General features: G+C 35.2%; 8 protein-coding genes, 3 long non-coding RNA genes and 2 other non-coding genes across 22 annotated transcripts; 5 read left to right on the top strand and 8 right to left on the bottom strand.

Annotated features, from left to right (window-relative positions):
• Window positions 1-5,449: 5,449 nt before the first annotated feature.
• Window positions 5,450-188,388, bottom strand: LOC101894082 (CCR4-NOT transcription complex subunit 6-like). 10 transcript variants are annotated; one of them, XM_011292298.3, is made up of 9 exons: window positions 185,809-186,189; window positions 183,121-183,175; window positions 178,699-179,159; window positions 174,376-174,504; window positions 174,119-174,305; window positions 169,277-169,452; window positions 11,507-11,575; window positions 7,379-7,691; window positions 5,450-7,304 (listed from the first exon to the last, which is right to left on the bottom strand). In XM_011292298.3, the coding sequence occupies exons 3-9, from the start codon at window positions 178,703-178,705 to the stop codon at window positions 6,527-6,529; spliced, it is 1,659 nt and encodes a 552-aa protein (XP_011290600.1). In that variant the 5' UTR covers window positions 178,706-179,159; window positions 183,121-183,175; window positions 185,809-186,189; the 3' UTR covers window positions 5,450-6,526. The 10 variants fall into 10 exon arrangements, with proteins under 10 accessions (XP_011290600.1, XP_058976375.1, XP_011290602.1 ...); XM_059120392.1 differs by having other exon boundaries at window positions 178,699-178,730; XM_011292300.3 differs by lacking the exons at window positions 183,121-183,175; window positions 185,809-186,189 and adding an exon at window positions 188,173-188,388.
• On the bottom strand, window positions 147,302-151,978 carry LOC101895416 (uncharacterized). Its single transcript, XM_005178717.4, has one exon. It carries the CDS (start codon window positions 150,808-150,810, stop codon window positions 147,874-147,876), a length of 2,937 nt encoding a protein of 978 aa, XP_005178774.2. The 5' UTR covers window positions 150,811-151,978; the 3' UTR covers window positions 147,302-147,873.
• A 3,989-nt stretch (window positions 188,389-192,377) lies between the features above and the next one.
• On the bottom strand, window positions 192,378-202,377 carry LOC101896626 (putative uncharacterized protein DDB_G0271606). Its single transcript, XM_020035136.2, has 2 exons — window positions 199,073-202,377; window positions 192,378-197,753 (listed from the first exon to the last, which is right to left on the bottom strand). The coding sequence occupies exons 1-2, from the start codon at window positions 201,857-201,859 to the stop codon at window positions 196,341-196,343; spliced, it is 4,200 nt and encodes a 1,399-aa protein (XP_019890695.2). The 5' UTR covers window positions 201,860-202,377; the 3' UTR covers window positions 192,378-196,340.
• A 955-nt stretch (window positions 202,378-203,332) lies between these two features.
• Window positions 203,333-203,691, bottom strand: LOC101896808 (metallothionein-2). The gene is made up of 2 exons (XM_005178725.4): window positions 203,595-203,691; window positions 203,333-203,533 (listed from the first exon to the last, which is right to left on the bottom strand). Exons 1-2 carry the CDS (start codon window positions 203,617-203,619, stop codon window positions 203,424-203,426), a joined length of 135 nt encoding a protein of 44 aa, XP_005178782.2. The 5' UTR covers window positions 203,620-203,691; the 3' UTR covers window positions 203,333-203,423.
• A 6,127-nt stretch (window positions 203,692-209,818) lies between these two features.
• LOC101896446 (metallothionein-2-like) lies at window positions 209,819-210,277 on the top strand. Its single transcript, XM_005178723.4, has 2 exons — window positions 209,819-209,907; window positions 209,977-210,277. Exons 1-2 carry the CDS (start codon window positions 209,883-209,885, stop codon window positions 210,072-210,074), a joined length of 123 nt encoding a protein of 40 aa, XP_005178780.2. The 5' UTR covers window positions 209,819-209,882; the 3' UTR covers window positions 210,075-210,277.
• Window positions 210,278-212,226: 1,949 nt separating this feature from the next.
• LOC101896274 (metallothionein-2) lies at window positions 212,227-212,791 on the bottom strand. Its single transcript, XM_005178722.4, has 2 exons — window positions 212,632-212,791; window positions 212,227-212,562 (listed from the first exon to the last, which is right to left on the bottom strand). Exons 1-2 carry the CDS (start codon window positions 212,654-212,656, stop codon window positions 212,453-212,455), a joined length of 135 nt encoding a protein of 44 aa, XP_005178779.2. The 5' UTR covers window positions 212,657-212,791; the 3' UTR covers window positions 212,227-212,452.
• A 3,078-nt stretch (window positions 212,792-215,869) lies between these two features.
• Window positions 215,870-216,251, bottom strand: LOC131803103 (metallothionein-2-like). The gene is made up of 2 exons (XM_059124136.1): window positions 216,144-216,251; window positions 215,870-216,073 (listed from the first exon to the last, which is right to left on the bottom strand). Exons 1-2 carry the CDS (start codon window positions 216,166-216,168, stop codon window positions 215,964-215,966), a joined length of 135 nt encoding a protein of 44 aa, XP_058980119.1. The 5' UTR covers window positions 216,169-216,251; the 3' UTR covers window positions 215,870-215,963.
• A 424-nt stretch (window positions 216,252-216,675) lies between these two features.
• On the top strand, window positions 216,676-217,002 carry LOC131803141 (metallothionein-2-like). Its single transcript, XM_059124231.1, has 2 exons — window positions 216,676-216,715; window positions 216,774-217,002. Exons 1-2 carry the CDS (start codon window positions 216,691-216,693, stop codon window positions 216,881-216,883), a joined length of 135 nt encoding a protein of 44 aa, XP_058980214.1. The 5' UTR covers window positions 216,676-216,690; the 3' UTR covers window positions 216,884-217,002.
• A 1,992-nt stretch (window positions 217,003-218,994) lies between these two features.
• Window positions 218,995-219,584, bottom strand: LOC101894905 (uncharacterized). Its single transcript, XR_009342502.1, has 2 exons — window positions 219,280-219,584; window positions 218,995-219,211 (listed from the first exon to the last, which is right to left on the bottom strand). It is a non-coding gene; the product is annotated as an uncharacterized LOC101894905 (transcript).
• Window positions 219,585-221,246: 1,662 nt separating this feature from the next.
• Window positions 221,247-222,033, bottom strand: LOC131803091 (uncharacterized). Its single transcript, XR_009342476.1, has 2 exons — window positions 221,545-222,033; window positions 221,247-221,476 (listed from the first exon to the last, which is right to left on the bottom strand). It is a non-coding gene; the product is annotated as an uncharacterized LOC131803091 (long non-coding RNA).
• A 681-nt stretch (window positions 222,034-222,714) lies between these two features.
• LOC131801545 (uncharacterized) lies at window positions 222,715-223,875 on the top strand. Its single transcript, XR_009341855.1, has 2 exons — window positions 222,715-223,629; window positions 223,701-223,875. It is a non-coding gene; the product is annotated as an uncharacterized LOC131801545 (long non-coding RNA).
• A 6,367-nt stretch (window positions 223,876-230,242) lies between these two features.
• Window positions 230,243-230,930, top strand: LOC131801547 (uncharacterized). The gene is made up of 2 exons (XR_009341856.1): window positions 230,243-230,664; window positions 230,729-230,930. It is a non-coding gene; the product is annotated as an uncharacterized LOC131801547 (long non-coding RNA).
• A 6,816-nt stretch (window positions 230,931-237,746) lies between these two features.
• On the top strand, window positions 237,747-238,960 carry LOC101895241 (uncharacterized). Its single transcript, XR_009342475.1, has 2 exons — window positions 237,747-238,673; window positions 238,737-238,960. It is a non-coding gene; the product is annotated as an uncharacterized LOC101895241 (transcript).
• Window positions 238,961-248,690: the final 9,730 nt, after the last annotated feature.

Raw genomic sequence — 248,690 nt, 5'->3', positions numbered from 1 at the left:
GATAAATGCCAGAAGGAGTGGTACAATCTTAGAAATTGTTCAAAGTATGGTAAATAATGACAATGTTCCAAATTTTGGATTCCCAAGTTAACTAAAGTACAAATTGCATAGATTTCTGCACATCATTTTACTTGACGCAAGAATAAAAACTTAAGGAAAATATAAAAATCTAATTTTGCTTGAGATTCGCATAATAGATAAAATGATTTTTTTTTATTAATTTCACTTCCAATCATGGTAAAATTAAGAAGGTAAAGTCGTTTCAAATAAGCATCTCTGCATTTTCTGTATTTTACCTTGTCAAATTGGAATAAAAAACAGGTTGCCATCTCCGATTTCTGTACTATCAATGAATTTACAAATATGCATTTTGACAATGAGATGTTGTCAAATGAATAATTTTTGAAAAAAAAAAATGGAAAGATATGATAGCATGACTTTACCTGCTTAATTATGCCAAGTTTCCAATCAAAAACTAAAATTTCCTTTAATAGATGAAAATTTTGATTTTGAAACCCTTAAAAAAGTAACACAAATTAAAATCATAATGCGAATGTAAATCAATCAATGTTCTTTAAAATATGTATTTGTTTTTAAAGAGACGTTTGGTTTATTTGATGATGTTGTTGTTTTTTTTATTATTTTGTTATTGAATTTATTTTATAGATCTTATGATATATTTTCTATAAATTTGTTTTCTTTCTTTATATACTTGTTTATCTTTTCTTCCTTGTTTTTAAGTGCATTTTTACAATGTATAATTTATTTATTTATTACTTAGAAACTAAAAAAAATCAAAAGAAAATGGGAGTAAATAATGTCATATAAAGGAGGATAGGAAGGGAGAGAGAAGTTGCGGGCTGGAGACAAAATGTTTTGTTTTACAGGGTGCCAGAAGAAAATGAAATTGACGTTTTTTTAATAAAGCAGATGAGGCAAATTATTTAAATGAGTATCGGATTTTTTTTAATGTTACTTCGTATTTGGACGTATGGACGGTATTTGTCAATTTTGCGCTTGAGACAAACATATCCTCTTTTTTTTTTTGGAGAAAACTGAGAATTTGTTACAGAGTGATATAATATCCAAAAATACATTATTTTATTAAAAAAGTTTTGTCAAATCGCCGGTGGCATGCTTGAGTCTTCCATACGCCATTTTCCTATGTTAAGGAAGGAATTTTTAAAGTTGACATTTCCAATTTCTCGGAACTCACTGAAAATTACGTTTATATTTTTGACCTGAATTTTTAAGAGAATATATGTGATGGATAACACAAAAAATTGCAGACGCGTGTCTTGAAAAAAAAAACTTCGGTCTGTTCTAGAACCTGCAAGAATTTACTAGTTTTGTAATATTCTCCGATATTATACTCGGTTATCGTAGTAAAAACTTTTACATTCTAGCAGTTATGGAACAGATCATCTATTAAACCCTTGACAAAAATTTGTTTCTTATTCGAATATTTGACAGAGTTGCACCTCGGAACAGATAAGCTAACATTCTTCAATTTGTAATTAAAATAATAATAATATACAGATTTGTAAATTAATAATTAATAATATACAGATTTTAAAATGTATATACGTGGACATTTCAAAAATTAAATATTAAAAGTTAAACAGAAATCTCTTACATTAGAAATCCCCCATATATCAAAGCCATAAATGGCGTAGGAAGATCTTTGAATATGTATTCTATATTAGACAAGGGTCCGCAATCTAGCTGTTTGAGTACGTATGTTAGGTATGTTAGAATTTAGAATGATATTTGATAGTACCTCTTCGGAATAATAATTTTTTGGATGTGAAATTTTTATGTTTTTTTTTTCAAATATTTAAAAAATCAAACAATTTTAAACATTCTCGTAGCAACACCTTCTTAATTTCAAACATCACTTAATTATTCTAGATGCCCTGTAAAACTTGAAACATTTTTAGGGTGGGAGAAGGACAAGGTGAGATATAAATATTTTTAGATTAACGGAGATTACAACTAAAAAAAATGTCTTCGCATTTCTTTATAAAACTATACATTAAAAGTCAATAATTTTTTAACATTATTAAAAAAGCGGCATAATGCGAAAATAAAAGAGAAGACACATTTTTAAGCCAAAATAGTTATTTGCGTAATTTTGAAATGAAACAAACTTTACCATATAATTTTTTTTGATTGCAATGAATTTATTGAAGTTCCCAGTTTTAAGATAGACTAATTAACAAATAAATGATTTTATCTTGTAATCTTGTACAGATCCTAAAATTGATTTTATTGTTTATTTTCCAAATGAAAATTAAATTATTTTTGGTTGATGTTCTGCATGCATATGCAATCTTTTTGAATACTATTTTATTTGGGTTAAATCGAGATTCAAATCAGGGTTATTCAAAGAGGACTGTCAATTTGTTTAATTAAATAACCGTTGTTGCGACTCATACCTTGAAAAATTATATTTCTTCGGACTTCTAAAAATGTTAATGATCAGCATTCAACCGGACTCCAGATTTTTGATTTTGGTCGCCTCATTTAAACTTTGAAATAAAAAACTTAAAATGTTGCTGTTGATACTTTTGAAAACTAAAAATATGTCATGGCACAATAAAATCAAGATAACCTTATATCCAATAAACACTGCCAGCTCTGAATTTTCTGTAATTTACCTAATCTAATTTAGCTGCATAGAAAACAGGTTCCCATCTCAGATTTGTGTATATAAAATCGATTTATAAGTATTAATTTGGACAATAAGATGTTGTCAATGGTGTAAAGGTGTGGGTACATATCCTGAAGTCTTCGCATGGCATATTTTGTGACGTATCATAAATGGATGCCAGAGCCGCACTCAAATTCTGCCTTCATTTCCCTTTATAATTTGACATTATTATGCCTAGCCATGATGCCAAGCTGCTTATGACTTCTTTGGACTTCTACTAATTTATATTCTTTAAAATTTATTAACCATCACTCCTTTAAATTTTGATATAAAAAAACTATATCGAAAATTTTGCCTTAGCGCCAACGGCAAATCGCATCGGATATTGGTTAAATTCATGATTATTCGGTGAATTCTAATTTTCAATGTCAATTCCTTAGGATTAATAGGTCAAATCGAAATAGAATTTATCAAATATCCGTCCACAAATGAACTTTGTCGTAAAAGAAGGTAAACTCAACAAGTATTCTACGCAGAAGAGGGCACTGGTAGTTCACTTGGACAGATTTTACACATTATTTCAGGTATTTTCATAGTCCCCATATTCTTAATAAAATTTTAGAATTAAGTGCTTCAAATTTTTTTCTGCACTCATGTTAAGTCCAAATTAATATGGACGTCCAGAAGGCGAATTCGTACATTAGTCTTCGATGGTTGCGAAAACAGATAAATATAATCCAACAAAAGAAAAATTTTTTAATCCACGTTTTAATTATTATTTATACTCTAAAACACTATGGCCCGTTCCTATATATTTTCTATATAGTCCAGTTTTTTATCCTTTACTTTGGAAAAGTAAAGACAAAGTTCACTTTATAGGGTTTTCACTATTACATCTTTTCCCTAAAATAAATTATTTTTTCAGAAATGTGACAATAAAGTGATTACTTTTTGTAAATGTGGGTTCACAGTGACATCTTCATTTTAATTAAAAAATCTGAATTTGTAATTAGATTCGTGGAATAAATCGGTTATAATTTCTGCAAAAATAGTCTGAATCGAAAATATATTACCAAGTGGGAACCAATCTAAATGTTTGGGGGTATTATAAGTTTGATTGGGTTTGTAAAACCTCGAAGTATATACCCATGAGTCCATCTAGCTGCGTGTCGGCCCATTTGTAACCACACTACAGATCGCAATTATGGTCCTATCCTCACGAATACAAGCCTTGTTGTTGTTTGAGATAAATCCACAATTATTTAGGGGATGAAATGACACAAAAACTGATTTTTTTCCTAATTTCGCCGTCGCTCTAGAAGTCATGGGGTTAGAGTTTTGGACTGGGCAGAAGACCAGTTTTAAATGGTCATCGGATGATATTTAGCGCAAGAAATGGACAATACATTTTTGTGTGAAAAATACCAATATTTCAAACGCGAATATTTTAATAAGGAATCGACCAAAGTTATTTATATTCATAAAATATATTTTAAATTTCCCCTGGAAGCGTAATTTTCAGGGAAATGTCGGAATTTAAGTTTCCAATTAATACACTATTTATTACCAACATTATTCGAAAACTAGAGAAAACGCTTGATATTGGCATGGTACAATAGGTGTGTCTGGTTACTTTTCCTGCAAGAATTGTCCAGTAACATCTTTCTGAGAGAGTAAGGTAGTTTTATTCTCTTTTGCAAGAAAGATGCAAAAAGTAAACAGACGGTATTCTTGCAGAAGTTTGCAACTAATCAGCTGTTTTATCAAAACAAACCAATTTGTCCCCCCATTAAATTATAAAAAGAAAGGAAGCACCACCAACTTTACAAGTTTTATAAATAAAAAGGAAATTAACATAGAAATAAAAATATGAACAATAAAATAAAGATAGATTTGATTTGTTCCCCGTAATCCTTTAAACGTGTTGCCTCTGACGTTTGTCTAAAAAAGTTGGAAATAGTTTTTTATTTTCTTATTACATATTGATATTTATGTTTTTCAAATTTTGTAAAGTTGTTCTCCATAAACAATAAGTCTTGCTAATTCCAAAAAAAAAAAAAATTTTCAAATTGAAAGCAGAAAAGGAAATAAACAAACTATAGAAAACATCTGATTGTATGTCGATGAATGAGAAGAAGAAGAGTTGCAAGTGATTGCAAGAAGAAATTTGTTCAGCAAGAATTTGCAAACTCTCACTGAAAGAACTGTCAAAATTTCTCTCTCCAATCGCTCTGTTTTGCAGAACTTTCGGGTTAACAGACGACTTCCAGTAACAATTTGTAACAATTGTTAAAAATTTTAGGGTAACCAGATACGCTTAATAAAAAGGTAAGGTGGAGCTTCCAGCTGCTAAGTGTGCTGGACTTCTGCCAGCTTTGTGTATGTGTTCATAGTTTTGAAAAAAAAAAGAAATTTTCATTATCAATGATAGAAAAAAAAACGTGTTGCATATAATTTTAAATAATTTAAATAATTCTGACAGGAAGTGGTCACAGCTGTAGGGATGTATTTTTTTTGTAGTTTTACAAAGTTGTTCTACTTCCTTATTGTACCATGGATAATGGGATTTTTTTTGAAAATTCCAAGTTTGTTTTTTTTTGGAAAATATTTAAATTATTTTTAAAATTTTAAATCTTACATTTGAAGTGCAAAGCTAAGCTATTTTTGTGAACTTTTGGGATTTAGACATATTTTGATAATTCCTTGCAAATTTTTACTAAATGAACTAATTTTGAAAAACCAAGTGATTTCAAAAACCTCATCTTTCTAACAAAATTTTGAAATAAAAATTCCGAATTTGTATAGAATGATTTTTTATACTTTAAATATTTATTTGTTTTGTTTTTTGTGGTTGTTTGTTTTATTTTAATATTGGTTTGTTTTTTGTTTTCTTTCTTTCCTAAAAATTTGTTATAACACCTAAACACATCTCTTTAATCGTTCAGTTTTTTTGTTGTTGTTGTTGTTTGTTTGTTTAACCGGAACATAGTATAGCGCAATCAATACAATACGAAGAATAAAGAAAATAATAATAAGCAGGTTTTTGGAGCGTAACGTGCTGGGAGAATTATTGGACTTAAAATTATAGCTACAATGACAATAAATATAAATCTATTTAAACAAAAACGGTAGGGGAGGAGGGGTGGGAGAATGCAAGGGAAATATTGAAAACTAAATAACTGCAAAGAATTGTGCTTGAAAAGACATAGAGGGGAGAGGGGGGGAGGACTGGAGACAGTTTGGGAGAAAGGAAAAAAAGAGGATAGGAAACATAAAATGGTTTAAATTGCTACTTTTTTGTGTTTTTTGTTTTGTTTTAATTAATTAAATTTTAAAAACTTAAAAAATAAATTATGTTTATTTGTTTTTGTATTTTTTTTTTGTTGTGGGCTTTCATTATGATCATGACATCAGTTGTTGTTGTTGTAGTTTTATAAAGATTGTTCCTGTGGTCCTTGTGTTGAAGGTGGTTGTTTTTAATAATAATTTTAATTTTATTATTATTTTTGTTGTTGTTTGTTTTTGTTTAATGTTGTTGATGACGGCAACGACGACGTAGACGTAGACGACGATGATGATAATAACGACAACATCGTTAACGAAGAAAATGATAAAGGCGACGGCGATATGAGTTTCTAAAAAATGGACAACGGCAGCTTTTACTTGATTACCAGAATCATTTTGTAATTCTCCTATTGAATGTGTTTTTTGTTGTTGTTGTTGCTTTTGTAAAATGTACTCCCTGCTATTCTGGTGGTGGTTGTTGTTGTTGTTAATATTTTGGTTATTCTTGTTGTTGTTGATAATGTTGCTGTTGTTCTTGCTACTATTACTAAAGGCTGTTAACGTTGTCTTGTCACATAAGTTTTATTGCTACCGCCGACTAATTAGACCATTTGGTGGCAATTGTTGACTTGCCGTATGCATCAGTTCCAATTCCACCAGCAGTGGAAAATGATCGGAGGGTATGTGTGGATGCGGACAGCCAACAACTTTATTCTCGCGTAACCATTCATTGGATATGGGCCCCAATAGGCCCAGCGGCACCATGCCCGTCTTTGTATAGAAAATATAATCGATGATGCCCTTGAAATCGAACGTGTAATTCGTATAGGGCATTATGTCCTCGCTGTAGGCCGAGGCCAACTTAAAGGAATGCGTAAATTCTGAGGTGTCATTCGAGAGTAAACGTTGCAGGCACGACTTGTAGCCCATATCCTTGAAATCGCTGTGGTCCATGTTGACACGACCCTTGCTTAAGAATTCCACCACACCCGAATCGGGTAGGGAGTTGAAATCGCCACACAACAACAGCTGTACACTGTTCAAGTCATTCTTATGGCCAGGTCTAAAGCTGTGACTGGCCTCGTCAATTATCGTCTTCAACTCGTTGCTCAACATCATGGTCTGAATTAGTTTGACATCACAGAACTCCGGATCCCAATGGATGTGGGCCGTGCATACCAACAAAGCCTGCGAGGTTTGGGTTACATCCAGCTCGGGATCCCAGGCATTATCCTTGACCTTCAACAAAGCGGCCAGACCAATATTGTCCTTGGGCATAACACGATTCAACATGTTGTCAGATCCTTCTGCATTGGCCATGGCCAGTTGATTGAATTCAATCAAATGCTCTTTGATGAGAGAGAATCTGAAAAACAAAAAGAAATAAACAAAAAACAAAATAAATAAAAATAAGAAATATTGAAATTTTTTATTGCATACTTTAAGGTCCTAAAAAATATAGCGCAACCATCCACATATTTACGTTCCACTTCGGACATTGTCTTGGCTCTCGACTTCGGCGAAAAGATACCCTCATAGCCATCATTCTTGAGTTCGGGCAGGAAAAAGTTATAGAATTGCTCCGTTTCGATTTCCTGCAAACTGATAATGTCCGCCGAGTAGTGACGTATCTCATCGAGAATGGCCTTTTTGCGGTACTCCCAATTCAAGGCCCATGAGGGGCAATAGCCGTACATTTGTCGGGTGGCATATTTGTCACACAACACATTGTAACACATGACGGTGAAGAGACCTGTAAGAGAGATGAAGAAAATTAATTTGTTGAATAGGATAGGATTTGAAAGAAAAAATTGGAAATATTTAAATAAAAAAGTGGAAAAAATAGAAAAAAAAATTAAAAAAAAAAAAAAAATAATTGGTCGCTACATCTACATCTGTAGAGGGTTTTGAAAAAAATGGGTTGCAAGTCTGCTGGCTGTGGAAAAATAATCTTTGGAAAAATCAGTGGAAAAAGGATCTTTTTAGCAGAAGTAAAGTCAGAAACAAAGAAACAGAATATTGGAATTAAGAGGTAGACTTCTTGAATTAACTGGACAATGAAACAAATGCCAAGCATTGTAAAGGCCATGCATCAAGACTGAAATTTTGACAGAACACAACGTGCTCGCCTGGGAAGTTGCCATAAATTGTAGGAGGATATTGCATTGGAAATTTCAAAATTGAGAAAAATATTGTAAATTAAAAAGTTATGTAACTGTTTGCATCATCAATGCCCGGAACGGAAACTTTATAAAATTCTATATTTAGCTCAGCTGTGAAAATTGCTAAATTAAAAATCGCACTTTTAATTACTAAACAAGTAAGAAAACGTTGAGATCGGATGGAATAAATTTTACCCTCCACATTTATATCTAGTTCATATATAAGGCCCGCTATTTCGTCAGCGAAAAGTCCGCCATAAAATTTCCAACAGATCGAGTTAGTCCTTTGACAACAATCAACATTGACCTCAATATCAAAATTCAGGATTTCAGGTCTTAAATTTTCGCCATTACCATATTTAGTACTAATTAGTACAATTCAGCTCCCTCTCTCAACCACAGACAACAGTGACATCCATATTAATTTTCAGGATCTCAATTCTATCTCTTCACCAAATTTAGTAACATTTCGTACTTTTCTTACAATTATAGTACACATTACCAAAACCACCTTCATATATCAATCCCAGATACAAACAGAGACTAAATATTAAATTTGAGGATTTCGGCCCTATCCCTTCACCCAATACCAAACTTAGTACTATTTTGTACATTTCGTACAATTATAGTATACATTTCCAAACCCCTTCCATATCTCAATTCTAGACACCAACAGAGACCTCAATATCAAATTTGAGGAGTGTGGGCCTTTCCCCTCAACCAATACTAAACTAAGTACTTTTCGTACAATTTCCACATTTCCTAACCCCCTCCATATTTCAATTCTAAATACCAACAGAGACCACAATATCAAATTTGAGGAGTCCAGACCTTTAGTAATTTTCGTAAAAATATGGGACGTATTTCAAAATTACCGCAAAATCTCAAACACAAACAGCATTTAGTACTTTTTTCATTCCATTTATCCGATACAAAGTATTAAATTTTTAATACATTTCATTACTTTTCGTACCCTTTCAGTAAGATTTTTGAAGAACTCAGGCTTATCACACGCCTACGCACCAAGACTGATCCTCGTGCAAAATTTTAAGATTCTACCTTCAGCCGTTACATCTGGGCCTTGATTCTTGATTCATTCAGACAATTTTTTTATATATATTTTAGAAATAGAGATTTATTTTCTTTCGGGACCTATAATAAATTATAATGGAAAATACTTTTGACTCTGACATCCTTCTGTTTTCTAGGAGATTTTTGGACAAACTCAGTAATATTTTTGAATTTCTGTCGTTTAGGTACGATTTAGTCTTAAGATGTATTTTAGAACATGTTGTAGAATTGTATTACAAATAATTTTTATAGATTTTTTTTGTCTTGGTAAGGTCCAATTTAAAGGGGAATTTTTAATCATCCTTTGGAAAAAGGACGAATTTTTTCCCTTTGATGACTTTTCTGCGTAAAATTCTAAGACGATTTAGCCCTGTCCGTCCGTTCGTCCGTCTGCTGTAATCACGCTGGAGTCAAAACGAATAAAGATAGGAAGCTTAAATTTAGCACAGATCAGTCTTTTGTCTGCAGGCAGGTTAAGTTCGAAGATGTGCTATATCGGTCCACGATATCGTATAGCCTTCATATAACGGTATCCCCCGATATTCGGTACTTTGATGATTTTAGCTACATATTTCAATGGAATTTTCTAAAAATACTAGAAATTCTTTCTAAGCACTTTACGCCCCGGTCCACCCTTTATCCTTGGTCCACGATATCGTATAGCCCACATACAACGGTACCTCCCGATATTCGATATTTTGACGATTTTAGGGACATTATTCATCGGAGTTCTTTCAAATTTCGCATTTTGAATTCGTAACGGGTACTGCAGCCTACGACAAAAAATTGCGCATGCAGGCCGGCCCACGTTTTCGTATAGCCTCCATATAAAAATTGCTATTTTGATGATTTTAGCGACATTACTCGCCGGAGTTGTTTCAAATTTCGTATTTAGAGTTCGTATTGGGAACTACACAGTCTATGACATAAAATGTCTTTACAGGTCCAGGTCTTCGTATAGGCCCCATATTTCAGTAACTCCTTATATTCGGTATTTTGACGATTTTAGGTATAATATTCACTGAAATTGTTTGAAATTTCGTATTTGAAGTTCGTAATGGGTACTACAGCCTATGGCAGAAAATTGTCTGTGCGGGTCCACGTCTTTGTATAGCCCCATATAATGATACCTCCCTATATTCGGTATTTTAATGATTTTAGCTACATTATTCATCGGGTTTTTTTAAAGTTTCGTATTTGAATATGGTAATGGCTTATTACAAAAGTTGCCTATTCAGGTCCACGTCTTCGTATAGACCCCAATATAATGGCTATATTCAGTATTTTTAAGATTTTAAATAGAATATTTAACAGATTTTTTTTGAAAATTTCCAAATTCATCCCAAATTGTGGAGGGTATTTAAAGTTATGCCGGCCGAACTCACTACTCTTTTACATGTTAATGTGTATGAATTCTTGGCGTTTAGATGAGATTGAATTCTGGATCCCAAAATATTTTTTTTTTGACAAATAATGTTGTAGAATATTTTGGGCTGCTGCCATTCCGCTCAAATGGATTTTTTTACCATATTTTTAAAACCAGGACAGAAAACACCCTTTGGCGACTTATTGTAAAAATGTACGTGGAATAGTTTTGGCTTTTTCGGTCATCTCCCCAAAATTATGGGTGTGAAAAAATTTTACATAAACTTAGGGGGAGTGAGACTTTATGACTAAAATGACTTTATATTTTTTTACAGATTTCTGACTTTTAGGTTAGGTTTGGAGCTTTGGTGTACTCTGAAACCTAGTAAAAATTTCTGAAGAATAGTTTTGTAGAACATTTTTTAATTTCTTTCTTAATTGAGTTTTCAACGTTTTTAAAGAAAATTACCTAAAAGACCCCTTTAGTGACTCGAGAGATGGTTAAAATGTTTTATAGAAATATTCCCCCGATATTAGACAGCTATATTGCCAAACACACAATATTCCAAAAATTCAGGAATTCGATGGAATCTTAACTCGAATATTTTGAAAATGGGCGTATCTTTCCTTTCCAGATTTTATTAAATGTTAATAAAGTTTTTCAAGAAATTTTCAGAATTTAATGTATTTTTTAGAAAGACATTCCCATCAGCCATATTGGAAACATTTTGTCACATGCTTTAGTATTGAAAAAAATATATTTATTTTTTCATTCCTTTAACACACACATACAATACCACCCATCCTTAATTATATTGCGGACAACTTCCTTGTTAATAAAACACTTTTAAATTTGGTACATTAATCAATTTCAACTTTTAAGCCCCCACCCCCCCCCCCACCTCCATAATTAATTCCCTTATCATATTTAACCTCCCATCTTTTTTACATGATGATAATAAATACTTACATGCCGGTCTGGACTTGTTGGGCTTCGCCAATGGTATCCATGGCCTCTGAGGTGGTGGTGTTACAGAAACTAGAAAGATAAACAAAGACAGAAAAAAACATTTTAAATTAATATTTAATCACACAAACACACACAAATAAAACTCGATTACTAAAAATTTGTTTTATTTGCCTTTACAAAGTGTTTTGAAAAAAAGAATAAAAACAACAAAGCGTATTCAAGATTTATATCAATTCTTAAAAAATCCAGTTTAAAAATACTGTATATTTTTACGACACATTTTGAACGAGTTCATTAATCATGGTGAGGAGGAGATTGAGATAATTTTGAGATGAAACATAAAATTTAAGTATTCAAAACAATTTTGCTACTGATTCTTTTGAATTTTTTGTTTTTTTGTTCAAACCATGGCAAAACTAGTTTTTGTTTTTAAAATACGTGTTGAGTATGGTCATTATTTTAGGAGACTTAATTGGAAGTTTTTTTATTGTGTGTGGATGATTTGCTTGGATTGTGTTTTTTTTTTATTATAAAGCAAAAACAAAAATATATTGTTTTATGGGGGTATTTTCGAATGAATACCATATGAGGATCTCTTCTAGGAACATCTACGAATTGTAAAAAAATACTGTTTTTTTTTTTGCCATAAAAGCTTAATATTTAGTACTTGGCATCCGACTTCCCGAAATTCTCAAAATATATTTTATTTTTTTAAATTTTGTTGTTACAGAATAGTCAGGCTTAATCTCATTACTGTCATTTTTGTAACAACAACAAATAAAAACCAGTAAAGAAAGGTTAAAAGTCGCACGGGGCCGACTATATGATACCCTACACCACTAGGCGTGTTTAGTAGAGCTCCCGTAACAGAAAAACTTTATGTTGGGAATTTATATTAAGTAGATCATACCAGCTATGAACCTTATTTGAATTCGTATCATGGTTTTAGAGTAGTCAAAATTTGGGAACTATATCCAACTCTGAATCGATGTTCAACAAATTAGACAGAGGCTCTTGTACCTCTAGTACAAAATAACATTGATGTATAGTGCATGATATAATTTCGATAACAATTGTATTAAAAAAATGTTTATTGGAGCAATAGATATACCAGACCGATGCTGGGCTGAATTCCTTCGGAAGTGCCAAAATTGGGCGGATATTACCCATTTGGTGCACAAAATTATTGACACTTATTTTTGAGCTGTATCTGATATCTGGTATCAAAGATCATTGTTGTGGAGTGCACATTACACATTTGAGGGACTTAAAACCCCAAATCGGATGAAACATATATATGGGAGCTATAGCTATTTTTGAACCGATTTTCACAAAATTTGAAGCACTTGTTTCTAGCATTAATTCAGTCGGAATTGCCGAGATTAATTTCATTTGGACTGATATTGGCCATTTAGTGAACAACAATACCCGAAATCGGTTGAAGATACAGGGTGAGATAAAAAACTGCAACAAAATCAAGCGCCATAATTTTTACATTTTTTTTAATTTTATTAAATACAAGCAAAAAATGTCGGAAATTGCATCGAATTTTAGAATAAGTTTAGATTTGTTCGAATTGGTCACCTTTGACACGAAATATGGCCTTCAAACGGTCAATGAAACCGTCACACGATGTCCGAATGTTGCTCTGCTTGAGGTGAACGACACTTTGGTATTTTTTAGCGCCAACCTTGTTTTCCAAAATACCCCAGACACAATAGTCCAACGGATTGGTTTCCGGAGATTTGTAACATTCTTGGGTGGCGCGTGCGGATTGCGATAGTGCTGAGTCCTTTTGGAACGTCTAAGGTCTGCGGCCAAAATGTTTGCGTGCCCAAGGCTTTAATACATCCTCCAGAATATTTTCGCGATAATATTCGGCATTTATTCTGATGCCACGGTCGATTAATACGAGCGAAGAGCGACCATCGGCTGTTATGGCGACCAACACCATCACCATGGCCGGTGCTTGAGTTCTGGTGGCCAACCGAAGGTGCACATTTTCAGCTAACTTCTTTGGCAAGTAAACACGACCATTTTGTTTGTTTACAAACTGTTGAACGACGAGGAATTTCAATGGCTTTACCCCGAGCTCAATTTTTAATATTTGCCGAATCGAATATTGAGATATGTTCAGCTCACGAGCCATTTTTCGGCCACTGCGACTCGGGTTTCGATCAAGTCGCTTCTTTCCATTTCGAACCATTTCTGATGATGTTGCTGTTTTCTTCCACCCACTTCCTTGACGTCGGGCTACGCTACCAGTATCACGGTAACGAGCGATGGTACGTGACACAAAAGATTTATTCACATTTAATCGCTGGGAGTGCTCTAACGATAGCCACTTGTGGTTTTCCAGCCAAATATAAAGAAATCATACGCTTGAAGTCCATCACTAATAAATTTTTTCTGAAAAATTCTCACCAGAATTCTTTTGTACGCTTGTAAGCAATATAATGAGCTGTCATTGGAATAATTTTAATAGCTGTCGGACGAGTGGTTTTGAAATGAAAGCGAGAGAGATAGAATCTTAAGTTGGTTGCAGTTTTTTGCACCTCACCCTGTATATATGGGGGATCTACAGCTATATAACAAAAGTTTATGTAATTCAGGTCATTTGGTGCACAATTAACCCCGAAATCGGTTGAGGATATATATGGGATCTATATTCGATTCTCACAAATTTCAATTGGGTTCATCCTTGGGCCAAATAAATATTGTTTGAAAATTTCATCGATTGAACCTGACCTGAATTTTGTTCACAAAAATACATGGACAGACGGACAGACTGACATGCATAAATTTTGGTGCACAATTAACGCAAAAGCGGTTGAAGATATATGTGGGAGCTATATTCGAATCTCACCAATTTCAGTAAAATTCGTCCTTGGGCCAAACAAATATTGTTTGGAAATTTTCATCGAAATCGGATAAGAAATGCGACCTGCATTTTGTTCCCAAAAATACATGAACTGACGGGCGGACGGACTGACATGCATAAATCGGCACAGATAGTGATTCTATGAAGATCTTCAAAAGTAACCATGGGTCAATCTCGCTTCCTTTTCCATGTTACGAACAAAGACACAATACCCTTACCATAACCGGATATTTTTAATTTTTGCCATTTTTTCAGGCATTCAAATATTGTTTTTTCCTGCACCCAATTATTCTTGGGTTGGACTCTTGTTTTATTGAAATATACATATATATTAAAATATTATATTTATAAAATTTTACTAACGTTTTTGTATTTCACATTTTCATAGAACAAAAATTGCAACTCACATCAAAAAATCTCAACCTCGGTAGATAATTTAAAACGTATATTTATTCCTAGTAAATTCATGAATTACCGTTGATTTTCAAAATAGTGAAAGTAAAATGACAAAATAACTTCCGTATCACCGGGAAAATCATAGTTTAGTTGCCGTAAAACAAACCTACAATCTCAATTATGGAGAGTAACAAATAATGGGTACATAAATACAGCGGTATTTAACATTCAAACACTGCCGACAAAGGAAGGAACATCTAAAGCACCTTGCTGTGCTATGCGATTTTGCAAAAAGCAAGGTATGAAATATGCAAAATAAACAGCCCCGTCTACCCTCCTTCTCCACTTGTAATGAAACTTGTAACTCCATTTCATGAAAGGTAAAAAATAAATAAAACAGAGGCTTGTCAATTCAAAGTGCTGTGGCGACAATGCAACAAACAACAAACAGACACGATTGGAAAATAAACGTTTATTGTAGTTTCATGATTTTCAACAATGTTTATTTACACATATTCCGCAGCCAATGTGTTGGTACACCGAAAAAAAAATATTATTGACAAAATTGGAAACCCCAACGTCCGCCACCACAAGAAAAAAGATACATTTTGAAATTAAATCACAGCATAACACACTGAGAAAAAATGTCAGTCTGCATTATACCTCATATTATATTATATAATATATTATTGAGTTCTCAGAACTTTATGCTTCCAATTACCGTAACATTAATGGAGAAAAAAGGTAAATTCTGTAATAGCTCGAACAAAAAAAATGCTTTAGTAAATTACGTATTTATAAAGCGGCAATACCACCATAACTGGTGGTGGTTAACATACTAATCTGAATATTGTAATTTTCTAAAAAAAATATATTTTTTATACTCTACACCACATAGGGGTAAGGGTATTATCATAGACAAATTAAAGTATAGACTAAAAAGTTGTCTCATCTGTTATCTTCGAAAAAAGTGCTTCAATAGATGTCGTTCATGCTGTGAGAGAGCAAAAGTCTATTCACTCAATTCTCTCAAAATACAAAATATTGAATATTTTTATGATTCTTTATTATTTATCAATTAAAAACGAAACAGTGACTTTGTTTATTTTTACATTATCCAAATATGACGTGAAATATAAAAATATAGAACTAAAATAGCAGAAAAATGAATAAATTGTTTTCGAAGTCGAGTGACTTCACTAGCCCTGAGTGACTTGACTGGCCCAAGATCAACAATAGTGACATCTGCCGGAAGGGGTAAATTTTAAAACTTTTTAGTCTATACCTTAATTTGTCTATGGTATTATGTCTTTGTGCATTTGGTTGTATCATGGAGAAAGGTAGCGAGGTAGGCCTTTTGAGGATCTTCATAGAATCTCTGCCTGAGTCGATTTATGCATGTCAGCCCGTATGTCCGTCTGTCCATGTATTTTTGTAAACAAAATGCAGGTCGCATTTATTATCCGATTTATAAATAATAATAAATTTAGATATAGATTCCATATATATCTTCAACCGATTTAGGGTTAATTGTGCACCAAATGGCAATATCAGTCCAGATGACCTCAATTTTGACACATCCGACCGAATTCCGTCTAGAAGCAAGTACATTAAATTTGGAGAAAATCGGTTCAGATATAGATATAGCTCCCATATATATGTTTCAATGTACACTAAACAAGAATGATATTTTGTACCAGATAATTTGGAGTTCGAGATCGGATCAGATTAGGATACAGTCCCATAAATATATTTTCATCTGATACCAGGTTTATTGTGCCTTAAATGGCTAATATCAATCCAAATGGACTAAATTTTGAAAGAAACATGTGCTTCAAAATTGGTGAATCTGGTGTGAAGATTGGATATATTGGTCCACTCCTTCTGGTACTTCCTCCACAAAGAGCCACAATTTTCAATGCCTATATTTATCATAAATTGTGAAATAAGTCAGCGAATCCTGAAGTATTTAAATATTTATCTCAACCAGAGATCTGGTACCTTATTCACAATAGGTTAAAAATTTGATTAACAACTATTCGCATAAAATTGGAAATAAATATCTGATTTTCATTAAAGTTTGCACCCAATATTTATATTGGTCCATTATATCTGGAACATCACTCACATTTCAACATTTTCCAAAAATTATCACATATCTCATATATAGTGAAGCAAGTAGTCGATATATTCAAAATATGGCACCTTGTTATATATCTGACTTAGGTGAGATACAAAATGGAAAATGTTGGCCAATCCTTCGTTACCATTCGGGGAGAACATTTAAATGATCGTAACGTGAGTCAAAATGTATTTTGGTAAATGGACATTGGCAGAGTTTTGATATTTTCTAACTTGTCATTTAAACCTTTCATTATTTTTTTTTTTTTTTGATAACTGGACCACTCATTTTGTTAAAATTTCTTTCAGTGTATTCCAACTACAACATAGTAGTGCAACAACGTGCTAGAAATCGCTAAGGTGTTAATAGTTCGCATGCACACGAACATTTGAGTTCCTCCATAAACGCGGAGTATATAAAACAAAAAAACAGATGATCACCATGAAACTTGTAACAGAAACAAAGAGAAAAATCGAATCAAATGAAATACAATTAAAAACCTGTTGCATTGCTTATTCACATGCTGTCCGTTGTTATTGTTGTTTTTGTTACTATTATTGATCATAAAGATCAATCGAAAATCTTAAAGAGCAACAATTTAAACAAGTACTCCACTCCAACAACCTGTTTTTTTTTCTTTTCTGATTATTTTGCATTTTGGACGACGTCGTCAGTCCCATATAATTATTACGCTGGTCTCCCCTCGCTTTGATTGAGCTTGAGCTGTGCGCGTCGTTTCGTGTTTTTATTTGTATACCATCAAGATTACACCAAATGAAAACGACAGTGTTAATCAATTTGGGAGGTTTGTGTTTGTTTTTGTTGTTCTTATTGCCGTACACATCACGTTCGTTTTTTATATGAATGCAACAACAACAATAAAATGAGGGGGAGAAGTATAAGCTTCAACACTCTCTTATGAATATGAATTACTTTAACAGTGGATACCCAGTAAGAAAATACTCAGAGATTAAGGGAGTTGGTCGGTCGTATGATGAGCAATGACTCTAATGTATGGATGTACGTGCCCATTTCTCTTCTTTTTTTTGTCTCTTTCTCAGTGAAATTATTTGCGAATGCAGTCCACGAAAGACCCACGAAAAACGAAAAAGTGTTTGTTATTATTGTGATTCATTGTTTGCTGGAGATTTGTTTGAATTTGTTATTCAATAATTATGGATAATGACAAAGTGTATTTTTTGCATTTGTTCTTTCTTTTTGTTTTGTTGAAAATTGAAAAAAAAAAGAAAAAACAAAAGCCAAAAAAACAAGTTATTAAATTCAAATGATAATCTGCAATTCATTCACTTTCAAAAAACGTATAAAAATAGCAGATACAAAATTTTCTTAATTAAATATTGAAAAATTAGTGTGTTGATAAAATGTTAATCTAAAATAAATTGCTATAAAATAAATTCAAAAAAAAAAAAAAATCAATTCAATTTAAACAATTTGAATGAAAATAGTTTAAAAAGAGATTCTATAAAGTCATGACTATAGATTGAATAAAGCTTGAAATATATGCAAATTGAGGGAAGCCCGCAAAGATGTTGATTAGAAATAAATAACTACCTTTTAATGAGTATAAAAATGACAGCATATAATTTAAGCTTTTTGAACCTAATTGAGACTGTCAATTTAATTTTTAATAAATTTAAAAAAGAAAGTATTCTAAAAATTTTAGACATCCAAAAATCAACTTGAAATATTGTTGGATCTGGAAATTCCTCAACAATTCAAGATTTTATATTTAAAAGCTTCAAAAATTTAAAATTTTTATTTAAAAGTAGTTCAGTTAAAGAATAAACAATTTTAGACCTAGAAGTCCTGAATAAAAATTAGCTTTAAGAAAATGGAACGAAGTATATTATCTATCTGTTGCAACCCAAATCATAATCAGGGGGAAATCCAGCAAATTATGAAGGTGGAACTAGCAAAGGAGTTTAAAAAGTTTAAAAATCCTGGTTTATATATCTGAAAATCCTCGGAAAAAATCTTTAAAAATCCACGTTTAAATCTCTGAAAGTTCTCAAAAAATATTTTCTAAAAATCAACGTTTATATCTCTGACAGTCCTCGGAAAAAATCCTTTAAAAATCCACGTTTAAATCTCTGAAAGTTCTCAAAAAAAAATTCTTTAAAAATCCACGTTTAAATCTCTGAAAGTTCTCAAAAAAAAAATTCTTTAAAAATCCACGTTTAAATCTCTGATAGTCCTCAGAAAAAAAAATTCTTTAAAAATCCACGTTTAAATCTCTGATAGTCCTCAGAAAAAAAAATCTTTAAATATCCACGTTTAAATCTCTGAAAGTTCTCAAAAAAAAAAATTCTTTAAAAATTCAAGTTTAAATCTCTGAAAGTTCTCAAAAAAAAAATTCTTTAAAAATCCACGTTTAAATCTCTGATAGTCCTCAGAAAAAAAATTCTTTAAATATCCACGTTTAACGTTTAAATCTCCTGAATAAAAATTAGCTTTAAGAAAATGGAACGAAGTATATTATCTATCTGTTGCAACCCAAATCATAATCAGGGGGAAATCCAGCAAATTATGAAGGTGGAACTAGCAAAGGAGTTTAAAAAGTTTAAAAATCCTGGTTTATATATCTGAAAATCCTCGGAAAAAATCTTTAAAAATCCACGTTTAAATCTCTGAAAGTTCTCAAAAAATATTTTCTAAAAATCAACGTTTATATCTCTGACAGTCCTCGGAAAAAATTCTTTAAAAATTCAAGTTTAAATCTCTGAAAGTTCTCAAAAAAAAAAATTCTTTAAAAATCCACGTTTAAATCTCTGATAGTCCTCAGAAAAAAAATCTTTAAATATCCACGTTTAAATCTCTGAAAGTTCTCAAAAAAAAAAATCTTTAAAAATTCAAGTTTAAATCTCTGAAAGTTCTCAAAAAAAAATTCTTTAAAAATCCACGTTTAAATCTCTGATAGTCCTCAGAAAAAAAAATTCTTTAAATATCCACGTTTAAATCTCTGAAAATTCTCAAAAAAATTCTTTAAAAATCCAAGTTTAAATCTCTGAAAGTTCTCAAAAAAAATTCTTTAAAAATCCACGTTTAAATCTCTGAAAGTTCTCAAAAAAAATTCTTTAAAAATCCAAATTTAAATCTCTGAAAGTTCTCAAAAAAAATTCTTTAAAAATCCACGTTTAAATCTCTGATAGTCCTCAGAAAAAAAAATTTTTTAAATATCCACGTTTAAATCTCTGATAGTCCTCAGAAAAAAAAAAATCTTTAAATATCCACGTTTAAATGTCTGAAAGTTCTCAAAAAAAAATTCTTTAAAAATCCAAAGTTTAAATCTCTGAAAGTTCTCAAAAAAAAATTCTTTAAAAATCCACGTTTATATCTCTGATACTCCTCTGAAAACAATTCTTTAAATAATCCACGTTTATATCTCTGATAGTCCTCGGAATTTTTTTTTAAATCCACGTTTATATCTCTGATAGTCCTCGGATTTTTTTTTAAATCCACGTTTATATCTCTGATAGTCCTCGGATTTTTTTTTTAAATCCACGTTTATATCTCCGATAGACCTCGGAAAAAAATATTTAAATAATCCACGTTTATATCTCTGATAGTCCTCGGAAAAAATTCTTTAAATAATCCACGTTTATATCTCTGATAGTCCTCGGATTTTTTTTTTAAATCTACGTTTATATCTTTGAGAGTCCTCGCACAAAAAATTATTTCAAAAATCCACGTTTATATCTCTGATAGTTTATATCTTTGAGAGTCCTCGGACAAAAAATTCTTTAAAAAATCACGTTTGTGCCTCTGAGTGTCCTTAAAAAATGTTCTTTAAAAATCAACGTTTATGGCTCTGATAGTCCTCGGAGAAAAATTCTTTTAAAACCCACGTTTGTGGATCCGGGAGTCCTCCGAAACATATTTTTTAAAAAACCACGTTTACTCTTTAAAAAATTAACGTTTATGTCTCTGATAGACCTCGAAAAAATTCTTTAAAAATCCACGTTTGTGGCTCCGAGAGTCCTCGGGAAAATATTTTTTAAAAATCCACGTTTATTCTTTAAAAAATAACGTTTATATCTCTGATAGACCTCGAAAAAATTATTTAAAAATCCACGTTTGTGGTTCCGAGAGTCCTCGGGAAAATATTTTTTAAATATCCACGTTTATTCTTTAAAAAATTAACGTTTATATCTCTGATAGACCTCGAAAAAATTCTTTAAAAATCCACGTTTATATCTCTGATAGTCCTCGGAAAAAATTCTTTGAAAATCCTTAAAAAAGGCATTAATATTCCACGTCTATACCCGAGTCCTTGAAAAAAAAATTTTCAAAAATTCACGTTTGTCGCCCTCGTTCTCTTTGAAAAATATTCCATAAAAACCCGGAATATTTTATTTTAAAAATTGACGTTTATAGATCTGAGAGTTCTTGAAAAATATTGTTTGAAATATATTTTTTTAATAAATTAAAAATATTATTAAAAACCTAACGATCTTGGCTGTTTTGGTATTTTTAAAGAAAAAATTGCTTAAAAATTCCACAATAATCGCATATATCCACAATATTTCACACCTCAAAATTGGTTAATAATTGCAATCTGCACAAATCATTGATAATCAGCTGCAGAAGATGATTATAATAATTTTATGGACACTTTAAATAATCAAACAGAGCTACAAAAATGCCAATAAACCAAGACGAGTTAATAACTTAATCATTAAAAAATAAAATACCCGCCGAAGAGAATCCGGCAAATTAGTCACTGACATTTAAGATTTTTGCATTTTTATGAAATCTAATAAAAAAAACTTTTCGAGCTTTGTTAAAAAACAATAAAAAGTAAAACTAATAAAAAAACAGTTGTTGCTATTTTTACGTGACAAGCGAGCAGCAGCCAACCTAGGTCAACCACATTTGTCGTTCTAAGGCGAAACAAATGTAGATATGGAATAATGATGACCGGGTGATGGCCAGAGAGAGAGGAGCTAGAATTATAACTGCAACATCTACAGGGTGAGACACAAAATATTTATTCACATTTAAATGCTGGGAGTGCTCTAACGATAGCCATTTGTGGTCTTACAGCCAAATATAACGAAATCCCACTATCACGCTTGAATTATATCACGAATAACTTTTTTTCTGGAAAATTCTGACCAAAATGCTTTTGCACGCTTGTAAACAATATAATGAGTTGTCACTGGAATAATTTTAAAAGCTATCGGACGAGTGGCTTAGAAATGGCATCAGTCTGAAGTTGGTTGCTGTTTTTTCATCTCACCCAGTATTTGCGGGGACTACTAAAAAGGATTATGTGGAGGTCTCATTTTTGCTGTTCCGACTTCCTTGTTTCGAAATAATTAAAAGGTGTTCGTTTGTTGTTTTTATATTTGTTAGTAATTGTTGTTACTGTAAAGCTGTCCCTCCCATATTTGTAGCAATTAATGTTGGCCGACCAGACCGGTATCAGTTCATTACGATTTTGTTTGTGTTTCGTTAAATGTTTCACAAGTAGTTAATTTAACAGCCGCATCGCATCGCACCGCAGTCGCGTGAGTGATGTGAATCACCGACAAGCAATTGTTGTTGGTTTGAAAAACTAGGAATTCATTCAATCGGAGCAAAAAATTAATGCATCTCTGGATGGGTCATAATCACCATCATCATCATCGTCATTTGCCTTCGTTAACCATTGTAAGTAGAGTAGTGTTCGGGTTATTTTCCGCTATTTGTTTGTGGTTTTTGTAAATAATTCCAATCGTTTTGAACCCAAACAAATAATCTTCAAAAGCTAGGGAGATCTGTTGCTGCGTGGTTGTTGTTGTTACATTAAGCCTGCCTTTTACTTTTATTTTCTACTGAAATTTATTACCGATTTTTTTCCTCTGGTGTTCCGTTTTTGGTTACGACGACGTTCATTCGGGGTAAACACTCTTAAGTGCGGTGGTTCCTCTTCCTCCTGCTGCTCTATCGTCATTTTCAAAACGAAACTTTTAAAAGAGATCATTGTTATTTTAAGTTTATGATGCAAAGTAATTCCATATCACATTTGATCGGTACGTTTTGTTTGAACTCGGAGTTTTGCAAAGTTTTGAGGAAATATAATGTAAGGCACTTAATGGTGTACGAGGGTAGGTAACACAAAATAAGATCCTTTCATCCTGGTGGTCCTTAGAAAAAATATTTATACAAATCACCATTATTTCTGATAGTCTTTGAAAAACATTTGTAAAACTTCAGAAACTAGTAAAGAAGCCTCCTCCATTTAGAACAAATTTCGCAATGTTCCAAAAAATTTAAATCCGTTGAAAATTTATTTAAAATCTTAAAAATACCAAATGTAGCCGTCATATTAGGATTTGAACAACCACGTGGACCTACATAGGCAACATTTGTCATAAGCCATTACAATATTCAAATGCGAAACTTGAAAAAATCGGTGAATAATAAGCTGAAATCATCAATATAGGGAGGTACTTTTATATGGGGGCTATACGAGGACGTGGACCTGCAGAGATCATTTTCAGTCTTAGGCTGCAGTATCCATTACGAAATTTGAAACAATTCCGGTTAATAATGTCGCTAAAACCTTAAAAATACCGAATATATGGAGGTACTATTATATGAGAGCTATACGAAGACGTGGACCTGCACAGACAATTTTCTGCCTCAGGCTGCAGTTTCTATTGAGAACTTCAAATACCAAATACCACGTTTGTGGGCCTGTTGGTCCTTGAGAATTTTTCTTTAAAAAATCCACGTTTGTGGGCCTGTTGGTCCTTGAGAATTTTTCTTTAAAAAATCCACGTTTGTGGGCCTGTTGGTCCTTGAGAATTTTTCTTTAAAAAATCCACGTTTGTGGGCCTGTTGGTCCTTGAGAATTTTTCTTTAAAAAATCCACGTTTGTGGGCCTGTTGGTCCTTGAGAATTTTTCTTTAAAAAATCCACGTTTGTGGGCCTGTTGGTCCTTGAGAATTTTTCTTTAAAAAATCCACGTTTGTGGGCCTGTTGGTCCTTGAGAATTTTTCTTTAAAAAATCCACGTTTGTGGGCCTGTTGGTCCTTGAGAATTTTTCTTTAAAAAATCCACGTTTGTGGGCCTGTTGGTCCTTGAGAATTTTTCTTTAAAAAATCCACGTTTGTGGGCCTGTTGGTCCTTGAGAATTTTTCTTTAAAAAATCCACGTTTGTGGGCCTGTTGGTCCTTGAGAATTTTTCTTTAAAAAATCCACGTTTGTGGGCTTGTTGGTCCTTGAGAATTTTTCTTTAAAAAATCCACGTTTGTGGGCCTGTTGGTCCTTGAGAATTTTTCTTTAAAAAATCCACGTTTGTGGGCCTGTTGGTCCTTGAGAATTTTTCTTTAAAAAATCCACGTTTGTGGGCCTGTTGGTCCTTGAGAATTTTTCTTTAAAAAATCCACGTTTGTGGGCCTGTTGGTCCTTGAGAATTTTCCACGTTTGTGGATTGGACGGGTGGTCCTTGAGAATTTTTCTTTAAAAAATCCACGTTTGTGGTAGTGTTGGTCCTTGAGAATTTTTTTTTTTTATAAAATCCACGTTTGTGGTAGTGTTGGTCCTTGAGAATTTTTCTTTAAAAATCCACGTTTGTGGTAGTGTTGGTCCTTGAGAATTTTTCTTTAAAAAATCCACGTTTGTGGTAGTGTTGGTCCTTGAGAATTTTTGTTTAAAAAATCCACGTTTGTGGTAGTGTTGGTCCTTGAGAATTTTTCTTTAAAAAATCCACGTTTGTGGTAGTGTTGGTCCTTGAGAATTTTTCTTTAAAAATCCACGTTTGTGGTAGTGTTGGTCCTTGAGAATTTTTCTTTAAAAAATCCACGTTTGTGGTAGTGTTGGTCCTTGAGAATTTTTCTTTAAAAATCCACGTTTGTGGTAGTGTTGGTCCTTGAGAATTTTTCTTTAAAAAATCCACGTTTGTGGTAGTGTTGGTCCTTGAGAATTTTTCTTTAAAAATCCACGTTTGTGGTAGTGTTGGTCCTTGAGAATTTTTCTTTAAAAAATCCAAGTTTGTGGTAGTGTTGGTCCTTGAGAATTTTTCTTTAAAAAATCCACGTTTGTGGTAGTGTTGGTCCTTGAGAATTTTTCTTTAAAAAATCCACGTTTGTGGTAGTGTTGGTCCTTGAGAATTTTTCTTTAAAAATCCACGTTTGTGGTAGTGTTGGTCCTTGAGAATTTTTCTTTAAAAAATCCACGTTTGTGGTAGTGTTGGTCCTTGAGAATTTTTCTTTAAAAATCCACGTTTGTGGTAGTGTTGGTCCTTGAGAATTTTTCTTTAAAAAATCCACGTTTGTGGTAGTGTTGGTCCTTGAGAATTTTTCTTTAAAAATCCACGTTTGTGGTAGTGTTGGTCCTTGAGAATTTTTCTTTAAAAATCCAAGTTTGTGGTAGTGTTGGTCCTTGAGAATTTTTCTTTAAAAATCCACGTTTGTGGTAGTGTTGGTCCTTGAGAATTTTTCTTTAAAAAATCCACGTTTGTGGTAGTGTTGGTCCTTGAGAATTTTTCTTTAAAAATCCACGTTTGTGGTAGTGTTGGTCCTTGAGAATTTTTCTTTAAAAAATCCACGTTTGTGGTAGTGTTGGTCCTTGAGAATTTTTCTTTAAAAATCCACGTTTGTGGTAGTGTTGGTCCTTGAGAATTTTTCTTTAAAAAATCCACGTTTGTGGTAGTGTTGGTCCTTGAGAATTTTTCTTTAAAAATCCACGTTTGTGGTAGTGTTGGTCCTTGAGAATTTTTCTTTAAAAAATCCACGTCCAATTTTCCACGTTTGTGGATTGGACGGGTGGTCCTTGAGAATTTTTCTTTAAAAAATCCACGTTTGTGGTAGTGTTGGTCCTTGAGAATTTTTCTTTAAAAAATCCACGTTTGTGGTAGTGTTGGTCCTTGAGAATTTTTCTTTAAAAAATCCACGTTTGTGGTAGTGTTGGTCCTTGAGAATTTTTGTTTAAAAAATCCACGTTTGTGGTAGTGTTGGTCCTTGAGAATTTTTGTTTAAAAATCCACGTTTGTGGTAGTGTTGGTCCTTGAGAATTTTTCTTTAAAAAATCCACGTTTGTGGTAGTGTTGGTCCTTGAGAATTTTCTTTAAAAATCCACGTTTGTGGTAGTGTTGGTCCTTGAGAATTTTTCTTTAAAAAATCCACGTTTGTGGTAGTGTTGGTCCTTGAGAATTTTTCTTTAAAAATCCACGTTTGTGGTAGTGTTGGTCCTTGAGAATTTTTCTTTAAAAAATCCACGTTTGTGGTAGTGTTGGTCCTTGAGAATTTTTCTTTAAAAATCCACGTTTGTGGTAGTGTTGGTCCTTGAGAATTTTTCTTTAAAAAATCCAAGTTTGTGGTAGTGTTGGTCCTTGAGAATTTTTCTTTAAAAAATCCACGTTTGTGGTAGTGTTGGTCCTTGAGAATTTTTCTTTAAAAAATCCACGTTTGTGGTAGTGTTGGTCCTTGAGAATTTTTCTTTAAAAATCCACGTTTGTGGTAGTGTTGGTCCTTGAGAATTTTTCTTTAAAAAATCCACGTTTGTGGTAGTGTTGGTCCTTGAGAATTTTTCTTTAAAAATCCACGTTTGTGGTAGTGTTGGTCCTTGAGAATTTTTCTTTAAAAAATCCACGTTTGTGGTAGTGTTGGTCCTTGAGAATTTTTCTTTAAAAATCCACGTTTGTGGTAGTGTTGGTCCTTGAGAATTTTTCTTTAAAAAATCCAAGTTTGTGGTAGTGTTGGTCCTTGAGAATTTTTCTTTAAAAATCCACGTTTGTGGTAGTGTTGGTCCTTGAGAATTTTTCTTTAAAAAATCCACGTTTGTGGTAGTGTTGGTCCTTGAGAATTTTTCTTTAAAAATCCACGTTTGTGGTAGTGTTGGTCCTTGAGAATTTTTCTTTAAAAAATCCACGTTTGTGGTAGTGTTGGTCCTTGAGAATTTTTCTTTAAAAATCCACGTTTGTGGTAGTGTTGGTCCTTGAGAATTTTTCTTTAAAAAATCCACGTTTGTGGTAGTGTTGGTCCTTGAGAATTTTTCTTTAAAAATCCACGTTTGTGGTAGTGTTGGTCCTTGAGAATTTTTCTTTAAAAAATCCAAGTTTGTGGTAGTGTTGGTCCTTGAGAATTTTTCTTTAAAAAATCCACGTTTGTGGTAGTGTTGGTCCTTGAGAATTTTTCTTTAAAAAATCCACGTTTGTGGTAGTGTTGGTCCTTGAGAATTTTTCTTTAAAAATCCACGTTTGTGGTAGTGTTGGTCCTTGAGAATTTTTCTTTAAAAAATCCACGTTTGTGGTAGTGTTGGTCCTTGAGAATTTTTCTTTAAAAATCCACGTTTGTGGTAGTGTTGGTCCTTGAGAATTTTTCTTTAAAAAATCCAAGTTTGTGGTAGTGTTGGTCCTTGAGAATTTTTGTTTAAAAAATCCACGTTTGTGGTAGTGTTGGTACTTGAGAATTTTTGTTTAAAAAATCCACGTTTGTGGTAGTGTTGGTCCTTGAGAATTTTTGTTTAAAAAATCCACGTTTGTGGTAGTGTTGGTCCTTGAGAATTTTTCTTTAAAAAATCCACGTTTGTGGTAGTGTTGGTCCTTGAGAATTTTTCTTTAAAAAATCCACGTTTGTGGTAGTGTTGGTCCTTGAGAATTTTTCTTTAAAAATCCACGTTTGTGGTAGTGTTGGTCCTTGAGAATTTTTCTTTAAAAAATCCACGTTTGTGGTAGTGTTGGTCCTTGAGAATTTTTCTTTAAAAATCCACGTTTGTGGTAGTGTTGGTCCTTGAGAATTTTTCTTTAAAAAATCCAAGTTTGTGGTAGTGTTGGTCCTTGAGAATTTTTCTTTAAAAAATCCAAGTTTGTGGTAGTGTTGGTCCTTGAGAATTTTTGTTTAAAAAATCCACGTTTGTGGTAGTGTTGGTACTTGAGAATTTTTGTTTAAAAAATCCACGTTTGTGGTAGTGTTGGTCCTTGAGAATTTTTGTTTAAAAAATCCACGTTTGTGGTAGTGTTGGTCCTTGAGAATTTTTGTTAAAAAAATCCACGTTTGTGGTAGTGTTGGTCCTTGAGAATTTTTCTTTAAAAAATCCACGTTTGTGGTAGTGTTGGTCCTTGAGAATTTTCTTTAAAAATCCACGTTTGTGGTAGTGTTGGTCCTTGAGAATTTTTCTTTAAAAAATCCACGTTTGTGGTAGTGTTGGTCCTTGAGAATTTTTCTTTAAAAATCCACGTTTGTGGTAGTGTTGGTCCTTGAGAATTTTTCTTTAAAAAATCCAAGTTTGTGGTAGTGTTGGTCCTTGAGAATTTTTCTTTAAAAAATCCACGTTTGTGGTAGTGTTGGTCCTTGAGAATTTTTCTTTAAAAAATCCACGTTTGTGGTAGTGTTGGTCCTTGAGAATTTTTCTTTAAAAAATCCACGTTTGTGGTAGTGTTGGTCCTTGAGAATTTTTCTTTAAAAAATCCACGTTTGTGGTAGTGTTGGTCCTTGAGAATTTTTCTTTAAGAAATCCACGTTTGTGGTAGTCTTGGTCCTTGAGAATTTTTCTTTAAAAAATCCACGTTTGTGGTAGTGTTGGTCCTTGAGAATTTTTCTTTAAAAAATCCACGTTTGTGGTAGTGTTGGTCCTTGAGAATTTTTCTTTAAAAAATTCACGTTTGTGGTAGTGTTGGTCCTTGAGAATTTTTCTTTAAAAAATCCACGTTTGTGGTAGTGTTGGTCCTTGAGAATTTTTCTTTAAAAAATCCACGTTTGTGGTAGTGTTGGTCCTTGAGAATTTTTCTTTAAGAAATCCACGTTTGTGGTAGTCTTGGTCCTTGAGAATTTTTCTTTAAAAAATCCACGTTTGTGGTAGTGTTGGTCCTTGAGAATTTTTCTTTAAAAAATCCACGTTTGTGGTAGTGTTGGTCCTTGAGAATTTTTCTTTAAAAAATTCACGTTTGTGGTAGTGTTGGTCCTTGAGAATTTTTCTTTAAAAAATCCACGTTTGTGGTAGTGTTGGTCCTTGAGAATTTTTCTTTAAAAAATCCACGTTTGTGGTAGTGTTGGTCCTTGAGAATTTTTCTTTAAAAAATCCACGTTTGTGGTAATGTTGGTCCTTGAGAATTTTTCTTTAAAAAATCCACGTTGTTGGTAGTGTTGGTCCTTGAGAATTTTTCTTTAAAAAATCCACGTTTGTGGTAGTGTTGGTCCTTGAGAATTTTTCTTTAAAAAATCCACGTTTGTGGTAGTGTTGGTCCTTGAGAAGTTTTCTTTAAAAATCCACGTTTGTGGGACTGTTAGTCCTTGAGAATTTTCCACGTTTGTGGATTGGACGGGTGGTCCTTGAGAATTTTTCTTTAAAAAATCCACGTTTGTGGTAGTGTTGGTCCTTGAGAATTTTTCTTTAAAAAATTCACGTTTGTGGTAGTGTTGGTCCTTGAGAATTTTTCTTTAAAAAATCCACGTTTGTGGTAGTGTTGGTCCTTGAGAATTTTTCTTTAAAAAATCCACGTTTGTGGTAGTGTTGGTCCTTGAGAATTTTTCTTTAAAAAATCCACGTTTGTGGAACTGTATGTCCTTGAGAATTTTTCTTTAAAAAATCCACTGTTGGTCCTTGAGAATTTTTCTTTAAAAAATCCACTGTTGGTCCTTGAGAATTTTTCTTTAAAAAATCCACTGTTGGTCCTTGAGAATTTTTCTTTAAAAAGTCCACGTTTGTGGTAGTGTTGGTCCTTGAGAATTTTTCTTTAAAAAATCCACGTTTGTGGTAGTGTTGGTCCTTGAGAATTTTTCTTTAAAAAGTCCACGTTTGTGGTAGTGTTGGTCCTTGAGAATTTTTCTTTAAAAAATCCACGTTTGTGGTAGTGTTGGTCCTTGAGAATTTTTCTTTAAAAAGTCCACGTTTGTGGTAGTGTTGGTCCTTGAGAATTTTTCTTTAAAAAATCCACGTTTGTGGTAGTGTTGGTCCTTGAGAATTTTTCTTTAAAAAATCCACGTTTGTGGTAGTGTTGGTCCTTGAGAATTTTTCTTTAAAAAATCCACGTTTGTGGTAGTGTTGGTCCTTGAGAATTTTTCTTTAAAAAATCCACGTTTGTGGTAGTGTTGGTCCTTGAGAATTTTTCTTTAAAAAATCCACGTTTGTGGTAGTGTTGGTCCTTGAGAATTTTTCTTTAAAAAATCCACGTTTGTGGTAGTGTTGGTCCTTGAGAATTTTTCTTTAAAAAATCCACGTTTGTGGTAGTGTTGGTCCTTGAGAATTTTTCTTTAAAAAATCCACGTTTGTGGTAGTGTTGGTCCTTGAGAATTTTTCTTTAAAAAATCCACGTTTGTGGTAGTGTTGGTCCTTGAGAATTTTTCTTTAAAAAATCCACGTTTGTGGTAGTGTTGGTCCTTGAGAATTTTTCTTTAAAAAATCCACGTTTGTGGTAGTGTTGGTCCTTGAGAATTTTTCTTTAAAAAATCCACGTTTGTGGTAGAGTTGGTCCTTGAGAATTTTTCTTTAAAAAATCCACGTTTGTGGTAGTGTTGGTCCTTGAGAATTTTTCTTTAAAAAATCCACGTTTGTGGTAGTGTTGGTCCTTGAGATTTTTTCTTTAAAAAATCCATTGTATAGTACTTCCCTGCCATCCCTCGTAGGTGGCAATGCATAACAATCACATTTGTTGTTGTCTTTTCTCCCCAATTTGGTTTGGCATTAGCAAAGTGTTTGCTTTTGTTTTATGGCGTTTAAATGGCTTTGATTGTTGCTTTTGGTTTGTTGGTGGATTTGTGTGTGTGTGTGATGTTTGGGGGAATGCGCGATTGTTCGGCTGGCTTTGCGGTGGCTTTAGCTCAGTTTGGTGTTGTATGCCTGATTTGAGTTTTGTCTTTTTTTTTTTTGGTGTTGCGGGAAAAACTTTCACTTTTTACGAAATGTGGCCGCGGTTGACTGTCTGCACGGCACGTCACGGCACAGCACCATACTTGAGTGCCTGAAGTTAGCATCTCATCTTGCGAGGAGTTTCTGTTGCTGCTACTGTTATTGGTCGCTTGGTAGGTTGCGGGAGCTCTGCAAAACTTGGCTTGAAACGACACAAAAGACATCAACAACATAAAACATGACAGTTTAATTTTTGTCTGTTTCGAAAACGAAAACAAAAAACAATCTCAAAATCCAAGTAACAAAATTGCCATTGTTTCATTCATTCATTGTTTTCCTCCAAAAAAAAGAAGAAATGTTCGAGTCATTGTTAAACAAAATTATGATTGTTTTATAAACATATTTTTGTATCCACACACACACATACATGTGTCTGATGTCTGTTTTTTACGTAATTTATCTGAAATTTTATTCAAATAAATAAATAATAAAAAAAGAAAGAAGCTTGAACTTAACATCAACGACATCTGAAATAAAGACAAATCTTTGGGGGGGCTATTAAAGGGAGATACTGTTGCTGCACGCAGTGTCTGCTTTCATACCCACATACATACACACATACATATAATTAAAGGGATTTTTTTGTTGTTTTATATCGTTTTGTGTTGTTGTGTTTTTCCCAAACAAATAAAAAAAGGCTGAATTGCATAAAACCATACAAAAATGAAAAGGGAAATTCGCGTGTGCTGATTTTTTTTTTTTTTGGTATTTCGCGGGAGTTTCGCCAATTTTATTGTCAACACAAAGACAATGGAAATTGGAAAGAGTGAAAATAGTCATTAGAGTACATAGGTACATACATATATACATGCACGCTCAGGTTAATTGCAATATCACTCTAAAAAACAAAAGTTCAGATGGTATTATGAAATGACGTCAAATGCCATTCAAAATTGTCAATGAACTTGCCACCGCTATTTAAAAAATATTTTCCAAAAAATGGATTTTTAAAGAATATTTTCCAGGACCAACAGATCCGCAAACGTAGATTTTTTTAAAGAATATATTTCAAGGACCAACAGATTTTTTAAACAATATTATTCAAGGATTAGCGATGCCACAAACGTGGAATTTTTAATGAAGAATATTCAAGGGCCAACAGATCCAAAAACTTGGATTTTTTAAAAGATTATTTTTCAACCACCAACAGATCCACAAACGTGGATTTTTTAAAGAATATTTTTCAAACACCAACAGATCCACAAACGTGGATTCTTTAAAAGAATATTTTTCAAACACCAACAGATCCACAAACGTGGATTTTTTAAAATAATATTTTTCAAGGACCAACATATCCACAAACGTGGATTTTTTAAAAGAATATTTTTCAAGGACCAACAGATCCACAAACGTGGATTTTTTAAAGAATATTTTTCAAGGACCAACAGATCCACAAACGTGGATTTTTTAAAAGAATATTTTTCAAGGACCAACAGATCCACAAACGTGGATTTTTTAAAGAATATTTTTCAAGGACCAACAGATCCACAAACGTGGATTTTTTAAAAGAATATTTTTCAAGGACCAACAGATCCACAAACGTGGATTTTTTAAAGAATATTTTTCAAGGACCAACAGATCCACAAACGTGGATTTTTTAAAAGAATATTTTTCAAGGACTAACAGATCCACAAACGTGGATTTTTTAAAGAATATTTTTCAAGGACCAACAGATCCACAAACGTGGATTTTTTAAAGCATATTTTTCAAGGACCAACAGATCCACAAACGTGGATTTTTTAAAAGAATATTTTTCAAACACCAACAGATCCACAAACGTGGATTTTTTAAAGCATATTTTTCAAGGACCAACAGATCCACAAACGTGGATTTTTTAAAAGAATATTTTTCAAACACCAACAGATCCACAAACATGGATTTTTTTTAAAGAATATTTTTCAAGGATCAACAGATCTAAAAAATTGGATCTGTTAAAGAATATTTTTCAAGGACCAACAGACCCACAAACGTGGATTTTTTAAAGAATAATTTTCAAGGAGTAGCGACGCAACAAACGTGGATTTTTTAAAGAATATTTTTCAAGGACCAACAGACCCACAAACGTGGATTTTTTAAAGAATAATTTTCAAGGAGTAGCGACGCAACAAACTTGGATTTTTTTAAGAATATTTTTCAAGGACCAACAGACCCACAAACGTGGATTTTTTTAAGAATATTTTTCAAGGACTAACAGATCCACAAACGTGGATTTTTTAAAAGAATATTTTTCAAACACCAACAGGTCCACAAACGTGGATTTTTTAAAGCATATTTTTCAAGGACCAACAGATCCACAAACGTGGATTTTTTAAAAGAATATTTTTCAAACACCAACAGATCCACAAACGTGGATTTTTAAAGCATATTTTTCAAGGACCAACAGATCCACAAACGTGGATTTTTTAAAGAATATTTTTCAAGGACCAACAAATTTACAAACGTGGATCCTTTTCAAGAATATTTTTCAAGGATCAACAGATCTAAAAACTTGGATTTTTTAAAGAATATTTGTCAAGGAATAAGAGTCTCCCAAACAGGGATTCTTAAAGAATATCTCTCAAAGACCAACAGTTCCCAAAAGGCGGATTTTTTAAAGAATATTTGAGAAGGAATAAGATTCACACAAACGTGGATTCTTAAAAAATATCTCTCAAGGACAAACAGTTCCCCAAACGTGGATTTTGTTAAGAATAGTTTTCAAGAAATTTCAGCCATACAATCATGGATTTTCAAAAGACATTTTTTGAAGGAATATTAGGACCACAAACGTAGTTTTTTAAAGAACATTATTTTTAAAGGAATATTAGGCCACAAACGTAGGTTTTTTAAAGGACTTTTGTTTAAAAAAAATTTAGGGCCAGAAACATGGAGTTTTTAAGGATATTTTTTTTAAGGAATATTAGGGCCACAAACGTAAATTTTTAAAGGCCATTTTTTTGAAGGAATATTAGGGCCATATGCGTGGAATTAAAAAAAAAGAAATATATGGGCCACAAACGTGGATTTTTAAGGGAACATTTTTTGGATTTAAAAACATTTTACAACTATTCTTGGAAAACAATTTGCGGATTTTTAAGGAAATACCTCAAGGACTTTAAGATACCACTTTGAGATAGAATATTGTGTACTTTGTGTACAAAAGTCGTAAGGATTTTCTATATATAAATTACTAGGAGACTACTTCGTCAGCAAAAAGTCCAACTTAAAATTTTACATTTCAGTTTATTTACATTTCAGTTCGTGTTAGGCCATTCGCTTTGTAATTGCCCTTATTGCAACATTTAGTATAATCCTTCTCTTAACCACAGACACCAACAGAGACCTCCATATAAAATTTTGGAATTCCAACTCTATTTCTACATGTAGCACCTAATTTAGTTTGAAGATTCCAGCTCTATCCATTAACCCAATATTTTGTATCATTTAGTACTTTTCGTACTAATATAGTACACATTTCAATTCCAAATACCAACGGAGACCTCAGTATCAATTTTCATGATTTTAGGTCAATTCCTTCACCCAAAAGAAAATTTAGTACCATTAAGTTCATTTCCAAAATCACCTCCATATCTCAATCCCACACACCTTAATATTAAATCTAAAGATTTTAGCAATTTTCCTTTACCCAATATCAAATTTAGTACCACATAGTACTTTTTGAACAATTATAGCACACATTTCTAAAACCACCTCCATATCTTAACCGCAGACACCAACAGTGACATCTATATCAAATTTCGGGATCTCAGCTCTATTCCTTTGCTCAGTACTAAATTTTGTAGCATTTTCTGTTTTTCGTATAGTTAAACTACACACTTTCAAATCAATGTCCATACCTCAACCTCAGATACCAAAAGTTACCAAAAATATCAAATTTGAGAATTTCAGCTCTGTAATTTCCCCCATTACCAAGTTGAGTATCGTTTAGTACAAATATAACACAAATTTTAGGATTTCAGCTCTATCTCTACAACTAATACTAAATTTAGTACCATTTAGTACTTTTCGTACAAATATTGGACGCATTTTCAAAGCACCGCCAAATCTCATCATATTTCAGAATTTTATTTCTATCCCTCTTTAACCAATACCAAATAACGTACCATTCAGTGGTTTTAGTACAATTATTATGTCCAGGCTACACATGAACAGCGACCCTAATATCAAATTTCAGATTTCAAGCACTTTCTTTTCATCCAATACCAAATTGTACCAAATATAGTACTATTTAGTAATTTTCGTGCACTTGTTGTACACATTTCCAAGACCATCTCTTTATCACAAAAATTCCACCGATAGGGACCACAAATACAGAGTTTCAAAATCCCAGCTTCATCAGTTCACACTAAGCCAAACTGTTCCAAGTATAGTACCATTATTACAGTTCCCACTCTTAGCACACATTCCCAAAGCCACCTTCATCTATCAAACTTTCTTTCTAACCTTGATTCTCATACTTAATTTCAGGTTTCTAGCTTCATCCTATTCGTTTGGACGTTGATTTCCGATCAGTCAGTCTGTCAGTTATTTCATTTCCCAATTATATATATGTTTCTCTTACAAAACCCACTTCTTCTTGTTAGCGTGGACCTACATGGCCATTTTCAATACCAAAAGTCCAAAAAGACATAATATACATTTGAGTGAAATTTTATCAATCTACTTCAATTCGTTCGGAAGCTAGAGTGATTTCCACAGACGAATAGACGGACATTCCTAAATCGATATAGAATTTTGTGCTATGTCGATTTATCAATATCCGTCCGTCTGTCCGTCTGTGGAAATCACTCTAGCTTCCGAACGAAATTAAGTAGGTTCATAACATTTTACTCAAATGTGTATTATGTTATCAGGTCTTCGTATAGTCCCCATACAACGTTACCTCCCGATATTCGGTATTTTGATGATTTTAGCGACATTCACCGGAATTGTTTCAAATTTGGTGTTTGAAGTTCGTAACGGATACTACAGCCTAAGACAGAAAATGAGCCATGTAGGTCCACGCCTTCGTATAGCCCCCCATATAACGGTACCTCCTGATATTGGGTATTTTGATGATTTTAAAGAAATTATTAACCGGAACTATTTCAAATTTAGTATTTGAAGTTCGTAATGAATACTACAGCCTATGACAGAAAGTTTTCTGTGCAGGTCCACGACTTCGTATAGCCCCCATATAACGGTACCCCCGATATTCTGTATTTTGATGATTTTAGCGACATTATTTACCTGAACTATTTCAAGTTTGGTAGTTGAATTTCATAATGAATACTACAGTCTATGACAGGAAATTGTCTGCGCAGGTTCACGTCTTCGTATAGTGTCCATATAACGGTAGCCCCCATATTCGGTATTTTGATGATTTTAGCGACATTATTTTCGGGATTGTTTCAAATTTCGCATTTGAAGTTCGTAATGGATACTATAGCCTATGACAGAAAATTGTCTGTGCAGGTCCGCGTTTTATATCCCCCATGGTACCTTCCTATATTCGGTATTTTGATGATTTTAGCTACATTATAAACAGATTTTTTTTCAAGTTTCGAATTTGAATATTGTAATACCTTGTGACAAAAGTTCCCTATGCAGGTTCACGCCGTCGTATAGACCCTAATATATTGCTATATTCGGTATTTTTAACATTTTAACAGAATTTTTAACAGATTTAATTTTTTTGAAAATTGTTAAATTTTTACCAAATGGTGGAGGCTATTCAAAGTTCGGCCCGGCCGAACTTACAGCTTTTTTACTTGCTTTTTTTTAAGACGAATGTTGTCCAAAATTGTTATTAAAGCTTTACTTGGAAGAATTAAATGAATAATACATAGACTTTTAGTTGTTGGTTGTTTGACAAAAACTAAGAGAAATTGGTCCCTTGCGCTAGAACAACTTCTTGCTCAGCACTTTTTTAAAATTAGGTGGATGAGAGAAACTTAGACGCCCTCTCGAATATTACAAACCAGCCAATATGTCATTAACAATTTCCCAAAAGTCCCTCATTGGGCATATATTCATGAGTAATCGGCCATAAAACACCTTTCTTAGAAGTAGTTGCAATAATGATAAAACTTTTCTCCAAATTTCTACACAATAATTGTGGGAATATGGTTTTGAGGGCTTATTCAAATGAATGACATAACACAAATGACAATAATTACACATAATCTAACCTCCCTCCCTCCATCCGCCTCCCTGAAGTGTGACCCACAAAAATTTCTAAAGCTCGCCAAAAATATATTCCATGATTGTTGCTGTTCACAGAAAATTGATATTCCATGAATGTTGTACACGAATTGAAATCGGTTTTAATGAAAGCGACAATAATCTATGTCATCAGTTCACTTCAGTGACGCAGAGAGAGAGGGAGAGAGAGAGAGAGACTTGATTTTGCAAGACAAGTGTGTCGTAACACTGCTATCCACAAACGAAACGAACCAAACCAAACGATCGAGCGACCAACCAACCATCCCAGCCCAGTGACAGTCAAATGAAAGTAAAATTTGATTTTTTTTGTTAAGAAATGAAAATGCGCTGTGGCGGAATATTATTAGGCCTACTTGAGAGTGTGAACATGGTTAGTTTTTTTTCTTTAAAATATATATTTGTTGTTGCTGTTGTTTTTTTTTCGTTATATATTGCAAAGGCGTAAAGCCACATGAATAATGATAAGGCATATTGGCGTCTGTTTTTTTTTTTTTTTTTTGACAAATTACTTAAACAACACATGATACAAATTGAGGGTATATCCAAAAGTGGCAGGTAAGAGAAAAAAATAGAAACAAAATTGAGACAAATTACAAAAAAAAAAAAAAAAAAAAAAAAAAAAACTTACAATTTTCACATATCAGTGAACTGTAACATTTTGTTGCGGCAACACTTTTTTTTAGCAGAAACGCTTAAAAATGTGATTTCACCAAGTCTAATACAAGTCGTTGTTTCGCTAACAATATGTTGTATCTAGATTAGCTCGATTCCTCTAGCAACGAGCTTGGCAGCATAATCCAACATATCACAGCTCCAACTCCAGTTAAGTTTTTTTTGTGGGGTGCCCATTGTTCCAAAGAGTTATGAGCATTATATGTTTAACAATGTCTATCGTTTAGGCCTAGAATAGGGGGCTTTGTTTTTTTTATGAATATCGTTGTTTTTGTTGTCGTTTTTTTTTTTTTTTTGAATTCAAACCCACAAACGCTTAACAACACAAAACGCAAAACCTAATTGCCTTCAACAACAAGTCTGGTTTTTTTTCGTGCCTTTTTGTTTTATTTGTTGGTAATACAAATAATATCAAGGTTTAGATAAAACCCCGTCAACTCGACAGTCAGTCGGACAGACAGACAGACAGACAGACGGTCATACATAACAAATTTTAAAACCAAACAAATTAATTACAAAATCCAAAAAAAAAAAAAAAATGATAAGAAAAAACACCACTAATTAAAAATAAGAAGGCATAGAATCCATGAAACTAAATAAATTTGTAGTGCAAAAACGTTAGCCTACCGCAAGGTTAGGCGGCTAGCTAATTTGAATATTTACACTCAGAAAATACAAAAAGATATAAAAAATAAATGATAATTGTTAATTTTCAAATGAAAAAGAGGGTATTATGCCATCCAGCCCCTTGCAATGTTTAAATAACGCTTCTTTCTTAAGTCTTTTGTTTTTTGTTTTTAGCAACCAAGACAAATTTCTGGTTATGGTTTGGAAAATCTACACAAATTATCGAAAGGTTGAAAATTAAACATAATCTTTATTATCTGTAAATTACCAACTGTAAAATATAAAATTTCAGATTTCATATACCATATGTTAACCCAATACTAAATTGTACCAAATATAGTACTATTTAGCAAATTTTCAAAATCACATCTTAACTATGTATTTACAACCAATAGCGGCCTCAATACAAAATTTCAGCTTCATCCGTTTCCTCCTAAACTAAACTGTTCCAAATTGAGTACCACTTACTATAGTTCGCAGACCAAATTTACATTTCCCAAACCTCCTTCATTACCTTCCAACCCCGATTTTCATACCAAATTTCCAGCTATATCCGTTAACAGAACAGTGTTGGCTTCTTTGTTCGGGATACCATAGCATTTTGTTGTTGCAAAATGGTCTGGCTTTATCCCTTTATTGTTGTTTTTATAAAAACAACGTTTGTTTATTAGTGGAGAACGATGGTAATGTTTACCAGGGGGGTAAGGCAGGGAATACCTAAGTTTCGGAAATAATCCTTAAAAGTTATTCAAAAAATTTATTTTTATCAAATTGTACCATTTTAGAGCTTTTCGTATCCTTAAATATAGATTTTTCAAAAATACGTTGGTAAATTTATCCTGCACTCCATTAGTGATTCTCATTCAAAATTTTTATACCCTAGCCATATGGCTGCAGAGGGTATATATCATTTGATATGGACAAAACGTGCGTCAACGAAATAACGGTTTTAGACCCTGGGTCTCTTTGGACCAAATCCGTTTCAGGACATTTGGAGTCGATCTAGCGATGTCCGTCTGTCTGGCTGGCTGGTGCGCACGATAACTCTCGAAGGGAGTATCCGATTTGATCCAAACTTGGTACTTCGTAATATTATTATCGAACTTAGATCGAATTCGGAGATGGGCAACATCGGTCTACTCCTTCTGGTACCCACCCCCAAAATAGTTAAACCCTTTCACAGCAAATGATTTAGCTTATAAAACACGAAAGGATCATCCAATTTTGTTCAAACTTTGCAAATCCTAAGATGCGAGAATAACCACTATCGGCCCTCTTAAATAATAATAACTCTTACAAAATAGGAAATATGAGTCCGATTTCGCGCATCTCAATACTTCTACAAACACAAGCTCAGATCATTAGGTTCGTCTCGAAAGATAAACAAACACATAAATTATAAAAATATGATCTTCGCTTTAACAAGACAAAACTCACAAGGCCCAATTTTTTTTTTTAAAAAGTGAGAAAATTTCCAATAATTTCCGACAAAGGGTTAACATTTTGAATAATTATAACTCTCATAAAATGTGATGTAAGAGTCCGATTGACTTCAAATTACACACATCACAATATTTGTTGTGAGGATGGAATATATCGGTCCACTCCTTCTGGTACCTCCCCCACAAAGGGTTAAAATTTTGGATATCTATGAAGCTAATAAAGCGGGAAATTAACATCCCATTTTATTCATTCTCAATATTTTCATCAACACAAGATCTGTTATAAAGATGGTGGAGATCGGACCATTCCTTCTGGTACCTCCCCCACAGAGGGTCCAAATCCTTAATAAATATTCGGTTCTCTTCGAATTTCACATATCCCATTATTTCTAATCTATAGATCTGTAGTGATGATGAAATAGGTCCACCCCTTCCAGTACCTTTCTCACAAAGGGTTAAAATTTTGAATATCCCCGAAGCTCACAAAACGCGAAGTTAACATCCTATTCCATTCCAGACTTGTTACATTTCAATATTTCCATCAACACAAGATATGTTATAATGATGGTAGCGATCGAACCTTTTCTTCTGGTACCTCCACCACATAGAGTCCACATTAAAAAAAAAAAAAAAAAAAAACAAACACTCAGAGATAGCGAAATAAGGATCCAACTCTCTTCAAATTTCACACATAATACCGTGATACTGATAGCGTAGCCCGACGTCAAGGAAGAAAACAGAAAGAAAATAGACTCAACATAGCTAAAGAGTTGCTTCGCTTGGCCGAAAGTGGTGAACTGCCGAAATTGACTTTCTCCGATGAGAAAACATTCGTTGTCCAGCAGTTTGTAAACAAACAAAATGAATGATGATCGTGTTTACTTGCCAAAGAGGTCAGCTGAAAATGGTTGGCCACCAGAACTCAAGCGCCGGCCATGGTGATGGTGTGGGCCGCCATAACAGCCGATTTTCTCTCTCCGCTTGAGGCATCAGAAATGCCGAATATTATCGCAAAAATATTCTGGAGGGTGTATTTAAGCCTTGGACACGCAAATATTTTGGTCGCATACCTTGGACATTCCAACAGGACTCAGCACAATCCCACTCAGCATGCGCCACCCATGAATGGTTACAAAATGAGGTTCCTCGCATCATTTCCAGCGCACAAAGGCCACCAAAATCTTCGGATAAAGGTCGATAAAGGCCAAACTGGCACTTCGCAATATTTACATGATATTTATTTAGGTTCGATACGAAACGAACAATATTAGCCCATTCCTTCGAAACTCCACAAAGGATCAACAATTTGAAATATATTTAAATAATAGAACATTGGCTGAGGGTATACATCTGTCGGAAAAAACCGGCTGATACTTTTTGAATTGGCCAGGGCTTTTTATACCCTCCACCATACTATGGAGGGTATATTAACTTTGTCACTCCGTTTATAATTTCTCGAAATACTCATGTCAGACCCAAAAAACTATATATATTCTTGATCAGCGTACAATTCTAAGTCAATTCAGTGATGTCTGTCTGTCTGTTGTAATCACGCCACCTTTCGAACAAATTGAGATAGAAGGCACACTTGTTTATTTTGTTTCAAATTTGGTATTTGAAGTTCAAAATGGATACTACAGCCTATGACAGAAAATTGTCTATGCAGGTCCACGTCTTCGTATGGCCCCCATATAACGATACCTCACAATATTCGGAATTTTGATGATTTTAGCGTCATTATTCACCGCAATAGTTTCAAATTACGTCTTTAGAGTTTGGGAACTACAGTCTGTGACAGAAAATTGTCTATGCAAGTCCAGGTCTTCGTATAGACCCCAATTATCAGTACTTTCCTATATTCGGTATTTTGACGATTTTAGGTACAATACTCACCGAATTGTTTGAGATGTCGTATTTGAGGTTCGTAATGGATGCAAAAGCCTGTGACAGAAAGTTGTCTGTGCAGGTCCAGGTCCTCGTATAGCTCCGATATAACGGTACCTCCCTATGTACGGTATTTTTATGATTTAAGCTACATTATTCAACGTTTATTTCAAGTTTCGAATTTGAATCTGGTAATGGCTTATGACATACAAAGCCTATGTATGGCCACGTCATATAGACCCCAATATAACGGATATAATCGGCATTTTTAAGATTTTAACAGAATTTTTAACGGACTTTATTTTTTGAAAATTTCCAAATTCGTTCCACATGGTGGAGGGTATTCAAAGTTCGGTCCGGCCGAACTAACGGCTTTTTAACTTGTTATTATTGTAAGAGTGAAGGGTATTTTTAGCCCCCAGCATTTTTTGGACTCTACTCTATCCTCCAGATTTTCAACGAGGATACTTCTTTATGAAGGGTCTTTAATAAAATATATTTCGTACGGTCTATAGAAACCTTACATAATTAGGTTTAATATTTAAAGATTTTTAGTTTGATTTACAAAATTGTATACATTTATTTACAAGTATTGAAAAAAAATAATTCCTTTTTATATATTTTTTTAATAAATGATTGCTTTTATAATATAAACTTTTGTTTACCGGTTCTCATCGATTCTTCTCTTTTCAGGATGTAAATTTTCCACCATTCATTTTAATTACATGCAAAAGAGAATTTACAGCAATCACGGTTATTTTTGCATAGTGAAGTTATCATCCAAAGAGGTTGGCTGTTGACTGTCATTTAAAGCCACGTTTGTTTGTTCGATATTACCATTCAATTCAGCCATCAAGCATGCATCCATCCACTATTGGATGGAATAGCAGCAGCAACAACAGCACCATTCAAAATTACAATTACAAATCTATGGATGAATGCATGTAAATGCCACCCGGCAAATGCAGAAGCAGTCAACTGGAAGACATACATTGATACACACACACACGTGTTTATGTTTGAAAACCCTTTCATGGCTATATGAAAGTGTTGTGTATGTCGTTGTGTCTATGGTGCTATGACTTTTATGATATGTAAATTAGTTAAATCAACGAAGCGTATTGCTATTTTGTTAATTCTTTTTTCACTTTTTTTCTGGCTCCCACTTCTTGTGGGCCATAATGAATATGTACATTTATCAGTACACCCTACCCCAACCCACACCCCACTCCGTTTTTCTTCTCGCAGTTGCTGTTGTGTAAATGACTTTTGAATAGTAACAGCAGCAGCAACAACAACAACCATGACGAACGACGGTATGATATGAAAACCCTATAGACCCTTTCGTTCAAAAAAAAAAAAAAAGCGTAAACAAATTTATTTACAAAACTAAGCAACAACAACAGTAACAAAAAAAAGAGCATTAGGCCAATTCAGATTTGAAAACACTTTCATCATATTCATCACCGCGTCGGATGGAAATGCATGGCACAGTGAGTCAAGAGATGAGATGGAAGGTTTTGTTATAGAATTTATATAAAAATGGATGTTGAAGATATTAAGAGGATAAAATGTTCCTCTACAAGGAGGGCTCCCTGTTCCTCTATAAAAAATATTTCGGTTTTCTTTAGAAAACATATTTTGTGGTTATCTATGAAGAAATCCTTTCAGTCATATATAGGACAGCAAAAGCCTTTTCTTTATAAATAGGATCTTCAGTTCTGTGAGTATGAATAATGAATTTCTGGTCTACTTAACAAAATGTTGTCTTTTATAGAGATCTTTCGGTCTACCGACGACTTGCTGGATTTTTATGAAGAAAAAGTTTTAGTGTGCTGATGTTCAAAAAGACCAACTTTTGATCTCCAATAAGGAAAATACTCGCTAGTTCGTTGTAAGAGGAAGAAATTTTAGAACTAAATATTGAAGGACTTCTAGTATCCTATGGTAATAACATATCTGCTATTTAAAGAGAAGAATTTTCTATGGAGACATTGGCGTACTATTTTAATATGAAGAGAAAAATTTTACACTTTTGAGAAAAGAAAATCCTTTGGTTTTCATTTGCCTTTCTATGAGACCCTTTGTGGGGGAATACCAGAAGGAGTGGATCGATATATTTCATTTTCACACTGGACCTTGGGTTATTAAAAATATTGTGATCTGTGTAATATGAATACAATCGCACTCTTACATCACATTTTATAAGAATTATAAACATTCAAAATGTTGACCCTTTGTGGGGGAGGTACTTGATGGAGTAACCTAGCAAGATGCAAATATTACGATTTGCAAAATTGGAGCAAAATCGAATTATTATTTCTCTTTCAGTGTAGAAAAAAACACAAATTCGACCTTTTGTGGGCGATATTGCCCATCTCCGAACTCGATCTTAGTTTGACAATAATATTACGAAGTACCAAGTTTGAATCAAATCGGATACTCCCTTCCAGAGTTATCGTGCGCACCAGCCACCCAGGCAGAACAATCGCTAGTCCTGAAACGGATTTGATCCAAAGAGACTTTGGGTCTATAACCGTTTTTTCAATGAGGCACGGCTGTATCAAATGATCTCTCTAGCCATATGACTGAGGGTATAAAAATCTCAATGATCCACAATTTCTATTTTTCGAAAAACTTTTTTTAAAATGCCAAAAAAGTTGACTCAGAACATTCTTAAAAAATGTCTACTAGAATAACCTATAAAATAAATTCTCAAAATATATCCTAAGTTTTATGACTATTATCCTTGAAAATCATGTTTTTTTGGAAGACGATGTGGAATTCAAGGAAGAATATTTTCTTATATCCTACGAAGAGAATAATTTCTCCTCTGCATTGAGGGTAGGAGCTCTTCTGTTCCTCCAAATTAGAGGACTTCTCCTGCCAGGACTTTTATAGATTCCAAAGAACTTCTATAGATATAAAACATTCTAAGATACTCCCATAGATAGAGTAAAGACTTCCTTAACTAGGAGACTTCCCAAAGTATTATCTTGCTAGAAAACAAGCTAAATATTTTCTTCAGAATAAAAAATTTCCCAAAGGTCTTTAGAGGAGGACTGGTTCAATTTTACAGGAAATAGTGGATCTCGCAGATGTATTTCTATTTCTTCAATTTTATGTCGAGTAAAAATATAATACTCTCATGTGGCAGTAGCCGAAGGATGTTCGTGTTCGATCGTACTTTTCTCTACTCAAACAACGAGCAAAGCATCCGCTCTCTTATTATATAGTAGATCACATAAAGTGAACTCGAAGTGTACGAGTTCTGCCGGAAACTTGCTCTCCATGAGAATATAATCGGTTTCGAGCGTATCTGAGGGGCACAGGGGGCACAAAATGAAGTATATTAAAATCCTGCTTTCTATCCGCATGGGTGCTCCGAGTCGAGTTCGAGAAGAGTGGGAAACTTGGAAGTCTGAATAAAAGACTTCTCTTAGGTCATAAAGTCTATGGTTATAGGTCTTCTGTAGACAGAAGGCATCCCAAAGGTCAACAAATAGAAGGCTACCTTAAGGATTTGTATTAAGAGAATACCACCCAATTATAATTTTTTTGTTGATGGAATACCTCCATTAGTGGTCTTCCATAAATACAAAATTACCTCCTAAAAGGCTTCTATGGATAGATCCCAGCAAAAAAATGTGATGACATATTATATTGAAACAATTCTGGTGAATAATGTCGCTAAAATCATCAAAATATCGAATATCGGGATGTACCGTTATATAGGAACCTGCACGGACAATTTTCTGTCATAGGCTCTAGTATCTATTACGAAATTCAAATACCATTTTAATTTAAAACGTTACCGGTTAATAATGTCGCTTGAATCACTAAAATACCGAAAATAGGGAGGTACTATTATGGGGGGGGGTCAATACGAGGACCTACATTGCCCATTTTCAATACCAAAAGTCTTGAAGACATAATATTAATTTGAGTAAAATTTTACCAACCTACTTCATTTCGTTCGGAAGCTAAAGTGATTTCCACAGACGGATAGACGGACGGACTAAAACGACACAGAATTTTATGCTGATCAAAAAAATATATACTTTGTGGGGTCTCCAAAAGTTTTACAAACGGTCTTCTATAAGTAGAGGACTTCTAGAGGTAGTCTTCGGATAAAACACCTCTTATAGGTCTTCTACGTTAGGTCATTCCTTTAGATCTTCTAAATGCAGAAAACTCCTGATTTATGGGACATCCATACAAAAATGGCCTTCTCATGTTCTTCCACCAAAATCTCAAGGAGATCTCTTACATATACCTTCTATACGTCGATGATCTTCAAGAAAAAAATATAAAGAAGACCTCCTCCTAAAGGTCTTAAATAAGCAGGTAATGTTATATGTAAATATGCCTTGATGTCTTCTATAGAAAGAAGGCCCCATACAGGTATTTAATAGATAGAATGTCGTTTATATGTCTTCTATAAATAGTTAATCTTCAGAAGACCTCTGCAGATAAAAAAAGTTTCTAAAAGGAGTACCTCCTTAACTGTTTCTATTGATATAAGACCATATAAAGAGACTATTTATGCGAAGAAGTCGTAAACAGAAGGCCTTATAAAGGTCTACCCTATACAGAAGACATCCTATGGTATATTTTTACAATGGAACGTATCTTTTAATATTTTATCAGAAGAAGACCATCAGGTCTTTGATGGCAAAACTTCCATCTGAAATTATTAGTTTTCCAGGAAAAAATCCGATGAAACTCTAAGAAATATGTTAGCGTAAAGAAAATTATATGAGAGAAAACCCGGTTGATCTTGTGTGTTTTTTCTACCTTCCTTGAGAGAAATAGCATATCATAAAAGATTTCCAGTCTTCCGTGAGATAAGACCTTCTGATCTTCTTTTAGAAGTCCTTTTATTCTGCTATGAAAATATAATTCTGGTGTGCTATAAAAATTTCTTTAGACTCTTTGGAATTTCTATGAGAAGACATCATTTTTGTATTCTAGGTAATAAGTAATTCCTTAAATGAAAAGACGAAATGTCTTAAGGAGATCTCACAGTGGTCTAATTCAGTAAATTCCGGTCTTGTGAAAATTTCCCCTTTTGATATTTTAAGATCTTTCGTTCTTCCCAGAAAAAAAATTATTTTCGTTCTCAAAGAAACGTTCCGTTTGATATTTGAGGTAGAATGAATTTAGCGAATGATTTTTTTAATGGAAATACCTTCATGTCTTTTCCAAGAGAAAAAGTATCTGTTAGTCTTCTAAAAGGAAAATCCTCTGGTACACAAAGAATACAGTACGGTTTTCTGTGAAAAACACTTCCTCTATAAATAATTTCGTTCTTGTCTGATCTTTTACTGTGACATCTAATATTTCGCGATAAAGAAACCGCAAAATAATCCTCTAATAATTCCGACCATTTTCTCATTTTTACCCCCCAAAAGAGTCTCCTTCTAAAATAAATGCAGGAAAATCTCCAAAATACCCAATTTTAACCACTGTTCTTGCCGGTGACCCAAGAAGTACCATCCAAACAAGCTGACGAGATAAGTAAGTGTGACTCTCTGCATGCATTGTACACAAGTAAAGACAACAATCTGTTATGCTTATTTGTTTGTTTGGTTTTTTTCGAGCGTTGGGCAAGCGCAACGACGAATGAAAAAGAAAGTGAAATTCAAATATCAAAACCTCAAGATCTCAAAAAAAAAACCGCATAAAGTTCAAAAAACAAAAAAAAAAATTGAAATTCAACACAATTTAGTCACTGACTCCAAAAAAGTAAAAACCGAAGAAAAAACAAACGAGGTAGCAAAGCAATCAGAAATACTTCGTCATCACCACCAGCACCCAGTACGTCCATAACATTTCCATTTTATTTTTTTCATTCTGTTCCATTTTGTTAAATTTAAATTTCGATTTGTATGCAATATTACAACAGCCAAAGCCCAGAAATCGAACCAAACACAGAACCAGAAAAAACGCAACTCAATTAAAACGCCGAAGTGAACTCAAATAAAAATTGACAAGCCGCAAGTCACGTTTCTGCAAAAACGAATTATAATCATACTGGGAGTTAGGAAGGAGAGGCCGGCCTTATAAAAGGAGTATTTGCATTGTGGAGGTGGTGGTGATGGGCTAATGTTAACTCATCCATCGATTGTCAACATCAGTGAGAGAATAATAACAAATCACAAACAATAACACATTTGAACGGATTTGAATGGCATAGCCATCATTTTCATATTCGATAATGCAAATATTGAATTAGAATTTTAAATTTTAGAATTTTATAAGATCCTAAATATTTAAGAACAAATATAGATTAGTCAAATAATGGGCGATTGATCCAATAGATACTTTGCAATTAAATAATCACTACTACGATATTCTGTCGTCTAAACAGATTTCGGATATAATAATCAATTTAAAAATAATTCCCTGCTTATTTTTTACCTCCCTTAACTTTTTTGTAACCACGACAACATTAAAATTAATTGTCGTTTATTTTAAGTAACCCAGCTAATAATAATTCTACTGGTTATATTTTAAGCTTGCTTGGGGTACAGGTGCAATGCATTAACTTGATGTAGTTACATGGACTGAAAGAAAACTCGCACATAACTTTAAATATAGGTAGTAGTTGCATAATGGAGGGTCTTCTATAGAATGGAAGACCTCCGAGGGGCCTATTCTAGAAAAGAAGACCTCTGAGGGGTCTTCCTAGAACATAAGACCTCAGAAGGGTCTTCTCTAGAATATAAGATATTCGAGTGGTCTTCTATGGAGACCTCGTCCTCTATTGAAAAGAAGACCTCGTCATCTTCTAGCAGAAGACCACGCCATCTTCTAGCAGAAGAGCTCATCATCTTCTAGAAGAAGATCTCGTCATCTTCTAGAAGAAGACCTCGCCATCTTCCAGAAGAAGACCTCGTCATCTTCAGAAGAAGGCCTTGTCATCTTCAGAAGAAGGCCTTGTCATCTTCTAGAAGAAGACCTCGTCCTCTTCTGGAAGAAGACCTCGTCAGCTTCTAGAAGAAGACCTCGTCATCTTCTATAGAAGACCTCGTCATCTTCTATTGAAGACCTTGTCATCTTCTAGAAGAAGAATTCATCATCTTCTAGAAGATCTCTTCATCTTCTATAGAATAGAAGAAGACCTCGTCATCTTCTATAGAATAAAAGAAGACCTCGTCATCTTGTATAGAATAAAAGAAGACCTCGTCATCTTCTATAGAATAGAAGAAGACCTCGTCATCTTCAACAGAATAGAAGAAGACCTCGTCATCTTCTACAGAATAGAAGAAGACCTCGTCATCTTCTACAGAATAGAAGAAGACCTCGTCATCTTCTACAGAATAGAAGAAGACCTCGTCATCTTCTACAGAATAGAGAATAGAAGACCTCGCCATCTTCTACAGAATAGAAGAAGAAGGCTACTCCTCTTCTATAGCATAGAAGAGGCTACTCCTCTTCTATAGCATAGAAGAGGCTACTCTTCTTCTATAGCTACTCCTCAAGAGGCTACTCCTCTTCTATAGCATATAAGAGGCTACTCCTCTTCTATAGCATAGAAGAGGCTACTCCTCTTCCATAGCATAGAAGAGGCTACTCCTCTTCTATAGCATAGAAGAGGCTACTCCTCTTCCATAGCATAGAAGAGGCTACTCCTCTTCTATAGCATAGAAGAGGCTACTCCTCTTCCATAGCATAGAAGAGGCTACTCCTCTTCTATAGCATAGAAGAGGCTACTCCTCTTCCATAGCATAGAAGAGGCTACTCCTCTTCTATAGCATAGAAGAGGCTACTCCTCTTCCATAGCATAGAAGAGGCTACTCCTCTTCTATAGCATAGAAGAGGCTACTCCTCTTCTATAGCATAGAAGAGGCTACTCCTCTTCTAAAGCATAGAAGAGGCTACTCCTCTTCTAGAATAGAAGAGGCTCCTCTTCTCTAGAATAGAAGAGGCTCCTCTTCTCTAGAATAGAAGAGACTCCTCTTCTCTAGAATAGAAGAGGCTCCTCTTCTCTAGAATAGAAGAGACTCCTCTTCTCTAGAATAGAAGAGGCTCCTCGTCTCCAGAATAGAAGAGGCTCCTCGTCTCTAGAATAGAAGAGGCTCCTCGTCTCTAGAATAGAAGAGGCTCCTCTTCTCTAGAATAGAAGAGGCTCCTCTTCTCTAGAATAGAATAGGCTCCTCTTCTCTAGAATAGAATAGGCTCCTCTTCTCTAGAATAGAAGAGGCTCCTCTTCTCTAGAATAAAAGAGATCATCTTCTCTAGAATAGAAAAGAGCTCCTCTTCTCTAGAATAGAAGAGGCTCCTCTTCTCTAGAAGACCTCCTCTTCTAGTCTTGAGCATTTTTTGTAACCCATATACCAATTGCACAGGCCATGTTAATTGTTGGGTCATATCTTAACTCGATCGTACAATTATTACCATTAGATAACGCAATGGTCGCCCATCGGCCAATATCCCAGTATCTATGTTTGTAAGTCGAGCCAACAAAGTCATCAGCACCCCAAGCGCCAACAATTTTTTGCTGTTGCTTTGAACAATGGCCAACCAGCACACTTGTTGTGGAATGATGACGGAGGAGTAGTACCTCTCCCCTCCATTTCTAATAGGCATTGTAATGGCCATAATGGGTCTGTCCACAACATGTGCATGGCTGGCTGGTGGAAGGAAACACTGCCAAGTGGGTTTTTAAGATTTGAGGTTTTGACCATCATTAGTTGGCTGCGTTGTCGATGTTGTATTTGTTGCTGTTGTTCTTAGACCCACACCTCCCATACATAATGACCGGCCTGGTGTCAGCTGTAAAGTAATGACGATTTTACAACAACAAAAAAAGAAAAGAAAAAAACTTGCTTTGCTGGCAGCTATTAAAGTGCGAACACGCGCATTGCATTGACTGACGGACAGACCGACCCATTGCTGCTGCAGTTATTGGTGGCAGCCAAGAGTTGTTAGCACAAGCACTGAAAGACAACACACACCACACATTTACATAAACTTAGAGCCCATTTTAGTTAGTCAATTCATTTGTTTGGCTAACAGTTTTCATTTTTTTTTGTTTTTTGTTGAGTAAGGGGTCCGCTTAAGAAATAAACAAATGCATAGAAATAAGTTCAATAGTTTCCATTGAGTCGTACGCATAAAACTTTGTCCGGGGGCCATATTTTGCTGAACAACAACATTTTTCCGAAGTTGGTATTTTATATATTTTAGAAAAAAAAAATTAAAATTAATTAAATTTATAGCTAGTTATGGAATTTCACTTTGGCTCAAGGCAAAAAAGCCAACTACATGTACGAACGTTCTTGACCACAAAGAGTCAAATGAAATTGAGAGTTGAAAATCGATTTCGATTTGAGGTATGGACAAATGTAAAGGTGATTTCCATTTGCCATGAGACTGCGAAGATAGAAGAAAAAAATATTAAAAGGGAAAGTAAGCATGAACGATGGGGAGCAGGAATATTGAAATTTCCTATAGAGGTCTCTGGAGGTGTAAGGGGTTTAAAGTTCCGCAGGTTGTTTGAATCATTTTTCTTGGATTTTGAAAATTACAAAAATATTGCAATTTTTCGTGAAGTTTAATTCTTAATCCCTTAATTTTTTTTGGGATGAAATGGATTTTTTTGGACCAAAAAAAAAAACTAGGTATTTATGCAACTTCTAACATTAGCTTTGAAAACTACACACCCTCTGTCTTACCAGTGGTCTAAAAATGTATGAAACTACTTATCCTCTACATTACCTGTAAGCTAAAGAATAATGAGTTATTCCTAAGCTGTTTACAAGGGGAAACAACTTCATTTCACTATACCAAGTAATGAGTAACGGCGGCACATCCTAAACTCGTCCGACTATAGACCTCAACGTCGCTGGTTCGAATCTCCGTCTCAGCAAACACAAAGAAATAGAGTGGATACACTTTTGTATTTATGTATAGGCTCTTGGTGGCAGTTTGGTAAGTACTTACTAAGCTCATTACAAAATAATGGGTTACAAAATGTTCTTAATGAACCCATGTTTTGGTAGTGAGCATTTTTGCTGCGTATAGCAAGTGTGAGCAACATTGAATTTTTGGAGGAGCTAAGCAACCCATTCAGAACCTGAAATATCAAGTAACGACAGATTTGGTTGAAAATTCGAGAACCAAAAACTTGACCTTCACTTTTTTTTGAATATTATACCAACAAAATACTCTAAATAAAATGTTACAGGTGATACGGTTGGAAATTGAACCGAAAAATATCGAAGACATCCTGCTCTTCGATATTTTTCGGCATATGGGGGCTTGGCTATGCCAAAAAGTGGACCTGCATTTCATGTTTTTGAAGAGGAGTCAATCTAGTCAAAGACAACCCGAAAATGTTAGAATGGAACCGCAAACTTTAAAAATACCGAACATCATAGAATGTGGCGGACAAAAAGGGGACCCAAATTGAATATTTTTATACCCTCAGCCATATGGCTACAGAGGGTATATATTTTTTGATAGGTCCAAAACGTGACTCATCGAAATAACGGTTTTAGATCCTAGGTCTCTTTGGACCAAATCCGTTTCAGGGCACTTGGAGTCGATCAAGGGGTGCTTATTATACAACATTATTTGACGTAGAGCGTCAAAAATTAGCAGCATAATTTGTATTGTGTCTAGGATGGTTGGTATTGAAAATGAGATATATCGGTCCATGTTTTGTACGGGTACATCCCGATATTCGGTATTTTGATGATTTTTATCACACTTTTTCACGGATTTGTATAAAAATTGGTATTTATTGGTCATAATGGGTTCTAGCTTTGGTGGCGAAACTTTGCATGTATAGGTCCACGCTTTGGTATGGCCTCCATATAATGGTATCTTCCGATATTCGGTATTTTGATGATTTTTGCCACATTTTTCATGGATTTGTCTAAAAATTGGTATTTGTTGGTCATAATGAGTTCTAGCCCCGTTGGCGAAATATTGTATGTGTAGGTCCACGCTTTTGTGTAACCCTATATAGGGGTACCTCCCGATATTCGACATTTTGATGATTTTTGCCACATTTTTTTCGTGGATTTGTCTACAAATTGGTATTTGTTGGTCATAATGGGTTCTAGCTCCGGTGGCGAAAAATTTCATGTATAGGTCCACGCTTTGGTATAGCCCCCATATAACGGTACATCCAGATATTCGGCATTTTGATGGTTTTTGCCACATTTTTTCATGGATTTGTGTAAAAATTGGTATTTGTTGGTCATAATGGGTTCTAGCTCCGTTGGCGAAATATTGCATGTATAGGTCCACGTTTTGGTATAGCCCACATATAATGGTACCTCCCGATATTCGGCATTTTGATGATTTTTGCCACATTTTTTTCGTGGATTTGTCTACAAATTGGTATTTGTTGGTCATAATGGGTTCTTGCTCCGGTGGCGAAACTTTGCATGTATAGGTCCACGCTTCGGTATAGCCTCCATATAACGGTAACTCCCGATATTCGTTATTTTGATGATTTTTGCCACACTTTTTCACGGATTTGTCTAAAAATTGGAATTTGTTGGTCATAATAAGTTCTAGCTCCGTTGGCGAAGTATTGTATGTCCACGCTTTTGTGTGGCCCTATATAGCGATACTTCTCGATATTCGGCATTTTGATTATTTTTGCCACACTTTTTCACGGATTTGTCTAAAAATTTGTATTTGTGGGTCATAGGCGGAGGGTATTAAAAGTTCGGCCCGGACGAACTTAATGTTTTTTTTTACTTGTTGATAATTAGTTTGTGCGTGAAAGAGGCGGTGATGGTTTACAAAATCAAATTGACAACGATGATTTGTTTTTGTTTCATTTGCACCGTAATTACATTACAACAACTAAAACAACAAAAATCAATGAATCTTAGTGGACAAGAGTAGCATCGGCTCGATTTCGCCGAATTTTACCCCCACTCTTCAAACCTTGCTCGCTCTAATTTCAGCGACATCGCATACTCGATATATTTCTACTTCCAGGAGTACTCCCACTCTAATGCTAGTGGATGATCGAATTTTATTCTTTATTCGGATTCGAACGAATATTTCGGTGTTCAGACTACAACCAGCGGACTGAGGCGGACATTGCTAAATCAACACCAAATTTCACACTGATCGAGAATATCTATACTTTATGGGAATATTTCGAATTGTTACCAACGAAATTACAATTTTAATATAGTCTCCATTTTATAAAGGAATTGATAAAAATTCTGCAACTATGAACTTCTAGCAGTAATTTTATTTAACCTTCATTCAAATGACATGTTAAAGATTTTATTTCAGATACATAACTTTGTAACATATCTCAAGATAATGACAGTGTTGTCAGTTAGCTGTCCGTTCATTTCTGTAGCGACAAAACCACCTGTCACCCCCTCGACCATAGTAAATTTTGAAATGCTGCAGTATCACAATATGTTGCCATGTGGACGATAACCGCCACTTGCAATCATTGATTTGGTGAATTAATGCATTCGCGCATGCGCCATTTCGAAGAAACCAGTTGAACTGCATATTTCTGATGCATTTTTTGCTGAAATGCATCTCAATTTTGTTTTTAGAGCAAATCATTCGAAAAAAAAAAACATAAAACTAATGCTTTTATTTAAATTTTATCGCACTATATTAAATCTAAATTGGTTTAAGTTTAATTTTTTAATTTTTATTTTCCATTGGAATAGGAAAATACTAATAAAGGGTGAGATGAAAAAACTTCAACCAATTTTAGGCTGCTGTCATTTCTAAGCCACTCGTCCAACAGCTGTTAAAATTATTCCAGTGACAGCTCATTGTATTGTTTGCAAGCGTACAAAAGTATTTTGGTGAGAATTTTCCAGAAAAAAAGTTATTCGTGATGGAATTCAAGCGTGATAGTGTGACTTCTTTATATTTGGCTGGAAAACCACTAGAACACTCCGGCATTTGAATGTGAATAAATCTTTTGTGTCTCGTACCATCGCTCGTTACCGTGATACTGGTAGCGTAGCCCGACGTCAATGGAGTGGGCGGAAGAAAACAGCAACATCAGCAGAAATGGTTCGAAAAGTAAAGAAGCGACTTGATTGAAACCTGCGTCGCAGTGACAAAAAATGGCTCGTGAGCTGAACATTGAAATTCCAAAGAGTGCAAGAAATTACATCGCAACAGAAAGAAAATAGACTCAAAAGAGCTTAAGAGTTGCTTCGCTTGACCGAAAGTTGTGAACTGCCGAATTTGGTTTTCTCCGATGAGAAAACATTCCTTGTCCAGAAGTTTGTAAATAAACAAAATGATCGTGTTTACTTGCCAAAGAGGTCAGCTGAAAATGTGCACCTTCGGTTGGCCACCAGAACTCAAGCGCCGGCCATGGTGATGGTGTGGGCCACCATAAAAGCTGATGGTCGCTCTTCGCTCGTATTAATCGACCGTGGCATCAGCAGAATAAATGCCGAATATAATCGCGAAAATATTCTGGAGGGAGTATTAAAGCCTTGGGCACGCAAATATTTTGGTCGCAGACCTTGGACATTCTAACAGAACTCAGCCCCATCGCACTCAGCACGCGCCAAACAAAAAGGATTACAAAATGAGGTTTCTCGCTTCATTTCCAGTGCACAATGGCCACCAAAATCTCCGAATACCAATCCGTTGGACTATTGTATCTGGAGTATTTTGGAAAGCAAGGTTGGCACTAAAAAATACCAAAAGGGTCGATCACCATAATTTGTGCCATAATTTGTGCCAAAGTTGACCAACTCGAAAAAATCGAAACTTATTTTAAAATTTGATGCTATTTCCGACATTTAAATCTTGTATACGAGTGAGGGTCTTAGAACTGTTCAAATGTTGTGCATAGTAATTTGAGGGATCAACCATGATTCTAACAACATTAGGTTCATGACTTTATAGGGGGTATTCAGTCAAATATTTGATCCACCAAAATATAATGTTTAGACCTCATATCTTCTTGGAGTTCATCCACCTATTTCAATGTCATGTGCAGTAACTCTCAAAAGGACATCCCGACCAGTTGTTTTTCGCTTCCTGTTGAAACTTCGGAAAATAGACTCAAATATTTTGTGCCGATAAAATTTTTATAAATTTTGCTGTTGCAAAAATGGCCAGGCTTTATTCCTTTATTCTTGTTTTTATAAAAACAACGTTTGTTTATTAGTGGAGAACGATGGTAATGTTTACCAGGGGGTAAGGCAGGGAATACCTAGGTTTCGGAAAGAGCCACCAATCTTTAGTTTTATTTAATTCTTTGGTTCCTCTTCTATTGAGCTTACGATCTCGTCACTTGGGTAAAAAATGTTTTTTGTCATAGAAGTTATTTTTAAAAAAACTTCTGGGGATAATATCCCAGACAAAAAACAAGGGAACTGATGAGGATTGGTGGCTCTTTCCGAAACCTAGGTATTCCCTGCCTTACCCCCTGGTAAGCATTACCATCGTTCTTCACTAATAAACAAACGTTGTTTTTATAAAAACAACAATAAAGGGATAAAGCCTGGCCATTTTTGAAACAACATAATACTACAGTATCCCGAACAAACAAGCCAACACTGTTCAATTTTTAAAAATCACAGATCCTACTTATAGCTTTGTGTCCGATTAGAACAAACACTGACCCTTTTGTAAGCATTTAATATTAATTAATCCCTTTTTCATACACATTTTCAATAATACCATATTTTTTTAAATCCGCGATTAGAACCCTCAGTTTCTTCGGGTACTTCTATTTAAAAATTACATAAAATTCAATATCCATGTTGAGCATATGATCGATTGTAAATTCCTTTTTTAATATCTCGATTAATTTAGCTCTAAACAGACTCTGATTCAATGTAACAACAAATACTTTTAACTTCATTTTCAGTTCAAACATTTTCGAACTTTTGTCTCTTTTTTTGTGGGTAATTCATGTGTCTGAGCATAACGATGCACCAATCCATCATTGTAAACTGGCATAGAGTTCAGATTGTAGTCAAATCACTTTACATGACACTCGATTTAACCCCATACGGGGAAGGGAGGGAAAGTGTCTTCAATGAGATAGCAAGGGAGAGAGAGAGAGAGTGAGCGTAATTGTTTATTGTGATTTTCCCTTTTCTATTTGATTGATGGTATATTGACATGCAATTAGGAGATTTTTCTGTTTCCCCCCTCCATTTCTAACTAAGAGAGACAATTGATTTTTGTCAAATTTATGGTTAAAAACTATGGTAATTGACAAATTGAGAAAGAGAGACTTACCTGATTTGGAGAAAGTTCATGAAAAGGAAGAGAAAGGAAATTATTAATGAATATTTGTAATATTTTAATAAAAAGTAATAAAACAACTAAAATAGTGGGATATTTAGATATGGAATTTGTAAAGAATCGCCGACCTGTTTCGCACAGATATAAGTATTGGAAATTGTTACAGGTTGTGGATGAGCTAACATAAGCGGTTGTCAGACATACAGGGAGAGATAAAAAACTTCAACAAAGTCAAACGCTATAATTTTTACATTTTTTTTTTAAATTTTATTAAAAGAAAGCAAAAAATGCTGGAAATAGCATCAAATTTTAAAATAAATTTAGATTTGTTCGAATTGGTCTCCTTTGACACGAATTAAAGCCTTAAAACGGCCAATGAAACCGTCACACGCTGCTCGAATATGACACTTTGGTATTTTTTAGTGCCAACCTTCCTTTCCAAAATACTCTAGACACAATAGTCCAGCGGATTGGTATCCGGAGATTTTGGTGACCATTGTGCGCTGGAATTGATGCGAGAAATTTCATTTTGTAACCATTCTTGGGTGGCGCGTTTTGAGTGCCATGGTGCTGAGTCCTTTTGGAATGTCCAAGGTCTGCGGCCAAAATGTTTGAGTGGCCAAGGTTTTAATACACCCTCCAGAATATTTTCGCGATAATATTCGGCATTTATTCTGACACCACGGTCGATTAATACGAGCAGAGAGCGAGCAGCAACGGCGGCCCACAGCATCACCATGGCCGGCGCTTGAGTTCTGATGGCCAACCGAAGATGCACATTTTCAGCTGACCTCTTTGCCAAGTAAACACGATCATTTTGATTGTCTACAAACTGCTGGACAACTAATGTCTTCTCATCGGAGAAAACCAAATTCGGAAGTTCACCACTTTCGGCCAAGCGAAACAACTCTTTAGCTATTTTGAGTCTATTTTCTTTCTGTTGGAATCTCTTTACCCAGAGCACATTTTTCAAAATTTGCCGAATAACTTTTTTTCTGGAAAATTCTCACCAAAATGCTTTCGTACGCTTGTAAACAATATAATGAGCTGTCACTGGAATAATTTTAACAGCTGTCGGACGAGTGGCTTAAAAATGACAGCAGTCTGAAGTTGGTTGCAGTTTTTTCATCTCGCCCTTATATATCATCTTCACAACAGATCTAAGGTTAGCAGAAACATTTGGATGAGTGAAATTTGAAGAGTGTTGAACGATTATTTTGCTTTCTTTGAGCGTTTTTTATACCCTCAGCCATATGGCTACAGAGGGTATATATCATTTGATACGGCCAAAACGTGCCTAGTAGAAATAACGGTTTTAGACCCTAGGTCTCTTTGGACCAAATCCGTTTCAGAACATTTGGAGTCGATCTAGCGATGTCCGTCCGTCCGTCCGTCCGTCCGTCTGTCTGTCTGTCTGTCTGGCTGGCTGGTGCGCACGATAACTCTCGAAGGGAGTATCCAATTTGGTCCAAACTTGGTACATCGTAATATTTTTATCAAATTTAGATCGAGTTCGGAGATGGGCAATATCGGTCCACTCCTTCTGGTACCTCCCCCACAAAAGTTCGAGATTTTCAAAAAATTTAATTTTTGCACAGAAAGAGAAATTATAGTCCGATTTTGCTCCAACTTTGCAAATCTTAATATTTGCGTCAGTGTGAGGTCGGGTGTGAAAATGGAAAATATCGGCCCACTCCATCAAGTACCTCCCCCACAAATGGTAAAAATTTTGAATAATTACAACTCTCATAAAATGTGATGTAAGTGTCCGATTGTCTTAAAATTTTACACATCCCAATATTTACATTAACCCAAGGTCTGGTGTTAAGATGGAATATATCGGTCCACTCCTTCTGGTACCTCCCCCACAAAAGGTCGAAATTTTCAAAAAAAAAAAATATTTTTTTTGCACAGAAAGAGAAAGAATAATTCGATTATTCTGCTACTTTGCAAATCCTAATATTTGCACCATTGCTAGGTCTGGTGCGAAAATGGAGAATATCGGTCCACTCCTTCTGGTACCTCCCCCACAAAGGGTCAAAACTTTAAATAATCACAATTCTCATAAAATGTGATGTAAGAGTCTGATTGTTTTGAAATTTCACTCATCCCAATATTTATATTAACCCAAGATCTGATGTTAAGATGGAATATATCGGTCCACTCCTTCTGGTACCTCCCCCACAAAAGGTCGAAATTTGCAAAAAATATATTTTTTGCACAAAAAGAGAAAGGATAATCCGATTTTGCTCTCACTTTGCAAATCCTAATATTTGCATCAGTTCTACGTTAGGTGTAAAAATGGGCAATATCGGTTCACTCCTTCAATTACGTCCCCCACAAATGGTCAAAATTTTGAATAATTACAACTCTCATAAAATGTGATGTATGAGTCCGATTGTCTTCGAATGGCGCACATCCCAATATTTATATTAACCCAAGCTCTGGTGTTAAGATGAAGTATATCGGTCCACATCTTATGGTACCTCCCCCACAAATGGTCGAAAATTTGAGATATATATTTTCTGCACAGAAAGGAAGCAATAATCTAATTTTGAAAAACATAACGCTCAAAGAAAGTGAAATAAGGATTCAACTTTTTTCAAATTTCACACATACAAATTATTTTTGCTAACACCAGATCTGTTTTGAAGATGATCCTATATATCTGCGAACACCTTGTGGTACCTCACCCACAAAGAGACACATTTTTCAATATTTTTATCTGTCATAAATTGCGAAACAACTCAGTGATTCCTTACAATTGCTATATCCATTTGCTATAATAATATTTATATCATATTTATGTAGGTCCGATACGAAATTGACAATATTGACCCATTCTTTAAAAACCCACTCCATAGAGGGTGAAGAGGGCTGAGGGTATACATCTGTCGGCAAAACCGACCGATACTTTTTTACTTGTTTAATTTTAATTCTATACGGATCATTTCTGGTGATACCTCCACAAGAAATGATACGACCTCTACCATAATTATAACAGATCTTGTGTTGATGGAAATATTGAAATGTACCAAGTCTGGATGGAATGAGATGTTAATTTATGCCCCGTTACCTCAAATTTTTACGCTTTGTGGGGAACGTACCAGAAGGAGTGGACCGATGTATCTCATCATCACACCAAACCCTGGTTTATTAAAAATATTGTGATGTGTGTAATTTGAAGAGAACCGGATGCATATTTCGAATTTTATAATAGTCTTGTTTATTGAAAACCTTGACCCTTTGTGGGCGAGGTACTAAAAGGAATGGACAGACCTCTATCATCTTTAGAACAGGTCTTGTGTTAATGGAAATATTGCGATGTGCCAAGTCTGAATGGAATCAGATGTTAATTATGGGTTTTATAAGCTTCATGATTATTCAGAATTTTGGACCTTTGCGGGGTAGGTGCCAGAAGGAATGGTTCGACCTCTACCATCTTTATAACAGATCCTGTGTTGAGTGAAATATTCAGATGTGCCAAGTCTAAATGGAATCGAATATTAATTTTGCGTTTTATGAACTCAATGGATATTTAAAACTTTGACCCTTTGTGGAGGAGGTACCAGAAGGAATGGACCGATATATTCCATCATCATACCAGACTTAGGTTAATAAAAATATTGGGTTGGGTGTAAGAGTTATAATTATTGAAAAGTTAGACTTTTTGTGGGGGAAATACTTGAAGAAGTAGACCGATATTGTCCACTTGACCAAGCACTGATGAAAATATTACGATTCGCAAAGTTGGAGCAAACTCGGATATCCTTTCTCTTTCTGTGCAAAAATAAATATTTTTTTTTGAAAATTTCGTCTTTTTGTGGGGGAGGAGTGGACCGATATATTCCAATTCATACCAGATCTTAGGTTAATAAAAATATTGGGTTGGGTGTAATTTTAAGACAATCGGACACTCATATAATATTTTATAAGAGCTATAATTATTGAAAATGTTGACCCTTTATGGGGGAAGTACTTAAAGAAGTGCACCGATGTTGTCCATTTTCGCACTTGACCTAGAACTAACGAAAATATTTGGATTTGCAAAGTTGGAGCAAAATCGGATTATCGTTTCTCTTTCTGTGCAGTAAATTATTTTCTTTGAAAATGTCGACATTTTGTGGGGGAGGTAACAGAAGGAGTGGACCGACCGATATTGCTCATCCCCGAACTCGATCTAATTTTGACAATAATATTATGATGTACAAAGTTTGGACCAGAGATCGGATATTCCCTTCCCAGCCAGACAGACGGACATCGCTAGATCGACTCCGAATGCCCTGAAATGGATTTGGTCCAAAGAGACATAGGGTCTAAATCGTTATTTTGAAGAGGCATGTTTTGGCCGTATCAAATGATATATACCCTCTTTTTTATAAATTGTTAGACGTATAATTATTTCAAGGGTACCTCTCGAACCGGGCCCTCATTAGGCCCGAAAAGAAGACTAAAGGTGAAAATACGTAAAACGCTTTTTTAACTGGCTTAAGTCATTGGCTGGCTTTTTCGGAGAAGAACAAAAAAAGCTAGTGCGGAAATCCAACTATATCACCTTAAAACTACTTTCTTTCTTTACGAAAAAGCCAGCGGATGTCCTAAGCCACTTAAAAAAGCGTTTTATGCATTCTCACCCTATTCTGGCAATAAACTTAGTAGGATTTGCACTGTTATGATTTGACTTTCTTTGAATTTTAATTATGTCTTTTGACAGTCAACTTAGTATTCAGATGAGCTTACTGGTCGAACTTATGTAGGCCATTCTTTCGAAAAAATTTAAAAATTCTAGCTATGCCAACTCGTTCCATATAATGGCCCATTGTTAGGTATTATTTAGGGTATGACATTAATACAAAAAAACCTAATTTTCTCGTGTCTCTGTATCCGTTTTATTTCAAACCATCTGCCCTGAAATCCATCCATCCACCCACACACATAACGGTACCTCAAATTTCGAAATGCATTCAAATTCATTTGATTCGATACGATTTGTTATCTTGTGTGTGTGTCTGTGTGATGTATTCAGAAAACGAAAAAGATCAATCGTTTTTTTATTATCAGCTGTTGTTCGATTCCAGAGCTAGAGTTGGTTATGAAAGGAAATACAGTAGAATGTAAGCCAACCAGCATCCAAGAGCATCTACAACATGGGAGCGCTCAAGACTTTCGTTATCTTAAAGCTCACACGTTAACGTTTTACAACTATTTGTTGTAAATTCAAGTGTCGATTGGGTTGTTGCTGTTTTAGAAAGCGCGGGTGTTAAAATCGGTTTTGGGTTTTCTGTTTCAATTCGAGTGCATTTTTCGTAGCGGCAGCAGCTGCAGCATCACCAATATTTTATTGTGACATTGTCTTCTTGGAGCTTTGAGTACTTTTCATATTTAAAATGGCCCTTCTCTTCTCACTTTTTTTTGGGATTAAATTGGCCTACTGCAAAGCAAAGAAGAAAAAGTACGGGAATAATAAAAAGAAAACTGCTGGCGAAGCTGCTGCTACCACCTACCTCATGAAAAAAAAAATTAAAAAAAAATAAACCTTCTTCCAGGGATGGGAAATCAAAATTATTAAATAATACAAAGAAGGTACTGCATCTACAAATGAAAACTACAGGGTAAGATGAAAAACTGCAGCCAACTTCAGACTGCTGTCATTTCTAAGCCACTCGTCCGACAGCTGTTAAAATTATTCCAGTGACAGCTCATTATATTGTTTACAAGCATACATAGGCATTTTGGTGAGAAATTTCCAGAAAAATAAGTTATTCGTGATGGAATTCAAGCGTGATAGTGTGTTTTGTTTATATTTGGCTGGAAGACCACGAGTGGCAATCGGTAGAGCACTCCAAGCATTTAAATGTGAAGAAATCTTTTGTGTCTCATACCATCGCTCGTTACCGTGATACTGCTAGCATAGCCCGACGTCAAGGTAGGGGACGGAAGAAAACAGCAACATCAGCGGAAATGGTTCGAGAAGTAAAGGAGCGACTCGTGAGCTGAACATATCACAATATTCCATTCGGCAAATATTGAAAAAAGAGATCGTGATAAAGCCATTGAAATTCTAAAAAGTGCAAGAACCTACACCGCACCAGAAAGAAAATAGACTCAAAAGAGCAAAAGACTTGCTTCGCTTGGCCGAAAGTGGTGAACTGCCGAATTTGGGTTTCTCCGATGAGAAAACATTCGTTGTCCAGCAGTTTGTAAACGAACAAAATGATCGCGTTTACTTGTTAAAGAGGTCAGCTGAAAATGCGCAACTTCGTTTGGCCACCAGAAATCAAGCGCGCCGACCATGGTGATGGTGTGGGCCGCCATAACAGCCGAAGGTCGCTCTCCGCTCGTATTAATCGACCGACCGTGGAATCAGAATAAATGCCGAATATTATAGCGAAAATATTCTGGAGGGTGTATTAAAGTCTTGGGCACGCAAACATTTTGGCCGCAGACCTTGGACATTCCAATATACCTCAGCACCATCACACTCAGCTCGCGCCACCCAAGAATGATTACAAAATGAATTTCCTCGCTTCATTTCCAGCGCACAATGGCCACCAAAATCTCCGAATACCAACCCGTTGGAGTATTTTGGAAAGGTTGGCACTAAAAATAGCAAAGTGTCGATCACCTCAAGCAAGTGCTTCGTCGGAAATGGGCCAAAATACCGCAGAGCAACATTCGGGCAGCGTGTGACGGTCTCATTGGCCGTAATGAAGGCCATAATTCGAGCCAAAGGTGACCAATTCGAACAGATCTGAACCTAATCTAAAATTTAAAGCTATTTCCGACATTTTTTGCTTTCATTCAAAGAAATTAAAACATTTGACTTTGTTGCAGTTTTTTTATCCCACCCTGTACATGAAACTCTTCGTTCATCTATACAGGGAGGTTCCGCAGAAAACTTCAGTTATTTGTTAAGGGAAGATATTTTTTATAGAATATGTAGGTCTTCTTTCTATGGAAGACCTATCGAAAGTGATCTCATTACAGAAGGTCGTGAAGGTTTTCTCCTAAAAGATTGGGACCTTATCATAGGCCTTCTCATAAAAAGGCTTGAAGATCTGCTTGTAGAAGACTTACAGGCCTTCTCACTGAATATTTTATAATCTTCTTATAGAATATTTGCGAAGAAGGTCTTCTATGGAAGACTTGAGAATTCCTGCTCGAAGGGACTTGATAGTCTTTTCAAGAAGACTCGCCCCTAGAAGATTTGATAGTCTTCTTCTTGAAAACTTGACTGTCTTCCCCTAGAAGACGGGAAAGTCTTCTCCTAGAAGACGTAAATATCGTCTGCTAGAAGACTTAAAGGTCTTCTCATAGAAGACTTGCAGGTTTTTTTATAGAAGCCTCGAAGAACTTTTATGTCTTCTAATAGGCTACTTGAAGATCTTCTCCTAAAAGACTGGAAAGCCTTCTCCTAGAAGACTGGAAGGTCTTCTCGTAGAAGACTTTAAGGTGTTCTCGAAGAAGACTCGAAGGTCTTCTCATAGAAGACTTTAAGGTCTTCTCATAGAAGACTTTAAGGTCTTCTCGTAGAAGACTTTAAGGTCTTCTCTTAGAAGACTTTAAGGTCTTCTCGTAGAAAACTTTAAGGTCTTCTCGTAGAAGACTTTAAGGTCTTCTCATAGAAGACTTTAAGGTCTTCTCATAGAAGATTTTAAGGTCTTCTCATAGAAGACTTCAAGGTCTTCTCATAGAAGACTTTAAGGTCTTCTCATAGAAGACTGGAAGGTCTTCTCGTAGAAGATTTAAGGTCTTCTCATAGAAGATTTAAGGTCTTCTCATAGAAGACTGTATAGTCTTCTCATAGGAGACTTGAAGGTCTTCTTAAAGAAGACTGGACAGTCTTCTCATAGAAGGCTTGAAGGTCTTCTCAGAGAAAACTGGATAGTCTTCTCATAGAAGACTTTGCTAGTCTTCTTTTAGAAGACTTGCTAGTTTCCTCATAAACGACGCCAAGGTCTCCCCATCTCATAAATTCCCCATAGCCGTATTCTCCCCCTTGGAGTTACTATGCGGCACCCATCCTTGGCATACCCATGGTTGGATACACTTTTTATATATTGTTTTTTTTTTTTCTGTTGACATGACTTTCTTTTCAAGCGCTGTCATTTGAAGAAATGTTTGTTGATATTTATGCTTGTTATAAAAATTTATCGCACAGCGTAGGTTGAAAGGTTGACCGGCTATCTCTCTTAACAATATATATGTCGTATGTATTTATGTATGTGTGTTTGTCTCATTGTTGTGTTGAGAGATTGCTACTCTTCTTATTGACATCGCCGCGGCTCTAGCTGCTGCTGTCATTTCAAAATTCGTTTTGGCTTTATGAAAATTCAATTCAATCCACACTCATATGGATGGGACCTTTCTTTTTTCTCTGTGTGAGTGTGTGTGTGTGTGTGTGTGTCTGTGGCATGGCAAAACGTTTTACCTTTACTTTATGTGGGAGCTCATTAAGCATTTCCCTCCACTGCCTCCACCCTCATCCAAATAACAAATCTCGCTTTGTGATGGCTTATTTGGTCTTATGATTTTTTTCAGTTGACTTTAGATCTATTTTTCGTGATTTAATAATTTATGTAAGTGTGTTTGTTGTTGCTGTGATATAAAATCAAGAAAAAAAATGAATACTTTTGAACCAATTTAAAGTACTTTCTCCCATTTGGAAGTGGTGGCTGACTGCCTGATAAACGTTTAAAATGTTTGCATAGTTGGATGATTTTTTCCATGTGATAAACAATTTGTATTTTTTCCTTTTGTTGTTGCTTTCCAAATTAAGTAGTCATTTTGGTCATTGTTGTGATGAGGGGGAAATATTAGAAATAATACCGCTAATGGAGATAATGAATTTAATCCGATCAAGAAATACAGATTAATTTTTTTCAATAATCTGACATTTCGTTTTCGTTTCGTAGAATGGGGGTACTGAAGGAAACTAAAGGGAAATGGATGGTATTACGATCTTTGTGTAAAGTTTCAGCGTGATGTAAAAAAGTAACGAGTTACATTATGAGAAAACTTTAAATATGGGGCTGACGGTACCCCCATTTGAATGATTAAAATTATGCGAATATGTAAGTTTTAAATCTTGGAAATAAGTTCCTAAAAATGCAGCACTAGAAAATATTGAAAAATTAAAAAAATGATCTGGTGGCCATGAATGGAGAATTAAATGAATTTGGAATCAATAGGACCCTGATACTTTCAATAGGGCGATATTGTATAATCCAGCAAAAATGTGTTAGTCATATGTGCTACTTTCAGCATTGATATTAATGACTATCGCATACTCTCTTAATTACTAGTAGGTCAAAAGTGAGTACACCCGACTACAAAACATTATACAGCTATTTTAAATATCACTACGGTAAAACTAAAAAACAAAACTACGAAGAATTTGTTGGGTGGATGAGTAAGAGATTGATTCCTGGACTGACTGATTCCCAAGCGGCTGAAAGTAGAATCTTCAAATTTTGGGCGGAAGCCATCCTTGTGGCGGGAATCAGAGGGTGGGCTGAGTTTTCGAAATTCGTCGTATAAGGGTATGAAAATTACAAAAAAAAAAAAAAAAAACACTAATTATGGTATCGTTAATATTGAGATGAGCTCTGCATTTCTGTACGTTTTTTTTTTCTAGAATAAATGAAAAGGTACTGGTAGAGTATGAAAAGTACTATAGAGCTGGAATTTTGAAATTTGGAATAATTCGGTACCATTATAAGTGCGCCGAACGTACTAAATGCCACTAAACTTAGTACAAAATGTTACGAAATTTAACATAGAGTGTAGGAAGGGAAAACTGTGAGTGAAAAGCGTTAATAATGTGAATTTAGAAATGGATACTAAAAGATTTACGAAAAGTACAAAATTGTACTAAATTTGACATAGACTGGATTAGAGCTGGAGATACGAATTTTGGCATTAGATTCACTGTAAGTGTTTATCTTTTAGATATGGAAGTGGAATTGGAAATGCGTACTTTATAATGTCAGAAAAGTATTTAATTGTACTAAATTTAGTATACAGTGTAGGAATAGTGCTAGAATTGTACATTTTGTTATTAGGATCACTTTGAGTGTACGAAGATGAATTTGGTACTAAATTTGGTATAGGGTGAGGGAATTATGAATTGCTGGTATATGGGTCACCAAATTTGCTACATAGTCTAGGAAAAGAGGAGAAATAATGCATTTTTGGATACAGGTTCTCGTAGAGCGTGAAAGTTTTATACAATGAGGTATTGTTGGAAATGCTGATTTAAAGTGTATCAAATAGTAATAAATATGTGTAGTAATATTGTGAATTTCCGAAGGTGTGGGCCAGTTTTTCCATTTCGCATCTGACCGAATTCCGACATAAATATAAAAATATATATACTATATTGGGGGAAATATTGTCGGGGTACTACCAAAAGCAGAATATCCTTATATCCGTTCTTCATACCAGATCTTGCATTGGAAGAAATATTGAGATGTGCGAAATTTGAAAGCAATCGAGCTCTTATTTTACATTTTAAAAGAGATAAATTTATTCAAAATTTTGGCCCTTTGATGGACAGGTACTTGATGGATTGGGCTGATACTATACATTTTCACACCTCAATTAGCAATGATAAAAATATTGGAGAAACTTGGATAATGCTTTCCTGTTTTATAGTTTCTGTTAAAATGTGGGGGAGGTACCAATACTGCTCAACTCCGAACTCGATTTAAGTTTGGTAAAAATATAACGATGTACCAAGTTTGGATCAAAACGGATACTCCCTTTAAGAGTTTGTCGTGCACACCAACCAGACCGACAGGGCACCCCTAGGCCGACTTCAAATGTCCTGAAAGGGATTTGGTCCAAAGAAACCTAAGGTATATATCTGAATGTATAAAAAGGAAGCCATATATGCAGTTGACAACGCAAGTAACCTAAATAGAGGGTGAAAATTTCTTTTTTTATCGGATAACACGTCCCTGGGAACCTTTAATTTTACGTATAAAGTGTTTTTGGCAATCTTACTAATAATAATTTGATAAAAATATACGTCGACATTTTTAAGCCTCAAAAAAAGTCACCAAAAGTGTTTTTTTTTTTTTTTTCAAAAAATTGATAAAATCTCCCTTTAACAAGCCAGAACTAACTGTCATGAAGTTCTACACTATTTCTCTTTTGAATTTTAAAAACACACTTTAGGGTTAAAGGGGTTCTTCATGTAAATTTATATGAAATTTTTCTACAAAGCTTCATTTTTTGCAGGTCAAAAAACAAAAATATTCTTCATCAAATTTTAGTAAAAGTCACCACAGAGAAGATATATCTATCTGAATTATATCAAGAAAATATTTTTCTTCACTTTCTAAACTTTCAACACTCGGATACTCGTATCTTCAATATTCAGCTTTAAAAGAAAGTTAAATAAAAAAAGAAAAAATTGTGCCGTTTGAAATATTATAAACGTCTTCTCTCCATTGGAACTACAAATAGAATAGCTGGTTCTGATATGTTCCTAACTTTTAAAAAATACATAAAATTCAGTAATTCAGTATCCCGAACAAACAAGCCAACACTGATCTATTAATAGACAATGCATGGTTGACGAAGATTTAGAAGATTTTCCAAAAGAGTTCTAGTTTTATTTAATTCTTTAGTTCCTCTTCTATTGAGCTTACGATCTCGTCACTTGGGTAAAAGAAGTTTTTTGTGATAGACAAAAAACAAGGGAACTGATCCGAAACCTAGGTATTCCCTGCCTTACCCCCTGGTAAACATTACCATCGTTCTCCACTAATAAACAAGCGTTGTTTTTATAAAAACAACAATAAAGGGATTAAGCCTGGCCATTTTCAAAAAAAAAAAAAAAAAAGTAATATATATTATTTAATATTTGAAATTGAACTTTTATTTAATATTTCAAATTTTTAATATTTATTATTTTAATTTTAATTAATATCTTTGTGTACTGATATTGTCTCACACATGGCTGTACTGCATCGTAGTCATTTCGCCTAAACATTAGGAAGTTTACTTTACCTAAAAAAATAATGATTTCTTCTGTTTTTATTTATTTTGTAATATGGGGTCAATTATCTCAAGTTTGACCGGTTTTTTCTTCAATCTTCTATGGTCAGTAGCTTGTTTGTTGGCCTTTTTTCTTTGAAGCGACAAAATCAGAGCATTTCAAGATTAATTTCTTTCTTTCATATATTTTTATGAGTGTGTGTGTGTGTGCGTGACACAATACTTTTGGAGGTATTACCTAATTGTGTAATTGGCTTAAAGCAAAAAAACGAAGGAGATGAAGAAAAAAAGTCATAAAATTTATGTTGTGCTATATTTTATTATTTGTTTGTTTGGTAGAAAACAAAAGAAAAAAAATATCCAATTGTCATCTTAATAATGATCATGATGGTAATAATTATGATCCGTAACATAAATTCATCAACATCATCATCATTGTGTGATGGTGGCTTGGTTTATATTTTCACAATAATAACATGCATTGTCATTATGGCCAAGTTTTTGTAATTGTCAATATTTTTTTTTTTTTTTTTGCCAAAAATCTGTATTTTAACAAAGCTAGCCAGACCAACCACCCGCCAAACACTAGTTTTGTTTCACATCCAAATAATGACAATAATAGTGCCGTTGTTATTCGTCCCATGACATTTGCCAGTTTTTTTTCTTAGTTTTTGTTGGCTATTTTCTCAGTCACAGTTAAGTTATGTTTCGAATATTTGTCCAACTTTTTTGTTACTTTGACGTTTATAAGCGTAACGCGCACTTTTTTTTTAAACGAATGAAAGACAATTTTTGTTTTTTTTTTTTTAGGTTTTCAGGAAATTTCTGTTATGATAAGTGGGGTTTTTGGTGTATTTACAATTTTAATTTTTTTAATAGTTATTTTAACTGTTGCCAATTGTGTTCATTTATTTATTACCGCACCGACGAAAACACTCATCTATACCAATTTCAAAATAAACAAACAAAAGTGGGTTGTCTTAAAAGGTTTTCCTATTACCAGCCAAATGGCAATGTTTTGACCTTGAAATTTAAAGTTTTTTTTTTAAAGATGTCGAAAAATTTATATTTTTCTAAAAAAAGGACCAAAAAATCCGTTTTGGTTACCCACTTGAGGGTTAACATTTTTAGCCAAAATAATGTTCGTATTGTTATCTGTAATGTTGCCGATTATCATCTACATAAAAATCAATGATTTCTAGGAATCTTAATCCGAAATTTTCAAAAAAGTGGAAAAGGGGGAAACGCCTCCCCTCTTTATTCAGGTAACTTTGCTATACAAAAATTTTTAAGGCCCGATACACTTGCCTTCTATTTATACCCTACACAACAAGGTGGTCAGGGTATTATGTCTTTGTGCATTTGTTTGTAACAGGCAAAAGGAAACGAGATAGACCCATACTTTCCTTTTGATGATCTGCATAGAATCACATTCTGAGCCGTCCGTCCGTCTGTCTGTCCATGTATTTTTGTAAACCAAATACAGTTCGCATTTATTGCCCTATCCAGATGAAATTTTGCACAAATCATTTGTTTGGACCAAGGACGAACCCTACTGAAATTGGAGATAATCGGTCAAAATTTAGATATAGCTCCCATATATATCTTCGTCCGATTTGCCTTTTATTGTGCACCAAACGTGTAATATCAGCCCGAATAGTATGAAATTTTGCACATACAACCAAATTAGGCCTGAAAATAAGTATGCCAAATGTTATCAAGATCGGTTCATATAAAACTTCGCTCCCATATATAACTTCGACCGATTTACGTATTATTGCGCACCAAACGTCTAATATTTGTCCAAATTAGATGGGATTGTACACTTACGACCGAATTGAGTCTAGAAGCTAGTATGTCAAGTTTGGTGAAGATCGGTTCATATATAGCTATAACTCCCATATATACTGTTCATCCGATTTGTTATATTTGTTACCCACAGCCGTAATATGCACTCCGTAACAACGGTATTCAGGGTAATATATCAAATACAGCTCAGAAATATCTTTGCCAAATTTTATTGAAATCGGTTCCGATTTGGATATAGCTCTCATATATATCTTTATCCGATTTCAAATTAATCGGCTCCGCCCGACTTTAAGACTTTCTTTACTGGTTTTATATCTTCAGCCATATGACTACAGAGGGTATATTTCATTTGTTACGGCAAAAACGCGTCTCATCGAAATAACGGTTTTAGATCCTAGGTCTCTATGGACCAAATCCGCTTCAGGATATTTGGAGTCGATCTAAGGGTGTCGTACCTCTGTCCGGCTCGCTGGTGCGCAACATAACTCTCGAAGGGAGTAACCGATTTGGTCAAAACTTGGTACATCCTAATATTATTATCAATCATAGATCGAATGCGGAGATGAGTAATATCGATCCACTCCTTCTGATACCTCCCCCAAAAAAAAATCGAAATTTTTAATAAAATTATTTTACTGCACAAAGATAAAAAGGATAATCCAATTTTGCTCAAACTTTGCAAATCCTAATATTTCCATCAGTATTAGGTCAGATGCGAAAATGGACAATATCGGCCCACTTCATCAACTACCTCCCTTCCCCCAAAGGGTCAAATCAACTCTTATAAAACATGATATAAGAGTCTGATTGTCTTCAACCTACACAAATCACAATATTTTTATTAACCCAAGGTCTGGTACGAATATGGAATATGTCGGACCATTCCTTCTGGTACATCCCCCACAAAGGTTCAACGTTTTAAATAACAAAGGGGATCATAAAATCCGAAATAAGTAACCGGAACTCTTCATATTTCACACATCACATTAAGTCTACTAACACAAGTCCTGCTGTGAAGTTGGAATATATCGGTTCCACTCCTTCTGGTACCTCCCCCACAAAGGGTCAAAATTTTGAGTATACATGAAGCTTACAAAACGCGAAACTAACATCCGATTCCATTCAGATTTGGTACATCTCAATATTTCACCGGAATCCGGTGAATAATATAGCTAAAATATCAAAATACAGAATATAGAGAGTTACCGTTATATCCTATACGAAGACCTGGACCTGCATAGATAATTTTCTGTCACAGACTGCAGTGCCCATTACGAATTCTAAATACAAAATTCGATAAACACCTGTAAAAAATGTCCCCTTAATCGTTAAAATATCGAATATCGTGGGATACCGAGCGTTGTATGAGAGCTATACGATATAGTGGACCTATATAGACAATTCTCTTCCAGGGGGTAAAGTACTCAGAAGAAACTCCTTTTACGGTTTTCAGACAATTTCATTGAAAAATTTGGCTACAATCATCAAAATACCGAATATCCTGGGCTATAGTTATATCGAGGCTATACGATATTGTGGACAGATAAAGCCCATCTTCGAACTTGCAGACAAAAGACTGATCTGTGCAAAATTTTAGCTTCCTACCTTTATTCGATTTGACTATAGCGTGATTACAACAGACGGATGGACAGGAGTAAATCGTCTTAGAATTTTACGCTGATCAATAATATTCAGGGTGAGATGAAAAAAACTGCAACCAACTGTCATTTCTAGGCCACTCGCCCGACAGCTGTTAAAATTATTCCAGTGACATCTCATTATATTGATTACAAGCGTAAAAAATTTTGGTGAGAATTTTCCAGAAAATAGGTTATTCGTGATGAAATTCAAGCGTGATAGTGTGATTCCTTTATATTTGGCTGAAAACCACAAGTGGCTATCGTTTGAGCACTCCAGCATTTTAATGTGAATAAATTTTTTGTATCTCGTACCATCGCTCGTTACCGTGATACTGGTAGCGTAGCCCGACGTCAAGGAAGTGGAGGGAAGAAAACAGCAACATCAGGAAAATTGGTTCGAAAGTAAAGAAGCGACTTGATCGAAACTCGCATCGCAGTGGCCGAAAAATGGCTCGTGAGCTGAACATATCGAAATATTCCATTCGGCAAATATTGAAAAACAAGCTCGGGGTAAAGCCATTGAAATTCAAAAAGAAAGAGTTGATTCGCTTGGCCGAAAATGTTCATCTGCCGAATTTCATTTTCTCTGATGAGAAAACATTCGTTGTCCAGCAGTTTGTAAATGAACAAAATAATCGTCTTTACTTGCCAAAGAGGTCAGCTGAAAATGTGCACCTTCGGTTGGCCAACAGAACTCAAGCGCCGGACATGGTGATGGTGTGGGCCACCATAGCAGCCGATGGTCGCTCTCCGCTCGTATTAATCGACCGTGGCATCAGAATAAATGTCGAATATTATCGCGAAAATATTCTGGAGGGTGTATTAAACGCTTGGGCAAGAAAACATTTTGGACCTTGGACATTCCAACAGGACTCAGCATGCGCCACTCAAGTTACAAACAAAATGAGGTTCTCCCTTCATTTCCAGCGCACAATAGCCACCAAAATCTCCGGATACCAATCCGTTCGACTATTGTGTCTGGAGTATTTTGGAAAGTGACAACCTTCACTAAAAAATACCAAAGTGTCGATCACCTCAAGCAAGCGCTTCGGCGGGAATGGGCCAAAATACCGCAGAGCAACATTTGGGCAGCGTGTGACGGTTTCATTGGCCGTTTGAAGGTCATAATTCGTGCCAAAAGTGACCAAGTCGAACAAATCTAAACTTATTCTAAAATTTGATGCGATTTCTGATATTTTTTGCTTTCATTCAATAAAATTTAAAAACAAAATGTAAAAGTTATGATGTTTGACTTTGTTGCAGTTTATTTTTTATATCACCCTGTATACTTTGTAGGGTCTGTTATCAATATTTCTAGGAGTTACAAACGGAATGACAAAGCTAATATAACCTCCATAGAATGGTCTGCGTATTGTTGTAAGCAATATTGCCTTAGGCATTGTCCACATAAATAGCCCAGATTCTACGGAATCTTAACCTGAAAATATCCAAAAATGTAGAATAGGGGGAACTCACACCTTCAATTATAGATTACTTTAGATTTTCTGTAAATTTCGATATAAATATAAAAATGTTAGCCTTTTTGGGAAAGTTTTTACAATTTTGAATTCTTTTTTGAACACTCCAGAAAGAGCGGACCGATATTGCCCATCTACGAACTCAATATAAAATTGATATTGATATTACGATGTATGAATTTTGATGGACATAGGATATTTCTTTCGGGGTTATCGTTCGTACAACCTACTTCTTCCACCTTTGACCCCACAAAAGGTCAAAATTTGCAAAGAAAATAATTGAATCTGGTTTGCGAAAATGGACAATATCGGCCAACTCCTTAAAGTACAAAGGGTGAACATTTTGAAAAATTATAACTTTTGGGCCGGACTGGTACCTCCTCCTCAAAGCGTCAACATTTTAAATTGTCTCAAGTCAGCAAGTCAGCGATTTTCTTCAATTTTAGTGTATCTAAATTTTTCAATCAGCCATAGATCTAACGTAAATGTTGGTTGGGTCGGTCCACAGCTTCTGTCCCCCTCAAAATATAAAAATTTGTATCCCAATCTCAAACGAAGTTGGAGTACTCACATAGGAAACTTTCATCTTATCACAAAGCTATTTAATTGCAATAAATCCCCATCATATTGAAATTCATTCGATCACGGCACTTAATCTGCTTACAAATCAAGCTTTCAAGCTTGGGAAAAATTCTGAACTCGAATGATGAATATCATCTTACCATATTTCGATGATGACACCAAACAATTAAGCCTGAATTGATCTAATTATGGGGCCTCAATATCAAATGCATCATCATCGTCGTCATGCATCGACATGAATAGCGATTAATCGCTACATTTGTAACATTTTATGTGGCATTTCAATTGAGGCAATAAATAAACCGTTCTAAACGACTTCAAAAGCTCAGCAAATTGCTTGGAAACAGAACGAGATCAACAGGGCCCGGCTGCAGAGTCATCGACTCTTTTGTTATAAAACCTCACAAAAAAAAAGAATTAAAACTTCAAAAAAAAAACGAAAACGAAATAAAATTATTTCATTGCTTGGAAAAAAGTCAAAGTTGATGATGACGATTTCGAAATGTTGTAATTTAAAGCAGTTTTAACCAAACCTCATTTGTTGTAATGAATAAAACCGAAAAAAAAAATCCAAATTCAACAATAAAATATCAAGAGTAGAGCAATACCGCATTACCGAGGAAATATAAACAACGAAAACGAAGACGAAAAACAAAACCCTCAGTTGCTCAAATGACTTGATCAAGAAGCCAAGACAAGCCGGCTTCACAATCAACAGCATAGCTTATGGCCCAAACCAAACGACAAACAAACGGAGCTAAGATGTGGTTGTTGCTGGATATGCAGTTAAAGAAGCCAACAAAGCCACCTCCCTCCTCCCTTCCAACAAAATAACACAACAATGCCACAAATTGAGTAAAATACCCAAAAATATCATCTCACAGCCAAACAGCTGCTGCTGCTGCTCAAAACAGTTGTGCTCTGCCGCACCAAATTTTCAAAGAAGGTTATGTAAAATGTCAGACAGTTAAGAATCTAACGGCTTCAAGAAAATAAACGTCAAAAAAATACCACCATTAGCCGGTTTGTAGTCCGTTGTTTTGGTTTGGTTTTCTTCAACAACAAAAACACCAACAACAAAGAAAAAACTGTTCAAACAAAAGCTTCAAACAATGGCCACACTGGTCTGGTTATGACAGACACACAGTGGCGTTTTGGTGGATGTCTTTTTTTTTTGTTTGTCTTCTTAAGTTGTGATCCAATTAAACGCCGAAAAACGTTAGATTCTCTTTTCGGTGGAAGTATTTCTTGGGGCCGTTATTTTTTTGTTCTTTTCAAGAACTTGGGAAGTTATACAATTATTATCACAAAAAAAAAAAAAAATAAATAAAAAAAATAAATAGATAAAGGATTTCGTTTTTAATTAACATTAAATTTGTTATGAGCCACAATTTCTTTAAAATTTTTAAAAATTAGCTTTGAAAATTAGAAAAAATCAAGTTGAAGGGGAAGTGAAACCAACTACAAAAAACGTGAAAATATTAAAAATTTCGTATTCGTATTCAAGGAGAATAGGCAATTTTTTATCCGCACTAAATACCGCCACGAAAATTCAAAAAAGAATACATCCAATTAAAAAAATGCATTTAAAGAAGCACAAATTTCCACTAATCTAATTTTCGGTTTAAAAGACCCCGTGTGTTGAAAATCATGTGCTTTGGCCATGAATAATTTTTACTTGTTCTCAAGATTCTTTTTCTAACGATTAGTTTTAATTCTCGACCAAAATTATATTATTTGTGTTTTGATCACTATTTTTGACTAAACTAATAATTCGTTTTCTTAGCATGAAATTGGGAGTACCTTGCGCCGTTTAAAGGTATTCTAAAAAAGGGGGGTCTCCCGTGGAAGAAAAGTTCGAGGTATTATATGAAGGAAATCCTTTATGAAAAAAAAACCCAGGATCCCTTTTGGATGACGACTTCTGCGAAAGTAGCCTTTAAAGACATCAACACCTCAAGAAGACCTTAAAGATTTCTAGGGAAAAAGACCTAAAAATCTTTCATTGGAAAGAAAGACCTCGGGGTCTTCTATGTAAGAAGATGACCTCATTGTCTTCTATGGAAAAGAAGACTTCAAGTTCTTCTATAGAAAAAGATAACCTAGAGTCTTTTATGGAAAAGAAGACCTCAATGTCTTCTGTTGAGAAAGACGACCTCAAGGTCTTCAATGGAGAAAGACGACCTCAAGGTCTTCTATGGAGAAAGAAGACCTCAAGGTCTTCTATGGAAAAGAAAATCTCAAGGTATTTTATGAAAAAAAAACCTCAAGGTCTTCTAAAGAATAAGATCTCAAGATCTACGAAGGAAGACCTCAATATCTTTATGGAAATTAAGCCCTTAAGGTCTTTTATGGAGGAAGAGGGCTTCCTGCTCTTCGATAAAGAAGGAGACCTCAAGGTCTTCTATGGAAGTAGACCACAGGGGTCTTCTATGAAAAAAGACCTTAAAGGCCTTCTATGGATGAAGGCTTTAAAGGTTTTCTATGGATGAAGTCCTCCTCCTATTGAAGAAAATGACTTCCTGGTCTTCTATGGAAAAGAATACCTCAAGAAAAGAAGACCGCAAGGTTTTCTATGGGAAAGAAGGCTTTAAAGGTCTTCTATGGAAGAAGACCTTAACGGTCTTCTATGGAAGAAGGCCTTAACGGTCTTTTATGGAAGAAGATCTTAAAGGTCATCTTTCGAAGAAGGCCTTAAAGGGGTTCTATGGAAGAAGACCTTAAAGGTCTTCTATGGAAGAAGACCTTAAAGGTCTTCTATGGAAGAAGACCTTAAAGGTCTTCTATGGAAGAAGACCTTAAAGGTCTTCTATGGAAGAAGACCTTAAAGGTCTTCTATGGAAGAAGACCTTAAAGGTCTTCTATGGAAGAAGACCTTAAAGGTCTTCTATGGAAGAAGACCTTAAAGGTCTTCTATGGAAGAAGACCTTAAAGGTCTTCTATGGAAGAAGACCTTAAAGGACTTCTATGGAATAAGATATTAAAGCCATTCTATGAAGGAAGACATCAAGGTCCTCTATGGAAGAAAACCTGTAAGGTCTTCTATGGAAGAAGATCTTAAAGGTCTTCTATGAAAAATACCTAAAGGTCTTTTATAAAAAAAAAGACTTCAAGGTCTTCTATGTAAAAAGAAAACCTAAAGGTATTTTATAAAAAAAGTCCTCAAGATCTCCTAAAGAATAAGACTTCAATATCTTCTATGAAAACTAAGATCTTAAGGGTCTTTTATGGAAGAAGGCCTTAAGGTCTTCTATAGAAGACCTTAAAGGTCATCTTTTAAATAATACCTCCAGGTCATCGATGAAAGAAGACCTCGTGGTCTTCTGTGCAAGAAGGCATCCAGGTCTTCTGTGCAAGAAGGCATCCAGGTCTTGTGTGATGGAAGACCTCCAGGTCTTCTGCGAAAGAAGTCTTCCAAAGGGAAAAAGGGATTTAAAGCAGTGTCGACTACAACTGGATTTAACGAAAATGCCTATGTAGAGGAGAAGGAATGTTAATGAGAATATATGAGTGTTGTTCTCTTTTGCTGTGTTCCCGCAATTATCATACCGTCAGTCATTGACTAAAGAGGGCTTATTATTTGATACGGCCAAAACGTGTCTCATCGAAATAACGGGTTTAGACCCGAGGTCAACGAGCCTTCAAGTTTCACACATTCAGAAAAGGACTTCCTGGTCTTCGATGGAAGGAAAAGACTTCAAGTGGAAGAAGCCCTCAAGGTCTTCTATGGAAAAGAAGTCCTCAAGGTCTTCTATGGAAAAGAATTCCTCAAGGTCTTCTATGGTAAAACATGTTTCATTGAAATAACGGTTTTAGACCCGAGGTTAACGAGCCACATATTCTAATATGTCTGCCAATACAAAATCTTGTGTGGACTACTCCTTCTGGCTAATCCCCCAAAAAGGGTAAACATTTTAAATAATTATAATACTCTCAGAGATTATTTTCAAGCTTTGTCTGACTTCTCACACCTTCCATTCAAAGGGTAAAAATTTTCAATAATTTTGAGTCTTATAAAAAGCAAAATAATTAGACGATGCTTTTTTAAGTATCGCACAACGCAGTACTTCCGCTCCACGCATTACGGCCCACTCCTTCCGCTATATCTCGCACAAAGGGACAAAATATTGCATATTTATAAATAAATTAGCGATTTTCTTCAAGCTTCGTGTATTTCAATATTTCTATCAACCATAGATCTAGTGTCAATATGGACTTATTCGGTCCACTTTTTCTGGTATCTCCCTCACAGATGGTTAAAATTATTTAAAATTTAATATTTTTCGTACACGTTACAGTACGCCTTTGCAACGTAAAACTACGCACTTTAATCAGTAGGGGATTATTCCAAATTTAGAGCCAAATTGAAAACCCAATAGACCCCTCAAATCCTGATCTGTGGCACTACTTCTAATTATGACGAATATGCCTAACCAAATACAATTTCCGACGATTATTTGACCGAATTTAAATGATATTTGTTTTGCCGGTTTCAATTGCTTTTTTTCTCGGTCGTTTTGGGCTTTTTAATGACTTAGTTGGTTGATTTTTTTATTTTTTTTTTTTTTTAACAAAACGTTGCTGCGTCATCTTCTTGATGTGTTTTTGCTTTTTTGTAACTTCTTCGTCATATTTTGTGTATCTCTTGGTTTTCGTTATGGCTTCTGGTTTCATTTCATTTCTTTTTTTTTTTGTCGTTTATTTTTTAAATGTGTGTTAACGGTTATGATGTGTTACGAAATTTGTTTTTTTTTTGGTCGAGGAGAACGGGGGGTGTGGGGAGGATTGTTACAGAAAAATATTAGTGGCAACTATTATTATTGTTGTTATGGGGTTTTTATTGTGGTCTGATTGTTGCTAGTTTCAGTTTTTTTTTTCATATTTTTTAAGTGTTGCTGTTATTTGACTTTAATTTTTTTATTTTTATGTTATGTTTTCATTTTTTTCCCTCTTTTGGATAAAACTCGGTTTGTGCTCGTTTTTATTGGTGTTATTGCTGCTGTTGTTGTTATTCGGAGTTTCAAGTGTGTTAATTTCGAAATATTAAAAAAAGAGAACTACTCACTTTGTGTCCCAATTTTAATTACCCTACGCACTGATCTAATTTCATAATTTTTTGGCAATGGGGGGTGAGGGAAATTTGTAGGTTACCCATGTGTTTTTGTAGAAGTTTAGGAACAATTGAACACATAACATTTATTTCATCATCATGATCTTCTTCGTTTGTAGGTGCTAATAGGGTTAAGGCATCACAGAATTAAGATTTCATTTATATACGTGAAAAAATTAGGAAGTAAAGTTTAAAATTCATATAAAGTTATGTTTTTATAATATTGGATACATTCGGACACTACCATTGCTTTTTATGACATTTGTTGCTTATTTACGATTTGTAACAGAAGAATGAGTGGACACAACATTGAACAAAATTTGGACCATAATTGGAAAATATTTGACCCTATTCGAAAAGAGACCTCAATTATATACGCAGATTCAAGATCAGCTCCTTCTCTCCATCCCGGACACCAACAGTGATCTTGATACCAAATTTCAAAATTCCATTCCAATCCCAACACCCCGCGGCACATTTTGTGGCATTCTGCACTTTTACTTGTACGTTCATAGTACGCATTTTCAACTAGGGACACCAACACTGACTCCCATATCAAATTACAGGATTTCAGCTCCAGCCAATACAAAATTTAGTAGCATTATAGTACTTTTCGAATAATTATGGTACGCATTTTTTTTTGATCTCCAAATATTAAGCTCAGGTACCCACAGTGGTCTCAATATAAAATTTCAGGGTTTCAGTTCTTAATTTCACCCATTACCAAATTTAGTACAATAAAGAAATAAATACTATCAAAAACCAGCTCCTTCTCTTATCCAAAGATACCAACAGAGACGTCAATATCACATTTCGGGATTCCAGCTTTATCCTTTCACCCAATATCGTATTTACAACCACTTCGAACTTTTCGAAAAGTTATGGTACACATATCCAATACCACTTCCATATCTTAATAACAGACACCAACAGTGACACCCATATCAAATTTCACGATTCCAGCTCTATCTCATCATCCAATTCGAAATTTACTTTCATCTAGTACATTTCGCACAATTACGGTACGCATTTTCTACAGAATTTCTATATGTTAAGCTCAGATACCCTCATAGATTTTAATATAAATTTCAGCATTTCAACTCCCCTCATACCACATTTAGTGCCATTTAGTACAATAATGGAACGCTTATCCAAAACCATTTCCTGCTCACAACCTCAGATACTAACAGACACCAAAATATAAAATTTAAGGATTTCAACTGTATTCATTCACCCAATACCAAATATTGTACTATTTAGTACTTTTTGTACATATATAGGACAGTACAATTTTAAATTTGAGGATTCCACGTCCATCTCTTCAACTATACCAAATTTAGTACAATTTAGTACATTTCGTACAATTACAGTAAACATTTTGAAAAACATCTTCATATCTCAATTGCAGATACCAACAGAGACCTCAATATCAAATTTGGGGAATTCAGCTCTTTTCCTTGACCCAATACCAATATAGTACCATTTAGTACTTTTGGTACAAATATAGAACAAATTTCCAAACCACCACCAAATCTCAAACACGGATACCCCGGAATACACGGAACCCCACACATATTACCATTCAGTACTTTTCGTACAATTATAGTACACACTTCCGAACCACTTCCATATGTCCAGGCTAAATATGACGGCGACCCCATTTGCCAAACTCCAGATTTCAAGCACTATCTCTTTACTCAATATCAAATTTTCCAAAAAAAATAGTACTGTTTAGTACTTTTCGGGCATTTGAAATACCCGTTTCTAAAACCACCTCTTTATCACAAACCTACCACCATCAAGAACCCTAATATCAACATTTCAAATTACCAGTTTATTCGACAATTAAAAACGGAATTGTACCACATTTCGTATCATTTAGTACAGTTCTTAGACTTAGTACACATTTCCAAATCCACCTCCTTACGCCTGGTCTATTTCCAAGAATTGACTCTCATACCAAATCTCAAGATTTTTACCATTATCCGTTCACATAATTCTAAATGGTACCAAATTCTGTTCATTTATTTATTTTATTTAGTACTATTCGTACTTTTTAGTACGTATTTATACGTATTGTTAGAATTTCGAAAAAAAAAATTAATTCGTCTATTCTACACAACATCAAAGACTCTCACTCCAATTGTCAGATTTCAAACTCTATTCATATCCCAAAATGCCGAAGTTAATACTATTTAGTACTTTTTTGTACGTATTTCCAAATCCTTCGCCATGTATCCACCACATCGTACAAAAAGTGATTCTGATGCCAAATTTGTATTTGTATACCAAAATTTGTAGTATTTAGTACGTATTTCCAAAACCACCTCGGAACCTCAATCCTATACACTAACAGTTAACCAAATCAAAATCTGAATTTCAGAGACCCCAACACTAAACTTAGTACACATTTCCAAAAAAAAAACCTTTATCGACAGCACTTCCCAAACTTAAACCATATTTAATAAATGTCAGGATTTTAGTTGTATCAATTTACAAAATACCAAAGGGTACGAAATTGTGATTTTAGTACATTTCTAGTCCGAAGACTAATTTCCAAAACTACCTCCAATCCTAGAGTGCAATAGTAATCTTACTTTTAAATTTCAAGACCAAATTTAGTATCATTTAGTACTTTTCGTGCCATAAGTACAAATTCCAAAATCCTACACTCCGCCAGCATTATTAATATCAAATTTCAGGACTCCAGCTTCATCCGTTCCTCTAAATTCGAAATGTACAAAATTTATAAAAATTGTACTAAATTTGGTACAATTCGAATTTGAAGGAACGGATAAAGCTGGAGTCCTGAAATTTGATATTAATAATGCTGGCGGAGAGTAGAGTTTAGGATATGAAGGACGTTTTCGAAATTTGTACTTATGTGCACGCAAAGTGCAATTTGGTACAATTTCGATTTAGGCTTAGTAATTTCCTTACATCTTCAACCTTGATTCCCATTTCAAATTTCAAGATTTAGTTCTAAGCGTCCACATAATACGAAATGGTACCAAATATAGTACATTTTAGTACTTTTCGTATATATTTCGAATTTCCAAAAATTCGTCATGTGTGACCCTCAATTCAAATTTAAGACCTCTAGTTCTACTATTTCGTCAAATACATGGGTACCATATTTAATACCTTTGTGGGTTTTTGGACGAATAGTAGTCCAAAAACCCACCAACATGGAAAATTTTCAAGATTTTAGCTTCAGCTGTTTCGCGTTTATGAATGGGCGTTTATGAATCAGTCAGTGAATTTCAGCAGTAATAACCGAATAGCGTCGTAATGAGAGGTCGGTTATGGCCCAAAAAATACGCCCGTAGCTATATTCCTGCGGAAATTCCCTCTTTTTGGACAAACAAACCCAATATTGGTAATAGTTTCCAAAAAATAAGTAGGGTTTTCAGAAATTTGCAGAAAAGTCTCTTCTAAAAAATCAAGAAATATTTGTCTGTTGCAGCAAATCACGCCCATACCTTCAAATATATTGGCCTACCTTTAAGGCTACCTTAGTATTAATATGTTTATTATTGAAACCTATTAATACCCGGTGATGGAAAAATTTGGGTCTTTGGATAGGAAATTCGAAATTCGGAGATCTCTGTGTTGGCTTAAGAACTCCAACCCCGAATATGATTTTTTATGCAACCAATCTAATGTCTTGGTTAAAAATAACCATTCTATAAGCATTGTCTTATTCATTCAATATTCTCAAGATTTCTCCAACAGCAGCAGCAGCAGCCTTCGACAATTCCGCTTCCACATTTCATAAGTTTAATACTTTTTAAGAAGTTTTCACAAGATATTAATCAAGAACTTCTGGTTTTCACTTTTTTTTTTTTATTCCCATACCTCGGTTGAGAGATTGTTGGCAAAGCCAAGGTCAGGCTACCCCATAAGTCTGACACATCATAGCTTCGTCATGTGCTAAACACACGAATTCGAAACAAGTTCAAAATAATGAGATCGAAATATGATTGGAAGTCAAGTTACATTACGTTTCCGCATTAGCAGCCACAAATAAAGTTACCATTTAGACAATTATTCATGGCATTCTTGTCTGATGTTTTTTGCCATTGTTGCTGTTGTTAATTTAGCGAAACGATTTATTGGTCAATGCCTTTAGGCCAAGTGACCAACAATTATTAAATTGGTTCAAAATGTGTGTGTGTATGTTTGTTTAACGTAACATGTTGTTGTGCTGTTTGGAACCACTTCTCATGTCGCCACCAATAAAGACTGATTTATGTTGTGTTTGAAGCGAACTACATATCTAACGACCCGGTCGATCACACCGTATGTTGGTAAGGTTGCTATGTGAAGGGTGGCGGTGTTGGTAGGTTGGTTGGTTGGTTAGGTTATTGTGTCGGGTCATTTACTATTTACGGAAGTGTCAATAACCAAACACCCAGCCATTCAATTGTGGCATAAACTTTAGCCCGTGACAATGACAAAAGCAAAAACAAGAGTGTTTTTTGGTGTTTATTGTTCTGCACGTTACCACCAAGGTTGAGAAGGGAGAGTTTTTTTTTAGAAATCTGTTCCACAACAAATTGTTTCAATTTTTATGCGTGTTCGGTTATTAACATTTTCAAATTTACACTGTGCAGCAAACTGAAAATAGATGGACCGATCTCACTGGTTACCTCAAAAAATGTTGATTTGACCCAATTAAACTAATTTTTCTGGGGTCCTGGGACTTAATTTTAATCCCCTACCTCTCTGGAAGAAGTTAACAATTTCCCCCCATTTGCGTCCGTTTCAAATAAGTTAAAAATATGAGGTCCTGATATAAAAACAAAAGCAGTATCCAAATTGGTTCACCAATCAGCAACGTCAAATTTATGCGATGTCCGTCTGTGGAAATCACTCTAGCTTTCGAACGAAATGAATTAGGTTGATAAAATTTTACTCAAATATATATGTCTGCAGGACTCTTGGTATTGAAAATTTAGGTCCGGTATAGACCCCCATATAATGGCACCTTCCTATTTTCGGTATTTTGATGATTTTAGCGACATTATTCACAGGAATTGTTTCAAATTTGGTATTTGATGTTCGTAATGGATAATATGGCCTATGAAAGAAACTTGTCTGTGCAGGCCCACGTCTTCGTAAAGCCCTCATATAAGGGTACCTCCCGATATTTGGCATTTGATTTAAGCGACATTATTCGCCGGAAATGTTTCAAATTTAGTATTTGAAGTTCGTAATGGATACTACAGCTTAAGACGGAAAATTGTCTGTGCAGGTCCACGTCTTCGTATAGCCCCTATATAACGGTACCTCCCAATATTCGGTATTTTAACGATTTTAGGGACACTATTTACCGGAATTGTTTACAATTTGGTATTTGAAGTTCGTAAGGGATACTACAGCCTATGGCAAAAAATTGTCTTTGCAGGCCCACGTATTAGTATATCCCTCATATAACGGTACCTCCCGATATTCGGTACTTTGACGATTTTAGCGGCGGAAATGTTTTAAATTTCGCATTTTAAGTTCGTAATGGATACTAAGACAGAAAATTATCTGTAGGTTCAGGTCGTCGTAAAGCCCCGGTATTATAATACCTCCCTATATTCATCGTTTTGGTGATTTTAGCTACATTGTTTACCGGATTTTGCTTCAAGTTTCGTATTTGAATTTTGTACTGGCTTATGACAAAAGTTGCCTATGCAGGTCCACGTCTTCGTATATAACGGCCATGCAGGATGAGATGAAAAAAGTGCAACCAACATCAGACTACTGTCATTTTTAAGCCATTCGTCCGACAGCTATTAAAATAATTCCAGTGACAGCTCATTATATTGTTTACAGGCGTACAAAAGAATTTTGGTGAGGATTTTCCAAAAAAGAAGTAATTCGTGCTGGAATTCAAGCGTGATAGTGAGATTTCTTTATATTTGGCTGGAAAACCAAAAGTGACTATCGTTAGAGCACTCCAGCATATAAATGGGAATATATCTTTTGTGTCTCGTACTATCGCTTGTTACCGTGATACCGACGTCAAGGAAGTGGACGGAAGAAAACAGCAACATCAATAGAAATGGTTTGAAAAGTAAAGAAGCGACTTGATCGAAACCCGCATCGCAGTGGCTGAAAAATAGCTCGTGAGCTGCACATATTGCAATATTCCATTCGGCAAATATTGAAAAATGAGTTCGGGGTAAAGCCATTGAAGTTCTAAAAAGTGCAAGAACTTCCACCGCAACAGAAAGAAAATAGACTTAAAAGAGCTAATGAATTGCTTCGCTTGGCCGAAAGTGGTGAACTGCCGCATTTGGTTTTCTCCGATGAGAAAACATTCATTGTCCATCAGTTTGAAAACAAACAAAATGATCATATTTACTTGCCAAAGAGGTCAGCTGAAAATGTGCACCTTCGGTTGGCCACCAGAACTCAAGCGCTAGCCATGGTGATGGTGTGGCCGTCATAACAGCCGATGCTGGTCGCTCTCCGCTCGTATAAATCGGCATCAGAATAAGTGTCGAATATTATCGCGAAAATATTCTATAGGGTGTATTAAAGCCTTGGGCACGCAAAAATTTTGGCCGCAGACCTTGGACATTCCAACAGGACTCAGCACCATCACACTCAACAGCACGCGCCACCCAAGAATGGTTACAAAATGAGGTTCCTCGCTTCATTTGCAGCGCATAATGGGTACCAAAATCTCCGGATACCAATCCGTTGGACTGTTGTGTCTGGAGTATTCTAGAAATCAAGGTTGGCACTAAAAAATACCAAAGTGCCGACCACCTCAAGCAAGCGCTTCGCCGGGAATGGGTCAAAATACAGCAGAGCAACATTCGGGCAGCGTGTCAAAATTATGGCGTTTGGCTTTGTTTTTTATCTCACCCTGTATGTGTTTGAGATTTCGCGGTGATTTAGAAATGCGTCCTATATTTGTACGAAAAATACTAAATTTGGTATTGGGTGAAAGAATAGTCCTCATATCCTGAAATTTGAATGTCAGATTAGCGATGGTCTCTGTTTTTGAGGTTTGGCGGTATACCACCGCGTCCCATATTTATATGAAAACCTCTAAATGGTACAACAATTTGTATTGATTGAAGGTATAGGGCTGGAATCTTCAAATTTAATATGGAGGTCGCAGTTGACATCTCTGGTTGAGGGAAGAAGACGGTTTTGCATATGCGTACTATAATTGTACTAATTGGTGCTGAATTTTGTAATGGGGGACACTTTAGAGCTGAAATCCTGAAAGTGGGTGTATGTTTGTATCCGTAAATGAGATATGGAGGTGGTTTTGGATATGAATTCTATAATTGCACGAAAAGTACAAAATAGTACTATATGAGGTGAAGTGATAGAACTGAAGTCCCGAAATTTTATATTTAGATTACCGATAGTACCTGTTTTTGAGGTTTAGCGGTGGTATGGAAAAGCGTCCTATATTTGTATGAAAAGTACTAAATGGTACTCAATTTGGTATCGGGTGAAGCAATAGAGCTGAAATCCTCCAATTTGATATTGAGGTCTCTGTTGATATCTGAAATTGAAATATGGAGTTGGTTTTGGAAATGTGTACTATAAGTGTACGAAAAGTACTAAATAGTACAAAATTTGGTATTGGGTGAAGGGATATATAGAATCCTGAAAGTTCATATTTAGATTACTGATGGTATCTGCGTTTGAGGTTTGATGGTGGTTTGGCAATACGACCTATTTTTGTACGAAGAGTACTAAATGGTACTAAGAGTACTAAATTTGGTATAGGGTAAATGAATAGGGCTGGAGTCCTCAAATTTGATATTGAGATGTCTGTTGGTATCTGTTTTAAGGCAAGGAACTGGTTTTGGATAATCGTACTATTATTGTACTTAATGGTACTAAACTTGGTAAAGGGGAAATTTAAAGAGCTAAAATCCTGAAATTTTGATATTAAGGTCACTATAAGTATATGAGCTTGACATACGAAGATTTTTTAGAAAATGCATACCATAATTGTTCGAAAAGTACTAAATACTACCAAATTTGGTATTGGGATAGAGCTAAAATGAAGGGATAGAGCTAAAATCCTGAAATTTGATATTAAGATGACTGATGGTATCTGCGATTGAGATTTGGCGCTGGTTTGGATATGCGTCCTATATTTGTATGAAAAGTACTATATTGTACTAAATTTGGTATTAGGCGAAGGGATATTGCTGGAATGCTAAAATTTGATATTGAGGTCTCTATTGGTGTCTGTGGTTGAGAGAAGGTGCTGGTAATTCTACAAAATGGTACTAAATTTGGTTATGGGAGAAATTACAGAGCTTAAATCCTGAAATTTGCTACTTAGGTCATTGTTGGTATCTTAGGTTAATATATGGAGATTTCGTTGAAAATGCACACTTTCGTTAACTGTGCGAAAAGAACTAAATGCTACTAAATTTGGTATTGGGTAAAGGGGTGGATCTGGAATTTGGTATGGTGTTGATGTCTGTAGTTGAGAAAAGGAGATGATTTTGGAAATGCATACTATGAACATACGAAAAGTGCTAAAATGCCACAAAATGTGCCGTTGGGCGTTGGGATAGAGATGGGATTCTGAAATTTATTATCGAAGTCACTGTTGGTATCTAGGGAGGAGAGATGGAGGTGGTTTTGGATATGCTTAGCATGACTGTAAGAAAAGTAAGATAATAAATTTGAGACTGAGCCTTAGGATAGATCTGGAATTCTGATATTTGATATTTAGGCCACTGGTGGCATATTGTTTTAGGAGAATTTGAAAATACGTACTATAATTGTTCGAGAAGTACTAAATGGTACTAAATTTGCTTAAATACTGAAATTTGATATGAAAGTCAGGGTCGTGTTTCTAGGATTTAGATTTGGTGTTTTTTTTTTTTTTTTTTGACCAGAAAAATTGGATGTGGAATAATATGCTCTTCGGTAAACTTCAAAGCGATAGATTTTCAAGACTTTCTGGTGCAGAATATAATCGCTTTTCAATTATATTTTTCGATAAAGGAAAAACTTGAATAGGAATAAAGTTTTATCGAACTGTTGAAGCACGATGTATGAATTTGGAAGTTTTGTCCAAGGAAAATTGGACAGTTTGAGTCCCAAAATGAACTGGTGAAAGGAATCTAAATTTTTAAGGTAGACTTTTCCCTGACGAAGTAGCGGGTAGCTTGTTAGTATTAAATAGTTATACTTAAAGCTTGGTGCAGGGAAAACGTGAAGAAGTTTTTTGTTACTTTTTCAGCAGCTTTAAAAAATATATTTGAATTTTAATTAAAAACCACTTCACAAATGTATTTTTACTTTTTTTCTTTTAATGCTGCTACTCTTTATTTTTAATATCATTTCAACCGGAAAAGGAAGTAAATGAAATAAATTTTGTGGTCTGTCAGCCACGCTTGTTGTTATTGTTTACTGGTGTTCACCATTTAAAGTGTTTGAGGGGGAGAGGGAGGTAATCTTAACAATGTTGCACATGGCAACATCAGTTACGGACCAAATTGGTGGCACATGGCAGATAATGCTCGAAGTTATTTAAACATTTGTAATAAAGGCGAATTAAAAATATTTGTGAAAAGGGGGAAAACAAAGTTAATTTTATTTTGATATCCATAAAATTAACTTTGTTTTCCTCTCTTTTTATTATTATTTTATGTTATTGTTTTTGAATATTTTATTGAAAGTGCTTGTAATTGAAAATTGAAAAAAACCAAATTAATAACAAGGCGATTTAAAGGCAGTTCAGTTTTCCAATATTTTTGTATTGGGTAGTCTTTTCTAAAATCAATAATGCATGAAAAAATTTCCCTTGGGGGATGTGGGGTGATAATTCTGTAAAATTTAAAAGACCCAAATTTGAACAATTCAAAACCCATCTCTGGTATTTTAAAAATTAAAAAATACGCATTTAATTTTGAATCGACTCAAAGCTAGCATCATAAATTCTTTCGATTTTGATTTAATCAAAACCTGTTCCCTTTTTTGCAACACGTTGTGTCTTATCGTACGAAAATTACAATATCAAAATAAATTTCAAATATATTTTTTAACATTTGTTAATAATTGTTTATTTTTTCATTGTTTCCTTTTTTAATTTTACAATTTTATGATATCCAAAAAAAAAATTAAAAAAGAATTGCTTGTCTGCTTGAATTTCTTACTTTGAAACAAGTTTTGAAATGTTAATACTTTGCTCAAGGAAGCTCAATTACGCACTTCTGTGTTGATATCGTAAATGATAATCACGTGTGTAATTAAATATCAAGAATTCCCAAAACTTTTTTTATATTCTCAACGACAAGGTGGGCGGGAGAGACCAATTACAAGCACGTGGGCACTGTTATGACAATTAACTTTTTTTGTTTAATTTTTTGTTCCTCATTCCAAAAAGGCGCATAAGTACTTAAATATATTCTGTTATTTATTGGAATAATCGTTTTAAAAATTCTATTCAATATTGGTAGCAATTTGCAGGTGGTATTCATTGGTTTTTAGTGTTCCGAGTGATATAGTATATTAAAGACCTCAAGGTCTCCAAAATATATCTTTCAATGTAGAGAAGTCCTCAGGACTTGTAGGTCAAGTAGAGCTCCCCTCCAGATCTATTATATAAAAAAGACGTTTAAGTCTTCTATATAGAGAAGAGAAGACCACGAGAGAAAATAGAAAACATAGAGAAAACCTGAGAGCTTGTATATAAAGAAGTCCTAATCTTTCTCTTAAAGAGGGCCCTCAGACCTTCTGTATAAAGAAGTTCATAGGTTTTTTATGCAGAGAAGACCCACAGGTTCTCTTCCTGGTCTTCTTCTGTAGAGAGATCGAAGACCTTCTGGCCTCCTTTTTTTTTATAAAGAGAGCGTAGACATCTTGGCTTTCTTCTATACAGGGGGCGAATACCTCTTTTTCTGTATAGGGAGCGAAACCCTCCGGATCTTCTTCTATACAGAGAACGAAGCACTCCAGATCTTCTTCTATACAGATATCGAAGACCTCTTCGTATTTTTCTATGCAGAGAGGGAAGACCTCTTGATCTTCCCGGACCTTTCTCTATACAGAGAGCCAAGACCTCTTGGTCTTTTTCTATACAGAGACCGAAGACCTCTTGGTCTTCTATATAGAGACCGAAGACTTCTTGGTCTTCTTCTATACAGAGAGCAAAGACAACCTGGTCTTCTTCTGTACAGAGAGCGAAGACTTCCGGATCTTCTTCTATACAGAGATCGAAGATCTCTTGGTCTTTTTCTATACAGAGAGGGAAGACCTCCTGGTCTTCCCGGACCTTTTTTACACGGAGATCGAAGACCTCTTGTTCTTTTTCGATACAGAGGGGGGAAGACCTCTTGGTCTTCCCGGACCTTTTCTATACAGAGATCGAAGACCTCTTGTTCTTTCCGGACCTTCTTCTATACAGAGAGCCAAGACCTCTTGATCTTTTTCTATACAGAGATCGAAGACCTCTTGGTCTTCTATACAGAGAGACCTCTTGGTCTTCCTCTATACAAAAATCAGAGACCTCCTGGTCTTCTTCTATGCAGAGAGGAGAGGCACCCGGTTCTTTTTCTATAAAGAGATCAAAGACCTAACGGTCTTTTCTATATAGAGACCGACGGCCTCCTGGTCTATTTCTATGCCCAGAGAGAGAGAGAGCACCTCGAAAAGAGAGCGAAAACCTTCTGGCCATCTCCTATACAAAGATCACAAACCTATTGGTCTTCTTCCATACAGAGATCGAATGCCTTCTTCTTTACAGAGAGCGAAGACCTCTTCGCCTTCTGCTATACAGAGAGCGAAGACCTCTTCGTTTTCGTCTATACAGAGAGCGAAGACCTATTCGTCTTCTTCTATACACAGAGTGAATACATCCTGGTCTTTTTCTTCACAGAGGGCGAAGACCTCTTGGTCTTCTGCTATACAAAGAGCGAAGACCTCCAGGTCTTCTTCTATAAAGAGATCAAAGACCTCCTGGTCTTCTTCTGCACAGAAAGCGAAGACCTCTAGGTCTTCTTGAAATAGAAGACTTCGAAGTCTTCAATGTGAAAAAGACCTCCATGTCGTCTATGTAGGAAAAATCCGGTTTTTTATATAAGAAAGACCTCCAGGTCTTTCAAGCGGAGAAGCCTCCAGTAGCGGGATTCTCTCATTTCTTGAGTTACCGAAAAAAAATCATTAACTTTGTCACCCAAAATTTTGATATAAAGATAGATCTTAGCGACTACTTTGATTTCGTCGCTAACTCACCGAAAAATTTCATTAATTACTAAAATAATAAGCATAAGATTTTTACCGATTTTTGTCGGTAACTCAAAAAAAAAAACAGGTCCAATCCATAGAAGACTTCCAGCTTTTCTATGCAATGAAGTCATCTAGGTCTTCAAAGTCCAGGTTCTGGACTTCTATGTGTAGTAGACCCACATATGCTTTATATGTTAAAGACCTCCTATGTCTAGAAAACCTCAAAGTCTTCAAGGTCCAGAAATCCTCCAGTTATGCAACGTTTGGAGACATTCAGGTCTTCTATGACTGGGAGACTTCTATGCCTAGAGTAGAACTATATAGAAGACTTTAAGATTTTACATGCATGGAAGACTTATAGAGCTCCGACTTTTTGCTCGATTTTCCAGGCGCGATAAGGGCACTCGCGAGCGGTAAAACTAATAGAACTCTGACTTCTTGCTCGATCTTAATTGCGAGATAAGGGCACTCGCAAGCAGGAGTGCTCGAATAATACAAGGCTTATAAGAAGATTCCTCTCCCATCTAATTTTCTCGCGAGTACTCCTATTTTAAAAAGAACAGTGTGTTCGAATTGCGAGAAATGGAGTACTTACTGATTAATGTGATCATATTTTGTTGTTATTGAAGGCTTGGGCAGAGAATACTGAAGGCTTGGGCAGGGAATTAAGTGAGAAAATAGTAGATGCATCAGCTTGAAGTCGAGAGAATTTTACTGCCACTCAAAAACGAGCTCTTATTCAAATATCGTAGAAAAAATGGAGTAGGTTCGATTTCATTTTTTTTCGCTCGCAGAAGCTCTACTTTAAAATCTTTTTTGTAAAAAAGACTTCCATGACCTTAAGACCTTTTTAAAGACAGATGTCCTATTGGTATTCCGCGTATAACAGGTACATATTGAAGGTCTCCTCCTTACTCGGAAAACCTGAAGGTTTCCTATTGATATACCTCTTGGAGGAATTCTGTGTATAATATTGAAGGACTCATCTTTACTCGCAAATCCTAAAGGTTTTCTATTATTAGACTTCTTAGAGGAATTCTACATATAGAAGTCTTTTTAGAAATAGTGCCTTCCAGAGGCCTGCCATCAAAAGAAATGCGGAATACCACCTCCAAACCGGGGTGTGTTTTTTAGAGAAATTCACTCTCCTACGATATCTAACAACAAAATTAACAGTTTTTTCTGAAACTTATTATTATTTGTAAAACTTTCACATTCACCTCAAGTTCAAGTAGCCCAAACAACGAAAAAGGGGAACAGAGCAAATCATAGTGACCTCCAAAACACTGCAATAACCCTTCGTCATAACTTTTCCCTTGAAATTTCCAGTGAAATAGAAAATATCTAGTTCAAAGATTATTTGAACTATGACCGAAGGAATAAAACAAAGGCGTTGTTAACCTGCCCAAAATCTAAATACAAAAATAATGTTCTCGTCGTTTACAAAAAAACATGTTCAAAAAAAAATTAAATGGGGCAGTTAAAAAAATTGTCTATCATAACTTTCACATGCAACCCAAATAGGGAGTTGTAAAACGCGTGCGAGTGTGTGTGAGCATATTAACCACATAGTGACATATAAACTAAACAATTCTCGGTGTAAAATGTTTACAAATAGACCGCTATTCTAAAATGTTGTAAATTAAATGAGAATTGGAACGAGAACTCATGTGTGGTGTTCTTTTTATTTCAACACAATCTAGTCTAGTCTTCAATACAGGGTGAAATTAAAAAATAGCAGCCAACTTCAGACAGCTGTCATTTCTAAGCCACTCATCCGACAGCTGTTAAAATTATTCCAGTGACAGCTCATTATATTGTTGACAAACGTACAAAAGCATTTTGGTGAGAATTTTCCAGAAAAAAAAAATGTTATTCGTGATGGAATTCAAACGTGATAGTGTGATTTTTTTATATTTGGCTGGAAAACCACAAGTGGCTATCGTAAGAGCACTCCAGCATTTAAATGTGAATAAATCTTTTGTATCTCGTACCATCACTCGTTACCGTGATACTGGTAGCGTAGCCCGACGTCGAGGAAGTGGACGGAAGAAAACAGAAACATCAGCAGAATTGGTTCGAAAATGAAAGAAGCGACTTGATCAAAACTCGTGTGGCAGTGGCCGAACAATGGCTCGTGAGCTGAACATATCGCAATATTTCATTCGGCAAATATTGAAAAATGAGCTGGGGGTAAAGCTATTGAAATTCCGAAAAGTGCAAGAACTTAGACCGTAGCAGGAAGAAAATAGACTCAAAAGAGCTAAAGAGTTGCTTCGCTTGGCCGAAAGTGGTGAACTGTCGAATTTGGTTTTCTCCGATGAGAAAACATTCGTTGTCCAGCAGTTTGTAAACAAACAAAATGATCGTGTTTACTTGCCAAAGAGATCAGGTGAAAATGTGCACCTTCGGTTGGACACCAGAACTCAAGTGTCGGCCCTAGTGATGGTGAGGGCCGCCATAACAGCCGATGGTCGCTCTCCGTTCGTATTAATCGTCCGTGGCATCAGAATAAATGTCGAATATTATCGCGAAAATATTCTGCAGGGTGTATTAAAGCCTTGGGCTAAAGAGGTCAGCTGAAAATGTGCACCTTCGGTTGGCCACCATAACTCAAGCACCGGCCCTAGTGATGGTGAGTAAATCTTTTGTGTCTCGTACCATCACTCGTTACCGTGATACTGGTAGCGTAGCCCGACGTCGAGGAAGTGGACGGAAGAAAACAGAAACATCAGCAGAATTGGTTCGAAAATGAAAGAAGCGACTTGATCAAAACTCGTGTGGCAGTGGCCGAACAATGGCTCGTGAGCTGAACATATCGCAATATTTCATTCGGCAAATATTGAAAAATGAGCTGGGGGTAAAGCTATTGAAATTCCGAAAAGTGCAAGAACTTAGACCGTAGCAGGAAGAAAATAGACTCAAAAGAGCTAAAGAGTTGCTTCGCTTGGCCGAAAGTGGTGAACTGTCGAATTTGGTTTTCTCCGATGAGAAAACATTCGTTGTCCAGCAGTTTGTAAACAAACAAAATGATCGTGTTTACTTGCCAAAGAGATCAGGTGAAAATGTGCACCTTCGGTTGGACACCAGAACTCAAGTGTCGGCCCTAGTGATGGTGAGGGCCGCCATAACAGCCGATGGTCGCTCTCCGCTGGTATTAATCGACCGTGGCATCAGAATAAATGTCGAATATTATCACGAAAATATTCTGCGGGGCCAAAGAGGTCAGCTGAAAATGTGTACCTTCGGTTGGCCACCAGAACTCAAGCGCCGACCGTGGTGATAATGTGGGCCGCCATAACTGCCGATGGTCGCTCTCCGCTGGTATTAATCGACCGTGGCATCAGAATAAATGTCGAATATTATCGCGAAAATATTCTGGAGGGTGCATTAAAGCCTTGGGCCAAAGAGGTCAGCTGAAAATGTGCACCTTCGTGATGGTGGGGCCGCCATAACAGCCGATGGTCGCTCTCCGTTCGTATTAATCGTCCGTGGCATCAGAATAAATGTCGAATATTATCGCGAAAATATTCTGCAGGGTGTATTAAAGCCTTGGGCTAAAGAGGTCAGCTGAAAATGTGCACCTTCGGTTGGCCACCATAACTCAAGCACCGGCCCTAGTGATGGTGAGTAAATCTTTTGTGTCTCGTACCATCACTCGTTACCGTGATACTGGTAGCGTAGCCCGACGTCGAGGAAGTGGACGGAAGAAAACAGAAACATCAGCAGAATTGGTTCGAAAATGAAAGAAGCGACTTGATCAAAACTCGTGTGGCAGTGGCCGAACAATGGCTCGTGAGCTGAACATATCGCAATATTTCATTCGGCAAATATTGAAAAATGAGCTGGGGGTAAAGCTATTGAAATTCCGAAAAGTGCAAGAACTTAGACCGTAGCAGGAAGAAAATAGACTCAAAAGAGCTAAAGAGTTGCTTCGCTTGGCCGAAAGTGGTGAACTGTCGAATTTGGTTTTCTCCGATGAGAAAACATTCGTTGTCCAGCAGTTTGTAAACAAACAAAATGATCGTGTTTACTTGCCAAAGAGATCAGGTGAAAATGTGCACCTTCGGTTGGACACCAGAACTCAAGTGTCGGCCCTAGTGATGGTGAGGGCCGCCATAACAGCCGATGGTCGCTCTCCGCTGGTATTAATCGACCGTGGCATCAGAATAAATGTCGAATATTATCACGAAAATATTCTGCGGGGCCAAAGAGGTCAGCTGAAAATGTGTACCTTCGGTTGGCCACCAGAACTCAAGCGCCGACCGTGGTGATAATGTGGGCCGCCATAACTGCCGATGGTCGCTCTCCGCTGGTATTAATCGACCGTGGCATCAGAATAAATGTCGAATATTATCGCGAAAATATTCTGGAGGGTGCATTAAAGCCTTGGGCCAAAGAGGTCAGCTGAAAATGTGCACCTTCGGTTGGCCACCAGAACTCAAGCGCGGGCTATGGAAATGGTGTAGGCCGCCATAACAGCCGACGCAGCTCGCTCTCCGCTCGTATTAATCGTCCGTGGAATCAGAATAAAAGCCGAATATTATCGCGAAAATATCCTGGAGGGTGTATTAAAGCCTTGGGCACGCAGACATTTTCGCTGCAGACCTTGGACATTCCAATATGACTCAGCACTCAGCACACGCCACCCAAGAATGATTACAAAATGAGGTTCCTCGCCTCATTTCCAGCACACAATGGTCACCAAAAGTATTTTGGAAAGCAAAGTAGGCACTAAAAAAATACCAAAGTGCCGATCACCTCAAGCAAGCGCTTCCCTGGGAATGTGCCATAATACCGCAGATCAACATTCGGGCAGCGTGTGAAAGATTCATTGGCCGTTTGAAGGCCATAATTCATGCCAATGGTGACCAATTCATGCCAAAGGTGACCAATCCGGATACCAATCCGTTAGATTATTGCGCCTGGAGTATTTTGGACAGCAAGGTTGGCACTAAAAAAAATACCAAAGTGTTGATCACCTCAAGCAACCGCTTCGCCGGGAATGGGCCAAAATACCATTGAGCAACATTCGGGCAGCGTGTGACGGTTTCATTGGCCCTTTTGAAGGCCACAATTCGTGCCAAAGGTGACCAATTCGAACAAATCTAAACTTATGCTAACATTTAATGATATTTCCGATATTTTTTGCTTTCATTATCGTTAGAGAAAAAAATAAAAAAAAAATAAATAAAAATTATGGCGTTTGACTTTGTTGCAGTTCCTTTTTATCTCACCCTGTATAAATCTGGTTTAGATTATCGCTGTCTGTTGTGATTTTCTTTTTGAAAACAAAATTTTATTTTTTTATTATTAACAACAATAACCATCATTTAACTACTACAACTTCTATGAATAGGTTTTCATAAAATTAGAAAAGTTTAGTTGTGTCGTCTTCGTCAGTCGGCCGGCCCCCAAAGATTTCGAAGACTAATTATCACAATTTCCAAATATGGGTTGCCTCAAGCCACAATGAACATGTGTCGTCTTCTTCGTCATTGTTAACGGTAACGGTGACCAGCCGAAAACAAAAAGAAAACACAACAATAACATCGCAGCAAGCAGAAGATATAACCTAAAGGTGAACCCATGATGAGGAAACATTTGTAATGATGACGATGACGACGAAGTCGACAATGATGGAATATGGCACATTTCCACTTCGGATACTTTGGCCATGCTTTGTTGTTGTTGTTTTTGTTGGTGGTGGTGCGGGCTACACAAGTTGTGAACTAATTTACTTCTGGAAAATTAATTGTAAATGAGTTGTCATAATGGAAAGTGGCCGAGAAGTGATTAAATATTTTGAGAATTGTTTTTAATAAAAAAAAAACTCTCGCCTAAATAGTTTCACGGGCGGTGAAAAAGAAAGAAAAGGAGTTATGAACCTATGTTATGTAGTTAAAAGAGCGAATGATATTCATACTAAATGATATTGAGATTCTTACAAATTACTTAGTAATCGAAAAGAATACTCTAAGTCTTTTTATAGAGAACATAATTTTTTAATAAACACTTACCTGATATTCAAGGAAAATTGGGTTATGAAAAGAGAAATAGAAAAAAAGGGATTATTGTTAACATCATGTAATATAATGTAATTAGTAGTAAATTAGCATATAAATATTTAAACATTCGAAATTTTAAATTAGTTTTACCCTCACAATCACGTTTGAAGTGATAAGAATATTAAATCATTTATTAAAAGTTTTTTCCTTGATAGACTTTAAACTCCACTTTACACCGTTTATTTTCCGCCCATATTCACCCAGTATTAGAATCTGTTAAAAAATGATAATTTTCCCTTTTGAGTCGAGCTTAAGGATATAGCGATAAAAATTGGAATCTAGCGAAGCCCCACGCAGCAACTAGTATTCGACGCGTTTCATACAACTCGAAAGAGCAGATTATCAAATATTCATCTACAAATGACCTTCGCCTTAACAAAAAAAATTCAAGTAAAAAATAAATCATGGAACAATTCAAAAAGCAGTAAGTTCGGCCGGGCCGAACGAATTTGGAAATTTAAAAAAAAAATAAAATCTTTAAAAAATTCTGTTTAATTTTAAAAATACCGAATATTGCCGTTATATTGGGGTCTATACGACGTGGACCTACATGGGCATTGTTTGTCATTAGCCATTACCATATTCAAATTCGAAACTTGAAATAAACGGTGAATAATGTAGCTAAAATCATCAAAATATCGTATATAGGGAGGTACCATTATATCGGATCTGTGCGAAGACCTGGACCTGCTCAGACAATTTTCTGTCACAGGCTGTAGCATCCATTACGAACTTCAAGTACCACATCTCAAACAAGGTGGGTATTGTACCTAAAATCAAAATACCGAATATAGGGAGGTACTGATATATGGGGCCTATACGAAGACCTGGACCTGCATAGACAATTTTCTGTCACAGACTGTAGTTCCCATAACGAACACTAAATACGTAATTTGAAACAATTCTGGTGAATAATGACGCTAAAATCTTAAAACTACCGAATTTTGGGAGGTACCGTTATTTGAGTGCTATACGAAGACGTCGACCTGCTCAGACAATTTTCTGTCATGGGCTGTAGTATCCATCACGACAAAGTTAATATACCCTCCATAGTATGGTGGAGGGTATAAAAATGACGCTATAATTATACCCTCAGCCATATGGCTACAGAGGGTATATATGATTTGATACGGGAGTATCCGATTTGGTCCAAACTTGGTACATCGTAATATTTTTGTCAAACTTAGATGGAGTTCGGAGATGGGCAATATCAGTCCTCTCCTTCTGGTACGTCCACCACAAAAGGTCGAAATTTAAAAAAAAAAATTATTTTTTGCACAGAAAGGTTTTCGATTTTGCTTAAACTTTGCAAATCTTAATATTTGCGTCAGTGCTAGGTCAAGCGTGAAAATGGACAATATCGGTCCACTCCATCAAGTACCTCCCCCACAAATGGTCAAAATTTTGAATAATTACAACTCTTATAAAATGTGATATAAGAGTCCGATTGTCTTCATATTTCGCACATGCCGATATTTATGTTAACCCAAAGTCTGATGTTAAGATGGAATATATCGGTCCGTTCCTTCTGGTACCTCCTCCACAAATGGTCGAAATTTTAAAAAATATAATTTTTTTTGCCCAGAAAGAGAAACGATAATCCGATTTTGCTCAAACTTTGCAAATCTTAGTATTTGCATAATTACTAGGACAAGTGTGAAAATGGACAATATCGGTCCACTCCTTCTGATACCTCCCCTACAAAGGGTCAAAATTTTGAGTATCCATGAAGCTCATAAAACGCAAAATTAACATCCGATTCTATTCAGACTTGGATGATGTAAGAGTCCGATTGTCTTCAAATTTCACATATCCCAATAATTTTATTAACCCAAGGTCCGATGGCAAGATGGAATACATCGGTCCACTTCTTCTGGTACCTCCCCCACAAAGGGTCAACATTTTGAGTATCCATGAAGCTCGCAAAACGCAAAATTAACATCCGATTCTATTCAGACTTGGAGCTTCTCAGTATTTTTATCAACACAAAATCTCTTATAAAGATGGTAGAGATCGGATCATTTTTTCTGGCACCTCCCTACATAGGGTTCAAGATTTTTAAAAACAAAACGCTCAAGGAATTCGAAAAAAACATCCAAATAAATCCATCCATCTCCTCAAATTTCCCACATACAGACATTATTTCTAACACAAGATCTGTTGTGAAGATGATATACATCTGCCAACTTATAACTGTTATAACTTGCGAAACAACTCGGCTATATCTAAATATTTCTCTTAACCAGTATTCTGATATGAATATGTAATTTGTCGGAATTTATGATTTCGCATAAAATTGGATACGAATGTTCGATTTTCTTCAAATTTTGCACATACCAATATATTTTATCTGTTGTTAGATGAAGTATGAGAATGGAATACTTCGGTCCGCTATATCTGACCGCTATATACTTCGGTCCGCATATTTCCATTTTCCGAAAATGTGCACATAACTCATATTAAATACAAGAAGTAGTCGATATAGTCTAAATCTGTCACGTTCATAACTCAAGGCTGGGGATATACATCTGTCGGCAAAACCGACTGATAATATTTTACTTGTTTTAATTCCCAATTTCTGGTGTTTCGGACTGACAAACTTAAGTTTAAGGGGCTGGTGATGTATATTGCTTCAAACACCATGTTTGCGATAATTCTGTTGAAAAATCTAGCTAAAATCCTTAAAATACAGAATATAGATAGGTACTGTTGCTATACGAAATCGAGTAGCCATATAGCCAATTATGCCTATTACGAAGTCCAAATACAAAGTTTGAAAGAATTGTGGGCACAAATAATCTAAATGCCGAATTTTGCGACTTGGACCTACATCAACAGTTCTATGCAAGGATGTTTTGTAAGTGGACCTATATAGCCCATTTTCAATACCAAAAGTCCTGCAGACGAAACACACATTTGAGTAAAATTTTATCATCTTACTTAATTTCATTCGGAAGCTAGAGTGATTTCCACAGACGGACGGACAACGCCAAGTCGACATAGAATTTTATGCTGATCAAGAATATGTGCACTTTGTTGAACCAAAAATGTATATTTCGAACTTAAGATTTGGTGCGATTTACGGGCTTTTGGCATTATTGCACCGCACTTCTCCAAAGATTCAAAATTGTGACCCTTTGTGGAAGAGGCACCAGTAGGAGTGGACCGATATATCCTATGACAGCAGATGTTGTGTTGGTAGAAATAATGGGATGTGTGAAATATGAAGAGAAGCGGATGCTTATTTAGGATTTTATAATCGTTTTAGTTATTTAGAAACTTTGACCCTTTGCGAGGGAGGTGCCAGTAGTAATGGTCCGATTGTGAATTTATAAGTATTATAATTATAAGTTTAAAATACTTGATGGAGTGGACACATTTTCACATTTTCGCATGGACCTAGCACTGACGCAAATATTAGCATTCACAAAGTTCGAGCAGAATCGGATCATTTTTTTTTCTTTCTGTGCAGAATTTTTTTTTTTTTTTTTTTTTTTGAAAATTTCGACTTTTTGTGGGGGAGGTGCTAGAAGGACGCAAATATTATGATTTACAAAAATAGAGCAAAATCGGATTACCGTTTCTCTTTCTGTGCAAAAAATATATATTTTGAAAATTTCGGCTTTTTGTGGGGGAGGTACTAGAAGGAGTGGCCAAAAATTGCCCTTCTCCGAACTTGATCTAAGTTTGACGATAATATTACGATGCACCAAGTTTGGCCCAAATCGGATACTCCCTTCGAGAGTTATCATGCGCACCAGCCAGGAGACAGACGGACGGGCGGACACCGCTAGATTGACTTCAAATGTCCTGAAACGGATTTAATGCAAATAGACCTAGGGTCTAAAACTGTTATTTCGATGAGGCACGTTTTGACCTTATAGAATGATATATATACCATTTCTAGCCATATGGCTGGGGGTATAAAAATTGTACCATTTTACTTAAAAATCTTATCTGCTTGGAACCAAATCTGAATTCAAAAAAGCAAATTAACCCAACAACATGTCTGATTTTGCGAACGAAAGAGTAAGTTCAGAAACATTCTGAAACTCTGCATCAAAAATCTAAAGCGACTACTTTACAACATGATCTCCACTACAACATCACATCGCCTCTAACTACCCTGTCTGGCAACACAAAAAAAAAAAAAAAAAAAAAAAAAAAAAAAAAAAAAAAAAAAAAAAAAAAAAAACCGAAGAAAACCGCCATCATAACAAAGTACTAGCAACTCCAGCTCGAGAATATGAACTAAAGAAGATTACCACAACAACAACGACAACAACTACTTAACCAAAACAAAATACAACAACAAATTGTTTACACTGATTTTGGTTTGCTTCAAGAAGTCGAAGATGATGATGCACGCTTCGTTAAATGACTGGCTGGTTGGTTGGTTGGTTGGGTTGCAAAGCAAATAACAACAGCAGCAACAATACCAACTAGTCAAGTCAAACCAACAAAGCAACGAAGCAGCAGCAACAACAACAACAAACCTCGAGTTTAGCAATGGAGCCGTAGTAGAAATACGACCCAATTATCTACTGACCCAGTGCCGGTATTAAAGAAGCAAACAACAACACGAACAACAACAACGATGGCAGAAAATCACAGCAGTTTAGTTGCTCCAGAAGAAAAGTAACAATACACCAACAGCAACAACAATAATGATTAGCTACTAACTAAAGAGAAGACTTTTTAGAAGACGATTCCACCAAGTGGCTTGACTTGAGCTGAACAGAGCTTTGTTGGAGTGAGTGTTGAAAGAATAAAAATCACTGTCTCTGGTTTGGTTTGGTTGAATGAACGACTGACTGTTTGTCTCCATGGCATTTTTTATGAACATGGAAGATTCTGTCGGGCCAACTATTGTCAGTCATTCTGTTATAGGCCGAATAGACAACTGTTGGCAGCAAAAAGCGGCAGAAGCAACACAAGTATCAAGCGTATAATCTGAAATATTAACAACGTCATCTCGGCAATTGAGCAACGTTTAGCTGATTTTGTTTTCTTTCAAGAATTAACTGAACTAAAACAACAACAACGACAGCAACGAGCCTAAGGTTTCTTCATCTTCTTTGGAAAACGATTGCGTAGCATTCTTAACCATAATTGTAGCTTGTTTTGGTTATTTCACAAGCTGCGAGAGTACAGTACATGTCGAGAAAGCGGGTTTGGAATTCGAAACGGAAAAATATGTATTTGTTGGTTATTTTTGGTACAAATAGGTCCAAAAAGTACTATTATGTAATATTCCTCCATTTGTATTGAGCTACGGGTAATTGCTAGAGCCCTTAATATGACAAACTGTTTGATCAAAATTAATTTTGTAGTAAAATAATAAATAACCATTAAAGAAAGTACTAAAGTCGGGCGGGCCGACTTTATGATACCCTACACCAATATGCTAATTTAGTAGAGCTCCAGATAACAATTAAAAGATTTGATGGGAAAATTTAATCATACACGCTATGATTATAATTATAATTTGATGTTCAAAGGACTAAATATGCCGAAGCATTTGTATCTTTTAAATTCGGATTTGTATTGCCCATTTGGTGCACAGTTAATTTGAAATCGGATAAAGATATGTATGGGAGCTATATCCAAATCGGAACCGATCTCGATAAAATTTGGCAAAGATATTTCTGAGCTGTATTTGATATATTTCCCTGAATATTGTTGTTACGGAGTGCATATTACGGCTGTGGGTAACAAAGAAACCGAATCGGATGAACAATATATATGGGAGCTATAGCTATATCTGAACCGATCTTCACCAAATTTGGCATACTAGCTTCTAGACTCAATTCGATCGTATGTGCCAAATTCCATCCCATTTGGGCAAATATTAGACGTTTGGTGCACAATTAAAAATAAATCGGACGAAGTTATATATGGGAGCTATATCCAAATCTGAACCTATCTCGATAAAATTTAGCAAAGGTATTTCTGAGCTGTATTATATATATTTCCCCAAATATTGTTTTTACAGAGTGCATATTACGGCTGCGAAGGACAAAAATAACAAATCGGATGAACAATATATATGGGAGCTATAGCTTTATCTGAACTGATTTCGATCAAATTTGGCATACTTATTTTCAGGCATAATTTGGTGGTATGTGCAAAATTCCATACTATTCGGGTTCGTCCGAACAGTACTTTGTTTACAAAAATACATGGACAGACGGACGGACGGACATGCATAAATCGACTCAGAATGTGATTTTATGCAGATTATCCAAAGGAACAATGGGTCTATCTCGTTTCCTATTGCATGTTACAAACAAATGTACAAATACATAATACCCTGACCACCTTGTGGTGTAGGGTATAATTATAAAAAGATGGTACCAAAGATAGTACCATTTTATGTGCCCATCAGGATAAGGTAGAAAGAGAGAGAGCATCGTCAATTTTTGTGGCTCAACTAGGAAAAAGTATGGACCATTTATCAAACGCCACAATTTTTACATTTCTTTTTTAAATTTTATTGAATGAAAGAAAAAAATGTCGGAAATAACATCAAATTTTAGAATAAGTTTAAATTTGTTCGAATTGGTCACCTTTGGCACGAATTATGGCCTTCAAACGGCCAATGAAACCGTAACACGCTGCCCGAATGTTGCTCTGCGGTATTTTAGCCCATTTCCGGCGAAGCGCTTGCTTGAAGTGATCGACACTTTGGTATTTTTTAGTGCCAACCTTGCTTTCCAAAATACTCCAGACACAATAGTCCAACGGATTGGTATCCGGAGATTTTAGCGGCCATTGTGCGCTTGAAATGAAGCGAGGAACCTCATTTTGTAACCATTCTTGGGTGGCGCGTGCTGAGTGCGATGGTGCTGAGTTCTGTTGGAATGTCCAAGGTCTGCGGCCAAAATGTTTGCCTGCCCAAGGCTTTAATACACCCACCAGAATATTTTCTCGATAACATTCAGCATTTTTCTGATGCCACGGTCGATTAATACGAGCGGAGAGCGACCATCGTCTGTTATGGCGGCCCACACCATCACCATGCCCGGCGCTTGAGTTCTGATGACCAACCGAAGGTGCACATTTTCAGCTGACCTCTTTGGCAAGTAAACACAATCATTTTGGTTGTTTAGAAACTGCTTTCTCGTTTTCTCGTCGAATTCTCGTCAAATTTAAATGCTGGAGTGCTCTAACGATAGCCACTTGTGGGTTTCCAGCCAAATATAAAGAAATCACACTATCACGCCTGAATTCCATCACGAATAACCTTTTTCTGGAAAATTCTCACCAAAATGTTTTTGTACACTTGTAAACAATATAATAAGCTGTCAATGGAATAATTTTAACAGCTGTCGGACAAGTGGCTTAGAAATGTCAGCAATCTGAAGTTAGTTGCAGTATTTTCATCTCACTCTGTAGAGCAACTGTTTTTGGTCCATTTCAACCCCAAAATATTATGCGATATTCTGAACCTAACCCCATCTCAATGCTAAATTTGGAGTTTTGGACCATAATTGCGACCAAATTAACATGGACAGATGGTCAGACGGACGGACGGAATTACATAGCTAGATCTACTCAGCTCGGCGAGATAGGAAGATATATACTTTCCTATGTGGGAAACCAATTTTTCGAGGTATTAAATAATTTTTGGCCCCATCAAACTTATAATACCCTCAACACATAGTGTTGTAGGGTATAAAAAGAAAAGTGAGAATCTGAAAACAAATTTACCTAATTTGTCTTAACTACTGTGGGTTGTGAGATACCGGTAATTTTTTTCCTATTAATTTCTCACTTAAAATTACATAGAACGGATATAAATATTTCTCCTCCCTTTCCCCAAACTCTAATTAAATTATACCCATAGAAAACCATTTATGTATCCGCTTTGAGATTGCCCTCTCTCTTTCGGTCTCATCAAATGCACTGTTGTTTAGTTGTGGTGCGTCGTTCATTCCTCTTCTTTGGTTTCTAGATTGTTTTCAATTCGACTATTACCGTTTTTTTCTAAACTCTAGCTTTACAGTCATCATTCAGTCAGCCGGTTGGTTTGTTTTTGTGGGGCCGGCGTAAAAACTGTTTTGAAAACAAAACCATTTAAGTGGTCGTTTAAGATTTTTATCACAGCTGGAATGAATAAAATAAGCGTCTGAATTGAGCGAGCGAGCGAATGAACGAAGAAGTTTTGTCTATTTTCAGCAAAAGAGTGATGAAAGAATTTTTTTTGTTGTACGTTTTTATGAGTTTCCACTACAGAATGTTGGTTGATTGCTATGGTTTTTGTTTTTCTTTCGTGTTGCAGCATTTAATCTAAATTTTCGGGTGGAAGAGGGGGGGACTAGACTACAATGTCCCCTCATGATTCAGTTTAGCTTTAAATGAAAAAGGTAAATGATGGATAAAAACATTTGGTTGAAACAATATTCTTGGTGTTGAATCTTGAGAAAAGGTAAAGAACAAAAAGAATACAGCAAGAGAAGAATTAATTAAATTTTTAACAAAAGCAACAACATTGTTTGTTGTTAATGATTAGATGACAGTTGAGTGACCATTGTTGTGAATGAAACCTCAATTAATAGGACTTTTAACACTCCAGATTATCTCTGATGTTTCTAAATTATCAAATGGAGATTGTCTCGGTCAATTAGTGGCAAATTGGACCCAAACAACTTAAGTTACCAGAAACAGCTGTGCTTTTCCCTAGTAGCTCTTGTTAGGTGAGCGAAGATAAAATAACCTACATTTCGTTTGGGATGGTCGAAAACGAGTGAAGGCTTAGGTATTCGGAATAACTAACCAATTCAATAATTAGGAAAATATATTGAAAAACCAGTAAAGAAAGACTTAAAGTCAGGCGGGGCCGACTTTATGATACCCTACACCACTTTGCTAATTTAGTAGAGCTGCGCATAACAATTAAACATTTTTATAGGAGAATTCAATCATACACGCTATGATTATAATTATAATTTAAAGTTCAAAGGACTAAATATGCCGAAGCATTTGTATCTTTTAAATTCGAACTTGTATTGCCCATTTGGTGTACAATTAATTTGAAATCGGATAAAAATATATATGGGAGCTATATCCAAATCGGAACCGATCTCGATAAAATTTGGCAAAGATATGTATATATTTCCCGGAATATCGTTGTTATGCAGTGCATATTACGGCTGTGGGTAACAAATATGACAAATCGGATGAACAATATATATGGGAGCTATAGCTATATCTGAACCGATCTTCACCAAATTTGACATACAAGCTTTTAGACTCAATTCGGTTGTAAGTGCCAAATTCCATTCCATTTGGACAAATATTAGAATTTTGATGCACAATAAAAGGTAAATCGGACGAAGTTATATATGGGAGCTATATCCAAATCTGAACCGATCTCGATAAAATTTAGCAACTATATTTCTGAGCTGTATTTCATATATTTCCCCAAATATTGTTGTTGCAGAGTGCATATTACGGCTGCGGAGGACAAAAATAACAAATCGGATGAACAATATATATGGGAGCTATAGCTATATCTGAACCGATCTTCACCAAATTTGACATACTAGCTTCTAGACTCAATTCGGTCGCATGTGCCAAATTTCATCCCATTTGGGCAAATATTAGATGTTTGGTGCACAATCAAGGGTAAATCGGACGAAGTTATATATGGGAGCTATATCCAAATCTGAACCGATCTCGATAAAATTTAGCAAATGTATTTCTGAGCTGTATTTGATATATTTCCCCAAATATTGTTGTTACAGAGTGCATATTACGGCTGCGGAGGACAAAAATAACAAATCGGATGAACAATATATATGGGAGCTATAGCTATATCTGAACCGATTTCGATCAAATTCGGCATAATTATTTTCAGGTCCAATCTGATCGTACGTGCAAAATTCCGTACTATTTGGACTGATATTACACGTTTGGTGCACAATAAAATGCAAATCGGACGAAGATATATATGGGAGCTATATCTAAATTTTGACCGATTATCTCCAATTTCAATAGGGTTCGTCCTTGTGCCAAACAAATGATTTGTGCAAAATTTGGATTGGATAGGGCAATAAATGCGAACTGTACCTTGTTTACAAAAATACATGGACAGACGGACGGACGGACATGCATAAATCGAATCAGAATGTGATTCTATGCAGATCATCAAAGGGAACTATGGTTCTATCTCGTTTCCTTTTGCCTGTTACAAACAAATGCACAAAGACATAATACCCTGACCACCTTGTGGTGTAGGGTATAATGAAGCGGTATTGGCCGCTTGGGTTTCCCCAAAAAAACACATCACTGGAGCTTTAACATAGCCCCACAAAAATAGTCTTAAGGCGTTAAGCCGCACGATCTAGGCGGACAATTGGCCTATCCCCAACGTTAAATAGAATAGTCACCGAACTCGTCTCTAAACAAGTCCGCGTTGTTGTTGTAGCAGTAACATATATTAGCGTCTTAACAAGTTAAAAAGCTGTAAAGCCGGGTCGAACTTTGAATACCCTCCACCATTTGGAACGAATTTGGCAATTCTCAAAAACAATAAAATCCGTTAAAATCTTAGAAATACCGAATGTAGCCGTTATATTAGGGTCAATACGACGACATATACCTGCATAGGTATTTTTTTCCATAAGCCATTAGAAAAAATCGGTGAATAATGTAGCTAAAATCATCAAAATACCAACTATCGAGGAGGTACCTTTATATGGGGGCTAAATGAGGACGTGGACCTGCATACAAACTTCAAATACGAAATTTGAAAATTTGACATGGCCCATTTACGAACTTAACCTGCCTACTGGTAAATTATGCATGTATGCAAAATGTTAGCCTTCTATCTCAATTCGTTCGAAAGAAAGCGTGATTGCAACAGACGGACGGACATCGCTAGATCGTCTTAGAATTTTACGCTGATCCAGAATATATATACTTTGTAGGGTCTATTATGAATATTTCGAGGAGTTACAAATTGAATGTGGTGAAATTGGTGGAGGGTATAATAATAGGGTTTCATTTATCTCTTGATCTCTTGAAATTGACAATCAAAAGGTATGATAAACGAGAGCCAACACTCTTGTATTGCAATTGCTGAGAGTCTATTTCGCCTATGACAGAGAACAGCGGGCATGAAGAGCATAAGAATAATGTGTAATTGGTTCACACGTCAATTCTCATCAGTGGACGTCATTAAATTGGATGATTACAAACTTCAAAGCCAGGCCCCAAATTTTCAAGCGTATCAAATTGTAACTTGAAGTTATTAACAAGAACAACAAAAAAAAACTGAACCAATTGACCGACAACTGATTTTCTCATCCGAAATCGATTGTTGTTGTTGTTGCTGGTGAGTTCGTCTTCGAAAATGAAGTCATTAATCGTTGCTAATGAACACTCGCCAACAAATTAAAATGTTAATTAACTGTCAAATAAAAATGAAATGAAACGTTTTAACTGTTCAAAGGTGGGTAAATCGAGAGAGAGAGAGAAATAGAGAAGCAGAGAGAGAGAGGGAGAAAAAACACGGCATCGTAAACATAATGGATCCATAAATGATTGATAGACATCACACAGAAATGTCTATAATACCAACAATAAAAAGAAATCATTCACAAAAATATATATCTACATGTGTTTAATAATATTTCAAAGCCACTTAATAGATAAATACAAAAGCAACAACATAACTGGAGGCAATTTAATGATGAGAACAAACAAAAAAAAATGAAAGAAAAAATAGAAAAGAAATACTACAGCAAAACATGAAACCAACCATGAATCGGCCTCCTTATGTCCAAGAAACTTTGCTATGTGGATCATCTCATAATTTGAAGTGCCTGAAAAGTACATGAAACAAAATCTTCTTAAATGGCCTCTTCGTCAATCATTCAGCTTCAATGGAAGTGTTATTTTTTGTGAAGTGCTAGCCGATGGGTGTTACCGAACATTTATTATAATTATTAATGGTCAATTTTTGGTATGTAATTAGAATTATTTGGACTTTAAACGTCGTCAAAGTAAAAAAAAATCTCTAGCTCGCAGTGGGAAACAACTGCTGAAACAATTAATTTACTTTCAATGTTTTCTCCATAATTATTACATATTTCCCACAATAACTTTATCACAGACTTAGAGTTTTAAAACAAGGAAAGCCTTCTGCAATGCTTTTAGACTGAAGACGTAGGAAGGGTTTTCAAAATGTAGAAGATACTCCAGGATATCTTCAATAGAAAGAACTTCATCAGATACCACTACTTTATGGAGGCTGGCCTTAGAAGCCCAAATTCTGATCTCGAAGGTCACTACTACAGAGTAGATGGCATTCGTTCTCAAGCATTCCTTCTCAAAAGTCTTCTGAAGACAGAGTCTTTTGAAGACAATTGAGACCTCGGAAGTCTTTAGAATATGTAGAAAATAATGCAGAAGATAATTCCCTTCAGAGTAGTGGAATTTAAACATAAAACAGAATTCGGACACTCTATAAAACAAGAGATTCTACAGAGGTTCAAAAGGTCTTCTGTACAATACACAATTTTGACTCAGAAGCAACTGCTTTTGCCTTAGAAGCCATGACGGCTGCGGAGACCACCATAGTGCAGTTGTATTTAGAGATCACTACTATGTAGAGTATGAGGTCTGGACGATCACTACCAAAAAGAATAAGTGGCATCAGAGGCCACTTCTGTCGATTACCGGGCATCCGAGGCCCTTATCATAGAGAAACCAATCTCAGAGCCCAGTATTGTAACTTATCTCAATATCACTATTTATAGAAGGTTTCCTCAGAGTGTCTTCGAAAGATAGTGGAGACTTCGGGGGTCATTAAATCCAATCCAGAAGATGAATACTACTCAGATGGTCTTCTACAAGCCGAACACAACTCCAAAGGGACTGCTTAAGGTAGTGGATACTTCAGAGATCCATAGATAAAACATACTTCAGAGACTTTTCTATTAAAGAGAGAGATTCGTTAGAGGATCTTCTATATAACGAATACACTTCGTAGGGTCGTATGGTGTATTCTCTAAAGAGGGACGCCTTCGAATATATATCCTAGTCCTTTTATAGAGAGAAGGTTATTGTGGACAACACCCTTCAGAGGGTGTTGTAGACAGAAGATATTCAGAGGTCTCTCCATTTTAAGAAGACCCTCCTGATGATAGGGTTTTAAAGATGGGAGGAATTGTTTGAAAAACTTTTCAGGAGGAAGTTCTTCAGGTCTTCTGTAGACGGAAGACGCTCAAGAAATTGTTCATATAGAGTTCATATAGGACCCTTCTTTCAAAAAATAAGTATGCTCTCCATATTGTCTTCAATAGTCAAACGATTCTATAGTGGGTCTACCATGGAAAGGAACCCTTCAGTGTGTATTCTGTGCGCCTTCAGGACTTTTGAAAGTGGACCCTAGAGAGAATCTGCTATAGATAGAAGGTCCTTCAGATTTCCTACAGTCTTCAAATGACGGAAAACCTTTCAAGAGGTTTCAGAGGACATTCCTGAGGAACTTTTATAACTTCATAGGATAAATCTCTCAATATTACACAGAGGACCCCTCAGTAGAAGCAGTTCAGTTTTCCAAAAAGAGTAAAACTTTTTCGGTGCACCTTTTGTATATTTAAGAGTGGGGGTGGTGTATTATCAAAACGGAAGACACTTCTGAAGGTCATCTATAGAAATGGATCCCACTGAAAGTCTCAAACTCAATAAAGACCTTTCATTGGATTTTTTAGATGGTCTTCTTACTCTGAAGGGCCTTTAGACGTTCTGAAAGAGAAGGTCTTCATATTTCCTGCAAAGATCTTTCAAACCTTCGGAGATACGGAGACTATATGGGTATCCATAGAAGACCCATCAGGTCTTCTATATAGATGGAAGCCTTAAGGTGATCTCAGTTCATCCACAGAAGACCCTTCAGGATCTTATAAAGACAAAAGACCCCTCAGGTCTTCTATATACACAGAAACCCCTTTAGGTCATCTATAGACCCTTCAGAACTTCTACATATACAGAATACCCTTCAGGTCAATACCCATCAGGTCTTTTATACACACAGAAGACCCTCCAGAGCTTCAAAATTGATAGCAGTGAGGGGTCTTCTATTCTAAATCTTCTTCCATCAAGCCTGTTAAATACACAGAAGACGCTTCAGGTTTTAGAAAAAGACAAACGATTCTTTATGTCTTCTGGGTTAGCAGAAGTCCTTTCGGGTCTGTTATATACATATATTTTGATAGTAGTGAGTGGTCCTCTATTCTAAATCTTCTTCCATAAAGGCAGAAGACCATTCAAACCAGCTATATACACAGAAGACGCTTCAGGTTTTAGAAAAAGACAAACGATTCTTTATGTCTTCGGGTCTGTTATACACACAGAAGATCCTACAATAAAGACGGTAGACCCTGCAGGTCTTCTACTTGAACAGAATATCTTCTCAATAGAGAGAAGACCATTCAGGTCTTATATATCGACAGAATACTACTCAGCATTTCTATAAAGACCGAAGACTCGTCAGGTCTTCTATGCACACAGAACCCCCTCTGGGCCCTCTATTGAACCCTTAGGACTTCTACATAGACGGAAGATCCATTAGGTCCACAAAATTGAATGAAGACCTTTCAGGTCTTTTATATAGACAGAAGACCCTCGAGGTTTTTAAAATACACAGGAGATCCTGCATGTCTTATACATCTGAGTAGACAGAAAATCCTTCAGGTCTTCTATACGGATAGAAGACCCTTTAAGTCTTTACTAGCTGAATGAAGACTCTTCAGGCCTTCTATATCTTCTCTTCTGGAAAAACCTTCAAGACTTATGTAGTATAGACAGAAGATCCTTTAGATCTACTGTAGTGACAGAAGACCCTTCAGGTTTTCTATATAGAAAGAAGAAATTTCAGAACTTCTATAAAGACAGAAAACTCTTCTAAATACTTATAAGTCTTTTCGGGAATTCTTTATAGACCGAAGATATCTCAGTTCTTCTACATAGACAGAATATCTTTTAGATAAGAAATAGATCATAGACATAGACAGAAGAATATGCAGGTCATATATATATGTACACAGAAGTCCCCCTTCAGTACATCTATGCAGGAAGACAGCCCTTTAGATCTTCTACATCGAGAAAAGACCCTTCGATTTTTTGTATCGAGAGGGGACCCATCAGGTTTTCCATGTGAACAGAAGTCCCTTTAGGTCATTTTTGGATACTTCAGAACTTCTGTATAGACAAACAAGTTTGAAAGTATCAGTCGGTATTGCTGACAGATATATACCCTCAGCCTATGTTCGATTAAATAATCGAAATATATTTGACTAGTGTTACAATTATTCAAACGTTTGACCCTCTATGGAGCAGATTCCGAAGGAATGGTACAATATTGTCCATTTCGTATCGGACCCAAAAATATGATATAAATATTCCGACGTTCCTGGTATGGATTATATCGACACACTCCTTCACTTTATATGAGATATGTAATAATTTTTAGAAAATGTTAAAATGTGCGTGATGACCAGATAGAGTCTACCGAAATATTCCATTTTTATGCTTCATCTGATACAAATAAAAAATATTGAGCGAAATATCAATCAAAATGTAGACCCTTTGTGGGGGAGGTACTTGATGGAGCGGACCGATACTGTCCATTTTAGCACCTGACCTAGCACTGACGCAAATATTAGGATTTGCAAAGTTAGAGCAAAATCGGATTATCCTTGAAAATTTCGACTTTTTGTGGGGTAGGTACCAAAAGAAGTGGATCAATGTATTCCCTGTTAACACCAGACCTTGGGTTAATAAAAATATTGGGATATGTGAAATTTGAAGACAATCGGACTCTTACATCACATTTTATAAGAGTTGTAACTATTCAAAATTGTGACCCTTTGTGGGGGAGGTACTTGATGGAGGGGACCGATATTGTCCATTTTCACACTTGACCTAGAACTAGAACAAATATTAGGATTTGCAAAGTTGGACCAAAATCGGATTATTGCTTCTCTTTATGTGTAGAAAATATTTTTTGAAAATTTCGACCTTTTGTGGGGGAGGTACCAGAAGGAGTGGACCGATACATTCCATTTTCACACCAGACCTTGGTCTAATAAAATTATTGGAATGTGTGAAATTTAAAGACTATCGGACTCTTACAACACATTTTATAAGAGTTGTAATTAGTCAAAATTTTGACCCTCTGTGGTGGAGGTCCCTGATGGAGTGGACCGATATTGTCCATTTTCGCACTTGACCTAGCACTGATGGATTCGCCAAGTTCTAGCAAAATCGGATTATCCTTTCTCATTCTGTGCAATAAATTATTTTATTTGAAAATTTTGACATTTTGAGTGGGAGGTACCAGAAGGAGTGGACCGATATTGCCCATCTCCGAACTCGATCTAAGTTTGAAAAAATATTACGATGTACCGAGTTTGGATCACATCGGATACTCCCTTCGAGAGTTATCGTGCGCACCAGCCAGCCTGACAGACAGACGGACGGACATCGGTAGATCGACTCCAAATGTTCTGAAACGGATTTGGTCCAATGAAACCTAGGGTCTAAAACCGTTATTTCGACTAGGCACGCTTTGGCCGTATCAAATGATATATACCCTCTGTAGCCATATGGCTGAGGGTATAAAAATGAAATAAGAAGAACAAATTGATTTTTTTAGGGAATCCTGTTCCAAATTGTCCCCGATGGCGCCTACCTGATGATTCAGTTAAAAACAATAAAACAAACATTTATTTCAACCACAAGTCGCCCAACAACTAATGGATTTATGACCAACTCTTCATAAATATCACTTCGTGGGAGATATCCGCTTCCTCTATTTCGAAATTGTTGAAATATTTATGTTGACAATTAGCCAATGAATTGTACTGAACGAATAGCTATTTACTGATCATTGTTTGTAAATATTAGTAACAAAGGAAAAAATTATTTATGGACAAAATAAAAAATTATTTATTTTTATTTATTGAAAAATAATAAATAATGCCGGCAATTAATCAGTGAACCAGAAGCACATCTCAAAATCTAAACGGTGATATTTATGAGCAAAAAATTTCTAACAATATTTTATTTTCATAACCTTAATACGAGTTTCAGTCAATGAGTGAGTGAGTACCTGCCTGTCTGTCCTTCCTCTGGGTGACAAGTCATAGACGACGACAGTGACTCCAATGTGTTTTTTCTCGTTAGTCATTCATTAGATGTTTTTTTTAATTCCGTTGTTGTTGTTGTTGTTCCTGGCAGTGTGAGTTTTGTCAGCAAAGTATGAATCGGCTTCTTAGTTAACTTGTCATTTATTTGAGGTTGTTTTGTTTTGCTGTTCATTTGACTCTGAGACTTGTTTTGTTGATGCTGTTGTTGTTGTTCGTTGGAGGTGCGCTTAATTTCCTAGCCCCATGCGCAGCCGCATCTTGTGCGTGGGAAATATACTTGAATTAATATTTGTTGTTTGAAGAAAATCTATTTTTCACTTCTTCTTCTTCGTCGTTGTCTTTATTTTCTTCAATTCACACTTCATTTCTTTTGGCTGCCTGGCTGGTTGGTTGGTTGGTTGGGGCTCGTTGGTGGGTCGTGACTTGTAAGTTAGTCGTCGTTTGTCGACACATAACGTGACCGGAATTCATTTGTTGTTCGAATGTATGATTTTTTTTCTTACAACTTGGTCTCCATTGAACCAGGTTGTGAAGCGAGCGAGAGGAGTCATTGTCGTCACCAGCATCACCATCGTCTTTTTATCATCAAAGACGGGGTCTCTATTTTTTATTTATTTTTATGATTAATTTTCTTTGCCATTTTGTTGTTGCAGTTTTTTTTTCTCTCTCAGATTTTCTATGTCAGTCAGTCAGTTAGCTTTTACACACACAAACACACATACGAACTCACTCACACACATCATGGAATTGATGCTAACAACAGTGGCCATAATTATGACTGGCTCTGTGACAATTAGAACCTTTTCTAAAGTAGCGCTATTCTTCGAAAATAGAAAGTGAAATCTCGCTTTGCCAGATGAGAAATAAAAATAAAAAAAAATAGAAAAGAAAAGGGAAACATATTTATTAATTGACCCCTAAAGCAAGCTACTAAGAAAAAACAATAACAAACAAGAGTTGGTTTCCGTTTGTATTTATTTTGATTTATGTTTAATAATATATGGCTGAGAAAAGTGAAAATCATGCGAAACAAGCTGGCTATTTTCAATGAAAGATACCATATTTAGACAGAAATGTGTCAGAATGGCCCACAGAGACGGCATGAAATGAAAGATTTAGAGTATAAAAATCTTCGTAGAGAAAATCATAAATTTCGAGGAAATCTGAAGTGTTTTTTATCCCCAAATATCCTTTGATTACCACGGGCAACACAAAAAATTATTACAGCGAAAATACAGCAGATCCGGAACCGAAAGAATCGAACTGAAATTTCTGTAAATGAACCGAACCGTAGACCAAACCAAAAGCCGTATTTCAATTTAAAACAAGTTTAAAAGCTGTAAGTTCGGCCGATCCGAACTTTGAATACCCTCCACCATTTGGAACGAATTTGGAAATTTTCAAAAATAAAATCCTTAAAACATTCTCTTAAAATTTTTAAAATACCAAATATTATATTGGGGTCTATACGACGTGGGCCTACATAGGCATTGCTTGTCATAAGCCATTACCATATTAAAATCCGAAACGGTGAATAATGTAGCTAAAATCATCAAAATACCATATATAGGGAGGTACCGTTATATCGGTGCTATATGAAGATCTGTACAGGCTGTAGCATCCAGGCTGTAGCATCCCTTACGAACTTCAAATACAACATCTCAAACAATTTCGGTGAGTATTGTACCTAAAATCATCAAAATACCGAATATTGGGAGGTACCATTATATGGGGGCTATATGAAGACGTGGACCTGGACAGACAATTTTCTGCAATAGGCTGCAGTATCCATTACGAACTTCAAATATCAAATTTGAAACAATTTTGGTGAATAATGTCGCTAAAATCAACAAAATACCAACTATCGGGTGGTACCGTTATATGGGGGATATACGAAGACGTGAACATGCATAGACAATTTTCTGTCTTAGGCTGTGGTATCCGTCAGGAACTTGACATACCAAATTTGAAACAATTCTGGTGAATAATGTCGCTAAAATCATCAAAATACCGAAAACATGGAGGTACCGTTATATGGAGACTATACCAAAACGTGGACCTGCACACGCAATTTTCTGTCATAGGCTGTAGTATCCATTACGAACTTCAAATACCAAATTTGAAACAATTCTGGTTAATAATATCGCTAAAATCATCAAAATACCGAATATTGGGAGGTATCGTTATATGGCGGCTATATGAAGACGTGGACCTGTATAGACAATTTCCTGTCTTAGGCTGTGGTATCCGCCAGGAACTTGACATACCAAATTTGAAATAATTCCGGTGAATAATGTCGCTAAAACAATCAAAACACCGAATATCAGGAGGTACCGTTATATGGGGGCTATACGAAGACGTGAACATTCATAGACAATTTTCCGTCTTAGGCTGTGGTATCCGTTAGGAACTTGACATACCAAATTTGAAACAATTCCGGTGAATAAGGACGCTAAAATCATCAAAATACCGAATATTGGGAGGTACCGTTATGTGGGGGCTATATGAAGACATGGACCTGTACACACAATTTCCTGTCATAGGCTGTAGTATCCATTACGAACTTCAAATATGAAATTTAAAACAATTCCGGTGAATAATGTCGCTAAAATCATCAAAATACCGAATATCGGGAGGTACCGTTATATGGGGGCTATACGAAGACGTGGACCTGTATAGACAATTTTCTGTCTTAGGCTGTGGTATCCGTCAGGAACTTGACATACCAAATTGGAAACATTTCCGGTGAATGATGTCGCTTAAATCATCAAAATACCGAAAATAGGAAGGTACCTTTATATGGGGGCTATACGAAGATCTGGACCTGCATAGACAATATTCTGTCACAGACTGTAGTTCCCATTACTAACTCTAAATACGTAATTTGAAACTACTCCGGTGAATGACGCTAAAATCATCAAAATACCGAATATCGAGAGGTACCGTTATATGGGGGCTATACGAAGACGTGAACATGCATAGACAATTTTCTGTCATAAGCTGTAGTGTCTACTACGAACTTTAAATACCAAATTTGAAACATTTCCGTTGAATGATGTCGCTTAAATCATCAAAATACCGAAAATAGGGAGGCACCGTTATATGGAGGCTATACCAAAACGTGGATCTGCACAGAAAATCTCCTCTCATAGGCTGTAGCATCCATTACGAACTTCAAATACCAAATTTGAAACAATTCCGATGGATAATGTCACTAAAACAATCAAAATACCGAATATTGGGAGGTACCGTTATATGGGGGCTATATGAAGACGTGGACCTGGACAGACAATTTTCTGCCATAGGCTGTAGTATCCATTACGAACTTCAAATACCAAATTTGAAACAATTCCGGTGAATAATGTCGCTAAAATCATCAAAATAACGAATATCGGGAGATACCGTTATATTGGAGCTATACCAAAACGTGGACCTACATGGCCCATTTTCAATACCAAAAGTCCTGCCGACATAATATACCTTTGAGTAAAATTTTATCAATCTACTTCAATTTGTTCGGAAACTAGAGTGATTTCCACAGACGGATAGACGGACGGACATCGCTAAATCGACATAGAATTTTATGCTGATCAAGAATATACAGGGTTGCCCATATTCGACGGACCTTTGGGGCCATTCCAATCGACGAGGCTTGTCCGCAGGCAACATTTTTTGCGTCAATTGAATTTTGTACAGGAACAAATGCAAATCAATGCGAATAATCCGTTGTAAAGTGGACCGAGCCATGCCCAACTGCTGAGAACGGCGTTTTTGGAATATTCTTGGGGACCTCTCAACACTGGCTCGTACGGCAGCAATATTCTCGGCCGATCGCCTTGGTCGACTTTTATATGGCCAGTCGAAAAATTTTCGTATAAACACTTATGGTGTTCTTAGAAGGCGCACTTCTCACATTTTTTTTTTTTCTCAATTGACTTCTTCTGTTGAATGTAAATTTCAACTATTTCAGAGCGCTCGCGTGGCGTGTATTGGTTCATGGTAAAAATCTGCTTGGACTGACACTTCAAACGCGGTATGTCATTAAGCGATGTGACATCTCTGTCAAAAGTTATGGCGTTGCCAGATGGGTCCGTCGAATATGGGCAACCCTGTATATATACTTTGTATGGTCTAAAATGTATATTTCGAGGTGTTACAAACGGAATGACAAACTTAATATACCCTCCATACTATGGTGGAGGGTATAAAAATGTAAAAATTAGGGCGTTTGACATTGTTGCAGTTTTTTTTATCTCACCCTGTACTCACCAAGAGTTTACGGTAAATATAATTTTTCACACCTCAAATATTTTTTTCACAGTGTAATGAAAGAGGGACTGCATGTCTTTCAAATTATGTGCAACTTAGCTCATTTCGGTCAATTTCGTGGGTGAATCCAGAAATATAGTTAAGAGAACAAAGTGAAATATCTCTTGACTAACATCTTTGTCTAGACCACTCAAAGTTCCCCATATTGCTCGCAACAGTTATATTGAGACCATAAAATTAAAAGAAACCACCCATTAGTGATTTTATGTTAGCATATCAACGTTCTTCAGTATCTTGTTTCTCTTTTTCATTCAAATCAAAAAAACAACACAGCTAAGGTCTCAATTATAACGCCATTGGATTATCAACATTTTTAATATATTCTTCCGACCTGTTATACCCAACATTTGAATATAGTTTCGACTCATACATATTAATGACTTATATAAATATTTCTCTACAACAATTATGTTTTATATTTCGCTCTCAAACAAATGCATTGTGAATAGCAAAAGTTGTATTGAAACCAAACACCAAAAAAAAAAACAGAGAATTTTTACAATCGTGAAAATCGTGGGTGGAAGCAAACATAATATGCAAATTGATCCAATTTATATTTTTACGTTTTTAACCTTCATCGAATGGAAACTTGTTAAGCTTTATAGTCTCGTATTTTTTTTTTAAATGTTTATGGAATTAGTTTTTGGATAATGTTAAGCAGTCGTGTTTGAAGCAGAATTTAAATATTGTTTGTTACTAAATTATAAAAAAACCCGTTAAAATTGGATTAACCGACATATGATTACAATGAGAAATAATCGTAAACTAAGACTTCTCTTCTAAAACACCCAGAGTTGAACTGGTTTAAAAACAAGTAAAATAGTATCAGTCGGTTTTGCCGACAGATGTATACCCTCAGCCTATGTTCGACTGTCAAACTGTTGATCCTGAATGGGCTAATTCTGTCAATTTCGTATAGGACCCAAAAAAAAATATTTGGACTATATCGACTATTTCCTTCAGTTTGTATGAGATATGCGATAATTTTTAAAAAATGTTAAAATGTGCGTGACCGAAGTATTCCATTTTCATACTTTATCTTTTACAGATAAAAAAATTGGTAAAGGTAAAATGACGAGAAAATGGAACATTTATATCCAATTTTATGCGATATATTCATCTCAGGTTTGTGAAGTTGTGAAGTATCGCTTAAAGGAAGAGTTGATGCTTATTTCGTTTTCTTTGAGCGTTTCGTTTTTCAAAATCTTGAACCCTATTGGGGCAGATAGCAAAAGAAATGGTCCGATCTCTACCATCTTTATAACAGATCTTTTGTTAATGGAAATATTGGGATGTATCAAGTCTTGAATCGAATCGAATGTCAATTTCGCTATTTTTGAGCTTCATAAATATTCAAAATTTTAAATATTTGAATTTTGTTGTTGCAAAATGGTCAGACTTATCCCTTTATTGTTGTTTTTATAAAAACAACTTTTGTTTATGAGTGGAGAACGATGGTAATGTTTACCAGGGGGTAAAGGCAGGGAATACCTAGGTTTCGGAAAGAGCCACCAATCCTCATCAGTTCCCTTGTTTTTTGTCTGGGATATTCTCCCCAGAAGTTATTTTAAAAATAACTTCTATGGCAAAAAACATTTTTTTACCCAAGTGACGAGATCGTAAGCTCAATAGAAGAGGAACCAAAGAATTAAATAAAACTAAAATTCTTTTGGAAAGTCTTCTAAATCTTACAACCGCACTTATAAACATTTTCATCTTTCTCCACTTGTTATGCTTTCGTTCAACCTGAACGAAGTTGGTTTTGTCTGTTACAACAAAAACCCCTCCGTCGACCGTGCCTTGTCTATAAATAGAACAGTGTGACTTGTTTGTTCGGGATACCGTAGTATTTTGTTGTTGCAAAATGGTCAGGCTTATCCCTTTATTGTTGTTTTTATTTGAATTTTGAAGATACCGGAAGGAGTTCGCCGATATATCCTATCTTGACAGCAAAACTTTTGTTTGTGGAAATAATGAGAACCTGATTCTTATTTCGGATTTTATAATCGTTTTGGCTACTCAAAACATTGACCCTTTGTGGGGGAGGTACCAGAAGAAATGGTCCGATCTCTACCGTTTTTATAACAGATCCTGTGTTGATAGAAATATTCAGATGTGCCAAGTCTAAATGGAATCGGATTTTAATTTCGCGTTTTATGAGCTTAATGGATATTCAAAAATTTGACCTTTTGTGGGGGAGGTACCAAAAGGAGGGGACTGATAAATTCCATCTTTACACCAGATCTTAGGTTAACAAAATTATTGGAATGTCTGTCTAAGGACAATCGGACTCTTACTTCACATTTAATAAGAGTTATAATTAATTAAAATGTTGAGTCTTTATGAGGGAGGTACTTGATGGAGTGGAACGATATTGTCCATTGTCGCACCTGACCTAGAACTGACGCAAATATTAGGATTACCAAAGTTGGAGCAAAATCGGATTATTGCTTCTCTTTTTGTGCAGAAAATATCGTTTTTTTTGACAATTTCGACGTTTTGTGGGGGAGGTACCAGAAGGAGTAGACCGATGTACTCCACCTTGGCACCAGACCTTGGGTTAATAAAAGTATTGTTATATATGTAATTTGAAGACAATCGGACTTTTACATCACATTTTATAAGAGTTATAATTATTGAAAATTTTGACACTTTGTGGGGGAGGTACTTGATGGAGTGGACCGATATTGCATTTTCTCACATAACCTAGTAATGATTCAAATATTGAGATTTGCAAAGTTGGAGCACATAATCCTTTCTCTTTCTGTGTAGTAAAATATTTTTTTTTAAAATTCGACCTTTGGTGGGGGACGTACCAGAAAGAGTGAACCGATATTACCCATCTCCGAACTCAATCTAAGTTTGATAATATTACGATACACCTAGTTTGGACCAAATCGTGCGCACCTGCTAGAGAGACAGGCGGTCGGACATCGCTAGGTCGCCTCCAAATATCCTAAAACGGATTTGTTCCAAAGAGTCCTAGGGTCTAAAACCTCTATTTCGATGAGGCACGTTTTGGCCGTATCAAGTGATAGATACCCTCTCTAGCTATATGGCTGAGGGTAAAAAAAAAAAACATAGTAGCAAAAAACATTAATTTCCCCTTATTTTTGAAATGTGCCCATTTCCAGTTGTATGTCTTCGATAGAAGTTCTCATGGCCTAAAACGTCCGGCTGTTTTAAATAAAATAATATTACTTACCTGATTATAACAATTTATGAAAAAACAAGAAAGAAAAAGACAATTAGTAAGTAATTTTTCAAAAAACAATACAATTTTATTTTGAACATACTGTGAACAAACTAAAATACCGGATGATGCTAAAAGACGCGGTAGCAAGCCAGAACTAATACGTTGTAATGACAAATGTTATTGTATATTTTTTTTTTTTTTTTTTGTAAAAATATAGCATATTAAAATAAGCAAAATATAAATAAATTCAAATATCATAATAATGGTTCATTTGTGTTAACTAAATAAAAATGTGGGCTAACATGCCCAGCGCAGCGGATGAAACCTTCAGCAGGGGAAAAAAAAACTTTTTTATAGCGATTCACTCTTTTGGAAATGTCTTCTATGTACAGATACCTTTGAAAAAGGTCTACCATACAAAAACTCTCTAGACCTTCAGAGAAGACTTCCAGAAAAGATCTGCAAAGGTTCTCTATGTGTAGAAGACCTCCAGAAGGTGTTTCATGGATAAAAGTCCTTGGGAAGATCGATGTGCTATTGAAACCCTTACAAATGTCTACCTTGTATGAAAGATATGTACAATTTCTTCTGGTATGAAATCCTCTCGAAAGACTTTCATGTATAGGTCACTGTCAGAAGATGCTCTCTAGAAGAAATCTAGAAAACCTCCAGAAGATAGACGATCTGTCATATATAATACACATATAAATAAATAATTTACTCAGAGAATCTGAAATTCCAAAAACCAGTTAATGAGCTTGGAAAATATAATTGAAATCTACAGCTATATTGGGATAAACCCATATTAACTGTTTTCAAAGTAAACAAGTTAGAATAGAACAATTGGTTTTGCTGGCAGCTGTATACCCTCAGCCTGCGGTACCCTAACATGCATTTAGTTTAATTCAAAATTCGAGATTAAAAAGGATCTGGAATACATGTATTCGTTTAAGAGGTGAGCACGGTGCGACCCAAAAATAATTGCAAGGATAGCCGGTTGGATTATGAAGGTAGGACTTAAAAATTCAGAAATATTACTGGCAAAAATCCTTTTAAAGCGAATTAACCCTCTGTCAAATCATTGGGGTGTCTTTAAGACAATTTTGTTCAGAAACTTCATAAAGATGTGATCCTATCAGATCAAAATAATTTTCAATAGTGTTCGTCCTACAATTTTAATATAGGTCTTAGAAAGTTGCCAAAGTAGAAAGCTCCAAAATTTGTCTTAAAACCGGAAATCGGTAGGAAAATTCTTTTTAGGGTGGTGGACAATAACCCTAAAATCGGATGAAGATGTATATCAAAGGTATATAGAAATCTAAAGTGATCTCAATAAAATTTGGCAGTGGTATTTTCGAGCTGTTTCTGATGTCCGGTATTAAATATCATTGTTGTGGAGTACATATTACGCATGTGAGGGACTTTAACACCACATCGGATGAGACATATATATTAGAACTGAGCTGATTTTCACCAAAATTTGAAGCACTTGATTTTAGGCTGAATACCGTCAGAAGTGCCAAAATTCATATTAGCCATTTGGTGCACTGTAAACCTGAAATCGGTCGAAGATATATATGGAAGCTATATCCAAACCTAAACCGATCTTGAGAAAATTGTAATAGTTTATTTTTGAGCTGTATCTGATATGTGTTACCAAAGAATACTGTTGTGGGCTGTATATTACACATGTGAGGGATTTTAACACCAAATCGGATAAATATAGGAGCTATAGCTATATCTGAACCGATTTTCAGCAAATTCGAATGACTTATTACTAGGATGAATTCAGTCGGAATTGCCAAAAATCAGTCCATTTGGGCTGATATTAGCCATTTGGTGCACAATAAATCTGATAAAGATATATATTGTAGATATATGTTAAACTGATCCGATCTCGATAAAATTTTACAGAGGTATTTTTGAGTTCAATAAGTTATATGGTACCAAATATCATTCTTGGAGAGTGCATATTACGCATGTGAGGGACTTAAAACCGCAAATCGTATGAAAAATATGTATGGGAGATATGGCTACAAAAAAGGTGACGAATTCGAACAAATCTAAACTTATTCTAAAATTTGATGCTATTTCCGACATTTTTTGCTTTCATTCAATAAAGTTAAAAAAAATGTTAAAATGATGGCCTTTGACACTGTTGTAGTTTTTTTCTATCTCACCCAGTATAGGTCAGGTCAGATACAAATTGGGCAATATTGTCCAACTTCTTTGGAACCTCCCCCAGTTTTAATAATCATACCTCATGGTTGGGGGTATACATCTGTCGGCAAAACCAACTAATATTATTTTACTTGTTACTCCCTTCGATTCCCAGAGACATATGGTTGTTTTGAAAACTTTGTGCAGAAGGAGTGGATCGAAATAGTCTTTTTGGAGCCTATAATACATTACGATCTGCGATGTTCTTCTACTACTCTATTTCTTTTTTGAAATTCATATATTTTTTAACAATTTAAACCTATGAGTAGTGGACCAATATGGCCCATCTTTGACCTCGATCTAAGTTAAAATATAAGATGTTCTAAGAAAATCCATTATTTCCAGCCAGACAGACAAACGGGTATGGTTAAATTGATCGAATGTGTCCTTAAACGAAATTTAAATTTTAATTCGCTGGTGAAATTTGTGAATTAAATTGATTGATTTACAAGCTTTCTAAGTTTATTTCTATTGATTAATTTTTTTTCGATATGTACCTTGCCCATAACTGAAATCTTCGAGTTTTTATTTTTTCTAAGGTACTCCAGTAAAATTATCTTGTATTACATATTTATTATTATTATTATTTTTAGAAGATTTACCCTTTTTAAAAAACGAAAAATACAAAATAAACAAAAACATTTTTTCATAAAAATTTTATTTTTTTTTTTTTTAATTTTTATTTCATTATTTTCGAAAATATATAGCTTAAAACTAAGAGAAATAAATAATTGTGTTTTGTTTGTGGTTTTATTAAAAAATATATATAATAAAATATAAAAAATTAAATCATGTTCATTTTTTTATTTGTATATAAAGATTTAACATGATATTTATTTGTTATTTATGCATAAAAAATTGATTTTTATTTAAAAAAAATAATATTAAAAAAAAATATTTCTTAAACATTTTCCAAATCTAAAATGTAAACAATACCCCGAATCCCCGCAATTAAAATAAATGAAAAAAAAAAACAAACCTAAAACTAAAAAACTATTATTTAAAAAATAAGAGTAAAACAATTGTAAACCTTAAATTGATTTCTAGATGTTTAAAAACTCGCATGGACCAAAATTTAAAACAAAAAAAAATATATATGTTATACTTAAACATTGATCGTGTGAACATTCAAGTTGCATGCCACCACATGCGAAGTTGCAACATCAAATCAGGCAGGCAGGCAGGCAAGCCAAAAAAAATCGGTCTCTCAGCTAACAGAGGAGGGTAATCAAAGGCCTGCAGACTCACTCGTCGTAGTCATTGTTTTAAAAGAAATAATCTTCGAAAGCAACAATGAATGCAACAAATGGCAAGCCACCACCATCAACAACAACCACATTGTTTGTTTATTTGTTGGCCTGCCGAATGGCAACAATGCAACAAAATTTTTTATCTTTGGCCAGATTCATGGGGCCTTCACTGAAACTGAAACTTTTGTGTAGGCAACAACAACAACAATAACAAAATGAAAAACAAGCCAAAAGGAGAGCGTTTGCCATGGCAAGTTAGGTTTGCGAAAAACTTGGGATGGTTGCTTGAATGAATGGTTGGTTGGCTTGGCTGGTTGGTAGTTCGTTTCGACTGGTTGTTTGGTTGCTTGGCTTGATTGTCTGCCTGCTGCCTGCCTATGGCTGTAGTTGGAAATCTGTGACATTTTCACTGATTTAGTTTTGAGTTTTATTTATTTTTTCCTCTCTGGTCTGTATTGTATGTTTTGTTTTCGCAAGAAATCATTAATTAAATATTGTTGTTTGTTTTTTTTATTTATATATATGGATAGATAGGAAAAAATGAAAACAAAAACAACAGCATAAAATATAAATAAAATAAGAAAAAAAAATACTAGGTATCTTGAAAAATAAGAAAAACAACTCAACAATCACAAGTTTCCAACTCCCAAACACCAGCACAACAAGACGAAGCGAAGCGAAATCTGTGAAATCCATCAATGCTGTTTTGTTTCTTTCAGATTCAACTTCGTCGTCGTCGTTGTCTGCGCCGTCTTCTTCTTCTTTTACACAGATCTGGCCAACAATTTTCTGGCATTGCAATTTACAACTTAGCACAAGGTTGGTAACTCAAGTATTCACACAACAACAGCAAAAACGACAAAAATGAGCGGTAACAATAATAATAAAAAAACTTACTATTTCTATAAAAACAATATATATTAAAATAATGGAAGAAAAAACTGTAACAGCAGCAAATTGATTTTAAACTTAAAAAAAACTGAAAAAATTTCTAAGACAATTTATTTGATTAAAAGAGGGAGTGGAAATAGGAACATTTTAGTCAAAAGGGCATTTTTTTCTCTTCACAGGGGCCTACAATTATCCATTTTTTTTTTTTTTTTTTGAAAAAATATTTTTTAATTTAAAATTTATTTTTTTATGATTTATTTATTTATTTTATATTTTCCATTTCCATATCTCGAGAAAAAGTACCCAATCCATATTCTACATTGTTTATAGTATCCAACAAAGAGCTGTTCAAGAATCGGATTACTAACCCATTATTTTGACAATATCATTCCACCATTCGAAAAAAAATTTTGGAAAAATATTACAAAATTTAAAAAAAAAAATTACTTTTTCGAGGCCAAGGAATAATCTATAAATTTAAAAGAGTGGTGAAATGACTGACAGACTGTTTGGCCGAGATTCAAGGCCCAGACGAAGCGGCTTGAGCTAGAGTCTTGAAATTTTGCACAAGGGTCAAAAGTACAAAAATGTACTAAAAATTTAATACTTTGCATTCGACGAATGAGAAATTTGGAATGAGAGTCAATGATGGAGTGCAGGATAGATGTACCAGAGGGTTTTTGGAAATTCAAAGGCTTTAAGGTTACGAAAAGTTCTAAAAATGGTACTAATCTTCTAAAATGGTAACATTTGAAATTATCTAATAATGTGAAATGAAACTTGAAATTCGGTATGAGAATTAAGGTTGGAAAGTAAGCTTGATATATGAAGATGGTTTTGGAAATGTGTGCAAAGTGTGCGAACTGTACTTAATGGTGTGTGATAAGGCTGTAGCAGTAATGGTACAAAAATGTACTAAAAATTTAATACTTTGCATTCGACGAACAGAATGAGAAATTCGGAAATTCGAACTTTAAGGTTACAAAAAATTCTAAAATTGTACTAGACTTCTAAAATGGTACCATTTGGCATTATGTGAACGGATAGAGTTAAAAACTTGAAATTTAGAATGAAAATCAAGGTTCCAAAGTAAGTTTGATATATGGAGGTGATTTTGGAATTGTGTACAAAGTGTGTACAAAGTTTTGTTTAGGGTGAAAGGATGAAGGTGAAATTTTCAAAACTTTGTATGTGGGTCCCAGTTTGTGGTTGGTTTTTGATAAAAAGGTGGTTCTTGAAATGTGTTCTTCAAGTAAATAAAAATACAATTTGGTATTGGGTAGTGCTTGAAGTTTGAAATTTTCTATTAGGTTCTTGGTATGAGAAACAAATTTGGTATGAGAAACAAGGTTGGAAAACAAGTTTGATGTATGAAGGCGGTTTTGGAAATATGTACTAAGTATTCAAACTGTACTAAATGGTACTAAATTTGATTTAGGATAAACGAATGAAGCTGGAATTTTAATTTTGTATTAGGTTACCCGTTGGTGGTGGTTGGTTTGTGATAAAGAAGTGGTTTTGGAAATGTGAACTATAATCGTACGAAAAGTACTAAATATTACTATGTTTGGTACACTTTGGTATTGGGTGAACAGATAGTACTTGAAATCTGAAATTTCGTATTAGAGTCGCTGTTCATGTGTAGCCTTGACATATGGAGGCATTTTCGGAAATGTGTTCCATAATTGTGCTAAAAGTACTAAATGGTACTAAATTTGATCTTTGTTGAAGGGATAGAAATAAAATTTTGATATTTGATATTTAGATTACTAATGGTATCGGTGTTTGAGATTTGGCAGTAATTTGGAAATGTACGAAAAGTACTAAACGGTACTAAATTTAGAATTGGGTGAACTGTAATCCTCAACTTTGATATTGACGTCTCTTTTGGTATTTGGAATTGAGATACTGAGATGGTTTTGGAAATGCGTACTATAATTGTAAGAAAAGCGCTAAACGGTACCAAATTTCGTTTTCGGTGAAGGGATAGATCAGGAATCCCGAAATTTAATATTGAGTTCTCTGTTAGTATCTGGAATTGAGATATGGAGGTGGTCTTGGAAATGCGTCCTATATTTGTACGAAAAGTAATTAAGAATACTTTATATGGTACTTATCGTACTGGATGAAGGGATAGATCTGAGACCCCGAAATTTCATATTGTGGTCTCTGTTGGCATCTGAGATTGAGGTGTTTTGTGTGAAGGAATAGAGCTGAAATGCTGAAATTTGGTACAGATGTCACTGTTAGTGTCTGCGGTTATGATATGAAGGTGGTTTTAGAAATGTGTACTATAAATGTACAAAAAGTGATAAGTGGTACTAATCTGGTATAGGGCTAAAATCCTCCGCTTTGATATTGGGGTCTCTGTTGGTATCTGAGATTGAGATTTGTAAAGTCCAAATTTGGTATTGAGTGAGGGGATAAAGTTGGTTTTATAGAAGGAGCTGGTTTTGGATAAGTTTACTATAATCGTACCAAATGGTACTAAACTTAGTAATGGAGGAAATTAAAGAACTGAGATCCTAAAATTGGGTTTTAAAGTCCCTGTTGGTATCTGAGATTGAGAGAAGGCAGTGATTTTGCCGAATGCGTACTATGTACATTCAGAGTGAAAATTTTCCCCAACATATTGAAGTATGAAAATTAGTATCGAGGTCAGGTTGGAAATACGGAGGTGGTTTTGGACATACGTAGTACAACTGTACGACAAGTACGGTAATAAATTTGGAATTGGGTCTTAATATAGAGTTGGAATTCTGAAATTTTATATGGAGGCCACTGTTGGTATATAGCTTTGCGAGAGGGCGGTGGATTTGGAAACGCGTAGTATGATTGTTCGAAAAGTACTAAATTTGGCCTTAAGTAAATGGATAAGTTTGAATTTGGAAATTTGATATTGAGGTCACTGTCATATTGTCGAAGTCAAATAGCAAGAAGGCTCAAAAAATAGTATTTTTCATAAGAAATATTATTTGAATATTTTTCATGTAGAGATTTTTTAGTTAAAAAGTCTTATGAGGAACGAGAGGAGCATTTTTGGCCGGCATCCTGGTAGTATAGCTTAGAAAACCTCTGTATTTATATCAGACTTACGTCAATTGGGTTGTTTGTTCATAACCGAATTAAATGGACATTTTAAACACTTGCTAATATAAGTAACCAAATTCGGGATATGGGCACCATTTAGAGAATATGATATTCAAAAATCCGCGATTCAGTAATTACGATTTTCAAACTTGAACATCATTTGATAACCTGAAGTATTTCTAAACAGCCACTTTTTTGGTAAATAAATGATAATTTCGTTTACCTGCCACTTTTGTCCCAGATACATGTAAAATAGCTGAAACTGTTGGGTAGTTAAGTACAAGTTTCCTTTAATTGACACTAAATATACAAAAGTCCAGATTTTTGTTGGTATTTTTCTGAAGCGGAGTTCGAATTCAACGGCGGCAAAAAGCCAAATCGCGGAACTTAGTACTGAAATAAAGCCTTTTTATTTCGCCTAAATACCAACTCCAATTCATTCGCAAGTCCAAATCTGAAGTGGGGTGGGGGATCTCAAAGGGCAAATTATTTAACCCCAATATTTTTGCATTCACATCATTGTTAAGTCAGAGCGCGCAAAAAAACTATGCCTTTCTCTTAGGAAAGTAATTAACAAAAAAGATCCCTGGCAAATATAATTAAATGGAAATTATTAAAACAAAAACAAAAAAAAGTTGGAGAAATTGTGGAAAAATGAAAACTCCCATATTTGTTACTCTGACTTCCCAAAATTCTTTTTTCTTTAGCGTTTTTTTTTTTTTTGTACACAATTATTAGTGTTAATATTTTCATTTCACTTTAAACTAATTAACCTATTACAACATGAAATCAAGAGGGGGAAGGAAGGGGCCAGAAGAATAAGTTAAAGTGGAGAAGAAAAGGTAATATGAAATCTTATTTTTTTTTTTTGCTATGCTGTTTAATTTTTTCCATCTACCTGCCTGCCTTTCTTTCTACTTTTTTCATTTAATGATGATTAAGAGATAATGAATTTGTGATTACGCTGCTCAACGAGAAGAGGGGGCAGGGCAGTTTTTGGGTATTATTATTACCATTTAAGTACTTAATAAGGTTTGCCATTAAAGCAACTAATTACAAAACTAATTATGTTGGGTGAGCAAAAAATAAAATGCAAATTGAAAAAAATAAATAGAATCTTAAAAAAATATGATGAGCTTTAAAGACTATTTAAAAAATGTATATTTAAAAATAAATTTAAAAATAAGTATATGTAAATAATATTGAATTGAATTTTATGCATAAATAACAAATTTGCAAATTTATTCCCAAATTCTTCTTTGGGGAATTTATAGATTTTAAAAATAGATGTTTGTCTTTTTCGATATAAGTATCTTCATCTAGATATAGTTAGGTACTATAAATGGAACAAATTCTTAGTTTTATAGTCAATAACCATTTCGGTAGCTTAGAGTAGGTCATGAGAGTCGATATTTTTATAAAATAATTTAGTTAAAAACATAATGTATTTATTCATGTATGAAATTTTTAAATGCTATCATTGTTGTCGAAATTAATGAATTTTAATTTAACAATCCCTTATTTTAACAATCAACAACCATTTCAACCAAATAAAAACAGAAATGGTTCAAAGGATTTATGTCGATATTAGGATACCATAAATTTAACAAATAATAATATTTATTATTTTTTGTTGTCTTAATTCTAATTGTCAATGTTATCGAAATAAATGTGTAAGAACTTAAAATGAGGAGCATATAAATATTTTGTGATCAATAGGAATTTAGGTAGCTAAAATGGAAAATATTCAAAGCTAATAACAATTATTTGTATAATTTATATTAATTTTTTTATTATATATATATTTTTTCTTTTTATATATATTTTGTAATATTATCAACGTTATCAAAATAGGTATATGTAATTGGGAACTTCATATTTTCTTCATAATTTGTTAATAATTTGAGTTAGTCTATTCTTTCTATTAGTTTTTTAGAATTATGACATGTAATCAAAAATAATAATAATAATAATAATAATACTATTGTTATTATTATTATTTTTATTATTATATATATTTATATTTATTATTGTAATAATGTATGTAATAATAATAATAATAATATTAGTATATAAAAATTAAAATTATTATTATTATTATTATTATTATTATTATTATTATTATTATTATTATTATTATTATTATTATTATTATTATTATTATTATTATTATTATTATTATTTTTATTATTATTAAAAGTATCTTCATCTAGATATAGTTAGGTACTACAAATTTAGCAATTTCTTAGTTTTATAGTGGATAACCATTTCGGTAGCTAAGAATAGGTCATGAGAGTCGGTATTTTATAAAATAAATTATTAAAAAAAAAAACACAATGGATTTTTTCATTTATGAAATTTCTAAATACTATCGATTTTGTCGAAATGAATGAATTTTAATTTAACAATCCCTTATTTTAATAAACAATAACCATTTCAACAAAAAATGAAAAGGAAATGGTTCAAAGGATTTATGTCGATATATGGATGCCATCATTTTATCAAAAAAAAAAAAAAATAATATTTATTATTTTTTGTTGTCTTATTTCTTATTATCGATGATGTAATGTAAAATATAATAAATTTTGTGAGCAATTATCATTTCGATAACTAAAATAGAAAAAAACTCACAGGTGAAAATATTATCGATTTGAAGAAAATAGTCCAAATCAGCTGTATTATATGAAATTGAAAACTTATTCTAGTTTAAATTTTTTTGTTTATAATTTAGGTTAGTCTTGTGGATCAGATTTTTTAATTTATTTTTTCTCGATTATTATCTTTTTTTAACAGGGGTATGTTAATTTTGGATTTTATATGAAAAAATTGATTTTATATAAAAAAATCGTTTTACAGAACTAAATATTTAAGCATTAAAAATAAGAAAATAATAACTTGTATAAATAACGAATTATATGAAAATACAGTGTTATGTTGACAATCCCTTCGATAAATTTCGAAATAATGCATTTTGTGACTTAAAATAATATATGTTATCGAATGTTATCGAAATCAAAAAAAAATAATTTTATCGTAAATTTATAGAAAAAGTATAAATAATATTAAAAAAATTTATTTAATTCTAATTTTATCGAAAGTTATCGAAGTGATTCTAACACTAAATTTGATTGAAAATTGACATGATTAAGATAAATAAAATTAACAATATAATAGTTTTTGCAATATCTATTAAAAAATAAAATTGAATTTTTAATTTAATTAATCGAATAGTTATTTGAAAATGTCGATAAAAGCTTCCGATAACATTATATCGGATGGTAACATTAAAAATTAAAAAAAAAAATCATGAACTTAAATATTTATAAAATTTAGGTATTCAAGAAAATTTGTTCATCTTTTTCACGATTCGTAATGATGGAAAAATAATTATTTGAAATGTTTGGAATTGCATGAAAATGTTTAAATTTATGAGACCTTGACGTGGAATCGGAAATGAAAAATATTTAAAAACAACTAAAAAAGCAGTTAAGTTCGGCCGGGTCGACTTTCAATACCCTCCACCATTTCGAAGGAACTTGAAAAAGGAAGGAAGGAATTAAAAAAAAAATCGAAAACCCCGTTATATGGGGACTATACGAAGACATGGACCTGAATACGAAATTTTTTTTATAGGCTGTAGTGCCCATTTCGAACTTCAAATACGAAATTTGTTACAATTCCAGTAAATAATGTCGCAAAAATCATGAAAATACGGAATATCGGGAGGTACCGTCATATGGGGGCTATACGAAGACGTGAACCTGCATACAAATTTTTTTGTGCCATAAGTTGTAGTACCCATTACGAAATTCAAATACGAAATTCGAAATAATTCCGGTAAATAATGTCGCTAAATTAATGAAAATAACGAATACCGTTATATGGGGGCTATACGAAAACGTGGACCGACATGACCCATTTACGAACTGAACCTACCTACTGGTAAACTATGCACGCAAAACTTTAGCTCAATCAACTTTATCTCAATTCATTCGTGATTATAACAGACAGACAGACGGACATCGCTAGATCGTCTTAGAATTTTGCGTTAATCCAGAATACATATAATTTTATGAATATTTCGAATAATTAAACGGAATGACAAAGCTACCCTCCATAGAAGTGTGGAGGGTATAAATTTTTTTTTTTTTTGGACAAATCCATGGCAAAATTTGGAAAAAAAAATCATAAAACACCGAATATCGGGAGGGATCGTTAAAAGGGGTTTATCCCAAAACGTGGTATATATACTATGTTCCGCCACAGGAGCTATAACCCATTACGAACTTCAAATACCAATTTTTAGACAAATCCGTGAAAAAATATGGCGAAAATCATTAAAATACCGAATATCTGGAGGTATATGGCGGTTAACCAAAACGTGGACGGATATATCTCAATTTCTATACCAACCATCCTATGCACAATACAATGCATTGAATACTTAGTATTGGACAAACGGCATGAGCTAGGATTCTGAAATTTGAAATAAGAGTCACTGATGAGGTACAGGATAGATGTTCCAAAGGGTTTTCGGCATTTCTAACTTTAATGTGTGATAAAAAGTTGATTTTGGAAATGTGTACTACAAGTGCCCGAAAGGTACTAAATAGTACTATATTTGGTACAAATTTGTATTGGATGAACAGCAAGTGCTTGAAATCTAAAAATTTGGTATTCGGGTCGCTGTTCCAGTCTAACCCGGACATATGGAGATGGTATTGGAAATTCAAACTTTGAGGTTATCAAAAAGGACCAAATAATAACGAATTTGGTATTGGATGAAGGAATAGAGGTGAAATTTGATATGGATGTCATTGTTAGGGTCTGTGGTTGAGAGAAACAGCTGGTTTTGGATAAGCGTTCTATATTTGTACTAAATTTAGTAGTGGGTGTAGGGATAGAGCTAAAATCTCGAAATTTAATATAGATGTCACTGTGTGTGGTTAAGATATGGAGGTGGTTTTTGCAAATGTGTACCCTAATTGTTCGAAAAGTACTAAGTGACACTAAACTGGGTATTGGGTGAAGGAATAGGGCTAAAATCCCGAAATTTTAAATTGCAATAAGTGTTGGCGTCTAGAATTGAGATATGGAACGGTTTTTCAAATGAGCACTAAAATTATACGAAAAGTACTAAATGTTTCTAAATTTGGTATAGAGTGAATGTATAGAGCTGGAATCCCGAAATTTAATATTGAGGTCTCTGTTGGTATCTGGTGATGGTTTTGCAAATTCGTACTATAATTGTACGAAATGTAATAGTTTTAATTTTGAATGGAGTGATGTAGATTGTTTTGAATATGCGTACTAAATATCACTAACTTTGGTATTGAGTGAAGGGATAGAGCTGAAATTCTGAAACTTGATATTAAGGTCACTGTTGGTTTCTAGGGTTTAAATATGAAGACGATGAAATAGTTTTGGACGGAAAAAAAATAGATGTGAGTCCATAGTGTAAAGGTTTTACGATTATCCTTCCTGGTAAACCTTCAAAATAAAAGGTTTTGAACAATTTTTTCCCGAAAAAAGGAAAAACTTGAATAAATATGTAAAACCTTAAAAGTTTGAAAATTTTGTTGAAAGTATCAAAATTTCCACTTGGGTACTAAAAAGTCCTAACACGAACTGTTAGAAAAAATTTGAAATTTTAAGGTGGACTTTTCGCTAACAAAGTAGCGGGCACTTCCTAATAAGTGATATATCTTCGGAAGAGCTATTAGAATTTCTCTTTAAAGATATGGCCCACATAGGGTCCAATATTTATGGAAGAGCTTCTCAATATTGGGAGTTTATCAAGGGGAATTGATGGAAAAGCTTCGTGACACTAAATTTTCCATATATCTTTGTTCTAAAATGTTTCTTTGGTCTGGTCAATAATCAAAAATAGCTTCTGGACACCAAAAAAGTCTGATTTGCAAAGCTTCGGAAGAATTAAATTGTTTAAAGAAAATGTAAATTGGGTGACAAAAAAACTGTATTTGCATACACCTGGCATCAGAGAAGAGTTAAATATCAAAGAAAGAGAGAGAGATCGGAGAGAGAAAAAAAGAGAGGTGGGTGGTTAGTTTGCCATAGAAAACCAAAAAAAAAACGGGTTAGCTGGCGCTTATAGTTTTTTTCCATTTCTATGATACAACAAATAAGAGAGGGGGTGGATGGTAGTACGGGGAACCATGCATGAGTTGCAGTGTTGAGGCTTGGTTTTGGTCAAACTCAAACACACACACACACACAAAGTAGTTGGTTGGATAGTTTGGTTTGGTTTGCTTTGTTTTGTAAAGCCAAGCTAGCCAGACTTGATGCTTAAACGGGGCTCATCCGTCTGTCTGTCGCTTGGTTGGTGAGTTAGTGGGTTGGTTGCTTGCTTTGTTTGCATGTCTATATCACCGGTAGACGACGATCGCGTACAACCAAACCGTCTTTGGATAAAAGTACTTTATGAAGAGTGAAAGTGAAAGTTTAGCCGTTTTTTGCTGGCTGGCTCGCTTGGTTGCTGATTTGTTTAGGAGCGCATTCGCATGACTTGCCGGATTGGTTGGATGGCTGCTTAACTGGTCGTTTTGGTTTGATTTGTGTTTTTTTTTTTAAATTCCCGCTGGGTTTTGTATTTCAAAATCGCATTGTAAGTTTTGCTCAGCTCAAAATACAATGTAAGACGCCGTCTTGTTTTGGATTGCAATGTAGCGATCGGGCGGTCGGTCTTTGCCTAAATAACCAAAAATGTTATTTTCTGAGTTGAATTTATTCGCCTGGTTGGATGGTTGATTATTTTCGAAATCCCACTTCAAAAAATCAAAATCCAAAAAAAAAAAATGTAAAATTGAGAGAGCGAAAAAAAAACCGAAAAAATAACCGTTGCACGTCATTTAAAAATCAATTAAACGGAAACAGGAAATCATAACAGCAAATGTTGTTGTAACCAACCGCGGTGATGATGACAACGACGGCGAACGTGGTTTAATTCATTCGTTGGTGGATGGCGATGATGATGATCATGAATATCATGATGTGGTTGATGGTTGGTCGGTCGGTTGGTTGGTTGGCTGGCTGGCAAGTTGACGCATTCATTATGTGAAATTTGTTGTTGTTGTTTTGGGTTTGTGTAAAGAGCTTGCCAGCTTGTTGTTGTTAAGTTAATGATGGTTGTTGGATATTTTTTTTATTATTATTATTTATTTTTTTCCACATTGTTTTTGTTGTTATATTCGCTGGGATTATGCAATATTGTTTTTTTTTTTCGGGGGAAGGTATAAAGGTTTTTTGTTTTTTTGGGCAGCCTTAATAATGTTATCTGTTATCTTTTGCATTTTGGCCTGTCCATTTCATTAACACTTGTATTGAGGTCACTGTGGCGTAATCAAATCCATTTCTTTTTCGTGGCGTTGTCTCTTCCAGCGTTTTGTGTTGTGGTTTCACATCAACAACAAAAAATATGAAAGAATAGGGCCGGCCGTCTCGCCGCAGCAGCGAGGATTGAGAAATTTTGACATTAAAGCTGATGATGGCTTTGTTGATTAGCTGGTCCATTAATAACGGTAACTCTGTTAATTGCTTTCCGGCTGATGATTTATTCAGCAACGGGGGAAAAATACTGGTTAAAAGGTCATAATTTAGGTGGTCAACAGAGACAGACAGACAGATTATGTAATACGGCTGTAGCTGATGATTTGATTATTTTTCATTTTTTGGAAATTAAAGCATATAACAACAATGTTTCGAAATATTGTGAAATTTTTGGGTAAATATAGGTTTTGAATTTAAAATATAACGCCTTTTGTGTAGTTTCTTGATTTTAATGAGATTCCTCAACGGCCTTTGTCTGGTTTAATGAAATAGTGGGAAAATGTTCAACACAAAAATAAGTCCACAACGCTATATAGCAATAAACTGCTACTTATAGTTCAAAATTTTCAATCCCACCTTTTCCAAAAAATACTGGTTTTGTTAAAAAATGTTCTTTTGGCAATGTTTTTAATTTTTCTACTTTTTAATGTGAAACGGAGATCCTGATAGATAATTCTCAACAATTTTAACACATTTATCTAAAATTTCCAAATTCAAATTATTTACGAAAAATACTGGTTTTGATAAATAATTTCATTTACAAATTTTCATAATTTTTTCCATGAAACGAAGGTCCTGATCGATAATTCTTAAAACTTTTGAAACATTTGCCCAAAATGTTCAGTTCATGTTCAAAATTTCATTTGCAAAAATTTCCGAAAAATACTGGTTTTGATAAATAATTTTCTTTTGACACTGTTGATAATTTATTTCCATGGAACGGAGGTGGTCCTGATAGATAGCTCTTAAGAGTTTTAAAACATCTTTTCCGAAAAGTACTGGTTTTTAATTTTCATTTAGCACTGTTTATAGTTTTTAAATTTTTAATTTGAAATGGAGGCCTTGATAGATAATTCATAGCAATATTAAAAATATTTCCGAAAAAATACTGGTTTTGATAAATAATTTTCTTTTAAAAATTATGATAATTTTTTTCCATGAAACGAAGGTAAATTTAAAAAGTTTTAAAACATTTGTCTAAAATTTCCAGTCCATTTACAAAATTTTTAATTTGCAAATATATCCGAAAATACTGGTTTTGCTAAAAAATTTTCTTTTGGCAATGTCGATAATTTATATGATGAATATAATTTTATATGAAACCTGATAGAATAATTCTTAACATATTCATAGCATTTGTCCAAATACTACATTTTGGAGCTAAAACGAAAATGTCTCGAAAAATACTGGTTTTCAAAATTAACTTATTTTTTGTATTTCTGTAGACAAATGTTGATAATTTCTTAAGAATTTATTTAAATTGAACAGAGTTTGGCTTGCTTGTTTGGGATACCATAGTATTTTGTTGTTGCAAAATCGTCAGGCGAAATCCCATTATTGTTGTTTTTATAAAAACAACGTTTGTTTATGAGTGGAGAACGATGGTAATGTTTACCAGGGGGTAAGGCAGGGAATACCTAGGTTTCGGAAAGAGCCACCAATCCTCATCAGTTCCCTTGTTTCTTGTCTGGGATTATTTAAATTCTTAAAATTTTTAATACCTTTGTCCAAAATTTAAAGTCCGAAATTCTCCAACATATTTTTTTTTTTTTAAATACTGGTTTTGATAAATGAATTTTTTTAGAAGTGATGATGTTTTATCCAGGAAAAAGAAATCCTTGAGAATATTTTTTGAACATTTCAATACTGTTATCCACATTTTCCATTTCATTTTTAAAGCCGGCATTGAAATATCTCGACAAATACTGGCGCCAAATTATCGTGTTTCTGTAGACTAATGTTGATGATTTTATAAGAATCCATTTAAATACCGTCCAAAAATCCAAAAATGTCCAAATTTAACATTTTCCCAAACATACATGGTTTGTAATTAATTCCCTTTAAGCAATTTTCATCTTTTCCTCCACGAAACGTATGTCCTTTTAGATGCTTATTAACAGTTTTGATATATTTTTCCACATTTTTCATTTTGCGGTTATAACAATTTTTTCCGAAGAATACTGATAACCAAATGAATTGACTTTTCGTGTTTTTGTAGACAAATCTTGATGATTTCTTAAGAATTTATTCAAATATCGGGAAAATCAAAAAATAAGTTCCGAATATCCATACTCAAAATTTACCGAAAACTACTGGTTTTGCTAAATTACGTTTTTTAAGCGGAGTTGAAAAAACGATCCATTTTAGTGCGTTTTTTATTTTACGGCAGCAATGAAAAATTCTCGAATAATACAGTGTTTCTGTAAAAAATCTTACCAGTATTATAATAAATTTCTCGAAAAATACTGGGTTGATTAATTGCTTCCCGTTTGGCAATAAACAGTTCTACCTCGATGTTTTTTTAATTAGGTTGAAAGTGTCCATTTTCATGTATTCAAAAAAAATACTGGTTTTGCAAATTTCACTTTTTTTTGTAATTTTTACTCCAATTTTGCTGATTTCAAAGGTTCGTGTTCATATTTTTTAAAGATGTTTTTTTTTAATAAATTGTCTGCATTGAATGCAGTCTCAAAAATACTGGTGTATTTCTGTAGAGAAGCTTTGATGTTTAAAAAACAATGATCCATGTTTTTGACATTCACATATTCCTGGGAGATCATTTTTACAGAAATTCTCAAAAATTACTGCTTTGGTTTGCACATTCCTGTGGACTGCTGCTGCCCATTACATTCCATAATTTCTGCTTCTTGTTGATATTTTTCTACTTTCTCTAGCAATATTTTGATATTGCTTCAAAAAATGCTATTTTAGACAATTTTTTGTATATGAGCCTTGGATTTTCCATTAAAGTCAATGTCAAATAGTTATTCCAATTCCACCGCTACTTGAAGATTTCTCTAAAAATACTGGTTGCATTGTTGGATATTTTATTTATAACACCAAAAGTTTTTTTTAGCCAAAAAAAGTTTTTACGAATTTTGGTTACTTCTTGAAAATACTGGGAAAGTAATAAAAAAGAAAATGTTGACTATTTTTCAGCGGCCTTATATTCGTCACCTCAAGAAATACTGGTTTCTATACCAACGATTATTTTCATAAAATCCACACATATTATCAGCATCCCTGTGTTAGGGTAGAGGTATTTCGTGATAAAGAACTTTCTCACATATCGCCATTTTTTGCATTCCATGCGAATATGCTTAATTTTACAAAGTTTCCATGTGGGCGACGTTCAATGATAAAAATTGGCTAATTTTGATTTCCAACAGCAACTAATATTGTAGTTTTCAAAATTCCATCCGACATTTTTGTGGCCTATAACGAACGAAACAAGTTAAAAAGTATCAGTCGGTATTGCCGCCAGAGATATACCCTCAGCCTATGTTCGATTATCTAAATATATTTTGACTAGTGTTAAGGTTAGTCAAACGTCTGACCCTCTATGGGACAGATCCCGAAGGAATGGGCCAATATTGTCCATTTCCTATCGGACCCAAAAATATGATATAAATATTTCGACAGATGTGCCAAGTCTAAATGGAATCGGATGTTAATTTGGCGATTTATGAGCTTCATGGGTACTCAAAATTTCAATATTTTGTGGGGGAGGTACCAGAAGAAGTGGACCGATGTATTCCCACTTCACACCAGATCATGGGTTAATACAAATATTAGGATGTGTGAAATTTGAAGACAATCGGACTTTTACATCACATTTTATGAGATTGTAATTATTCAAAATTTTGAGGTACTTGATGGAGTGGACCGATACTGTCCATTTCACATCTGTCCTAGCACTGACGCAAATATTAGGATTTGCAAAGTCGGAGCAAATTCGGATTAGCCTTTCTCTTTCTGTACAATATATATATATATATATATATATATATATATATATATATATATATATATATATATATATATATATATATATATATATATATATATATATATATATTTTTTTTTTTTTTTTTTTTTTTTTTTTTTTTTTGAAAATTTCGACCTTTTGTGGGGGAGGTACCAGAACACCAGACCTTGGGTTAATATAAATATTGGGATGTGTGAAATATGAAGACAATCGGACTCTTACATCACATTTTATGAGAGTTGTAATTATTCAAAATTTTGACGATTTGTGGGGGAGGTACTTGATGGAGTGGACCTATATTGTCCATTTCCACACCTGACCTAGTACTGATGCAAATTTTAGGATATGCAAAGTTGGATCAGAATCGGATTATCCTCTCTCTTTCTGTGCAAAAAATATATGTTTTGAACATTTCGACCTTTTGTGGGGGAGGTACCAGGAGGAGTGGACCGATATTGTCCATTTCCACACCTGTCCTAGCACTGACGCAAATATTAGGATTTGCAAAGTCGGAGCAAATTCGGATTAGCCTTTCTCTTTCTGTGCAAAAAATATGTTTTTTTTTTTTTTTTGAAAATTTCGACCTTTTGTGGGGGAAGGTACCAGAAGGAGTGGACCGATATTGTTCATCTTAACACCAGAGCTTGGGTTAATATAAATATTGGGATGTGTGAAATTTGAAGACAATCGGACTCTTACATAACATTTTATGAGAGTTGTAATTATTCAAAATTTTGACCATTTGTGGGGGAGGTACTTGATGGAGTGGACCGATATTGTCCATTTTCACACCTGACCTACCACTGACGCAAATATTAGGATTTGCAAAGTTAGAGCAAATTCGGATTATCCTTTCTCTTTCTGTGCAAAAAATAATTTTTTTGAAAATTTAGACCTTTTGTGGGGGAGGTACCAGGAGGAGTGGACCGATATTGTCCATTTTCACACCTGACCTAGCACTGACGCAAATATTAGGATTTGCAAAGTTGGAGCAAATTCGGATTATCCTTTCTCTTTCTGTGCAAAAAATATTTTTTTTGAAAATTTAGACCTTTTGTGGGGGAGGTACCAGAAGGAGTTTACCGATATTGCCCATCTCCGAACTCGATCAAAGTTTGACAAAAATATTACGATGTACCAAGTTTGGACCAAATCGGATACTCCCTTCGAGAGTTATCGTGCGCACCAGCCAGCCAGACAGACAGACAGACAGACAGACGGACGGACGGACGGACATCTCTAGATCGACTCCAAATGTTCTGAAACGGATTTGGTCCAAAGAGACCTAGGGTCTAAAACCGTTATTTCGACTAGGCACGTTTTGGCCGTATCAAATGATATATACCCTCTGTAGCCATATGGCTGAGGGTATAAAAAGGATATACCTTTCAATAAAGCTTTGTCTTCAAGCAGCTGTTAAGTTTTTTTTTATAGAACTTACATGGTAATTATATGCCATTTTTGCCGAATTAGCCGCCAGATGCAGGAAACTTTGAAAACGTTGATTTGAATTTTGAGATTAAATTTTGGTGGGTGTTATTTTACAAAATACTGGTTTTTTTGCATATGCTTTTTTTAAAGATGCTTGTAATGTAATACGGAAATCAAACAGGAAAGTGTTATTTACACACACGATTTTAAAGAGCAGAGCACGTATCTTTAAGCGTCCAGTGATCTTGTACGATGTTTAATAATCCGACGATTTTTTGTTATCGCAAGTAAATGGTATTTCCTGGGGCCGTAGTATTTATTTTGGTTGTACAGTTTATTTTGCGATCACCACTATTTTTTTTCTTTTAATTGTTAATTTAGCGTTCGTTTTGGGTTAGATTTAAGGGAAAATGCTTTTAATTTTCTTTAGAAAAAATCTTTAAATTCGATATTCCCAGTATTTTTCAAACACAACTTGTCAAATTTGCTCATATTTTGGAATTTCCTTTTCTCTTGCCTCGGGAAATAATCAGCTACGTACGTAATAAATGCCCAGTCTTTTTTAAAAATTATATTCCCAGTATAATTCAAATACAATACAAGTAAAACAGCCGTAAGTTCAGCAGGGCCAAACTTTGAATACCCTCCGCCAGGGGAACGAATTAGGAAATTTTCAAAAAAAAAAAATAATAATAAATAGAATCCGTTAAAAATTCTGTTAAAATCTCAGAAAATATCGAATATAGCCGTTATATTGAGGTCTATAGGAAGACGTGGGCCTGCATAGGCAGCTTTTGTCATAAGCCATTACAATATTCAAATACGAAACATGAAAAAAAAATCCAATGAATAATGTAGCTAAAATCCTCATAATACCGAATATAGGGAGATACAAGGGCTATACGAAGACCTGGACCTGCATAGACAATTTTCTGTCACAGGGTGTAGTACCTATTAGGAACTTCAAATGCGATATTTCAAACAATTTCGGTAAAATCGTTAAAATACCGAATATAGGGTAACTCCCTATATATAGCTGAAAATATAGCAATATTCCATTCGGCAAATATTGAAAAACGAGCTCGGGATAAAGCCACAGAAATTCCAAAAAGTGCAAGAACTTACACCGCAACAGAAAGAAAATAGACTCGAAAGAGCTAAAGAGTTGCTTCGCTTGGCCGAAGTGGTGAAAACATTCGTTGTCCAGCAGATTGTAAACAAACAAAATGATCGTGTTTACTTGCCAAACAGGTCAGCTGAAAATGTGCACCTTCGGCTGGCCACCAGAACTCAAGCACCGGCCAGGGTGATGGCGCCATAACAGCCGATGGTCGCTTTCCGCTCGTATTAATCGACCATGGCATCAGAATAAATGCCGAATATTATCGCGAAAATATTCTGGAGGGTGTATTAAAGTCGTGGGCACGCAAACATTTGGCCGCAGACCTTGGAAATTCCAACAGGACTCAGTACCATTGCACACAACACGCGCCACCAAAGAAAGGTTATAAAATAAGGTTCCTCGGTTCATTTCCAGCGCACAATGACCACCAAAATCTTCGGATACCAATCCGTTGAACTATTGTGTCTGTAGTATTTTGGAAAGCAAGGTTGGCACTAAAAGCCGAAAGACTCTCCAAAGCTTCATTGTCTATCTTCTTCACTATGACATTGAGAGAATACTCCCCGTTTTCAACAGTCCATCCACTTCACTTAGTTGCTTTCATTTTTTAAACTTCTATCCATAAAAGAAGGAAAACATATTATTTTTAGGAAACAACTCTCTTAATTAGCTCCTTTATCCATCCACACCAATAGACAATTGGGTGATAGCTCTCTAAGTTCCACTATCTAATTCACTTCACTATCCCATTAATTGTTTGAACTTCAATCATACCTTTGTTTATCTTTTCAAGATTTAATTCGACATTTTCGATTATTTACATCTCTTTCACTATTTTCAATCTTTCATTTATCAAAAATTCCAAACATTTTTTTTCAATTTTCATATTTTTTATAATAAATATTTATTTTGTATAGGATTCATTTGTTTGTTTTTTCTTTTCTTATAATAAATGTTTCGATTATTTTATTTTTAATAAAAAAAAAATTAGCATTAAATTAATGTTTGCATTTCTTCGACATTTTCTAATAACTTTATATTTTTTCGTTGCTATAAAAAACTTTTTGTTAATGTTAATTTAAAAACTAAAAAATAACGATTTGTTCTTACTGATATCTCTAAAACACTATTAGATCACTTATTTTGGGGTTAATTTAATTATAAATATTTTTTGTTTAAATTTAATTTTTCGTATTTTCGTTAATGAATTACATTACATTATTAATGTTAATATTTTCAGCTCCCATAAAACCACGAAATGTAGGTCCCTTTGTTTGTTAATTAGCAGCAGTAGAATTTGGTCCTTCGATTGCAGGTGAAAATACTATTCCAGAACTACTTTAATTATTAAAACTATCAGCTTCCGTAAAATCATTGTATATGATCCTTTGTTTGAAAATTAGCAGCAGCAGCAGAAATTGGTCCTTCGATTGCTCGAGAAATTCAAATATCCAAAATTTCCATCGGCTTCCTTCGTCGGCAGCATTTTTTTTGGTCCTTCGATTGCCGGGAAAAATTAAAATTTCCGCAATTATTTTTATTTTCACTCATCAGCTTCCGAAGAATAATGATTCTGGTTATTTGTTTGTTAGCCATCAGCAGCGGCATTTGGTCCATCGATGGCAGGAACAATTCAAATCTCCAAAATTCATCAGCAGCAATATTTAGGTCCTCGAGTGCCGAGAAAGATTCCAATTTCCAAAAATAATTTTTATTTTTAAATTATCAGCATCCGAAGAACCGTTATAAATAGTTATTTGTTTGTTGATTATCTGCAGAAATTTGGTCCTTCGATTGCAGGAAAAATTCAAACTTCCAAATATGAAATATATTTCCAAATATGAAATATATTTCCGAATATGTTGAATATATCAGCTGCCATAATTGGTTCCTTGTTATTCAGCAGCAGAATTTTGGTCCTGCGATGGCAGGAGATTTATATTTTTATTTTTAAACTTGTCAGCTTTTATTATAAAAGGATATTTGTTGGTGAATCAGACGCAGTATATTTTGGTCCTTCGATTAACAGACCAAATTTCCAAAAATATTTTTTATATGAAGAATTTGGTCCTTCGATTGTCGGGAAAAATTCCAATTTCCAAAAATAATTATATCAGCTTCCGAAAATCAATTACTGTTTTTAGTTTGTTAATCAGCTGCAGAATTTGGTCCTTCATCATAAGGTTGAGTTATTAGCTTCCATGTATCATAAATGGTTGTAAAATTTTGGTCCTTCGATTGCAAGCAAAAATTCTAATTATTGGTCCTTCGATGACAGGGAAGAATTCCAATTTGCAAAATTATCGGTCTTTTGATTAGCGAAAAAGTTTTATAATTTGGTCCTTCGCTTACCAAAAGTATTCAATAATTTTAGTCCTTCGTTTACCAACAAACATGCGGTCTTTTTTCCATGGTTAACGAGGAAAATGCGTTCTTTGGTGCTCCACATATCCTCGACTACCAAAAAATAAAGTTATGGTCCTTCGACTGTCGAAAAATTCTAAGTTGATGACCCTTTGCCGATTTCCAAAATATTTAAGTTTCTTTGTGCTCCGAGTACCAACAAAATTCTTAATATTTGGTCCTTCGTTAGTGAAGAAATTCGATTTTTGGTTCCTTCAAATTCAAGCCAATAGTCCTTCGTTCGCCAAGATTTTGATCCTTCAACTTCTTTTTTCTATCAATTACTTGCTTCTGGATTTTTTGGTCCTTCGATAATCAAGAAATCAAACTAAAAACTTGTTCCTTCGATTTCAAAGTTTCTGGTCTTTGGTTTACCATGAACTATTCAGCAATTTGGTCCTTCGACTCCCATAATTTTGCTGACACAGAAAACACAATTATCCTGCTTCTAATTCTTCTGGATTTTTGGTTCTTCGACTACCAAAAAATCTATAATTCAGGTCTTTAGATAATAAAGCAAGGAAGTTTTTTGGTCCTTCGGATTCAACGTTGCTGGTATTACGAATTCTGGCCAATCGAATTAGGCTGCCAACAAAGTTCTAGATTTTTGGTCCTTCGATAATCCAGAAATGAGAGTGTTTAGGTTGTTCGACTCCAAAGTTTCTGGTCCCTTGTGGAGCTAAAATATCTAGAACTTTGGTCCTTCGAATTTAAAGGTTCGAGTGCTTCGTTTACCAAAAATGTTCACATCTTTAGTCCTTCGATTCCATAATTCGACTGCAAACAATATTCAATATCTTGGTCCTTCGATATTCAAGAAATTCAAATTTTTTTTTGTTTCGAATTGAAAGGACATCGTTTGACCAAAAATATCCATAATTTTGATGCTCCGACAAAGTACGCAACTGCTTCATATCCTTTACTTTCTTCGAGATATTTGGTCCTTCGACTGCCAAAAAAATTCTTGAGTTTTGGTCCTTCGATGGCGAAGAAAATATATTTTTGGTACTTCGAATTAAAGACTTCTGGAATTTCGTTTAAAAACAAATTTAAGATTTTGGGTTTCCAATTCTATTATTCAGCTGCCACGAAGAAGGAACCATTATTCTGCTGTGACTTCTCAAATGCTATCACCTTCCGAAATACTGGCATTTCTGTTAAAAGTATTCAAATTTTTTGTCCTTCGACTGCCGATGAAATGCTAGAAATTTGGTCCTTCGATGGTGAAGAAATTAAATTGTTTTGGTCCTTTGAATTCAAAGTTTCTGATCCTTCTTTTCGTTGGATTTTGGTACTTCGACTTCATTATTTTACTGCCACATAAAAAGAACACCAATATTCTGCTTTCTATTCTTTACTTGCTTCCAGATTTTTTGGTCCTTCGAGTGACAAAAAATTTTTATATTTTTAGTCAGATATTTTCTGATCCTTCGAATTCAAAGGATTCAAGATTTTGGTCCCTCGACTCCCATGATTTTGCTGCCACAATTAAAGTACCATTATTCTGCTGCTGATCCTTAGCTTCCAACCACCTTCCACCATTTTATTTTTTCGAAACAAATACTGGTATTCTTGTTAATCGTAACTTTAAATCCATTTTAACCTCCATCCCCTCCCCACAGTCCTAGGTTTATATCACTTGCAAAAAATCACATCATTTTTCTTGTTGTTTTCGTTTTTTTAGTTGAAAATAATTACAGCTGTCTGAAAATCTACGATATTGTTGAAAATACTGTTTTCAGTGATCCCACATTTTCCACAAACGTTGACGTAGAGGTGGAGGAGGAGGTTAAGGCAAATAATTGTTCCGAATGTTGATTTGCCAATTTATTGTGCTGCCGTTGCTGTTGCCATATCAGTTCAAAGCAATTGCTAAAAAATTGCTGCTGCTGATCCGTTTGTGCAGCTGTAAATAGTGGAGGCGATGATGATGACGGCGACGATGGAACAGCCAGGCCATTGAACTTTAGTAGCTGTTGCTGTTGTTGATTTTCTGACTCCTCCATGGTTTTTTGTTCTTTGGGGATTTGATTGTTATTCAAATCCAGTAAAATCGATTCCAAACCACCATTGGTGGGTGCTGTCGTTGCCACAAAACTTTGTGACTTTGTGGTGACGCCGAGGGCGGAGGGTGACAAAGGTGTTGCAGCCGGCATTGTTGGCGATGTTAGAAAATTTGTTGCCATTACAAATTTCGAGGCTGTGGGCGATGATGCTGATGTTGATGAATTGTTGCCACATACTGAGGAGGATTTGGTGGAAAAGGAGGAGTTGTTGTTGTGGCCCGCTGCCTTTGCAATATGCAAATGATCAAAACTGAAAACTAAATCATCGCCTCCATTAATGTGGGCACTCTCAATACCGCTGTCACTGGAGAAATCCACAGCACCGCATGAGGAATTTGCCGAGGACGAAGACGATGAGGACGAGGACGAGGAGCTTGCACTGGAAAACGAAGACAATGAATTACAGGATGATAAGGCCACCAGCTCATTGCCTTCATTGGAGCACGTTTCTATTAGTTTCTTGGAGATTTCATTTATGGAACGCGTCAACAGTGTCTCCGCTGTCTCCGGCAGCAGCATTAAGGCCGTGGGTGATGTTGCTGCAAGGCACTCCTCCAGAGCAGCATTGGATGCAGCTGCCGCCGTTGCCTTTAGGTTGGCATTGCCATAGGATTTGAATAAATCACTGCTTAAATTTATGCCTCCCAAAATGTTGTTGTTGTACAAAGACAAATCATCTTTGAGCGGTTCTGGGTTGGATGGCTTCAAAGGCATTTGATTTTTGTTGTTGTGGCTGTTGCCAATCCTCTTGGAGCCAATGACACCCACAATTTCCGCTCTACTTTTGGGCCAACAATTGTCTGGGGCATCATTTTCACTGGCCTGATTGTCACTCAGGGAACCAGTGCCACTGGTACTTGAGCTACTGGAATCGGAGAGGGATCTGCGTAAAGGATAATCCCAAATGGATTTCAGCGGATCGCATTCCATGCAAAAACAAATGCCATGATTTAAGTCTCCACCATGGCAAGTTTTTGAGGTGGGACTTGTGGGCGCCACAATTTCCTCCAAATTCCTGGAATTCCTGTCCTGGAACCTGGTAATATCCCTCCTTCTCTCCCCGCTTTGTTCCTGCTGCAAATTGGAGATTTGTGAAAATTTCTCCAGGCATTTCAGCAGATCTTCGGAGGATTTAAATGATTTGTTCTTGGCCAGGGAATTTTGTGATCCGGCTCCTCCCACTCCTGCTCCGCTCCCTTGGGCCAATTTACCATCCATTTTCAAATAGACGGCATTCACCAGATTATTGTTTGGCTTCCTGTCCTTCTTTCTGCGCTTCCGTGGCTTGATTATCCTGGGCAAACAGGTATCTCCTCCGCTGCTGCCATTGGCATCTCCGGAATTTGAAGTGGAGGAGGAGGAGGAAGATGTCGGCGAATTTTCCCCTTCCTTTTGAGAAGATTTCACTTGTTGTCCCACCAAATTTTCTTTGGACCTGGAGGAACTCAGGGCCGCTGGGGCAGAATTTTGATAACGCAAAGGCGTCCGTAATTTATCATTTTTCCCAAAGGATGACGAAGATGAGGAGGAGGATGATGTAGAGGGGGGTGGTGGATGAGGACCTTGTCCTGCCCTTTGTTTGAAGTTTTGAGAAGACCAATATTCCGCCATAGATTTCTGTTGTTGTTGCTGCTGCTGTGTCGGCTTGTTGCTGCCAATCATCAAGGGGGCTCCCTGGACATGGGCCGCCGCAAATTGTGCTGCGGCATATTGGGCATTTCCATTGTTGGCGCCCAAGATATGGGTCCAATTTTTCCCAGGTGGTGAATGGGATTGCTTGCGGGATATCCTTTGCCTCTGGCCTGGAGTCAAATGGGCAGTGGCCGTGGATATCAGCGGTATGCCGGCACATTCATTGATCCTTTGCTGATTTACAGCAGAGAGAGGTGGCAGTTTGGCATAATTGGGGGGTGTCAGGGGTATGCGTTCCCCGTGACTGCCGGGTATGGGGGTCGGTCCTTGGGATCCATAATTGCCATGACCATGTGCACCATGTAGCAAATGATGGGATTGGGAATTGGGATGTTGCTGGGAATTTTGTAAATGTCCTGGATGCTGTTGGGGTGGAGGTGGACCATAGGGGTGACGCGAATTTGGGGGTGGTGGTCCCAGTTGAAATTGGCCCCGATTGCTTTGTACATTCATGTGGGGATTTGTGGAATTCTGTCCCGAATAACATGCTGCATGATTCCACAAGGGATGAGGCGGTCCAGGAGGACCTGCCATCTGATGGCCACCAGCATGGTGATGTAGTGTTGGATAATGATGAGGTGGATGATGGGGACCAGGTGGCGTTGAATGTTGATGATGGGGATGTTGTGAATAGGAGCTTCCAGGTACGTTGTGGTGATGCGAGGAATTGGAGTTGGATTGCTGTTGTTGGGAAGATGAGGGTGTTGGTGGTAGTGCTAATCCTTGGTGCACATACACCCCTGCTGCTGCTGCTGATGAAGATGTGGACGATTGTGGAGGTGGTAAATGTTTATGGTTGTTGCTGTCCAAATATTGCTGCTGCTGCTGGTGGTGTTGTAACGTTGCCGGATGCTGCTGCTGTGTTAAGGGTTGGCCTGTGTTGGGTCTCATAATCCTGGTCGTTGTTGTTGTTATACGGCGTTGCAAGTTTCATAAGCTTGCCGAGCGTAACAAACATTCATGAAATCAATTTTTTTGAAATTCTTGTTTTTTTTTCAATTTTAAAATTTTGTTTTGAGGTTGTTGTTGTTTTTTTTATTAATTTAACATTTTAGCACTGTTTTCTTTATTTTCTTTTTCAATATTTAATTATTTTTTTCAAATTATTTTATCATTGAAAATTTCTTTCTTTCTTTTTTGAAATATTTTTTTTCTTTTTCTAGGTTTCTTCTTTTCCAAACATGAAAGTCCACAACAAAATGCGGATCTTGGTACGCAAAGTATATTTTTTTCTTATTTTCAGACGGATCTCAAGCGTAGCACACACACACTCACGATCACAACACTCACAGGAGTAGAGCAAGAGAGCGCGCGCGCGATCTGTATTTTGAACTGAATGCGAAAGTTGTTTGGAATTTTCTTTTCGTTTTCTTGGCTGTTTTCCTTTCAATGCTCACAAGAAACACGCGACCGCATCCAAGAAACACGTACGTCGTACTTGTGGTGTTCAATCGTGCTGCTTTTTCAATTTCGAAATGAAAACAAGCGGAGAAACGGGCATGCGGACGAACGGTCGTTTGACATACAAAATAACATAAGCGAGCGAACGAACGAACGTGCGAACCGATGATGAAAAGAAGAAGAACCAAGCGTCTTTGTACAACCGTTTTCGAGCCAGACTTGTGGCAGACTAAAAATTCATTTTCAATTAGCGGTAGTGCCAGCCAGCCAAGCAGCGCAAACAGCTGAAGAAGTTTAACCAAAAAAAGCTTTCATCGTCGTTATAACCATGGTTTAATAACAACAACAACTACAACAGAAAACAAAACCACAGTTGCACAAACAACAGAGCTAGAGCAAGTTTGGTTACAAGAAAAGCTGGTTTGATTACAACAGTGTGGTGGCCAGGCAAGCAGTCAACCAACCAGCCAGCTAGTAAGCTAGCTTGGAGGCATAGTGAGTTTTACTTTTGTTTTTCAAAACACGATATCGGTTAAGCTTCACATTGCTCTCACACTCTCACTCTCCCCACAACACAAAAAGAGAAATTGCTCTCATAACCAATCTGTGTGCTCTGATTTTACTTTTCATTTTCATAACAAACATTTGGGAGCTCTCTCACATACAAAAAAGAGAGACAACGTTTACTTTTCTCATTTTACGATATTAAATAATTTCCCCCCCCCCCCTCATACTTGTGTGTTCTCCACATTTAGTCAAGTTTGAAACCATTTTGTGTGTGTTTCTCCAACAACCCAACAAACTTTTTTACGATATTGCGTCTCCTCCTTGGAAGTTAATAATATTTATTACAATTTGGTTTTTTGCTGAATTAAAATTTAAAGCTTAGTTGTTTTTGTTGTATTTTTGTGTCGAGGCCATTTAGTTCTTGTTTATGCTGCAGTTGGGGGTTCTTGTTGTTGCTGTTGTTGATAGAAGAGTTTAGTTTTTTTTTTCATGCAATCTGAAGAACATCAATTGGACGAGGTTCACTTGAAAATTGTGGAAAATAAAAATTTTGACGTTTACCTCCACCCGATGGAAAATATGTTAATTTTATCATTTTCTTTGTAACACCTCAAAATATTGGTTGAAAAAAATATATATATTGTACATCAGACCAAAATTGTTTGCGGTTTTAATTATATCTAAGTAAGAGTGTGCCCATCCGCTAACCTTTTTTAATCGTAATAGAACTTGCAATATTTGAGATAGATTTTTATAAACTTGGCGCAGATATGGAGGGTTTGTTTTGAAATATCGGTCCACGTTCAGGTGCAGCTCAAATATAATAGAATCTACTGATTTGAAATGTGTTGGAGATTTCGAAAACATTTTTATCCAAATATTTTTTTTTTTAATTTTATTTATTTCCTTTTTTTCTTGTAATTCAGATGATTTTGAACTTTCCATGTAAATATATTCAATATAGATCTGCATGTGATAAGTGTGTTAAGCGTTTTTTCCTATATTGGGGAGTTAGGCCCCGCTTTCAAACTGAAGTTGTCTGTAATTTTGGACGTTGAATAGAAATTTGTTTCACGAAAAGAATTGGTGATAGTTTTGGCATAAGTTCATATAGTGGTACCGATCGATTTTAAGACTTTTCAAGGTCGTGACCTATTTTCCAATCCCAATGAGTAGAGCTACTTTGAGCCAATAATGTTTATAGGACAAAAATTTGGTATTTTATTTACGAAACGAGTAAAAGACAACAATCTCTCAGAAATATTCAATATCTTGGCAGGATTTTGCACATGACCCATGTTACGGTAAACCTACTTTTTAGAGATACCGAGACGGTCAAAGTCAACTCAAATTTTACTTTAATGAGTGGCTTTCACATAGTAAGCGAAAGAATTGGAAATTGATAAATTTCTGCTCCTTCTTTGAATTGTTTTCCGATACTTTTGATGGACATCGGTCCGATTGCAATTCGAGTGATTATTTCCCTTTTCTTCTCTTTTGGAGAAAAAACTTAGACCCTTAAAATTAATTTAATTAATATTGTCCTAAATCGTCTGAAAATCTAAAGCTCCTACCAAATTTTTAGAAGGCTTTTCCGACACGTATTTCCCAAATTTTTATATCCTCAGCCTCATAGCTACATAGGTTACTCTTTCAATTAATTCAACGACAAAAAAGAGATATTCGGTGTGTATAAGAAGCAATTTTCAATCTTTTAACCGAAATCGGTCTAAAATTAAAATTTTCTGATGTCTTATCAGACGTTTAGAATCCACATTAATCGCTCAAATTGATTTCGGTTCGATATCGAACATTTCTGCACACCATTTTGGATTCTGTATACGGGTAAAAATTTTCTAACTTTCTTCCAAATCCGAATAATCTTCTAGCAATAAATCAGTCCTAGATTGTACCGGATGGTAATATCAGTACTTGTAAAAAAGATGACCAGAAGTACAAAATGTTATCAAAGTTTTCAGTTTTAGCACACGACAAATCCACCGTTTTCGGAATTCTCTTCGAACTCCAACAATTCAAGTACACACACACTCAGCATTTCCTAAATCCTTTTTAACCCGTCGAACTGTTGAATTGTTGGTGGGTCTGTGTCTGTCATACGATAGCCAAGTACTCTTTGAATAAATTCAGCACAGCAATCTTTTAAAGATAAAAGATCAGGATATGTACTGTGATCCTCTGGGCATAGACGGCTCAAGATATTCGAAGAAGTGTTACTGATTTGGACCTCAGCTCAGGATAGTTTAGTTCAACATCGGCCTACACTGGCAGCTAAGGCGTGACTTCGTGGGACACGCCAAATGGTATGCGTTATCATTTGTCGCGGCCAACATAACAATGCACGTAGACAACCAATTGGGGAGAACCACTAGGAATCGCCAATTGACACATCATTTAGTGTGCATCCGCTTCTGAAATATTGAGTAAAACTGAGTGGCTGCTGAGACGCTGCCTCGGCAAAATGCATTCAATTGAGCAGTAGTTAAAACGCCTAGGCCATTGCGAAAATTAATTTAACGTGCCGAGGTTAAGTTGATTATGGACAGATACTTTAAAAAGGATCTTCGTAGACACTGTTTCAACCGAATTTAAAAGCAATAGAACAACTTCAGGATAACATCTCGTTCATAAGAAAGTTAGCAACGAACTAGCTTGCCAAGTTATCTACCACATAGTCGGAAAAGGTACAAAAGCTCAAAAAGGGGGAAGTGGGCGTATCAAAACCGCGTCTCTTCGGAAATAGCATCATATTTTAGAATAAGTTTAGATTTGTTCGAATTGGTTAACTTTGGCGCGAATTATGGCTTTCAAACGGCCAATGACACCGTCACACGCTGCCCGAATGTTGCTCTGCGGTATTTTGGACCATTTCCGGCGAAGTGCTTACTTGAGGTGATCGACACTTTGGTATTTTTTTAGTGCCAACCTTGCTTTCCAAGCCCAAGGCTTTAATACACCCTCCAGAATATTTTCGCTATAATATTCAGATTGTATTCTGATGCCACGGTCGATCAATTCGAGCGGAGAGTGACCATCGGCTGTTATGATGGCCCACACCTTCACCATGGCCGGCGCTTGAGTTCTGGTGGCCAACCGAAGGCGCACATTTTCAGCTGACCTCTTTGGCAAGTTAACACGATAATTTTGTTTGTTTACAAACTGCTGGACAACGAATGTTTTCTCATCGGAGAAAACCAAATTCAGCAGTTCACCACTTTCGGCCAAGCGAAGCAACTCTTTAGCTCTTTTGAGTCTATTTCCTTTCTGTTGTGGGGTAAGTTCTTGCACTTTTTGGAATTTCAATGGCTTTACCTCGAGCTCATTTTTCAATATTTGCTAAATGGAATATTGCGATATGTTCAGCTCACGATTGAACAATTCTGTTGATGTTACTGTTTTCTTCCGTCCACTTCCTTGACACCGGGCTACGCTACCAGTATCACGGTAGCGAGCGATGGTACGAGACACAAACGATAAATGCTGGAATGCTCTAACAATAGACACTTGTGGTTTTCCAGTCAAATATAAAGAAATCACACTATCACGCTTGAATTCCATCACGAATAACTTTTTTTTTTGGAAAATTCTCACCAAAATGCTTTTGTACGCTTGCAAACAATATAATGAGCTGTCACTGGAATAATTTCAACAGCTGTCGGACGAGTGGCTTAAAAATGTCAGCAGTCTGAAGTTGGTTGCAGTTTTTCCACCTCGCCCTGTATATACTTTTTTGGATCTATCATGCGTATTTCGAGGAGTTACGAATGGAATGAGCCTTTTTAATATGATGGAGGGTATAAAAATGCCATTTCCAAGCCCTATTTTGGGATTGCGATGTCAACTTTCAAAACGTCGATACACTCTAGCTCTACATTTTTTATGGGTTTTCTGTTCATTTCTGATCAATAATTTTTTCTCACTCTATAATCAGAAGAATGGATGCTACCAGTGCCATCTATACATCAGTGCGGTGAATTTTCAATTAACCTGTTGTATATATACCCCTTACTGAAGTTATGAATAAGGCAATGTGGCTCAACAGGTACTTCAACTCTGAATTTATATTTATGCTATAGTGACATATATTATAGTACCATCTATCCTACAAATTTTCAATTGACCTGTTTTTAAGGTATGAATCAAACGATGCGGGATCTAGTACCTTGTGAATCCAAAAATGCGCTTAAATACTTGATTTCCCATCCCTGTCATTAATACCATTAGTACTATCATTTCAATAAATAGTAAATATTCTCCCTTTAATTTCCAAAAACCCTCCTCGTATCCGTTCTTCTTTATGTCAAGAACCTGGTCGCCGCACTAACGTCAAGAATCTAATATTTCTGTATTCTTAGATATCATTTGAAATCTTCCAAAGTTCCATTCATGCACTACGAGCCACCATCATCAACATCATCCGCTTAAATTCAATTGTTGTTTGTCATTCTGAATGTCGATTGTTGTTGTGCTGGCAAGCAAAATAAACACAAAAACAAAAGAGGTGAAACACACCATTGCTCTTGCCATAAAAGCTAGCTAGCTATGCTATAGCTGGCTTTGCAATTCAAGTAAAAACGACACGATTTGGATGATGATTTCAATTTTTTGAATTTTGATCGCAATTTGTAAGTTTTGTTTGCCATTTGTTGCTGCTTCATTACTTCAGATTGAAGTTCACACAGCGGGCAACAACGACAACCAGCCAACAAGTAATCCAACCAACATTGGATTACCATGAGAATTGAAGTTTGGTTTGAAGGTCGTCCCCAAGTCATACATTGGGGTCTGTCTATCTCTGTGCATGGGCACTAATGTGCAGAAGAATGGCTAATGGATAGATTAAACGACCGACCAACCAACCGACCGACATTTGTGTGAGAATTAAATTTTGAGATTTCTTCTTGATTAGTCAGATTTTTGTTTAGTTTCCAAAATTTTTCATTTCTTGGCACTTTTGTCTTATCCGCTGCCAGCCAAGAAGTTCTTGACTAGATTTTTGGTTTTTGTTTTACTTGCCAACTTGTAACGCCACTTGAACTAATGTGACGATAAAATGGTCAAAAGCATAATTACAAATTTGTTTGACATGTTTTATGATTTTATCTTGACAGGGCCACCAGAATCTGACTGTTGCTAGCCGCAAAGTGTTATGAAGTTGGAGTAATAATAAAAAAAATATTGTAAGATAATTTGATGGCGTTAATTAGATTTGTGGACAATTAAAAAAAACAAGGTCTACATTATTAGTTTGCAGATAAAATTTGTCCTTCCTTGTGAGCGTGTTAGCACTTATTTTGCAGCAAGTAGATATGGATGGCCCATGGATTATTAAAGTCATTAACTATGATATTGGTCAGATAAAATATTTGTGGCAATTAGAAACAATAATAGCGTATTTATAGCTCTTTAGATAATGTCAAAGAGTGACTAATTTCATCTCCTCGTCAATAGAGACTTCTTTTAGTTCTTATATGAAGATTTTTGTCAGATCTATAAATATTTTTTTTTTCAGTTCTACTTCCTTGTCCTCCCCTACAAGGACTTGTGTATATTCCCTTGTAAAAACGATCTTCCGCTCGCCAATAAATACGACTTTTCAGCTTGTCTATAAAACGCCCTTTGAGCTCGTCCATAAGAGCGCCCTTCAACTCCCACATAAATACAACCCTTTTTATACCCTCCACTATACTATGGAGGGTATATTCATTTTGCCATTCCGTTTGTAACTCATCGAAATAATGATCTTAGACCAAACAAAGTATGTATATTCTTGATCAGCGTAAAATTCTAATTCTAAGCAGGTTAAGTTCGTAAATGGGCCATGTAGGTTCACGTCTTCGTATAGCCCCCATATAACGGTACCACCCGATATTCGGTATTTTGATGATTTTAACGACATTATTCAACGGAATTGTTTAAAATTTGGTATTTGAAGTTCGAAATGGATACTACCGCCTAAGACAGAAAATTGTCTGTACAGGTCCACGTCTTCGTATAGCCCCCATAAAATGGTACCTCCCGATATTCGGTATTTTGGTATTATTTTTATATTTTAGCGACATTATTCATCGGAATTGTTTAAAATTACGTATTTAGAGTTCGTGATAGCAACTACAGTCTGTGTCAGAAAATTGTTTATGCAGGTAGGTCTTCGTATAGGTCCCATATATCAGTACCTCCCTATATTCGGTATTTTTCGAGTTTAGGTACAATACCAACCGAAATTGTTTGAGATGTTGTGTTTGAAGTTCGTAATTGATGCTACAGCTTGTGACAGAAAATTGTCTATGCAGGTCCAGGTCTTCGCACAGCTCCGATATAACGGTACGTCCCTATATACGATATTTGAATGATTTTAGTTACATTATTCACCGTTTATTTCAAGTTTCGAATTTGAGTATGGTAATGGCTTATGACAAACAATGCCTATGTAGGTCCACGTCGTATAGAAAATTGAACATTTCCAACTTCATTCCAAATGGTGGAGGGTATTCAAAGTTCGGCCCGGCCGAACTTACTGCTTTTTAACTTGTTTTTGTTCACCAGAAGTAGGGAGGTGTTATTTGGGAAGATTATAAAAGATGGTGTAAAGGCGTCCTGATGGAAGTCTTTATAGACGACTGAACGTAACCACCAAGGGAAATTTAAAGGTGCCTGGAAGGTTGGGTTTGAGAAAGCCAGACAACAACTTTAATGCGACCCAAAATTTATTTTAAAAGACATTGATAACTCAAAAAATGAGTTGAGTAGTTCACCCGAACGGCGTCTTTTAGAACACCTAGAGCTTCTTTTATAACCATCATACATAGTATGGAAGGTAATCATGCAAGGGCCAAAAACGAACAAAGATATGAAGCTCACATCTTCCTATCTACCTGCAGGTGGACCGATATAGCTCATCAAGTTCGAAGATGAGCTATATCGGTCCACGATATATTATAGCCCCCATATAACGGTACGCCTGATATTCGGTATCCTGATTGTAGCCAATTGTTTTATAGCCCAAATACAATGATATCCCCCCGATATTCGATATCTTGACGACTTTAGGCACATTACTCACCTGAGTTGTTTCAAATTTTGTATTTAGAATTCGTAATATTCACTACAGTTTCGTAATGGAAACTACAGTGTATGCCAGAAAATTGTCTGTGCAGGTCCAGGTCTTCGTATATGACCCATATATCAGTACCTACCTATATTCGGTATTCGATTTTAGGTGCAATATTCACCGAAATTTTTTGAAATATCGTATTTTAAGTTCTTAATAGAAAATTGTTCTGTGAAAGAAAATTGTCTTTGCGGGTCCAGGTCCGTATTACGTATTTTGATGATTTCAGCTACATTATTAACCGATTTTTTTTTTTTAAGTTTCGCAGGTTCATGTTTTTGTATAGACCCAATATTACGGCTATATTCGGTATTTTTGAGATTTTAACTGAATTTTTAACGGATTTTATTTTTTTGAAAATTTTCTAAATTCCTTCCAAATGTTCGGCCCGGCCGAAGTTACTGCTTTTTTATTGTTTTAATTTTATTTATTATTTATTTATTTATTTATTTATTTTTTTTTTTTTTGGCGACCAGAATCGAATATTGTTTAGATAAAAAAAGGTATGCTTCTGAAAGGAAGCCAAACTGTTTTTTTTTTTTTTTTTTTTTTTTTTTGGAGGACCAAAGAAATTTTTCAACTCATTCAGAAGGAGTATTTTACATGATCAAAAATGAGTCAATTAATTGAATCAAATCAAGTCCTTTAGACAACTAACATTGTTGATGGCCGTCAAGAAGCTAGTCTTTTACAGTAGACCATCTTGAGTCTTTTAGACTACCTGTAAGAAAGCATTATATTCGCACAAAGGTAGTGTTTATTGCCGAAAAAATATAGTTATTTAGACGATCAGAAAGTCTTATTTAGATCAAAGATGATTTTTCGGAAAGACATTTCCGAACGCCTAAAGTTCACATAGCAATTTTTATAAACGAGAAAATAAAATCCTTTCGGGCGACCAATATTTTTTCTACTTCAAATAAGGTTCAGAAAAAGGCCGAAAGGGCCAGTTTATGTTCACCCAGAAGGAAGTCCTAGTAAACCATAAAAAGGAAGTATTTTAGATGGGACCAGATGGGAGTCCAAGATCGTTAGACTTTTAAACGTTCAAGACTTATATTCGTCTGGTATGAGGTCTTTATAAAAAAAAAAACAAGTAAAAAAGCGGACGGGTCGAACTTTGAATACCCTCCACCATTTGGTACGAATTAGAAAATTTTCAAAAAAAAAAAAAAAATAATAAAATTTCAGTTAAAATCTTTAAAATACCTAATATCGGAAGGTGCCAATATATGGGGGGGTATACGATATTGTGGACCTGTATAGACAGGGGGGTAAAGTACTCACAAGGAACTCCTTGTGTGGATTTTCAGACCATTCCATTGGAAAATTTGGATAAAATCATCAAAATACCAAATATCGGGGGGTATCGTTATATGGGGTCGTATAGCCCCCATGTGTACCTATATATCCGATGTATAAAGTACCCACAAGGAAATCCTTGTGTGGATTTTCAGATAATATAGAATATTCTCTCTCAGGGGGTAAAGTACTCACAAGGGACTCCTTTTGTGGATTTTCAGACAATTCCGTTGAAAAATATGGGTAAAATCATCAAAATACCGAATATTGGGGGTACCGTTATATGCTGCGGGCTATACGATATCGTGGACCGATATAGTCCATCTTCGAACTTCATCTGCCTGCAGACAAAAGAGAGATCTGTGCAAAATTTTAGCTTCCTATCTTAATTCGTTTATACTGTAGCGTGATTACAACAGACGGACGGACAGGTCTAAATTGAATTTTACGCTGATCAAGAATATATATATACTTTGTTGGGTCTAAAATGATTATTTCGATGAGTTACAAACGGAATGACTAACTATATATAATATGGATGGTGGAGGGTATAAAAACGAAGGATATATTTTAGGCGACCAAACTAAAATTTTTAGACGAACTTTTTTTGACCGGAAGGGTCTACGAGACAGGAATGTTTTTTATGCGGCTTGAGGGGAATTTCCTATTCATATTTTTGACCACCAGGAAGATTTTGTTTTATATTTATGTTCCAGAAATAAGAATTTAAGATGACAAGAAGGAAATCTGTAAAAGTATTAAGGTGTTGTGTAGGTACAATGATGGCAATTTCCTTTCCTTTCTTAATTGAAAGGAAAGTAGTAATTTAAGACGATCTAAAATAAGTATTTTTAGCCTAATTTTAGAAGGTCAGAAAGGAGAATATTTGGTTCCCCAGTGGTTATTCAAAAAATCGTACTTAGCAGACCAGGAGGTTTTTTTGACGTGCAGACAGGGTGGTGCATAGGTACAATAATGGCAATTTATAGAAATAAATACTTTTAGTGTCTTTTTAGGAGGTCAGAAAGGAGGATGTTTGGTTTCATAGTGATTATCAAAAAATCTGTATAGAAAAGAGATTAGATTTCGGAGGATACGATAATGGATAATGGGTTTGAGACACCTGAAAGCGACCACAACGATGTCTGTATAGAAAAGAGATTCGATTTTGGATGATTCGATAATAGACAATGGGTTTGAGACGACTGAACGACTACGGACGGTTGTCTTTTTAAATGAAAAGTAATAGGGATTACCTTTAGCCTGAAACTTCTTTTTATATGGCCAACTTGAAATAATTTAGGAAGCAGGAAAGATTTTTTCCAAGACAGAGAGGATGATTTCTTGGGTCTCTGAAGAGAGTTGTTATAATCAACCAAACGGAAACCTTTTATACGAGCCTTCCAATCAAAATGTTGAATTTATTTTGGTTTTCGGTGGAGAATACCTAAATTGATTTTAAAATACTTTATATTTTTCCCAAATAAACCATATGATAGTTGTGTTGGCAGATTTTGAATCTATAAAAGTGTTGAGAGAGCTGGGGTGTTGTATTACCGCTTCAACAAGTTTACCTGTAGAAAGACGAAAAATGAACCAAAAAAAAAAAACAAAAACTAAAACCGCTTGCTTATTTTTTTATGTATCGTGTTGCATTTACCACCAACAACAAAATTACAATGCATGCAACAACACCAAGCAACAACCCCAACCAGCCTACAAGCCCAAACCAATTCAGCAGTTGTTTGCCTGCATCCAATGGAAAAAAAGAAGAAGCAGAAAAAGACTACCACTACAACAATCACATTTGTTATTGCAGATTACTTTTTTGGTTTTGGCTTATTTTTATGTGGTTCAATTGCTTTGCTGAAAAATGAACCGGCCAACATATGCTTGACGGCGTTCGCTCGCTTGCTACCAGACCAGCTTGTTTTTTACTCAATTTGGTGCACCTTTTTATGTGTGTGGCTGGTTGCCTTTATTAACGTTTTTTCCTTTCGGTTGGGAAATGAAAATTAGCAGCTTGAGTTGCTACTGTCGTTGAGCGCCTGGGCAGCCCGAAGTCGACCCCCTTCGCCTTACCATACCAAAAAAAAAAAAGATTCATTTGTTTATTCCATTTCATCAGCATTTTTGGTGGTAGTCTGACGGTTATGCTTCTTTTTATTCCAACTTGTTTGAATGCTCTTTAGCTGTGTTCGTGTGTGTGTGTGTGGGTGTTTGTGGGAGGAAGTAATTTGTTATGGGCCGCCACCATTCATTCACAATTGGCTTTACTTTCGTCGAAAGTTGGAGTTTTAAATTGTTGGGTCTTTTTTTTCAATTCGTTTGCTCTTTGTTTGATTTCGTGGCAATTTAATATTGAAAAAGTTTCGAAATTGTTCGAAAACGTTGTAAACATGGACATTTGTTAAACATTTTGAGGAAATGTTCATTTCAATTTCAATTAAATTCGATTGAAATTGGAGGCTAGATTAAAATTTAAAAATTAAAGAGTCGCATTTAGGCGAGTTGAGAGAGAGAGGAGCGAAAGGGAGTCTCCAAAAATTTTTTGAAGGGAGTCTCCACAAACCAGCTAAGAGGAGTCTCCACAGACGAGCGGAAGGGAGTCTCTATAGACGAGCGGAAGGGAGTCTCTATAGACGAGCTAAAGGAAGTCTCTATAGACGAGCTCTGAGGGAGTCTCTATAGACGAGCTCTGAGGGAGTCTCTATAGACGGGCTCTGAGGGAGTCTCTATAGACGAGCTCTGAGGGAGTCTCTATAGACGAGCTCTAAGGGAGTCTCTATAGACGAGCTCTGAGGGAGTTTCTATAGACGAGCTCTGAAAAAGTCTCTATAGACGAGCTCTGAAAGAGTCTCTATAGACGAGCTGAAGGAAGTCTCTAAAGACGAGCTCTGATGGAGTCTCTATAGACGAGCTCTGAGGGAGTCTCTTTAGACGAGCTCTGAAGGAGTCTTCATAGACGAGCTCTGAGTAAGTCTTCATAGACGAGCTCTGAGGGAGTCTTCATAGACGAGCTCTGAGGGAGTCTTCATAGACGAGCTCTGAGGGGAGTCTCTATAGACGAGCTCTGGGGGAAATCTCTATAGACGAGCTCTGAGGGGAATCTCTATAGACGAGCTCTGAAGGGAGGCTCTATAGACGAGCTCTGAAGGGAGTCTCTATAGACGAGCTCTGAAGGGAGTCTCTATAGACGAGCTCTGAAGGGAGTCTCTATAGACGAGCTATGAAGGGAGTTTCTATAGACGAGCTCTAAAGGGAGTCTCTATAGACGAGCGGAAGGGAGTCTCTATAGACGAGCGGCAGGGAGTCTCTATAGACGAGCGGCAGGGAGTCTCTATAGACGAGCGGCATGGAGTCTCTATAGACGAGCGGCAGGGAGTCTCTATAGACGAGCGGCAGGGAGTCTCTATAGACGAGCGGCAGGGAGTCTCTATAAACGAGCGGAAAGAAAGCTCTACAGACGTGAGGGAGGGAGTGTCTATAGACAAGCGGAAAGAAAGCTCTACAGGAAATCTCTCGAGAAAACTAGAGGTAGTCTATCGAGACGATCAAAAGAGCGACTCTCTTGATGATCTGAAGACTATTTTCTTTTTAAAACAGCTGACGGGAGTCCCTTTGACAAAACGAAGGAGAATTTCTTTAGATGAGCTGAAGGGTATTATCTCTAGAACAGCTGCTGTGAGCGCCTTAGACGAGACGAAGGGGAATTTCTCTAGATGAGCTGAAGGGTATTCTCTCCGGAAGAGCTCAAGGGAGCCTCTTCAGACCAACTGAAAAGGCGAGCGGAATCTAAATAGAACTCTAATGTGTGGCCCATTTATATGGTCTGAAGGCAGTCTCTATAGTCCGGCTAAAGCTGTTCTCTAAAGATGAGCTGAAATGCGGATGGATTCCTAGAAAAAGTACTCATAAAGGTTTATGGGAGACTTCATATAGGGGGGTTGGAGGGATTTTTCATAGACGCACTGGAGAGATTTTTCATAGACGTCTTAAAAATTACCTAACGAAAGCCTTTTGAAATGACCTTCAGAGTGTTTTTATAGTCCTAGAGGGAATCTTTACAGACCGTCTGGAGGTTGTCTTCACATACCTCTGGGACGGGGTCTTCACAGGCCCCCAAAAGGAACTCTCGATAGGAGACTAAAATAAATATCCATAGGAAGAAAAATTTTTAGACATTAAGGCCTATTTTTGAAGGCAAAAATAGGTATTTATGGACCAATAATAGGAAATCCCGGAAATAATCAAATGAGGGCCTGATCTTTATATGCAAATATAGGTATATAGTTATTCATACCTCAAGCCCTTTGCCAAAATTCCCTCCCTTTTTACTTTTACTAAAGGCTATTGCCTGTCTGCCAGATGATGATATCAACTGTGACGATGGCGATGCTGATGCTGACGACTCAAAGGAAACTTTCTCTTTTAGTTGAAATTTGTTTGCAATGGGTTTTTTATGTGCATCGGTTTATGCACCGAAGTGTGTGTGTGTGTGTGTGAGCTTTAGCTGTTATGCCGGCTGGATGGAAAAATGAACTAAAAAGAAATGCTGCTACTGCCAATGCCTCCATGGTTGGCTGGTTGGTTGGCTGGCTTGAAGTTGGGAAAACTCCTTAAAAGAGTTGATTGCCTGGTGCAGTAACAGTAACTGGCCTCCGAGTGGCCTGAACTAAATGATTATTCGCGCGGTCAGTTGTCGTGTTTTTCCACTGTCTGTCCAAATGCTGGTCATTACAATGTTTTATGGTAGCAAAAAAAGCTCCTCTTACTGATGATGATGACGATGATGGTGATGGCAACCAACCGGGTTGGGATGATATTACGGCCAGCGCCAAAGAAATGGGTAGCCCACAACAAGAAAATCGAGGCATATTGTTGCTTTGCAAAACATCATAATTGAACGCGTCTCTTATTACTGATGGCATTGTGGTTGTGGTCATTGTCATAGTCCACCACCGCCACCGCCATGGATTGCCTGCGCGGACAAGCTAAGCAAAAATTGTTGTCGATTCAAAGGCGTTTAATATTTTCTTAAATTGTAATTTAAATACCACTTTAGTCAACTGGAAGAGCAAAGATGAACAAGACAAGACAATAACTAGAGGAGAAACATAACAAGCCCCGGAGCAATAACAGCTACTACTTGCTTGGTGTAGGTTTTTTTTTTTGGGAGCTTTTCTGCCTACCCGCCGATTGAATGACTAAGTGTGGCATGGTGGCTGTTGTAACTGGTCTCCGGTGAACATCAAGTCTGGCAGGCAGCTTGCTCACATCTATTGAATGCAAACAACAAAAAAGGAGCTCAATCTCTGGCCTAGCAAGTAAAGGAAAACAAAAATCGAAAACAGCAGCAGCAACAAACATCCTAAACCGAGAAAAACAATTTCATTTTCATTTCACTTTACACGAGAAAATTGCAGTTAATTGAGGCGACAGCAGCAGTTTAATCGATTTAAACTTTACAACTCCACCGCAATAGTAATAGCTCGCGTCGGTTAGTTAGTTTGTCAGTCAAGTCAGTCAGTTAGGCAGGCAGGCAGGCAGGCAGGCAGGCATCTAGTCAGCCAGCTAGGCAGAGTCAAGCCAAATAAATGCAATAGCTTGCATTTTACTTTAAGGCATTATGCGACACAGCAGCCTCTCAATCATCAGCCATAAGGCCAAGCAAGCAACCCACAAACAAAAACAATAAAAACTTCTTCAAATTGACAGTAGAGAAGGACTGTCAAAAACTCTTAGGTATTTGACAAATGTCACACGACAGATTGTAGGGCCGTGAATCTCCACAGACGAGCTTAATGAAGTCTCCACAGATGAGCTGAAGAGCTGAAAGACGAGCTGAAGGGAGTCTCCATAGACGTCTCCAAAGACATGCTGAAGAAAGTCTCCACAGACATTCTAAAAAAAGGGAGTCTCTCCATAGACGAGCTGAAGGCTGTCTCTCCATTGACGAGCTGAAGGGAGTCTCTCCATAGACGAGCTGAAGGGAGTCTCTCCATAGACGAGCTGAAGGGAGTCTCTCCATAGACGAGCTGAAGGGAGTTACTCCATACACGAGTCGAAGGGAGTCTCTTTATAGACGAGCTGAAGGAATTCTCTCCATAGACGACCTGAAGGGAATCTCTCCATAGAAGAGCTGAAGTTGGTCTCTCCATAGAAGAGCTGAAGGCAGTCTCTCCATAGACGAGCGAAAAGGAGTATCTCCATAGACGAGCTGAAGGATGTCTTCACAGACGAACTGAACAGAGTCTCCACAGACGAGGTGGAGGAAGTATTTACATGCGAGCTGAAGGCAATCTTCACAAACGACCTGAATGGAGTCTTCATATACAACCTGAAGGAAGTCTCCATAGACAAAATGAAAACAGCGTCCATAGACTGAAATTGAAAGAAGACGCTGAGACAATTCTTTACAGCTGACCAAAGGAGATTCTTTATAGAAGAACTGAGAGAAGTCTTTATAGCCGAGCTGAAGAGATTCTTGTTTTTTTTTTCGAGAAAAGTCAGAGGGAGTTGGAAGTAGTCTCTGTAAAATAGCAAAGTCGAAGATATTTTCTGTAAAGAGAATCTAGATTCCGGTTAGAAGAACTGAGAGAAGTCTTTATAGCCGAGCTGAAGAGATTCTTGTTTTTTTTTTTTCGAGAAAAGTCAGAGGGAGTTGGAAGGAGTCTCTGTAAAATAGCAAAGTCGAAGATATTTTCTGTAAAGAGAGTCTAGATTCCGGTTAGTCTAGAGAGAGTCTCCGGAGTCTCTGGAGTTAGACTCTTAGAAGTGCCTGATTTATTCTCTATACAGGAGGCGAAAGAAGTCCGTATAGACGGAATGTATATAATTTTTCTAAACGAACTCTGGATGGGGTCAAAGTTGACGAAATTTGGAGGGAGAGCTGAAGAGGTTCACGTTATACAAGCTGATGGCTGTATCTAGAGAATGCCGAAGGGAGCTGGAAGGAGTCTCTGAGAGCAGACATTATATACGAGAGTGTCTACAGAGGTGAAAGTCTATATAAAGTAGGCGGAAATGTTCTCTACGGAGGAGCCGGAAAGAGCTTCTAAAGAGGAACGGGTCTTTATAGGAAATTTCTATAGAGAAGCCGGAAAAAGGAAGCTTCTATAAAGGACGAACTAAAACAAAGGTCTGAATTAGAGTCTCTTTGAACGAGCTCCGAAGCTAGTCTCTATAGACAAGATAAGGCGAAGTCTATATAGACAAGCGGGGTCTACATAGACGAACTGAAGCGAAATTTCCACAGATGCGAAGGCGAGTAGAATGGATACCCCACAGACGACAAGGTGGGAATTTCTATGAAGGACAGTTGATAGGTACGATAGATGAGCCCTATGGGGAGTCCCAATAGACTCATTTTCCTCAATATAGGAGACCTAACTAGTCTGAATTCGGAGACGCCATTCATTGTCTTTTAATCCAATGGTCGGGTAACAGAAGGATTTTTCAGAGACATCGATACAGCTACAACCCGTTCGCTATGGACCTGCTAGTCGAATACCTGAAGAAATTGTCTTGATAAGTTTCGGCGGCATAACCCTACTGATCGAAAAATCAGAGATCGGAGATTGCAAGTCAACATGATGCTCCATTTTGTAAATCTGAACTAAAGCTTTGGGCCCGCACTGACTTCATGGCTATTGGCTGAAAAATCAGAAACTGGTGCAGAATACAGCAAGATGACTGCTAAAACAGCAATAACATATATGTCCGCACGATTTTCAAATTGTAAACCTCACTTTTAATTTAATTTTGAATTGCTTTTTTGGAGAATTTTCAAAAAGAAAAAAATCCAAATCAAAATTCATTCAATACTACCGGCTATTGCTATTAAACTATTTTCCCCCACCAAAATTCCATCTCTGACACATCGCGCCTTCCTTCCGTTTGGCAAAGCACCATGTCAGGCAACAACGTCATCAGCAACACACCGAGATCTGTTCATCATCTGTTGTTGTTCACTCCAGTTTGAAAATTGTTGTTTAAATGCCATCACCACAAACTAACTATCGTCATCATTGTTTCGAGACGAAATATTTTTGATGTCGTTGTTTTTATTTTCTACTTTTTTGTTGTCTTTTATGATAGCGAGAGTTTGTAAAATAATGATTTACGAGATTATCAAAATTGTCTTTTTTGCATTTTTTTTCTACGGCGCTGAGAGGGAGGTTGTGTTTTCGATGTATGTTTATTCGTTCATAACAGCAGCCTGTTAGCCAGCCGGCAAGCCCGCCAACCATCTATCTATTGTCACTCTGTCGTAGTTGTTGATTATCAATTATTTGATCTCTTCATGTTATTTATGGTGGCGGTAATTTGATTAAATGTATCCCATAGATTTCATATCAAAAGAAGAAAGCGAAATTTATCACAATCGGCCATTGAAAAACATGAACATGAAGAAAAAACAAAAAATACATCAACATCCGTCCAACGTTTGTGTTTGTCCATTGGCATATTTTGTTAGAGGCCGACTGACGACTGGCGCTTGCATATTGTTGTGCGAAAATTATTGTTGGCAGAAATTGTTCAACTCAATACCATCATGTTGATACTTTTTTTTAGACAGTAATGAAAATGTATTATACAATTTGATTTACATGTTCGGTCACACTAAGTACAAAAATAAAACCTAAAATATTTAAGATCGCATAAATAGGAGTGGAAAAATATATTTATACCGTAAATATATTTACCTTATTCCTTTGACGACTTCGACATTCATTTACACTTCGTATCGCAATACAAAAACTTTTTTTTTCTCTAAAATCTAATCTAAATCTAAATCTAAAATAATTAACAGACAATATTTGAAGAACCTAATCTCACCCGAAATGGGATTTTATATTGTGTTCAATTTTAAAAATTTGTAATTTCACATGAATTTTATAAATTCCGGTTAACTAATCCAGCATGGTCGTTAATTGTTCACAGTATGTTCAGTTATTTAGTTTAAAATGTAAAAACAAAATATTTGAGAATAAAATTGTAAAACGTTGTACTTACTTGACAAATTATCCAGCATATATGTTAGTAATTTCTGTGTACCGTTCGGTTCATTGTAAATGGAGAGAAATTCCTTTTGTAATGGATTACCCATTAAACCCAAAACATGCAAGTGAAATAATTTGCCAATTTCATATGGCAATACGCGGAGAAAATTGTTATTCAATAAAAGTTCTCTGGAAAATAGAAGAATATAAAAATTTATTAGAATTTGATGTTAAAATTAAAATTCTTGTAAAAAGTTATTTTCTACTAAAAGCCATAAAATGGATGTTCCTAAAGCAAAAACAAGACTTTTTTGGAAAGTAAAAAAGGGTTGTAATTGTTAACATTTCATTCGTAAATTCGAAACATTTCAATTGTAATTCGCAACCAGTAAGGAAAAGAGAAACGTCGGGCGGAAGCGACTACATGGTACCCTACACCACTATGTATATTAAGTAGAGCTACCGTAACAAAATAATTTATTTGAAGTAGATTATACGACCTATAAACTTAGAGAAGTTCTAATTTGGTTTCAGAGGGAACTAATATATATGCAGGCATATCCAATTCTGAATCGACTGCTTCTAGACTAAATTCGGTCGGATGTGATTCAGGTTATTTGGATTGATATTGGCCATTTGGTACATAATTATCCCGATATCGGTTAAATATATATGCGAGCCAAATCCAAATCTGAACCGATCTCGATAAGATTTGGCAGAGGTATTTCTGGGCTGTATCTGATTTTTGGTACCAAATATTATTCTTATGGAGTGCGTATTACGAATGTGAGGGACTTTAACGCCAAATCGGATGAAACATATATGTATATCGGAGCTATAGCTATATCTGAACCGATTTTCACAAAATTTGATGTACTTGCTTCTAGACTGAATTCGGTCGGATGTGCCAAAATGTAGGTCATTTGGACTGATATTGGCCATTTGGTGCACAATTAACCCGAAATCAGTTGAAGATATATATGGGATCTATATCTAAATGTGAATCGATTCTCACCAGTTTCAATAGGATTCGTCCTTGGGCCAAACAAATATTTTTTGGAAAATTTTATCTCAATCGGATAATTAATGTGATCTACATTTCGTCTACAAAAGTACATGTACAGACGGACTGACTGACATGCATAAATCGACTCAGAAAGTGATTTTATAAAGATACTCAAAAATAACTATGGGTCTACCTCGCTTCCTTCTCAATGTTACAAACATATGCACAAAGACATAATACCCTTAATACTATGTGGTGTAGGGTACAAAAACAATAGACTTCTTTTCTGACCATATCTATGCAAAATTTAGTGACGATATATGACGGTCGTAGGACGAGGATCAATATTTACATAGTGAAATCATTCAAATATCAAATATCGGAAGCATGTGTTGTATGAGGCTATAAAAAATGTAGATCTGTATAGACGATTTTCTGTGAGTAATGGTCATACCCACTACCAACTTCAAGTATAATTTTTGCAACAACCCCGTTAAAAAACGTTGTTTGAACTGTAAAAATAACGAAGCCATGAAACATTACAGACAGTTTTCTCCTAAAGGAGATGGTGGTACATATTACAAACTCCAAATACCAAATTTGAAACAAATCGGTTGAAAATTGTAACATAAATCATCAAAATACCGAATATAGAGAGGCTTGGTTCTATAACACTACTTGGACTTATATCAACAACTTTTTGGGAGGAGGTTTTCTACCTGCGGGGTAACAAACTGTCATTTTCCAGAGAATTCGGCTGAAATATGCGGCTAAAACCACAAAAATACATTAAATGTTGGTACTGTTGTACCATGACATGACTAAATTGTCATAGAATTTTATTGGATATAACATAGCACGGAGGACATAAAATGGTGGATTGGATAAAAATGAAATGATACGCGCTTCAACAAAGCTTTAAGTCAACAAAGTTGAGTGTGAAAATCTTGTGGTCATAGTTCGCAAAAGTAAAGCCTTTTGGGTCGTCTTAAAGAACATTATCAGACCGCAATATTAAAGTTGGTGGTGATGTTGGGACAAGTTAGGTATGTCATGAAAAAACCTATTCACTTCGCTTAAGTACAATTGAAAATATTGCTGCTATAGTCCCAAGTGTTGAGGAAACCACAAGTTTATCCATTCATGGTCTTACTTTAGAATTTGATATTCCTTATTGGTGGCGTCATTGGACCTATTTAAAAAAAAAATGTCATTGGTAGCGTCATTGGACCTATTTTAAAAAAAAATTATCTTTTGAAATTTATTTGAAAATCAATGCTTTTATATATACTTAAAATCGTTTTTTCATATATTTTCGAACCTACTAAGACTGAAAATTTTTTGAAAATAATAACCACCTCGAAACTAGTTTTGTAGCTAGGATGTTGTACTTATATGTACAGAAGTTTATTTTTGCCAATATTTGCCATTTCTCAAATTTTGACCCAATGTAATAGAGGCAGAAAAAAGTTTGAAATATTCTTGCCTGAATCGGATCGGATCTCTTTTCCATGGGTACCGTGTAACCACTCAGCAAAAAATCTCACTACATTATTGACTTCTCTATTATGTTTAACTGTTGGAAAGGTTAAACTGGCGATCTTCTGATTCATAATGGGCTAACATAAAAGTACGTTATTTTGCTTTGTAAGATATATTTTTTTAGCTTTCTAGTAATATTAAAAATTACGACGCCTATAATATTTTTGCTTGGCTTTTAGATATGAAATGCCTGAAGAGATGAAATGAAATGCACGTCATTTCGATAAAAAAAAAATTGTTTCACCTATTATACTCATAAGTGTTATTAATAATAAATGGAAGTTTTTGGCAAAAGTAAAGCCTTTTGGGTCGTCTTAAAGAGCATTTTCGGACCGCAATATTGAAGTTGTTGCTGCTATTGGGACAAGTTAGGTATGTCATGAAAAAACCTATTCACTTCACTTAAGTACAATTGAAAATATTGCTGCTATAGTCCCAAGTGTTGAGGAAACCACAAGTTTATCCATTCATGGTCTTACTTTAGAATTTGATATTCCTTATTGGTGGCGTCATTGGACCTATTTTAAAAAAAAAAATGTCATTGGTAGCGTCATTGGACTTCTTTTAAAAATAAATTATCTTTTGAAATTTATTTGAAAATCAATACTTTTATATATACTTAAAATCGTTTTTTCATATATTTTCGAACCTACTAAGACTGAAATTTTTTTGAAAATAATAACCACCTCGAAACTAGTTTTGTAGCTAGGATGTTGTACTTATATGTACAGAAGTTTATTTTTGCCAATATTTGCCAATTCTCAAATTTTGACCCAATGTAATAGAGGCAGAAAAAAGTTTGAAATATTCTTGCCTGAATCGGATCGGATCTCTTTTCCATGGGTACCGTGTAACCACTCAGCAAAAAATCTCACTACATTATTGACTTCTCTATTATGTTTAACTGTTGGAAAGGTTAAACTGGCGATCTTCTGATTCATAATGGGCTAACATAAAAGTACGTTATTTTGCTTTGTAAGATATATTTTTTTAGCTTTCTAGTAATATTAAAAATTACGACGCCTATAATATTTTTGCTTGGCTTTTAGATATGAAATGCCTGAAGAGACGAAATGAAATGCACGTCATTTCGATAAAAAAAAAATTGTTTCACCTATTATACTCATAAGTGTTATTAATAATAAATGGAGGTTTTTGGCAAAGTGCGCCGATATGACCCATATCAAGATCACTGAAACTGATTGCTGAGATATATAATTTATAAATGTTACTTCGATGAGACACATTTTGACCTTAGCAATAAAAATGTACTGAATTTATGTATTGAAATGTTCGGCCATGTTACATGCGAAATCAAAATATGGAAGATATACTACAATATGGACCTATATAACCTGTTTATATCAAGGAGGTTAGAAACACGTAACAACCTTTAAATACCAAATTCCGGACGAATGTACAGAAAATTGTCGAAATGTTAAAATGAGGGGGGTATCATTATATCTAAGTTCGGAATCAAAAACAAGTAAAAAAGCAGTTAGTTCGGCCGGGCATCCACCATTTTGAAAGATCTTGAATAATTTCAAAACATCCGTTGAAAAATACCACTTAAATGAAAACCGTAGTACAGCATCTCAACTCATTCAGATGATAGCGTAATTACAGCAGAAGGACGGACATGGGTCAATCGAATTAGAAATGTGTATATTGCATATCTTCAAACATGACCTGCATACTCTCAAATGAAATATATGCCCCAAATGTTATCCATTATTCAATTTTATTTTAAAATAGTCCGAATATATACTTAATATATACTTATACTTTGAAGAGCCTAAGAGAGATTTTGAAGATCTATAAACGGAATGAAAATGTAAATATACTATAGGGTGAAGTGTATCAAAATAAAAGAAACAGCACATATAAGGCAGTGAAAGATGTGGCAAACTGCTATATTACAATATTGGAACCCCAATATTCTTCACTCGAGCCCTTTATAAAAGCGTTGCCTCACATTCTTATGGATTCGACAAATTGTCAAAGTTATGATTCTCAGGATATAAAAACTTCTTGTGCAACTCGTCCACATTTTATAATAACCTATTCATAATGTTTTTAGATTATGTTACAAATGGTAGTGTGTTCGTAGCGAAAAATTTTACAAAAATTTAATATATTGTCAGTACGTTCGATTCTTTATGGAGGATGTAATCCAAGAGGCCCGACCTAATGTAACCAATGTGAATTAAAGACTGCTGAATCCAATATATTTCCCTCTCTAAAACTTCAAATATCTTTTATAATTTTAAAAGTTTCGTTCAAAATATTATTGTCCTTTCGACTCACCTCAATTGTATCAATTCACCCAATTCTGCTGGCAAGCTACGCAATTTATTGCTTGATACGTCCAATGTGCGTAAATTTACCAATAGGCCAATGTCGGCGGGCAAACGTAATAAATGATTATCATTTAAATATAGTGCGGTTAAGTGTTCAAATTCCCACAGAGAAGGACTGATGTTACGAACGCAACCTGGAAATCAAATAAATACGATATTAATAACTCAAAGCACCAAAATACAAAGGAGAATATATATACCAACCTGTAATTTCAATGCCTGTCCAATTGGATTTTTTGCCAGCAGCCACATCTTCAGGTGACATAAAGATCTGTTGTCTACGATTTGCACTTTCATATTTGTCCTTGTTACGAGACATTTTATATAGGTTGCCTAAATACGTAATGGAAAGAATATTGTTGTATTATGGCGAAGAAATAAATTGAAATATAAATATATTGCCTCTACATAAATAGATTTTAGATGATTGAAATAATGTTGTGCTAGACAATGAAATGCAAAGCGGTTTGGGGGCATATTATTTTTCAGTTTTTTTTTTTCTTTGGTAACAAAAAATTAGAAACATTTCGTCTTTTAATTTACATTAAACATATTTGTAACTTTAATATTCGGTTAGCTTACTTTACACGCATTTGTTATGCTCTGGAAAATGTACTTGGCACACAAATATACATTTGGCGGTTAGCATAAAATAAATACAAAGAGAGAAGTTACACTGTGCAAAATGAGCGCATCCACAGGGAGATAGAAATATGTAATTGCATATTATTGTACACATAGAAAAATTATCTTTAGGTGTTTCAATGAGCATGAATGTGCAGCAGCATAAGCTTATATGTATGATGCGTGAATGCAATGCAAGCCAGTTAACTTTATACATTATTTCAGGAGATATTTATTTCGTTAACCATACCTCTTTTGTACATTGTCTTAATATTCAGTGTCAAAAAATCATTTTGCACATGGTCTGATAAATTAGCTGTTAAAAAGCCGAGAGCAACTATGGCTAGTTTCTTGAATAAGCGACTAAAAACAGTGCCTCATGTAGTAAGTGCAGGGAGGTAATCAGAATCATATTCTAAAATGGCCAGAATTCTTTGCAGTATTTTCTGATACATGCGCGAGATTTGGATTAGATAATGTGGTCCTTTTATTTAGAGATCCTTTACTTGAAATGATTCATCTCAGTGCAAAATTCACTTAGCTTTTTATTTCGTAGACCCGATCGAGGAATTTGATAAACAGAATAAAACGAGGTCTTATGTTTGTAGAAGATCGGTTTATGTCTTTGGAAATATTTGCGGAGTTTTCTTTTCCATATGGCAGAAATAGAACCAACTTAGTTTGAGGAAAACGTCACTAACAACCTTAAAACAACATTAAATTCGGCTAGTCACGAGGAGAGCCGATATATGGGACTTTCGTCGAAACATGAGGCGGGTTCTCATTCGGTTATTCGGTTGAAAATTGTTCCTTTAAATTGTCGAGATCATAATGTAATCTGAACGCTTATGAATAAGTCAAATTACAGCCAATGCCATGGCAGCGGGTTTTGGGGTACCGAAAAACAGCAACATCTCAGTTTCGGCAGTGTTTGTCTATAGTTCTGCTTTAGAAGCAGCATATCTCAAACAGCCGGCTCCCGATTCTTTTGGTCCGTGCAGGGATCGAACAAAACCCCGGACCTTGGTTCTTTTCGGTTTGTTAGAACGTCTCCCACTACAGACATTTCTCGGTGCGATGGAAAAAATCATAGATTGGGTGCACTTCAGAAATTGTTCCAAATTAAGTCGGTTTCGAGGCTATCGAGAGAGGAATTATGTTGCGACGTGCTGTAGCAACGTAGCCCACAGCGGGTCCACGTCTTCGTTGGCCTCACGAGAGTCATCATCTGAGTCGTCGTCAGAATACGGAACTCCACCTCAAGTTACCGAAGGCAACCAATACCAAAGCAAAATACTCCACATTTGGTTATTCAATTACGAATTGAGCATCAATTTTTAAATAACGGAATCTATAAATGAGGGGAATAATACTCTGATCGCAGCAGTGCAGGAAACTCCAAACTCCATGAAAATCTCGCTTTACAACGTTCTTATTGATACAATGTTTTGAGAAAGAATCGCACCAGAAGTGGTTGTAGGGGGTTAGCGTTCCTGTTACACCATTCTATTCAATGTAGACCTATCTAATTTAAGCCGGTCTCTAGTGACCCATACATGTATAGGATATCAATCAAGTTAATTGCTGTAAACCGTGTTATAGACCCGACATTAGCCCATTGATGGTAGACAATAACCGCCTGATACTACAGGATTTTAATGCCTACCAAGAGTTGTGGCATTCCGTCCTAGCTTATTATCAGAGGGGATAAGCGTTGGCAGAGCAGACCCATACATGTATGTGGTGGCAGTCAAGTTAATTGCTGTAAACCGTGTTATAGACCCGACATTAGCCCAATGATGGTAGGCAATAATAGCCTGATACTAGTGGATTTTAATGAGGGGATAAGCTTTGGCAGAGCAATGTGATTTCTCCACATTCTTCATTTCTCTTGGGTCCATATCTCGATAATCGTTTCCATAAGCAAATCGCTCGATTTCAAAGCTTATTGGCAAGAATTCATTAAGTTCATAAACCTACGCCCACCCCTTCTATAATATTCGCGTAGCAGAAAGGTTTTTCCGGCTGGTTGAATACCTGAAATAAGACACTATTTCAAAGCAGAGGTAGCGGGACTAGCAAATGAGCGTGATGATCTCCGTCGTTCCAACCCAGATTGAACCGATCGGCACAGGAGCATAAGAAGAAAAAGTAGCTAGACCTTCGGAAGTGTTGGAATATTGGGAGCAATACAAGTAACAAGTGGCTATCGTTAGAGTACTTCAGCATTTAAATGTGAATAAATCTTTTGTGTCTCGCACCATCGCTCGTTACCGTGATACTGGTAGTGGACGGAAGAAAACAGCAACATCAGCTGAAATGATTCGAAAATTAAAGAAGTAACTTGATCGAAACCCGGGTCGCGGTGGCCGAAAAGTGGCAGTGGCTCGTGAGCTGAACATATCTCAATATTCCATATGGGCAAATATTGAAAAATGAGCTGGGGGTAAAGCCATTGAAATTCCAAAAAGTGCAAGAACTTGCACCGCAACAGAAAGAAAATAGGCTCAAAAGAGCTAAAGAGTTGCTTCGCTTGGCCGAAAGTGGTGAACTGCCGAATTTGGTTTCTCTCCGATGAGAAAACATTCTTTGTCCAGCAGTTTGTAAACAAACAATATGATCGTGCCAAAGAGGTCAGCTGAAAATGTGATGGGGTGGGCCGCCATAACAGCCGATGTCGCTCTCCGCTCGTATTAATCGACCGTGGCATCAGAATATATGCAGAATATTATGGCGAAAATATTCTGGAGGGTATATTAAAGCCTTTGGCGTGCAAACATTTTGGCCGCATACCTTGGACATTCCAACAGGACTCAGCACGCGCCACCCAAGAATGGTTACAAAATGAGGTTCCCCCTTCATTTCCAGCGTACAATGGCCACCAAAATCTCCGAATACCAATCCGTTGGACTATTGTGTGTGAAGTATTTTGGAAAGCAAGGTTGGCACTAAAAAAATACCAAAGTGTCGATCACCCCAAGCAAGCGCTTAAACTGGAGTGGGCCAAAACACCGCATAGCAACATTTGGCCAAGTCTGAAACGTTGGACACCAGTCGTACGTGAAATGCTGAAACATTGAGGTCCCCAAATTGGGGTGATATATTCGAACTGCTTAGCCTCTAACTTTCCAGAATTCGGAATTGAGGTCGTGGCGTCGTGCACAGATAACATATGTCTAAAGCGGAGCTTTCTGCCTTCTTCCACGGGAGAAGTATGAAAATGTCAGCCACTAAGTCGGCCACACTCTTTACCACACGATCTGCGGAGATGAGAATACAGCTGAATATGTAGGTTGAGGGAAATTTATTTCAAACCACTAACTACCCCAAAATCCTAGGGGTCGCATTCAACAGCATCTTCAAGTCGTCCGCGCAAGCCAACGCTATCTGCGATGAATTTAATACGTTTAGATGTATTCATGCCGTTTTTTAATATTTACACAATTGTCAATATATGTCGACCCGAATAACCTTATAAAAGTTGATTAGAGAGAACACTTCCCTCTTTCTTATAACTTATTCTAAACACAGTCATTTTTCTAAATTTTGTACCAACGCCGTTTTGCATTTCACTGGCACATTTGTTATCTTAAAATTTAATAATGAATGAATAAATTGTAAATAACAACATTAAAATATAAAATTTAGAGAGAAAGAATAAAGAAGAAATATAATATGTATAGATAGGTAAGTAACACAAGATTAATTCCAAAAACAAAGCTTTTCTTTGAAAGCTTTCAAAAAAATGTCACTTTTTGATAAAAAAAAAAAAACAACAAAAGAAAATACAATGGAATTAAATTATTTTACATTATTGGAAAAATAATAATTAGAACATCATAAATATGTAAATAGGCGTAATAGAAATAGAAGAAATTTGTATGATTTGTAATAAATTATAACCTTTCATAATAACCGCCTGATGATAAGCGTCTCTGCAAAGAATATTAATAAAGTATTGGTATTGATTGATTAATATCTCTTCAAAAGTTCTTGGGAATAACAAATATTTGTTTGTTTGTTCGTTTGTTTGATTGCTAGATGAAAGATTGTATGTGGTACAGAAAACAAAATAGAATGTATTGCAGCGAGTCCTTGTTGTTATGTTTTTTTGTAGAAATTAAATAATTCTTTGGTTTCTTCAGTTCGGTTCGGTTCGTTCGGTCTGTTGTTTTCTTTAGCCTTTGTTTTAGTTTATTTTGTCAGAATTGAAGGGCGCATAAATGAAATGAAAATTGCAGGTAATATATGCTGATGAGATGATGAGTTGTTAGTGGTGGTGGTGATGATGATGTTGATGATTTTTGGTGTTGTGATGGATGATTCCTTTGTTGATTGTGTGTGCGTGTGTTTCTTATTGATAACTAAGAAAGTAAAATAAAATAGAATTAATGAGGTTTTATAATGGAGGATCCTAAAAAAATTAACATTTAATTTTGCAAATTGGAGAGAGTGTCAATAACTACATCTACTAGGTGCGAACGTTCAATAATTTTGGCAAAGCAGACGAAGAGAGAGAAAGGAAAAAGTGGCCATAGGGTAACAATTCTACAATGCGTTCAATGATCCACGATCTACAAACAATCTACTAAAGGAAAAAAACTTAAATACAAGACAAACAAAATTAATTAACAATTTAATCAAATATTAGAAACAGGTGTGTTTTTGTATTAATTGTATCAATGGAAATCCTGTAATTATCAAAATATGTTCTATATTAAGAAATTTCATCACGGGACTCCTGTCTTCAGCGACGAAGATCACTTTTAGCTCAATGGGCGTAAATAAAGAAAATTGCCGATTTTGGAGTGAAGATCAGTCAGAAGATTTTCAAAGGCTATAAATGCATCCAAGAAAAGTCACAATTTGGCGCGGTTTAACCACTGGTGACATTGACATGGGCGTAAATAAAGAAAATTGCAGATTTTAGTGTGAAGATCAGTCAGTAGATTTCCAAAGGCTACAAATTCATTCAGAAAAAGTTACAGTTTGGCGCGGTTTAACTACTGGTGACATTATCGGACCGTAATTCTTATTATCCGCCACCACGTTAACGACCACACTATTTACCACATGAACTACGGAGATGAGGTTATCGTTGAATGAGCAGGTGTTGCAATCCCGACCACCACCTACCGATAGCCTCCTTCGATTGGCTCTTAAAGTCATAACTGTAGCATATCTGCGACAAGATTAGAAGTATCATGAAGGTTATCAAGTCTCTGGCAGGCAGTACTTTAAGAGCTGATAAGGAAACCTTGTTGACCTCTTACAACGCGATAGGCTCCGGTATGGTTCGCGAATGTTAGTTATACACAGTGGAAAAATATTCAGTCCTGCCAGAATGCCGCCCTCAGAACCGCAACAGGATGCCTCTTCATTACATCGTTAGTGCTACGCAGAGGTGAGATATTCAGTCCTGCCAGGATGCCTCTTCATGACAACTGTACGAGGATGCGAAGGTATTACCGGTGCGTCAGCCTAATAAAATGTTGTCAGTGCAATACCTGTTTGGGTGTTACAAACAGAGCCCTTCCAATCACTGTGTGGTGGTTAGGCGTCATACGGCAAAGCACGTAAGGAAGGACCTTTATAATCTAGAGAGAGAGAGAGCATCTATACCAACAAGCTTATCAAGCAGGACTGAATGGTATTCAATCCGACGCAGTCTCAGAAGACAAGGTGATATGAAACTGAATGGTATTCAATCTGACGCAATCTCAGAAGACAAGGTGATAAGAAAAAACTGCAACCAACTTCAGACTGCTGTCATTTCTAAGCCACTCGGAACGACCTTTACGATCTAGAGAGAGAGCATCTATATCAACAAGCTTATCAAGCAGGACTGAATGGTATTCAATCCGACGCAGTCTCAGAAGACAAGGTGATATGAAACAAGTTAAAAAGCAGTAAGTTCGGCCGGGCCGAACTTTGAATACACTCCACCATTTGGAACGAATTTGGAAGTAAAACCCTGAAAAAAATTTGTTAAAATTTTAAAAATACCGAATATTACCGTTATATTGATGCCTATACGACGTGGACCCACACAGGCATTATTTATCATAAGTCATTACCAAATTCAAATTCGGAACTTGAAATAAACGGTGAATAATATAGCTAAAATCATCAAAATATAGAGTATAGAGAGGTACCGTTATATCGGAGCTGTGCGAAGACCTGAACCTGTGTAGACAATTTTTTGTCATAGGCTGTAGCATCCGTTACGAACTTCAAATACGACATTTCAAACAATTTCGGTGAGTATTGTAACTAAACTCGTCAAAATACTGAATATAGGGAGGTACTGGTACACGGGGCCTATACGAAGACCTGGACCTGCATAGACAATTTTCTGTCACAGACTGGAGTTTCCATTGCGAACTCTAAATGCGTAATTTGAAAAAAATTTTGGTGAATAATTATGCTAAAATCATGAAAATACCGAATATAGGGAGGTACCTTTATATGGGGGCTATACGAAGACGTGGAGCTGCACAGTTTGTTTTGAATTTGAACAATTCCGATTAATAATGTCGCTAAATCATCAAAATACCAAATGTCGGGAGGTACCGTTATATGGGGCTATACGAAGATGTGGACCTGCACAGACAGTTTTCTGCCTTAGGCTGTAGTATCCATTTCGAACTTCATATACTAAATTTGAAACAATTCCGGTGGATAATGTCGCTAAAATCATCGAGATACCGAATGTCGGAAGATACAGTTATATGGGGGCTATACGAAGACGTGGACCAGCACAGACAATTTTTTGTCTTAGGCTGTAGTATCCATTTCGAACTTCAAATACCAAATTTGATATACTGGTAGAGTAGCCCGACGTCAAAGAAGTGGACGGAAGAAAACAGTAACATCAGCAGAAATGGTTCGAAAAGTAAAGAAGCTACTTGATCGAAACCCGCGTCGCAGTGGCCGAAAAATTCCTCGTGTGCTGAACATATCGCAATATTCCATTCGGCAAATATTGAAAAGGGCTCTAAGGGCGTTGAATTTTTGTGCTAGTTAAGTGTATTTAAAATGATGGTCCTATCTTAATTACAAGAGGGAGCGGGTAGATTTTCACACCTGACCTTAGTCGAATGCAAATGTTACAATTAAATCCGATACTCCCTTTATATGAGATTTATATATTTTGGAAATTTAGAATTTTTATGTGGACCGAAGTAATCGTTTATCGCTCATTTACAAACTCCTAGGTTTGACTTCTATATTTGACAAAAATATAACGATATTAAAAGTTTCAACCAAATCGAGTAGACTCTTGGAGAGGTTTGTTGCACAAAGCACAGACATGCGGGCCTCCAAAAAAATATCGGGTTATAAAAACTATATTCATAATTTTCATATTACAGCTAGAGTGTAAAAATTGATAAATTTCAAAATCTTATTCCAGAAAGATTTTTTTTAAATCCCATCCATAGTAAATATTTCATTGCCTACAACTCACTTTACGCATCCTGCAAATAACGAAACAGCAAGTAACCTTTTTGACCTCCCTCAAACCAAATGCACTTGTCATTACGTCATTACAAAGAACGACAACAACAAAACTTTCAATGCTTGATCCAGTATTTGTGGTTGGTTAACCACACAAAACGGAAAGCAATTTCAATGAAACCAAAGAAAAATATTAACCACACACTGAGGCAAAAACAATAACAATGCCATGTTGATTTGGTCATGTCGGGTTAGAGGTCGTCTTCGTCGTATTTGTTGTCGTCAGTTTGAGCCAACAACATTCATTCAATATTTTTGCAAACTTTAAATTTAAATGGACACAGACTGAAATGGAAAATCGGAGAAACTAAAACAATGAAAGGATAAAAGGACGTAGAACAAGGAATAAATGAAATGAAAAAAATAACAACAAAGGACCTTAAATAAAGAAGAAGACAACAAAACACAAACAAGAAAACTGACACAAAGCATACTAAACTACAGAAAACAACAAGTCAAAAGTCATTAGTTTAACAAACACGAAAGAAACAAAGAGCAATAAAACTACTGTGGAGGAAGCAACAATGTAAAGTTTTGTTTTAGGCAAAAACGAATGCTACGAGAAAGGATAACAAAAACATAGACGAGTAACATCAAATAAGAAACAGAATGAAAACAACTTAGAACACAAGCAAGAAGTTTAATGAACAAATGTCTGCTACTTCAAAAAGGAAATTTGTGTCTATTAAAAGCTTTGTTAATTTCGAGTCGGTGTTGTATGGAAGCAAAAAATATAATAGCATGGCAGCAAAAACAAATGAATATATACAAATGTTATTATAAACACACAAGTGGAGGGCAACAAACCTGGTTGCATCCAATAGTTGTTTCTTTATGCCGAGTTTTTAAAACAGTGGTTGGTCTGCAGTCGAGGAACAAAAAATAAAATGAGTTTTAATTAAATAAACAATGTTTATGTTTAGCTTTAAAAAAAAAACACATTTATGGAGTTGTAGGATCGCAGAATATGAATCAAACACCCATAAGGGTAAAGGAGGGAAGTGATTGCTCTTGAATGCTCTTTTTCAGAACACAAGATCATATTTTTACGGCCAAATGCTAAATGTGCTGTCAGACAGAAATCCTATAGGAATCTAGGAACAGACTGGGTCAAATTTCAATCTCTTACAACAGAATTGAAACATGAACCTCGAGGTCTGCAATCAACCAGTGGTGGTCTGCAAGAGAGTGGTGAATATTGTTTCAAATCTTCTTCGTTCAAACTATGAGAAGTTTTGTCCAATCACTTACACTGGGAGGAAATCCCAGCTGGTTTGGTGGACTAAGGACCTTACTATTCTTCGGAAAACAACAAGGACGTCATATAGCAAATACCAGCACAACTTAACGTTGTACTTATAAAGCAGATTTTAATAAGTACAAAACTGAACTAAAAAAAGAAACTTCTGTGAGTCTATAGAGGTAGTGGATAATGCAACCAGATTTCGTAAAATACTGGTACGCACTTCTCCCTTGGCAAGGATATAGGTGGCAGTAAGTAATCTCCAACTCCCTCTCTAGATTGCACAGCTGAAGCTGAGAGACTTGTGGGAAGGATAGCAAGCTACCCTAAGATTTTATGAGGTCTCCTGGGATTAATGACATTACAGGGTGAGATGAAAAAACTGCAACCAACTTCAGACTGCTCTCATTTCTAAGCAACTCGTCCGATAGCTGTTAAAATTATTCCAGTGACAGCTCATTATATGTTTATGTTTACAAGCGTACAAAAGCATTTTGCTGAGAATTTTCCAGAAAAAAATTATTCGTGATGAAATTCAACCGTGATAGTGTGATTTCTTTATATTTGGCTGGAAAACCACAAGTGGCTATTGTTAGAGCACTACAACATCCAAATGTGAATAAATCTTTTGTGTCTCGTACCATCGCTCGTTAACGTGATACTGGTAGCGTAGCCCGACGTCAAGGAAGTGGACGGAAGAAAACAGCAATATCAGCAAAAATGGTTCGAAAAGTAGAGAAGCGACGTGATCCGATAGCGGAAAAATGCCTCATGAGCTGAACATATCGCAATATTCCATTCGGCAAACATTGAAAAATGAGCTCGGTGTAAGGCCATTGAAATTCCAAAAAGTATAAGAACTTACACCGCAACAGAAAGAAAATAGATTCAAAAGAGCTAAAAAGTTGCTTCGCTTGGCCGAAAGTGGTGAACTGCCGAATTTGGGTTTCTCCGTTGAGAAAACATTCGTTGTCCAGCAGTTTGTAAACAAACAAAATGATCGTCTTTACTTGCCAAAGAGGTCAGCTGAAAATGTGCACCCTCGGTTGGGCACCAGAACTCAAGCGCCGGCCATAACAGCCGATGGTCGCTCTCCGCTCGTCTTAATCGACCATGACATCAGAATAAATGCCGAATATTATCGCGAAAATATTCTGAGGGGGTATATTAAAGCCTTGGGCACGCAAACATTTTGGCCGCAGACCTTGGACATTCCAACAGGACTCAGCACGCGCCATCCAAGAATGGTTACAAAATGAGGTTTCTCGCTTCATTTCCACCGCACAATGGTTTTTTATTTCACCCTGTATATGTTTCCTCTAACCAAAACTTTAATGCTCCTAGAATGAACACAATGGACCAAAGGTGTTCTAGTGAAGCAGATGCCGACTCTCGAATTTGTAACTGAGTATCCTGAAACCAAATTATACAAATACTTCGATGATTAAAAATTTCCTAAAAAGGATATGACCATGTAATGGAGTCATTGGCGCCATAACCTCCTCTTCGTTATAAAATCAATATCCGATCCGTTATCTCAAAGAATTGCATTTTCCTTTGGATACCAAAATACTAACTCCTACTTGAAAACCCCTTTATAATTATTTTGAGTTTTAAAGATTGTGATATAGAACACAAATATCACTGGAGTCGAAATATGCCGAAAACCAGAAAGACTTATTTACATTTATGACCTTTATCAGGACAAAATACTCCATCAACTTTCAAAATAGCAAAGGGGTCTACTGTAAACGTAGCCATAGGCAGGATATGTGACACATTCTCAACATAACCTACCTATTTTTTACTAACGAAACGAGAACAACTTAAAACCACAAAGGAATTTAAGACATATGGGCGAATTTGAAATGTATTCAAATAGACACAATTCTTCATGAAACATTAAATTGCCATAAGGAGTCCATTTTCCATAGGGATGCAGTGTATGAACATTTTAATAGGGGGTCAAATCACAATACTCTACTACGTAAAGGGCAAGAAACCCCTAAAAGGGAATTCATCCACAACTCCATAAATATGTAATGCCGACGACATCTTTAATTTTCCATGATATTAAAACAAAAACAACAACAATAAAATTCCAATAATTAAGAATTAGGCCACACTGTCTCACATTGGCGCTAAACTAGATTTTTTTTAACAAAAACAATAAAAATGGTTCTTATTACACTTTATAGAACACCGACGACAAACACACAAAAGATAAAACAACACAAAAACACTTAATTTACATTAATCGCCTCTTGATTTCTTAAAGAGGTTTGTTAGCAAAATCTTAAACTTTTTTTTTGTTTTTTTTCTTTTCGGCAATATGGAAAAATATGTCCGCGATTAAAAAAAAGAGAAAACGAAACACAAACGGTACGGTAGTCGTCCACCACAAAAAAAGGAAAGAAAGAATTTCTTATTGTTTTATCTTTGTTACAATTTTGGCGCTTTTTCACTTTATTTATATTGATTTGTTTTCCGCTTGATATAAATTGAAAGTATTTACAGTACTTTTTTGTGTAGCACAATTAATTTATTTTGTTTATTTTTGTTAAATTTCTTTTTGCAATTTTCTCCGCTTCTTCTCAGACCGAATGTGAGAGTATGGAGCCAAGTAAATGTAAAAAACAACGGAGAGATTTCGATGACCACTACACTGAGAGTCAGCAGCCGTCGACGATATAAAATAGAGTTACGGCGTCAAGAATTGGTTGTTAAATTGTTATGAATTTTTAAAACGTTTTTGGTTAATTTCTAATGAGAAAACCGATATATTTATGATATTTGAAGAAATGTAAGAGAGTATTGCGATATTCGACTCTCTGATAGCGTTGCATATAAATTGAAATTAGCAAGACTATTGCAGCGGTGCTCAAGAAGAAATATCTGTTTTCAGTCAAATTTCTCTTTGCTTATTTAAATCAAAAACAAAACAGTGTTAAGTCATTATTTATACAAATATTTTTTATCCATTTGCTTTATAAACTATTTTGGCAAACATTCGTGTTTAAAAACAATTAAATAGAACCGTAAAATAAAAAGAAAAACATAATTTTAATTTTCTCTTAAATTATCTCTTTTTTCTCTTCATGTTTTAGAACACGGTTTTGAGCACCCCTGCTATTGAGACAGATCAGCTTCAATTGATGCGTCAATGAGAATTGTGTTGAAAAAATTGTAGTACAAAATTTCAAGAACGGAAAATCGGGCGTTGTAGGTAGAGAAGGTGGTGCCTATTACGAACAACAAATATCTATTTTAAGATACATATCTTGTAAACAGTATAGAAAAATACTGAATGTAGGAAGTAATGAGGCTATATGATGACCTGTACCTTAACAAGAAATGTCGTAGAAAGAGGTACCCATTGCGAGCTTAAAATTTGAAAAAAATTCCACCGAAAAATGTGGTATAAATCATACAAATACGGAATATCGTTAGATACCGTTATATGATTACTATGCGAAGATGTGGGCCCATATAGGAAAATTTCTGTCTGAAAAGTGCGACAGAAAGCAGAATATCTGGATGTACATTTATATGGGCTCTTTATCAAAACTTAAACCAATATGTACAGTTTTCTGCGATGATGTTTCCCACCAACTGACAACACAAACTGCCAATTTACAGCAAATTCAGATTAAAATCGTAACTAAAACAACCAAAAGACCCTAAAATGCCGGTACAGTTATATGGGAGCTATACCAAAACGTAGACCTAAGAAGCCCATTTTCAATAACAAAAGTTCTACCGATCAAAAATAAAATCTAAGTTAAATCTTGTCAACCTACATCATTTCGTTCGGAAGCTCAATTGATTTCCACAAACGGAATATATACTTATTTGATCTTAAAGCCTTCGTCATGTCCGCCACTATTAAATAGGGAAATATCATTAAATGTCTCCAGTATTTTAAGAGTTATAAACATTACTTCACACGACCAAGCTTTATCGGCGTTATTATTGTTTTACCCGGCATCCATGTCGCAAAATACTTTCAACATAACCACACTTTTTCGCATTTAACTCAAACTCTCTCTCTCCCAATTTGTGCCATTTTTCATTTTTTGCAATTCTCTGTTATTCTTTGTTAGAGAAAACAGAAACAGTGTTTTATTTTCTTTTGAAACAAAAAAACAAAAAACACAAACAAAACAACAAGGCAAACGAGACGAGACAAAACGCAAAAACAGAAAAAATGTCTTATAGGACAACACAAATGCAATTGGAAGGAAAATTGACATACACACGCACGCACACACAAGCAACAAATACAAAATAACCCGTGCCTTTGTGTACCAAAATATACACAACAAATTCTACATGCAAATGATTGTTTTTTCTTTTCTTTTATGATCTTCTTGCTTGCTTATAGTAGTACATATAACATTTAAACAAAATTCACCTCTCAACACTACAAATTAATCAAAAAAACAAATAGATATATTAAAATTTTGTTTGTTGTGTTTTCTTTAGTATTTCTTTCTTTTCAATTGTATGCCGAACGAAATTATCTTTGTTTTCTCGTCGTTTCTTTCTACCACGCACGCACACAAACACACACCAAAACACAAAATGATGAGAAGACTTCTTTCTTGGTCGTTTACCCAAAAAAAGTAAAATCTATTATTAATTTAGTACGACACAAAATCAATTTGTTTTCATAAATATTGCGATGGGATTTTGTTAAATCAACTGTTTAATTCACGTTTATCAACTATTTGCACTTGTTGTTTATATATTTTTCTTAGTTTTTTTCTTTTTCACTATGTGTTATCAACCACGACTTGCAGAGAACCGAGCCATACTGAATTGCATCGCCGGTTGCGGTAGGGTTCTGTAATTTGAATTTTGTTGCAAAAAGTCAGCGGCTTTGCGGCAATGTTTACAAATGGCTGAATTGTGAGTTAATTTTTTTTGCCGTTACTAAAACGACAGTCAAAGGAAGGAAGGAAACCGAATGATTTATGTATATTTCAATAATTTTAAATTTTTACTGAGAGTCTCGGACAGGTATACGAGGTAATTTTGTGCCATAAAAAAATTTTTAGTTCTCTATAAAAAAAAATGTTGTTTAGAACGCAACAAGTCAGTCTTTTTGGAAATCTTCAACATTCTGATAGAAAAGGATTCAGAAGAGCGATAGATGCGAAACTGAAGAATAAGAATAAAAATATTCAAACTCTGCCGATTCGTGAAAGGAGACTTCAATTTTGAATGCGAAAAATATGTAGCTTTATATCTTTATATCAGATTAGAGAACCTCCAAATTCATATATGGAATGCAATAATCTGGTAGGATTATGCGGCAGTGACTTCTGAATATGAATTTTCACACTGAGAAAGAGGTGGTCTGAATAATGGCACGGCAGCGGGTTTTACGATAACGGATTGACCTGAAACGCTAAACCTGCCTGGGATGGAATGAAACGCTGAACCTGCTGTGCATTGTAATTGATGCAGAAAATGTGTGAACTTTAGAATTTTTGCCTGTTTAAGTAGGTTGCTAGACTACGGCGAAAGGGATTATGTTGCGACGTGCTTCAACAATTAGTGCTTGAGCCAAGTTCTAGTGACCCATACATAGAATGTAGGGGGAGTAGCCGTCAAATGTGAAACTGCCGAGTTAGAGGTGTTTTATGTGTATATCCCGCAGGTTAATAAATGTAAACCGCTTTATTTGCCAAACATTAGACCGCTGTTGGTAGGCAATAAAGGCCTGATACTAGGCCGCCATGAGTTTTTACATTCCGTCCTAGATAATGAACAGAGAGGATCAGCGTTGGCGTAGCTGATTGATTGACCCAAATTCCACGAGTATGCCCAACCGAATAAGAGGAGAGTGTTACAGTTCGCTAGATTTAACCCCTTTTTCTCTTAGGTTTAACCCAATCTCTTGATATTCGTCTCCATAATGGAAACGTTGCTGTCCTGAGAACTGAAACAGGGTACCTTCGTCTGAATATTACTATGCTTTGGTTGCAGTACCTGCTTGGGAGCTATCGTGGGAGTCATTCTAACCATTATTTGGTCGACCGAACTTCTCCATCTAGACATATCAGGAAGCGCCTGCATGATCTAGAGGGATGTCCAACTGTATAAGTGATAGCCTCTAGATCATGAGAACTATCAGGCAGGTCTAAGAACATTCATCTTCGGAGTTCACCCCTCATATATTTCAGCAGAACGTCGACCGTCTAGACAAAACAGCGAAAATATGCCCAGTATGGTGCAGTCGACTCAGTTCGTAGTGGACACGAATTAATGAAGGCGTGTGAAACGTCCATTGGCGTATGATACAGGCCTGCACAAACCTACCTCAGAAGATCCTTGTTTGCAGCCTGCGAAGAAGGAAGAATTTTAGAACGTACAGTTAGAACCGGATTTACAGAATTCTGATAGACATGCAAAGCTCGTTCAACAACGACCAGTTCGAATGCTTCTCTTAATTTCGGAATTTCAAGCAATGTTAGTGCGGTAAAATTAAAGAGGCAAAAGAGAACTCTTGAGTTAGTGTCGTGGACACAAGGTAATCCCAAGTGTACGAAGTTCATAGAAAGTACAAAGCGAAATCATGTCATCACTCCGCTGAATGGTCCTTTTTGAGGTACCAGCTGATGAGCTGGCTTGATTTGCCCAGAGTCTGTCAAACTCCTTATTAAAATTGATGAAGTTTCTAGGTACCTGCTCTCCATAAAGCTTCAATGTCTGTATCTGTATCTAAATCCTTTTCTGAATAAATTCAATGAACTCATCCGCCTCTTTATCCGAAGATATCAAGATGACATATGTGAAAGGTTGAACCCCTTTCTCGCGAAACTTGCCGCATATTTCCACGCGAGGAATATTAAAATATCCGCCACGAAATCAACGGTCACATTCTTAACCACATGGTCTGCGGAGATGAAATCAGGGAAATTTAATATCGGCCACGAACTACCCCAACATTATAGGGATCACATTCGACAGCACGTCCAAGTCGTCCGCGCAGGCCACAGCTATATGCGACGAGATAAAAAGTGCGGACAAAGAAACCTCGTTGACCTCTTATAACGCGCGATATGTCGGTTTATGGTCAGCTATAGGGCTCCAGTGTGGTCTGCGAATACTAGTGCTGCCCAGTGGAAGCACATCCAAACCTACCAGAATGCTGCCCTGAGAACTGTGACAGGGTGCCTTCTCATGACACCAGTGGACCATAATCATATGCTTTCGTTGCAGTACCTGCTTGGTTGTTATAGTGAGAGTCATCCCAACCATCTTATGATGGGCGTATCAGGAAGGACATACACGATCTAGACAGGGAGGGCCAACGCTATAAGAGAGAAACTCTAGATCAAGAAGCCTATCAGACAGGTCTGAGTGACATTCATACCGATGCAGCCATAGATGCTATCAGTAATTATAAGATGAATGCCCTCCTCGGACATTTTTTAATTTTATTGAATGAAAGCAAAAAACGTCGGAAATGGCATTAAATTTTAGAATAAGTTTAGATTTATTGAATCGGTTAACTTTGGCACGAATTATGGCATTCAAACGGCCAATGAAACCGTCACACGCTGCCCGAATGTTGCTCTGTGGTATTTTAGCCCATTCCCGGTGAAGCGCTTGCTTGAGGTGATCTTTGGTATTTTTTAGTGCCAACCTTGCTTTCCAAAATACTCCAGATAAAATAGTCCAACGGATTGGTATCCGGAGATTTTGGTGAAAATTGTGCGCTGGAAAGGAAGCGAGGGACCTAATTTTTTAACCATTCTAGGGTGACGCGTGCTGAGTGCGATGATGTTGAGTCCTGTTGGAATGTCCAAGGTCTGCGGCCAAAATGTTTGCGTGCCCTCCAGATTATTTTCGCGATAATATTCCGCATTTATTCTGATGCAACGGTCGAATAATACGAGCGGAGAGTGACCATCGGCTGTTATAGCGGCCCACACCATCACCATGGCCGGTGCTTGAGTTCTGGTGGCCGAATGTGCACATTTTCAGTTAACCTCTTTGGCAAGTAAACACGATCATTTTGTTTGTTTACAAACTGCTGAACTGCGAATGTTTTCTCATCGAAGAAAACCAAATTCCCCAGTTAACCACTTTCGGCCAAGCGAAGCAACTCTTTAGCTCTTTTGAGTCTATTTTCTTTCTGTTGCGGTGTAAGTTCTTGCACTTTTTGGAATTTCAATGGCTCTACCTTGAGCTCATTTTCCAATATTTGCCGAATGGATTTTGCGATATGTTCAGCTCACGAGCACGGACACTGTGACGCGGTTTTCGATCAAGTCAAGTACTTGACGTCGGGCTACGCTACCAGTATCACGGTAACGAGCAATGGTACAAGACACGAAAGATTTATTCATATCTAAATGTCGGAGTGCTCTATCACGCTATTAGATTGAATTCCATCACGAGTAATTCTCACCAAAATGCTTGGAATAATTTTAACAGCTGTCGGACGAGTGGCCTAGAAATGACCGCAGTCTGAAGTTGGTTGCAGTTTTGTCATCTCACCCTGTATACAGTGAATACTGTACTAGGAGACCATCGCAGCTGAAGAGCGAGAGCTGAGGAGTCAGAACGAACACACAGCAGATCAAAGAAGGAATCAAACTGCTTATTCAAATTACTGTAGTTTCTTAGAAGCTGCGCCCTAAAAAATCAAGCTTCAATTTTTGTGTCTTGCACTTTACTTCTATACGCACGACTTCTTTTCCGGAAAAAACCAAAGGACCACGAGTCTTTCCCATGTAAAATAAATTAGTAAGCTAATAATTATTGTACCAAGACCCAAAAAAACACAGGTTTTCATTTCAAAAGTTTCTTTATAAGTATGTGTATATTTATATATCATCATTATTATTTTGAAAATGTTTCTCTTTTCAAGAAAAGTGTTATACATATGTATATTGAATTTTTTGTTTGCATTGTGTTAGCGATGATGTCGGCGGATGTGCATCAAATCTTTATCGACATAATTTCTAGTTACTTTTTTCTTAAAAACATATACTTTTTGTTTTTTGTATATTCTATGTGTGTAATTATAGCTAAACAGAAAAAATATGTATAGTTTTATTTATCTGATTTTGTTTTTATTTTTTTATAAATTCTTGATTCTTTTGCTGTACGAATTTGTAATTCGTTTGGTGATGGGGGGAGGGGAGGAAATAATAATCATCTAAAGTAAACTAGAAAAAAAAAAAAAAAAACGTGTGTATATAAGTACATGTTATAAGCATTGACTTATATATATATATATATCTATAAACAATAATAGGACAAATGACGTTGACGACAATAAGACGAATTGGAAAACTGTAATATTAACTACAATTATACATATAAAAATTCTTTTCTTAGTTGTCTAAATAAATACAAAAACATTTTAGTTACGACTATATGTATATGATTAATTGCTAAGTTTTCGTTTTTTTTTAATTTTTCTTTATATTTTAATAAAAAGAGAACCTAAAAAATACACTATTTATATACATTTAGAATTAATTGTTAAGAGTATTATTTACACGCTATATTATATATGTGATATTTATATATATTTATAAAAAAATGTAAAACTGAATACATTAAGGACTTAAGTGGGCAATGTACTTTAAAAGTACGTCAGCTTATTTTCTATTAAAAAAATTGAAACATTTGTAAAATTATAACTTACATTATTTTGTTAAAAATACTATATTGTGTTGTTGTTTAAAAAAAAATATTTAAGGAATAGTAGTTTTTTAATCTTCTAGTCTCTATTTTTCGATTCGATTTTTGAATATGTTTCAAAACGATTTCTTTATACTACATTTAATTTCGATCATTCTTTTTTTTAATAAATAACATGTATTTATTGCTTGTATGATTTACTGATGAAAGGAGTATTATTTACATTTTCCTGTACATATTTTCTTACAAATCACAGTCGTTTCAAAACGAAACATTTTTTACACAAAACAAATAATTTTTAAAAGGGGATAAAGGAAAGTTTTTAAAGCAAATTTAGTAGAACAGAAAATTTTTAAATAAAACGAAAAAAAATTAAGAGAGCTAAAATGGTCTCAGGTGGGAAAAAAGTCTGATATCCATAAAAACAATATATTAGAAGTTATCACAAATAAGTCGAGTGGTCAAGAATTGTAGATGGAAACAATGAAATATAATTGAAAACAAAATTTAAACCCTAAGGTATATTGCTAATTTTTTTTCAATATAGATAATTTTATAGCTTGCATAAAGTGTGCCAAATGCGGATAGTTACTCCTTCAAAGGGTACAAATTTATGTATACGAAATTCATAATATTTAAACAATTATTTTTAAAATGTATCTAAAAGGAGATAATATTTGAATATGTTATTTCCAAGGGCTTTAGATCTATTGGTTAATAGAAATTGTGTTGGGTGACCATATTGAATTTAAGTCCTGAAAGTACTCCAGTCCCATACCTATAAATCTCGACACATGAACTTCGAGTTACAACATACCAATAAACGGTAATATATAAATATATACCTATGGTCTCAGATGCAGAATTCTAAGGGAGCAGCATATCAGGTAGATTATTTTGGAATTCTCATTTAAGCTTAAAAAAGTGAATATTGTGTTTTTCAAGCTGAAGGCATAACTATTAAAAACGCTTTAGGTGTAAACAGTGTCCTTGATGCCTCGATGACCCTTTATGTGCTATACCCTCACATCTCGACGAACGAATATCGGGATACTTGATGTACGCATTGTAATGTATCGTTTTCCAAGCTAAATGGTTTGCTATTAAAAATAGGGTTTTTGGGAATTAATTTTTTAAGGATTTTAATATACAGGGTGAGATGAAAAAACTGTAACCAACTTCAGACTACTGTCATTTCTAAGCCACTCGTCCGACAGCTGTCAAAATTATTCCAGTGACAGCTCATTATATTGTTTACAAGCGTACAAAAGCATTTTGGTGAGAATTTTCTGGAAAAAAAGTTATTCGTGATGGAATTCAAACGAAATCGTGCGATTTCTTTCTTGATACTGGTAGCGTAGCCCAACGTCAAGGAAGTGGACGGAAGAAAACAGCAACATCAGCAGAAATGGTTCGAAAAGTAAAGAAGCGACGAATCGAAACCCGCGTCGAAGTGGCCGAAAAATGGCTTGTGAGCTGAACATGTCGCAATATTCCATTCGGCAAATATTGAAAAATGAGGTAGGGGTAAAGCAATTGAAATTCCAAAAAGTGCAATAGCTTATCCCGCAACAGAAAGAAAATAGACTCAAAAGAGCTAAAGCATTGCTAGACCGAAAGTGGTGAACTGCCCAATTTGGGTTTCTGCGATGAGAAAACATTTTTTTATTTATTGTTAATTTGTACAGTAACCTAGCCCATAGAGCCCTGGGCGGTTCCAAAAACTTCTATACATGACTACTCCGTTGTCCAGCAGTTTGTAAACAAACAAAATGATCGTGTTTACTTGCCAAAGAGGTCAGCTGAAAATGTTCACCTTCGGTTGGCCACCAGAACTCAAGCGCCGGTCATGGTTATGGTGTGGGCCGCCATAACAGCCGATGGTCGCTCTCCGCTCGTATTAATCGACCGTGGCATCAGAATAAATGCCGAATATTATCGATAAAATATTCAGGAAGATGTATTAAAGCCATGGGCACCCAAACATTTTGGCCGCAGACCTTGGACATTCAAACAGGACTCAGCACCATTGCACTCAGCACGCGCCAGCTAAGAATGGTTACAAAATGAGGTTCCTCCCTCCATTTCCAGCGCACAATGGCTACCAAAATCTCCGGATACCAATCCGTTGGACTATTGTGTCTGGAGTATTCTGGAAACCAAGGTTGGCACTAAAAAATACCAAAGTGTCGATAACCTCAAACAAGCGCTTCGCCGGGAATGGGCCAAAATTACGCAGAGCAACATTCGGGCAGCGTGTGACGGTATCATTCAATAAAATTAAAAAAATAATTTTGGAGTTTGATTTTGTTGCACCTTTTTTATCTCACCCTGTATGTGGACCGCTATCTGCCTGATAGGTTCCAATTCAAAATGTGGGTACAATCATCAAAATTCCCAATAATGGAATTTTTTTTGTCATGGACCGATATATGCCATTTTCAATTCCATAACTCAATCTTACATAACATGTGTGTGATCAAAATTTTAGTCATCTAGGTTTCCTATTTCCTCGAAAGTTAGAGATTTTCACAAACGGACAGCGGAATACAATTGAATCGCTGATAACGAATATACTTTGTTGGGCAGTAAATGGTTCTTTCGATGAGTTACAATCTGAATGACATAGCTTTATATTCCCTCCATACTATGAATTGTGAAGAGGAAAATTGAAGATAATATCGCCAAAACGTAGAATCTTGTATTTGCTATCATGGATAATGTACCCAACAGTGGATACAAAATGGAAATATTCTCTTTAAAGACATCTTTCTTTATTATGGATAAACTTTCCATACAATTTCTTCCATTGTAGACTTCCTCCATCTTTTTAAATTACATTTCTCCCTCGATTTTTCAACTTTGCAAAGAAGTGCAAATCTTTTCAACTTGTAATTAAAAGTGGACACTGTACAACTTGGAAATATTAAATCGACCACAAAAGCCCAATCCCCTTCAATCCACGTCTCCCCTACAAATTCTCTTTCCTCCTAAATTTCCGTTACCAATTTTCCGTCAAATGTCCTCTTCATTCATTCAGTCTCTAACACAATTTTACTCACTTTCATCAGAAATCATCAAACATATATTGTTCTATTAGCATATCTATATCCTGCTAGTTGGAGTTTTCGGGAAATTCATTAATAGAAATGGTCATTTTTTCTTCATCATCTCCGCTGTCTTCTTCGTCGTCCATTAGCTCATCGTCTTCGTCGTCATCACAGTCATCGTCCTCGCCATAGCTATCGGTTTGATTGGAAATATCAGCCTCATGCATTATTAGACCACCACCACCACCACCGGTGGATGAATTGTTTAAACTGCCATCCAGCGATGACATAGAAGTATTGCCCATACCCGAGCCATTGCCACCGGCCACACTCACCACCATGCCACCAGTTGAACCCGCAACTGTATTGGCATCTAAATGATGTTGTTGGTGACCTCCTCTTTGTGGCATATCCATTCCCACAACATTTTCCATATCCTGCATATCATCTCCGCCCGGTTCTTGTTTGATATTATCCTGTTTATAATTATACAATTCAATACGTTCGAGAGCTGCCCGAGATTTCTGATGGGTTTTGATGTGTTTGGATAAGTGATCGGAACGCATAAATTTCTTATAACATTCGGGACATTGAAATCGTTTCTCCCCTGTGTGGGTTCGACGATGACGCTGCAGTTCATCGGATCGTGTGAAACGTTTACCACAGAAAAGCCAGGAACAGACAAACGGTCGTTCGCCTGTGTGCCAACGTAAATGGGCTCGCAGATGGGATGTCTTGCCATAGACTTTATTGCAACCGGGTATGTGGCAGATGTGTTGTTTTTTGCGATCGGACTTGTTTTCACCATCCACACAGTTGGGGCAGGTGCAGGCAACTCGTTTCAGACGCGGTTTTATACCCAAATTACCGGGATCATTTAGATTGATATTTACATTGACGGAAGTTTGTGTGGGTGGTGGTGGTTGTGGCGGGGGAGCTGCTCCTGTTGCTGGCTGGACTATGGAGGACGCAGCATTAGCATTCTGTTGTTGTGCTTGAGTTGTTGTATTTGATGTTTGATTGCTATTCTGCTGTTGCGTGTTGTTATTGGCATTGGTGGTTGTGGCGGCAATGGTAATTTGTGTGCCTCCTAAATTACTGGTCACCGATGATGTTGATGTTTGTGGTGCTGTTGTTGAAACACTTAAATTACTCCCAGCATGGGGTTTAATGAGTGTGGTCCTGCCAATTGGTATGGTGAAATGTTGTTGCTGCTGGTGTGCTCCTTGCAAGTTGGCTGGAATGGGAGTAATTTGCAGTGATGCCGGCAAAGTTACTGGTATTCCCATATTATCGATGGCTGAGACGATATGTTGTTGCTGTTGGGATTGCTGGGATTGTTGCTGCTGCTGTTGTTGTTGTTGTTGCTGGAATTGATGTTGCTGCTGCTGCAAATGTTGTTGTTGCTGCTGCTGTTGCTGTTGAGCTTGTTGGAGTTGCTGTTGGATTTGCTGTAATTGCGCCTGTTGCTGCTGTACCTGTAAGGATGCGTAGACTGTTAGTTTAACAGCGTGTCAAGGGGAAAGATCATTCATTAAAATTTGTTCGTCTTTAAGGAATTCTTTTGTTATTATATTTTTTGTATTGATGTTGTTGTTGTTTTGTTATTTAAAATTCAAAAAAGAAGCCACCATCACCAGATTTTATTATCAACTAATTATTGTTAATAATTTTTATTTGATTTAAAATTTTGAAAAGCAAGGGACAGGAGTTATGGGATTTAATGTTAATGTGTTAGATGGATGGTAGATTTGAATGGAGTATATGCATATGATTTTAGTAGAAAGGATTAGGAGCCAAAGCCAAACAGGATTAGAGATGCGAAGCCCAGAGTAATATGGAATGCCTAATGAACGAAAGCTTTCAATGTGAAAGCCGCATTTGGTTTAGGAAGAAATTCATTTAGGGGTCTAAAATGTATATTTCGAGGTGTTACAAACGGAATGACAAACTTAAAATACCCTCCATACTATGGTGGAGGGTATAAAAATGTTTTTCATTGTAAACAGAGTTCCACCGCTATATACTGTCAAAATTTCAAACGATCCGCGAGTTCCCCCTTACACTCGACTTGAGTCTCGTCGAAATATATAAGACGAAATGCTATTTTTATAACAGGCTATTTTATGAAAACAACCTTAAGTATGTAGTCTGTAATATGGACGCATCCAAGGCGTCATTAGAGAATATACTTTTTTAAAACAGGGACTGAAGATCTGTTGAATATGGCTTGAGTTCTTTAATGCTATCTAAATATATACTGATGCCCAGATTGTATCTGGATTTTTGTTAAATTTCAATGAAAAAGTTCTGGATTCTATACTATGTCGTAGCTTTAATCCAATAACAATCAATATTTATGAAATTTTACAAATATTTTTTGGTTGCCTCAGGAAATATTTGACCAGACCCATTTAAACTCCCAATCTTTTTAACTCCAGCTCCATTTCCAATCCTCTTATAAACTTCATAGACAAAAAACACCAATTAAACAAATCAATTTAGAAAACAATTCTTATTTTCTAATGAAATCTGGTTGATAAGCGAGTGAGCGGGAGTCGAATCGCTTAAGGATTCCCAATGACAGATACAGATAAATATAACAAATAAGTAAATTTCCAAAGACATAAAACAAATTTTAGTGCGAAACGACTTCCGTGATAAATAAATATATAGATAGATACATGTATATGTACGTATGCATGTGGGTTATGATGTTGTTGCTTATGATTAGATTTTTGTGTCATCAAGCACCACACATATTTAGCAAACAAAAATGCGAAAAAAAATCACTCACCTGGGTAACAGTTGTAGCCTGTGGCATTAACCATTTAATTTGGGTACTCGTCACAGCATTGGCAGCAACGGGTGAGGCAGGAACACTAATGGATGTGGTACCGGCAGGAATGCTGCCGCCGTTATCTGGTGGTTCTTGTTTAATGTTGGTGATCAATGTCTGGCCAATTTGTGTGGGTGATGGTGGTTCCTGCTTGGGCTGCTGCAAAGTGGCCGAAGTTATGGCCGTTGTGCTACTGGGTGTATTGTTCTGTTGTGTGGCCAACTGGTGATGTTGCTGCTGCTGGTTGGTGCTGTTGTTATTGTTGGCCGGGGAAGTTTGATTTGTGGTGGACTGTTGTTGTCCTGTGGTGGTGACATTCGAGGAATTGCCAGTGATTTGTTGCAATGTTGCCGTTGTAACACTGCCCGGCGTTGTATTGTTTGTTGTTGATGTTGGTTGGGAAGCTTGTGGAGATGGCTGTGTGGAGGTGGTTGTGGGAGCATTTTGTGATGTTGACTGGGCGGTTGACTGAGAGTGGGAATTAGAATTTGTGGTCTGGGGAGAGGATTGTTGTACATTTTGTTGCCCGGCATTGGCGGCCGTTTGAGGACCAGCTGCCGCTGTTGCAGCTAAAATCTGTTGAATATTAGCAGCCTGCAGATTGGGCGGTAGTTGTTGAGCCTGAATAATTTGCACCTGACCTATACCGGGAATATTTTGTATGGGCAATGCTTGCAGTCCGGGCATTTGTTGGAATTGTATGAGATTCGCTGCTGCTGTTTGGGGTACTGTGGCAGTTGCGGATGCAGTTGTTGCTTGTGGTGCAGGGGTTGCGGTGGCCGCAGTTTGATGAGTTGCAGCAGCAATATTGGCACGTTGGAATTGTTGCAGTTGTTGAGCTGGTATTACCGTAACCTGTTGCCCTTGGGCATTGGTTATGGTTATGGGTTGATTGGTAGGTATTTGAGCTCCCGACTCATTAGCCGCATTGATGGCATTGATTATTTGTTGCTGTTGTTGTTGTAATTGCTGCTGATGTTGAACTTGGGCAGCCTGCTGTTGAGCAGCCACAGCTGCCGCTGCAGCTTGTTGTTGGACTTGTTGCTGTTGCTGCTGTTGTACTTGTACCTGTTGCTGTTGTTGCTGCTGCTGTTGTTGTTGCTGATGGACAACTGCTGCCGCCTGCTGCTGGGCCACAGCTGCATTCTGAATGTGAATAATATTGGCATTAGTGGGTAATTGCTGATAGGATGTTAGAGCATTCAGTGGAGCCAATTGGACCTGCTGAATCTGCCCGCTCGGAGTGACAATCTGTGCTATTTGCGTATACTGTGGTATTATTTGAGGCATGGCCATGTGTTGGGCGGTTGGAAGAAGATTGGTTGCTGAAATGCCACTCGCTCCACCGGCCAATTGCTGGACGGGTACGTGTACGGTTTGATAGATAGTCTGACCATTTGCCGTTTGTATGGGAACTTGTACTGCAACGGTGGTCTGTTGTATTGCTGGTTGGGGAACGGCAGCCGTAGGTGCTTGCTGCAAGGTTGGAGGAAATTGCACAATTTGTTGCAGTTGTGATGCTGTGCCCGTCGTAGCAGTTGTGGCGGGCCCGGCTTGGCGGATTTGTATATTTTGCAGTGTTTGACCATTGTCAAGTTTTATGGAAGCATTTCCACCAGCTGCCAGGAGTTGTTGTAAATTGCCCAAGAGGCCGTTGGCTGCAGCCACAGAGGTGGGAATCTGTATATTTGTACCGGGAATTGTTATTGTGCTGGGCAAAGTTGTGGTTGTCGTCGTACCACCAGTTGGTGTTATATTTGCCGTTTGCAGGGGAGCATTTTGTCCAGGAGTTGCATTGTTGGGAACTGATCCTGACGTTGCATTGCTATTGGCAGCTGCAGCGGCGTTATTTACCTGTTGTTGTTGCTGCTGCTGTTGGGCCTGTTGCTGGGCTTGCTGCTGTTGTTGCTGTGCCTGTTGTTGGGCTTGGGCCTGTGCTTGAGCCTGGACCTGGGCCTGTAACTGAGACTGCTGCTGTTGTTGTTGCTGCTGCTGGAACAACTGCTGCAATTGCTGCTGTTGGATTTGCTGCGGTGTGGGAGCTGTCGTTATGGGTATTTGTATATTCGTCCCGGGTATTGTGAACATTGTCTGTTCTTGCAGAGCCCCAGCAGTACCGAATCCAGCTGGCAGTTGTATGGTTTGTCCTAGACCCTGTATAAATTGCGTACCCGGTTGCAGCTGTACTGCTGTGGTCTGTTGGGCAGCCTGTGGTGCACGTACTATCTGTCCATTGGGCGTTAAAAATACCTGTTGGCCGTTGATATTTACCGGTTGAGCTGCCGCCAATTGGGTATTAAAGTTCGGTATGAATATAGCTTCCTGTCCATCTATATTCACCGTTTGCATCGGCTGCACTATTTGGAACATATTTTGTGGCAATGTTTGCGTCTGTTGGTGGGGTGTTTGCTGTTGGGCTGCAGCTGCCTGCAAAAACTGTTGCGGCAATTGTTGAATATTAATGATCTGTGACAAAGGTATTTGATTCGGCTGCAAAGTGGTGCTACCGGCCGCCTGCAATTGGGCCTGACCCGCCTGGCCGGCAGCAGGATTCATAAATGTGGCTTTAACTTGGGTGGGCTGTGATTGGATTTGTTGTTGTTGGCCCGCTGCATTTTGGACAGTTGTTTGTTGTTGCGTCTGCTGTTGTTGTTGTTGCTGCTGCTGTACCTGTGTCTGCTGTGTAGGCGGGGCTGTAGCAGAGGCATTACCTTGCGCGGCAGAGGGATTTTTGTATTGTAACATTTTATCAAGTTGCTATAAACTCGCAATGCTGCTTCTTCACTGTATTAGAAAATCATTATTGCAAAATTGATTATTCTTAAAAGTTATTGATTACACGCCTTTGATTTCTTCTCACGTCGTTGATTGATTTTTTTTCTTTTGGAAAATCTTCTTCCATAAACACACAAATGCACACGCACACACAGTAGCAACCCGTTTCATAGATAGGTAAGCAGTCGATGAAGAAGAAGCACCAGTAGCAGCAGCAGAGTAGAAACTCACTGGTCTTTCTTTTTTTCAATGAACTCTGGCAGACATCAAATTGTGGCACTTTTTGTTTTCTTCTTTTTACATTGTTTTCCTAGGCGCAAAGTAAAAACTTCATATTTCCCTAATAACTTATATCATATATTATTAAATAAATATACTTTTAATGTTTAAAATCACAATTTATTTCGATTGTTTATTATTCTATTATTGTTGAATGAAATTTTTCACTTGTTTCGTGCGGCCATCTTTTTTTCTGGTTTTAACTAGAGTTGGCAGAGAGTCGATTGTAATATCGATAGTATCGATACATTGTTTTGAAAAGGAGTATCGAATGAAAGTTTTCTTTATCGATGTTATCGTATGCCAGCAATGGGAGTGTGGATTTATTAAAAGAATTTTGTCACAGATGATTCAAATTCCCTGCTTTTATTTTTAAAAGATAGAAACAAAACTACAACAAATAGAATTTAACAACAACCATATAGAAATTTGTTACAGTAACTAATAATAGTGTCATATGTTTGTGTCCAAACAGGGCATTTGTGTTATGTAATTTAAAGTGCAGACCAGATCTTTCTAAAATGCTTCATTTTAATATTTTCATATCCTTCCCCTCAATATATAGTTGTCAGAGAGGATACAAACCTTGCATTACTTCAAGGAATCGCTAGGAAAATTCCTCTGCATCTCGGAGAATAAACAATTGATCATTTGCAGAACTGCAAGAATGTAAAACATTTTACTAGGATAACAAATATCCTGTTATAATATCGACAAAAAAATTGTAAAAATATTAGATTCTTGCAGGTTTTGCAACAGAGCAAACAGTTTTACTCAAAAATTTTATATTAAGGACATCTATAACAAAAGCATTACATTTTTTATGCCCCATTTTATTATTTTTTATATCTTATGTTTACACCTTTGTATCTAGGCTGAACGAAGGTTGATAACTTTGCTAATTTTTTTGCAGTGATGCCAAGTTTGGGTGTATATAGTGTCAGAAATCTATTGTAGAGGGCACACTCGGTCGTTCAGATAATTTCTGAAAGAGATAAATAGAACACATCCGAACAAATAGCTACACATTGTGGCATTCCAAAATATGTAAAAAAAAGGAAAATAATCTCCTTAAATAATTGGTCACTAGGGACTTGTTTTGGTATAGACCTAATGTTACTGATTCCAACATTTTTTTGTAAAAAATAAAATAAAACACTGACGTCTTGAGAATCTAAGAGCTTTATTTCTTCACAATTTTCGTCAATCTTTTCTCATATAAACTTTTAAATACATTTTTTAGCATTAATCAGAATTAATTTTTATTAGAGCAGCATTGATCCTTGGGTCCATTCTTGCAGACACAATTGCATTCCTTGTTGCAGGCACAGTTGTCACCACATTTGGTTGTGGAACATTGGCAGTCTAAAAAGAAAAAATGGTTATTAATTAAACAAATTAATGCCTTGAGTTCCAAACTACTTACTGTTATTGCATCCTTTGCAAACCATTTTGGCAAAGAGTTTTCTTTTTATTATTTTTTTAATGACACGTATAAGTTGTGATCTGAACTTATGTTCTAATACCCCATCGACTACACTGTTATATTTATATGCGTTTTTCCACTCGTGTCTGCATAAAACGAAACGATAATGTAACGAGTGCTTTTGCACTCGGCAAATTGGGGTGAATTTCTGCTTCAATTAAACAGTTATTGTTCGTGCGATTTCCGTGTGCACTGATAAGGCGATTCGTTGAAATTGGAAGTAATTGATATGATATGTATTATGTTGAATATCTTCACATGAAATACAGACTTTTACGTATTAAAAATTTTACTTTTTATCTAAATTTGAAATAGGGAAAAATCACATAATTAATATGTAAATTGCTAAAATCATGTTTACGTTAGATATTTTTTCGGGGTTAACCTTCTTTATCAAGATTTATTTGAGGTATATTCAAAGCAATTGACAATTTAAACCGACTGGGGTTTCTAAATCCTCTACAGCGTAAACGTACTATAAAAGGTATATAATTCATAACAAATTAGTTGTCTCCCTGATCCAACAGCAGAATTTTATGTCAAATAAATTTGTAGAATATATTGAATATTTGCTACTATGCCGTTTAAAGGGAGTTTGTTTTTTAATTTTTGAGCATATTCAAAAAAGGACCAAAAAACCGTGTTTGCCGACACGCTAGAGGGTTATAATTACTATCCTATATTGCTGAATCGTAATACGAAAATTAAAAAAAAAAAAGTAAAAGAGCTATAAGTTCGGCCGAGCCGACCTTTGAATGCCTCCACCATTTGGAACGAATTTGGCAATTTTCAAACAAAAAGAAAATCTGTTAAAAATTCGGTCAGTAAATGTCACCTGTACTTTGTTCACAAAAATACATGGATGGACGAACATCCATAAATCGACTCAAAAAGTGTTTCTATGGTTGGGGAGTATGGGTCGGACTCGTTTCCTTCTCCATGTCACACAGAAATGCAATCTAGGAAATTTTCAATCAATAAAATCCGTTAAAAATGCTGACAGACGGACAGAATGACATCGCCAAATCGACTTAGAATTTTACGCGAAATATACTTTGTTGGGTCTGACATGATTATTTCGAGGAGTTACAAACGGAATGACAAAGTTAAGTTAACCTTCATGGCTGAGGGTATAGGAAAGAGACCAGGCCACAGTGTGGTGTAGGGTATAATTACTTAAAAACGAATCAACAACGGAGCAAGCATAGTAATTGTTAATACTCAACAATCTAGTTATTCAGTTCAAAATCGCACAATCGACTATGAAAAGTTGATTAATCGGTTTTGACCACAGTTCATAGTCAACTACGACTTTGAGAAATTTGAGAACTAAAAGTCGATTAATCGAAAGTCGACTTACTAGTTTTTCCAAAGAGTTAACACACATAATGTCTACCGAGAGACGGAGAGTTACTCTCTCGATGTTCATGTCTGTGAAACATAAACAATTAATGATTTTGTATTGGTAGTAGTTAGCTAAGCCTGCATTAAACTTTAGTCATTTTAAGTGCCCCGTACACGGTCAAAATGCATGACATGCAATTTTGTGATGTTAGTGAAAATGTTTATGTATGCATCACACCTACAATGCATAAAGCAAAATCAGAATTTTCTGATTTTTCTCGTGCATGACGTTCGATTATGACGTGTGTGCAGTTGAGGCATCATGCATTTTCTTATTTGTGACGTTTTTTTAAAGTTGAGGAAAAACATTTGCTTGAGTTGTTGGATGTTTACCGGTCGTTCTGAAAAACATAAAGTCGTTTGCCAATGATACATTTAATTCAACTAATGAACTTTTAATTAATTTTTTCAAGCGCGAATTAATTTTTTTTCCAATCTTTCATTCAGATTCTGTTATTCCTCTTATTGTTATACCCTCCACCATACTGTACATTAAAGGCAGTAAACCTCCTATGAATCAATTCTTTATTTCGAAAATGTTGATAAAATTATTAATTCATCACTATTTGTGCACACGATGTTCTGATTCGATAAAATATTATTGGATTACTTATTAAGATTGATTTGTTCTTATAGTCAGGTATACGTGTTCCAATACATGAATTACCTATGTGTTGATTTTGAAATTTCCAATATTTTGCAAGATGGGATTAAAAACACAAGAAATAAATACGGTGAAAAAACAAAGCTTACTTTTTATTTTGAATTTGGTGTCATATATATTTATCGAATTCTATTTGGGCCTTTCATTTATATGAAAAAATGTCTTAAAAAAACTCCCATTTTGTTATCTTTTTATAGAAGACCGTTTGGTCTTTTACTGTATAATAACTCATTTAGCTATTGTTATAAAGAAATCAATTTTGAAACTGCCCAGTGTTAAAAAATAATCCATCTTTTTCACAAAAAAAAAAAAAAAAATTGAAATTATTTATATTACCAAACTTTTTTTACTTTTCAGTGAATTAAAGCAATCAAAAAGACTTTAACAACTACGAAATGTACTTAAGGGATTTTGAACAGCGTCCAGGACATTGAAAAACAATTACATGGCGTTGTTAACAGCCACAACTGGCGTGGTGTGGTGCGGTGCGGTACCCCAGAAGTATTATTATGTCACCAGCAAAGAAGCCAAGCAGGAAACCCACATCGTATGGGATGATGATGACATTAATGCTTAACTGTGCATAAAATCAATGCTAAAATATGCAAATTTTTATGGCAGTACGGGGAGAGACAAGCAAAGGGAGTAGGGAAAACAGCGACAATATCAATTTCCAAAAAACAAAACTCCCAAAACTTCTCATCGAAATGGGAAGCAACAAAGTTTTGCCATTTTTTTGTTTCTCAAAGAAAAGAGAAAATAAACACATTTCGCTGTCAAAAATTACTCTCCATAGTGTCGTTAACAGTTTCGGTGAAAGAAAAGAAGGAGAAGGAGAAAAAACGACACAAGTCAAGATGCTGAGAGACATTCCACTTTGGGGGGTTTTCCATTGCGCCCAACAATGTTGAATGGTGGCATAACAATAACACGCAACAAATAACGAGAAAAATAACATTAACATCAACACCTCTATGCTTTGATAAGTTTGTCTTCAATTTTTGTTGAATTTATTAATGCTTTAAGTTCAAAGACTCATGTTGAAAGGGAATATAAGAAAATATATATTTTTTGGGGCATGTCTTATTTAAAGTCTAGGGTTAGGGTTAGTAGAACCTATCTAAAAATGCACTTAATTCAACTTTTTTAACTCTTAGTCTTAGATACGTCAAAATAAGCCCCATCAAAAAAAAAAAAAAAAACAAGTTAAAAAGCAGTAAGTTCGGCCGGGCTGAACTTAGAATATCCTCCACCAATTGGAACGAATTTGAAAATTTTCAAAAAATAAAATCCTTAAAAAATTCTGTTAAAATTTTAAAAATACCTAAAATACCTGTCTATACGACATAGGAATTGTTTGTCATAAGCCATTACCATATTCAAATTCGAAACTTGAATTAAACGGTGAATAACGTAGCTAAAATCATCAAAATATCGTATATAGGGAGGTATCGTTATATAGGAGCTATACGAAGACCTGGACCATCATAGACAATTTTCTGTCACAGGCTGTAGCTTCCATTACGAACTTCAAATACGACATCTCAAACAATTTTGGTGGGTTTTATACCTAAACTCGTCAAAATACCGAATATAGGGAGGTACTGATATATAGGGCCTATACGAAGACGTGGACCTGCATACACAATTTTCTGTCACAGCCTGTAGTTCCCATTTCGAACTTCAAATACCAAATTTGAAACAATTCCGGTGAATTTTGTCGCTAAAAACATCAAAATACCGAATATCGGGAGGTACCGTTATATGGGGGCCATACGAAGACGGGGACCTGCACAGATAATTTTCTGTCTTAGGCTGTAGTATCCAATTCAAACTTCAAATACCACATTTGAAACAATTCCGGTGAATAATGACGCTAAAATCATCAAAATGCCGAATGGGGGCTATATGAAAACGTAGATCTACATGGCCCATTTACGAACGAACTGTCTTCTATCTCAATTCGTTCGAAAGATAGCGTGATTACAACAGACAGACGGACATCGCTAAATCGTCTTAAAATTTTACGCTGATTATGAATATATATATATACTTTGTTGGGTCTGACGTGAGTATTTCGAGGAGTTACAAACGGAATGACAAAGTTAATATACCCTCCATAGTATGGTGGTGGTATAAAAACGGGTTTTAATGCTATCTCTCTTTATACGAAATCCGTTTCAAAAACATGGAGTCAATTAGCAATGTCCTTCTTCTCGTCTGCTGTTGTTTATTATTACTCTTCGATCCGTCTGATCCGATCTGGGTCCAATCTTGGTACACTGTAAATTTTAAACTAAAATTGAGTTTAGAGTTGAAAAATATCACCTACTTAAAAAAAATTAAATTCCTCGAGGGAGGCGCATTCGAATTCTCTACATGGTACTATAGACAAATTGCTTTTGCAATATGACCCACAAAGTGTTAACATTATCCCGAAATTCCAGACATTCAATTTTTTCTGTCGGCCCAATCCGTCCAGCATCTCGGATATGAAACGGTCAAAATATTGAAACAGTTGAAGCTGTACACATTGAAATATTTGTATAAAACTTAGGTCAGGTGCCAAAATGGGCAAGATCAGTCTATTTCTTTTGATACCCACCAATGATAGTATCGAAAATGGAAGGTATCGCTTCACAGATATAATACAGCTTACTCAAAATATTCAAATATTTAACGACACAATTTTTATACCCTCAGCCATATGGCTAGAGAGGTTGCAGTTTTTCATTTCACCCTGATGAAAAAACTGCAACCAATTTCAGACTGCTGTCATTTCTAAGCCACTCGTCCGACAGCTGTTAAATTTATTGTAGTGACAGTTCATTTTGTTGTTTACAAGTGTACAAAAGCATTTCGGTGAGAATTTTCCAGAAAAAAGTTATTCGTGATGGAAATTAAGGGTGATAGTGTGATTTCTTTATATTTGGCTGGAAAACCACAAGTGGCTATCGCCAGAGCATCCAGCATTTATCTTTTGCGTCTCGTACCATCGCTCGTTACCGTGATACTGTTTAGCGTAGTCCGATGTCAAGGAAGTGGACGGAAGAAAACAGCAACATCAGCAGAAATGGTTCGCAAAGTTAAAAAGAGACTTGATCGAAACCCGCGTCACAGTGCCGAAAAATGGCTCGTGAGCTGAACATATTGCAATATTCCCTTCGGCAAATATTGAAAAATGAGCTCGGGGTGAAGCCATTGAAATTCCAAAAAGTGCAAGAACTTACACCGCAACAGAAAGAAAATAGACTCAAAAGAGCTAAAAAATTGCATGGCTTGACCGAAAGTGTTGAACTGCCGAATTTGGTTTTCTCCGATAAGAAAACATTCGTGGTCCAGCATGTTGTAAACAAACAAAATGATCGTGTTTTGCTTGCCAAAGAGGTCGGCTGAAAATGTGCACCTTCGGTTGGCCACCAGATCTCAAGCGCCGCCCATGGTAATGGTGTGGGCCGCCATAACAGCCGATGGTCGCTCTCAGTTCGTATTAATCGACCGTGGCATCAGAATAAATGCCGAATATTATCGCGAAATATACTGGAGGTTGAATTTAATTTTATACGTTAAATAAAGGAAAATGCAGATTTGGGTATTAATATTTGAAATGAAATTGCCATAATTTAATTGTACCATGTCACGTCATCTCCGCAAGTTTAATATTTTGCAAACACATGAGTCACATCTAAGTCCCAGACAATGTTGAAATTCATCGAAAATTCATCCATTTCTTATATTCAGAGGATTTTCCTCAAAATTTCTTGGTGATTAATTTTTTAATTTGATTATGGCTTAAAAATTTCAATAAATAAACCTGTGATTTCATCAGCATATAATGATGCATCAAAGTATGTGCGAGAAAATTATATTTGTATGTATGTGTCTACAACATAACTACTTATCGCGATAATAATTGTTTTCCATCTAGATCAATCGCCTTATCAGTGCACACGTCTGCTGTAGGTCTGCGAAACGCAAAATTTTGCTCATCAATTAACGAGTGCAAAAGCACTCGTTACGTTTTCATTTCAACTTATGCCTTGACGAGTAAAAATCGAATATAAATATAGCAAAACAGACGGTTAAAGTCAGTAACAAACAAAAACTCCCATTATTTCGTTTCTCAGAACAAAAACTTAAAAAGTAACCATCGTGACAAAATGGTCTGCAAAGGATGCAACAACAGTAAGTTTATTATTTAGCGGCAGTATTTTAAAGAGTTTTGTATTAACAGTCATATTTCCTTCCTTATAGAATGCCAATGCTCCACAACAAAATGTGGCGATAACTGTGCCTGCAACCAGGAATGCAAGAATGGACCCAAGGATCAATGCTGCTCAAATAAAAATTAATTTTGGAAATCTTATAAAATATGTGGAAAGTGTAGAGAAAAATATATGAAACCATACTTATAAAAGAATAAAATAATTTTATTAAAGCAAATTTTATCCATAGGCAAATTTTTTCTTGGTTGGGATTGGAACCACACCTACAAAAATCGGAGATGAATTGTGGTATATATCCTGGAACTTAGTAGTTTTGCAATACTTAACTTAATTATATCAATACTTAACTTAATTATAATTAAGTTATTACAATAACTTAATTATATCATCCGCCATAAAATGATGGCTATATAAATTTTCTGTCATGCTAATTGTAACACCTAAAAAATTCTTCAGCGATCCTAAAAGGTACACAAATATTCTTGATCAGCGTAAATTTCTAAGCAGTATTTAAAATAGACCCTCAAAATTATTTTAAACTTAATAAATTAAAATGTAATACGTCTGGTTCGCAGTAGCTATATCTACCCTGGCAAATATTTGATATTGCTTCCATCCATCCAGATACAGTGACACCGACCATGGACTAAGGCATGTAATTAAATATTTTAGAACTTCAAAACTAGTATAAAATTTGCTACAACCCCCGTTGTTTATTTTGAAATCCTCGAAGTTTGTTACTATGGGGCAATTCAGAAGAAAGTAGAGTTAAACAACTAAAAAAGCATATAAGCTTGGACGGGCCGAACTTTTAATACCTTACACTATTTGGAGGAATTTGAAATCTGTAGATTAAAAAAATCCGTAGAAAAATACCTTCCAAAAGAAACTCCTTGTATGGGGGCTATGCGAAGACGCTGTCCTTCATAAGTAATTTGTTGTCATAGGCTGTCAATTCCGGCGAAAAACGCCGCAAAATCATATACAAATCTCTGGTTGGAGTACCCATTACGAACTTCAAAATCAGCAAAATATAAGGGCTATACGAAGACGTGGACCTGTATACGCTATTTTATGTCATAGGCTCCAGTACCCATTAAATACGAAATTTGAAACAAATCCGGTCTACAATGCCTCTAATACCATAAAAATGCCGATAAGGGGAGGCACCGTTATGTGGGGCCTATACGTTCTATATACGCTATACGAAGACGTGAACCTGCGAACATAGGTTGAAGTCATAGGTTGAAGTAATCATTACGAACTTAAAATACGAAATTTGAAACAATTGCGTTGAATAACGTCACTAAATGCATTAAAATACCTAATAATGGGATGTTCCGTTATATGGGGGTTATACGAACACGTGGACCGACATAGCCCATTTTAGAGCTTAACTTGCCTACTGGCATAATACACACATGTGCAAAATATTAACATCGAAAGATAGCGTAATTGCAACAGACAGGCGGACATCGATAAATCGACTTAGAATTTTATGCTGATCCAGAATATATATACTTTGTAGGGTCCAGCATGTGGAGTTACAAACGGAATGACAATGTTAATATACCCTCCATAATATGGTGGAGGGTATAATAAGGAAATATTCTCCTGTCTGTTTTTTAAGGATGGTCCCAAAACTTTTATCTAGTTTTTTTCTCGTTATTTTATATAGATGAGCGGATTAGGTATGTTCAATTAATTTCAAGCATCAATCCTTTAAGAGGTGCTCACCAACAACGAGTTCCATTTAAATCTGCAAGATTCGGTGAAATCACCATATAGGTGTTGTTATATATTGCGAAAATGTAAATATCAAATTTGTAAACATTCCGTGGAAATCGTATAAAATCGTCAAAATACCAAATATCGAGCTGTACTGTTATATGAGGCTATGGGGAAATATGGATATATATGGAGAATGCTATGTCACATAAGGACATATATTGATTACGAATACATACTTTATTGGGCATCCGACGAAAGTTTGGAGGTGTCGCAAACGGATTGACAAATTTAAAATACCCTCTTTTATATAGTGGAGGTAATACAAAAATTAATTTACTGTAAGGCCTGATTTTAAGAATTTTGTAGGACTTAATCATTTTTTTCCCAACGGAAAACGGCTATATTGCTGGTATTTGCGATTTTTATTGAATAAGTCAAATCCGTTAGAAAAATACTAACCAAAACTATCTATAATATTTTTAAATTAGTTTATAATTCGCCACTACCTTAATTTCGAATACTAGGAGACATCAGAAAGGCATAGTCGTTAATATTACAATTGGTATTTTTATTCAAATTATTCTTTTTCTAATCCATTTTTAAAATGTTTTTGGTAACATTCCATTCTTCTTTCGATTTACAATAAATTTTATATGGGAACATTTTATGTGATAAAATTATTATATATATATATATTTATTTTACTTATACAAATGTTAATTCAATTCAGCTTTACTCAAGCCCTCAACATATTTCTACATCTTTAAAGGATATTAATTTTTGTTAGAGCAACATTGATCCTTGGGTCCATTCTTGCAGACACAGTTACATTCTTGGTTGCAGGCACAGTTGTCACCACATTTGGCTGTGGAGCATTGGCAGTCTTCAGGGTATGAAAGAATATTATTAATATACGATATTTTGAAATCAACATCTTAAATAATAAACTTACTGTTGTTGCATCCTTTGCAGACCATTTTGAGTCAACTTTTTCTTTTGTGGGAATTTGTTCTGAGACGTGGTATGATTGTTACTGCTTACACAAATTATAGTCCAATATTTATATGACTTCTACTCGCCGTCAATGTATGGAATTAAATAACATTGTAACGAGTGATTTTGCACTCGTTAATTAGTGGGTAAATTGTGTGTTTTCATAGACCTACCTGCGGACGTGTGCACTGATAAGACTATTGATCTAGAGGGAAAGTAATTTAAGTAATTAAAGATAAGAAGTTATGTTTTTTGCACGCCAATACAATTACTTGCTCGATACATTTCCATGCATCATTATTGTGGTGACGAAATTATTAGTTATTGCTAAAATTATTTATTGAAATATTCAAGTCTTCCAAACGCATTAAATCTTCCGTTGGCCTTTTGCCGTATTTCCGTCCTGTTTAATAAATATTAAAACTAGAAGAGAGAAAATTGAAAACCGTGGTGATAAAACTATGATTGTCCAGAAAGTACTGAAATGAAAATTTAATGAGAATATGAAAATTAGATAGAAACCCATAAAAATTAATATTTAGCAAAAAAAAATGTATTCAAATATTTTTAAGAGGATATCATTCACTGGGTTCCTTGATCGCCCACTGGGTTTCTTGATCGCCTACTACATTTCTGGTTACTAGTTTTTTTTGTGGCATAGAGCTAAATGAATCTTGGAACTATGGTACAACGAAATTAAGGTAAACTAATTTCAAATAAGATTCCCATTTTGAAAATTTTCACTTTTAAAATTATGTCACGGAGCACTGGCCAATTATTACCCATAACATTTTGACCAAGGACATTTGCCCAATATTTATGTACTCGGTCCTGCTGTTAGTTGTTGTGGTCCATTTTACAGCTAAATATAATCCAATGGTCATCCAAAATGCCAGAATTCTTCCCTGTCCTTAATTCTCTTCTCAGGCGTGTCGATTGGCTTCAATTGTGTGATTAGGAATTTTTTTCTGTTTTTGGTTCATTTGAACCCCTAAATATTTTACGATCATCTCCAAAAGCAAGAGGCCCCTCTGTATCTATATATTGCGGACATCTTTTAAAACAAAAGGCCTTCTGAGCCTAACCCTACCCTTGTGATTTTCGTGAGAATCGGACGATAATTACAATCTGTATTTAATAACCCCAACCTGTGTTGTAAGGAGAACACGGGAAAAGGCTTCTGGCCAGCCCTAAGCTCTAGCCCCATGCTTACTTCAGCTTCGATTGTTTATAATTGCGACCCTTATAGTAACTGCAAAATCAAGAAATTTTTCAGTTGTTGGTCCATTTCAACTCCTAAATATTATGCGGTCATCTCCAAAAGCAATAGGCTTCTATTCTTGCTCTAGCTCCATTCTAAATTTCTTGAAGATCGGGCCATAATTATGAATGGACATGAACAGACGGGCGTCCGTCCGCCCTAGCTAGATCGACTTAGCTCGTATACTTTCCTATGTGGGAAATCAATATTTCGAGTTGTTACATAATTTTTGGCCCAATCAAACTTATAATACCCCCAAAACATAGTGTTGTAGGGTATGAAAAGCAGAATTCTAAATTTACTACCGATTAAGTATCAAAATGTACGAAATATTTTTTAAGTCAGTAAAATTGTAAGTATTCGAGTTATTCCGACAATTTTTTCTAACTATTGGGGTCTTCAGAGGCGAAAATACAGCCAATTCTGTTAAAAAAAATATGGATGAAATCGGGTGTAGAATAATAACATTGATTGCATATTCAAGACTGTAATCGTGCTTATATAGGTTTTCAATACACTATTGTTTAACTTTCCCGAAAACAATTTCTCCATGGCTAAGATTTAAAATTTGCAAACATTTTCAATATCCATTAAGTTTAAAATCCATGGTCTGGTATTGAATATTTTGTTGGAGGAATATTTTCTATCCTCTGGGAAAAATGAATGATAAGTCCTAGAATTTGCGGTTGCAGGATAAATGTTAAAACTAAGCCCCCAATTCGATACTGTTTAAGGAGTCACAATATTTTATGGAGAGCTTCGATGCTCAATAGAAAGTCTTTAGGATGTTTTGGCATTAAAAATGGGCTCCATCGGCCCTTGAGTCGATGAGTCGAATAGGCAAAAATGACCTCACAAAATGGTAACTTTGAATGTAGAGTATTTTGAAGGTTTAAAATGCATTAGGTTTAAGGTTTATATTTAGTAGTTCTTCCTCCTTTTGGAAGAAATTTGCTAATATAGGTCTATATAGCGCAACTTCCTAGTTTTTGGCATTTTGAGGGTTCCAGCCACAATGTTTAATTTGGTATTTAAAACTCTCGTTAAAAATTTGTATTTATAAAAAGGATGCGATGTGTGAAATGTGAAGAGAATCCGATGCTAATTTCGCATTTTATAATTATTTAAATAATTATTTAAAATTTAAACCCGCTGATAGTGAGGTACCGGAAGGAATCTTCCGACATATTCCATTTTCACCCCAGATGTTGGGTTAGTTAGAATATTGGAATGTGCGAAATTTGAGGAGAATCCGATGCTTATTTTGCATTTTATGAGAGTCATAATTATTCAAAATTTTGACCCGTTGTAGGGCGGTACCAAAATGACTGGTCCGATGTATCCCATCTTTAAACCACAACTTGTGTTAAAAAGGTATTAAGATGTGTGAAAACTGAAGTGAATCGAATACTCATTTCGTGTTTTATGAGCTTCATGATTTTTCAAAATGTTGACCTGCTGTGGGGGAAGCACCATGAGGTTTGGACCGATATATTCGATCTTCACACCAGATCTTGTGTTGAAAACGGAATGGAAAATTTAATTAATTCTATGGTGGAGAGTATAAAAATATCGACCCATTTCTGCTGATATTTACCCCATGGTCTTATCATGCATGGATTAACCTGTTAAAGGAGTCACCTAGTTCCTTTAAATTTTGGGCATTTAATATTTCTATGAATACCAAATAGAGTTTAAAATGATAGACATCAGTCTACATTTATATCCCCTACTAATGTTAAAATTGTTAAATATAATAAGTTCTTAGTTTTTCGATGAACGGAACATGTACTCCGATGCCTTCCAAACCAAGAACAACGTTTTGAATAGTCACTTTTCTCCTAAAATACGAAAAGAGGTACCGAGTTATTTTTGTTACGTAAGTATTGCCAAACTTAGTCTTCATTCAAATTTTCAAAATGACATTGCATTTGATATAGTTATAAGTTTTATTGATTGTTGGTTTTTTATGAATAAAAGATATCAGCTATTTTCCTTCAAGATGTCATATTCTTCTTCCATTCTCAAAATTAGTTTTTATTTGTGCAGCATTGATCCTTGGGTCCATTCTTGCAGACACAGTTGCATTCCTGGTTGCAGCCACAGTTGTCGCCACATTTTGTTGTCGAGCATTGGCAGTCTTTGAGAGAAAATATATGTTGATAATGAATAAAAAATAATCAAGGAAATGCCTCGAATTTGAAACTCACTATTATTGCATCCTTCACAGACCATTTTGGTAGAGAAATTTCTTATTAGATATTTAATTTGAATAAACGATGTAAAGGTTTTATTTTTACTGACGTTCACCTCTTGCAATGCTATATTTATATATGCTTTATTGTCTGCCAACGTGTACGACAAAGTAACATTGTAACGGGTTCTTTTGCACTCGGTAATTGGGGGTGAAATATTCCCTCACACATAACGGGAAACGTGTGCACTGATAAGGCGATCAATGGAAATCTATTATATGTACATATGTGTGCATGCTTCATACATAGCATACATTACCTCAATAATTTCTGGATATTTTCTTAAACATTTAATAATAATGTGTTGTACCTCCTATCGTAAATAAAAAATGTGCAATTTCACACGATACGTTATCGATTTATGCATTTTATTCATGAATATAACTCATATAAATAACAGACTTTTTTTAGTGAAAGAATATCATTTGAAACGGATCCGTGATTTGATCAACTAGAGAATCAACAATTTTGAAGTATTTACAAAATATAAAAAAAAACAAATATGGCTTGTAAAGGATGCAACAACAGTGAGTATAATTTAATTAAAATATATAAGGATAATTAAAATGTTTTCTCTCATTTCAGGCTGCCAATGTTCAACTGTGAAATGCGGTGACAATTGTGCCTGTAACCAGGAATGCAACTGTGTTTGCAAGAATGGACCCAAGGATCAATGCTGCTCTAATAAAAATTAAATCTTTAACAACATGACTTAAGATCGGTGATTTAGGTACAAAAGTTCCAGAGTTCTGAAGTTAGCTAATAAGTATTAAAAAATATAATAAAACATTTTGGCACAAAAAAACATTATAAATATTATTTTTTTAAAAATTGGGTCATTTTTGGTGCTTACATGTGAAATATGATGGGGTATTTTCCCTTCCGCACGAACAATGTCCGAAGGGATCAGAGGCTGGGTTTTGGGAAATTTGTACTTGGGAAATTTGTACTTAATATGGTACCCTTTGTATTTGAGGAAGCAGTAGAGCTAGAATTCCTAAATTTGGAATGGGGGTCACTGGTGCTGTGTATCGCACTAAATTCGCACTATATGTGTACAAAAAGTACTAAAAATGGAAACATGTACTCATGTACATGTAGGGTGAGATAAAAAAAAAACTGAAACAAAGTCAATTGCCATAATTTTTACATTTATTTTTTAAATTTTTTTGAATGAAAGCAAAAGAATGTCGGAAATAGCATCAAATTTCAGAATAACTTTGGATTTTTTCGAAATATACATTTTAGACCCCACAAAGTATATATATTCTTGATCAGCATAAAATTTATCAATGTCCGTTCGTCTATCCGTCTGTGGAAATCACTCTAGCTTCCGAACGAAATGAAGTAAGTGGAAAAAAATTTACTCAAATGTGTACTATGCCTGCAGGACTTTTGGTATTGAAAATGGGCTATGTAGGTCCACGTCTTCGTATAGCCCCATTATAACTATACCCCACTATATTCGGTATTTTGATGATTTTAGCGACATTATTTACCGGAATTGTTTAAAATTTGGTGTTTGAAGTTCGTAATGGATACTACAGCCTATGACAGGAAATGGGCCATGCAGATCCACGTCTTCGTATAGCGGTAACGGTACCCCCGATATTCGGAATTTGGATGATTTTAGCGACATTATTTACCGGAATTGTTTTAAATTTGGTATTTGAAGTTCGTAGTGTATACTACAGCATATGACAGGAAATTATCTGTGCAGATTCACGTCTTCGTATAGCCCCATATAACGGTACCCTCCGATATTTGGTATTTGAATGATTTTAACGACATTATTTTCCTGAATTATTTCAAATGTTGTATTTGACGTTCGATACTGGATGGATACTACAGCATATGCCAGAAAATTGTCTGTGCAGGTCCACGTATGGTACCTACCTATATTCGGTATTTTATTTATTTTATCTACATTATAAACAGATTTTTTTTAAGTTTAGCATTTGAATATTATAATAGCTTATGACAAAAGTTGCCTATGCAGGTCCACGTCGTCGTATAGATCCCAATACATTCGGTATTTTTAAGATTTTAACAGAATTTTTAATGGATTCTTTAATTTTTTTTGAAAATTGCCAAATTTGTACCAAATGGTGGAGGGTATTCAAAGTTCGGTCCGGCCGAACTTACAACTTTTTTACTTGTTTAGTCCAACAATAGTCCAACGGATTGGTATCCGGAGATTTTGGTGGCCATTGTGCGCTGAACATGAAGCAAGGAACCTCATTTTGTAACCATTCTTGGGTGGTGCGTGCTGAGTGCGATGATGCTCATTCCTGCTGTAATGTCCAAGGTCTGCGGCCAAAATGTTTGCGCGGCCAAGGCTTTAATACAAATATTTCCAAAATATTTTCGCTTAAATATTCGGCATTTATTCTGATGCCACGGTCGATTAATATGAGTGGAGAGCGACCATCGGCAATGGCCGGCGCTTGAGTTCTGGTGGCCAACCGAATGTGCACATTTTCAGCTGATCACTTTGGCAAATAATCACGATCATTTCATTTCATAATTCTCATCAATTCGGAATGGTCTCTTGCCAGAAACGGATAACATCAAAGAAAATCGCATAAAAATCTGCCAATAAAAAAGTGTGCATTTTTTTCGAATACATAACAACACGGCGGAATGCGTAAATAAGGGTAACATCTGGGCAGGCCTCTATGACATTATTTCAATATCGAAATCTTCCAAAATGAATTTGAACATAAGGGGGCTTCCAACATATTGTAGTGTTGTAGGGTATCACATGGTAGGCCCCGCACGTCTATAACCTTTGCTTACTTGTTTCTTAATTCTTTGGTTGTTTTATTTTATTTTTTATTTTATATTATTTAAATAACATTTTTAAATACAATATACATTTTGAGTTCAAAGAAAATTTAATATAGCATTTCCACTTCAAACACCTTTTCTGTGCTATTCCTTAGCGGAAGTTTTGCAGGGACAATGACAATGGTGATCGCAGGGACATCTGTCGCAGCACTTTTGGGCAGTGCATTTGCAATCTGTGAAAAAAACAATTAATTAAAATTTTTTATCATTATTTCAAATAATTTTCTCACTTGTTACTTACCGTTTCCACATCCTTTGCAAGGCATTTTGTTTATGATATTATTTCAGGATTTAATAGAAAACTACTTTGATATTATTCAAACTTTGGTTTTTATTTTCTGCTCTAAATACCAGCTCTTATATAGTAATAGATTTTTAATAATATGTAGCTTCGATACGTGTCGTGTGCAATTGTATTGCACTGCAATTGCGTTGTAGAATTTTGTGAAAAACCGATAAGTGTTCGTTATTTTAACCGTGTGCATTATTGCATTATTTTTACGTTCCACAACCGAACGTTTTGCGAACGTTTTGCTTAGAGCGAAGTAGTCTCTTATCACTCTCTAAGGTAGATGTACATCTAATTTTCGTCATGATCTTTAAGAAAATTCATCATAATGTTATAATATATGTTTTATAGCCTATTTGTATGAAAAGTACTAAATACTATTAAATTCGATATTCAGTATTTAATACTGAGATATAGAGGTGGTTATGGTATATTTGGCATTTAGATATATTTAAAAAAAAAAAAAAAAAAAAACAAGTAAAAAAGCTGTATGTACGGCCGGGTCGAACTTTGAATACCCTCCACCATTTGGAATGAATTTGCCAATTCTCAAAAACAAAAAAATCTGTTAAAATTCTGTTAAAATATTAAAAATACCAAATGTAGCTATTTTATTAGGGTCTATACGACGACATGAACCTGTGTGGGTAACATTTGTCATGAGCCATTACAATATTCAAATGCGAAACTTAAAAAAATCGGTTATAATGTCGATAAAATCAAAATACCGAATATCGGGGGCTATACGAAGACGTGGACCTGTACAGACAATTTTCTGTCGTAGGCTGTAGTATCCATTACGAACTTCAAATATCAAATTTGAAACAATTCTGGTGAAAAATGCCCCTAAAATCATTAAAATACTCTTTGGCAAGTAATCACGATCATTTCATTTTATAATTCTCATCAATTCGGAATGGTCTCTTGCCAGAAACGGATAACATCAAAGAAAATCACGTAAAAATCTGCCAATAAAAAAGTGAATATTTTTTGTTACATTTTTTTTTTTTTTTCAATTTTTGTCATATTTTTTATCGCATGCGATTTTTTCAATTTGACTTACAATTTTGAATTGTAATTTTTTTTTTCTACACCCCCCAACGACCGGTATTATATACAGGTCGCAATTATCATCCGATCCTCACGAATTTTTTCATGGGGTAGCGTTAGGGTGAGAATTAAAGCCTACTGTTATGGAGATTTAAATTCAGAGGTCCAAATGGACCAAAAAAAAAAAAAAAAAACATTTTCTGAAAGAGGAAAGAAGTCAAGCATATTTGATGACCATTGGATTATACTTAGCTGTAAAATGGACCATGCCTTTTGTGAATTTTTTTCGAACACAAAATAACACGATCTCGGTCTGTCTGTGCGTCTATCTGTTGAAATCACGATACAGCCCACATTATTTGACGTAGAGCGCCAAAATTAAGCAGAGCAATTTGTATTGTGTCTAGGATGGTTGGTATTGAAAATGAGATATAACGGTCCACGTTCTGGTATAGTCCCCATATAACGCTACCTCCCTATATTCGGTATTTTGATGATTTATGCCACAACTTTTTACGGATTTGTCTGAAAATTGGTATTTGTAGATCATAATGGGTCCTAGTTCGTGTGGCGAGTCATTGTAATTATAGGTCCACGTTTTGGTATAGCCCCTATATAACGGTACCTCCCGATATTCGGCATTTTAATGGTTTTTGCCACATTTTTTTCACGGATTTGTCTGAAAATTGGTATTTGTAGGTCATAATGTTTTCTAGCTCCTTTGGCGAAACATTGCATGTGTAGGTCCACGATTTGGTATAGCCCCTATATAGCGGTACCTCCCGATATTCGGCATTTTAATGGTTTTTGCCACATTTCTTCTAATGTTTCCTTTATCCTAAGGTGGAGGGTATTAAAAGTTTAGCCCGGCCGTTGTTTAATTCTTTGGTTGTTTTATTTTATTTTATTTTTTATTTTATATTATTTAAATAACATTTTTAAATACAATATAAATTTTATGCTGAAAGAAAATTTAATATAGCATTTTCACTTCAAACTCCTTTTCTGCGCTATTCCTTAGCGGCAGTTTTGCAGGGACAATGACAATGGTGATCGCAGGGACATCTGTCGCAGCACTTTTGGGCAGTGCATTTGCAATCTGTGAAAAAAACAATTAATTAAAATTTTTTATCATTATTTCAAATAATTTTCGCACTTGTTACTTACCGTTTCCACATCCTTTGCAAGGCATTTTGTTTATGATATTATTTCAGGATTTAATAGAAAACTACTTTGATATTATTCAAACTTTGGTTTTTATTTTCTGCTCTAAATACTAGCTCTTATATAGGAACAGATTTTCATTATATGTTCGTTCGATACGTGTCGTGTGCAATTTTATTGCACTGCAATTGCGTTGTAGAATTTTGTGAAAAACCGATAAGTGTTCGTTATTTTAACCGTGTGCATTATTGCATTATTTTTACGTTCCACAACCGATGTCTTTGCGAACGTTTTGCTTAGAGCGAAGTAGTCTCTTATCACTCTCTAACGTAGATGTACATCTTATTTTCGTCATGATTTTTAAGAAAATTCATCATAATCTTATAATATATGTTTTATAGCCAATTTGTCCTATATTTGTATGAAAAGTACTAAATATTACTAAGTTTGGTTTTCAATATTTGATATTGAGATATAGAGGTGGTTATGGTATATTTGGTATTAAGATATATTTTAGAAAAAACAAAAAACAAGTAAAACAGCTGTAAGTTCGGCCGGGTCGAACTTTGAATACCCTCCACCATTTGGAATGAATTTGCCAATTCTCAAAAACAAAAAAATCCGTTAAAAATTCTGTTAAAATCTTAAAAATACCAAATGTAGCTATTTTATTAGGGTCTATACGACGACATTAACCTGCGTAGGTATCATTTGTCATAAGCCATTACAATATTCAAATGCGGAACTTAAAAAAATCGGTTATAATGTAGATAAAATCAAAATACCGAATATCATATAGCCCCCATATCCGTTATATGGGGGCTATATGAAAACGTGAACCTGTACAGACAATTTTCTGACATAGGCTGTAGTATCCATTACGAACTTCGAATATCAAATTTGAATCAATTCTGGTGAAAAAATGTCCCTAAAATCATTAAAATACCGAATATCGGGAGGTACCTTTATATGGTGGCTTTACGAAGACGTGCACCTGCACCAAATTTGAAACAATTCCGGCGAATAAAATCGCTAAAATCATTAAAATACCGAATATCGGGAGGTACCGTTATATGGGCGCTATACGAAGACGTGGACCTGTACAGACAATTTTCTGTCTTAGGCTGTAGTATCCATTTCGAACTTTAAATACTAAATTTGAAACAATTCTGGTGAAATATGTCCCTAAAATCATTAAAATACCGAATATCGGGAGGTACCGTTATATGGGGGCTCTACGAAGACGTGGACCTGCACAGACAATTTTTGTCTTAGGCTGTAGTATCCATTTCGAACTTTAAATACCAAATTTGAAACTATTCCGGTGAATAATGTCGCTAAAATCATCAAAATACTGAATATCGGGAGGTACCGTTATATGGGGGCTATACCAATACGTGGACCTTCATTGTCCATTTTCAATACCAAAAGTCCTGCAGACATAACATACATTAGAGCAAAATTTTATCAATCTACTTCAATTCGTTCGGAACCTAGAGTGATTTCCACAGACGGATAGACGGACGGACATCGCTAAACCGAACTTCCTTTACAATATATATAACTGTCGGCAAGTCGACTGTTTTAATTTCATACAAAACTTTTTGTTATTTCATACCAAAAATAAATTATGACCACCACCATAATCCATACTGTATCTCAATTTTCTTTTCATTTAAATTTCATTCGGAATTAGCATCCCGAACTTTGTGATGGATTTTCCTTAACATAATACGAAACAAACACACACTAAATGCAGCAGAGTGATAAGAGACCCAAGTAAATCGCTAACAAAGACTTCGGCTTTGGAGTGCAAAACTTTAAAGATATCCACAAAAAAAAAAATTGCACACGGTACACATAACTGAAGAAGATTGATCGATTTTCCTTTGCTAAAATCTCTTAATGAGTGCAATTGCACACGGCACTATTCGAAAGTGTGGTAATACGCAATTGCTATATAAGGAGCGCATGTTGCAACTGCAACAGATATCAAAAAGTTAGAAGTTTTAAAACCCAAGTTTTTTTTTTAATAAAAAATCTGAAAATACATCAACAACAAAATGCCTTGCAAAGGATGTGGTAACGGTACGTACAACTTGAGAAAATAAATTGCTAATAATAATTAAAAATAATTTAAATGTAATTTATTTCTGTAGATTGCAAATGTACTGCCCAAAAGTGCTGTGACAAGTGTTCCTGTGACCATAACTGCAATTGCCCCTGCAAGACTGCCGCTAAGCAATAATGAATGCCTCGGAGTGCACATTTGAAATATCTTGACTGTATGTCGTCACTTAAATGATTTGAAATAAAGATTAAATAGCAATTTAATAGCATACTCTTCTTAAAACAAAACAAGTAAAATAGCATCAGTCGGTTTTTCCGACAGATGTATACTGCCAGCGTTGAGTTATGGGGGAGGTTCCGAAGCAGTTGGCCAATATTGACCAATTCATGTCTGACCTAAGACTGATATAAATATTACAATGTGCCAGATTTGGACTATATCGACTACTTCCTATACTTTATATCAATTATGTGCAAATTTTTGGAAAATATGGAAATATTCGTTAGGTAGCAGATAAAGCGGACCGAAGTATTCCATTTCTATATTTCATCTAATACCGATAAAAATATTGGTATGTGCAAAATATGAAGGAAATCGAACATTTATATCCAATTTTATGCGAAATCTTAAATTTCGATAAAGTATATATTCAAATCAGATGTCAGATCGGAAGATAAATTTTTAAATATAGCAAGTTGTGAAGAATCGCCGACTTGTTTTGCAAGTTATGACAGATATAAGTATTAGATATTGTGACCCCTTGTGGGTGAAGTACCAGAAGTGTTTGGCAGATATATATCATCTTCACAACAGATCTTGCGTTAGGAAAAATATTTGGATGTATGCAATTTGAAAAGATTTGGATGTGAATCTGGCCTTCTTTGAGGGTTTTGTTATACCCTCCAGCATACTATGAAGGGTATATTATCTTTGTCATTCCGTTTATAACTTCTCGAAATACTCAGCGTAAAATTCAAAGCCGATTTAGCCATGTCTATCCGTCTGTCTGTATGTTGTAATCACGCTATCTGTCGAACGAATTGAGATAGAAGGCTAAAATTTTGCACACATGTTTAGGTCTACGTTTTCATATAGCCCCCATATAACGGTACCTCCCGATATTCGGTATTTTGAGGACATTGTTAACCGAATTTGTTTCAAATTTGGTATTTGAAGTTCGAAATGGATACTACAGCCTTAGACAGAAAACTGTATGTGCAGGTCCACGTCTTCGTATAGTCCCCATATAACGGTACCTCCCGATACTCGGTATTTGATGATTTTAGCGACATTTTTCACCGGAATTGTTTCAAATTTAATATTTGAAGTTCGAAATGAATACTACACCCTAAGACAGAAAATTGTTTGGGCAGGTCCGCGTCTTCGTATAGCCCTCATATAACGGTACCTCCCAATATTTGGTATTTTGATGATTTTAGCGTCATTATTCACCAGAATTGTTTCAAATTACGTATTTAGAGTTCGTTATGGGAATTACAATCTATGACAGAAAATTGTCTATGCAGGTCCAGGTCTTCGTATAGGCCACAAATATCAGTACCTCCCTATATTCGGTATTTGGACGATTTTAGGTACAATACCCACCGAAATTGTTTGATATATGGCATTTGAAGTTCGTAATGGATACTACAGCTTATGACAGAAAATTGTCTGTGCAGGTTCACGTCTTCGTACAGCCCCCATATATTAGTACCTCCCTATATTCGGTATTTTGACGATTAGGTACAATATTTACCGTTTGGGATGTCGTATTTGAATTTCGTAATGGATGCTACGGCCTGTGACAGAAAATTGTCCATCCAGTTTCAGGTCTTCGATATAACGGTACCTCCCTATATACGGTACTTAAAATATGCTACATTATACCCGTTTATAATATGGTAATGGCTTATAGCAAGCAATGCCTATGTAGGTCCTCGTTGTATAGACCCCAATATAAGGGCTATATTCGGTATTTTTAAGATTTTAAAAGAATTTTTTACGGATTTTATTTTTTGAAAATTTCCAACTTCGTTCCAAATGGTAGAGGTATTCAAAGTTCGGCCCGGCCGAACTTACTGCTTTTTAATTTGTTTAAGAGTTATAATTATTTCAAATTTTTACGCTTTGTGGGGGAGGTACATCTGACATAGCACTGATACAAATATTAGAATTCGCAAAGTTGGAGTAAACCCGGATTATCCTTTCTCTTTCTGTGCAGTAAATAATTTTCTTTGAAAATTTTGACATTTTGTGTGGGAGGTACCAGAAGGAGTGGACCGATATTGCCCATCTCCAAACTCGATCTAAGTTTGACAATAATATTTCGATGTACCAAGTTTGGATCAAATCGGATATTCCCTTCGAGAGTTATCGTTCACACCAGTCAGACAGACAGACGGACGGACAACGTTAGATCGACTCCAAATGTCCTGAAACGGATTTGGTCCAAAGAGACCTAGGGTAGCGGTTTTCTGATTACCGATTATAAATAATATATTTATAAATAATATATTTATACTCCTCTCTATCCTCCGAACGAGCTAATATATTTATCTTCAATATTTATCAACAAACCAACTTAGCAATCATAGCCTTTACTTTTTATAGTCCATTTTGCATTTATCAAAAACGCTCTTAATTGGCTAGATATGCGAAGATTTCAGGCATGTATTATTTAAGGGGAAGAAAGTCTTGTAAATGCAAGGATTTGAAAGGTCATCTTTGGTCTTGGTTAATATTTATTTGTTGATATAATTATTGCAATAATAAGTAAAATGATGTATATAGTATTGCCATTAATTAGGGTTTCCGCCTTTGATTCTGGTCTTAACTCCTCCTGATTTATGATGTCCCATTACCGTGCGTTAATGCATTGTGTTTCGAAAGTCCTTGCGCATAATTTCGGCTCTAATGGCATGTGGAGCCATGACCATGACCATGTTTGGCATGTTCCGAATCCTTGCACATGCACTTGCATGGTTTGGGGCAGTCACACTTGTCGCCGCACTTCTCGGAAGTGCATTTGCAATCTGAAGCCGTGAAAAAAATTGGTTTTAAAATTCTTTAAATTGAAAATTTCAAATATTTGTCCACTTACCATTACCACATCCTTTACAGGGCATTTTGCTTTACTTTTATTTTGATTGGGTTGAAAGATGTATTTTACTTTGAAATATATTCTCAAATATATTGCATCTATGGGCTAGCATTCAGCTTTTATACAAAATTTAGCATCGTAGAATAGTCAAATTTTTGGGATGCAACAAAGACGATTTTTTATCCAATATTTACATTTGCATAAAAAAATCTTATCAGTTGGATCATCTAAATATAAGATTGTTTATTTTGCCAATTCAGTTAAAATTTTACTGTTAAATATTATTTTTTTCTGTTTTTGCTATAAATAGACAATATTCAACCTTGAATGTTCTACTTTGAATGTGTAGCAGTTAAATACAGAGAGCACATCTTGTGGGTGCATTTGGAGGCATGTTTTAAGAGAAAACGACACAGTAGGACTGCGAGCTAATTAAGCCGAAAACAAACTTAATTATTTAATTAATTAATTAAACTTAATTTTTACTGTTGCACATTTATTTGTTTCACAATTTAAATTTGGAAAATTTATTTTTTTCCCATTTTAAAATTAATTTTTTATTATTATTTTCTCAATTCTATAGATTCATATAATCCTTGCAAAGTAGAATATATTTTAATATATCCATCATCAAAGCGCTTGCTTGAGGTGACCGACATTTTGGTATTTTTTAGTGCCAACTTTGCGCTGGAAATGAAGCGAGCAACCTCATTTTGTAACCATTCTTGGGTGGCGTGTGCTGAGTGCGATGGTGCTGAGTCCTGTTGGAATGTCCGAGGCCAAAATGTTTGTGTGCCCAAGGCTTTAAAACACCCTCCAGACTATTTTCGCGATATCATTCGGCAGTTATTATGATGCCACGGTCGATTAATACGAGCGGAGAGCGACCATCGGCTGTTATGGCGGCCCACACCATCACTATGGCCGGCGCTTTAGTTCTGGCGGCCAAACGAAGGTGCACATTTTCAGCTTCGTCGGTATTCGGTATTTTAATGATTTTAGCCACATTTTCCAATGTAATTATCTGAAAATCCACACAAGGAGTCCTTTGTGAGTACTTTACCCCCTGCAAGAGAATTGTCTATATAGGTCCACGATATCGTATATCCCCCATATAACGGCGCCCCCCGATATTCGGTATTTTGATGATTTTAGCCAAACTTTTCAACAGAATTCTACACAAACAGTCCTTTGTGAGCACTTTACCCCCTGAAAGGGTATTTCTTATAGGTCCACAATATCGTATATCCATATAACGGTACCCCCCGATATTCGGGATTTTGATGATTTTAGCCACATTTTCCAATGAAATTATCTGAAAATCCACACAAGGAGTACCTCGTGAGTACTTTATCCCTTACAAGATAATTATCTATATACGCAAGGAGTTCTTTGTGAGTACTTTACCTCCAGACATACATTTGTCTATATAGGTCCAAAATATCATATATCCCATATGTCGGTAACTTCCGATTTTAAGTATTTTAAAGGTTTTAACAGAATTTTTAATGGATTTACTTTTTTGAAAATTTTCTAATTCGTTCCAAATGGTGGAGGGTATTCAATGTTCGACCCGGCCAAACTTACTGTTTTGTTTATGTTTATTTAAAAACTGCCTGGACAACGAATGTTTTCTCATCGGAGAAAACCAAATTCGGCAGTTCACCACTAATAACTTTTTTTCTGGAAAATTCTCACCAAAAAGCTTTTGTACTCTTGTAAACAATATAATGAGCTGTCACTGAAATAATTTTAATAGCTGTCGGACGAGTGGCTTAGAAATCACAGCGGTCTGAAGTTGGTTGCAGTTTTTTTCATCTCACCCTGTATATACTTTGTGGGGTCTAAAATTTGTATTTCCAAGTGTTACAAATGGAATGACAAACTTAATATACCCTCCATACTGCGGTGGAGGGTATACAAATAATATGTTTATCTTATCAAATTTTTGTACTAAATGTACATTTCTCATCAAAGCTTTGTTTATTTAATGTAGTTATTGTTTCTTTTGTATCCAATAAAATCTTATCAATGTTTGCAAACAAAAGAATAAACAAACAAAAAATGCATTTAGTAAATAAATAAAAAAAGGTTAAAAATATCAAAAGTGGGACGTAGTCGACTTTATGATACCCTACACCACTACGCATATTTAGTAGATTTATATAGGGAATTTGTGTATAGTAGATCATACAACATGATAATTTGAAATCGAAAGGGAATTTGACTCTTAGATTGAAATATGTCGGAACTATTCGAGCTGATATTACACTTTGGTGCACAATAAACGTAATATCGGATAAAGATATTTATGGAACTATATTGAAATCTGAACTGGTAGATCGTTTCAGATTTTGCTGTAGCTACTATGTATATCGTTATCTGTCTCTGATAACTTTCACCAAATATCGTTGTTTTGGAGTACATTTTACACCTGTGAGGGACTTAAATACAGAATCGTAAAAGAATATTAAAGCTACAGTTACATCTGATCTGATTTTCACCAAATTTGATACTCTCTTCTAGCCTGAATTCGGTCGTATGTACCAGAATTTGGAAGATATATTTGAGAGCTTCATAGATATATTTGAGCCGATCTCGATAAAATTTGGTATTTTGAGCTGTATTTAATATCTTTTCTCGAATATCACTAAGGGTATAGGTACATCTGAACTGATTTTCACCAAATTCGACATAATATATAAAAACTATATCTAAATAATGACCGGTTATATACAATTTCAATAGGGTTCGTCGAAAACCAATGATATGAGAAAATTTCATTTCAATCGGGCCGTAAATGTCACCTGTACTTTGTTTACAAAAATACATAGATGGACGAACATCCATAAATCGACTCAGAAAGTGTCACCATGTTACAAACAAATGCAAAATAGGGACCAGACCACAGTGTGGTGTAGGGTATAATTACTTAAAAACGAATCAACAATTTATATAGCAATATATATAGTAATGAGTGTTAATAATCTAGTTATTCAGTTCAAAATCGCACAATCGATTATGAATAGTTGATTAATCGGTTTTGACCACTACGACTTTCAGAAATTTGAGTACTAAATGTCGATTAATCGAAAGTCGACTTACTAGTTTTTACAAAGAGTTAACACACATAATGTCTACCGAGAGAGGGAGAGTTACTCCCTTGATGTTCATGTCTGTGAAACATAAACAATCAAAGTTTTTTGTATTGGTAGTAGTTAGCTAGGCCTGCATTAAACTTTAGTCACTTTAAGTGGCCCATACACGGTCAAAATGCATGACATGCAATTTTGTGGTGTTAGTGAAAATGTTAATGTACGCATCGAACCATGAAGCAAAATCAGAATTTTTTGATTTTTTTCGTGCATGACGTTCGATGTTGACGTGTATGTGGATTAGGAATCAGGAATCATGAATTTTTTTGAGTTGTTGCAAGTTTACCGGTCCTTGCCGGTAAATGTGAAAAACATAAAGTCGTTTGCCAATGATACAATGCGCACTGAAAGCTTCACGCACAAATACAAGATCTTGATGTCATGCATTTTGACCGTGTACGGGGCACTTAAAATGCGATTAAAGTTTACTCAAATCCAATTTGAGAGAGAGAGAGCCTACTGCTGGGGAGAGCAAAAATGTGCATGGTTCACATCGAAAGTGTTGCAGTTCATCAATATCTGCTAAACAGTGCACTCGGTTAGGGGAAGTGAAGGAAAACAAACGAATTGAAATTTCCACAAGTTCTGCAAAGAATGCAACTGCACACGACACCATAAAAAATATATCTGGAAAATTCACATTGAATCGGATTGCCCACAACATAGACAGCTATTGAAGTTGAGAATATCAATCATAATTTGAAAAAAATCAACCAAAAAAGTTAATACAAAGTTTTTTACTTGTAATTTTAATTAAATCGACAACAATAAAATGCCTTGCAAATCCTGTGGTATTGGTAAGTACAATTGTACAATTTTATAGAAATTTTTATTTTGTAATTAACAATTCATTTTCAATAGTTTGCAGATGCAATGCCGAAAAGTGTGGCGAAAACTGCCCCTGTGATGTGTACTGTGGTTGTCCCTGTCAAACTGGAAAGAAGGAGGATTGCTGCAAGAAGTGATAAATCTATGAATGCCCCCAAAGTTGAACTTACGCTACATGATCTGCAACAATAAATTATTTTGAAAATACAAAATAAGTTTAACATTATAAAACATATGCAGGCTACATCTAAATCTCAATCGATTTCTATTTGATTTGACAGAGACTGAATGTGATCTTGGGTATCAAATAGAAATACTATACGTCGCATATTATGGCATTGCGATATCAAATAAGTGAAGCATATACACTGGTGGCCAAAACTAAAGCAACTTAAATCGCAAAGACAATAAATGTCCTGTAACTTTTACAAAAATAAACAAATCGTAATTATTTTTCCAGTTTTAAATGAGGGGTTTAATTCACTTTTAAGAAACTAAAAATAAAAATACAAAAATAATTTTGATTGAAAAATAATATGTGGAAAACTAAAATGACCCAATTTTTGCTTGGTCAAAACTAAAGCAACTTTTGATTTTTTATTTTAAAATAATTAAATTTTGGCTAGTAGTCGATAGCATAACCATTATTTTTGATAGCAGCTGCACACCTACGAGGTATTGAATCTATAACACGCTCAATTTGATCCTTGGGTGTGCTTTCCCAGGCACCCCGAATTCTTTAGAAAATGTTGTGCTTATTTATTTCCGAATCTCGCTTGATCTTCCTATCTACGATACTCCAAAGGTTTTCTATGGAGTTTAGGTCAGTTGATTGTGCCGGCCATAACAAAACATCAATTTTTGACTCCCGCAGCCAATATTTGACAAGTTTTGATACAAGTTTGGGATCATTGTCATGCTGAAACACCCATATCAGCCGAATATTTTACTCAGCGTAAGTGAACAACGTGATGTCCAACACATCTTTGTAAACAAAGCGATCCACAACTTCCTTTATTTTATGGATAGGACCAAGTCCATAGAAAGAAAAACAGCGCCACGCCATTTTTGACCCTCCCTCATGCTTCACTGTACCTTTGCAACACTGCGGCTTGAGTCCTTCATTTTTTGGTCTTCTCACCGTAAAATTTTTCACGTCTGAGCCTTTAATATTAAACGTAGAGTCATCCCAGAAATAATGTTTTTTCCATTGAGCTTGATTTCACTTAATATTATCGTTTCCGAAAGCCTTTTTGATTTTTTCAGATATGAATGGTTTTTTGATGTCTTACGGGCATGCAGACCAGTTGCCACTACTCGTCTACGCACTGATCTCGAGCTTATATCCAATGATTGCTCTCTCACCAATCCAGTAGAACTCTTAAATAGTTGTTTTTTATTTCTCTCACAATTTGTGGATCAGTACGGGCTGAAGTTTTTCACGGCCTTCATCCGTTATAGACTGTTACTACTGATCCAGTTTCAAAAAACAGACTTAGTATACAGAAATAATTATGAAATCACATTTATATTTATGAAATATTTCTCGGAAATCATTTTCTGTGATATGTTGTTTTGATAGTCACTGATAATTTGCTGTTTTATTCAGGTACTGTATTTGCTTTTAGCCATTTTAAAAATTTTTTTGGGCAGTACTTAAAAAACGAAAAGAAAAACACATACTGTTGTAAAAAACTTCTCAAAAAGGATTTATGACAAGCGAAATTATCGAAGGAAGCAAAAAGCGATAAATATCACAGTTAAAGCAACTGGAATTGCAGCGGTCATATGAATGCACAACAGAGTTGCTTTTGTTTTGTCCAAGCCAAAATCGGGTTAATTGACTTTACCAAACATTATTTTTTATATAAAAATGAATTTTGGTTTTATGTTTTAGGTTTTTAAAAAGTGAATAAAGTACCTAATTTAAAACAAGAAAAACTTTCTCATTTTCTTAATTTTTGAAAAAGTTACAGGGCATTCATTCTCCTTGTAATTTCAGTTGCTTTAGTTTTGGCCACCAGTGTATGTATTCGCGTTGTGGGTACATCTAAACTGATGTGGTCTGACATTTGTAAAATGTAAAAATTGTCATTCCGTTTGCTACACCTCGAATTAATCGTCGGAGACCCTATATAGTATATATATATTTCTGATCAGAATAAAACAAGTAAAAATACATAAAGTAGGGCCGGGCCGCACTTCACCATTGGGTGAAGAAAATATTTTTTTATATAGAGGTATCTGAATTCAAACGTGTTCCATTTTAAACAGTTGTAGTTAAACTTTTCAAAAAACTATCAAGTGAGTGAGGTCGTTATATGGGGGTCATACTAAAAGGGGAAACTATAAAAACAATCAAGGATTGTTATCTTTTGCCGGTCTTAAATACCAAATTGGAAACAAATTGCGGGAAAATGTGGCCAGTATTATCAAAATGCCGGATATCGGTGGGTACCGTTATATGTGCATCATAGGAAAACGTAGACCAAGTTATTAACTGTTCTGCTGCCGAAGCTAAAACCGATTAGAACCAAAATGTGGTAAAAATCATCAAGACATCGAATATCGGAAGGAACCGTTATATAGGGGCTATACCAAAACGTAGACCTATATATACTATGCTTCGCCACCGTAATACAAATACCATTACGAAATACAAATACCATTTTTTAGAAAAATCCGTGGAAAAATATAGCAACAATCATCAAAATACCGAATATCGGGAGGTACCGTTATATGGGGGCTATACGAACATTTGGAGCTGGAACCCATCATGAACTACAAATACCATTTTTTCAGAAAAATCCATGGAAAAAGGAAAAATATAGCAACAATCACCAAAATATTGATTTTCGAAAGGTGCCGTTATATGGGGGCTATACCAAAACTTGGACCGATACATTTCATTTTTAATACCAACCATCCTAGACACAATACAAATTGTTCTGGTAAAATGTTAAGCTCTATGTCAAATAATTTGGACTGTATCGTAATTTCAACAGACAAACGGACATCGTTAAATCGTTTTAGAATTTTATGCTGACGTTACTAATACCTTTTCAATGTGGAGGGTAAGGCGATTAAGCGATGACCGTCTGTCGGTCTGTTGAAATCAAGATACAGTCTATACTATTAAATTTACGACATTCAAATTTGGCACATAGGTTTATATTATATGCAGGCTAATTTGTATTAAAAACGGGCTGCAGTAGTCCATGTTTAGGTATAGCTCCCATATAAAGGAACCTCCAGATTTTCGGTCATTTTTAAATTTTCAGCTACAATTCCCAACCAAATCTGTTGGAATTTTAGATTTGGTGTTCTTGGTTGGTCTCTCCCTGCAAAAAATATTCGCTGCAGGTCTACTAATTGGTATGGCCCCCAAATATAACGGTACCTCCCGATTCTCAGTGCTTTGACATTTTGTTCCCACAATTTCCAAACAAATTAGATGAAACTTCATAATTGGGGTTCTCCGTAGATCTGTTCTCTCGTTGTTCGCTAAAGGTCTACTAATTGGTATAGCTTTGGAAATTAGTGGTAATGTATTAGTAACTGGTGAGGAGATCCACAACGATCCAAAGAATATCTAACTTAATTTGTTTTTATACCTTCCACCTTGGAAAGGAGGGTATATTAACTTTGTCATTCCGTTTGTAACATCCCATCTATATCTATAAAAGAGGAAAATGTTTGTATGTTTGTTTGTTTGTTTGTTTGTAATTTATGGACTCGAAAACCGCTGAATAGATTTTCCTGAAAATTTCCATATATACTGCAACATCGCCTGAAAGTAACATAGGCTATATACATTTTTGAATTTCTACTTGGAACTGGAGATATAGCATCAGAATCGGAGATACCTCCCAAAAATTTAGATTTTATATGCACATATCTATTGATTGGTTGAAGATACAGTCTCCAAATTTGGAATACGTAACGGAATTTGGAACAAAAATAAGTTTGCCAAATTATATTGTAATCGGTTCAGATTTGGATATAGCTCCCATATATATTTTCGACCGATTTCGTTCATTTGATGCCTCAAACACAATATGAATGTTCGATTCCAATGAAATTTGGAATGTGTGACGGGATTAAATCCGAAAATAAATTTGTCAAATTATATTGAAATCGGTTCAGATTTGGATATAGCTCCCATATATATTTTCGGCCGATTTCAAGCATTTGATGCACCAAACACGCTATGTATCCCCAATTTCAATGAAATTTGAAACGTGTGATAGATTTTATCTAAAAAATTGATTTCCCAAATTATATTGAAATCGGTTCAGATTTGGATATAGCTCCCATATACATTTTCGGCCGATTTCATGTATTTGGTGGACCAAACACGACGTATTTCCAATTGTAATGAAATTTAATTGGGAGCCAAAATGTAAAATAAAATTTGTAAAATTAAATTGAAGTCGGTTCAGATTTGGATATAGCTCCCATATACATTTTCCGCCGATTTCACATATTTGATGCACAAAACACGATACGTATTTCCGATTCCAACGAAATTCGGCATGAGTGGCTAAATTTGGTACAAAAATAAATTTTACAAATTATATTCAAATACACTCAGATGTGATTATAGCTCCCAAATATATACTCAGTCGATTTCACATATTTGATGCACCCAAAGCGAGAGAGACAAAATCTGGCACCAGCAAAAATTGCCAAATTATATTGAAATCAGTTGAGGTTTGGATATAGCTAACATATATATTTCGGCCGATTGCATACATATTATGCACCAAACACGATATATATGACCGATTCCAATGAAATTCAGAATGTGTGGTGGAATTTGGTTATAATAATAAATGTGATAAATTAATTGGAAATTAGTTAAGATTTGGATATAGCTCCCATATATATATTCTCGGCCGATTTCAAGCATTTGATGCACCAAACACGCTATGTATCCCAAATTTCAATGAAATTTGAAACGTGTGATGGGTTTTATCTAAAAAATTGATTTCCCAAATTATATTGAAATCGGTTCAGATTTGGATATAGCTTCCATATATATTTTCGACCGATTTCGTTCATTTGATGCCTCAAACACGATATGAATGTTCGATTCCAATGAAATTTTCCGCCGATTTCACATATTTGATGCACAAAACACGATACGTATTTCCGATTCCAACGAAATTCGGCATGAGTGGCTAAATTTGGTACAAAAATAAATTTTACAAATTATATTCAAATACACTCAGATGTGATTATAGCTCCCAAATATATACTCAGTCGATTTCACATATTTGATGCACCCAAAGCGAGAGAGACAAAATCTGGCACCAGCAAAAATTGCCAAATTATATTGAAATCAGTTGAGGTTTGGATATAGCTAACATATATATTTCGGCCGATTGCATACATATTATGCACCAAACACGATATATATGACCGATTCCAATGAAATTCAGAATGTGTGGCGGAATTCGGTTATAATAATAAATGTGATAAATTATTGGAAATTACTTAAGATTTGGATATAGCTCTCATATCTATATATATTCCGGCCGATTTCACATATTTGAGGCACCAATTTCAATGAAATATGAAAGTTGTGGCGGAATTTGGTGTAAAAGAAAATTTTTTAAAATTATATTTAAATCGGATCAGATTGGGATATGATTTTAATAAGAACCATTTACCCACAACGCCTTAGGCTAACACTAAAAAACAACACAACAATTTATTTGAAATACGCTTATTACGGGGAATTATGTTGCTACATCGAATTCACTAATTGCAATATAAATGCCATTCAACTTCAAAAATTGCAGTTTTCTGCACGCTTGGTACTTGCTATGAAATAAATGAATCCAAAGGACAAACCCTTCGTGTATGCACTGCTTTTTTAATGACTTTGTTTATTAACATATTAAAGTAGTGCAATATTTTTTTTAATTAAGTAAATAAAGTAAATAAAATTTTGAATGCATATAGAATCAAAAGGGGTAGCGACGCGCACCGGGTTCAGCTAGTAATGTATATATATTCATAATCAGCATTAAATTTTAAGACGATTTAACGATGTTCGTCCATCTGTCTGTTGAAATCACGATACAGCCCACATAATTTTACGTAGAGCGACAAAATTTAGCAGAATAATTTGTATTATGTCTAGGATGGTTGGTATTGAAAATGAGACATATCGGTCCACGTTTTGGTACAGTCCCCATATAACGGTACATCCCGATATTCGGTATTTTGATGATTTTTGCCACAATTTTTTACGGATTTTTCTGAAAGTTTGTATTTGTAGGTCATAATGGGTCCTAGTTCGTGCGCCGAAATATTGTATGTATAGGTTCACCCTTTGGTACAGCCTCCATATAACGGTATCTTCCGATATTCGGTATTTTGATGGTTATGGTCACATTTTATCACGGATTTGTCTAAAAATTGGAATTTGTTGGGCATAATTAATTCTAACTCAAGCGCCAACCATGGTGATGGTGTGGGCCGCCATAACGGTCGATGGTCTCTCTCCGCTCGTATTAATCGACCGTGCCATAGGAATAAATGCCGAATATTATCGCGATAATATTCTGGAGGGTGTATTAAAGCCTTGGGCACGCAAATATTTTGGCCGCAGCCCTTGGACATTCCAACAGGACTCAGCACAATCGTACTCAGCACGCGCCACTCAAGAATTGTTACAAAATGAAAATGGTTCCTCACAACCAAAATCTCCGGATACCAATCCGTTGGACCATTGTGTCTGAAGTATTTTATCGTCGATCACTTCAAGCAAGCGCTTCGCATGGAATGGGCCAAAATACCGCAGAGCAACATTCGGTTAGCGTGTGACGGTTTCATTGGCCGTTTGAAGGCCATAATTCGTGCCAAAGGTGACCAATTCGAACAAATCTAAACTTATTCTAAAATTTGATGCTATTTCCGTAATTTTTTGCTTTAATTCAATAAAATTTAAAAAAAAAAAAAATGTAAAATTTGTCTTTTGAATTTGTTGCAGTTTTTTTATCTCATCCTCTCTAGCCATATGGTTGAGGGTGTAATTAAATGCTACGTTTGTAAGACAATTCATGGCTAAATTCTGGACCAAACTGAAGATATTTGACAGTGAAATAAACTCGAAACATACATGAGCTGTTTAAATCAGTGTTGTCAAAAAGTCTCCTGTCTTGTACGTCAAACATATTTTGTGTCTAAAATGTTTACGTGACTGTAAGTGGGTACAACGGTCCACGTTTTCGTATGGCCCCCGTATGTTCAGGGTAAATAACAACGCTACAGCCGTTAGGAAGCTACTGCCTCTCAAAATCAATTTTGACGCTATATTTTTGGGAGGGCTTCCAGTCTCTCATTGTAGAATTTATCAATTAATACACCACCCACCTCACGTAGTTCGATCGAGTAAAAAGGCAACATGATTATCTTTTTAATTATCGTGTTTGAAAAAATACTTCTCTTAAAAGCTCTATTTGTTTAAACTTTTTGTTTTTCTTTATTTCCATAAAATTGCCCTACAATGCTTATCAATGTTTACCCAAAGATAACAACAAAAGGCGCAAATGAGTGTGAATCAACAATGTTAAACATCGAAAGAACGATAACAAATTACTCAATTCGAAAACGGAGACGCAAAAGAGATTGCTAACCAGTGAGTGCAAAAAATACACACGGTTCTTCTTCGAAATTGTTGCAGTTCTTCAATATCTACTTGTCAGTGCACACGGCGAACAAAATCAGAAGAATTGAAAAATAATTTTTATTTTTCACAATTTTTTTTTTGACAGAATGCAAGTGCACACGACACCTCCAGCTCAAATGTGGAAAATTCATACCCAACCCGGTTAACTATATAAGAGGACCAACATTGGAGTTGTGGATATCAATCAAAGTTTGAAAATATCAAACAAAAGTTAATTTTTTGAAAAAAGTAAAATTACATCTAAAAGCAAAATGCCTTGCAAAGGATGCGGTAATGGTAAGTCGATGGTGGAATACAATAAAGCAGTGTCCTGGTTGTAATTAAATATTTTTCTTGCAGATTGCAAATGCAATGCCCAAAAGTGTGGCGACAGTTGTCCCTGTGACCAGCACTGCCATTGCCCCTGTAAAACTGGCTCCAAGGATGAATGCTGCAAAAAGTAAAACACCATTGAATGAATCAAAGATGGACGTGCATTAAATGACCTGTGATTTTTGAGAATTGTATTCTATATAACATAAAAAATATATTTTTAAAAACAAAAATAAAAAAATATACAATAACTATATAAATTATAAAAGGCCAATATCTAAAATTAAACCAAAAATCGTCTTACAAACGAACAAACCTTGCAAACAATGAACATTAATCGTACGCCTCTTGTGTTCAGCGACGGAGCTCATTTGGCTCAATGGGCTGTTACTAAGCAGAATTGCCGATTTTGGAGTAAAGATCAGCCAGAAGCATTGCAAAAGCTACAAAACATCCAAAGTTTTGTTGGCACCATTGGGCCGTACTTCTTCATAGATACTGTGAATTGTGAGCGCTCTGCGAGATTATATCGAAATATTTTTAATATTATTCCTGTTGGAATGTCCAAGTTCTGCGTCCAAAATGTTTGCGTGCCCAAGGCTTTAATACACCCTCCAGAATATTTTCGCGATAATATTCGGCATTTATTCTGATGCCACGGTAGATTAATATGAGCGGAGAGCGACCATCGGCTGTTATGGCGGCCCACACCACCACCATGGCCGCCGGTTCAGTTCTGCTGGCCAACCTAAGTTGCACATTTTCAGCTGACTTCGATCATTTTCTTTGTTTACAAACTGCTGGACAACCAAATTCGGCAGTTCACCACTTTCGGCTATGCGAAGCAACTCTTTAGCTCTTTACTTGTCGAATCGCTTCTTTACTTGTCGAACCATTTCTGCTGAGTTGTAGTTTTCTTCCGTCCACTTCATTGAGGCCGGGCTGCGCTACCAGTATCATGGTAACGAGCGATTATACGAGACACAAAAGATTTATTCACATTTAAATGCTGGAGTGCTCTAACGATAGCCACTTGTGGTTTTCAAGCCAAATATATAGAAATCATACTATCACGCTTGAATTCCATCACGAATAATTTTTTTTTTGAAAAAGTCTCACCTGAATTCTTTTGTACGCTTGTAAATAATGTAATGAGCTGTTACTGGAATAATTTTAACAGCTGTCGGACAAGTGGCTTAGAAATGTCAGCAGTCTAAAGTTGGTTGCAGCTTTTTCATCTCACACTGTACCCTACACCACTTTGCAATTGAAAATATACTAAAAACGCCGAAAACTCAATACTTTAGGAGTTATGGCCATTGCAAAATATTAAATAATGAACCCTTCAACAAGTGATCACAAATAATAGCTAAAAACGCCGAAAACTCAATATTTAAGGAGTTATGGCCACTTCAAAATATGCAAAAGTTCGCGCTTAAAAAGTGATAACAAATAATAGCTAAAAACGTCGAAAACTCAATATTTAAGAAGTTATGGTCATTTTAAAATATGCAATAATTCACGCTTAAAAAAGTGATCACAAATAATAGATAAAAACGCCGAAAACTCAATATTTAAGGATTAATTCATTTTTAAAATATGCAATAATTCACCCTTAAAAAAGTGATCACATATAATCGCTAAAAACGCCGAAAGCTCAATATTTAAGGAGTTATGGCCATTTTAAAATACCCAATAATTCACGCTTAAGGAAGTGATCACAAATAATAGCTAAAAACGCCGAAAACTCAATATTTAAGCAGCTATGGCCATTTTAAAATATGAGATAATTCACGCTTAAAAAAGTGATCATAAATAATAGCTAAAAATGCCGAAAACTCATTATTTAAGGAGTTATGGCCATTTTAAAATACGCTATAATTCACGCTTAAAAAAGTGATCACAAATAATAGCTAAAAACGCCAAAAACTCAATATTTAAGGAGTTATGGCCATTTCAAAATATCCAATAATTCACGCTTAAAAAAGTGATCACAAATAATAGCTAAAAACGCCAAAAACTCAATATTTAAGGAGTTATGGCCATTTCAAAATATCCAATAATTCACGCTTAAAAAAGTGATCACAAATAATAGCTAAAAACGCCGAAAACTCTATATTTAAGGATTTATGGCCATTTTAAAATATGCTATAATTCACGCTTAAAAAAGTGATCACAAATAATAGCTAAAAACGCCAAAAACTCAATATTTAAGGAGTTATGGCCATTTCAAAATATCCAATAATTCACGCTTAAAAAAGTGATCACAAATAATAGCTAAAAACGCCGAAAACTCTATATTTAAGGATTTATGGCCATTTTAAAATATGCAATAATTCACGCTTAAAAAAGTGATCACAAATAATAGCTAAAAACGCCGAAAACTCAATATTTAAGGAGTTATGGCCATTTTAAAATATGCAATAATTCACGCTTAAAAAGTGATCACAAGTAATAGCTAAAAACACCGAAAATTCAATATTTAAGGAGTTATGGCCATTTTAAAATATGCAATAATTCACGCCTAAAAAAGTGATCAAAAATAATAGCTAAAAACGCCGAAAACTCATTACTTAAGGAGATATGGCAATTTTAAAATATGCAATAATTCACGCTTAAAAAAGTGATCACAAATAATAGCTAAAAACGCCAAAAACTCAATATTTAAGGAGTTATGGTCATTTTAAAATATCCAATAATTCACGCTTAAAGAAGTGATCACAAATAATAGCTAAAAACGCCGAAAACTCAATATTTAAGGAGTTATGGCCATTTTAAAATATGCTATAATTCACGCTTAAAAAAGTGATCACAAATAATAGCTAAAAACGCCGAAAACTCAATATTTAAGGAGTTATGACCATTTTAAAATATGCAATAATTCACGCTTAAAAAAGTGATCACAAATAATAGCTAAAAACGCCGAAAACTCAATATTTAAGGAGTTATGGCCATTTTAAAATATGCAATAATTCACGCTTAAAAAGTGATCACAAGTAACAGCTAAAAACACCGAAAATTCAATATTTAAGGAGTTATGGCCATTTTAAAATATGCAATAATTCACGCCTAAAAAGGTGATAAAAAATAATAGCTAAAAACGCCGAAAACTCAATATTTAAGGAGTTATGGCCATTTTAAAATATGCAATGATTCACGCTTAATAAAAGTGATCACAAATAATAGCTAAAAACGCCAAAAACTCAATATTTAAGGAGTTATGGTCATTTTAAAATATCCAATAATTCACGCTTAAAGAAGTGATCACAAATAATAGCTAAAAACGAAGAAAACTCTATATTTAAGGATTTATGGCCATTTTAAAATATGCAATAATTCACGCTTAAAAAAGTGATCACAAATAATAGCTAAAAATGCCGAAAACTCAATATTTAAGCAGCTATGGCCATTTTGAAATATCCAATAATTCACGCTTAAAAAAGTGATCATAAATAATAGCTAAAAATGCCGAAAACTCATTATTTAAGGAGTTATGGCCATTTTAAAATGTGCAACAATTCACGCTTAAAAAAGTGATCACCAATAATAGCTAAAAACACCGAAAACTCAATATTTAAGGATTTATGGCCATTTTAAAATATGCAATAATTCACGCTTAAAAAAGTGATCACAAATAATAGCTAAAAATGCCGAAAACTCATTATTTAAGGAGTTATTGCCATTTTAAAATATGCAATAATTCACGCTTAAAAAAGTGATCACAAATAATAGCTAAAAACGCCGAAAACTCATTATTTAAGGAGTTATGGCCATTTTAAAATACGCTATAATTCACGCTTAAAAAAGTGATCACAAATAATAGCTAAAAACGCCGAAAACTCATTATTGAAGGAGTTATGGCCATTTTAAAATATGCTATAATTCATGCTTAAAAAAATGATCACAAATAATAGCTAAAAACGCCGAAAACTCATTATTTAAGGAGTTATGGCCATTTTAAAATATGCAATAATTCACGCTTAAAAAAGTGATCACAAATAATAGCTAAAAACGCCGAAAACTCATTTTTTACGGAGTTATGGCCATTTTAAAATATGCAATAATTCACGCTTAAAAAAGTGATCACAAATAATAGCTAAAAACGCCGAAAAATCATTATTTAAGGAGTTATGGCCATTTTAAAATGTGCAATAATTCACGCTTAAAAAAGTGATCACAAATAATAGCTAAAAACGCCGAAAACTCATTATTTAAGGAGTTATGGCCATTTTAAAATATGCAATAATTCACGCCTAAAAAAGTGATCACAAATAATAGCTAAAAACGCCGAAAACTCAATATTTAAGGAGTTATGACCATTTTAAAATATGCAATAATTCACGCTGGAAAGGTGATCACAAATAATAGCTAAAAACGCTGAAAACTCAATATTAAAGGAGTTATGGCCATTTTAAAATATGTTATAATTCACGCTTATAAAAGTGATCACAAATAATAGCTAAAAACACCGAAAACTCATTATTTAAGGAGTTATGGCCATTTTAAAATATGTTATAATTCACGCTTAAATAAGTGATCACAAATAATAGCTAAAAACGCCGAAAACTCATTTTTTACGGAGTTATGGCCATTTTAAAATATGCAATAATTCACGCTTAAAAAAGTGATCACAAATAATAGCTAAAAACGCCGAAAAATCATTATTTAAGGAGTTATGGCCATTTTAAAATGTGCAATAATTCACGCTTAAAAAAGTGATCACAAATAATAGCTAAAAACGCCGAAAACTCATTATTGAAGGAGTTATGGTCATTTTAAAATATGCAACAATTCACGCTTAAAAATGTGATCTCAAATAATAGCTAAAAACGCCGAAAACTCATTATTGAAGGAGTTATGGTCATTTTAAAATATGATATAATTCACGCTTCAAAAAGTGATCACAACTAATAGCTAAAAACGCCGAAAACTCATTATTTACAAAGTTATGGCCATTTTAAAATATGCAATAATTCACGCTTAAAAAAGTGATCACAAATAATAGCTAAAAACGCAGAAAACTCATTATTTACGGAGTTATGGCCATTTTAAAATATGTTATAATTCACGCTTAAATAAGTGATCACAAATAATACCTAAAAACGCCGAAAACTCATTATTTAAGGAGTTATGACCATTTTAAAATATGCAATAATTCACGCTGGAAAGGTGATCACAAATAATAGCTAAAAACGCTGAAAACTCATTATTTACGGAGTTATGGCCATTTTAAAATATACAATAATTCACGCTTAAAAAAGTGATCACAACTAATAGCTAAAAACGCCGAAAACTCATTATTTACGGAGTTATGGCCATTTTAAAATATGCAATAATTCACGCTGGAAAGGTGATCACAAATATAAGCTAAAAACACTGAAAACTCATTTTTTACGGAGTTATGGCCATTTTAAAATATGCAATAATTCACGCCTAAAAAAGTGATCACAACTAATAGCTAAAAACGCCGAAAACTCATTATTTACGGAGTTATGGCCATTTTAAAATATGCAATAATTCACGCTTAAAAAAGTGATCACAATAGCTAAAATCGGCGAAAACTCAATATTTAAGGAGTTATGGCCATTTTAAAATATGATATAATTCACGCTTAAAAAAGTGATCACAAATAATAGCTAAAAACGCCGAAAACTCATTATTTACGGAGTTATGGCCATTTTAAAATATGTTATAATTCACGCTTAAATAAGTGATCACAAATAATACCTAAAAACGCCGAAAACTCATTATTTAAGGAGTTATGACCATTTTAAAATATGCAATAATTCACGCTGGAAAGGTGATCACAAATAATAGCTAAAAACGCTGAAAACTCATTATTTACGGAGTTATGGCCATTTTAAAATATACAATAATTCACGCTTAAAAAAGTGATCACAACTAATAGCTAAAAACGCCGAAAACTCATTATTTACGGAGTTATGGCCATTTTAAAATATGCAATAATTCACGCTTAAAAAAGTGATCACAAATAATAGTTAAAAACGCCGAAAAATCATTATTGAAGGAGTTATGGCCATTTTAAAATATGCAATAATTCACGCCTAAAAAAGTGATCACAAATAATAGCTAAAAACGCCGAAAACTCAATATTTAAGGAGTTATGGCCATTTTAAAATATGTTATAATTCACGCTTAAAAAAGTGATCACAAATAATAGCTAAAAACGCCGAAAAATCTATATTTAAGGAGTTATGGCCATTTTAAAATATGCAATAATTCACCCCTAAAAAAGTGATCACAAATAATAGCTAAAAACGACGAAAACTCATTATTGAAGGAGTTGTGGCCATTTTAAAATATGCAATAATTCACGCTTAAAAAAGCGATCACAAATAATAGCTAAAAACGCCGAAAACTCAATATTTAAGGAGTTATGGCCATTTTCACGTTGAAAATGTGATCACAAATAATAGCTAAAAACGCTGAAAACTCAATATTTAAGGAGTTATGGCCATTTTAAAATATGTTATAATTCACGCTTAAAAAAGTGATCACAAATAATAGCTAAAAATGCCGAAAACTCAATATTTAAGGAGTTATTGCCATTTTGAAATATGCAATAATTCACGCTTCAAAAAGTGATCACAATAGCTAAAATCGCCGAAAACTCAATATTTAAGGAGTTATGACCATTTTAAAATATGATATAATTCACGCTTAAAAAAGTGATCACAAATAATAGCTAAAAACGCCGAAAACTCATTATTTACGGAGTTATGGCCATTTTAAAATATGCAATAATTCACGCTTAAAAAAGTGATCACAATAGCTAAAATCGGCGAAAACTCAATATTTAAGGATTTATGGCCATATTAAAATATGATATAATTCACGCTTAAAAAAGTGATCACAAATAATAGCTAAAAACGCAGAAAACTCATTATTTACGGAGTTATGGCCATTTTAAAATATGTTATAATTCACGCTTAAATAAGTGATCACAAATAATAGCTAAAAACGCCGAAAACTCATTATTTAAGGAGTTATGACCATTTTAAAATATGCAATAATTCACGCTGGAAAGGTGATCACAAATAATAGCTAAAAACGCTGAAAACTCATTATTTACGGAGTTATGGCCATTTTAAAATATGCAATAATTCACGCCTAAAAAAGTGATCACAACTAATAGCTAAAAACGCCGAAAACTCATTATTTACGGAGTTATGGCCATTTTAAAATATGCAATAATTCACGCTTAAAAAAGTGATCACAAATAATAGCTAAAAACGCCGAAAAATCATTATTTAAGGAGTTATGGCCATTTTAAAATATGCAAAAATTCACGCCTAAAAAAGTGATCACAAATAATAGCTAAAAACGCCGAAAACTCAATATTTAAGGAGTTATGGCCATTTTAAAATATGCAATAATTCACGCTTAAAAAAGTGATCACAAATAATAGCTAAAAACGCCGAAAACTCATTATTTAAGGAGTTATGGCCATTTTAAAATATGTTATAATTCACGCTTAAATAAGTGATCACAAATAATAGCTAAAAACGCCGAAAACCCTATATTTAAGGAGTTATGGCCATTTTAAAATATGTTATAATTCACGCTTAAAAAAGTGATCACAAATAATAGCTAAAAACGCCGAAAACTCAATATTTAAGGAGTTATGGCCATTTTAAAATATGCAATAATTCACGCTTAAAAAAGTGATCACAAATAATAGCTAAAAACGCCGAAAACTCAATATTTAAGGAGTTATGGCCATTTTAAAATATGTTATAATTCACGCTTAAATAAGTGATCACAAATAATAGCTAAAAACGCTGAAAACTCAATATTTAAGGAGTTATGGCCATTTTAAAATATGTTATAATTCACGCTTAAAAAAGTGATCACAAATAATAGCTAAAAACGCCGAAAACTCAATATTTAAGGAGTTATTGCCATTTTGAAATATGCAACAATTCACACTTAAAAAAGTGATCACAAATAATAGCTAAAAACGCCGAAAACTCATTATTTAAGGAGTTATGGCCATTTTAAAATATGTTATAATTCACGCTTAAATAAGTGATCACAAATAATAGCTAAAAACGCTGAAAACTCAATATTTAAGGAGTTATGGCCATTTTAAAATATGTTATAATTCACGCTTAAAAAAGTGATCACAAATAATAGCTAAAAACGCCGAAAACTCTATATTTAAGGAGTTATTGCCATTTTGAAATATGCAACAATTCACGCTTAAAAAAGTGATCACAAATAATAGCTAAAAACGCCGAAAACTCAATATTTAAGGAGTTATTGCCATTTTGAAATATGCAATAATTCACGCTGAAAAGGTGATCACAAATAATAGCTAAAAACGCTGAAAACTCAATATTTAAGGAGTTATGGCCATTTTAAAATATGCAATAATTCACGCCTAAAAAAGTGATCACAAATAATAGCTAAAAACGCCGAAAACTCAATATTTAAGGAGTTATGGCCATTTTAAAATATGTAATAATTCACGCTTAAAAAAGTGATCACAAATAATAGCTAAAAACGTCGAAAACTCTATATTTAAGGAGTTATGGCCATTTTAAAATATGCAATAATTCACCCCTAAAAAAGTGATCACAAATAATAGCTAAAAACGCCGCAAACTCAATATTTAAGGAGTTATGGCCATTTTAAAATATGCAATAATTCACGCTTAAAAAAGCGATCACAAATAATAGCTAAAAACGCCGAAAACTCAATATTTAAGGAGTTATGGCCATTTTAAAATTTGCAATAATTCACGCTTAAAAAGTGATCACAAATAATAGCTAAAAACGCCGAAAACTCAATATTTAAGAAGTTATGGCCATTTTAAAATATGCAATAATTCACGCTTAAAAAAGTGATCACAAATAATAGCTAAAAACGCCGAAAACTCATTATTTAAGGAGTTATGGCCATTTTAAAATATGTTATAATTCACGCTTAAATAGGTGATCACAAATAATAGCTAAAAACGCCGAAAACTCTATATTTAAGGAGTTATGGCCATTTTAAAATATGCAATAATTCACGCTTAAAAAAGTGATCACAAATAATAGCTAAAAACGCCGAAAACTCTATATTTAAGGAGTTATGGCCATTTTAAAATATGCAATAATTCACCCCTAAAAAAGTGATCACAAATAATAGCTAAAAACGCCGAAAACTCAATATTTAAGGAGTTATGGCCATTTTAAAATATGCAATAATTCACGCTTAAAAAAGTGATCACAAATAATAGCTAAAAACGCCGAAAACTCAATATTTAAGGAGTTATGGCCATTTTAAAATATGCAATAATTCACGCTTAAAAAGTGATCACAAATAATAGCTAAAAACGCTGATAACTCAACATTTAAAGAGTTATGGCCATTTTAAAATATGCAATAATTCACGCTTAAAAAAGTGATCACAAATAATAGCTAAAAACGCCGAAAACTCATTATTTAAGGAGTTATGGCCATTTTAAAATATGTTATAATTCACGCTTAAATACGTGATCACAAATAATAGCTAAAAACGCCGAAAACTCTATATTTAAGGAGTTATGGCCATTTTAAAATATGCAATAATTCACGCTTAAAAAAGTGATCACAAATAATAGCTAAAAACGCCGAAAACTCTATATTTAAGGAGTTATGGCCATTTTAAAATATGCAATAATTCACGCTTAAAAAAGTGATCACAAATAATAGCTAAAAACGCCGAAAACTCAATATTTAAGGAGTTATGGCCATTTTAAAATATGCAATAATTCATGCTTAAAAAGTGATCACAAATAATAGCTAAAAACGCTGCAAACTCAATATTTAAGGAGTTATGGCCATTTTAAAATATGCAATAATTCACGCTTAAAAAAGTGATCACAAATAATAGCTAAAAACGCCGAAAACTCAATATTTAAGGAGTTATGACCATTTTAAAATATGCAATAATTCACGCTTAAAAAAGTGATCACAAATTATAGCTAAAAAC

The sequence above is a fragment of the Musca domestica genome, unplaced genomic scaffold (genome assembly GCF_030504385.1).
Source record: "Musca domestica strain aabys unplaced genomic scaffold, Musca_domestica.polishedcontigs.V.1.1 1, whole genome shotgun sequence".
NCBI classification, from domain to species: Eukaryota; Metazoa; Arthropoda; class Insecta; order Diptera; family Muscidae; genus Musca; species Musca domestica.
This window is presented reverse-complemented; position numbering and strand designations above follow the sequence as displayed.

Coding starts and splice junctions, on each gene's coding strand:
- LOC101895416 (XM_005178717.4), bottom strand. CDS start 150,810: ATGAGACCCAACACAGGCCAACCCTTAACACAGCAGCAGCATCCGGCA.
- LOC101894082 (XM_059120372.1), bottom strand. Junction 174,306..174,375: donor GACAGGCATTGAAATTACAG/GTTGGTATATAT, acceptor TTTGATTTCCAG/GTTGCGTTCGTAACATCAGT. Junction 7,305..7,378: donor ATATTTTTTAGGACCTTAAA/GTATGCAATAAA, acceptor TTTGTTTTTCAG/ATTCTCTCTCATCAAAGAGC.
- LOC101896626 (XM_020035136.2), bottom strand. CDS start 201,859: ATGTTACAATACAAAAATCCCTCTGCCGCGCAAGGTAATGCCTCTGCT. Junction 197,754..199,072: donor AGGCTACAACTGTTACCCAG/GTGAGTGATTTT, acceptor GCATCCTTACAG/GTACAGCAGCAACAGGCGCA.
- LOC101896808 (XM_005178725.4), bottom strand. CDS start 203,619: ATGGTTTGCAAAGGATGCAATAACA. Junction 203,534..203,594: donor TTGCAAAGGATGCAATAACA/GTAAGTAGTTTG, acceptor TTTTCTTTTTAG/ACTGCCAATGTTCCACAACC.
- LOC101896446 (XM_005178723.4), top strand. CDS start 209,883: ATGGTCTGCAAAGGATGCAACAACA. Junction 209,908..209,976: donor CTGCAAAGGATGCAACAACA/GTAAGTTTATTA, acceptor CCTTCCTTATAG/AATGCCAATGCTCCACAACA.
- LOC101896274 (XM_005178722.4), bottom strand. CDS start 212,656: ATGGTCTGCAAAGGATGCAACAACA. Junction 212,563..212,631: donor CTGCAAAGGATGCAACAACA/GTAAGTTTATTA, acceptor CATACCCTGAAG/ACTGCCAATGCTCCACAGCC.
- LOC131803103 (XM_059124136.1), bottom strand. CDS start 216,168: ATGGTCTGTGAAGGATGCAATAATA. Junction 216,074..216,143: donor CTGTGAAGGATGCAATAATA/GTGAGTTTCAAA, acceptor TTTCTCTCAAAG/ACTGCCAATGCTCGACAACA.
- LOC131803141 (XM_059124231.1), top strand. CDS start 216,691: ATGGCTTGTAAAGGATGCAACAACA. Junction 216,716..216,773: donor TTGTAAAGGATGCAACAACA/GTGAGTATAATT, acceptor CTCTCATTTCAG/GCTGCCAATGTTCAACTGTG.